Genomic DNA, 261,235 nt, shown 5'->3' with positions numbered 1-261,235 from the left:
TTTTCTTTAATTGTACGTGATTGGGTGCTGTATATGTAAAGATCTCCACCGCTCCGACAGAGCATAAATGATAATCATCATTTGAACAATAATTGTGTTTAATCGTGTAAATATATGCTAATTAACACAAAAAATAACATAAAATAATTTGTCTTTCGATTCGCCTTTGGTGCATGCGCATCTAATTACTTCATTCTATATAAGGATATAGTGCATGAATTTTTTTCGGATGCAATTAATTAGTTTTCATATTTTTTAACGTTAAGTAAAATATAAGCTTTAAACTTTCAATGGTGGTAAAGGTGGTTAAAGAAATAACTTTTGAAACGAAGAAAATTACCAAATCGTCAGCTAATGTTTTTGATAGTGAAAAAATACCATTTTCAGCGGTGGAGCATCTTTAAGTCGAGGCCCATGGTAGGACATGAGTGTCCACTTGTCACAAGTTATCTAATTCTTATTAAATGACTAATGTATCATATACATATATTGTAGTTGATCCGATGGTATAGATTTAAAATCCAGTCGAAAAAGATTGTGTCCGTTATGATTTATAATCCTCATTTTTTCCACAGTCTGTTCTAAAGGTTGTCAATCTTTGCCGATAAATCGACATTGTTCTCCAGTTTTAAAGACATAATAAAGATGTCAACACAAATACGTTATTTCCTAACTTCCCAGAACGATCCGTACATGCCACGCTATTTCCTATCCAGTAACGATCCGTAAATTACGCTATTCCAGATCCAAAACTGATCCTGTACATGCCACGCTATTTCTATTTCCTAAACGATGCGTTCATGCCAGCTAACGATCCGTACTTGCCACGCTAATTTCTAATTTTCCGTACAAGAACGATTCGTACATGCCACGACTAATTTCTAATTTCCCAGAACGACTCCGTGACATCCCACGCTAGATTTCCTAATTTCCCAGAAACTATTCCGCTATACATAGCCACGCCAATTTCTCCGAGGATCGATCCTGTAACATAGCATACGCTATATTGTCTAATTTCTCAGAACGATCCATACATGTGCTGGATTTTTAATTTCCCAGAACGATCCGTAGCTTGCCCACTCGCTAATTTCCTATAGAACTACGATTCGCAAACATGCCAACTGACTAATTTTTAATTTCCCAGGAACTTTCACGATACAGCTATGCAACGCCAATTTCCCAGCGTACGATCCGTGACAATGTCAACCGCTAATTTCCGAGAAGCGATCGTTCGTACATGCCTACGCTAATTTCTAATTTCCCAGAAGGATCCATACATGCCAAAACTGATTTTCTAATTTCCCAGAAACGATCCGTACATGCCACGATAATTTCCCAGAACAATCCGTACGATGCCATACAGTCTAATTTCCCAGAAACGATACGTGTTATGTAGTTGGATCAATCCGATAAGTCCTGATTATAGTAAGGTACCCGTATAGTGGTCACGTGAAATAAATGAAAGCCTCGTTCTGGTGTAATACACACATGGGTGTTTGTAAGTTGTATTTGGCGTCCGCTCCCAACATTTGTTGATTACACAACATTTATGGCGACGAGGATGGGAATGCAGCCAAATACAACGATAAGAGAGAACCCCTACCATGCTCCGGACGGAATGATTGTCATCGTCAGGAAAGAAGGATAGGAAGAGTAGTAAACCGATTTATTTCCGCTTCCACACTGAATCGTCTGCAAAAAAAATGGCGGGCCAAAATTCTCCGTGGGAAGGGCTTGAAACCATTTGACGGGGCAGTATAGAAACTTGGACTCTTCATAGTGGAAAGGGCCTTGAACAGTACTTTAATCGCTAATGAAAATGAAAACCATGAACGAAAGGTCCCTGCATTACTCATTCAGTTGTAATAGGTGGGCGCACATACGGGATCTTGAGAGATCTCACAGCCCCAGCTAAGCCTGCGACGAAATCGTATGATAACTGGTCGAGACCCTGTCCAGACTATTTGTCTCCCAAACCGCTGTTGATTGCTGAGAGGTTCAGGTTTTATAAGCGTGATCAAAAGGAAGGTGAGGGTGTAACGAGACTACATCAGCTACAGCTGAGAAAATTTTCGGAACATTTGTGAATTCGGAAACGGTACTGGACGACGCGCTAACAGTGACCGATTTGTCTGGTGGACTCTTCTAACGAGATGATTCAAACCGGAAATTACTATCGGGTAGAAAACTCGAACATTTGAGAAAGCGTGTTGTATATCGCAGGTAAGCTATGGATACGGCTTCTAAGATGCAGTTAAACTGCAAGGCTAAACATGTACATAAATCCAGTACACAGTACTAAAGTAAATAAAAACCAAAACTGTCAAGTCTAACCCCAAACCATGCTATCTGAATGTCTACGCACAGGACCATGACCAGCAAGAACTGTTTTTACAAGTCCAGAAAAATGCAGGAAATGTGGAAAGATAGGTCATATTCAAAAGGCATGTCGACAGAGATGTAAACAAAGCGACAGGAAATAAAGTGGCAAGCAGTAAACCAATGGAATATATCATTCAAAAAAGGTTTCACTCATTTGACACGAATGAAGGAATCTCATTTGGACATTGTAGAGTTATACTCTATTGTCTTTAATAAATCCGAGCCATTCTGATTACTCCACAGGTTCTAATGAAAGGTCACTAAGTAATGGAATTAGACCACACGATCATAAGTTTCTGTTGATGTCGCGCCCAGGATTTTTCTAAACATTTTGGAAAAGAGAAACTTTACCCTACTACAGTTACATTGAAAAACCTATTCGGGGTGGAGCCCTATAATCTCCATGTGGGAAGCCTGGAAGTTACAGTTGAGTCCACCAATGGTCAGAAGAGTAATCTCACTTTATACGTAAATAGAGAAAGGAGGCCCTCCACTTATTTCGGACGTAGTTTGCTTACGATCTATCCGTTTAACCTGGGCGAAATACATGCTGTAATCAGTTTCGAAAGTCAAATCTCCATATCCCGACGATGGAGGTAAGAAAATATCTCGGAGAAGTACGCAGATGGTCTTTGACGAAGTCGCGTTAGAAAACACTTAAGGACATCAAAACTAGTTTACACACCTAAGGAGTGATGTACACCTAAGTTACTGAAGGCTAGACCCCTTGCAATACTCCTTACGGCCTGCTGTAGATAAGAGACTTGACCGTTTGGTGGACATAGGATTTTTGGGAAAACCTGTTGAGCACATTGAAATGGGCTACTTCCAATTTGTAGCCGTAACCGAAACGCGGACGGAACAATCCCGAGCGGGAGTTGACCTTCAAAACGACCATTACGCCTGTTTTAGCAGATTCGAACAAGTAACCCACCTCCCAAAGTGGATGATATTTTTTTGTCGATCTTATCTGGAGGAAAACATTTTCACTAATGCTCGATTTACGCCCATGCATATCTACAGATGAAAAGTCGAGGAGGACCATAGGAAGTATCTTAACCGATAATAATACACACCCGTGGTTTATTCAGATACAAACGAACTAGTCTTCGTTTTGCCTCGGCTCCGGCAATATGCAACGTGCCATAGGAACCGAAACTACCAAGGGAACCAACGGAACAACAGTGTATAATTGGGATGATATGATTATCACTGGTCCGTTCAACAGAGGAACCTCTGCTAAACTTAGATGCAGTACTGTCACGATTACCGAGAAATCAGGTCTAAAGGCTAACTTTAGACAAGCTGTATAACATTATTCCAGGACAAAGTACAAGTTGTGTGACATATCGATATGATCAGGAAGAGTCTACAACAAAACCCTGGACAAAATTGAACGCAAGCTTTAAACGCAGTACGGCCAGAAAACGAAACACCCCTAGCGTGCTTCCTCGGGTTAGTGACTTATTATGGGAAGTTCATGGAAAAACTATCGATGGTGTAAAGGCCACTACATCAACTACTGAGAAGAACGTACCCTGGAAATGACTTACGATATGCCCACAACCATTCAATCCATGGTGAAAAAACATGAAGGTATCTGGAACAAAAGTGTTGGCCAAACCTATGACCCAAAACCTACCAGTAGCGTTATCATGTGACGCATCGTCCGTTTGGATTTGGCGCAAGTATTTTCCCACAAGTTTCCAGACAGAACGAGACGGCCAATCGCAAATGGCTTCATTCACGTACCCTCACCAACGCTGAGAAAAACTATGTCAAACAATTGAACAAAGGGGCACTAGGTATCATTTGGGGAATCAAGGAGATTTAATGTGTATTTGTATGGAAGGCGACTTCACTCTGGTGACAGATCGACCAACCTCTGGATCTCTATATTTTAGCCCTCAGAAGGGAATATCCCCCCAACAACAAGTCTCATCACGTCTGTACAGCGCTACGCAATATTCTTTTCCGGGTATGATGTATACAATCAAAATACCGAAACACACAAACACTACATAGGTGACGCGGACGACTTTCGCAGCTATGCCGCAAGAAATCCAGAGTATCCCGACTACAAAATGACAGTGAAAAGATAAGTCATGGATGAAGCTCATATATTCCAAGTATCACAATGGAACTCTTACCTGTGACCTCCAGTCAGGCTGAGGAAATGAAACCTCCAAAGACAAATTACTGGCTTGAAGTTTACACGCAGCTATGCGAGGCTGGAACAAGCCTGAAGATTAAAACTTTTACTCTACCATTCTACGAGAAGAAGAGATGAGATAAATGTACATCAAGGTTGTTTGTTATGGGGAATACGATGATAATCCCCTCAAGAAACTCCAGAGCGAAATATTGGAAGAAATTCACACCAGGACATCTCGTGTGTGGTGAAAATGAAGTCTTTGGCAATAAGCTACATTTGGTGGCCCGGGAGTGGACTCTGAAATAGAAAACCTAGCAAAGAAAAAGTGTTCATGATGTCCAAGTATTAACAGAAATAACCCCTAGAGATAGCTTCCTGTTCATCCTTGGGAATTTCCTTTTGAGAACCTGGCAGCAGCGAATAACACAATGATTTCGTCGGGTCCTTTCCTCGGAGCCATGTTCCATAATCAATCGTAATTGCTTATTCTAAGTGGCCAGAAGTATACCGATGCAGTCAACTACCGCCACGCGTACAATCGACAGACTACGTGAAGTAGTTCGCGAGAACTGGCATTCCAGAACAGATTGTCAGTGATAACGACCCCAGTTCACTTCGACAGGAATTTGCTGACTTCATCGCAGCCAATGGCATTACGCGCATATCACATCAGCACCTTTTCATCCTCGCACAAACGGTCTAGCGAGAGGTTGTGTGCAGACATTCAAGCAAGCTTATGAATCATCAAGGACTGATGATGGTAACACTACTCAGAAGAAACTCTCAAAATATTCTTCTCGCGTACAGAAACACAGAACACTCTACAACGCAGGAGTCGCCGGCAACACATTGTTGAAGGGACGTAATACTACGTACACGCTAGATTTTGTTGAAACCTGATCTAGCGAGACAGTCAGAACATCTCAAGAATAAGATGTGTTCTAGAAACAGGTCAACTCCCAAGGTCATTTGATAATGGCGACCCAGTAGTTAGTTCGAGATTACCGTGGAGGTGATAAATGGACATGTGGTACGGTACAGTCGCGTACAGGGCCCTGTGTCATACAAGGTCAAAGTCAACGATCGTCTGTGGCGTCGTCATACAGATCAATTGGCGAAAACTGGTAGTCCAGCATTACCACCACCTACGGATCTGCTGGTAGGAGAGGGAGAAGGAAGTCTCGGTAGAAGACACTGTAAAGGCCTGACGTAACGAATGAAAGGAACGGAACTCCAACACGTGAGCAAAGTACAACGTTTAACGCCAAAACGGTTGATTCTAGGAACAGTTGTGGAACACCTAAATCGACACAGCCTACTAGTGATGCCAGTCGCGTTATCCGTGCAGAACTCGTCGTGCTCCTAAACGATTAGATTTGTGATGATTATCAGTGTTTTGAGGCATAATTAATCCTCGGATAATCCATGGAAACCCTAAGGGTTTCATTTCATTGAGTTAATAGTGTTCAGGTTAAAATGTGAACATTTAAAACCATTCAGGTTTTATTGTTATGCAGATAGCGGTAATATGCGACACGAAGACGTGTCTTATCAAAGGAGGGAGCAAACTGTCACGCGGTTTATGGACAGTATCCTATTTGGACATCTGTGGTATTATTTATTTGTTTTAATCAACTCGAACATACCTAACATTCTTAGTTTAAAAGTAAAATACAAAGCTTCACTTTGCATATAATAACCATTTCTTTATTGTGATATATTGCTTTAACGTATTTACCTATGTTCCTTTAGCTAATCCTTCTTAACACTTCTCAATTGCGTCAGTTAATTAGCGACTATTGTATATCACGTTTAGACTAAGTGCTCATAATGAGGAAAAACGGTATAAAGCTAGTATATCAATAATCCGAAATAAAAGGCCAAAATAAATAAATTCAAAGTAAAATCAAAATCATTTCTATGGAATATATATTCAGCCACTATAGGGCCTTCTTCAGTCCGAAATAACACTAAGAAGTCCGAAAGACTAAGTGCTGTTTACATGTTTGTTCCTTTATATTTTGTATATTATCATTTTGTATTACCTGAATATTCACTTTAGGCCTAGGTTTGGACGTGTTGGAAGTGTAGAGTTGGATATTTCTCCGCTCCACACCGACTGTAATAAATCAGTATTTCCTTTTTCACAGACTACATTAGAGCTATTTCCCCAATACACTAGTTGTAGCGCTGTGAAAAATCAACTGTCAAATTATCTTTTTTACGGTGTATAATGCAAGTGTCTGTGCATGCGCGTGCTTAAGACGAAACAAAGAACATGCACTACTAACAGCCATGTATAGGTGTGCATGTTCGTTTTTGCCATTTTCATGTTTAATTCCCACTTTGCATAGATCTCTTGTTTTCTTAAGTCACCAATACCTGTAAGTTACTGACTCAATGTCGTGTAATATATAATACATGTATATGCATATCGTTCGCTATAATACATGCACCTGAAGGACGAAATTACATAACATTTATCGTATATAAATTTACCCGGATAAACAATACAATGTACTTGACACAGTCACAACAATATTATAACCACCTAACCATGTAGAATACATTCGCATTAACGTCACTTTTACAACAGAATCTAACATACCATACCAGAAACCAGAAACATCTTGTAAAACTCCAGCTATGCTAATATTGCGCACAAGAAACGCTAATCTACATGGAAACTTTTACGGAAATAATAGGAAACGCAAAGAATAATTCCCACTATCCCATTACAAAGCATGAAAAAAAAAACAATTGAGATAACAATAAGATAAATAATATGTAGCTTGCGTATCGAGCCGATATTGACGTAGTCCGCTAAACCTGCTTATATTATTAGGCTTTTTAAATATGCTCCACCGCTGACAAATGGTATTTTTTCACTTTAAAAAAACCAGGAGCAGACGATTTAGCATTTTTCTCTAGTTACAAAAGTTACTTACTTTACACCATTACCACCATTTAAAAGTTTGAGCTTCTAATTTAACTTCAAGTTAAAAATATGAAAAATAATTAATTGCATCCCGAAAAAATTCCGTGACACTATATCCTATATGGAATGAAGTACTGACTGCGCATGCACCAAAGGCGAAACAAATTATTTCATATTATTTTTTGTGTTAATTAGGCATATATATATACACGATTAAACATCAATTATTGTTCAAATGATTAATATCATTTATGCTCTGTCGGCGGTGGAGCATCTTTAAAAAAAATTGCCTAATTTACAGACTATACATTAGGCAAATTTAAAAAAAAAGCCTAATAATATAGGCAGGTTTAGCGGACTAATATTGACGTTTCCTTGGATTTTATGTGGCCAACCCTTCACCATCCCACGGTATACAGCGTGAAAAGTGACTGTATCTGTCTAACGTACTATGTACCAAATGACGTCACTCATTAGCAGATCGAGTGACCAGTACAATGTCTGGAGTGTCCGGACGAGGTCAGTAAGAGGTCAAACTGTCGTCTATAGATGTCGTCATTAATTACATGTTCACGGAACAATATATCACGCCTCTTACACAAGGCAATTCAATAAACAGCACGTCAAAAAGCCGGAAATGCCACCAATTGCTTTACATTTTTGACTGTATGACGAAACACAATGCGAAAGAGGGACTAACACTTCGGTCTTTTAGTATTCACGAAATGAATTTAGCAAACAACAAGATAAATAGCTTGTGAGGGGGATTTTGCGGTGTCATACATAGATTCTACATACATACATCTTCATCAATCATTTAAGGTGCGATATCACGATTCCATTACATATCTCCTCGCAGAGTGAGTTCGATAATCAAGACAATACCTGTAGACATTCTCAGCATTACGTAATTATATATAATAATCATATCCACCTGTTCGTAAGGAATGGCGAAAGCGGCACCTCTACGCCAGTGACAATGTAATTATTAATTATTCACGAAACGATACATGTTGAATTAACCAACATCACGTCATCTGTGTCAGCCAAATATAGATTGTTTAATTAAAAGAGATTCGGGGTAAATATCTATATTTATTGGCCGGGTAAATATCTACTTTCTGGCCAGGTTATTACGAATATATAGTGGCCATTTCAAACAGGATTTAGACATATCGCCACATATACAAACTTGTGAGTAGTCTAGATGAAACCAAAAATAGAAATAGTTCTACACCCTTTCTTTGAATTTTCCAGGTTTGTTTGTTTGTTTGATTGATTATTTTAAACGTCCTATTAACAGCAAGGGTCTTGTAAGGACTGCCTCCCAGTGTAATGAAGTACAAGATGCGTGTTTTGGGAGACTGCGGTATGTTCGTGTTGTGTTTTCTTGTATAGTGGAACTCTTGCCCTTTTTATAGTGCTATATCACTGAAGCATTTCCAGGTGTTATATATGACATCCCTGAGTATTTACATGAACAATAGGCCTGATGGCAGTTTCTGTTTGTCACATTCCAGAATGTGTATGGTACATATAGTTTGGTCTTTGATAGCAAAAAATTAATATTAACCAAGCCGTCATTTTTGGTTCATCTTCATACACGAGTTATTTATGCAATAAAAAGGCTAGTACACGTAATTTCGTATAAACTTTTTGAATTATATGCATATTTACACAAAACTGGTACATGTATTTATTAAAGTGTCTTTTTTTGTTTATAATGGATTACATACAGCCTATAGACTTAGGTTTAGATGCTACTAGATGGTAGCCGAAAATTTTCCAATCTAACGAATGTATGAATCGGCCTACTTCATACATAATTTGTCTAAGCAAAGTACCGTAAGGTCCACGGAATTTAATTCGAATTTTCTAAAGAGAGTTATCATTGACTCTTTGGAGTTCCTGTGCAGTATTTACGTCGGTATTGATAACTATCCATATCCCTGTATTGGCATCTGTACATATCCCCCGGAGTTATAGATAATGCACTAAACATAACAGGTGCATCGGTAATATCATTTCCTTCACACGCACGGGAACCTGTACCGATATCAATCATCACCCATCAGCGACAATTGACAGACGACAATAATGTTAATAGGATTGAATATATCTGTCACCTCTAGATCAACACAGAACACCTTCAAATCAGAATCGAACAAATGTTGTTTGTGTTGAATGCGCGTAGTTACAGGAATACCCCGATATATCTGTCTGTATTATTGGGCCTTTTTTTGCTTAATACATAGTTTATATGTTAAGCAAAAAACATTTAATAAAATAAGCACATTATTGGACTATTGCAGGAGTTGCATTATTGTGTTGTGTCTCTTAAATTAGAAACTCTCGTTATATATGCAGTGCTATCTCGCTGAAACAAACTGCAGCACCACATGGCAACACAAACAGCTCAAAGAATTCAATGTCTTTATTCCGAATAATGAAGTAACTTAAAGAACCAAACTTTGTTAGCTACCGGTGCCCAACTCTTTAGAGACTATACCGCTACAAGTGACACTATATATCTGTAATTTATCTACTCCATTTTATGTTCACATACTATAAACCATAAGGGAAAAATAATGATTCAATAGCTAAATCAAATATAGCTTATTCACCACGATAAAAATAATGATTCAATAGCTAAATCAAATATAGCTTATTCACCACGACAACAATTGATTATACTTTGGTATATAATTGATCAAGTAAAACTATTGCATATTCCCCTTTATAAATGACTGAATAACGAAATCAGTTTCTGTTTCTTTGAAGTATGATTCTGTCACTACTGTAACAATAGGATTTATATGTTATTGTAATTTACATTTTTTACGCCAGATTTTATATAGGCGATGTTTTGATTCAAAATGAATTTAACGCCATAAATCATATTTACTGATATCGTAAAAACATCGTTTTTGCCATAATATACAGTAAAGATAACAAGTACTTGAATTTCATTTGAAAATGGAAGACATTGTCATAATGAATGTTATTTATAGTATATAATACGAGTATGATACGTACAGTCTGTGATAGTTACAGATGTCTGTATATACATTTTGAATGATATGTTCCGGGTTTTAAGACATATACATGTAGTCCTATATGTATGTTACACGTCCATGGACATAACTAGGTAATGTATGAAATCAAATGTTCCTGACATTCGTACAATAATATCGGTTCCAATAACAATGTCAATACTTACCATTCTAAAGACTTAATCCTAAAATCCAAGAGAAACAAAACACAGCGAATTTTCCCGTAAATTTCTAATACTATCATTGGTATAGCGTGTCGCACCAACTGTCATGGCTGGTATGGATCAGAATGGTGAAGGGGCCGTCTCAAAATAAAACTTGAGAATGATATGCTACACACCTTCTATACCTCGCTACAGTACTATAAATCCATCGTCACCGTAAATATAATAAAATCAGAATTATGCTTTACTTATATACTACATGTACATTATACTATTGCCCCTCTGTTTCATCCATATTAATATGCATGCATGTAGACGATGAATGTCCATTAATGAGTAATATTACGTTTGAATAAATTGCATGTCTCGTATAGTTTGTACAATATTGTGGAAAATGACATTTGTATAAATTGCGCCCAATCCGCTTGTCAATTATTTGCAATGTCAATAAGGAGAAAGCTGACACGAGGCCATTTTAAAAACACGTTTGTTACAATGTTTTATTATAGTTATCCCCATGACCAATAACGGTGGAATCGGGGCACCAATATGCGGCTAATGCCCGTCATTTCCAACACATATATTGTTTTGCCAGATTATATAAATGTAGACATATAAATGTATATTGGCCGCATCAGTATTATAAGTGTTTGATTTTGATATGACCTACCATTTTCTACTACTTCCGTTGGCCAGTGGCGTCGGTCTGGTGTAGCAGAGTTTTGTCACATGATCAATCAATCGCTGCACGGCCATGGGGGACAAGTGTAGGTCCGTAAGTTAGGCAGTTTCAGAGGTCGTCAGGGTTCACTGAGCATGCTGTCATATCGAGGAAGATGATCACAGGTAAACTGTCGTAAACATCAAGGTGATAAATAAACAGCTTTAGTATGCACAGTATACTAATGTTCCCGATGCATTAATTTTTCAATGAAATTAAAATAAAAAGTAATTGTTTCGTTGATTCAATACAGGGTCTTGTACGGACGGCCTCCCATGTATGCGGTGTGCTCCGTGTATGAAGTGCGGGTGTGTGCTTTAAGAGACTGCGTATAGTGGAGCTCTTGCCCTTTTTATAGTGTTATATCACTAAAGCAGGATCGTTGCGTCTTGTTGTTTGTAAGCAGAACAACAAAATGTTTTCTATGGACTTTGTAACATGTTGTTTTTGGAATTACAGGGGTTTGCGTGTTCCCTTTTGTTTGTTTGAGTTTTATGGCCAATCGACAACTAAGATCATTTAGGGACAAGCTACAAGGCAGACATTATTATCAGGATTAAACAATGATTGCATCTAAAAGATCAGGATAAGAAAAAGGCGAGTAAGAACAAAACACCGAGAACAAAACACCGATTGTAAATGATGATTTTATAAAGAGAGTTGCATGGGATAAGATAGTTTTGATTATATCACGTGAGAAAACTCATGCAAAATATTGATGAAACAATGAAATGTTGAGTTGATACATTGATAAGATGAGAAAACGTTCAAATTTTGTTTAGAATGCCGATCTCCTTGAGATAGTTGACAAGAGATCCCAGAGGGATCTTGGCGCCCACCAAAGAATGATCTAAGTCTGCGAAAGGAAAGAGGGATCTTTTCTCTGCGTTTCAAACTTTTACTACATATTACTACATATGGAATTTGAGAAAGATCCTTTGAGTACTTTCTGAGATATATAACAGCAACAATCTTCAATTATCAAAATCCATGATAGTGGCCTGTCAGTCATGTTGTTGACCGATTAGTCTCAAAATGCAATATGCACATATAATTTGAGACAGAACCTTTCAATACTTTCTGAGAAATAGCGGTAACAAACTTCAATTATCAAAATTCAAGATGGTGGCCTGTCGGCCATCTTGTTGACCGATCATTCCCAAAATGTAATATGCACAACTAGGACCTAGGGGAACCTACATATACAATTTTAAGATTGCTTCAGTACTTTCTGATAAATAGCGGTAACAAACTTTGATTGTCAAAATCTAAGACGGCCGGCCCGAAAATGCAATATACACAAACAAGCATACAAATACAACAAGAATGGTACAGCCTATGGATCAGGGAATCATCCAAACAGTGAAATTGAAATTCACGAAACGACAGGTAAGTGGAAATGTATATATGTTTTTATCCAATTTTGATAAGCTTGTGTTCAAGCATTCAATTTACAATGTTTGGATTATTTCATTTTTATTTAAATATATCCGCATTTGATTAACAATTAATGAGACATGTTCAATTGTATTTTGTAGATGATGCACATGGTTAAAAAGATGGACATCGATCAAACTCTTTGTAGCACAGACTTGTTGAAGAAAGACTCTATTCTGGATGTTATATTCTGCAATTCGTGGAAGGAGTCGATATGGAAACAATTAAGATATGCTTCAGTAAGGCTGTATTCTCCCATAAGTGATCATTGTGTTCATGATTCTGATAGTCGGTTTCACGGTCTGGTGCATTATGGGAGCGTTGGTGTAGTTCCGGTTAACACTACGTCAATGGCGTCTGTAGAAACCAAGGCGAAGGTCAAAGCTCCGAAAACGTTCACTGAGGTTAAGCATCTGTCGCGATCTCTTAGCTGTGTGCAAAAATTTCAATATTACATATGATAGGAATGATCGGCACGCATTACAAATTCTAGTGTACGAAGCGTTTGTTATACCAACCATCGACATTATATCGACATCATCCACAGCGGTCAAACCTAAAGTAGAACATTGTTTCGATAACCAAGAACTGTTAGAGTTTCAGTCAATTACCCCAGCTGTCGTCAATTCTTTCACTGATATGACAACTGATGCGAAATTGCTTCCAGACATTGATATTGGCCAAGTTAAAAATATCTGATATCAACCGAAAACAAAGGACAGCATGAGGACACATGTACAAATTAAGTAGGTCATATCAGCACTTGAATTGAAAACACCTTCATAGTATCAAAGTTTATCACGGATCACCAACATTTTGTGTTGTGAAAGCACAGTGGTTACCATCACAAAGTTCTGGCAATAAACGGGTGAAATGGTTATATGTCATCCCAAGATGATTTTTTATGAAAAAAAGTGATGATGATAAGGCTGTTTTATTATTCATAGTTATTACTGCTATTTTTTTTATTTGAAATCAAAATGTTATTAATTAAGCGGTATTTCTAAAACGATCTTTTAAAAATAACTACAAAGGTTTTATTTATTTTGTGTTTTTCCATGTCAATCCTCTTTTCATATTTGCCGCCAAAAACAAATTAGAACGATTTACGCTTCTCACATTCTAGCGCTGATGGTTGCTTGGTAATGTACATGCAGGGTTAATCAGGATAACAATAAAATGGCTACTGCAGCATGCATCAAACTAGGCCTATTTACGATCTCATCTCTGTTGAAATGGAAATCTAATATAGCTTTGATTAAAATGTACTGTACTAAGTCGGAATAAAATATAAAAATACAATGTAATATAATAAAATAATATAAGGCGTTGCATATCTTCATACCTTTTCGTAGTATCTGAACCACTTTGAGGGTGGCATTCTGGGACGCAATAACTACCCCCTCCCTTATTTCGTTTGAACCCCTTAAATTCCGCCATGTTGATGTTGTCCCTCGAAGTACACCGGAACCACATCACGCATGGAATTATGGGATAACCATGAAAAACACTATTCTGATGATGACGTTATCCCATTAGCAGCCCTTCAGATGGCTAGGAGCTGGTTTGTGTGTGACTTCAAAGACCTTGCGGAAGTTGATGATGCACTGAGAATGACAGACATTCCTATTGATTGTGACAATTCATCACCACAGAGTATTTCTAGAGAATGTACATGTAAACATGTAAGTGAGACCCAGCATATGTACACAGTAATCCGAAAGCATGCATCATGATAAGAAAACTCAAACTTTTGCAACCAATTAAAGTGACATTTTGCTATTAGATCATGCCAGTAAGTATGAAGAAAAACTGTCTATTCTGGCCGTGAATCTAGAACCCTGAAGCAAACCACGATCTCGGAATCCTTATACTTTGAATAGTGTGATATGTACATTGTATTACTGTGATATTGAAACCTTTAAAGTATAACATTATGCATTTTAATATTTACGTTTTCATGGTTTTTATAAAATTGCTGGACAATTTAAGTCTTAAAATATCTTAAATAAATCTTAAATATCAACATAAATGTGCATGCTAACTGTTTTATTATTTAATGAAATAAATATGACCTATCAGTGATCTTTAGTTGTTACTTCAATTAACTCTGTCCTCAACGTGCCTTGCACTATGACCTCTGTATTAAGATACCTTTTGCATGATCCCAAGAGGTGTCTCATTAGACAGATAAGACTGTATTTGGTTTTTTATTTTATCATGCAATGGACAATTAATCAATTGGTATGAGATTCATTTTTTTTCCTTTTGAAAAAATATGATAAATATGTCAGGAACAGATGAAAATAGTTTGTATGAATAGTGTGTAGTTCTTATGTATATTGTACAGGATTCGAAAGTTAGACAAGGTGAAAGAAATGAAAGACTTTCTTAGGTCAAATGCAAGTCAACATTTTTAACTGTATTTCACACTAGCGTAAATTTGAAAGCTTTTGGAGAGCCCCAAACCCCGACCCTTGTGGCATTTTGTTAGATCCCGCCAGGTACGGACTTTGTCTAACACACCAGGCCCAACGCCATATGCCCAGTAAAATTGATGCTGGTAAAGAGGAAATGGTGGCCATGGATACTAACATACGTTCAACATTAGCAGATCATAATCTACTAACGCCAATGACATCTTTCTTGGTTAAACATTTGTTCTTCATATACAAGGAATGATCGAGTCGATAATAAAAACCACTATGACCGAGATCGTCAAGGTCTAGCAAGACAAATAAGACCACAAGAGCAGGTCATCATAAAACTAATATCTAGCAATAATTCGCTTTCTAAAAAATGACTGAAGTTAAGAACCACAACGATGATTAAGCAAAGAACATCACCCATTTTTTTTCCAACAATATGGCCGCCATAATAGCATGTGGTTCCACAATGTCCCATTCACTACTGAAGAAACACATTCTGAGATCACAAAATCATCGAAATGTGTGCTTTAAAACAATAACATTAGGAGGGGTGCCATACATGCAATCTGATTGAAATACAAATCAATATAATCACTCCGTTCTATATCTTCTCCAACACAGTGATAATAAGGATCTGTATTTTAATCAGACTGGACACACATGTATATCTTTCCCATATTATAGGAAGGACAATATCAGATCACATACAACCTGATTAAAATAACACTATGTATGCTAAGAGAATTGAACGGAGTGGTTATAAGGATCTGTATTTTAATCAGATTGCCTCATGTTTGACCTTCGCTTAAGCTTGTGAGGTAGGCTCCGCGGGTTCTGTCCCCTAGCCGAGACCTACAATAGTCTATAAAATGGTAGTTAAGAACAGCGGATACAATTTATAACGTCTTAAGAACAGCGGATACAATTATAACGTCCTTAAGAACAGCGATACAATTATAACGTCTTAAGAACAGCGGATACAATTATAACGTCTTAAGAACAGTCAATTAAGTCTTACAGAGGATACAATTATAACGTCGTAAGAACAGCGGATACAATTATAACGTCTTAAGAACAGAGGATACAATTATAACGTCGTAAGAACAGCGGATACAATTATAACGTCTTAAGAACAGCGGATACAATTATAACGTCTTAAGAACAGCCGATACAATTATAACGCCTTATCTGCAAGAAATATCATGGGTCAAAGTCAAAAGGATAAAAACGAAATTGCAAAGGTTTAAGATATTATTGATTGATATACAGTATACGTCATCATTTATTCCCAATGAGAAGTCAGAGTTTGCAAACGATCGATAGGCCACGTGGTCAATTACGTCACGCAAAATCTGTAGGGTATGCTCTGGTATATTGCATCAGAACATATGATTTCGCCAACAACACTAACCGACTAAATAGTTATCAATGATGTATATTCAGATAAAGCATGTATATCAACTGAGTAGTTTTTATCTCTACGCCGATATACTCGTTGTCACGAATATCGTGTTAAAATTATCAATATCATGGGCGAGGGCACCTACTTGAAGTGAGACACAATCTATCCGATCGCACTGTTTGTTTACTCAGTATTGTAGTGTGTCAGATCAAACACATCGGCGTTATCGAAGGGGTAGGGATTAACCAGCATTCCAAGGGACCGTATACATCCACAATAAGAGGGAGGCGTCGTTGTTTTATAGCCCTACGAAGCATATCCCTAAAATATACGAAACGCTCTGATGTTCTAATTATGGTTGGCTTTTCAATAAATATAGTATCTCCCAGGAGTGTTCTATTTCATATGAAATTTTATGAAACGAGACAAAAATGTTTTTATGTTTGCGAGCCTTGGATACTTGTTGTGGCTCACTTGATGTTATTTGAAAATAAACAATGAACATAATTTTTTTTAACCTTCCAGTGAATGAACCTGAATTGAGTGTACATGCGCTTATGGTGTGACGTTTTTACTGTTGCGATGGCCGATATACTCGTTGTCACGAATATCGTGTTAAAATTATCAATATCATGGGCGAGGGCACCTACTTGAAGTGAGACACAATCTATCCGATCGCACTGTTTGTTTACTCAGTATTGTAGTGTGTCAGATCAAACACATCGGCGATATCTAAGGGGTAGGGATTAACCAGCGTTCCAAGGGACCGTATCGAAACGCTCTGATGTTCTAATTATGGTTGGCTTTTTAATAAATATAGTATCTCCCAGGAGTGTTCATTTCATATGAGATTTTATGAAACGAGACAAAAATGTTTTTAAGTTTGCGAGCCTTGGATACTTGTTGTGGCTCACTTGATGTTATTTGAAAATAAACAATGAACATAATTTTTTTAACCTTCCAGTGAATGAACCTGAATTGAGTGTACATGCGCTTATGGTGTGACGTTCACTGTTGCGATGGACGCGGAACTCTTACTGTCTGACATAAATAAACGTACTATATATATTCTTCCGGTTATGTTATCAGTGATAAGCTACCGGGAATTAAAGGTTCCGTTTCACCTTTGAATCTACTTCAGGGATCATCGAGAGGAAACCACAGGTAGGTCGTCGTGCATTATGAACAATTAATGATAAATTAGAACCTCCGTTTGGTGCTTAGTGTAAATGTTGATATCATGACTGAGATATATCCGTGTTTGTCCCCACGTGTCACCCTTAAAGTGGGATAACTGCAAATGTGACCGATCAATATATACTCGTTCTAAATTTTTGTATTATAATGGCAACGTGGTCTTCTTTGATTTCGTATAACAGCATATGCGATTTGAGGATGGTCAAATCGTTTTAAAATGTTAGTCATTGTAGTTTATCTTAAGCGAAATGGGACATGCCATCCATGGTATACATGTATACAAAAACGTTCAACCGGGCCGGGTGATTCAAGATCAAATACGGTCCCGATAAGTAGATTATGAAGCATGTGTTATTTATATGTATATGTCCCTATCTACAACATATTTGTGTTATTAATCAATAAAAAAGGGGTTCAAATTTCATGTGCAGGTTTCCCTTGGTTTTTTGTGCATATCGGTGAACAAGATGTCCGTCGGTCGCCATCTTGGATTTTGAAAGTTGAATTATGTTTCCGCTATTTTCTCAGAAATTACTGAAGCAATCTGTCAAACTATATTTCTAGCCTCCTCTAGGGTCTTAGCTGTGCATATTAGTTTGGGACTGCTCAACCAGATGACCAACAGGCCATCATCTTGAATTTTAATACGTGAAGTTTTTACCGCTCTTTCTCAGAAAGTCTTGAAAGGATCGATCTCAAATTTCATGTACAGGTTTCCATATATGTATTGTTGTGCATATTGCATTTTTGGACAGGTCGCCGACAGGCCACCATCTTGGTTTGTTTGCTTGATTATTTTGACGTCCTATTTACAGCCTTGCTTATGCAAGGACGGCATCCCATGTATGCAGTGTGTAGCGTGTGTGAAGTGCGAGGTGCGTGTTTTGGGATCCTGTGGTATGTTCGTGTTGTGTCTTCTTGTATAGAAGACACCGCTTCACTCTTGGTCTTCTGTTGAGCGCTCGCCCCTGTAAGGAATGCTCTGGATTCTGTCCACAAGCCGAGATAACCATAGTCTATCAAAGTATTAGTTTCTGCTCCTACTTGGCGCACAGCATAAAGTGGGTGGGACGACTGGTTTGCGCGTTGTCAGTATAATGCGGGGTAGGGTGTGTATCTTGTGCGGCTTGGTATCTTTGGAGTATGCTTCAGTGATCTACCACATTAACAGGACAAGATTCCCAATATCATAAGGAGACACAACACAAACATACTGCATAGATATACACGTACTCATCTCAACATACTGCATAGATATTCACATACTCACCACAACATACTGCATAGATATTCACATACTCACCATAACATACTGCATAGATATACACGTACTCACTTCAACATACTGCATAGATATCCACGTACTGACCTCAACATACTGCATAGATATACACGTACTCACCACAATATACTGCATAGATATACACGTACTCATCTTAACATACTGCATAGATATACACGTACTCATCTTAACATACTGCATAGATATTCACATACTCACCATAACATACTGCATAGATATTCACAAAAACATACCATAGATATTCACTACTACTCAACATACTACATAGATATTCACATACTCACCATAACATACTGCATAGATATTCACGTACTCACCATAACATACTGCATAGATATTCACATACTCACCATAACATACATAGATATTCACTACTCACAAACATACTACATAGATATACACATACTCACCATAACATACTGCATATATATTCACGAACTCACCTTAACATACTGCATAGATATACACATACTCACCATAACATACTGCATATATATCCACGTACTCACCATAACATACTGCATAGATATCACGTACTCACCATAACATACTGCATAGATATTCACGTACTCACATAACATACTGCATAGATATCCACGTACTCACCATAACATACTGCATAGATATTCACATACTCACAACAACATACTACATAGATATACACATACTCACCATAACATACTGCATAGATATTCACGAACTCACTTAACATACTGCATAGATATCACATACTCACCATAACATACTGCATAATATCAGTACTATAATACGCATAGATACACGTACTGTACTCACCATAACATACTGCATAGATATACACGTACTCACCATAACATACTGCATAGATATTCACTACTCACCATAACATACTGCATAGATATTCACATACTCACCATAACATACTGCATAGATATTCACATACTCACCATAACATACTGCATAGATATTCACATACTCACCATAACATACTGCATAGATATCACTACTCACGCATAGATATCACGTACTCACTCAACATACTGCATAGATATTCACGTACTCACCAAACATACTGCATAGATATTCACGTACTCATCTCAACATACTGCATAGATATACACGTACTCATCCAACATACTGCATAGATATACACGTACTCATCTCAACATACTGCATAGATATTCACATACTCACCACATACTGCATAGATATCACTACTCACCTCAACATACTGCATAGATATTCACGTACTCACCATACTCACACATACATACTGCATAGATATACACTTACTCACCACAACATACTGCATAGATATTCACATACTCACCACAACATACTACATAGATATTCACATACTCACCACAACATATTGCATAGATATACACGTACTCACTTCAACATACTACATAGATATTCACATACTCACCTCAAATACTGCATAGTTCAACATATTGCATAGATATACACTTAGATATCACGTACTCACAACATACTGCATAGATATTCACATACTCACCACAACATACTACATAGATATACACATACTCACCTCACAACATACTGATAGATAACATACTCACAAATACTGCATAGATATACACGTACTCACCTCAACATACTGCATAGATGTACACATACTCACCTCAACATACTGCATAGATATTCACATACTCACCTCATACTCATAGATATACACGTACCACTTCAACATACTGCATAGATATTCACATACTCACCACAACATACTACATAGATATTCACATACTCACCACAACATATTGCATAGATATACACGTACTCACCTCATATACTGCATAGATATTCACGTACTCACCATAACATACTGCATAGACATTCACATACTCACCATAATATACTGCATAGATATTCACATACTCACCTTAACATACTGCATAGATATTCACATACTCACCATAACATACTGCATAGATATTCACATACACACCACAACATACTGCATAGATATTCACATACACACCACAATATACTACATTGATATTCACATACTCACCATAACATACTGCATATATATTCACACATACTCGCTTCTACATACTGCATAGATATTCACATACTCACCTCTACATATTGTATACATCTGGAGGCCGTCCTTAAATGACTCTGGGTGTTAAAAGGACGTTTATCTAATAAATCAAACCAAACGATATGTTAATCACGTAACTCACGGATTCGCCCACGTTTTGACTCTCTTTTATTCTTGCTCTATATTTACCGCTTAAGGTTGCATGTGCCTCAATTTTCATACTCACGAATTAAGAAAAACCTTTAATATGTTATTCATCAATAAACATCTAACATACATCAGGCATAAAAACAGGAATTTTACACAAATTTGTGACATAATTAATGTTTACAAAGCACCATACATATTTGTCCATTTGAACGATTTCCACAGGCAAATGCATAAAATCGTATGACTTTCAGTAAAATGAAAAGTGTCAAAATTTTCGTCCGGTTATGACACACATAACTTTAAAGCGATGCGTATCTTATCGCATACGTATGCGATAATCCAGTGTTATCTGAAATAGGAAATAAAACCATTGATAATGCTCCAGTGGGTTTCATTCTGCTAAATGTCATGTATACTAATATTTGATTAGCCATGGTGATATAACTTGTTTCAGAACATGCTGACGACCAGAATGTTGCTAATTGTAATAGTGGTTTTATTCAGTTCACTGCAGCCATGCGAATCTGGTGAGTAAGTTTACTGAATCATTTGTCCGTCAATTGTATTTTTGTGTTTATTTGTTTTTTGTTTAATTTTATTTTGATCCATGATAAAACATGGTACGAATGTATATATAAATAAAATGTAATTTACTCGGTAAGTACTACGTATGTTAACTACTACATGTATTTATGTTATGAATAGTACGGTTTTTAATTGAAAATGGAACTAGATAATTTTGAAGTTTTCCAAATAGAATATATAGAAAAGCCATGAGAGACATTTTATATGGGGCCTTTAGCTATTGGTACCTTTATTATAACCTCTTAAAAAATTAGTTTCCCTCTCTTTGCAAAATTTGATATAGTAAACATAATTTGAATTTCGATTAGCCTATATTCTACCATACGGACAGAGTTCTGACAGCTTAAGGCATAGAAAAGACAACAGAACGGCGGACTAATTCGGACTAAGCTATGGATGGTACCAGTAGATATATTTTAGCTTGTAATTCTTAAACTTTGTTCTTGGCAGCTCCAAACCAGCAATGCCCTCCTTTAGCGAACATAACACATCCATCACCACTTATCACAGAAAAGAACCAGTTTGGAATGACCGCTAGCAGCTCTAACACTAGCAGTGGCGCGGTGGTCACTCTTAAATGTAATGATGATGTGACACTGACACTGAGTGGTAAAGGAGTAATTACGTGTGTTAATGGAAAGTGGCACCCACCCCAGCCTTATTGTATCCGTAAGTACACCCATATACAGTTGTAGTTTGGAGAGGTGTCAGAAGGACAAATCACTTCTTTCCTATTCACACGAGCCTAAAATACAGCTGATATTTTAGGACACTGGCCATGCATACTTTTTATCGTGCAACATTAATTAAACCATGCATATTAAAGCTGAAATGTCTCAACAACTGTGTCGAATTTTAAACAATGTTTCACCTCAGAAGTAGGCACACGTCCCAAAACTCTAAAATATATCTGTTTTCCGTCCGTGACGAATACAGTAAAACTATACGTGAAATATATATTGCGATGACACCCAATCTGATTGAAATATAGATCTTTATATTCCATAGAGGGTCACGTCCAGATGACCTTTATACCACGTGGTCTTCATATAAGACATTGAAATACGACGTGGTCTTCATATAAGACATTGAAAACGACATTTCGTCCCAGTATACATATACAATTAGTTTTATTGTGCTCTTTGGGCGAGATGACTACGTAAACCTAAATAATTTTGACAGTTTTTTCAAACTATTTCGTCCCTGAAATTCACTGTCAAAAGTAGCAATTTGATTGGCCATTTCCCAAGGTCACCTGGGCATGACCCCTAATGGGATTTTCTCATATTCTCTTATCAAACGTAGTGATAATAAGGATCTGTATTTTAATCAGATTGATCCCTAGTACCACTACGTATTGTACGGAGTGTTTATAAGGATCTGTATTTTAAAGCTATATGTGCCGTATTTTTCATAGTCACGAATCAAGAAGAGCTTTTAATATGTTATTCAACTCCAAAAGTTACCAACATTTTGAGAATTACAATACTTTCAATGCAGTGGTTTTAATTTTACAACTACAAAAAAGAGCTGAAAATGATTTTTAGCAGTACTGCCAAAAATCATCATATTAACATCTTCAATGTAGTGAAATGAGTACATACCGTCAGACCATGAAGCCACATTTTTGTCCCCAATTTCATTTTTACAGTATTATAAGTGATTTCTGAAGATATGTTTCCAACTAAATATGTATAAGGCATAAAAAACAAGAATTTCACAGTCCATAACCTATTTGTTCTTAACTAACGTTTATAAGGCATTATATATGTTTGTCTGTCCATTTGAATGATTTTCACAGCTTTATTCATTAAACCTTATGGTTTTAAATAGATAATTGAAGAAAAAGTAACATGTCCAAATTTTCGGTCAGTTACGGCACATATAACTTTAAATAAATCACGATAACACATGATGGTTGCATGATAGTTATGTTTATCATATTGTCACCGGTACTCCACTCTTTTTGCTTTATTGTTTAAAAACATTTTACTATTTAACTAGTTCTTATGTAATTACAGATGTTTTGGTGACCATATATTTAGTATATTATCAAATAGGGGGCTTACATTAGGAATAATATTTTTCTGTCTAATCTGCAATGATTCAATTCCCAATAAGGGCAGGTGATTTAAAAATAATCTTTTAATTCTACACTCTTTTGAAAAATTGAATTACGAAATAACTTCGTGTGGTATATATTGGAAGATTTCCATGCATGTTAAAAAGCTGTGATTATCTTATCGACACTGGATACTTAATTTGGACTTGGCACTTCGATTCACTTTTGATATTGAATTTCTGTAATGTGACATATAACGTGTCTTTATTGTTTATATAGCCAGACCGCCCCCTCCCATACCTAACGATCCACATCTAGACGTTATCATTGGGGGAACCCTCGCGGGCTGTTTGCTGGTTCTCCTACTGGTCTCCGTACCGGAAGTCATCAAGAAAGGCAGAGCTTGGCGATTGTAATGTATAATTTACCTCTTTGATTTCAAATGTAATAGATATTTTACACCCATCAGAGTTTTGGTTTGTTAAGTTAGACATCCTAATAGAATGAATCCATGTACCCGGGTTACTATACATGAAGACGACATCATTATCTGTCTGTAGAGCTACACTATCGTAGCTGCCTTTATTAACATGGTGGTTTCATGTGAGAAATATGTTGCGGTGTGTGAATGTCTGTATGTTGTGGGATGCTGTAATATACTGTAATAGTTCTTATTTTAGCGGTAGTTTTATTTTAACACTTTTCAGGCCGTCTTTGAAGCACTACTTCATGCCCAGCGCTTAATTTGTTAAAGGAATATTTCTGGTATTGAACATCCGAATTTGTTTTCCGCATTTGCGTTTGCATTATTTTTTGTGTGGCTCCAAGTTATAGAGAATATTTTTTTTAAAGTGATGTATCACTGACGCATGCCGCCGAAGATACCAAACAACAAATCCCAATTCCGTCTTTGCATATTACAGAGTTAGCTCCCTTGCGGGTAGGTATCGATTGTTACGTCATTATTTTGTGAGCGCAATTTACGCCGTTTTCTCCGAAAAGTATGACGTTACAATCAATACCTACCCGCAAGGACAGATAACTCTGTAATATGCAAATACGGAATAGTTCACATTATACTGTCAACAGCCGAACCAGTCGTTCTACTTCTTTTATGCTGAGCTCTATTTTATAAGTATAACAACTTTCAATATATTGCTATTCTTTATCATTAAAACAAAATTATTTTTCTTATGCATACAGGAAGAGGATAAAACAAAAGTCACTTATAGAAGAAAACAATCCTAAACGGTGAGTTTTATACTGAAATATTAGTACTCCGATACTTAATGACCACGATTGAATGTGAAACATAATATAAAAAGGAAGATAAAATCGCCGTCTCTAACAACACTAGGTCATGCACTTGGTACATCAGATGTTCTAACACTCGACGTTGGGAAAATGAATGAAATCTTTATCACAGAAAACCAGTCTGATTTTAAAATAATTCGTGTAAAAGATGTTATTTTATGGACACTTATGCAGTGTAAGATAATCATTTTGTAAACAATATAACGACATACTCTGGTGTAGCGATAGAAGTACGTAAAAATAGTTGACCCGATATATCGGTAAATGTCACTAAATCACAATAATCACCAACATCTGTTCACGCTGTGTCTCTATCCCGATCTATTCCTAATTGTTATATTACCGATATGTTTTATGGCGTGTGTAAGTAATGTTCTAGTATTCAATTCTTTTAACTACGGACTACAGAAATTACCATACGAGGGAAGGCTGAAAAACTGAAACTGTCCAGTTTATAGTACCGGCGTATGCGTGGGGACATGATTAAAGTGTTCAAAATGATTTCTGGATTATATGACAAAGACTGCTGTAACTGTATAAGCTTATTGTCAGATGTGGCCCACAAACGTAGTGCTAGAGGAAACTAAAAAAACTCTATATCCCCAATATTCAATATCAGCATTGAGGACAAAAATATAAAGTGGGATATTCTATTCTCTTACCTACTGTGACTAATAAACTGTATTTTAAAGATTTGGAACTCTCTAACTGTACGAATCTGTTTTGGATCACTCTCACCAGAATATGTAATAAACATCCCCTAATATAAACTGTAAAAATAATTTAGACAAATTCTGGGAAAACCAAGATCTACTCAATAATTCTAGAGCAGAGTTGTCATTATGAACTGTGTAAACAATATAAACATGAACACCTTGAAATAATCAACATGGAAATCTAACATTAAATAAAAGCTTCCACTTAACGAAACTTTATAGATTATTACCTGCAATGCTACATGTACATTATATACTGTATCATGTATGTATTTATTGTATGATTATGAGTCCAGTGTAGAGGACCTCAACCCTGTACTGGAAAATAAACTTAACTTAACTTGAACACTTTGTGACGATTCCTAAAAGATTGTCCCTTTATGTTATGTCAGAAATGACAGTGTAACTATTTCCATTCAAGATAAATTAATTCCTGTAAAACTTTGTAATAATTCGTAAAAAGATAGTCGCTTTAGGTTATGATGGAAATGTCTTGGTGTTAAACAGTGTTATTTAACTCACTTTTTAACGACAATATCAAATCAAGATAAAACGATTTCTGGCAATACGAAATTTACAAAATTTTATAAGACTCTTAAGAACAAACTCCACTCTTTAACTACTTGCTGATTCATGTAAAGATTAATCACAAATTTTTCAGCAAATGAGACCTGAAAAAAATCACTAATCATGTGATTAAACTAATCGTCCTTTGCACCACCGGGGACTTGACCTTGATTCATAGCTGTGGAGGTCAAGTTGGTGGTCTAGTAGTGCATAGACAAGAGATATGATAACACGTCTTCAAGTGTGTACAAAATACACAGCTTATCGTGTACTAGCTACGTAACGACGGTAGCACATGTGGTTCCCATTAAAGATAAAAATCATATTGAATGTGTGTAGGTAAATACTGTATCTTTGAATTGGTTTTAAAGGAGGCTTTACAAAGAAAATATCTTGTTTATAATTACCTTTTAGTGATAAAAAGTTTATTAGAAAAAAAGTGTGAAATACAGGTGACAATTCAGACAACATCTCTAATATTATACAAGTCAAATCGGCTTTTTGTTTCCAAACATGGTGTTGTAATGTCTGTATTGTAGTCAGATGGCTTTTCTCTGGTGCCACATAAAATGTTAATAAACAATTTAACATATTGATAATTTTAACTTTATAAACTTTAATTTGATTCTTAGCATGTTAACTTTCAACTATTTTCTAGATAAGAAAGTTTATTTTATTTTGTATACATAACACAAGCTATTACAATTAACTGCATGCAATGAGATTAAAATACTGAATATGTTTTATTGTATGAAGAACACAAAATCATAGTGTACATGTACTATAAATAAATCATGAAGCTATTTTTATGACGAAATTACACTATAGTTTTATGTTATAGTTCCATAACATAACATATACAATTTATTTGTATGCATTTCCAAATAATTGAGGGATTTTCTTCTGTGAAATCACTACGCCGACGAATAAACCAATAGGATACGACGTTACAAACGTCGACGTTATTTTGAATGAGTTGATATTCTAAGCCAATGAAAATTCTGTTTACTAGTAAGATTGAATGAATATGCCTGCTTTTTGTTTTCAGTTTCTATAAAGTATGGACCTGTGGTCGTAATACAAAACAGTTCATCAAAGCCAAAGACTTGTCAGGGTTAAAGCGTGAAGGTGCGGATATTATAAATTGATATAAACCAAAATACCGCTCACAACCACGTGGTTGGATTTTTGTTATTTAGAAGAATGTATGGCGTTACGATATGTAGCCTATTCACAGTGAAGGTTTTGGATATTTTATGAAAATCATATTAGCATTATTTTACCACCTCAGTCTAATCGTTTCCCCTTTTATTTCTGGTTAGTTAACAAATAGTGTCAATTTATGATAACTATTTATTAGATATGTTATCGCTTTGGTTAAATATTATATCAGAAACATCTCGATTATCATATTAAACCTTCTTTGTTGAAAGCTTCGAGGACATTTAAGAAGCCCTCGATTGCCCGAATAGTTCTTGAGGAGGATGGAACTGAAATAGACACAGATGGCATCCTTGACGCATGCGCAGATAATACATTGATGGCTTTAACCGAAGGAGAACTTTGGTGGGACCGTAATGTCAACAGCGATGATGGACGGTTAGACGAAAAACGGTATATATATTGTATTCTTAAAAATATATATTCAACATGGTGATCGGAAAGTGTAGATGTTAAGATATTTTTTATATATTTGTTTTATCTACAACACGGATGTAAAACGTCAGGGAGTCGCCTGCCTGATCACGTGGGTTTTTAAGCACATCAGATTCCTCTTTCCACACCAAGACACCTTGGTCACATACATCAAATGTGATTCTTTAAGTTGCGTTGCGCTTATTTTGTAATAAGCGCTAATTCCAAAAAACGTGTAAATATATTCTTATTATTGAAAAAAAACAACAAATATGGACACATAAAGGAAGGCTTATTTTAACTGATTGGTTAATGGTTTAAACGAATTAAACTTTTTGTTCAGTAAGAAGTGTAATCGGAATTACAGGTTGACGTTCGATGTCTGCAACCAGGATAGAACTAAGAGAAAACTTATTCTGGCAGCGAACTTACGAGACCTTTGTCGACAGGGTACGTGACGGCTTAAATAAATTCTATTCAGTTTTATAAAGAAGGTAAACACGCAAATACAAGCTTATAAGTGCTCTATAGATACCTTTATTTACAATAAAATTTACACTATTTGCGAATATAAGATAACAAAGATTTAGAAATTTAACATGCACGCAATTATCTCCAAGCGAATTAATTAGAATAGGAAATTACAGCAAACAGTTATGAATATATTTTACCATAACTCACAAACCTAGTGTATTGTTTCATTTTAGAAAAAAAAAACTTTTTGATTTCGCGAAAGTGTTTGTACATGTACTTTTTATATCTGCAACTATACCTATAGTAATATAATGCAATACACAATATCAGCACCACAATTAGTCGATTAATATTGCATAATTCTTCTCATTAGGTCACATTGTGTTTGATTACCTCCCCTTAAGTGCCTGTTTGGAGTCTGACGGAACAATGATCGACCATGATGCCCTGTTTGCCTTTGCGGAGAGTACAATCATGCTTCTGGACAAAGGTGGCTCATGGACTCCTAGCTTGACCTCTGTCCAAACTTTACCGGACGTAGATAGACCGACTACCAATAACAGTAGCAAGGATGAAATGTAAGTAATATGGATGCACTGTACAGTGCTGATGTCTATATCTTATATTGATGGCATGTTTGCAACTAAACTTGCACAAAGTTCTAAACTTAACACAGGCACGAGATCAATTACTCGCGTTTTATTTTTGTTTAGTTGTTCGGAAAAAGTACAGCTTAGTAACAGGACTGATTATCGTTATCAATTATCAGTTTCTACAAACACAAAGAACATTCAGGTGAAAAAATCGACCTAAATTGATTGTATGACTAGGGTTTACCTCCCTTACAACATTAGTATCCCAAACCACACACCGCATACATGGGATGCCGTCTTTACATAATTTAGTCAAACTATCGCGAATTTTTAAAGTGTTATACAAATTTTCATTATCACTGCAATTATCAGATTCTGCACGAAAATAAAAAAAAAAGCTAAGCAAGGGAAATTTAATGATTATCTCTGGTCCTGCAACATGTAATAATGCTTTAATTTACATCGGATTAATGATCAATAAGACCTCTTGTCCTACAGTTCTCCCCTTGTCTCACAGTTCTCCCCTTGTTCCACAGTTCTCCCCTTGTCCCACAGTTCTCCCGTTGTTTCACAATTCTCCCCTTGTCCCACAGTCCCCCCAACCTTGTTCCACAGTTTCCCCTTGTTCCACAGTTTCCCCTTGTGCCACAATTCTCCCCTTGTGCCTCAGTTCTCCCTTGTCCCACAGTTCTTCCCTTGTCCATAAGTTCTCCTTTTGTCCAGCAGTTTTGGCCCTTTTTCCACAGTTCTCCCCTTGTCCCACAGTTCTCCCCTTGTTCAACAGGTATCCTCGTTGTCCAACAGTTCTTCCCTTGTCCCATAGTTCTCCCGTTGTTCCACAGTTCTATTGTCACACCAAAAGTTACTAAAGATTCATGTAGGATTCTTCTGTCGCGGCACAAATATAAAATAAAAACCCAAACGTTGTTTTTTTTGATTCCATGGTAACTTTTATTGAAGCACGTTTTAGACTATTGTTATACCCCGTTATTTCGTTTTAGGAGTATACTTATCAAATGTATACCATTTCCAGATGAATCAATAGACGATCGACAAATGTTGTCATAATTCCAAAAAAGGCTTCACATTTGTTTAGACTTGTTCATCTTTTAATAAAAGTTATAAAATTCCGCCTTAGCAAATCAGTGTTACTCACCTTGCGGGTAGATATCCATTGTGACGTCGTTGTTTTTTGAGTGAAACTCACGTCGCTTTTAATGAAATGTTTGCCGTTACGTGCACAAACGCATGACACCACAATCAATACCTACACGCAAGCGCAGGTAACTCTGTGATATGCAAAGACAGAATACTAGCGTTAGTTATATATTTCCACCTTACAGGATGTTCAAAGTATGGTCCCGTGATCAGTCCATGAAGTTGGTAGTATTTGCAAGGAATCTTGCCGACCTCCATATCAAAGGTGGGTAATGTCATATCAACTGATAACACCATAGATACTTTTAGAGACGGCAGAACCAACGGATTCCCTATAGAGGACAATGTTAATGCAATTTGATTAAAATACAGATCCTTATAACCACTCCGTTATAAAGGATCTGACAATATCCCATAGGGGGTCACTCTTATCAAAAGTAGTGATGATAAGGATCTGTATTTTAATCAGATTGAATGTTAATATTTAAAGTTTTCAGGTTTCGGTCACTCGTTTTTAATTTTGAAGAAGGTCATCCCATATAACTGTGAATAAAATCTATATTTATTTTACAGCGGCCAAAGCCCACGGAGTTCCTAATCCTTTGGAGATATTGGTCTATTCTACGGGTTACGCAGTGACATCCGATAGACATCTCACATCTTTAGCCAATGAGATTCTCTTAATAAAGCCGTTAAATAAAGCCGGTGACATCAACTATGAAAGCATTGATACTATTGATAAATTCGAACCCACTGGCGATACACGGTCCTCCACAGAACGTCCTTCCAAGTTTCATTCTCAATTGAGTACACAGTGGAATCAGGACTACACTAACGTGCCTAAACAGTGGTCAAACAGAGACCGGCCGAGCAATTCATACCAGAGTGTTCCGTTCAGCAGTAAGCAACATGAACAAAGAAGTGCTGAAATCCCACTTTCGAGTGTGTATACAGCTCCTGAGAATGTCCATGCTAAAAACGGGATGTTGAACAAATCAGCGGGGAACCCTGTATATGATTTGTGGTCAGAAAAATCAACGAATGAACATAGTCTAAAACATCCATTTGAAGTGCAAGACCAACAATCAACAACAAAAAACAATTTTGGATTTCTCCGCGAAATGTCTAATAAAGCGAAAGGAAGACAAAATTTTTACGAAATGAATAATTTAAATCCTGAATTTCAAAGTAATCATTCGGACTACCCTCAGAAGCCTTTGGTCGTAACAGGTGGAGCAAAGCAGACAACAGAGAGCGATGTACTTTTCTGATTCATGTTTATAATGTGTGTATGCTAATTCAGCATGTGAATACAATTATATATTACTGTAAACACACATTTTTGCGAGTGCTTAATTTCGCGACCTGTAAGAATAACACGATCAAGGTGTTGTTATTTCTACGATAAAATCACAAAAATTCACAAAATATTCCCCGATCAAGTGGCCTTCATGTAATTAGGAAAAGTCCCTCCTTGCGTATATTTGTTTACAGTATATAAACGTTTCCAAAGTTCCAAAATGTACTGAATAGCCAGGTAATCGGACATAAGTCACCAGACTTTAATTCGCGCAAATAACAGATATCATATCGGTGTCTAGGCTTCACGATGTCGGTAAGTTTGGGCCAAAGCATTATGTTCGTTAAATCACTCTTACATTTTATGTATAACCATAAAAGGGTGGGTGTTTTTTTTTTTTTTTTTTAGATTACATTTTTTTACAAAACACGACAATTTAGTATTTTTCTTCGACAAATTATTTTTCATTAAAATTAAAACCAATCTGAATAAAATACAGAACCTAATAACCACTCAGTTAAACATAGTGATAATAAGGATCTGGATATTTATCCGATTGAATTATTTTAAAATACTGCTGAAATTTTAATTTCTTCGTTTTTAGTTCAAACAGCGAAAATTTTGAACCGCCAAAATAACCGGCTATATGGTAACTATTACATTTTGTTGTGATGTTTCATCCTTTTGCCAAGTGTTATTTCCCACGTCCAACCATATCATTCTCATTAATTATCTAATTAATTATATCTATCCTTATTATCAGTTCGTTCTCTTTAAAATGAATATTATTATTCCCATTAAATACAGATCCGTATTCTTATTCTGTTCGCTTTTAACACAAATTCATAGAGAAAATATAGTAACGAGCAAAATCAAAATTCACTAAAAATAATAAATCTGTAAAACATTGTTTTGATAATTTACGCTCCACCCTACATGTGCCATTTTCATTTAATTGTTATCGAGAAATGTCCGTCCATTCAATCAGTGATGTGCTGTGTTATTGCCCCTTGCTATTTAGAATCCTGTCCAGTAATAGTAACCGAGTTGATATTGCTGTCTATGAAGGTTGTCTCCAACGTATCCTTTATTGCAATTTGTTTTGGTAATCTATGAATATGAATATGGACATTGGTCTTTAGGCAGTAGATATCCACACGACGCCATCACACACATCTGACATTTATAGCAGGTAGCTAATAACAATGGGTCTTATGCTTCCGATGTATCTAATGTGGAAACGATGTTTTTACAATATCCCTTTAATTATTCCTGCATCATTATAGCCGTCACAAAATATTCATTCAATATCACATAAAAGGAATAACCCTTTCAGGATTTTTTTTATCTTTTTGTTTTCTCCCTCTCTTTCCTGAAAACGGTAATCTTTTAGTAATATTGTATTTTAAAAAAAGTAATTAATAATTTTTTATGTATGTATTTTTGTATGCTGAGCGAGAGCTCTCCTATGAAAGGACAATATTGTTCGGGGAGTTGACCACAGGGCGCCCCAACCCTAGAAGTTCCTATCTAAATGCAGATGTATATTTGATGTGATGACCTATATATATATGCATCATTTTCAAGCAAACGGAATAAAAAGTTTATACTGTAAAAATGAAGTTGGTTTTTCATTACCCATTAGAGCTTTGAAGCGTTTATCGCAGGATTGCAATTAAGCTATTTACTTATGCTTCAAGACGCCATTGAAGTGTGTGTGCGTTTTGGGAGACTGGTATATTCATGTTGTGTCTTTTGGTATATTGAACTCTTAACTTTTTAGCTCGCCTAATTGTTTAAGCATAAGTCATCATAAATGTTTATGATTTTTTATTTTCCTAATGTGTGTGGATGCTGAACGTGATAATACAACCAATTTGGGGCCCTTTAGGTTTTTTTGAGTCTGTTAATTTGTCATATTTCCATGTTTGAATAGTAAATACTTGAACTTCAACTTCTTCTAAATAGGCGAGCTTTGCTGTTCTCCAACAGCTCTTGTTTATAGTCTATATTACTGAAGCATGCCGCCGAAGACACCAAGCAACATATCCCACCCAGTCACATTATACTGGCAACAGGCGAACCAGTCGTTCCACGTCAGGTATGCTGAGTCCTAAGCAGAAGTACTAACTACCACATGTTTTAGACTTTGGTGTGTCTCGGCCAGGGGACAGCACCAAGAGCCTATCTCACAGGGGCGAGCGCTCAAAAAAGGCCATAAGTGAGGCGGTGTCAAGGGAGACGTTTTTCCAATTCAATTTCAAAATTAAAAAAATTGAAGGGAGACGTTAGGAAGAATAAAATCAGTAAGGATGAAGAGAAAAGAATATATCCTAAGTTTACTTGCCTTATACGATCATGCAATGGAGGCAGCAGGTACGATTCTAACGCCATACCTGCAAGACAGAGTATATACCTTGTTTGTTTGATTAACAGCTAGTAACTTTATACACATTAAAGACCGAGTTATTTACCTGTATATTGAGAGTACACCTATGGTCATAGTGTTCATTTCGTTACCAATTATATTTTGCTTTTCTGAAATATGGTGGTGTAGACACGTAATGCTGATACGTTATCACACATTTTCCTGTCTAGTTTTGGGTGGGACTTATTGATTCAGACTGCCCGTTTATAGATAAAACTATGTAAGCAGACTTATAATGGCAAGATCAGAATTAGCGGCTAATATAATCAGTTAATAAGCTATTTCCAGGGTTCAATACATAACCTTGATTATGATATATTAACAAAACATTGTATATTATTCCATCTGACATTGTTAAAATTGAGTGGACAAAGTTTTGTGTGGTATTGTAAGGAGATTATATCGGTAAGGTCTTCTGAGGACAGGATAATGCCGAGAATAAAACGTGAGTACCGCCATATGTTTAGACTAAGGTGTGTAACTTATCTAATAGGAGCACAAGTGACTCGGGAGTACAATACACCGGTAAAGGTCTACAAAGGTAAGTTTTTAAACATTTTTATTGTTTTTTATTCGTCAGATAGATACCCAAACTTAAAGTGCGGGTCAAGGTGATTTACATATACATTATGTACATTAAGACGGCTGACCTGTTTCTAGAATAAAATTGATTATTGTATTATGCTTCCTGTAAACGGCTAAATTAATTTGAGAACGGCCTCACCTCCATGCGATTTGCCGTGCGCTAGTTTAAATAATGATTTATGAGACTGTAGTATGTTTGTGTCTCCTTATGACATTATTCCTCTTCCTCATTGTATAACTCCATATGTGTATATAACAAAACGACACATGCAGTTGTGAGCGTACTGAAATTGTTTTGATGACAACACTTACAAAGATACAGATATTTGCTTTATAAACACCATAACTGAATATGTTGGAAATGTTTGCAATTTTTTAAGATTGTGTTAATACAATCTGATTCATATACGAATCCTTATCACTGGGCCCGTTTATAGAGGACAGCATGCCATTAGAGGCCACGGTTACAATGCATTTTCTCCATCTAGCTTCATCAACTGAACTCAGTCACATAGGCATTTAGCTATGTTATGGACGAGATTACAACACAAATACATGAAAAAGATTCTGACAGCTCTTACTTCAAAGATTCTGGAAGTAGTAATTTGATTGCTCAATTCGGAAGGTCATCAGAACGTGACCCCTAATGGCATGTTTAATATCCTGTGTGTATACATTCACCATTCATTTCAGATGACGTTCAAGGTGATTTTCGTCCTCGTCGCCATGGCAACAACGGCATTATGTTGCAGCGACTGGTACCAGGGAGCAACGTGCTATTGCGCATGCGAGGACGCTGCCATTGCCTGTAAACAAAACTGTTATCCACAGCTTGGTGATCCGACGGATCTGGTATTCAGGACAAGGTGTTCCGACTATTGTAACATGGACAGCATAAGGTGTATGCGTAAATGTGTGACGTAGAACGCAGATCACAACTTTGATGACGTCAAAACACAAATGACAATTGTCAATAACATATGCAAGATTAAATATGTAGACAAACACATTTACCTAAACAACGGATATAAAAAGTAAAACTTTCATTTGTAAAATGTTTCAATTATGGGGTTTTCATTAACATGACGAGGCCTGGACCTGTATGTTATTAGTCCCCTGGCGGTGTAGCCGGAGGGGACTATATACATTTGTTGCATTGTTGCATTTTATGCAAAAAAAAAAAAAAAACCCAACAAGAACCCTGCTAAAATGGATATTTTCAAACAACTATTTTCATTCAAATCTTGTTGTTTGAAGTGGGAACCAGGACGTTTTGTTGACGACGATCACGTGATTTGATGAACCAATCAAATTCGTTGATTCGGTCCATTGTCAGAATGAGGTATAATACTATTTGTCTATCTGTCTGTCCGGATGAAATGTCCAAATGATAACTAGTTTGCCTCACTATTGGTCTTCTGTTGAGCGTTCGTCCCTGTAAAGGTACGATCTGGGTTCTGTCCCCTGGTACATCGAGCGTAGTGATAATACGAATTTGTATTTTAATCAAATAAATCAGAAGACAACACGAATATAGTCTCCCAAAACACTTCCGAAATACTTGGTACATTTCCTGAATCGTCTGTTGATTCAGACTAACATCATAATCACCAAAAAAGATCTGTATGTTAATCAGATTGTATATCTATACAACTACCTCCTACTAATAATACGTATGACATTCAGGAAGTAACGCCATAAACTTGACAGTATTCTCATAACCGGTTCCTTAGTGCACACTGAGCCCCCAGATAACCTTTTTAGAAAACAAATCCATACATATCATATGTCCTGCTAAGTTAGTACACTTTATCTTACCACTGTGGTGACACGCTTACAGACTGTTAGTACCAATAACGGTAAGTGATCTGTATCATTAGCAATTAATACTTTATGTAGCAAATTGACTTCCAAGGTTTGATTCGTGAAAGGAGTGCATAAAATAACATATTGTTTTCACTAAAATAATTCAAAATTGTCCAACGATTGTTAGTTTGAAATATTCCATACATAGACTGGTTCGCCCGTTGTCCGTATAATGTGACCGGGTAGGTGTGTTGCTTGGTGTCTTCGTCGGTATGCTTCAGTGATGTAACACGAATATACCGCAGTCTCCCATAACTCGAACCGTGTACTACATACACACAACACAATTCATACATAGGAGGCCGTCCTTATATGACCCTGACTGTTAATAGGACGTTAATTAAGCAACGTGACTGACTGCTAAGTAGGAACAGAAGCTACCTTTATAGACTACGCTCAACAATAGGGCAGTGTCAAGCGAGATGTAAGGAAGAACAATGTTAGTTATGAAGAAGAATATAAGATCCTTATTTTTTTCATTTTTACGATCATGCAATATGGGCAATAGGTACAATTATAATGCCCTACCTACAGGACTGTTTTTGGATTTGGGCCTTGACAATTGGCCAAGTCTTTCCTGCAAAACTCCGGTCTGTCCGTATCTCCTCAACAGTACCACCGAAGTCGCTCGATATAGCTGCTTCCTAAAAATAAAATTTTCAAAGTCATGTTGAAAACTTGAAACAAATGGAGAATAGCTTCATTACTTATGTGTTACTTCCCTTCCTTCAATTGCTTGAATAGGCGCAATTTGCCAATCACGAAGAAGTGGGTGTGCAATTTACATGCATGTGAGGTTCGCTTCATCATCATTATTGTACACTCAAAGGAGATGCCGAAAAAAATACAAACAAACATGTTTGACCTGAAATAGGTAGCATCGGTTGAATATTCTGGAATAGAATAATACAAACACACCAGATGGCAATTCACCAAGTAATGCGTCATATACCAGAACCGATCCTTCTACACTGGCAAACTGCTTCCTAAGCTCAAATTAGTGGGATACCAAGATTTTGCAGTTGGCAACTTCAAAACAACATATAAGAAACCAATCTGATTGAAATACAGATCCTTATAACCACTCCGTTCAATAAAGGCATAACAAACTTAGTGATAATAAGGATAAGTATTTTAATCCGATTGATAAGAAACAAATTCTACAGATAAAGGAAACAAAATTTAAACACAAAAGCAAATCATATCATAGGGGATGAAGTCATAGACATGATTAAATCGGGATCAGACACATACATACAAAGAATTGAGCATTGGAAGGACCGATTGCCAAATGTAATCCTTTAAGCTGATTAACAAAATTATTGATATAAAATCAAACTGTACTGGAGATTCGGGGAGTATTACAGGGATAGATAGCACTTTCAATCTTGGTAAATGTTTTGTTACCCCAGGGCTTGGTCAACAGAGGAACAGCCTGTCCTATAACGTTAGGGTCAACGTTCATTCATTTGGATGCGACAAATTTTGTTTGTTTGAGTTTTACGGCCCATAGACAACTATGGTCATTTAGGGCCAAACTACAAGTCAGGCATTAGTATTAGGATAAAAGATCGGGGTAAGAAAATGCAAGTAAGGATTAAACACAGATTGTAAACGTTTATTTGATAATAAAAGGGTTTGCATGGGACAAAATAGTTTTGGCTAAAACAAATGAGAAAACTCATGGATGCGAAAAAAACCACCGATACTTTTTTAGACATATTAGTGGACATATTAGTGCTAAAATAAATTTCCTGGGGTAAAATTCCTTTTTTTGTACTCAACTCATTAAAGATGCTTTATCCGACAGAGTTTAAAAGATATTTATCATTTGAACAATATTTGGTGTTTAATCGTGTATATATTGACACAATTTATTTTGCGTTTGATACAAGCACATTCAGTACATTATTTCATATAGGACAAAGTGCTACGAAATTTTTTGGGGATGCAATTATTTTTTTTAAATTTTTTTTAAATCTTGAAGTAAGATAATAAGCACAAACTTTTCAATGGTGTATAGTAAGTAACTTTTCTAACTGAAGAAGAATACTTATTCGTCTGATCCTGTTTTTAATAGAGAAACAATACCATTTGTCAGCGGGGGACATCTTTAAGGAAAATATATGTACATTTCTGGAAAAGACAGAGACGGATTAAATGTCCAGACAAAGTATAGTCAAGGCCATCTTTGATGATGAAGGATTATTTTTCTGAAAAAATGAGCTTGAATATGCCGCTGTAGTATGGTGTAGTATGTGGTAGCGTGGGATAGTATGCGGTTGTATGGGATAAATGACCCTTTCGATCTTTGTTTGTTTGATTAATTAACGTCCTATAAACAGCTATGGTCATGTAAGGACGGCCTCCCGTGTATGCGATGTGTTGCGTGTATGTTGTGCAAGGTGCATGTTTTGGGAGACTGCGGTAATTAAAACATCCTTATAACCACTCCGTTAACAGCATCTCATAGGGGGTCATGTTCGAATGACCTTTATACCAAGTTCCAAGATCAAATGCATTTTATGAACCCGGTTACATCAATTGAAAACGCCATATCGCCGTCCCAGAATAAATATACAATAAGCTTTATTTTTTAGGCGAGATGCCAAAACAAACCGTTTAAATGGAAGGCCATACTTACATGACCTTGTCTGTTAATAGGACGTTAATTAATCAAACAAACAAACAAAGAAACAAAGAATATGTTAACGAAAATTATTCTGAGTTTTCGAAATCTATTTCGTCCTCTCCTATTCACTTTCAAGACTCTGCAGGCAGCAATTTGATTGACCATTTCAAAAGGTCACCTGGACCTTTCTACTGGGACGTTGTCAGATCCTAATAACAAGGATCTGTATTTTAATGAGATTGTGGGAATTCAAATATAAAACAATTTAGGCTAGTTACTGTCATTGGTCACATGCTACTGATGCCTCTAATTACATATGTAAGACAAGCTGTTGAGAGTTTCTGAACATCTAATCATATATTGTAATGTGGTATGCAATGGTCGAAGCGCATCCGACGACACAATCTGATTAAAATACAGATCCTTATAACCACTTCGTTAAATAGAGGCAAACATAGTGATAATAAAGATGTGTATTTTAATCAGATTGTCCGATAACGCCACATTGTTGGAGAGTCCTGCGCTGATTTAGGATATTTTGTTACTTTTCTCACATTTTAATTGATGAAGTGTTAAAATAGTAATAACCTTATATATTCTGACAATTTGAAAATGTTTAGCGAAAATCAGCAAGTTACGCCGATAGGTTTCATGGTGCATTTTGTTCTAGTAATCATAGCCGGAATCTGGCGCAATGGCAACGAAAAGATAAGTCGTAACTAAACTATGTAACAATTAAGTAATTTCCTATCATCCCTGGTCCGCATTTGAATAATTTCTATCTGATATTGTTGATTAAATTAAAAATTTCCTTTGTTTCCAGATGAAGCTTCAAGCAATATTTCTGCTCGTATCAATGGCGACCACAGTATGGTGTTGTAGTCTTTGGTACCAGGGGGCGCCATGTTATTGCGCGTGCGAGGACACCGCCATTGCTTGCAAGAAGAATTGTAAGCCGGAATTCGTGGAGCCTGTTGATGCGAAAGTCCGAGTAATTTGTTCAGACTATTGTAACAACGACAGCATCACGTGCATGCGCAGATGCGTTTCCTAGAAATGGCAAAGGCAATGGCAGCACAGAGGAACATATAACTATTACTAATTAACCAATACGAATTAAAGTCTGAAATTGACATTTGACCTGTTTTGCGATACAAATACAGTGGCACGTTGTGCAATTAAAATAGTTTGTATCCTTTATTTATCTTGTGTTGGATACGATGTAATAATTATTTTTTATTTGTTTTCATACTAAATCCGACTTTCTGATTGGCAGATACTTTTTCTTCATACTACTGTAATGACAAAATTCTGGAATGGCGCAAAATTAGACGTCGATGTTGCGTATTTATTTAGAACAAGAGGCACAGAGGGCCCGTTTCGCTCACCTGGTTATTGTAATATCAAGTAATGTTCTGAATACAGGATCATTGTTGTTTTAGGAAGGAATTTGATGATCTACCTGTAATTTCCCTATTGGGACTCATTCTTTCTGCTCCAGGGGGTCAGAGCCAAAATTAATACAAACTCTGGTTAAATTCCATGCAGAGCTCTATGACAAGTAGCGATTTACCCCTATTTCGCCCCGCCCAAGGGATCAAAGTTAAAATGTACACAAACTCTGTTCCCCTTCCCCCAAGGATGTTTCTGGCCAAATTTGGTTACATACCATGACGAACTCTATGACTAGTAGCCATGAAAAGGATTTACCACTATTTTCCCTTCGGGCCAGGTGAGCTAAAAATAATTCATCGGAAAATCAATGGAATTGTACGTGGGAAAGTATTTCATGTCATGAAGTAGTCTAAAAAATATTATAAGAAATTTTGTGTATTCACATGGTTTGCAAACAAAATTTATTTGATAACCCGATGAAGTTAAAAAAAGTTACCTAAATGCTTGAATAATATGATAAACATTACATTAAAACATTGCATTCACTATCACAATGGAACTTTGTACTTTCTGCCGATATACGATGAACAATATATTGATGAAACAACTTTATTTGAAAGTCAATGCATGCATCTAGGAAACATCCATACATTTTTGAGCACGAGACTGAATATCGAGAAGTACAAGTGACCACTAATAGTTTAAGACATGCATAGAAAAACTAATTTGGTTCAGTTGTGTAATAGCCGCCTCTAATCGACTATGTAAATTTTTAACTTATGGCTCCATTTATTCTTACAATATTACTGATCAGGAACTGATTCGCTTTGTAGTCCATGCTAACTGTTATCTCCATAAGTTCTGAAGATGTTACTGATCAGAAACTGATTCGCCTTTCAGTCCGTGTTAATCATTATCTCTATAAATTCTTACAATATTACTGATCAGAAACTGATTCGCCTTTTAGTCCGCGTTAACCGTAATCTCTTCTCAAGCGAAGCCGTATCCTCAATAAAGCAGGAGAACTTGCTTACATCATTCTTGATACCATCCTCGACCTGTAAAAAGGTACAAAATTTAAGCAATTGATTTCTGACACATAAAGCATGAGAAAATGTCGACACATTATTAATGCCAAGTCTTCCTCGCCTATCTACACACAGCCCGCCAAAACAAACATAGATTCAGACACCGTGACACAATACACAAATTGGAGGCGATCCTAAAATGACTCTGGCTGTTAATAGGGTGTGTATGTAATAAGCAGAAACAAAACTACAAAGTATTTAGCTATTCTATGCTTAACATCCTGTCAAAAGGCAAGGTTATGAAAGGATGGACTGTCGTAAATACAAAGTGTTGTCAATCTGATTTAAAAATAGATCCTTATTATCACTACGTTCTCTATTGGACATAGTAAAAATAATTATCGATCTGTATTTTAATCAGATTGCAGTTTGGAACACACATCATCATCAATCAGATTGAAGGACGACGAAAGTGATTAAAGACTATCAAATGGATAGTAGTTTATGGAACAATTATGTAACGTGATCACTTTGTTTTGAAAAAGCAACACTGGAAGTTTTAAACAAAATGCGATTAAATATATTATGACATACCATAGTTCTCTGAAGCGTTGACCGCGATGGTAGTGATCCTGCCCGTAGACAAGGTGATACCCTTGTCGGTAACACAGCATCTCCTACCAAGGCCTGCTTACTCTGTAACACTATATCATGGCCGTGTATTGGTGTTATCTGAAACAAGTTAATACACATGGCATTGATTTTGTTATACACTGGATATTTCAAGAACTTCGCGTAAATGTTAATAACATAATTACAGATATTGACACAATTGAAACCATTGAAGAGTTTTGTCACCCAACCCGGTCACATTATACTGACAACAGATGAACATGAGTCTTTCTCACAGTATGTCTAAAATCAATCCAATTTTATTACTCACAATCTTTTAACAGAAAAAATAATCATCAGACGATTTAGTAAACGGTAATACTTTTTGTTTTGGCTACATCTAATCTTTCTTAGCGTGAGAGTGCAAGTAACTTACGATTACGTGTATCCTTCGGCGATTCTGTTTGTATTTCCGAAACCTCAGAGTGACCACACATGATGTCACAAGAACAAGAGAAATTCCCACGACAGCAAGAACTACTGTCGTGAGTGATGACGATTCCCGGTCACGTGACTGTTTAAGGGGGTCAATGGAAATTGATAGCTTATCTGTAGTAGAGGTGTGGTTTCTGCATTCGTTAAAAGCCTTGTTTTGAATGTCTCCAATATCTTGGTTTGCTAAAAAAGATATAATGATGCTTTATTTAGTCAAAAAAATACCAATGCAATGTAGATTTTTCAATAACTGCAAATACCGACATATGGTCATAGTAATGACACTAATAAGTATAAACAGTGGACGATAATAGTTTGAAAATCCGAGCATTGAATGTAATATATGTCTGTCTCCAGTAACTGTAAACGAACTCATAGTAACACGAGATTCTTTAATGGGCGATAAAACAACAAGAATATGCAACCGTGAAAATGTGACTATTGTAATATAAATTCATTTTGAAAAAGCTAGACCTGTAATCTGATTGAAAAACAGATCCTTATTATCACTGCTTCCTCTATTGAACGGACAATCTGATTAACGCACCTCGTATTTCACACACGCTACACACTGCGTGCGTGGGATGCCGTCCTTACATGACCCGGGCAGTTTATAGGACGTTAATTAATCAATCAAACAAACAAATAACAAGAGGCCCAGAGGGCCTGTATTGCTCACCTTGTTTGAAATCCTAAGTTATGTTCTGAATATAGGTTCATTGTTTCTTTTTTAAAGGGATTTTAATATTTACCACTATTTCAGGCCCCGCCCCTCCTGCCCCCGAGGGTCAGAGCCAAAATTTAAACAAACTCTATTCCCCTTCCTTCAATGATGTTAGTGGCCACATTTGGGTACAATCTATGTAGAACCCTTTGACAAGTAGGAATTTTAAGGATTAACCTCTATTTTCCCTTTTTGGCCCACCCCTCCTACTCCTGGGGGGTCAGAGCCAAAATTTATAAAACGTTGCATCTCCTTCCCAAGGATGTTTCTGGTCAAATTTAGTTAGAATCTATGCAGAACTATATGACTAGTAACAATTTAAAGGATTTATCTCCCCTATTGGCCCTTGCCCCTCCTGCCCCCGGGGTGACAGAGCCAAATTTATACAAACTGTTCTCCTTTCCTCATGGATGGTTCTGGCCAAATTTGGTTAGAATTCATGCAGATCTCTATGACTAGAAGCGTTTTAAAGTAAAATGTTAACGGACGGACGGACGCCTCGCCATGACAAAAAGCCAGGTGAGCTAAAAAATACAGGTCCTTATTATCACTACGTCCTCTATTGAACGGACAATCTGATCAAAATACAGGTCCTTATTATAACTATGGCTTCCATTGAACGGACAATCTGATCAAAATACAGGTCCTTATTCTCACTATGTCTTCCATTGAACGGACAATCTGATCAAAATACAGGTCCTTATTCTCACTATGTCTTCTATTGAACGGACAATCTGATCAAAATACAGGTCCTTATTCTCACTATGTCTTCCATTGAACGGACAATCTGATCAAAATACAGGTCCTTATTCTCACTATGTCTCATTGAACGGACAATCTGATCAAATACAGGTCCTTATTCTCACTATGTCTCATTGAACGGACAATCTGATCAAAATACAGGTCCTTATTCTCACTATGTCTTCTATTGAACGGACAATCTGATCAAAATACAGGTCCTTATTCTCACTATGTCTTCCATTGAACGGACAATCTGATCAAAATACAGGTCCTTATTCTCACTATGTCTTCATTGAACGACAATTGAAAAATACAGGCATCTGATCAATCATACAGTCCTTATTCTCACTATGTCCTCTATTGAACGGACAATCTGATCAAAATACAGGTCCTTATTCTCACTATGTCTCCATTGAACGGACAATCTGATCAAAATACAGGTCCTTATTCTCACTATGTCTTCCATTGAACGGACAATCTGATCAAAATACAGGTCCTTATTCTCACTATGTCTTCCATTGAACGGACAATCTGATCAAAATACAGGTCCTTATTCTCACTATGTCTTCCATTGAACGGACAATCTGATCAAAATACAGGTCCTTATTCTCACTATGTTCTTCCATTGAACGGACAATCTGATCAAAATACAGGTCCTTATTCTCACTATGTCTTCCATTGAACGGACAATCTGATCAAAATACAGGTCCTTATTCTCACTATGTCTTCATTGAACGGACAATCTGATCAAAATACAGGTCCTTATTCTCACTATGTCTTCCATTGAACGGACAATCTGATCAAAATACAGGTCCTTATTCTCACTATGTCTTCCATTGAACGGACAATCTGATCAAAATACAGGTCCTTATTCTCACTATGTCTTCCATTGAACGGACAATCTGATCAAAATACAGGTCCTTATTCTCACTATGTCTTCCATTGAACGGACAATCTGATCAAAATACAGGTCCTTATTCTCACTATGTCTTCCATTGAACGGACAATCTGATCAAAATACAGGTCCTTATTCTCACTATGTCTTCCATTGAACGGACAATCTGATCAAAATACAGGTCCTTATTCTCACTATGTCTTCCATTGAACGGACAATCTGATCAAAATACAGGTCCTTATTCTCACTATGTCTTCCATTGAACGGACAATCTGATCAAAATACAGGTCCTTATTCTCACTATGTCTTCCATTGAACGGACAATCTGATCAAAATACAGGTCCTTATTCTCACTATGTCTTCCATTGAACGGACAATCTGATCAAAATACAGGTCCTTATTCTCACTATGTCCTCTATTGAACGGACAATCTGATCAAAATACAGGTCCTTATTCTCACTATGTCTTCCATTGAACGGACAATCTGATCAAAATACAGGTCCTTATTCCTCACTATGTCTTCTATTGAACGGACAATCTGATCAAAATACAGGTCCTTATTCTCACTATGTCTTCCATTGAACGGACAATCTGATCAAAATACAGGTCCTTATTCTTATCACTATGTCTTCCATTGAACGGACAATCTGATCAAAATACAGGTCCTTATTCTCACTATGTCTTCCATTGAACGGACAATCTGATCAAAATACAGGTCCTTATTCTCACTATGTCTTCCATTGAACGGACAATCTGATCAAAATACAGGTCCTTATTCTCACTATGTCCATTCGTCCGTGATATATTGTTCCGTGAACATGTAATTAATGACGACATCTATAGACGACGTTTGACCTCTTACTGACCTCGATGTGTAGAAATCCGGACACTCCAGACATTGTACTGGTCACTCGATCTGCTAATGAGTGACGTCATTTGGTACATAGTACGTTAGACAGATACAGTCACTTTTCACGCCGTATACCGTGGGATGGTGAAGGGTTGGCCACATAAAATCCAAGGAAACGTCAATATTAGTCCGCTAAACCTGCCTATATTATTAGGCTTTTTTTTTAAATTTGCCTAATGTATAGTCTGTAAATTAGGCAATTTTTTTTAAAGATGCTCCACCGCCGACAGAGCATAAATGATATTAATCATTTGAACAATAATTGATGTTTAATCGTGTATATATATGCCTAATTAACACAAAAAATAATATGAAATAATTTGTTTCGCCTTTGGTGCATGCGCAATCAGTACTTCATTCCATATAGGATATAGTGTCACGGAATTTTTTCGGGATGCAATTAATTATTTTTCATATTTTTAACTTGAAGTTAAATTAGAAGCTCAAACTTTTAAATGGTGGTAATGGTGTAAAGTAAGTAACTTTTGTAACTAGAGAAAAATACTAAATCGTCTGCTCCTGGTTTTTTTAAAGTGAAAAAATACCATTTGTCAGCGGTGGAGCATCTTTGAAAAAGCCTAATAATATAAGCAGGTTTAGCGGACTACGTCAATATCGGCTCGATACGCAAGCTACATATTATTTATCTTATTGTTATCTCAATTGTTTTTTTCATGCTTTGTAATGGGATAATGGGAATTATTTGCGTTTTCCTATTATTTCCGTTAAAGTTTCCATGTAGATTAGCGTTTTCTTGTGCGCAATATTAGCATAGCTGGAGTTTTACAAGATGTTTCTGGTTTCTGGTATGTTAGATTATGTTGTAAAAGTGACGTTAAGGATGTTACTCCTCTGAGAAGTCAAAAATTTTCTTGTATTAAACTTTTTTTCTCATATAGATTTTTAGGTCATCTGACCCCGAAGGGTCAGGATGACCTTTAGTCATCATGTTTTGTCCGTCGTCGTGCGCCGTCCGCCGTGCGCCGTGCGCCGTCCGCCGTGCGTTAACTTTTCACATTTTGAACTTCTTCTCAAGTTTGACCAGTGGGATTGAGCTGAAACTTACCTGAAATGATCCTGAGATGGTCCCGACAAAGTGTTGTTATTTTTTTCGGGTCGATCCGAAATCCAAGATGGCCGCCACAGCCGCCATCTTGAAAACACATTTTAAACTTCTTCTCAAGTTCTACCGGTGCGATTTGGCTGAAACTTGCATGAAATGATCCTGACATGGTCCCGACAAAGTGTTGTTATTTTTCGGGTCGATCCGAAATCCAAGATGGCCGCCACAGCCGCCATCTTGAAAACACATTTTAAACTTCTTCTCAAGTTCTACCGGTGCGATTTGGCTGAAACTTGCATGAAATGATCCTGACATGGTCCCGACAAAGTGTTGTTATTTTTCGGGTCGATCCGAAATCCAAGATGGCCGCCACAGGCGCCATCTTGAAAACACATTTTGAACTTCTTCTCAAGTTCTACCGTGCGATTTGGCTAAAACTTGCATGAAATGATCCTGACATGGTCCCGACAAAGTGTTGTTATTTTTCGGGTCGATCCGAAATCCAAGATGGCCGCCACAGCCGCCATCTTGAAAACACATTTTAAACTTCTTCTCAAGTTCTACCGGTGCGATTTGGCTGAAACTTGCATGAAATGATCCTGACATGGTCCCGACAAAGTGTTGTTATTTTTCAGGTCGATCCGAAATCCAAGATGGCCGCCACAGGCCGCCATCTTGAAAACACATTTTGAACTTCTTCTCAAGTTCTACCGGTGCGATTTGGCTGAAACTTGCATGAAATGATCCTGACATGGTCCCGACAAAGTGTTGTTATTTTTCGGGTCGATCCGAAATCCAAGATGGCCGCCACAGCCGCCATCTTGAAAACACATTTTAAACTTCTTCTCAAGTTCTACCGGTGCGATTTGGCTGAAACTTGCATGAAATGATCCTGACATGGTCCCGACAAAGTGTTGTTATTTTTCGGGTCGATCCGAAATCCAAGATGGCCGCCACAGCCGCCATCTTGAAAACACATTTTGAACTTCTTCTCAAGTTCTACCGGTGCGATTTGGCTGAAACTTGCATGAAATGATCCTGACATGGTCCCGACAAAGTGTTGTTATTTTCGGGTCGATCCGAAATCCAAGATGGCCGCCACAGCCGCCATCTTGAAAACACATTTTGAACTTCTTCTCAAGTTCTACCGGTGCGATTTGGCTGAAACTTGCATGAAATGATCCTGACATGGTCCCGACAAAGTGTTGTTATTTTTCGGGTCGATCCGAAATCCAAGATGGCCGCCACAGCCGCCATCTTGAAAACACATTTTGAACTTCTTCTCAAGTTCTACCGGTGCGATTTGGCTGAAACTTGCATGAAATGATCCTGACATGGTCCCGACAAAGTGTTGTTATTTTTAGGGTCGATCCGAAATCCAAGATGGCCGCCACAGGCGCCATCTTGAAAACACATTTTGAACTTCTTCTCAAGTTCTACCAGTGCGATTTGGCTGAAACTTGCATGAAATGATCCTGACATGGTCCCGACAAAGTGTTGTTATTTTTCGGGTCGATCTGAAATCCAAGATGGCAGCCACAGTCTCCATCTTGAAAACACATTTTGAACTTCTTCTCAAGTTCTACCGGTGCAATTTCGCTGAAACTTGCATGAAATGATCCTGACATGGTCCAGACAAAGTGTTGTTATTTTTCGGGTCAATCCGAAATCCAAGATGGCCGTCACAGCCGCCATCTTGAAAACACATTTTGAACTTATTCTCAAGTTCTACCGAAGGGATTTGGCTGAAACTTGCATGAAATGATCCTGACATGGTCCAGACAAAGTATTGTTACATCTCTGGTTGATCCCAAATCGAAGATGACTACCATGACACTATGTCTAATTAATTTCCTATATTTAAAGGCCCTTGGGCCTCTTGTTTGAAATAAAATTTTGTTGAAAGAAATTGAAAATGATCCTGACATGATCCTGACAAAGTGACACCATATATAATTAATTTTACTATTGTCAAGGTAGTCAGATGACCGTTAAGGCCCTTTGGGCCTCTTGTTGGAAAGAGGAGTTCATACCATAAAAGAAAATGGTAGAAAAAACATATGTCCGTGTGCTCGTTTTTGAGCTATTGTAACTCAAAGGTACCAAGTTGACAAAATATTGGATTTTATGTGAATTTTACCGTTTTGACCACATACGCGAGGGATTAAAGCCATAATTTCCTAATGAGATGTTTAATATGTATGGATTTTTGTAGAAATTTATTTTTCCAGTAGTCTTCTTTAAAAATATACCCTTTATGATAAATAAGAGTAATATTTTTTCTCAGAATAACAACATATGCCACCCCTACCCCTTAATTTTGAGCTACAAAATGCACCATTTTCAACCATTTTTGCCAAATTTAACCCTATACAGAAAAAGTTTCTGGTATTAAACTTTTGTCAATATTTTGCATATCAATAGGAAAAGGGTTGCTCTTTCTAAATCAGGCAGAAAAATTGGGGGTCCGTGTGCTTACTTTTTTGCCCCATTTGAATATTTGTTATTTTTCAGTATTTTAGAGTAAAAAATAAAAGTGATAAAATTGATATTAAATGTAAAATTAAAATGACAAAAGTGTATTATTTCACACATTGATGCTCCATATCTTAATTACCATGAACCTAGTAAAGATTTACAGCAAAAATTAGCTCGATAAAGCTAAAAATGCTGGCGCATTGATGTAAAAACAATTTCAGTAAAAAATGGTAAAAACTGTGGCTCTATTCAAAGCGAAAAAAGACACAATTTCAAAATGGCCGCCAAATGGATCATTTCTTAAAATCCCCGTATACAAAAATCTGCCAAAAATAGAAATGTAATTTTTCGACAAAATTTACAACTGGCAACTTGCTACAGATATTGAGAGATTTTATTTGAAAATCTCATAACTTCTTTGATCTATGTCGAAACGAGACTTCAACGGGACTGAAACCACAGAAGAATACATCCTTAATGCGAATGTATTCTACATGGTTAGGTGGTTATAATATTGTTGTGACTGTGTCAAGTACATTGTATTGTTTATCCGGGTAAATTTATATACGATAAATGTTATGTAATTTCGTCCTTCAGGTGCATGTATTATAGCGAACGATATGCATATACATGTATTATATATTACACGACATTGAGTCGGTAACTTACAGGTATTGGTGACTTAAGAAAACAAGAGATCTATGCAAAGTGGGAATTAAACATGAAAATGGCAAAAACGAACATGCACACCTATGCATGGCTGTTAGTAGTGCATGTTCTTTGTTTCGTCTTAAGCACGCACGCGCATGCACAGACACTTGCATTATACACCGTAAAAAAGATAATTTGACAGTTGATTTTTCACAGCGCTACAACTAGTGTATTGGGGAAATAGCTCTAATGTAGTCTGTGAAAAAGGAAATACTGATTTATTACAGTCGGTGTGGAGCGGAGAAATATCCAACTCTACACTTCCAACACGTCCAAACCTAGGCCTAAAGTGAATATTCAGGTAATACAAAATGATAATATACAAAATATAAAGGAACAAACATGTAAACAGCACTTAGTCTTTCGGACTTCTTAGTGTTATTTCGGACTGAAGAAGGCCCTATAGTGGCTGAATATATATTCCATAGAAATGATTTTGATTTTACTTTGAATTTATTTATTTTGGCCTTTTATTTCGGATTATTGATATACTAGCTTTATACCGTTTTTCCTCATTATGAGCACTTAGTCTAAACGTGATATACAATAGTCGCTAATTAACTGACGCAATTGAGAAGTGTTAAGAAGGATTAGCTAAAGGAACATAGGTAAATACGTTAAAGCAATATATCACAATAAAGAAACGGTTATTATATCCAAAGTGAAGTTTTGTATTTTACTTTTAAACTTAGAATATTAAGTATGTTCGAGTTGATTAAAACAAATAGATAACATCACAGATGTCAGAATAGGAACCTGTCATAAACCGCGTGACAGTTTGCTCCCTCCTTTGATAAGACACGTCTTCGTGTCGCATATTACCGACGATGACACTGTGGTCTAAATGTCCTACAGTCCTGGGTACTATTTTTGTCACAGCGACCTTTTTATGTCGCTCAATGTCCAGTTCTCTCTCTCGAGATGTTCAATTTGTATTTTCTGTTTTTGTCAAGTTGATAGTAGTTGTTCTCCTGCTCCAAATATTCTATTCGCGAATTTAGATATTTTCTGCGTTTATTTGTGTCTATAATTCCCTGTTCCGTTGACGTCTTTAAATGTTTACTTATCGCTTGCTGCAGTTGCCTGTTTGTTGCTTGCAATGTTTCAATTTGGTTCGAAAGTTTTATTTCACGTTCTGCGCTGGTTTGAATTCGTTCACACTTTGTTTCGAGAGATGTGATAAGTTTCAGTAATTTTTCCTTTTCGTCATTTAACACATGGCACCTGTCACTAAGAACGTTGATCTGCTTTACCTGCCGTTTTGATGTTTCACTTGTCTGTCCACTACCTGGTTTAATTTGCATCTTGACCAGCTCATCATTGGAAACAGATGCAAAGGGTGCAGAGGCGAAAAATTCCCTTTTTAATCTGAAAGTTTTAATTCTCTGTTGATCTCTTATCTTCTTAGCGCGGGACTTTGTTTTATTGCTACTTTTCACTGCCGGACATTTCCGAGGCGTTGACTTCTCTCGATTCACTTTTTTGAAGCATATTCTTGAGAAATGTCCAAGATTTCCGCACTTAAAACACGACACATTTTTAGCGGGACAAGAAAAGCGATGGTCTGAATAAAGAATTCCACCTCTTCCACATTTTCTACACTCACTTAAAACTGGTCCTCTGTAGTTCATCTGAGGTAGTGTCCCAAAACGCTGGCAAAGTCCATGGCAAGGGTTTAACATGTGCGTGTTACCCTGGTGAAATATCCAGTTTTCATTTGTAAAAACTATATGTTCCTTGCACTTATCAAGTCTTAGTAATGAGTGACCGTATCGTAGTCCAGCTAAAAAGTGGACTTACCCAGATATTTTCACACCAACTTGCACAGCGCTACAGCTAGTGTATTTGGGAAATAGCTTTAATGTAGTCTGTGAAAAAGGAGAATCCAAAGATGAAATTTTCTTATATACTGATTTATTACAGTCGGGTGTGGAGCGGAGAAATATCCAACTCTACACTTCCAAACCAGGCCTAAAGTGAATATTCAAGTAATACAAAATGATAATATACAAAACATACAGGAACAAACATGTAAACAGCACTTAGTCTAAACGTGATATGCAATAGTTGCTAATTAACTGACGCAAGGGTTACAGGAATTGAGAAGTGTTAAGAAGGATTAGCTAAAGGAAACATAGGTAAATACGTTAAAGCAATATATCACAATAAAGAAACGGTTATCATATTACAAGTGAAGCTTTGTATTTTACTTTTTAAACTTAGAATATTACGCATGTTCGAGTAGATTAAAACAAATAAATATTATCACAGATGTCCGAATAGGAACCTGTCATAAACCGCGTGACATTATATGTGACATGTAGCTTTATCATAATATTAAAACAAAATGAATGTGTTTGTAGTTTTAACGAGATTTAGTTGACGTGACTTCCTGTAAGATGAGTTATACATGTCATGTTTATTCATATTTTGCTCATATAACTTACACCTTTATTTCTTATACATGTACTGGCGAGTGGGAGTGGTGTTTTACGACCTCTCGGAAAGATGACCACGACATGTGGTCAGTCTACTTCCACCGGACACCTTGTCAAAGCTGACATATAGTATAATATGTAACAGTAGTTTTAATGCGTCGTACATAAAGAATACACATGGTTGGTGTCTTAAAATGTAACTGTTTTTTGGCCAGGGCCAGAAAAGAACGTAGATCGCGATCGCCGCCTGTCTTAACCTTGCCATATTACAGCTGATATTTACATGTAAACGTGTGAGAATTTTCATTTCTTTCAATAAAAGAGGCGAAATATTTTTTTATTCTCCTGCTCATTTTGACGAAATCCGTTGATAAACGAAGTAAAAATAACGTTGATTTGTTATTTCGTTATGTCCTCGCTAGGAATGGGAGAGGGCAATGAGGATATCAATGGATGACTGTCGGCGTACAATCGTCACAAAGTGCTGCTTCACGTGCGTTTGTTTTTACGGGTTTCATTTCTTAGTTTTAAAATTGTCTTTTTGACATTTTTGAAGTAAAGAAATAAAATTTGAAATGTATGGTATTCACTCTCGGTTTCTATAGTGTACGTTAGATTACCAATACCACCATTCTGATTCATCACAGTAACTTCCCTTTACGTCATCCGTTAACGCAGACAGATCTTATTCTAAAACAAATGGTAGTACAAAAAATGTACCTCTGTCAGGTCAGAATACAATAACACGTGCTAACCTGAGAATTTGGAAAACGTCCCGCGGATTAGATTTTCTAGAGAAGAATATAATTGATATATACTAATTACCAGGCGTGTTAGTCAAAGATCAATGGTGACGGAACGGAGACGTATATATAAACATTGTATATATATATCTCATGATTGATCTTTACTTGATGGGCATGCTTATCACATCAAACTGGTTTGCATTAGCATTAGCTACTGTTGTAGCATCCTCGATACTCCAGGGGTTCCGATCACTTCCGATCGGAACCCCTGGAATATCGAGGATGCTGTTGTAGCGGAAAAGATACAATGTAGAAGTGAGTCAGAAGGTGATATCTTTTCCGCTACAACAGTAGCTTCATTAGCATGTACTTAACTGAATTGGGTTAGGAAATAAGTTCAAACTGTCTTAGACCATCTAGTCTAAGAATGTTCTGAAATTCGGGTTTATAATGGAGAAACTGGATTCAATAAACGTTGGCGACTATTCTGTCGTGTGGCCTGTTGGAACTACCAAGATCACTGTACAAGTTAACCTTCCAGGTGCATGATTGAATCTGAAAGGCAAATTAATCTGAAAATAAAAATTATCATCTTTCAGATGGCATTTTGATGCATTTGTATGGTGATCTATAGTTCCAGTATGGGTAAAGTGTACACAGATACTTGTCGTATAGGTATTTCTAAGGTATCAAACGTAATCGTGATCAATACCGTATAATTTGTAGGTTTATTTTGTTTTATTTTCCATAAGGGACGAAGATAATATTTTGCTTTTGGTGTATGGAGAAACATTATAACCACATACTTTTTCCTTAAATAGGCCGACGTGATTATGAATTTGAAATAATTTGCCTCCCTTCACGTTACTCATGTGTTACTCTTGTACGTGTAAAATCTCAAACTTCATCGATGCCATTCAATAAAATCCTAAATATGGAATGTTACAAACATGTGATACAGGTATCGTTACATGTAGAATGTATGTTGATCTTAATGCAATTTACTTCATTACTGATGATCGTTTGGTTTTTCCACGGACAGTGAATTATTGGTATTTTTATTTTTCAGATGTTGGTGCGATGTGTAACATAAAAAGTGGAATCCTTATTGTTTTGGCGCATTTAACTGTTGATGTGAAGCCGCTATCACAAAATGACTCTGGTGTAAAATGTTTGGAAGATTTTGACGATTATTAATTTCAACTAACTGAAGTAAGGAATAACGACAGAAAATATGGCCGATCATGGACTTCCGGGTAAGAAATCAATGGGTACGATTTAATACCCCGGTGTGTCGCAATTGTGAGAGAATGATCAATTGATTCCTATATATTTGATTAGCTTTGTTGCTGTAATACACACGGAGAATCCGTTTACAATGATGAAAAATATAATTATTAAGTTTTCGGGGATTTTTTTGTGTCGAAGAACATTTTGTCTGAAAATGTATTATATCCACCCATCCCCGCAACCACAACGAACGAATTAAGTTGTCTTTTTATCCGACCGTCTGTCTGTTTGTCCGTAAAATTGTCCTGACACCTCCTCCTTAACTACTTGTTTGATTTTGATAAAACTGTGTTTTTTTTCTTTATTTGATTATTCCTTGTATTCTTACTTCATAACGTTTTCATTTCAGAGTGTTCACGAATAACAGAACTTCCGCTTACAAATGCTTCTCATCCCACACCGGATATTGTGTTCAGTACCGAACAAAGGATTGTAGGAACAACTGTTGATATTACATGTCCAGAAGGCTATAATGTCATTGGACAAGATACGATCACGTGTTTAATATCAGGACAATGGGATGCAGACGCTTTACCTCATTGCAGTGGTAGGTTTTGTTATATTAAAAATCTCGTAATTACAAAATTATTTTTATGAGTTTTCAATTTGAACTATTTTACATGATTCTCTATCATGGCCTTTAAAACGCTGCAATAGCATCAGACTCCACAATAGATCTACCTTTAGATGTTTTAGATGTACAAAATCAGATTATTTATCCTTTCCAATAACAAGTCAAAATTGACTTGTTCTTGGAAAGGATAAACAAACCAAAGACTATTGGGACATATTGTATCCCAAGCAATTAATATGTTATTCTCTTTATATGATAAAGCCATTATCCTCCTTTTATGGAATAACATTTTTCTGATTACATAAAATGCGGCCCATTACTTTTAAGTTTCCCAATATAAATTGCCCCATTCTGATCTATTCAAATTATGTTCCTTCGTTTCACCGACTAAATACTGACGGGGTAAACGAAGGGAAATAACTCTGATACTGAAGGAGTTAAATAAAAGGAAGTAACTCTGATACTGAGGTGTGAATTAAAAGGAAGTGACTTTAATAATTGCGGATTAAAACGACGGAAAGAAACGAATGATCATGGACTGAAACTAAGGGACAACCTCTCCTAGAGTTTATTGCGTTCAATTGTGGGGACCGCAATGAACCCTGGGAAAGATTGACGAAGGGAAGTAACTCTGATAATGGCGGATTAAAACGAAGGGAAATAACCCTGATAATGACGGAATGTGCAATGCAATGACGTTACTCTGGTTATCGAAATTGCCCTGTCTATACATTTTGTACAGGTTTATAGTATCCCTTGCATTGTGTCACGTTAACATGATATGTTCCGTTCACACTGTAGATGTTGTATACGGTATCCCGGACTCTACAAAGATCTACCTGGGGGTGTTCGCGATCTGTGGTGCCCTCTGTCTCATTGTCTTCACCGTGGTCCTAACAAGGATCATCTGTTTCAAGGATAAAAAGAAATACGCAGAAAAGTAAGTTCATTTTACCAGCTGACATCATAAACATACATACTGTCGATCAGCATGTGTAGTAGGACAAAGTTCAAATTATTTTCACATCAAGAAGACATTATGCTAAAAATTTAAAACAAAATTACCCATAAAAACAGCATCCAATTGTCTGCGAAGCAGATAGCTACGTATTGTACCAAATAAACATAACTATTTCTTTTTTGTTGTAGTAATTTTATGGGCAGAAGTACGGAATCCGTATCGTCCATGCAGTACTTCCCAGAGGAAAAGAGATACACAGAGCCAGTACAAACGGAAGTGACTGTAGACGAACCGCGATCTCGTTCACCGCCACCGGATATAGATACCATAGCAACATATGTCAATCAGTCGTATCTCGGGGACGAGCAGGAAAGATGGCGACAGAGACTGTCGAGTTATGACAGCTCCTTTGATGGGGATTTCGATCTTCAATGGCATCACATGTACGTAAAACATTGACAAAACGATATTCAATAGTATACACAAAGACAAATACACAAACAATGTAACGTGCGCGTTTTCAAAGGTTTGAAACATTAACGCAATGCATGTGTACATTATATATCGTTGTCATTAAAAAAATAACTTGATATTTCTAAAACTACACAAAAATATATTTTTGTTGACAATTAACCACTTGTAACTCTGATAATTGATCTGCATCGGGTTTATAAACATGTCAACGTATGAAATGAGAATAATGGCATGAGAATAATGGCACAGACCAAAGTGGTAAAATATGGTTAATTAACTTCGATAATTTGGATATATGCTAGTGATTGGTTGTCCTATCTGATGTTACACACATATTTGTATATATATGATGTCTGCATGTATTTTCAGTCAACCGGATGTAGCCCAGGATAATAACCGGAAGTGGAGTAATCACAGTATACAAGGTGTTGACACGTATGATTATGACCAGTAAGTAATAAATCATTCGGATCTATCAGAGTTATTGCCCTTGGTTTCACTCCGTCAGTACTGACGGAGTAGAACGAAGGGAAGTAACTGTAATATATAAGAATGTTAAAATGTTTACTCGACTCGAGTCTCGTTTACATTATTAGTGGTGCTACGTTTACGTAATCGTAATAAAGGATACTGGTTGCACTTGTTTCAGCAATCGTGATAAATATTAGCACGAAAAAAGAAATGACGTTATTTACTACATCAAATATTCTCTCCATTCACTATCTTCTTTGTGGTAGGTACGGCGGCATGCCTGTGATTGGTGAAGGGGAACCCATTGACGACGATAGAACCCCGTTTTGATGACGTCAGAATCATTGCTATGGAGATGTCAAATTCTCCGTCAAATTCGTGGTAATGGACGCGATACATGTAAAGTGTAATCGGGAATTATAAACTCTCAAGTGATATGGAAACATTTCCCCATAAAAGGCAACCCCAAGTGTTCCTAAAAAAGCTGGAATGATCAAATGGTGAAGGACTCTGTGAAATGATACTGTGTCAAATGGAGATACTGTGTAGACCCAAAGTACCAAGATAACAGTTCGAACACGACGAGCGGGTGGATTACAGTACAGTATCACAGAACAAACAAACATGCACTCATATTTGTGATTTAATTAAAACGTCAGTAAATTAAAACTGGGACAATACTAGTGAGAAACATTAAATGTGTGTGAATGTTTGGGCACGTACACATACACTCATGGATGCATGGGTGCAGATGACCCTGAGTCGACTCTTCACTTTCATTGCTATAGTACTGTATTATGAGAACATCTTAAAAGATGTATATTTTAAACAATGGCACAACGTAGATTTGTTCATATTACATGTATATTTCTTTTAAATATAATTTATTTATAATATAAAAACACTAAAAGCTTACATGAATGATATTAAGTTAATACAAATGTATATTCGTTGTTTTGTTGAGTTTGTGAGAGAGAGAGAAATATTTATTTTAAAACAAATCATTGTTATTCATTTTAAAATCAATAAATAATAGATAACTATTTCACTTTCACAAGATTTTGTTATTGTGTTCAGTGATTGGTTAATCAGGCTTGATGTTTAAAGATATTGAGCCCTTTACAAATTATCAAATTAGATCCACACAAACTGCATCACTAAATGGTTTGATCTATAACATTATCTCTGTCCTAATTTAATTGTAACGTGCAGATTTGATCGTGTACACAACAAAGTGTCATCTCCTATGTAGACGTAAACGACATAAATAAGTACAAAGACATTGTACACAATAACAACAGAATCCTCATATCTGAAACGTCCATGTCTCGAACGTTTCCAACGCTTTCACGAAATCTCCCCTTTGTCCTAATTTCACCAGAAATCTTTCATTTTTTTTCTATTCAAATCCACACAGGGATAACTGCCACGTTAAATTGGCATCAGACCACAGTTTCCGGTTCGTTGTACTTTTGAATGTACGTAGTGGGTTTTGAATTTTAGATATATACATATCTGTTACAAGATATTTTGGTGGCTTATATAATCCAACTATGTGTATACTTTTTTGGCTTAGAACTTTAGTATATCAACCCAGTTTTCATCGTGTATTGTTTCATGACGGTTTAGTAAGAATTTATATATGTAGATTTCCTCATAAAATTGTAGGTTTGTGAATTAACGTGAAAATTCCTGAAAATGAGCTGGTTTTTGAGCACTCTCTAACTGGCACGGCTATAAAAGTTAAAATCATTTGAGCCATATTTTTTGTAGCAAAATTCGATATTTCTATGTATTATAAGTATACTATGATATATGTGTAGTTAAACATTCGTGTCAGGCAAGGATTTATAAGTGAGAATTCCCTAATGCCAGGTCCATGAAGATAGAACCCATATAGGCTGTCATTCCGAAATGTCCGAAGATTAATTCTCTTTTAATATTTTTTTACACGTCTGTGGCCTCAAACTGAGGTCTGACATACAATGTAGATATGGTTAATGACTTTTAGCAATCCTCAGACGTTCACTTCTCTATGCTATACTTGATTGGCAAGTTCCGCATAATATAGTTTAGCATTACTGACCACTGTGACCTTGAATGAAGATTAAGGTCATTCATTTGAGTAAACTACTATTGATCGTCCTTCATTCAAGCATGTCACAGGCCCAATCTGATTAAAATACAGATCCATATTATCATTACGTTGTAAAATAGGATATGACAAAATTCCATTAGGGGTAATGTCTAGGTGACCTTTGGAAATGGTCAATCAAATTGTTGCTTGCAAAGTTTTGACAGTGAATTTCAGGGGACGAAATTGTTTGAAAATCTCTCAGAATTATTTCTGTGTACGTAGTCATCTCGCCCAAAGAGCAAAAGAAAGCTAATCGTACATGTATGTTGGGACAAAATGGCGTTTTTAATCGATATAGCAACGTGCAGAAAATATATTTGATCTGCAAAAACACATGGTATAAAGGTCGTCCGAAAATGACTCCTGGTGGGGTGTTGTCGGATCCTCTATTGAACGGAGTGGTTATTAGGATCTGTATTTCAATCAGATTGGTCACAGACCCAATATCAGGTTTCTAGGGCTCTTGCATTACTTGTCAAATTGCTGAACAGATCAGAAAATTCCTGATTTACCAAACTTGTTTAACTATTTCACATACTTAGTAAAATGTATTATGCATTACAAACACTTAAGATTTTTTATACAGTATCATTTTATTTGGAGTTTTTAGTCAAAGTTAAAAACACAATGATAATATTTGTTCCAGTTGTTTACACTGTAACTATACAGAATCCTGAAGTACACAGACACAGTACATAAATTGCTTCCCATTTCATCATAAGGTGATTTCTATGTATACAGTAATAATCAGAGGTGCATAAATAAACTCATCCTTGATACTCCAGAGGTTACTATCACTGTCGTTATATCCACCCCAGGAATATGTCATAGCAAAATTGAAGGCAACAGAAGACACAGGTTTGAAAGAATTGAATAATGGTACACTGTATGATTTTGAAGTTGTGAATCAATCTCTCTCTTATCTTCAAAGGAAGTCTCTGAAGGCCTGTGATAGGTCAAAGTTTTTTCCTCCTGAACTGATTTCAGGTGTTTTACTATGCGATAGTCCAGGGGTGGATATGTATGTCAGTGATAGTAACCCCTGAAGAATTGAGGATGAAATAAACTACACAGGATCGTTCCAGTGAAACATCTCTCCTACAAAGCCACTTGCATTGTATGGCTACTTATCTTTCACACACAGTGATCATTTCATCTTGCCATAGCACACTTTGACCTTGCTAGGCGACATTAAAATTTTTTTTGAAACTTTCTGCATCAGGTAATGCAAAAAATTAATAAAAAAAATTGTTGTTGGTGCTACCAAAAAACAGGACGTGGAGGCCAAGATTATATTTTTAGGAGAGCTATTTGATTGGAACAACACTTACACAGAAACGTAAATAATATTGTCGCTTGCTACATTGTAAAACAGAATAATATACTGGAAGCCATAGCATAGAAACTGACATACAATACCTCAGCTAGGGCATAAATGCATCCAAATACAAAAAGATTTTATTTCAAATTCATCTTAAACTGCGAAAATTATTGGTGGGTCACTGGAGTGATATAGCTTTGAATATTTATTTATTTGTTTATCATGATACACCATGGCAAGATATTCAACCAATAGAAACAGTATAAGGATCATGTGAAGAAATAAGCCGCTTTATACATTCAAATGCTATAACATAAGGGGAAGCAACTTTTATAACAATTGTAAAATGTGTACAGTACAGTACAACAGTGCAGTATTACATATCGATTTACCTCATCCCCCCAAAATCAACACCCACTTTACAGATTTTCAGTTTCCTTAAATATCTAAATTCCACTATACACAACATAACATCTGCCAGAAATAAGCCACCCACATCAATGTCATACTATAGATATATTTATACGGATAAGTACTGGCTAATAACGCTTCATAAAAGCAGACAAGGATGAACATTTACTTACTTGTAAGCCGATATTGCTTAAAATTACATGTAATGGACAGACTTGTGATGCACTTTTATATTTTATTCAGCAATATCAATTTATGATGTCATGTATCTATTGGATGTTTTAATACGATTTGATTCAGACTGGTATAATGTATAAAATATTCAAGTATATCTACAAGCATACTGTACATGTTTCAGCTGTGTACATATTATATACATGTACAAGTTTTGAAATTATTGGAAAACTTACAGAAGTTTCAATGTAATATATATATGAAGTCTGTAACTTGATATGCTTATTAGGCCAGATACGGTATCATGGATTTTGTAATTTTTTTGTATCAATTTGATTTGATAAATTAGAATTGCCTCTCTGACAGATATAGAAACATTACTACCTCTGAATGGCTTAAGTACCACGACCCTAATGTAAAATATCTGGACAGGTTTGATCCTTCACCTCTTCATTATTCTGTATTTGCATATTACGGAGATATTTGCCCTTGCAGGTAGGTTTCGATTGTGACGTAACAAGTTTGCGAGCGCAACGCCATACTTTTCAGAGAAAACAACGCGAGATGCGCTCACAAAACAATGACGTAACAATCGATATACCTACAGTGTTCTCCCTTATAGATTTTTTCCTACTGGTTCTATGGACCGGTTGACCCTAAAAGTTACCGGTCCTTGCGAAATTACATTCATCCTTGTTAGACTGTGTAGTTTATATAATTACCAGCAAAGTGATAGTTTTACTAATAAATTATATCCGCATATATATAAATATCTGGATTAGTATCGTAGTCTCTCATCAAAGTTAACTGAAAACCAGAATACTACGAAAATTGTTTTGTACAATCTGATCTTCGACCTTTCTACAATTCTACTGCTATTTTTGTTTTGTATATCCTCTATCCGGACCAAAAGTTCCCCGGTCAAAGGACCAGCTACATGGTAAAAATTATCTGCCCGACTATAAAGTTGCCGGTCACAGACAGGTGTTAATTTCGAATGCTGGATACCTACCTGCAAGGGAGCTAACTCTGTAATATGCAAAGATGGAATACACTTATAATTAGATTACTCCACCTGAGGAAATCAAAGTTATTTAGTGTACAAACAGCCGATCCAATAATCAGTGATAACTGATAACTGATCACGATGGCTGGGTTTTTTTATGTAAAGATCTGAGGGATATTTTGTAATAATATAAAACCTAGATAAAATGTTAAAAACAGGACAATTTAAAATGCTTCAACTAATATAAAATTTGACCTGCACACACAACAATGGATAAATAGATTTCATATCAGCCCATGTATAACAATGTATCGGAACTTATTATCACACAATAAAACACTGTAACACATATATCGATTGTGGCTATATTTACAAGGCTGTTGTTATTATTGGTGGCCCAGGAAATTGGACCCATATGTTTGTTCATAATACACTATTTGTATATTATAGAGTTATCTGCCCTTATCAAGTAGGCATTGACTGCAACATCATCTGTTTGCAGGTGTAACGTCATGCTTTTCACAGAAAAAAATGGATACCGACCTAAAAGAGAGGTAACTAATATACAAAGCAGAAATATATTCTTATTTCTGTGAATCAAACTTCAGGTTCATTGTACTTATATTCATACAACTTCCATCAAGAATTAGTGTCAGATATTAACAAATTTCCATTAAAACAGAATCTTCTGTTACCTTCCTTTCACAAAAATAGCCTACTTTAGTGAACTATTAGTTCAGCTAGCTTGGGTTTGTATCTCACCATAGTTCAGCTAGCTTGTGTATGTATCTGACCAGTAACCTTTTCACTCACAAAAATAGCGTTCAGTAGCTTGTTTTTGTATCTGATCATAATTTAGCAAGCTTGTGTTTGTATCTGATCATAGTTTAGCGAGCTTGTGTTTGTATCTGACCATAGTTTAGCAAGCTTGTGTTTGTATCTGATCATAGATTAGCTAGCTTGGTTTTGTATCTGACCATAGTTCAGGTAGCTTGTGTTCGTAAAGATCTGACCAGTAACCTTTTTCAGAATGAATTAATTGAGTCTGACAATTATATTCACATTCAAATCACAGCTATCATCAACCACGTGTAGAGATACTCCTTTGAAACAGCTGGGTAGTATATAGACACCTGCCCACACCAATATCTCCTAGTCACAATACTAAATACGCCAGTAACACTGGCTGCAGAAATCATTAAAAATATCTAAAATATCTCTCGTCCTATTAGTGTGACGCACATTGCACTCGCTGACCCCCCATGCCTTCACCGTCCTCGTCCTCTCCGTAAGCTTCCGTTCTTCGTCGACTGGACTGGGCCTTTGGGTCATAGTCGATGAGGTCATGTTCCTCAGCCTCATCAGGGATTATCACTTCCTGCCGAGCGGGTAAGAGTTTTTCCAGCATGCCAACGGAAGCAGGGTCTATTTTTTCTGGGAATTTTACATTGAATTTGATTATAAGTCGTCCTTTCTCAAACGGGTCCTTGTATATTGGCATGCCCTCGTTCATCACACATTTGATTGATCCATGTTTTATTACCTCCCCTGGAAAGGAAATATTTACATCAGGTAACACAATTCTATATAGCTAAATTTGTCATATTGAGTTACCTTTGGAAAGGATTTTAAAGCTTTACACATATTTTTTAATTCTTACAATCTCACTGTTATTTTTGATGTACATCTTTCTGAATAATGAATAAATATTTTTTGAAACAAATTTGATTGAACCTTACCAGGTAAATTTGTGAGTACTAGTGTTCTGTCATCTAGTGTAGGAATGGTCTTCTGGAAGCCACAGAGTGTCTCCACCAGTTGTAACTCCATCTCCATGATAAGGTCGTTCTCGTGACGTCGGAATGTTTGGTGTTCTTTTTCGTCCAAAACGATAATAATGTCACCCGCCTCCAAACCAGGCTCCTGGTCTCCTTCTCCATGGAAACGAATATTCTGTCCATCTTTCATTCCTGTAAAATCAATGAATATTCTGTCCATCTTTCATTCCTATAAAATTAATGAATATTCTGTCAATCTTTCATTACTATAAAATCAATGAATATTCTGTCCATCTTTTATTCCTATAATATCAATGAATATTCTGTCCGTCTTTGAATCCTATAATATCAATTATGTTGTAAAACAAGCATCTAAATTACATTTGCCTTTTAATATTTCAAAATATTTAGTAAATAGAGAAATTCTTACGGATGGGGAAGGAAATCAGATATAAACTTTCGCATATTAATTGTGTCTTAAAACACTATTTTCATTTCATTTCTCCGTATTATATAATTCAAACAGGAGAATATCTTTTGTTAAAAGCTAAATATCAATCTTAAATTGGGAAGACCTAAGTCAATGGATCTATCTAGAAATGCATAAATAATTAAAACCTTTCCATTTTCTGATTTAAATGACTATATCACTGTCAATTACAAGCTATCACAGTATAAAATGTATTGTATGTCACTGTTCAGAGATGTGGTTGATCCTATCAGCAAAGGGAGGATATTTCTTGAATTTTGTAGAGAATTCCCCTTAATATTACAAAAAATTGAATTTTGCAAGAAATTTTGGTTTTATACAGCCAGGGTCATGTTAGGAAAGTGCCAGGTTTGATGGTGGAGAAAAGCTGGAGTACCCAGAGAAAAACCACAAGCCAGCAATCTGAGATCAGTATCTGGCAACTGTCCAACATTAGTTCGAACCCGCATCCCAGAGATGGAGGGCTTGAGGTAATATATTAGGACATCTTAAACACTCAACCACCGCGGTCCCTGAATTTTGCAAAAAAAACCTCTCCTTAATGTTTAACGAAGTTATTTTATGATGTTTCATCTGACATGATGTTTCTCATATAACATTGTTCTATCAGAGGAAATCACATCCTGGACTGTTCAATTATGTCATAACCTCAAACTGTGAAACTTTCAATCTGTCAAGTAACTAGTCTACTGCTTCAACTGCTTCTTCAGTAAAACACACTAAATCTTCTGAACCAAACGTTAACTTACCTTTGTCAATGTGGACTTCGAGGATTTTGCGTTCACGTATAACTTTGCGTCCCTGACAATGTTTGCACCTGTGTTTGGGGTTGATCCGCTCTCCCTGTCCCTGACAATCCCCACACACACTCTGTATCTGTTGGACCATACCAGGCCCTATCTGTTGTATCCGTACCTGCATGCCTGTCCCACGACATGGAGTACACTTCTCTACGGCTCCCTCCTTACCACCTCGACCTAAAACAACATAGTTCACATTGAAGGAGTGTCTACAGGTGTCATTTTCCTATCAACAAATGAGAGGAAACAAATCGCTTTGAAATAATTTCCATTTGGAATGGGGCCTCATTATTGGTCCCCAAAAGCCCCTGTAAGTGTTTATTAATGTAATTGATGATGTTTCAAAACACATCAGATATGATTTGTTTCTCATGAATATCTTGTTCAATCAAAGGAAATCCTCTGAAGAGGCAGCAATTTATGTAGGATATTTTTCTTGTGAGTCTTGGACTCACCAGTTTTGAAAATAGTGAGTCCCAGACAAAATCAGTGAGTCCCAAAATATATTTGAATCCTCGCAATAGCGCATTTCTATATGATTTATTTCAATTATATCATTCAATAAGGAAATTTGAGAAAGATCTTTTCAGTACTTTCTGAGAAAGAGCGATAACAAACTTTAACTACCAAAATCCAAGATGGCTTCAAATTCATTGTCATTCCATTAAAAAAAAAATGAATTTAGACTCAAAAGATTCATTAGGTCAATTTTCAAAAGGAGTACATGCTGAATTGATTATTCATTGTTAATATATAATTTACATAATGCATGTTATTGTAAGAAATAGTTTTTAAATTGAAAGGTAGTCTGTCTGACCAACGCAGAAATTACGGCAAATACATTCTGTATATTGCCAAAGAATTTTGAAAAATGAAACATAATATACATTTAGTATGGATTCAAACAAAATGTTTAATTTAGAACTGATAAATGACCGATCAAATAGCAGACAAAACCTCAACACTTAACAAGCGCTGTCACTCACCGAGTACACAACACGCCAACCATATCAAGATGAAAGTGGGCCATGTGCCAAAAATATCAAGTGACATGACCCAAGATATTGGGCCTGAAGTATTAATTAATTGGTTATTGCCATTCATGATCCAATTGTCATGCTTGGTTGACGTTTTGCATCCGTACCCTGGTTAGTTTACCTGTGTTCTCTGCCAGCCGACTCACCTGTCAAGGCCACCATTTTTTGGATGCGTTTGATTGCAAAGTCCAAAAAAATGTGGGACTTAGCCACTGAAATCGGGAAGCGTCCACTGAGGCAAACTATTATAAAATGATGTGTCCTAACTAATATAGACACGTAGGACGCATCCTGACGCGTCCCATAAATTGCTGTGAGGGGAATCAAAGAATCACATACACCTTGAGGTTTTACAACAATGATGGCGGCTCATATTGAAGGAATATGGACACATATCATTCACTTTCTTCCTTCAGCCAAAGACAAATACTTTAAATGATGGACATCGCAAGACTGAACTGATGCATCAAACAACACTTGAAAATGGTCGCTACAATATATATCGCACTATAAATTTGAATCTGTGTCTAGTGTTCCATAAATGGGATCATTGTCAGATTACATGGAGTCCCTTTATGTAATTGAAATGGAGTTACAGAAAAAAAAGGAAATTAAAATGGATATGAATCAAAACCATCTACTATAGTATAGCTGAATATCCAATCTGATTGAAATACAGATCCATATAACCACTCCTTTAAATAAAGGATCTGACAACATCCCATAAGAGGTCGTGTTCAGATGATCTTTATACAATTTGTAAATCAGATCAATTGCATTTTCTAAACCTTACTACATCCGTTGAAAACCCCATTTCGTCCCAGTTTATAATTAACTCTGTTGTGATCTTTAGGCAAGATGACTACAATTTTTTAAAAATCTTTCATCCCCTGATATCTCCTTTCAAAATTCTGCAGGCAACAATTTGATGCCATTTCCGAAGGTCACCTAGACATGACCCCTAATAGGACGTTGTCGGTCAGATCCTTTATCAAACGAAGTGATAATAATGTATTTTAATCAGATTGAATGAGTATCCTTGGAAAACCCTACCTTCACATTTATCACAGATAACATTTTTCTGTAGAGCTAGTTTTCTTGTAGCGCCTTTGTACAGGTCCTCTAGAGAAACTTTGATCTGGTGAACAACGTCTTTGCCTTTGGATGGACCTCTTCCTCGTCTTCCGCCGCCACCTCCTCCAAAGAACATGTCGAAAATGTCCATTGGTGAGTGGAAGCCGCCACCACCTCCATCCCCGCCTTTAATGGCTTCCTCTCCACCTCGGTCATACAGTTCTCTTTTCTTTGGGTCAGCTAAAACTTCGTAAGCTTGACTGATTGCTTTGAACTGCAAGATAATCACAATAGTATAAAGCATAACATGAACTTTTAATTGATATTATTTTGTTGTTTCAACTCACCATTAATATAACATTCCAGGATGACGACCAGACCTGGTTCAAACCCAGGAATCTCTAAACATGAAATGGATCTGATGCTCTACCATAACTAACATACCAGCTGTTGCCAGTAATAAACCTTATTCAGAACATATTACTATTTCTAATGTTTGCATTACTGCACAGATACTTCAATAAGATTTCTAGTTTTGCAATCCAAGGACTATCAAACATTTTTATCCCAGCCTTTTCCCTTACTCGTGTTCTTATAATATGCCTATCTATAACTTGTCAAAATTTAATTTTTCTCCTCATTCAAGGGTGTTTTGAGTAAAATTTCAACAGGAATCATTAAATGACACTTCTAATTTTGACTATTTATCAAATTTACCTTTTCTCCCTCATCAGGGTTTTTGTCTGGATGATATTTTAGAGCAAGTTTTCTGTAGGCTTTCTTCAGCTCCTCAGGTGTACAACTAGGATCAACCCCCAGGGTCTTGTAGTACGCTGTTTCCTTCACCATTGTCTACTAAAAAGGACAAAAACTAATTATCAGTGAAGTTAAAGTCAATATTTCATTTTAAAATACCCATGTACATGTATATGAATATGCAGGGGTTATAATTAGCGGTTGTACCAATTACAGTTCAATTATATGCAGTTTGGGTAAAACCACTACCTTAACAATTGTGAATTATACTCAAACTAGAGTATTTTAGCCCTATTGGAGTATGGATTTGTAACTGGAAATAGCCTAAATTGCAAATATCTCCAATTTTGCTATACTTTTCAAAAAAATTGTATTTATATATGCCAAGATTAAGAACAATTTAGTGAAATTTGTGCAGTAGAAGCGTCTGTTACTAAGGATCTTGATGTAACTTTTCTCAAAGTATTGCATATATTTTCAATTAATACATTCCGATATGAAAACAAATCAAATTTTTGCATATGTGTTATGTTTCATAGTTAAATAAATGCGATTTGTGAAAATGTTTGAGAAAAGTTAATTTTAAGCAATTCCATCTATTTTTAGTAAAACATACTTCTAGTATCGGGGTATGTGATTTTCCCCGACCCAATATGTATACAATTTGTTTAAAGGAAAAAACCCACCTCTTAGCAAGCTGAAGATCACAAATTACAGTTATATAACACGAAGTTTCATTATCAATAGAAACAAAGACAATGTTTGGACATGTTAAAACAAAACCAGGAACCTGTTCATTGTTAATAAGGTATTTAAAAGGTCATTCATTATTTTCAGAATTATTTGATCACTGAACTTTTTTCGGTTTAAATAAGAAATAACGAGTTTTTAGAACAAAATTTAAGTTAACCCGTAATTCTTATAACACGTACGTATTACCATACACATCTACGAGACACATCACGTTTCGTTGACAATGCAGACGCACGCGTTGGAGATGTCCACACACCCAATCAAACGATTAAATATGAACAATTTCTCTTACCTTGAATTAAATTATCTCACTTAAAAGTTTCTTACACCACTTGTATACCTTGTGTCTATAACAACTGGGCTTAAACTGGTGAATTAGGTGTGGAAATATGCTTTTTAATCAGCTGTGTTTCTCCGAACATGTAGAAACTTCCAGACTCATGGTCCAATAACCGGAAGTTGCGTCACGAAGCATTGAATTCTGGGACGTAAACTAAAAGCGCCATTTCCTGGATTTTTCAAAGCGATGAAGCTCTTAAATTTTGGATGAATATTCGCATACTGTGGATGACAGGTGGATGTTTCTCATCACAACAATTGCAAAGGTATCCAAGTGTTTCCGTTAACGAACTATTTTAAAATTTATGCCGAGAACAAAGAAGTTTGCACAGGCATTACTTTATTTACTGTAAGCGAGTACGAGCATGTTTTGAACAATAACCTGTTAGTATGATGCCGGGTCATGTCACCGACACCCTCAGGATAAGATTGGTAATGAACCCTATTGTGCAGCTTCATCAATTAACTGTGATGATTCTGTTCTATTTGAAAGTTATTTTTCTTAAGATAATGGAGTAGCATTAATCTAAAATGAATTAAAATGTAAACACAAGGTGTTGTTTACATTTTCCAAATGACATTATATTTAGCACGACTGAGATATCGAATAGTAAAATAATCAAAGAACGTCTCGGTTTTGAATTTAATATATTCGTCATATGCGTTACAGAGCTTCTGTCAATGTTAATGGTGTATTTTATCTTATAATTGATATATTTATAAAACAGTTGTTAATTGAACAGACATTGTAAAAAGTTGAAGTTTAACTAAATGTCAAAAGTGTGTCATTTCTAATCTAGTCTTACTGTTTTAAATGCAAAGCGTCCTTTATAACCTTGATCTGACAGAAATGGTTATATTATAAAAGTGTAACATCCTTCAACACTAAAGCTTTTTATGTGTAATATACAGTGCAGGCCGGTAATTCTGCGCACCTAAAACTTTTGTTGCTGTTTCTGTCATTTTATTTTCGTGCAAATATAAAAAAAAATGCACATCAATAGAAAGGCTGAAGTTTTATCTTTTGAAACATCAGAAAAAAATTAAATATCTACCAAAATATTGGAGTTACACAGTGTTCTCCCCAGGCCCTTTCCGCGTAACGGTCCCGTTACGTGGAAATTTTGAGCCGTTGCACGGAAATATCATCCGTAGCGCACTTTCAGCCTCCCGTTGCACATCAATAAATCAGACCCCCATTTTCTCTAAGTAGGTATACTGAATATAAACCTCATAATAAATCCCTCCTGCTACCTGACAAGTAGTACTCTTATAAATTTACGATGTCTGTCATGCCGCTATGCCATGTGGTTGGGTCCATTTTTACGACCGTGACAGTGTTGATACTTGTGATCCGCAGGGGTGCCCTGCCATATTGTACTGTTAAATTGCATTGATAAGTAAACACAAGAGGTGTGACTACTCCCTAACCAACACCTCACTTGTTCTATTTAGCAGTCTGGGGATATAGGTCAGCTAGAGAGAGGAGAAATCACTGATCAAATCACTTTCAATCATGTGAGCTACGCAACGTAACAGAAGTAGGCAGCACATCGGCAGTTTAGGAAACAAACTGACACCTTTTCAACAGATGTTTTGATTATAGCTAGTGAGCATCATCCCAAAAACAAACACTGCTTGCAATTGTAAATGATTTACTTACGTTTTTAATGTCAAAATAGGCATATACCGCTGAAAGATGCCACAAACTTTGCAACCGAAATGGCCGCCATTTTGGTGTTAGGTAATTGTAATAATGGAGCCAGATCGATGGGTATAAGAAATCCGGATTTGAAAAAAATTCCAAAATTTGTAATTTGTAAATTTTAAGCATAATTGGATGATAAGAAACATGTCATAAAATTGTACAGATATGTATTAGAAAAGACTTAAAAAATTTAACCAGTGTTTTATCAATTTTTTTTTTAATCTAGATCTCAATGTTACATTTACAGTACCATACAGTAACTACAGCCTGTTTTAAATATTTGAAATACACAAATAGTGATGGAATTGGGGGCATAATCCCATAATTATCTAGAACTGTGAAACACATTAAAATAATCTTAATTTAAAAATTTAAATAATTCTAATAATTTTTAAATGCAATAAATCTGAATTCAGTAAATGTGACAGTGAGATAAAATGTTAATATTTTTTGTTATTTTAATTTTTATTATAACACTAGGCCATTAAAATTAAATTGCGGCACAAAAAAAAAATTTCGCGCTGCGCCGCGCAGTTTGCAACGAGAAAAAATTACCATTGCGCAGTGAAAAAATCCTGGGGAGAACACTGTTACATATATACAAGGTGTAAAATGTGGCTACCCCCATGTGTCTGCGGATGTTGACATATCCGTTAAGTCTGCGCATGTGTTGAATATAGTCATTTCCGGAGAAATTTCACTTGATATAGAGACCCATACATGATAGATTGGTTTATCTGTGTCATGTGCTGATTTCAATGATTTCAAAGTACTTTGTTTTGAATACAAAAATAGGGATGAAAATCAAATATCTGTAGTGTAACAACACATTTTGTGATTTGATCTAACTGATTATAACAATAAAGCATTTCGACACAAACTTTGATGAATTTATGACAATGTTTTGTCGTGATACTAAATTTACCAAATGTCTGCTATTTCTTGACAGCATGAAATATATAATGGCGTCGTTTACACATGGACAGAATTACCGGACGCAACTGTATGTCTAGTGAGAGTGTTTAATAAAATACAAATTATTTCTAAAATGACAAAATTAAATGCCCACTACCTTTCCGAAGCAAATTTTATAGGTTTCATAAAAACATTAACAATGTCAGAAAATACATATCGATGGCCTAAGATGAGGTTACAAAACCAAACATATGCAAGAATTCCTGCGTAATATATAAAAACTGTTGATATTCATTTCGCTGTTTTGCCGTGTGGCGCAGTAGTATTCAACTACCGCGCGGTAATTAGGACGACGGCGGGAAACATAAGACGACACGCGTTATGAAAATGAACATTTTATTTATTTTAGTTATTTTGTTTAGGAGATGATGATGGGTGTAGTATTAACGGTAAGTTAATAACTTTTGCGACTCTACACAATTATCGATCTCGTTTTACATTCCCATTTTAAAAATTAAAAGCCGTTTTGGAAAGGTAGTGGGCCTTTAACATCTAGCTTTGTCCGTGCTATATGCTAATGTGGGCAGATATGATTTATTAAGTTAATTTATCAGAATTCAACAAAATTTAAAGCACAGTGATATTTCTGCTAAAATAAAAACAAATTGAATAGTGCTACTGTATATAGGGCTAAAGGTTTCAGCAAATGCAACAGTGAATAAAAATCCCTGCCTCTTGTTTCATATTTGTATTTTAAAAGTGTTGAAAACAACAGACAAAATAGGCGTTAATTTGCATCAGAGCAGACAATTAAGTCCAGATGTCTACACCATGCAAAATATGTGTCATAATGTTTTAGGTTAATGATATGATTGAAGTCAGATTATAGATAATCAAATATCACGTCATGATGTGATGGATACTACATACCGTATTTGAGCTAAAGAGGGCGCCTGCTGTAATAAGGGCACACCTGCCTTTTTTCTTCTTCAAAAAAAGCCTGCATTGTCCAGCTATCTTGTATCACAAATAAACAACACCCTTACCTTTCTTTAGAATTTCATTTCCTATCCAATTTACAAATGATATCCGATATTAGAAAGTTTGAATGTCAATGACCTGGACTGGCACAGTCGTAGTTGTCGTCAGCCATATCATCCATAGTCACTGTTAGAGACGCTGCTTTCAGATAGCTGAATGTTAACATTGTACACATTCATAAACTACTTGAGCAGCATCAACATCGCTCTGATTAAAACCTTGGTTCATCATGACAGCTGACACATCAATTGACATGTTTCCTTCACTCCAGTATTCTGTCTAGACAACAGGGTCCACTTGCTAGAAAACATCAAAGGCTTTTCATGTGGAAAGTCGCTACAGTCCGTTTCAGAGTTTGTGGCAGTTCCCTTTCAAGTAACAAATGTCTAGCTGCAAACTTTTGGTCTAAAGTCTGTTTCAGATAACTTTAGAAATAATAAGGGCGCCCCCATTGCCAGCTGCTCGTGCCCTTTGCCCTCTTTAGGTCAAATACGGTATGTACGTACATACCGTAGTAGATGAAAGAGTCAGCTAGTAACATACTGGGATTATCTCCCTTTGTACTGTTTCCTAATCTCCTTACTAACTGTACATGTAATTAATTTGTATGATGTTTTATTTACAGATTTAGGAAGTATTTAAAGCTTGAGGATGATTGAGAGTGTCCAGGCTCGCCAGCGAGGGGCGTTCGACTTTGAGGGGCACTATGATAACTTATGTGCCATGCAGGATTCCTGCCCCCTCCCCGCCGTAAAAGCTCATCTCGGTCAGGGAGTGCTGGATCTCAATGGGGACAGGGTCAGGTAAGAGAGCATGTCATCTCACAGCATTTTTCATTTCTCAAGACTTACATCTGCATGGTTCTCATGTTTAAAATTTAAAAAATGAAATGCATTTAAAAATGCCAGTCATAAATATGATGCATATGTTTTGATGTCTGATTTAACTCTAATCATCAACCTTTGTTTTATAGAGCTAACGACTGGCAACCAATTCTCAACACACTTCGGATCAACAAGAATCTAGAATTTATAGCTTTCCGTAGCTATTACCAGCCTCCCTCAGAAGACAATGGTAAATTATTTTATCAAAAAAAAGAGAGACCAGAAATCCAATAATAGTGGTTGTTAGTTAACCGGGAATCAGTTTGATTTGATTTTCTTATTTGATAACCAATTTCAAAAGTGATGGATTATCGAATAAAACCGGTTTTCAGATATGACAGAAAATGTACATTTGGAGGAAATTATTATTTCAAGTGTATTTCAAATGTACTGTACATATCCACCATTTTGTGTTGTTAATAATAACCACCAATATATAATTACTTGTAGGATTCTACTTAAACATGTATGCATTTAATCCAAAATTGAAAATTTATGAATAATTGGTTTATGGTCAGATCAGTTTAAAAAAATTGTCTGATTAATTTTTTATCATTTGCTGGTAGTTGTAACACCACTGTAAAATGACAGGTGAAAATCTAGAATTGTTTGAATTTTAGCATTGGAGATTTTTTTTTTATCAGAGACTTTCATTAGTTATAACTTGGTGGAAATATCTTTTCGTTTTTGTCTCTTGTAAAAAGACCTTGTAAATCTATCATTGGATTACAGTGTTATGATTTATTTTTGTAACAGAGAAGAAAGCGTTAATTGAGAAGAGAAAGATGCCTGCTGTGCGGTCTAAGGAGATCACCTACCGTCTGTGTAAAGCTCTCAAGGAATGTCTAGTAAACACACCTACGCTGTCTTGTCTAGAGCTGCAGGGTCTACCTCTCCGGGAACGAGACCTCTCAACGCTGATGAAGGTTATCTCCCTTGTTATTCTCATTTACCTTTAACAAAATGGTGGGTCAAAAACGTGGGTGAATCGAACACAAACAAATTTCCGATAGAAAATAGAGTATGTCAAGAGTCAGTAACGTGTGCGATTGGGAAAGAAGGGAGATATGAATGGATTGCTGAAAAGCAAGAGACGGGAGAAACTCCCCACTTTATACTTGCGTGATGTACATATGTGCAATAAGTCAAGAACCTCCCTTTGCGGTGTCCCGTCGAATGAAAAGTCTCTTTTGACTTTTGACTTTTCGTTCTTACGCTAATTACAAATTGTTTTATAACAAATATTAACAAATATGGCTTAAACTTCATTTGTCAACCATCGTAAATTAGAAAATAATCTTTAAATGTGAGGTAGGTATTCCCCATGTTTTCCTGTCGTTTTAGATAACCAATCATTGTAATAGAATATTCAATAAACATCTGAAAACCATATCTAAGCATACAGAACAACTTATTTAAGTCCCTTTAAAAATTCAGGTACAGAACAACCCTTATGTTCATATTATTTACTTTACTGACTCTTTACGTACTCTGTTTTCGATCGGAATTCGTTTGTGTTCGCTTCACCCACGATTTTGACCCACCATTTTGTTTACATTCATTTAATTTGTGCAGTGCATTGTGGGAGGTCACTAAAGTTCAACCCTACTATATTTATCACACTCAGTCTACAAAATTCGAGCGGGCCGGTTCAAAATATAGAAAACTGGAATTTCCATTCTATTTATTTAATTTGACACATTTGCACAATAACTTATATATATTACTTAGTAAGGTATCTGACATGTCTTAAATATGTATTTTACTCAAATTTACTTGGTTTATTAAGGTTCATGTCCCTTTAATTTGACGGCACAATATAATGATAAATTGACGTCAGGTGATTGGAGGATGACATGCTGTAATAGCTGCCTCTGCTTGATTTTTGCAACTTATTTTAACATTGAATTCTACATTATAAGATTCATCACAAAATAAAAAAAAATTCATAGACCCATGTCTTAACATCTCATGTGAATTAAACACTGATGCTGTATATTGATTATTACATGTTTCAGGGCCTGGTAAAGAATACCACGCTTAACCATCTATCATTGGAGTACTGCCGTATAGGAGATACTGGACTTGAAAGTAAGTATAGGGTTATCTCCTCCTTTTCTTGAGTTTGTTTTGTTTTACGTCCAGTCAGGGCTGTTTAAGGACGTGCCATATGTATGTAAAAACCAATGACCTATATGGTCAGTACCTGTCAACTGTCCCATGTGCACATGGCATTCAAACTCGCAAACCCAGAATAATCATGTGACAATATGACGAAAAGCCTTAACCACTTGGGCTCTGTGGCCATATTTTTTTTGTTATTGTTTCTTTTAATAAACTAAAATCTTGAAGTTTTGAAAGGCCTGGAAACCTCATATTGGACCTATAGTATAAGCTGAGATAAAGATTGTTGATATGAATGACCTTGACTTTCAGTAAGGGTCACATGGGCCAAAAAATTTCAAATCTTCAAATGACTTCTTGTGAGGTAATGAAAAGTCTAGATATGTGTTACTGTGCATGTAGTTATTGTTATTATACTTCCTTGAGTAGACGTTATAATGAATAAGTTCACTTTTTATCTATAAACTAAATAGAGGATTAATTCCCCTTTCTGAAAAGTAGACTGTATAAGATATGAACACAGTAGAGGTCCTGGCCCCAATTTCCCAAAATAAACCTAAGTGAAAAACTGTGATGTCAATTCTTTTTGTTACATAAGGGGAAATACTGCAGTTTTGTTTCGAGAAATTGGGTCCTAGTCTATCTGTGTGAGAACATGATTACATCCTCTCTCTGTGCTATAGTAAACATAAATATAATTGCATTCATTTTCTTTTATTACCAAGTTGTGTGTAAGGGCATCAAGAACTCGACAACCATCAACTCTGTGAACTTTACTGGGTGTAGTCTGACGGGGCGTGGATCTGAATCCCTGGCTAAAGTCATCAAGGTAAGGTAACTCCTAGCAAGATATTCTGTATTTGTTATTGCAGAGTTATCTGTACTTCTTGGTAGGTATTGATAGTGATATGTATTTTTGTTGGTCCGTTGAATTTCGAGATAACGAGTTTCGACTGTATTTGTTATTACAGAGTTATCTGTACTTGCTGGTAGGTATTGATAGTGATGTGTAGAATCATTCTTTTCAGAGAAAATGATAATAGATTTGCTTACAAGACCTCACAATGAATACCAACCTGAAAGGGAGGTAACTCTGCAATATGCAAAGACAGAATACGAGCTGTGTAACACTTTATTACATGAAATATTCATGGGGATTCTCTATTGGGGTCTCTGAGCTTTTGATTTTATTTGTGTGAAGAAATTGTAATGGCTTATAAACGTATATAGGAATGGTAATAGTAAGCTGAGTTTGTTGTATTTATGTAGTCAAACCTGTCTATAAAGACCACCCAACAGACCAAGAAAAATAGGTTGTACAGCCAAGTGATCTTTATATACTTTATTCACTTACATGAATAGTCTCATGAAGCAGGACAGTCCTTATACAGAGATATTTGTTAAAGCAAGTGGTCTTTGTACAGAGGTGGTCTCAAATACAGGTGGTCTTTATACAGAGGTGGCCGCTAAGGCAGGTGGTCTTATACAGAGGTGGTCTCAAATACAGGTGGTCTTTATACAGAGGTGGTCGCTAAAGCAAGTGGTCTTTATACAGAGGTGGTCTCAAAGACAGGTGGTCTTTATACAGAGGTGGTCTCAAAGACAGGTGGTCTTTATACAGAGGTGGTCGTTAAAGCAGGTGATCTTTATACAGAGGTGGTCGCTAAGGAAGGTTTGACTTTGTGGGCCCAGTGCAACCAGGGAAATAACGAAAAATTCTACACAGCAAAGAGATAAACAGTATGTTATTGGGTTAGAGAGATCCTCCATTTAGTTAGATCATTTGAGAGTGAGACCAGTAATTTTTATAAGCCAGCTGAGTTTGATCCCTAGTGGAGGCAGTGATTTATATTTATCTTTTGTCTGTTACCTTTTAGACAGGTCTGAAGATAATTCACTGTGCTTTCTGTCTAAGTAACATCTCATCTGCAATTATCAATGTATATACAGTGTACATATGAATATTTAAGTAAACATAACTTTAGTATTTGAATAACTTAAGATGTAACTGTGACAGTAACACCAAAAGTTGTTAGTGTGGCTCCGTGATTAGGTTAAGTGATTTTACATGGTCTTGGATGTAAAAATTGTGATGTCACAGCTGTAATTACTTCATAATTACTTAGTTGGTGTTTTTTTGTCTCCTAGATATCGGAGACGTTTTTATTAGAATTGTTTATAACTTCCCCACCCCTGTGATGAACTGAAACAACCATACTATGTCAAAGAGTTGAAATGTGTCTTGACTATCATGATCCATTAAGTTTTTGTAGGAGTTACCTCCCCTCACATAGCTTCATCAGAATTATAAAGAGCAAACAGTGGAAAACGTAATTTAAAACTCAAAACAATATTTTTATTTGAAAAGCACTGGAAAATCATATATTTAGGCATATTTAGTTATAAAATATGTTTTTTTTAGCTGTCCTATTGATGTGTGACAAAAAGACTGCTTATGTTCGGAAAATTTCAAGTGAAATTATTTATCTTATTTACACTTTCCAATGTTAAATTAAAGCAATCACTTTGTACAGTGTAAATACTTTGTATTTGTAAGTATTTCTTTATGATATTCTGTGTATTTATGATGTTCCATGTTTAAGTATTTCTTTATGATATTCTATGTATTTATGATGTCCCATGGACCTTTTGCTTCATTTTGTGGAACCATTAAAGTGTTGTTTTTTTTTATTTTTTGACAAAATTACAAAACCATAAACACTCCTGGTGAATGAGTTTTTCCTGAAGAAGTCATTTTGACTGTGATTCCACTCAAAGCAGTGGACAGGATTGTGAACCAGAGGCATAGTGGTTAAAGTGCTCACTTTCACATACTGGTAGTGTAGTTGTGCTGACTTTTGTTGCTTCCATTTTTGGCAGTCATTGTTTTATGAGAGCATTATCTAATGACATGACAGTAACCTCAGTCCAGGAAATATGAATGTAATGCAGTTATATTCTGTCTAGGATCTGCCATATATTTTAATGTTTTCTGACTATAACTGATAAAACCTGGTCAAATTTGCTGTTTTTAGCTCACCTGGCCCGAAGGGCCGGTGAGCTTATGTCATGGCGCGGCGTCCGTCGTCCGTCTGTCCGTCAACATTTCCTTTAAATCGCTACTAGTCATAGAGTTCTGCATGGATTGTAACCAAATTTTGCCACAAACATCCTTGGGGGAAGGGGAACAGAACTTGTATAAATTTTGGCTCTGACCCCCCGGGGGCAGGAGGGGCGGGGCCCAATAGGGGAAATAGAGGTAAATCCTTTAAATCGCTACTAGTCATAGAGTTCTACATGGATTGTAACTAAATTTTGCCACAAACATCCTTGGGGGAAGGGGAACAGAACTTGTATAAATTTTGGCTCTGACCCCCCCGGGGGCAGGAGGGGCGGGGCCCAATAGGGGAAATAGAGGTAAATCCTTTAAATCGCTACTTGTCATAGAGTTCTACATGGATTGTAACCAAATTTGGCCACAAACATCCTTGGGGGAAGGGGAACAGAACTTGTATAAATTTTGGCTCTGACCCCCCGGGGGCAGGAGGGGCGGGGCCCAATAGGGGAAATAGAGGTAAATCCTATAAATTGCTACTAGTCATAGAGTTCTGCATGGATTGTAACCAAATTTGGCCAGAAACATCCTTGGGGGAAGGGGAACAGAACTTGTATAAATTTTGGCTCTGACCCCCCGGGGGCAGGAGGGGCGGGGCCCAATAGGGGAAATAGAGGTAAATCCTTTAAATCGCTACTAGTCATAGAGTTCTACATGGATTGTAACTAAATTTTGCCACCAACATCCTTGGGGGAAGGGGAACAGAACTTGTATAAATTTTGGCTCTGACCCCCCCGGGGGCAGGAGGGGCGGGGCCCAATAGGGGAAATAGAGGTAAATCCTTTAAATCGCTACTTGTCATAGAGTTCTACATGGATTGTAACCAAATTAGGCCACAAACATCCTTGGGGGAAGGGGAACAGAACTTGTATAAATTTTGGCTCTGACCCCCCGGGGGCAGGAGGGGCGGGGCCCAATAGGGGAAATAGAGGTAAATCCTATAAATTGCTACTAGTCGTAGAGTTCTGCATGGATTGTAACCAAATTTGCCACAAACATCCTTGGGGGAAGGGGAACAGAACTTGTATAAATTTTGGCTCTGACCCCCTGGGGGCAGGAGGGGCGGGGCCCAATAGGGGAAATAGAGGTAAATCCTTTAAATCGCTACTAGTCATAGAGTTCTACATGGATTGTAACTAAATTTTGCCACAAACATCCTTGGGGGAAGGGGAACAGAACTTGTATAAATTTTGGCTCTGACCCCCCGGGGGCAGGAGGGGCGGGGCCCAAGAGGGGAAATAGAGGTAAATCCTTTAAATCACTACTTGTCATAGAGTTCTACATGGATTGTAACCAAATTTGGCCAGAAACATCCTTGGGGGAAGGGGAACAGAACTTGTATAAATTTTGGCTCTGACCCCCCGGGGGCAGGAGGGGCGGGGCCCAATAGGGGAAATAGAGGTAAATCCTTTAAATCACTACTTGTCATAGAGTTCTACATGGATTGTAACCAAATTTGGCCAGAAACATCCTTGGGGGAAGGGGAACAGAACTTGTATAAATTTTGGCTCTGACCCCCCGGGGGCAGGAGGGGCGGGGCCCAAGAGGGGAAATAGAGGTAAATCCTTTAAATCACTACTTGTCATAGAGTTCTACATGGATTGTAACCAAATTTGGCCAGAAACATCCTTGGGGGAAGGGGAACAGAACTTGTATAAATTTTGGCTCTGACCCCCCGGGGGCAGGAGGGGCGGGGCCAAATAGGGGAAATAGAGGTAAATCCTTTAAATCGCTACTTGTCATAGAGTTCTACATGGATTGTAACTAAATTTTGCCACAAACATCCTTGGGGGAAGGGGAACAGAACTTGTATAAATTTTGGCTCTGACCCCCCGGGGGCAGGAGGGGCGGGGCCCAATAGGGGAAATAGAGGTAAATCCTTTAAATCGCTACTAGTCATAGAGTTCTACATGGATTGTAACTAAATTTTGCCACAAACATCCTTGGGGGAAGGGGAACAGAACTTGTATAAATTTTGGCTCTGGCCCCCCGGGGGCTGGAGGGGTGGGGCCAAATAGGGGAAATAGAGGTAAATCCTTTAATTCGCTACTAGTCATAGAGTTCTACATGGATTGTAACCAAATTTGGCCAGAAACATCCTTGGGGGAAGGGGAACAGAACTTGTATAAATTTTGGCTCTGACCCCCCGGGGGCAGGAGGGGCGGGGCCCAAGAGGGGAAATAGAGGTAAATCCTTTAAATCACTACTTGTCATAGAGTTCTACATGGATTGTAACCAAATTTGGCCACAAACATCCTTGGGGGAAGGGGAACAGAACTTGTATAAATTTTGGCTCTGACCCCCGGGGGCAGGAGGGGCGGGGCCAAATAGGGGAAATAGAGGTAAATCCTTTAAATCGCTACTTGTCATAGAGTTCTACATGGATTGTAACTAAATTTTGCCACAAACATCCTTGGGGGAAGGGGAACAGAACTTGTATAAATTTTGGCTCTGACCCCCCGGGGGCAGGAGGGGCGGGGCCCAATAGGGGAAATAGAGGTAAATCCTTTAAATCGCTACTAGTCATAGAGTTCTACATGGATTGTAACTAAATTTTGCCACAAACATCCTTGGGGGAAGGGGAACAGAACTTGTATAAATTTTGGCTCTGACCCCCCCCCCCCCCCCCCCCCCCCCCCCCCCCCCCGGGGGCAGGAGGGGCGGGGCCCAATAGGGGAAATAGAGGTAAATCCTTTAAATCGCTACTTGTCATAGAGTTCTACATGGATTGTAACCAAATTTGGCCACAAACATATCCTTGGGGGAAGGGGAACAGAACTTGTATAAATTTTGGCTCTGACCCCCCGGGGGCAGGAGGGGCGGGGCCCAATAGGGGAAATAGAGGTAAATCCTATAAATTGCTACTAGTCGTAGAGTTCTGCGTGGATTGTGACCAAATTTGGCCAGAAACATCCTTGGGGGAAGGGGAACAGAACCTGTATAAATTTTGGCTCTGGCCCCCCGGGGGCTGGAGGGGTGGGGCCCAATAGGGGAAATAGAGGTAAATCCTTTAATTCGCTACTAGTCATAGAGTTCTGCATGGAATGTAACCAAATTTGGCCAGAAATTTTGGCTCTGGTCCCCGGGGCAGGAGGGGCGGGGCCCAATAGGGGAATTATAGGTAAATTCTATAAATTGCTACTTAATTGTCCTAGAGTTTTGTATGGATTGTAACTAAATTTGGCCACAAACATCCTTCGGGGTAGGAGAACAGAACTTGTATAAATTTTGGCTCTGACCCTCAGGGGGCAGGAGGGGCGGGGCCCAATAGGGGAAATAGAGGTAAATTCTATCAATCGCTACTTGTCCTAGAGTTCTGCATGGATTGTAACCAAATTTGGCCACAAACATCCTTGGGGGAAGAGGAACAGAACTTGTATAAATTTTGGCTCTGGTCCCCGGGGCAGGAGGGGCGGGGCCCAATAGGGGAATTATTGGTAAATTCTATAAATTGCTACTTAATTGTCCTAGAGTTCTGCATGGATTGTAACCAAATTTGGCCAGAAACATCCTTTGTGGAAGGGGAACAGAACTTGTATAAATTTTGGCTCTGACCCCCAGGGGGCAGGAGGGGTGGGGCCCAATAGGGGATTTAGAGGTTAATATTAAAATTCCTTCAGAAAAGAAACAATGAACCTGTATTCAGAAAATTATTTGGCATTACAAACCAGGTGAGCGATACAGGCCCTCTGGGCCTCTTGTTTCCATATAACATTGTTTGCTACTGCGTGCTGGTCAGACAATAAAATGTGATAAGCCTGTCTGTGACGGGACATCTGATAATGTGCTGTCTGGTCTATCTGGCTCAGTGGTCAGGCCAACTCAGTAGCTGGCCGACACAGTAACTGGCCTGGTGCCGCCATTACTTTGTACAATATTGTCGGCTTCTAACCTTCATTTAGAAATAAAATGATCTCTGGGCGACAGATCACAAATAAGATGTCTGCAGCAGGTTAGGGCTCTGACATTGCTCTACAGACAATAGTTGCTCTCTTCCAATTGTCAATACTTGAGTACAGATACTGATGGACATAAACTTTGTTAATGTTTTGTTATGGTTAGATTAGTTTAACGCCCTACTAACAGCCAGCTGGGTCATTTAAGGATATCCAGGGTTAGATGGTGGAGGAAAGTCAGAGTACCAAAGGAAAACTCACTGACCGATGGTCAGTACCCGCTGGTCAGTACCTACATGGCAACTGCCCCGCTTGGGATTCAATCTTGTGACCCAGAGTTGGTAGGCTTACAGTGGTAATATGTCGGGACAAATTTAACCACTTATATGTCAAATGGTGTCGTGAATAAAAACCCTTTTTGTTTTTGTGTATTATGGCAGCAGCAGATATAATCCCTAGATACATTAATGCTGTGATCAATAGAGGTTTGTTCGGTCTTTTTATAAGTGATATTCATGATTCCATACATAACCATTCATGGTCTGTTATATAGTAACAGTTAATTGTGACGTTCAGTCTAAGGAAGAAGGGTCTTTTAACATGTTTAATGAGGAGACATTGATGCACATTAGATACAATTGTAGTTTATACCCTCACTGTAAATGTGCCTGGCCTTAATGAACAGATTGTTTGTATTTGATAATGACATCCAATATGTTTATGTGAGATATTCTGAGACAGCAGTATTGTGGTAGATTATTGCTGCTGCTGATTCCATGTGATATATAGACTTCTATTGTGTTCTACCATTCAGTTATCTCAAATCGGCTTTTATGGAACCATTAGAGCTCTCGGTAATGGCACATATTGTAAAATAGTGTTAGGAGGTTTAGCTTGATGCAGGGCTGCATGTCATCAGATACTTATTTACATTGGTAATACATGTCAGGGCTTTTTTTCAGCATAATTTGGGGCTGATTTTCGGCCCCATTCCCAGTGACAAAGCCGCTAAATTTTCCCCAATTCAAGCCTAAAATTTCCCCAAATCAAAGTTTCTTGTGAACTATCCAAAAATAATGCATTAACTGATATGGTAAAGGCTTTAGGTATTTGCGAATTGGCTTAAAAAAGTACATAAACTGATATGGTAAAGGCTTTAGGTATTTATGAATTGGCTTAAAAAAGTACATAAACTGATATGGTAAAGGCTTTAGGTATAAACTGATTTGGTAAAGGCTTTAGGTATTTGTGAATTGGCTTAAAAAGTACATCAACTGCAATGGAAATAATGCTTTATTTCATATTTTATAATTAGGGCCCCGCATCGAGATGCGGGTGCCCTATAGTAATCAGGTTGTCCGTCTGTCTGTCCGTCCGTCCGTCTGTCCGTTTTTTTTCTTTTGCACATTAATGATGGAAGGGAGTGGAGTATTTTCCCCATATTTTACATGATGATTCCCCATCCATCCTAGATCTGCTTGGTAATTTTTCAGGCTGAAATTAAATTAAAAAATTGGCTATCTTGGATTTTAACATTTAAAAAAATCACAATGTTGTTGCTCTTAACTGATAAACATTTTGTTATAACATTATGATGCAAAGTTGTTCAGAATTAAACAAGGAGTTGACTGTCCAAAGGTAAGGTCATGGGCCAAGGTTACTAAGTCAAAGGTCAAGGTCAAATTTATTTGAGTTAATTGTATGCTCTTAATGTAATGTTAGCTTGAAATCAGGATTCAAGTTAAATACTTGGAAGACTTTTTCCAAAGAATTATATTAATGTACCATCATCGGTTTCCCAATTAATGTTGACATTAATTATTTATTAGCAACATATAGCTAACACGGAAGAATTCGTTGTCAAAATACTACTTTTCCACTTAAGCACGTCAGACACATAGCGGGGCCCTTTCTGACGTGTCAGTGTTCTAGTTTTTTCACAAATCTTGGTTTTGTTGCACATATTCCCAAAGTCAAAGCCACAGGCCCCTTTCCCAAAGCAGTGAGAAAAAGCTCTGCTTGTTTGTTATCCCCTGCTTTCTCCGAAACGAGGGATATTAATTTGGGTTTGTCCGTCAGTCCGTCCGTCTGTCTGTCTGTAACATTTCGTTCCATGCAATAGCTGTAACAAATGTAAATCGATTTTCTTCAAACTTGGTGACAAGGTTAAATGCCTTAAGGGCTCGGCCAATTTCGATAGTGACTGCTGATTGACCTTATTTAGCAGAGGTACGGCCCTTTGAACTACTAAAAACACCATTTTCTGCCATTTCTGTGCAACAAGTGTAATAAATTTAGACTGATTTTCTTCAAACTTAGTAACAAGGTTAAATGCTTTAAGGAGTAGGCCAAGTTTGATTTTGACTTTCAACAGACCTTATTTAGGGGAGTTATAGCCCTTTGCTTAAATTTAAAAAAAAAGTCAGTTTCTGCCACTTCCGTACAATAACTGTAATAAATATTAACCGATTTTCTTCAGACTTGATAACAGGGTATTTAAATGCCTTAAGTGCCTGGCCAGGTTCAATCAACTCTTTCAGAGGATGTTATTTATCAGAGTTATGGCCCTTTAATTTAATATAAATGTCATTTTTCTGCAGTTTCTGTGTAGTAACTAACAAATGTTAAAACTTGGTAACAAAGTCAAATAAATGCCTTAAGGGCTTAGCCAAGTCCAATTGCCACTTTTGGCAGATCTTAATAAGCAGAGTTATAGCCCTTTAATTTACTACAAATGTCATTTTTCTTCAGTTTCTGTCACTTCTGTACAATAACTGTAATAAATATTAACCGATTTTCTTCAAACTTGGTAACAAAGTTAAATATCTTACTTCCGAATAAGACTTCAGTTTATTTTTTCATGTTTCAACCAAGGTTAAACCTAACCTCAATAATGTTTACCTACAATATGTCCTGAAAGCGTGGAATCAAAATTCCATGAATTTGCCTGTTTGATTAAATTTCTATCCCATTAATAGCTACGGTCATGTTAGGACGGCCTCCCATGTATGCTGTGGGTAGTGTGCATGAAGTGCGCGGTGCATGTTTTGGGAGACTACAGTATGTTCGTGTAAAGTGGAACTCTTGCCCTTTTTATAGTACGATATCACTAAAGCTTGCCACTGAAGACACCAGGCAACACATACTGACAACGCGCCAACTAGTCGTCCTATTTCCTGTATGCAAAGCACAAAGCAGGAGCAGAAACTACCACTTTTATAGGCTATGGTGTGTCTCGATGGGCCACAGAACCCAGAGCCTACATGAGTAACAACTTCATGCTATATACCTAACACTAAATATTTGTTGTGTTGAATTTTATTGTTATTTTCATGGGCGATGTATGTAAAACCACAAATATAAGTAAAATAGTTTCATACATCATTGTGATCTCTACTTCATAAGCCATGCAACCATGAATACTTCCACATACAGAATACTTTGAAAGCTCTAAACCACGAAAATAAGTATATACGCACATAAATATTTCATGTTCTACATTAGGATATACTGTGTAATGCAATTGCTGTATAAAAACTGGCCTTGTGTTATATACAGTACATTGTACCTCAACAATCATCCTTGTTAACTTAACCATCCCTGTGTCCGTACTACCCTAGTTCTATAGCTAGTTAGACTATAATATTGACACTGTGTCCCAACTTCTCTAATACTAAAGCTAGTTAGACTATAATATTGACACTGTGTCCCTAATATATAATATTGACACTGGCCCACCAGTACAATATTACCCACGTATCATTGACTGTGGTGGCTAATTGATGGTCACAGTTAAGATGTCTGGGACGGGAAACGTGTCAGAATCAATAATATCACAAGTTATTGATGTTTATGTCGCTGTTTAGGCTAATACTGTCCAGTGATTGAAGGAATTTCTCTGGTCCGCTGATTATAGGAGTTTCTGGTCACTGTTCAGGCTAATACTGTCCAGTGATTGAAGGAATTTCTCTGGTCCGCTGATTATAGGAGTTTCTGGTCACTGTTCAGGCTAATACTGTCCAGTGATTGAAGGAATTTCTCTGGTCCGCTGATTATAGGAGTTCCTGGTCGCTGTTCAGGCTAATACTGTCCAGTGATTGAAGGAATTTCTCTGGTCCGCTGATTATAGGAGTTTCTGGTCACTGTTCAGGCTAATACTGTCCAGTGATTGAAGGAATTTCTCTGGTCCGCTGATTATAGGAGTTCCTGGTCACTGTTCAGGCTAATACTGTCCAGTGATTGAAGGAATTTCTCTGGTCTGCTGATTATAGGAGTTCCTGGTCGCTGTTCAGGCTAATACTGTCCAGTGATTGAAGGAATTTCTCTGGTCCGCTGATTATAGGAGTTTCTGGTCACTGTTCAGGCTAATACTGTCCAGTGATTGAAGGAATTTCTCTGGTCCGCTGATTATAGGAGTTCCTGGTCGCTGTTCAGGCTAATACTGTCCAGTGATTGAAGGAATTTCTCTGGTCCGCTGATTATAGGAGTTTCTGGTCACTGTTCAGGCTAATACTGTCCAGTGATTGAAGGAATTTCTCTGGTCCGCTGATTATAGGAGTTTCTGGTCACTGTTCAGGCTAATACTGTCCAGTGATTGAAGGAATTTCTCTGGTCCGCTGATTATAGGAGTTCCTGGTCACTGTTCAGGCTAATACTGTCCAGTGATTGAAGGAATTTCTCTGGTCTGCTGATTATAGGAGTTCCTGGTCGCTGTTCAGGCTAATACTGTCCAGTGATTGAAGGAATTTCTCTGGTCCGCTGATTATAGGAGTTTCTGGTCACTGTTCAGGCTAATACTGTCCAGTGATTGAAGGAATTTCTCTGGTCCGCTGATTATAGGAGTTTCTGGTCACTGTTCAGGCTAATACTGTCCAGTGATTGAAGGAATTTCTCTGGTCCGCTGATTATAGGAGTTTCTGGTCACTGTTCAGGCTAATACTGTCCAGTGATTGAAGGAATTTCTCTGGTCCGCTGATTATAGGAGTTCCTGGTCGCTGTTCAGGCTAATACTGTCCAGTGATTGAAGGAATTTCTCTGGTCCGCTGATTATAGGAGTTTCTGGTCACTGTTCAGGCTAATACTGTCCAGTGATTGAAGGAATTTCTCTGGTCCGCTGATTATAGGAGTTCCTGGTCACTGTTCAGGCTAATACTGTCCAGTGATTGAAGGAATTTCTCTGGTCTGCTGATTATAGGAGTTCCTGGTCGCTGTTCAGGCTAATACTGTCCAGTGATTGAAGGAATTTCTCTGGTCCGCTGATTATAGGAGTTTCTGGTCACTGTTCAGGCTAATACTGTCCAGTGATTGAAGGAATTTCTCTGGTCCGCTGATTATAGGAGTTCCTGGTCGCTGTTCAGGCTAATACTGTCCAGTGATTGAAGGAATTTCTCTGGTCCGCTGATTATAGGAGTTTCTGGTCACTGTTCAGGCTAATACTGTCCAGTGATTGAAGGAATTTCTCTGGTCCGCTGATTATAGGAGTTCCTGGTCACTGTTCAGGCTAATACTGTCCAGTGATTGAAGGAATTTCTCTGGTCCGCTGATTATAGGAGTTCCTGGTCACTGTTCAGGCTAATACTGTCCAGTGATTGAAGGAATTTCTCTGGTCCGCTGATTATAGGAGTTTCTGGTCACTGTTCAGGCTAATACTGTCCAGTGATTGAAGGAATTTCTCTGGTCCGCTGATTATAGGAGTTCCTGGTCACTGTTCAGGCTAATACTGTCCAGTGATTGAAGGAATTTCTCTGGTCCGCTGATTATAGGAGTTCCTGGTCACTGTTCAGGCTAATACTGTCCAGTGATTGAAGGAATTTCTCTGGTCCGCTGATTATAGGAGTTTCTGGTCACTGTTCAGGCTAATACTGTCCAGTGATTGAAGGAATTTCTCTGGTCCGCTGATTATAGGAAGTTCCTGGTCACTGTTCAGGCTAATACTGTCCAGTGATTGAAGGAATTTCTCTGGTCCGTTGATTATAGGAGTTCCTGGTCGCTGTTCAGGCTAATACTGTCCAGTGATTGAAGGAATTTCTCTGGTCCGCTGATTATAGGAGTTTCTGGTCACTGTTCAGGCTAATAACTGTCCAGTGATTGAAGGAATTTCTCTGGTCCGCTGATTATAGGAGTTCCTGGTCGCTGTTCAGGCTAATACTGTCCAGTGATTGAAGGAATTTCTCTGGTCCGTTGATTATAGGAGTTCCTGGTCGCTGTTCAGGCTAATACTGTCCAGTGATTGAAGGAATTTCTCTGGTCCGCTGATTATAGGAGTTCCTGGTCGCTGTTCAGGCTAATACTGTCCAGTGATTGAAGGAATTTCTCTGGTCTGCTGATTATAGGAGTTCCTGGTCGCTGTTCAGGCTAATACTGTCCAGTGATTGAAGGAATTTCTCTGGTCCGCTGATTATAGGAGTTCCTGGTCACTGTTCAGGCTAATACTGTCCAGTGATTGAAGGAATTTCTCTGGTCCGCTGATTATAGGAGTTCCTGGTCACTGTTCAGGCTAATACTGTCCAGTGATTGAAGGAATTTCTCTGGTCCGCTGATTATAGGAGTTTCTGGTCACTGTTCAGGCTAATACTGTCCAGTGATTGAAGGAATTTCTCTGGTCCGCTGATTATAGGAGTTTCTGGTCACTGTTCAGGCTAATACTGTCCAGTGATTGAAGGAATTTCTCTGGTCCGCTGATTATAGGAGTTCCTGGTCACTGTTCAGGCTAATACTGTCCAGTGATTGAAGGAATTTCTCTGGTCCGCTGATTATAGGAGTTCCTGGTCACTGTTCAGGCTAATACTGTCCAGTGATTGAAGGAATTTCTCTGGTCCGCTGATTATAGGAGTTCCTGGTCGCTGTTCAGGCTAATACTGTCCAGTGATTGAAGGAATTTCTCTGGTCTGCTGATTATAGGAGTTTTGGCTGTAACAGTGTTTCAATGTCCGATAATTGTGGGACCCTCAGCTCGGGTTTGCAAGTTTGAACCCTGTGTGGGGTAGTTGCGAGGTACTGACCACTGGTCCGTGTTTTTCTGCACTTAACCTGGCACATCGATATCCTTAAATGACTCTGAAGGGTAAACTAACTCAATTCAATAAATTACTATGTGAAGGCAGAACCTGGGAGTAAAAGCACTCTTCTCACTTATTGCCTTTAATGTAAATCTGTTAATCCTAGTTGACGACATTGGTGTCGTTATTGCAGCTGATATTCACAAGAACATTACTTAATATTAGGGCTTGTCTTTCGTAATGAAGTCTTCAGAATCTCCAACATCTTTAATTAAAGTGTTTGTCTTTTATTTAGAATCTTAAATCAAATAAGATCTGTGCCCACTTTCTAATCTATAAACTAATTTTCTTGTGGTTTAATTAACTCATTCGTCCCTAAATACACATTTAAACTCATCTAATTTAAAGACTGGGAAAGTTCATTATGAATTATCAGGGGTCAAATTGGGTTAATTATTTGAATGTGACAAACATTGGCTATGATAAAAGACTTGAAGTCTTCAGGAATGAATAAATATTTAAGAAGAATTTAAATTTGTTCATTTTAATCTGTATGGACAAGGAAATCATTTAATTAACGGATTACCAGCTGTCAATTACACTGCAACATTTGCTCCTTCATTGAATAGACATATGAGCGTTTACAAACACAGGGCATGGCTAAAATAGCTACATATACTGCCTGGTGATCTGACAGTACAATTGGATGTTTTCTAAGAAAAATAAAACACAAAGATACTGGATAATTCTAATCAACATTTTATTGCTTTCCAATATCTATATTGTAAATGCTGTCTCAAACATGATGAATAACAAATATGCAAAGTATACTGTCATAGATATGGTCAGGTTTTTTTTCATAAGATATTGTTTAGTGCTTCAAAATTTGATCTGCACTAAATTGACAAACTATATATATTCTTATTGCCAAATAACTTTACTACTAAATTTTTGTTTGTGCATGCTTTTTAGTCCAATTCATGAAAAATTTAGACCCGCAAAAATAACTGGCTAAACAATATACAGAAAAGAGATCAATCTGTGACTACATCGGGTTAATCATTTAGTACTATATAGTGCTATGTATATATTGGCTACCTAAATGATTAAAGTGTGCTCCATTCACCTTTGAAGATAAAACACTGAAAAAAAGTGAAATTGATTACCATTTTCAATAGCATTATCTTGTGGGTACGTAATCTTCTTAAATTCATAACGGATATATACTGTAAACATATACTTAATTAACGCAGAGAAATTTTAGCACAGTTGTGAAAGTTTTGATTTCTTTATGGGGATAAAAAGACCATTTGGTGGCTTAATATACTTTTCTTTTTACAAAATTTTAAGTGCTGTACATGAATTAGTCTGCTTCCAAGACAGCATGAAAAGAGCTAAAATAAAACTATTGCTTAAATAAAAATATTTACAGTATATGGTTTCAGAAGAGTTTCTACTTAAAATTGATTCCATATGTAATAAGAAATAATTTTTTCAAATATAAAAATCTAAATCAGTTAAAATTCATATTTGTCCAAATTATGCATACCTTCATGGTCATTCTGAGGCAAAGTATGGCTTCTCCAAAAATTATGTTTAGCTAAAATAAATCTTACTGGTTATTTTCATAAGTCTAAAATCATGAATTACTGTCCCAAGTGAATTGAAGCTTCCCATGAAAGTCAGCAGGGATATCTCTACCCCTACCAAATGAATCTTCAACATTTGACACATTTGTCCCTGTTCTAGTTCCTGGATTGATGGAAGTTTGTGTGAGTTCTGTAGGATTTTGGCTTTGAGATGTCCTTTTTAAAGTCACAGGAAGGTCATGATCTGATTCATATATGTGATTTAGTGACTGATCTGGTTCTAATAAAGGCTTGTAACTCATGTCTGAGTCGCCAGTCTTTGGGATATATTGTTTGTTTGTTTGTGTTGGGAAGACAAACTTGTCTGTTGTATCACTGACCTGAATGTTACTCTGTAACAATGGAGTACATACGTGCATATCCTCGTCCGTCTCATTAAAACTGTCGTATTTTAATCCTGCCTGTCTGGCCGAGTTTTGTTGGCTACATTTAGAATAATCTCCGTCACTTTGATCAATCTGATTAGCATTAACTCCATAATTGCTGTTATTTTCCGATGTATTAAGAAGACCAAGATCTGATGAGGAATTTTCCCAGGGTTCCACATCAGCTGTTATCACCATTGATTGATAGTTGTACCATGAACTTGAGCTGGAAAAGCTTGAAGAAAGGGGAAGACTTGTCGGACGCTTTATATCAGATCGGGGAAATGTACGCCGTTTATTCAATGCAAACATAATGTCACATTCTCTCAAATTACGATTTTTTCTTAGTCCTGAAAATGTTTTTGATTTTGGTATGGATGAACTGGAAGCTTGTGTTGAGTCTTTGGCAACAGAACATGGTGCATGTCCTGGAATTGGACTGTCTAGTTCATACTCGCACAGTCGCGACATTTTTGGGTAGGTCTGTGATCGTAGACCTTGTAAATTTTCGTTGTAACTATCAATGTCAAGGTCCTGGTCACTGAAATCACATTCAGTATTCATGTCATCCATTTCATATACTGTATCCGTTTCCTGTTCACATTTCTGTAGGATAAACACAGAATTCTTCTTCTTACAAAACATCAGGATTGCAATCGTAATGGTGAGTGTGATGGACACGAAAATGCTCATAATCACGATAATGGCTGTTCTGTGAGAGTAGATCACCCCCTTAGTCAAACCTACCTCCACACGGGAGAGTTGATAACTTGTTACCATGGTCACCGTCGTGTTGTATAGGTCTGTCACTGTGCTGTTTTCCTGTCCAGAAGATGAGGCGGTTTCCGCATTAAACGTTTCCTCTGAAATGGTTTCCGCTATTGTTCCAAAGCACCACCAAAGAGGAGATAACTCCAAAATGCAGCTGATTAAAAATCTTATCACCCGATACATTGAAACATTTAGCTTTGACCAAATTACAAACTTAATTAAAGTATTCCTTTACTGGATCTATTTCTGTTGCTGAATCCACACCAATAGACATAGCTGTTTATATTCCATGAAGGTATCAACTAGATTCCATATCTGAATATTCATAAAAATCATCCATGCTTCCTGTATAAATCCACAGTAATCCAATAAGCCCCGTTTATCAGAACAACCATGCCAGTACACATCCCACGATACAGAATCACCAATAATCACTGGGATAGCATTTGCATACTGTATTCACTGTATTCCTATATTTATCAATTACTCCAGGAATCACTTTTGCTTGAATCTCACACATAAATAAGAACTAATCCATTTGTCATACTTTTCTTCTCTTCTAAAGGAGGTAAAACAGCAAGCTGTGACACACTTTGTTATAATAATTTTTCAGGAATCCATAAGCTGAACCACAAGTTTGTGTTAAGATCCATACTGCTGCATAGTGTCACGTACATTACTCCTCTTATGTTTTATGTGTAAATCAAAGCCGCTTCCTCGCGTGGTAATTGAATCTAATACCATATTAGTATAATTACACTTGCTCTAATGATAAGCCATCACTTTGCAGTGTAAACATAGGGAACACTCCACCAGTCGATTTTTTATGTAACAGTGACCGCAGGTGAATAATATTATTATTGATTATAGATCTGCCGGTCCGTGTCATTTCCCCGATTTTGTCCCTGACTGTGTGTATACTGCTCTCTCATGGTAGGATGTGATAGCTCATCGGGAGAGTATTGCTTGGGATGTGAGAGCTTGTCGGGAGAGTATTGCTCCGAATGTGAGAACTTGGTCTTCGGGAGAGTGTTGCTCAGCATGTGTCTACTGAGATCAGGTGGTCTTCTGTCCAGCCTCTATACTTGCCAGCTCTGTATTGATTAAAGATAGAATTATGTTTCATCACCAATTAAACATGAATAATGAAGCATTTAATAAGTCACAACAGTATCATGTTGATATTTAACTCCATTTTATCCCTACCATCACACTGTATAACGTTAACATCAAATTGACCGCATAATCAACCAGTGTTATAGATTTATACAACTCCTCAGTAAGGATAGAAATGTACAATACCTTGATCCACACATGGAATCATTTCAGGCATAATGTGATGGTGGACATAAAATAGATGATCTTACCTGAGTGGCTATGTAATGTGAACTTAATTAATTCGTACACACCTGAAGACTCATTTGAAATCTCCCAAACTGAAGCTGAAACAAGTCATTATAAAATTCCAGGGGTGAATTTCAATAATTTGATAATTAAGCCATTATATATGAACATTTATGCGAGGGACATATCAAAATATTTGATGAGTTTAATCAATTTCGTATTACATAACCACTCATGTCAGATTGTATTTATCACATAACTAGTATACAGTTATAAAAAAGTAGATGAACCTTCAAATTGCATTTTTTTTATAAGACAAGTAAAATCAAGCTTGGATGTGAAGTCGCCATCTATGGGAAAAAAGAGACAGTGTTACAAACAAATGATGCAAGGAAACAAATGCACAGAAATCACATAAACCAACAGTAAAAAATAGTGTAAGTCATCAACTTTGAGAAATAAATATTTCATTAAATCAATGATTGAATTTGGAATTTAGCAGTATAGCCCTTTAAAAATTATAACTTATATGTTCAAGTAATAATATTTTTTAGCGAATATTGTTGCAATTTCCTCACCATGCTTAGCCAATATGAAAAAGTCAACCAAAGAGATATGTGATCTAATTTGAATAATGGGGACAGGATCAAATGACAATGAACTGCTATTGCCATGCAGACTGAGATTGAATTTAATCCGGGTTTGATGAATTGTTGTGTGGAGGCGATATAGCTTGGGTTTGTACAGAGTACACATTTCAAACTTATTACTGACCTGACATACCAGGCAGTCTTAATCTGCTAAAAAAAAAAACAATGGAAAATTTCATTATCTTTTATCCTGCTGGCTACCGAATTTCAAAGTGGAATCGTCCAGATCAATCATAAAGTTGATTCCATTGACAACAAATGGAGGAGAGGAGGTCAAATTGGACGTGAAGTATATGAATCTCGGTGGAACATCTGGTAGACATATCCACAGGTAGGCTGTTACTTACAGCCCCGTGTAATCTCCATCTCACGACTTTATTAAAAACAACAACCAGCTACGTTTTAATTAAACAATGCAAGTGATACAAGTGTACAGACTTTTGTACCTCAAACTTACCAGGTGTAATCAGTTACTGTATAGTAATCATGATGGTTCTCTTCTTATAAAAAAAATCAATGAATAATATATATGTGATGTATTTGAAATTAAGAAATAAGCATTCTGTAACCATGGTTATTGGAATGATTTTTAATCAAAACGAGGAATACCTTTGGATGCAGATCTTGTATCCAAGTCCCTGTAATGCATTACTGTAATCAACTTTATTTTTGAGGAATTCAGACTCAAATTTGAATGTTTTGTGATCAATTCAATAAAACATAATTACAAATTAACAGTCCTTGATCACAAATTAATGTATTGATTTTATCATATAACTCTAAGAACATTTAATTTTGATAAATTTTGATGAAAATGTAAAATGAAGTCTGGTTCAATTAAAAAAAATAAACACAGATTTCTTTGGTGTGTCTCTCTGACCATCTTAGTTGATATATAAATCCTTTTCTCCATTTTTTTTTATCACATAAGTAACATAATATTATCTGCTCAGGACCATTTTAGTGTTTAAGATCTTTAGCTAGCTATTTAATTAAACTGCCGTACACTGACAGTAACCGTATTCTACCCAATAAGCGTTCCTGTCTATATAAACTTGTGCTCCTCCCTATTTTTTGAGACTTCCAAATTAATTTACCTGATGTGTGATAATATGAAAAAAACTGTGTTTCTTCATTTGATTTCTTTCCGAAATTGATTTATGACCTACTTTGGGTAATAATTTTTAGAAAGTGAAGTCCAAATTTTGTTTGTTCTACTTTTCCTTTCTATTTTGATTTTCAATATTTGAACACCTTGATCATTGCTTCATATATATATATGGTACATTAAATTACACCACAGTTGGCTATAGTAAATGATAAACCACTAGTTATACCGTGCTTTTCTGTCTCAGTTAACTACAGTAGATGATAAACCACTAGTTATAACGTACTGTTCTGTCTCAGTTAGCTACAGTAAATGATAAACCACTAGTTATACCGTGCTGTTCTGTCTCAGTTAACTACAGTAGATGATAAACCACTAGTTATACCATGCTGTTCTGTCTCAGTTAGCTACAGTAGATGATAAACCACTGATTATACCGTACTGTTCTGTCTCAGTTAGTTACAGTAGATGATAAACCACTAGTTATACAGTACTGTTCTGTCTCAGTTAGCAACAGTAGATGATAAACCACTAGTTATACGGTACTGTTCTGTCTCAGTTAGCTACAGTAGATGATAAACCACTAGTTATACAGTACTGTTCTGTCTCAGTTAGCTACAGTAGATGATAAACCACTAGTTATAGGGTACTGTTCTGTCTCAGTTAGCTACAGTAGATGATAAACCACTAGTTATACCGTACTGTTCTGTCTCAGTTAGTTACAGTAGATGATAAACCACTAGTTATACCGTACTGTTCTGTCTCAGTTAGCTACAGTAGATGATAAACCACTAGTTATACCGTACTGTTCTGTCTCAGTTAGTTACAGTAGATGATAAACCACTAGTTATACCGTACTGTTCTGTCTCAGTTAGCTACAGTAGATGATAAACCACTAGTTATACCGTACTGTTCTGTCTCAGTTAGCTACAGTAGATGATAAACCACTAGTTATACCGTACTGTTCTGTCTCAGTTAGTTACAGTAGATGATAAACCACTAGTTATACCGTACTGTTCTGTCTCAGTTAGCTACAGTAGATGATAAACCACTAGTTATACCGTACTGTTCTGTCTCAGTTAGTTACAGTAGATGATAAACCACTAGTTATACCGTACTGTTCTGTCTCAGTTAGCTACAGTAGATGATAAACCACTAGTTATACCGTACTGTTCTGTCTCAGTTAGCTACAGTAGATGATAAACCACTAGTTATACCGTACTGTTCTGTCTCAGTTAGCTACAGTAGATGATAAACCACTAGTTATACCGTACTGTTCTGCCTCAGTTAGTTACAGTAGATGATAAACCACTAGTTATACCGTACTGTTCTGTCTCAGTTAGTTACAGTAGATGATAAACCACTAGTTATACCGTACTGTTCTGTCTCAGTTAGCTACAGTAGATGATAAACCACTAGTTATACCGTACTGTTCTGTCTCAGTTAGCTACAGTAGATGATAAACCACTAGTTATACCGTACTGTTCTGTCTCAGTTATAGCTACAGTAGATGATAAAACCACTAGTTATTACCGTACTTTTCTGTCTCAGTTAGTTACAGTAGATGATAAACCACTAGTTATACCGTACTGTTCTGTCTCTGTTAGCTATACAGTAGATGATAAACCACCAGTTATACCGTACTGTTCTGCCTCAGTTATAGCTACAGTAGATGATAAACCACTAGTTATACCGTACTGTTCTGTCTCAGTTATAGCTACAGTAGATGATAAACCACTAGTTATACCGTACTGTTCTGTCTCAGTTAGTTACAGTAGATGATAAACCACTAGTTATAACGTACTGTTCTGTCTCAGTTAGTTACAGTAGATGATAAACCACTAGTTATACGGTACTGTTCTGTCTCAGTTAGCTACAGTAGATGATAAACCACTAGTTATACCGTACTGTTCTGTCTCAGTTAGCTACAGTAGATGATAAACCACTAGTTATACCGTACTGTTCTGTATCAGTTATAGCTACAGTAGATGATAAACCACTGGTTATACCCTACTGTTCTGTCTCATTTAGCTGCAGTAGATGATAAACCACTAGTTATAACGTACTGTTCTGTCTCAGTTAGTTACAGTAGATGATAAACCACTAGTTATACGGTACTGTTCTGTCTCAGTTAGCTACAGTAGATGATAAACCACTAGTTATACCGTACTGTTCTGTCTCAGTTAGCTACAGTAGATGATAAACCACTAGTTATACCGTACTGTTCTGCCTCAGTTAGTTACAGTAGATGATAAACCACTAGTTATACCGTACTGTTCTGTCTCAGTTAGTTACAGTAGATGATAAACCACTAGTTATACCGTGCTGTTCTGTCTCAGTTAACTACAGTAGATGATAAACCACTAGTTATACCGTACTGTTCTGTCTCAGTTAGCTACAGTAGATGATAAACCACTAGTTATACCGTACTGTTCTGTCTCAGTTAGCTACAGTAGATGATAAACCACTAGTTATACCGTACTGTTCTGTCTCAGTTAGCTACAGTAGATGATAAACCACTAGTTATACCGTACTGTTCTGTCTCAGTTAGCTACAGTAGATGATAAACCACTAGTTATACCGTACTGTTCTGTCTCAGTTAGCTACAGTAGATGATAAACCACTAGTTATACCGTACTGTTCTGCCTCAGTTATAGCTACAGTAGATGATAAACCACTAGTTATACCGTACTGTTCTGTCTCAGTTAGCTACAGTAGATGATAAACCACTAGTTATACCGTACTGTTCTGTCTCAGTTTTAAATACAGTAGATGATAAACCACTGATTATACCATACTGTTCTGTCTCATTTAGCTGCAGTAGATGATAAACCACTAGTTATACCTACTGTTCTGTCTCAGTTAGCTACAGTAGATGATAAACCACTGATTATACCGTACTGTTCTGTCTCAGTTAGCTACAGTAGATGATAAACCACTAGTTATAACGTACTGTTCTGTCTCAGTTAGCTACAGTAGATGATAAACCACTAGTTATACCGTACTGTTCTGTCTCAGTTAGCTACAGTAGATGATAAACCACTAGTTATACCGTACTGTTCTGTCTCAGTTAACTACAGTAGATGATAAACCACTAGTTATACCATGCTGTTCTGTCTCAGTTAGCTACAGTAGATGATAAACCACTGATTATACCGTACTGTTCTGTCTCAGTTAGTTACAGTAGATGATAAACCACTAGTTATACAGTACTGTTCTGTCTCATTTAGCTATAGTAGATGATAAACCACTAGTTATACCGTACTGTTCTGTCTCAGTTAACTACAGTAGATGATAAACCACTAGTTATACCGTACTGTTCTGTCTCAGTTAGTTACAGTAGATGATAAACCACTAGTTATACGGTACTGTTCTGTCTCAGTTAGCTATAGTAGATGATAAACCACTAGTTATACCGTACTGTTCTGTCTCAGTTAACTACAGTAGATGATAAACCACTAGTTATACCGTACTGTTCTGTCTCAGTTAGCTACAGTAGATGATAAACCACTAGTTATACCGTACTGTTCTGTCTCAGTTAGTTACAGTAGATGATAAACCACTGGTTATACCGTACTGTTCTGTCTCAGTTAGTTACAGTAGATGATAAACCACTAGTTATACCGTACTGTTCTGTCTCAGTTAGCTACAGTAGATGATAAACCACTAGTTATACCGTACTGTTCTGTCTCAGTTAGCTACAGTAGATGATAAACCACTAGTTATACCGTACTGTTCTGTCTCAGTTAGTTACAGTAGATGATAAACCACTGGTTATACCGTACTGTTCTGTCTCTGTTAGCTACAGTAGATGATAAACCACTAGTTATACCGTACTGTTCTGTCTCAGTTAGTTACAGTAGATGATAAACCACTGGTTATACCGTACTGTTCTGTCTCAGTTAGCTACAGTAGATGATAAACCACTAGTTATACCGTACTGTTCTGTCTCAGTTGGCTACAGTAGATGATAAACCACTAGTTATTATCGTACTGTTCTGCCTTGGGTGCCAACTGGTACATGCTATTGATCAAGTGTTATATAAAAACATTTTCTTTATGGGGCAATAAATGTTTTAAATGGTAAATGCTGTTTATGTGTATAGAAAGCTGTCGTTGAGATATTTCTTCACCAAACTCTGCATTGCTGATCAATAGAAATTGAAATGAATTGTGTAAATGTGTCGCAAATGAAAATTTTGAGTCTTTTGGGTGCTTTTAACTATAACCTGGAATACACCACTCTTTGTCTACCAGTTTTTGATAGATAAATTTAAAGTTTGTTTCCATGGTGTTCAAAGGTTAATGTCGTATATGTGACTGAAGTATTTCTCCAGTATAAAAATTTCAATCCTAGCTGCTATTGTATTATACCAGGGGCCGCAGTGGCTAAGTGGTTAAGTTGTCTCAACAAATTACCACAAGCCATCTACCTCTGGGTCACGAGTTTGAATCCCAGGCTGTTGCCAGGTACTGACTGCTTGTTAAATGGTGTTTTTTCTCTGGGTACTCCGGTTGTCCTCCACCATCAAACCTTGCTCGTCCTTACATGACCCTGGCTGTTAATAGATGTAAAACTTAACTTAACCAAGTATTTAATTCCTAAGTGATCTGTACCCATGTATAGACCTATATATAACAACTTACAGTAGTGTGTTAAAAATTCATTATTATGTCAACCTTATTTCCATGGTGATAAAACTCATTTTTGTGCAGTACATTTTGGTGATAAACTAATTGATCTTTCTTTATGTTACTGTTATCAATGCTACCGTTATATCTTGTCATTCAAACTAGAACTTCAAATTTAGTTTAACCACATGACATGTAATTTACATAGTAAATGGCAGAACTCCTGTTGAATTTTACTGTTATGGAAATTGAGTTTGAATATATAAATCCTAATCCTCTTATGCTTGTTAGATACAACATTTCCTATAAGAAGTAGCGATTGGCGTCTGCTCGAGGATTTAAACTCGTCTGCTGTTTTGTACAGTTGATTGCTGTTCTGATTTAAATTTGATTTAGATCTCTCAGGAGCTTTTCAAGATTTAAACAGGAAATTGGCATCTTCAGCTGCTGTAAAATTGGAGAATAAAATATGCATTACACGTGTCTAAGTACAGATTTCACTAGATCTAATGAATGTAGCAGGTCTCTGACTACACAAAATGTTTTGAGTATGACCAGCTGTGTGTTCTCAGTAGACCGAGTCTGGGATAAAGAACTACCTGGTTTATTGAATTAGATAACCTTGACCTACCTACTTTTAGGACAATAATTTCTTATTAATATTTTATGATTTGAATACGTTTGATCAATTTAAGTGTTAGGGTTATTGAAGGACTTGCCAGTGAAAGGTACATTTGTAGTACTTTTAGAAAACACCAACCAGTGGCCAGTATATGACAACTGGAATTCAAAATTATGACCCAGAGGTGGAGGGCTAATGTGGTAATTATGTCGGAACATCTTAACTACATAGTAATATTTAATTATGTCGGGACATCTTAACTACATGGTAATATTTAATTATTTCGGGATATCTTAACAATTTAACATGGTAATATTTAGCTATGCCGGGACATCTTAACTACATGGTAATATTTAATTATGTCAGGACATCTTAACTACATGGTAATATTTAATTATGTCGGGACATCTTAACTACATGGTAGTATTTAATTATGTCGGGACATCTTACAGTACCTGAACCGTTTAACGTTCCCAAATTTGCGTTTCGTTTGCGTTTGCGTTATTTCCGTTAGCAATCGTTTATCGTTAATCGTTATCGTTTGCGTTAGCAATCGTTAATTGTTAGTTGCATTTTCAATCGTTTGCGTTAGAAATCGTTTGCGTTAATCGTTAGCAGGACCCACTTCCGCTAACGTTAACCACTAAAAATATAACCAAATGCCGGTGATATGCCTTGACGATCCGGATATAATGTTCATTTTTATCTACTAAGATATTACGTTTACCGCTTCGTGTATCCATGACGACTGAGAGATTACACAAGAAAATAGCTAAAACAGATAATAAAAATATAAAAATGTTATTACAGACACGCTGCATAATATTGTTCTTGCTATGTTAAATATTATCAATGTACGAAGAACGCAAAAAAGACTCGGAAGATTTGTAAATAAATTCGTGAAATTTAAAATCATTAAATTGTTGATTTTGAACACGAGGATACATATTTTTAAACGCAATTTATTAGTACTTTTATTTATATGAAAATGGAATAAAATTATGTAAATGTTTGCAATCTTACAACTACATGTAGAACACGTGTAGATAATTCGAACTGTGCAGGGGTACGTTACATTGTAAGCCTTCACACGTACTGTACGCGTGTCAAATCAGCTCATATCAATAAAAACTGGACAGTCACGGGCACCTTCTCACACGTGTTCGTTGTTATTTGTAACTGGAATCTCTTCAAATCCCAGCGTGACGCGCACGGGTATTTTACCTGTACAGGTATATACATGTAGGTCAGGACTGGTGTTACCTTGTGTCGACCCCCTGTAGCTGGCCACGGGCGGAGTTCACCTGTAATTAACACCTTCTTGGGAGGGAGATTAACTTTATACCCAACTTACCTGTGCCCCGTACACTGTGACAGTACATTTCACGTCCTTATATGTACTGTCGTATTTCAAAGTTTTGATGTGTGCAATATGCTTTCCTATAGTATAGATTACGTTGGAAAGAATTAACTTACACTTATACATTGTATGAATAATTAATTTGCTTAAACTGTAAATTGAAGAGTTGCTTGATGTAAAATGTGATCAAACAACTATATTTCTTACACCAGTTACAAATATACGTAGAAAATTGTCGTAATGCAATTTTACAGTGTATAATCGTCAGTGTACATACATGTATGCATGTGCATCACTATCTTCATCGTCGTTGTTATCAATGATTGTGCATAATTGACTTAATTTGAATATAAATAACTGGAAGTGAAATATTTTCATTCTTTATATCTTTATTATATGCATGAACTATAAAATGAGAGAACTGCAAATGGTGAAACACGAATTCAAATGTTCAATCTTTATTACAGTAACTGTGGTGTATGTATGTGCATTTGTAAATGTACATGTACGACCCTAAAATCGATGCCTAGTCAATTGTAAGCAATGAGCTTTTATGAATGCACACCCTAGTAATATACAGCGTGTAATCCGTTATGAAACAAATATTCCGAGAATACAATTTTCCATGGTAAGCGGAAGAGCCTTTCGACAATCTACAAAAACCCTGAAACTTGTGATTGATGCGGGAAACACTATAAGATGTTAATTATTACAATTGTTGAGTTATGAAACATCGATAATAGAAATCAAACATATAGATGGAAATTTGATTTACTGCATTTTAAATGTGTTTGTGTGAAAATGCTTTATTCGTCATTTCAATACCATGATACTATTTAAAGTACCAGTATACGCCTGATCGCTTCACTAAAGTTATGACATTGTGACGGTAATATTATCAATAAAGTGTTGTTGTAACAATTTGTTTATTATTTCTTAAAATGTCGGACAAATATGACACTTAGAATAATACAATTCTCTCTTAATACATACGGCTGTACACGTAATTTGTAAACGTACGTGTGAAGTGGAAACTTCGTATCAAGTACAGTCGTGTTTGACATTTATTGTGTTATTATCAGGAAAGAGATGTTGTAACAATTTGTTATTTCTTAAAATATCGGGTAAAATGACACTTTAGAATAATACCATTCTTTCTCCATACACACAGTTGCACATGTAATTCATTTTGTAAACGTACATGTTGTACATGTAAAGTGGAAACTTTGCATTGAGTACAGTCGTCTTTGACTTCATCGTGTCCATATAGTTTTCATAGACAAATGTTTATATGATATACAGAAACTTTAATCCCGAACATACTCCTGTTTTTCTTGTACTTTCGTTTGTATTTCAGAACGTCAAGATCCGTAATTTATTTACCGTCAAGCCGTGTCCGTGATTATAACAATGGTATTTCCGGTTTATCATAGCCGATCGTTTTGCGTTTTGCGTTAATGGTTAATCGTTAGCCGGTATTGCATTAATCGTTTATCGTTAATCATTAATCGTTAGCGTTAGCAATCCTTAGCGTTAGCTAACAGACGATTTTTTTGCGTTGGGTTTGCGTTAGGCTGGGAACCTTAAACGGTTCAGGTACTGTAACTACATGGTAATATTTAATTTTGTCGGGACATCTTAACTACATGGTAATATTTAATTATTTCGGGACATCTTAACTACATGGTAATATTTAATTATGCTGGGACATCTTAACTACATGGTAATATTTAATTATGTCGGGACATCTTAACTACATGGTAATATTTAATTATGTCAGGACATCTTAACTACATGGTAATATTTAATTATGTCAGGACATCTTAACTACATGGTAATATTTAATTATGTCAGGACATCTTAACTACATGGTAATATTTAATTATGTCGGGACATCTTAACTACATGGTAATATTTAATTATGTCAGGACACTCCTGCTGCCAATGGCCCAAAATATTTAAAAATGTCATTACATATGTTTTTATGGTGTGGTTTACAAGTAACACAAACTCTATATATAATATAAATTGTGGCAAGCTTTCAGTAAGATGAAGATTTATAGAGTAATTAGTTTACATTCCTCCAATTCTAATTGGCTTTATTTATAGCAAATGCACCCTCATCTCTCTCGGTAATACCGGGGGGGGGGGGGGTGTTGGAAATTAGAGCTGTTGTGATGTGTACATATAGAATTGTATCTCGGTTTACACAGGCAAACTGTCTTAGGGAAATTCATGCCAATTTCAGTACAATTTTAGGTGGTGAAATTTTTCACATCAATTTTACTTGAAAGGAGCAAAAAAAAAAAAAAAAACAGAAAAAAGTCCAGTGAAGGTTAATTATTTGATCTTAATTCACTGGAAGTTTTCTTTATTTGGAATTGGCCTCATATTCAGGTCATTTTCTGGTGAAATTCAGATCTCACCATTCTTTGCCTTATACATTGTCACATGTGTGAATTTAATAAAATGTAAATGAAAGTAAAAAAAATTGGATAAGACATCTTGATTGTCAAATTAATTGTTTGACTTCTCTGTGTAAGAGGATCCCCCCTCCTGGAACCCCCCCCCCCCCCCCAAAAAAAAATAGGACATGGCTGTTATAGGCTTGACCTGTAGTCCTAAACAATTATACTCAACTTGATTGACTATTTTCTGACAAGCTCATAAATGCAGGCTGATAAGAAGAGCTTCGAAATGAGTGATTGGTAGTTGTATTCTAGAAGTAGAAAAGTTTCAAATTTTGTGAATGGAAGTTTTACTGTAGAAGTAGGAGAGTTTCAAATTGCGTGAATGGAAGTTTTACTGTAGAAGTAGAATAGTTTCAAATTGTGTGAATGAAAGTTTTGCTGTAGAAGTAGGAGAGTTTCAAATTGTTTGAATGGAAGTTTTACTGTAGAAGTAGGAGAGTTTTAAATTGTGTGAATAGAAGTTTTACTGTAGAAGTAGGAGAGTTTCAAATTGTGTGAATGGAAGTTTTACTGTAGAAGTAGGAGAGTTTCAAATTGTGTGAATAGAAGTTTTACTGTAGAAGTAGGAGAGTTTCAAATTGTGTGAATAGAAGTTTTACTGTAGAAGTAGAAGAGTTTCAAAATGCGTGAATGGAAGTTTTACTGTAGAAGTAGAAGAGTTTCAAATTGCGTGAATGGAAGTTTTACTGTAGAAGTAGGAGAGTTTCAAATTGCGTGAATGGAAGTTTTACTGTAGAAGTAGGAGAGTTTCAAATTGTGTGAATAGAAGTTTTACTGTAGAAGTAGAAGAGTTTCAAATTGAGTTGTGTTTGGAGTGGTGAAATCCTATGGAGCACCCACAGATATTGCAGCAGTACATTTCGTCACATACATTGCTGTTCTCCCTGTTGTACTGTACGGTTAAACAGTCTGTATTATCTCTAATTACGCGCCAGCATGCTGGTTTGATTTCATTTGGTCACTTGGAAACAAAGCAGCTTCACACCAAAAAGTCTCCTGTGTATTTGTGTAATCAAGGAATGAAAAGAGCAAAATACAAAATAATACTTGAATATGAACAATTTGAAATTAGAATTGAACATTGTCTGTTTCTAATGGACTATACACTCATCAATAAAGAACAATTCTCAATTCTCTTCTGGGAATATTTGTTACATTTGTATAACAAATTAGCTATTGATACATGAAGGAGAAAAGAGATTGTTATTCAAGGTATAGTTGTAGAATTGTATTAGTGCAATGAGGTACTGCAACAAGGACACAAACCTGAAAATACTTTATTTGCTAGCTGCATTTAAGGATGGGACAATTTTTCACTAAAAGAGATTTCTTGCTTTTGATCAACCTACGATGACTAAAATGCTGAAATTCTCTCGTAAAAAAAATCTTTTTTTCTTCTGTGAAGACAGATGCTAAAATTCTGTGTTGACATTTTACCAAGACCAGTGAATGCCCCACCAAGAAAAAATAAAGATTCCCAGATCATAAGGATATCAACTGAATCCAATCCATATTCTTTTTATATCTCAAGAAATGCTTTGTGTGAAATCTAGCTTTTTTTTCATTAAGCCTCTTATAGCCTCAGCTCAATCCATAGGTAATTTCTGCCTGCAATTTTAGAGAATTTCAATGAAACAGTAAACTGAAAAATCCATAAACTATAGTCACAACTAAATGCATTGAAGACAAATTAGTTGATGATGAAGTGGCTCTAATGATGCATTTAAAAAAAAAATATTTAACCAACTTACTACAGTTATGTTGAGGATGAAATTGATGTGTCCAAGTGTTATATTCAGATTCGAGTTATTTTTCACTAAATGGTTTGGAGTTTATTAAATTGTATTGAGTTTGAAGGTGTATTCAGTTTGGAATTGTTTTGCATTTGGAGTTAATTAATGTATTCAGATTGGGATTGTTTTCGGTTTGGAGTTAATTCAGAGTGAAGTTGTTTTCAGTTTGATCTAAGCCACACCTTAGGAATACATTTTGTGACATTTCTAAGAAACGCCAAGAAACGAAGGAGATTTCCGCGTAATTCTGTTTGTTAGCCAAATTAAATCATCCTGCTCCTCCATTCATTCCAGTCGGTCTGTTGGCTCTCCGCCCCATTTCATTATCGTAATCAACTTACGTAAAATAGATGTCCTCATGAAACTTAATAAATTGTCCAAATGTTTGCTTTGCAATGTCATCAGAAAATCAATGGAATTTCTTAGGAGTTATGTATTGTTGTTCTGCTTTGTGATGATCTTTCTTTGTTAAGGGCTGAATTTAGCCTCGCCTTGATCAACCTTTTTATCACATTTCTTTATCTTGATTATCTATCTGTCTTCAGAAAGTTTGTCCAAAGGATACTGTCACAAGAGCTGATTGCTGTTATGATGGTAGTAACAGTATAGTATTTGTTATTTTCAAATCATATTTATTTTTTATCTTCAAAAGGTAATAATCTTATGTCATACTGTAAAAAAGCAAATGCATAGAAAATTAAAGCACATCATATACTGATGACATTGTAAGGTGACCTTTTAGAGTTAACCTATGACCTCATAAGTTTACCATTAATTTTGGACTTGATTTAATTTTAAGTTGAATACTGTAGCATACTAGAAAATGTCATGATGACTAGATCGTTATACTAAAGTGTGATGACCTCTCATTGTTCAGAGTGATGACCTCTGACCTTTATTATGAAAAACAATGACCCCTCATAGTTATCATAAAGAGTGCTGACCTCTAGTCATTATTGTAAAATTGATGACCTCTGACCTTTATTATGAAGTATGATGAACTCTTACCTTTATTATAAAAAATGGTGACCTATCACCATTATTATAATGAGTGACTATATCATATATTGATTTGTACATTCATTGCTGGTACTAATTGTATGGCCTGTAGCTACAGCATTATTGGGAAACCTTAGGAATTCTGATGCTACATTTTACGGAATTCGGACAAGTGTGTGCTAGATATTCCTTTTGTTATTGTATGTTGTTGTTCTGAGCGAGTCATCCATGTGAGAATCCTGTAAAAATCTGATAGATTGGATACAATAACAATGAGGGTAACTGGAGGAGATATCTTGGAGATCTTACTTTATATATATACCCATTTTTATATCATTATAGATTAACAAATATCAATACCGCCTACATTTCTGCTTATAGCTCATTTAACAATGAATATATTTGTTTAAGTTATTAAGCAATAATGAAGAAGGTACAGTATAAGACCCACTGATGGTAAACATTTCATTGACACTATATAGCTATCTTAATTGGGTTTAATTAGCACTGTATTTAACCCAATTAGCACTTAATAAATTGAAACAAATAAGGGGGCGATTGACAGAACCAAATATGGAATAGCCTTTCATACATTGGGACATAAAGTAAGCTATAAATCATTTTATAAAAGAAATCAATAAAGAAGCCTACACAGTTTTCATATTTTCTGTTTACATTTTATTTGAGGTCAGTGAAATTTATGCCATAAAAAGAGGAAGGGACAGGGGCATTTATAAATTGGGTCCAAATTACTTCAATATCTAAAGCTTTATTCAAGATATATATCATAGATTTAATTAGATGTTTTATATCAAACATTTTGTTCAGAAATTATTACATTATAGGTGACATCTCTGGTTCCTAACTACACAGCTCACCTTGGGAGAATTAAGAAATGACTATCATTTCATTACATAACATGGAAAATATAGCACGTGGAATCCAAGTCATTATTGAGTGTGGTTAATTTAGAAAGCCAAGAGTTTATGAGAGTTTCTAAATGTGAATAGGCGTGTAATTAACAGCACATCTTGGAAATGATTTACTATCGGTGAGAATTCACAGCTATGAAGTGGCTGAGGTAATTATGTGTCGACCATGAAGAATTTTACACTTCCAGCTAGGACAAATTTTAAAATATTTTTGAAATGTTTTACTCCCTTTTAATTATTGATAAAAATGCTTTTTGGAATGATTTCTATTAGCCTATAGATTAAATTATTCCATATCCTTATGTTTGGTTTCAAGTTTTAATTGTATATTTCCAAATCTTTTTCTTTACTCAATTGATGTCAATTTTCTGAAAACTGTTTTTCAGAATTGCTATTCATTTGCTAACTGTTAGTTTAAATGAACATTTTGTAAATGAATAAATTGAAAAGAAAAGTAGTCTTTGTGACTTGGAATATGGTTTCTTTCATAATAGTAGTTACCTACATTTAATCATCTGATTTCAAAGCTTCAGAATAAATTCATTTGATCTACCGTATTGGAAATATCATCACAAAAAATAAAGATAACAAAGACTTACCTGGAGCTCTCTTTGGTATTAGAAATGATAATCCTTTTATTTTGGAGACTTTCAAAAGCTATGTGATCAGTCCCTAAGTAATATAAAGTACATTTTGTAACAGTTTAGAGTCCCCCCCCCCCCTTTGTTAATCCCGTTATTTTGACACATCCATTCTTTAGACACTAAAAAAGCTATCTGATCAGTTCCCAAGTTATATAAGGTAGAGTGTGTAATGATATAGAGTTGCCTCCCTTTGATACTAGAAGATACTAATCTTGTTATCAGGTGTAATATGTTTATTCCCCTGTGGAGATTTGGCGACCTGATCAGTCTCCTGGTAACATAGAACACAAATGATACCATTGTCGCCGGGTCACATAACGTTTTAGTTTATGTGTTTTGTGTGGAAGTTTATATGTACTCTTGAGGCCAGCCTCACAACTCAATGCCATGCTGCACTATAGTGTTACATATATAAAGTTAAGGATATTTTTAAAATCGATCTATCTCTGAATCCTAAAATTTATAGTGACTGCATCAGGCTTTGACACTAAAAAGAATTTATGTAAGTCAAAACTGAGGTAAGACATGAAATGTTCAGAGCTACCTAGTATTGTAGGATATTAAGAGTTCCCCAAAGCTTGGCTGTTTGTAGGACCAGAGATCCTCTCAGCAAGACCAATTGTAGGATATTTTGAGTTTCCCAAAGCCTGGCTGTTTGTAGGACCAGAGATCCTCTCAGCAAGACCAATTGTAGGATATTTTGAGTTCCCCAAAGCCTGGCTGTTTGTAGGACTAGAGATCCTCTCAGCAAGACTAATTGTAGGATATTTTGAGTTCCCCAAAGCCTGGCTGTTTGTAGGACCAGATATCCTCTCAGCAAGACCAATTGTAGGATATTTTGAGTTCCCCAAAGCCTGGCTGTTTGTAGGACCAGATATCCTCACAGCAAGACCAATTGTAGGATATTTTGAGTTCCCCAAAGCCTGGCTGTTTGTAGGACCAGATATCCTCACAGCCAGACCAATTGTAGGATATTTTTGAGTTTCCCAAAGCCTGGCTGTTTGTAGGACCAGATATCCTCTCAGCCAGATCAATTGTAGGATATTTTGAGTTCCCCAAAGCCTGGCTGTTTGTAGGACCAGATATCCTCTCAGCAAGACCAATTGTAGGATATTTTGAGTTCCCCAAAGCCTGGCTGTTTGTAGGACTAGAGATCCTCTCAGCAAGACCAATTGTAGGATATTTTGAGTTCCCCAAAGCCTGGCTGTTTGTAGGACCAGATATCCTCACAGCAAGACCAATTGTAGGATATTTTGAGTTCCCCAAAGCCTGGCTGTTTGTAGGACCAGATATCCTCACAGCAAGACCAATTGTAGGATATTTTGAGTTTCCCAAAGCCTGGCTGTTTGTAGGACCAGATATCCTTTCAGCCAGATCAATTGTAGGATATTTTGAGTTCCCCAAAGCCTGGCTGTTTGTAGGACCAGATATCCTCTCAGCCAGATCAATTGTAGGATATTTTGAGTTTCCCAAAGCCTGGCTGTTTGTAGGACTAGATATCCTCACAGCAAGACCAATTGTAGGATATTTTGAGTTTCCCAAAGCCTGGCTGTTTGTAGGACCAGATATCCTCTCAGCCAGATCAATTGTAGGATATTTTGAGTTCCCCAAAGCCTGGCTGTTTGTAGGACCAGAGATCCTCTCAGCAAGACCAATTGTAGGATATTTTGAGTTTCCCAAAGCCTGGCTGTTTGTAGGACCAGAGATCCTCAGCCAGGCCAATTTGTAGGACCAAAGATCCTCTCAGCCAGACCAATTGTAGAACCAGAGATCCTCAAAGCCTGGTTGTTTGTAGGATCAGAGATCCTCACAGCAAGACCAATTGTAGGACATTTTGAGTTTCCCAAAGCCTGGCTGTTTGTAGGACCAGAGATCCTCTCAGCCAGATCAATTGTAGAACCAGAGATCCTCAAAGCCTGGCTGTTTGTAGGATCAGAGATCATCACAGCCAGACCAATTGTAGGATATTTAGAGTTCCCCAAAGCTTGGCTGTTTGTAGGACCAAAGATCCTCTCAGAGAGACCAATTGTAGGACCAGAGATCCTCAAAGCCCGGCTGTTTGTAGGACCAGAGATCCTCACAGTCAGACCAATTGTAAGATATTTAGAGTTCCCCAAAGCTTGGTTGTTTGTAGGACCAGAGATCCTCAGCCAGGCCAATTTGTAGGACCAAAGATCCTCTCAGCCAGACCAATTGTAGAACCAGAGATCCTCAAAGCCTGGTTGTTTGTAGGATCAGAGATCCTCACAGCAAGACCAATTGTAGGATATTTTGAGTTTCCCAAAGCCTGGCTGTTTGTAGGACCAGATATCCTCTCAGCCAGATCAATTGTAGGATATTTTGAGTTTCCCAAAGCCTGGCTGTTTGTAGGACCAGATATCCTCTCAGCAAGACCAATTGTAGGATATTTTGAGTTTCCCAAAGCCTGGCTGTTTGTAGGACCAGAGATCCTCTCAGCCAGATCAATTGTAGAACCAGAGATCCTCAAAGCCTGGCTGTTTGTAGGATCAGAGATCATCACAGCCAGACCAATTGTAGGATATTTAGAGTTCCCCAAAGCTTGGCTGTTTGTAGGACCAAAGATCCTCTCAGAGAGACCAATTGTAGGACCAGAGATCCTCAAAGCCCGGCTGTTTGTAGGACCAGAGATCCTCACAGTCAGACCAATTGTAAGATATTTAGAGTTCCCGAAAGCTTGGTTGTTTGTAGGACCAGAGATCCTCAGCCAGGCCAATTTGTAGGACCAAAGATCCTCTCAGCCAGACCAATTGTAGGACCAGTGATCCTCTCAGCCAGACCAATTGTAGGACCAGTGATCCTTTCAGCCAGACCAATTGTAGGATCAGAGATCCTCAGCCAGGCCAATTGTAGGACTAGGGATCCTCAAAGCCCGGCTGTTTGTAGGACCAGAGATCCTCACAGTCAGACCAATTGTAAGATATTTAGAGTTCCCCAAAGCTTGGTTGTTTGTAGGACCAGAGATCCTCAGCCAGGCCAATTTGTAGGACCAATGATCCTCTCAGGCAGACCAATTGTAGGCTAAAGATCCTCTCAGCCAGACCAATTGTAGGACCATAGATCCCCAGTCAGGCCAATTGTAGGACCAAAGATCCTCTCAGCTAGACCAATTGTAGGACCATAGATCCCCAGCCAGGTCAATTGTAGGACCAAAGATCCCCTCAGCAAGACCAATTGTAGGACCAAAGATCCTCTCAGCCAGACCAATTGTAGGACCATAGATCCCCAGCCAGGCCAATTTCAGCCAGACCAATTGTAGGACCAGGGATTGTATTCGTCAGACCAATTGTAGGACCAGAGATCCTATCTGCCAGACCAATTGTAGGACCAAAGATCCTCTCAGCCAGACCAATTGTAGGACCAGAGATCCTCTCAGCCAGACCAATTGTAGGACCAGGGATCCTATCAGCCAGACCAATTGTAGGACCAGAGATCCTCTCAGCCAGACCAATTGTAGGACCAGGGATCCTATCAGCCAGACCAATTGTAGGACCTTGAGGGATCCTATCGGCCAGACCAATTGTAGGACCAGAGACCCTCACAGCCAGGCCGTTTGTAGGACCAGAGATCCTCTCATCTACGTCAAATGTAGGACTAATCTGAGATCCTCATCGCCATGCCGTTTGTCGGTTGAAAGATCCTCCCAGCCAGGTAGAGGACTCTTAGTATTGCCTGACGGTTGCTCTGTACTTATACCAGCCACTCACTATAGCTGTAGGGCTGCTGACCCGGACTTGTTCTGTGAAACCATACAGGTTTGCTGTTATTGAACCTTCATCACAATCTGACAAGATATTGTCTCTCTGGCTTTCTGATTCCATTTCATGTATGACTGGGCCTACTCATTGTCCATATGATGGGGTCTGATGATTGTGTCTGATGATCGTGTTCGATGTGTGTTATTATGTGCTGGTCATGATTCAGCCGTACCCTAAAGCTTCAATATGTATCAGTTAAATCACCATTAACATCTCCAAAAGAGGCCAGATGATTGGTTAAGATAGAGGACTCAGGCCTCTGTGGTTCACATAGAGGACTCAGGCCCCTGTGGTTCACATAGAGGACTCAGGCCCCTGTTTGGAAATTCCTATTGTGAATTTGACAGCTTAGAAATATTCTGAAATGAAAATGAAATGTGGTCTTGTTGATTGTCTCCATGGAAATAAGATAGAGAAAAAGAGTATCCACATTGATTTTCTGACTGATATACTTTGTTCTGTTTAGTGTCACATTATTTCCTTAGTTTTCTGGCTAATGTAAAACCTTAATTTGATTTACGACATTTTCCTAACTTTGTTTTAAGAAAGTTAAATTGATTCTATCTTTGTCATTATTTCAAACCTCTTATTTTTACCCCCACTAATTACAGTCAATATGAGTTACCTGAGCTCTATAATGTAGCCGTTGGGATCCCTAAGTATTATATTGTACAAAATGTGGTCGGGTCAAACAAAATACTTTTAATGATTCAAAATCTTTGGCTGAAGTTAAAGTAAACTAGTTTTAACTGTAGAGCACTCAAAGAAGTTACCTACTGTTCACTCCCAGTATGATCTATTCTGTCTTTGCATTTTACAGAGTTAGCTCCCTTGCGGGTAGGTATCGATTGTTACGTCATTATTTCGTGAGCGCAATTCACATTGTTTTCTCCGAAACGTATGACATCACGCTCCCAAACACATAACGTCACAATCAATACCTACCCGCAAGTGCAGATAACTCTGTAATATGCATATTCGGAATATACTGCATCAGTGGGCCCTCCATAATCCAAACTCTTGAGTGACTCCAACCCAAATTAATCGTCCTGACCGCATGTACACATGTTTAGTTAGTTAGTTAGTCTATAAAAGAATCTGTTACCAGATAATTCCCTTTGGATTGTGGATTTTCCAGGACTAACATTCTCCAAATTATTGCGAGTCCACTGTATTTATCTGTGATGTACAGATATTGGGAATAAAATGAATGCATTGGATGCATCAAAAGCTCCCCATTAAGAAATGGGTGATAGACATTGTGTGTTGTTTTTTTGGCTGGTTTTCTGAAGGATCTACAGATACTGTCTCTCAAGGCAACTCAATAAAATACCATCTTGTGGGATTCTTTTATCATTGATTTGTATTTCCCTGTAGTAACAAGCTATAGCTTCAGGTCTGTTGAGTTTATTTTAACAGAGATGTTTAAGTAATTGTGAGATCTGAAGACTTGTTTTTCCATTTCATTTGTACAATATGTGACAAGTAATATCAAAGTCTTTGTATTGATGTAAGTCTGGACAATGAATTCTTTATTAAATTGCTGCATGATACACTGATATTCTGTGATACATGCAATTAACTGATTTATGTTTTACATCAGGGAGTCATCTTTGGCAAAATAAGAAATTAATTCATGAAAATATATAATATTCAGCTTTCTGCTTAACTTTGTGAATATTCAGATTAGAAAAATATGTGCAGTTGTTTAATAATATATAGACTTTGATTTATTTTGGAGGTTTATTTATATATGCATAATGAGCAATAAACACATTTAGACAATAGGGATTTAGCCTTAACATTAAAGTGTCAATTTCTTGAAACAAACTTAGTCAAGAACTGACTTTAGTCAAAATGTTTTTACATAAGAAAAAGAAAAAACTATTGACTCCAGGTGCACTTTTGGTTCAGGAAATTGGAGCCTGGTAGTCAAACTAAGTCTAATACTGCCAGTTCTAGGCTACTGTCCATGTCTGACCCACATAAAATTATCCAATATTGAATTGATTTACTTGGTTATATTTATCTTTGGTTTTTCATCCTTATGTAACATTATGATTGTTATTGATAACCCTGAGCCATTAAACTTCAGTCCTATATAACATTAAGATTGATGACTGAGCCTATTAAACTTAGTCCTATATAACATTATGATTGTTATTGATGACTGAGCCTATTAAACTTCAGCCTATATAACATTATGATTGTTATTGATGACTGAGCCTATTAAACTTCAGTTCTATATAACATTATGATTGTTATTGATGACTGGGCCTATTAAAATTCAGCCCTTTATAACATTATGATTGTTATTGATGACTGAGCCTATTAAACTTGAGCCCTCTATAACATTATGATTGTTATTGATGACTGAGCCTATTAAACTTCAGCTTTGTATAACATTATGATTGTTATTGATGACTGGGCCTATTAAAATTCAGCCCTTTATAACATTATGATTGTTATTGATGACTGAGCCTATTAAACTTGAGCCCTCTATAACATTATGATTGTTATTGATGACTGAGCCTATTAAACTTCAGCCCTATATAACATTATGATTGCTATTGATGACTGAGCCTATTAAACTTCAGCCCTTTATAACATTATGATTGCTATTGATGACTGGGCCTATTAAACTTCAGCTTTGTATAACATTATGATTGCTATTGATGGCTGAGCCTATTAAACTTCAGTTCTATATAACATTATGATTGTTATTGATGACTGAGCCTATTAAACTTCAGTTCTATATAACATTATGATTGTTATTGATGACTGAGCCTATTAAACTTCAGTTCTATATAACATTATGATTGTTATTGATGACTGAGCCTATTAAACTTCAGTTCTATATAACATTATGATTGTTATTGATAACTGAGCCTATTAAACTTGAGCCCTCTATAACATTATGATTGTTATTGATGACTGAGCCTATTAAACTTCAGCCCTCTATAACATTATGATTATGATTGTTATTGATGACTGAGCCTATTAAACTTCAGCCCTATATAACATTATGATTGTTATTGATGACTGAGCTTATTAAACTTCAGCCCTATATAACATTATGATTGTTATTGATGACTGAGCCTATTAAACTTCAGTCCTATATAACATTATGATTGTTATTGATAACCCTGAGCCTATTAAACTTCAGTTCTATATAACATTATATGATTGTTATTGATGACTGGGCCTATTAAAATTCAGCCCTTTATAACATTATGATTGTTATTGATGACTGAGCCTATTAAACTTGAGCCCTCTATAACATTATGATTGTTATTGATGACTGAGCCTATTAAACTTCAGCTTTGTATAACATTATGATTGTTATTGATGACTGGGCCTATTAAAATTCAGCCCTTTATAACATTATGATTGTTATTGATGACTGAGCCTATTAAACTTGAGCCCTCTATAACATTATGATTGTTATTGATGACTGAGCCTATTAAACTTCAGCCCTATATAACATTATGATTGCTATTGATGACTGAGCCTATTAAACTTCAGCCCTTTATAACATTATGATTGCTATTGATGACTGAGCCTATTAAACTTCAGCTTTGTATAACATTATGATTGCTATTGATGGCTGAGCCTATTAAACTTCAGTTCTATATAACATTATGATTGCTATTGATGACTGAGCCTATTAAACTTCAGCTTTGTATAACATTATGATTGCTATTGATGGCTGAGCCTATTAAACTTCAGTTCTATATAACATTATGATTGTTATTGATGACTGAGCCTATTAAACTTCAGTTCTATATAACATTATGATTGTTATTGATGACTGAGCATATTAAACTTCAGTTCTATATAACAATATGATTGTTATTGATGACTGAGCCTATTAAACTTCAGTTCTATATAACATTATGATTGTTATTGATGACTGAGCCTATTAAACTTCAGTTCTATATAACATTATGATTGTTATTGATAACTGAGCCTATTAAACTTGAGCCCTCTATAACATTATGATTGTTATTGATGACTGAGCCTATTAAACTTCAGCCCTATATAACATTATGATTGTTATTGATGACTGAGCCTATTAAACTTCAGCCCTATATAACATTATGATTGTTATTGATGACTGAGCCTATTAAACTTCAGTCCTATATAACATTATGATTGTTTTTGATGACTGAACCTATTAAACTTCAGTCCTATATAACATTATGATTGTTATTAGGGCCCCGCATCGAGATGCGGGTGCCCTATAGTAATCAGGTTGTCTGTCTGTCTGTCCGTCCGTCCGTCTGTCCGTTTTTTTTCTTTTGCACATTAATGATGGAAGGGAGTGGAGTATTTTCCCCATATTTTACATGATGATTCCCCATCCATCCTAGATCTGCTTGGTAATTTTTCAGGCTGAAATTAAATTAAAAAATCGGCCATCTTGGATTTTAACATTTAAAAAAATCACAATGTTGTTGCTCTTAACTGATAAACATTTTGTTATAACATTATGATGCAAAGTTGTTCAGAATTAAACAAGGAGTTGACTGTCCAAAGGTAAGGTCATGGGCCAAGGTTACTAAGTCAAAGGTCAAGGTCAAATTTATTTGAGTTAATTGTATGCTCTTAATGTAATGTTAGCTTGGAATCAGGATTCAAGTTAAATACTTGGAAGACTTTTTCCAAAGAATTATAATAATGTACCATCATCGGTTTCCCAATTAATGTTGACATTAATTATTTATTAGCAACATATAGCTAACACGGAAGAATTTGTTGTCAAAATACTACTTTTCCACTTAAGCACGTCAGACACATAGCGGGGCCCTTTCTGACGTGTCAGTGTTCTAGTTGATGGCTGAGCCTATTAAACTTCAGTCCTATATAACATTATGATTGTTATTGATGACTGAGCCTATTAAACTTCAGCCCTATATAACATTATGATTGCTATTGATGACTGAGCCTATTAAACTTCAGCCCTATATAACATTATGATTGCTATTGATGACTGAGCCTATTAAACTTCAGTTCTATATAACATTATGATTGCTATTGATGACTGAGCCTATTAAACTTCAGTTCTATATAATATTATGATTGCTATTGATGACTGAGTCTATTAAACTTCAGCCCTATATAACATTATGATTGTTATTGATGACTGAGCCTATTAAACTTCAGTTCTATATAACATTATGATTGTTATTGATGACTGAGCCTATTAAACTTCAGCCCTATATAACATTATGATTGCTATTGATGACTGAGTCTATTAAACTTCAGCCCTATATAACATTATGATTGTTATTGATGACTGAGCCTATTAAGCTTCAGCGCTATATAACATTATGGTTGCTATTGATGACTGAGCCTATTAAACTTCAGCCCTGTATAACATTATGGTTGCTATTGATGACTGAGCCTATTAAACTTCAGCCCTATATAACATTATGATTGCTATTGATGACTGAGTCTATTAAACTTCAGCCCTATATAACATTATGATTGTTATTGATGACTGAGCCTATTAAGCTTCAGCGCTATATAACATTATGGTTGCTATTGATGACTGAGCCTATTAAACTTCAGCCCTGTATAACATTATGGTTGCTATTGATGACTGAGCTTATTAAACTTCAGCCCTATATAACATTATGATTGCTATTGATGACTGAGCCTATTAAACTTCAGCCCTATATAACATTATGATTGTTATTGATGACTGAGCCTATTAAACTTCAGTTCTATATAACATTATGATTGCTATTGATGACTGAGCCTATTAAACTTCAGCCCTATATAACATTATGATTGTTATTGATGACTGAGCCTATTAAACTTCAGTTCTATATAACATTATGATTGCTATTGATGACTGAGCCTATTAAACTTCAGTTCTATATAACATTATGGTTGCTATTGATGACTGAGCCTATTAAACTTCAGCCCTCTATAACATTATGATTGTTATTGATGACTGAGCCTATTAAACTTGAGTCCTATAAAACATTATGATTGCTAATGATGACTGAGCCTATTAAACTTCAGCCTTGTATAACATTATGATTGTTATTGATGACTGAGCCTATTAAACTTGAGTCCTATATAACTTTATGATTGTTATTGATGACTGAGCCTATTAAACATGAGCCTTGTATAACATTATGATTGTTATTGATGACTGAGCCTATTAAACTTCAGCCCTGTATAACATTATGGTTGCTATTGATGACTGAGCCTATTAAACTTCAGCCCTGTATAACATTATGATTATTATTGATGACTGAGCCTATTAAACTTCAGTCCTATATAATATTATGATTGCTATTGATGACTGAGCCTATTAAACTTCAGCCCTATATAACATTATGATTGCTATTGATGACTGAGCCTATTAAACTTCAGCCCTATATAACATTATGATTGCTATTGATGACTGAGCCTATTAAACTTCAGTTCTATATAACATTATGATTGTTATTGATGACTTGACCTATTAAACTTCAGCCTTGTATAATATTATGATTGCTATTGATGACTGAGCCTATTAAACTTGAGCCCTATATAACATTATGATTGCTATTGATGACTGAGGCTATTAAACTTCAGTTCTATATAACATTATGATTGGTATTGATGGCTGAGCCTATTAAACTTCAGTTCTATATAACATTATGATTGTTATTGATGGCTGAGCCTATTAAACTTCAGCCCTATATAACATTATGATTGTTATTGATGACTGAGCTTATTAACTTTAACCAGAACTGGCTTTAGATAGAAGAAGATTAAGATGTTTATAATGATAACAATATTGATATCTCTTGTTGTTTACATGTACCGTAATAACATATTATTATTGTTTTTATCTTTCCAGGTAAGTGAAACTTGTGGGATTGAATCACAGGTCAGGTGAGAACATCTTAAAACTCTGAGTTGTCTGAAAATTCAAGTCAACTTGCTATTTAATTAACTAATATACAGTAAAACCTGTTATAAAAGACACTAAAGGACAGACTCATCTACTCCATTTGGTGTGATTTACTTACATAGTAACAGTAATAATTGATGGATCACCAGCTGTCAGTCATAACGCCCAGTTACCGAAATTGACTTTACGTTTTGTAAATGGGTATGACACTAGTTATGACATTGAATAGGTATACATGCGTTTGCAAGCATGAGGAGTGGCAACATACATATTGGAGATCTGTCAATTGACCTCTGTATAAAGGACACCTTTTTATTAAGGACATTGTCCTTTGTCTTTGGGAGTTTTGCAGACTGTTATAGCGTCAGGATTATTGGGAGTCCACTTAATAGTGTAAAGGCTGGTGGTAACTAGCAAACATTTTACAATAAACATGTAATACTCAAGTTTCACAACATGTAGAAGTTTCTATGGTGATGTCACTGCTCCATGTTGAGATGTTCTAGCCTCAACTGTGTAGTATAAAGGTTCATGAGTGATTGTGTCAGACTAGCTGCTCCATTGGCTTTAGAGTGACCGGAAGATGGACAATTACCATAAGTTTTATTCAGCTTTTGGTAAATTTCAGGAATCAAGAAAGTTTTGTATTAATAGTGGTTTAAATTATGATTACAGCGAACAAAATTTTGATGGCAATATCAAACAACTTAATCATAGAGTATCTTTTTGGCATCGTAGGTTTTCTTATTGGATTGATATCAACAGACCATTGAATCATTTCTTACATTGACGTTGATGTGCCATTTAATATGTCAGTTTTTAATCTGATAACATTTGACCACGATTTTGGGATTTTTTGCCTCTACAGCTCTCACTGAATCTCATTTAATTGACCTAAATCTTTTGGCAATCCAGTTTGAAAATGGTTCTCGTTGCAGCAAAATTGACCTAAATTTTCAGGCTCTTGTGGTCTTTTGTAATTTGTAATAGTCTATTTGCTTTGTTGTTGGTGTATGTCTATAGTAATCTTGAGAAAGTGCTTACAGATCTTATCTCATACTCAATTAGAGTTTACATCAGATACCATAGAAATAGATTCTATCTCACTGCTGATTCACTTCCAAGTTCAAGGCCAAGCATATGACCTAAATTTTTGTTCAAATAATATTAAATCTGACGTTTTTGGCATTTCTCATTCCAGTTTCAAATTTGATATTTGTCATGAAAAATTTATTTTGGATCAGAGTTACTTTGGAATCTCAGGTTTTAAAAAATGAATATTTAAATGTTGTTTTATTTGTGTATCTGGTAAATGTTTGTGTTCATTGCTATAGTATTAAAGATAATAATTGTCAGTGTGAGGTATTGGATTGGAATAGGTTTCCATTAGATTCTATAAAAGTAGCTGTAGAGGGGTTGACACCAACAATAATTGTTTTTGACGTGTGTACAATCACAACCCCAGTTTTATGTTCCCTATTATAATTCTGTCCATATTACACAATGGCTTCTGATAAAAAAAAAATCAATTCCCAACAACAGGTGGATGGAAACAATGGCAGGCCTGCAGGTCTCAGACAGGTTTGGTGGGTTGTTATCCTCAACTTGTAGTTTTTTTAACGGTGGAGAAAGCCTGATAAACTGAAAGAACATGCCAACTCATATGGAGATAAAGCGTAGACTTTGTTATACGACCTTGAGCTTGAAGCTTATTGGAGTGGATGGTTCGATGTCATCTACCTTAACTGACTTTGTGTACTCATCACACATTAGTCAGTCATAGAAACATGTCACTCGTATTCTTCATGACATATTAATCTATTACAGAAGACATGCTTTCTCTCTTTTGATCCACATGATCATGATGTAAAAAAATTGTAGGTTCAAGTCACGAGAGTAGAGGTCTACTGGTGGAATGTTAGCCAATATAACCACTCACGAACCAAGTTACAAGGGTAGAGGTCTACTGGTGGAATGTAAGCCATTATAACCACTCATGAACCAAGTTACAAGGGTAGAGGTCTACTGGTGGAGTATTAGCCAATATAACCACTCACGAACCAAGTTACAAGGGTAGACGTCTACTGGTGGAATGTTAGCCAATATAACCACTCACAAACCAAGTTACAAGGGTAGAGGTCTACTGGTGGAAATTTAGCCATTATAACCACTCACGAACCAAGGTACAAGGGTAGAGGTCTACTGGTGGAAATTTAGCCATTATAACCACTCACGAACCAAGTTACAAGGGTAGAGGTCTACTGGTGGAATGTTAGCCAATATAACCACTCACGAACCAAGTTACAAGGGTAGAGGTCTACTGGTGGAGTATTAGCCAATATAACCACTCACGAACCAAGTTACAAGGGTAGAGGTCTACTGGTGGAATATTAGCCATTATAACCACTCACGAACCAAGTTACAAGGGTAGAGGTCTACTGGTGGAATGTTAGCCAATATAACCACTCACGAACCAAGTTACAAGGGTAGAGGTCAACTGGTGGAATATAAGCCATATATTATAACCACTCATGAACCAAGTTACAAGGGTAGAGGTCTACTGGTAGAATGTTAGCCAATATAACCACTCACGAACCAAGTTACAAGGGTAGAGGTCTACTGGTGGAATGTTAGCCAATATAACCACTCACGAACCAAGTTACAAGGGTAGAGGTCTACTTGTGGAATGTCAGCCAATATAACCTATCATGAACCAAGTTACAAGGGTAGAGGTCTACTGGTGGAATGTTAGCCAATATAACCACTCACGAACTAAGTTACAAGGGTAGAGGTCTACTGGTGGAATGTTAGTCAAATATAACCACTCACGAACCAAGTTACAAGGGTAGAGGTCTACTGGTGGAATGTTAGCCAATATAACCACTCACGAACCAAGTTACAAGGGTAGAGGTCTACTGGTGGAAATTTAGCCATTATAACCACTCACGAACCAAGTTACAAGGGTAGAGGTCTACTGGTGGAATGTTAGCCAATATAACCACTCACGAACCAAGTTACAAGGGTAGAGGTCTACTGGTGGAATGTTAGCCAATATAACCACTCACGAACCAAGTTACAAGGGTAGAGGTCTACTGGTGGAATGTTAGCCAATATAACCACTCACGAACCAAGTTACAAGGGTAGAGGTCTACTGGTGGAATGTTAGCCAATATAACCACTCACGAACCAAGTTACAAGGGTAGAGGTCTACTGGTGGAATGTTAGCCTATATAACCACTCACGAACCAAGTTACAAGGGTAGAGGTCTACTGGTGGAATGTCAGCCTATATAACCACTCACGAACCAAGTTACAAGGGTAGAGGTCTACTGGTGGAATGTCAGCCATTATAACCACTCACGAACCAAGTTACAAGGGTAGAGGTCTACTGGTGGAATGTCAGCCTATATAACCACTCACGAACCAAGTTACAAGGGTAGAGGTCTACTGGTGGAATGTCAGCCATTATAACCACTCACGAACCAAGTTACAAGGGTAGACGTCTACTGGTGGAATGTTAGCCAATATAACCACTCACGAACCAAGTTACAAGGGTAGAGGTCTACTGGTGGAATGTTAGCCAATATAACCACTCACGAACCAAGTTACAAGGGTAGAGGTCTACTGGTGGAATATAAGCCATATATTAATAACCACTCATGAACCAAGTTACAAGGGTAGAGGTCTACTGGTAGAATGTTAGCCAATATAACCATTCACGAACCAAGTTACAAGGGTAGAGGTCTACTGGTGGAATGTTAGCCATTATAACCACTCATGAACCAAGTTACAAGGGTAGAGGTCTACTGGTGGAATGTTAGCCAATATAACCACTCACGAACCAAGTTACAAGGGTAGAGGTCTACTGGTGGAATGTTAGCCAATATAACCACTCACGAACCAAGTTACAAGGGTAGAGGTCTACTGGTGGAATGTTAGCCAATATAACCACTCACGAACCAAGTTACAAGGGTAGAGGTCTACTGGTGGAATGTTAGCCAATATAACCACTCACGAACCAAGTTACAAGGGTAGAGGTCTACTGGTGGAATGTTAGCCATTATAACCACTCACGAACCAAGGTACAAGGGTAGAGGTCTACTGGTGGAAATTTAGCCATTATAACCACTCACGAACCAAGTTACAAGGGTAGAGGTCTACTGGTGGAATGTTAGCCAATATAACCACTCACGAACCAAGTTACAAGGGTAGAGGTCTACTGGTGGAATGTTAGCCAATATAACCACTCACGAACCAAGTTACAAGGGTAGAGGTCAAGTGGTAGAATGTCAGCCATTATAATTTTTAACCACTCACGAACCAAGTTACAAGGGTAGAGGTCTACTGGTGGAATGTCAGCCTATATAACCACTCACGAACCAAGTTACAAGGGTAGAGGTCTACTGGTGGAATGTCAGCCAATATAACCACTCACGAACCAAGTTACAAGGGTAGAGGTCTACTGGTGGAATGTTAGCCAATATAACCACTCACAAACCAAGTTACAAGGGTAGAGGTCTACTGGTGGAATATTAGCCAATATAACCACTCACGAACCAAGTTACAAGGGTAGAGGTCTACTGGTGGAATGTCAGCCATTATAACCACTCATGAACCAAGTTACAAGGGTAGAGGTCTACTGGTGGAATGTTAGCCAATATAACCACTCACGAACCAAGTTACAAGGGTAGAGGTCTACTGGTGGAATGTTAGCCTATATAACCACTCATGAACCAAGTTACAAGGGTAGAGGTCTACTGGTGGAATATTAGCCAATATAACCACTCACGAACCAAGTTACAAGGGTAGAGGTCAACTGGTAGAATGTCAGCCATTATAATTTTTAACCACTCATGAACCAAGTTACAAGGGTAGATGTCTAGTTAGATGAGGAATGGTGGTAGATTGTAGGGAGATACTCACTCAAAACATGTGGTACAAAGAGTTGGAGATTTCATGATGAAATTTACGACCCCATTGTCATTTACTTTTAGGTTGTTGCTTACATGTTATTGTTGGCTTATAATGGTGCAGTATCATAGATATCGCATTTAGAGTAACTTAAAAAATGACCGTCAATCAAAGTCAGTGAATTAGTGGCTAATGGGACAATACAAGGTACATATTATTGTACATACAAAAGTGACTGTCATTGAAAGTCATTGGTAGTGATTTGACTTCCCTAGAGTCAGTTTTCCTCTCATGATAAAAACAATTAGATGCCGTCCTGGGGTGAGAGTATAGCCGTTTGTTAGGGAGATGCCATACATCCCAGTTCACAGGGATTAATGGCTTCTAGTGTTTGATTGGTCGATATCTAGGTCAGTTTCTAGACTTTAAATGGGAGAGTGATTTCCGGACTTGGATCTGATGGACTAGTCGTATGAGTTATGGGATTGTAATGGTAACGTGAAGGAAATTGGATACGATGTTGATGTCAGTACAGAACCTGTTGTGAGTTGAGCTGTAGGCAAGGATAGTCAACTTTATCTCAAATTACATAAAATTATATCAGTATAAGTTATATCAATATATTATATCAGGTAAGATTATATCAGTATTCTATAAACTATATCAATACACAATTATATCAGTATAAATAATATCAATGTAATATGTCAGTATAAAATTATAACAATGAAAAAAATTATGTTAGTATAAATTGTATCAATGTAAAACTGTAAAATTGTATTAGTATAAAATTGTATCGACATAAAAGTTAATATCAAATAAATATAAATTGAGTTTGGTACTGAAGATATTTTTAACTGATTCAAATCATCTGTGGAAAGGAATTCTTTTTGCTTTAATTATCATTTTTGATATAATTAATTTGAAGGTTTGTACAAATTCACTATCAAGTTCCATATCAATCATAAAGTGTCTTAAAGGTGTAAGAATCTATTCTATTGTAGCTGTAACAGTTTCTATTATTGTAAATGTAAAAGTTTCTATTATTGTATATGTAAAAGTTTATATTATTAGGGCCCCGCATCGAGATGCGGGTGCCCTATAGTAATCAGGTTGTCCGTCCGTCTGTCCGTCCGTCTGTCCGTTTTTTTTCTTTTGCACATTAATGATGGAAGGGAGTGGAGTATTTTCCCCATATTTTACTTGATGATTCCCCATCCATCCTAGATCTGCTTGGTAATTTTTCAGGCTGAAATTAAATTAAAAAATCGGCCATCTTGGATTTTAACATTTAAAAAAATCACAATGTTGTTGCTCTTAACTGATAAACATTTTGTTATAACATTATGATGCAAAGTTGTTCAGAATTAAACAAGGAGTTGACTGTCCAAAGGTAAGGTCATGGGCCAAGGTTACTAAGTCAAAGGTCAAGGTCAAATTTAAAAAAATTATTTTCTCATGAACATTTTGCTACAACATTTATAATGAAGCAGAGTTGTTCAGAATTAAACAAGAAGTCAACTCACCAAAGTTTTGACTGACCAAAGGTAAGATCATGGGGTCACTGCATCAAAGGTTGTGGACACATTTTCCATTTTTGGACTTATTAACAATTTGTTATGGCATAATAAATAAAATTATTCATTGCTTAATATATTAATTAAAGTCAATATGATTTGAATCAAAATGGCTACATGATATGATTAGAATCAAAAAGGATTCAAGTTAAATACTTGGAAGACTTTTTCCAAAGAATTATAATAATGTACCATCATCGGTTTCCCAATTAATGTTGACATTAATTATTTATTAGCAACATATAGCTAACACGGAAGAATTCGTTGTCAAAATACCACTTTTTCACTTAAGCACGTCAGACACATAGCGGGGCCCTTTCTGACGTGTCAGTGTTCTAGTTGTAGATGTAAAAGTATCCATTATTGTAGCTGTAAAAGTATCTATTTTTTTAGCTGTAAAAGTATCTAATATTTTAGCAGCAACAGTATCCCATTATTTCAGCCTTTTGAGAGTAAAGTAGTAAGTATTTAGTGTTATTTGTACAGACGTGAGTGTGCCGATGGATCTCCCCCACACAACCTAACCAGTCTATATAAACTATATTATATAGGGTACACTGTAATGCTCTTATTGACACAGTTTGCACACAGAAGTGACTTTGACAAATCTAGTTATTGGAAATATGGAGATTTATTATTGACGTCTTCAGGTTCTCCATAGGTCGTTTTTTTTTAAGACAAGACATGTAGAAATGGGGTTCTTTTAAATATGAAAGTGTATAAGAGAAACATGAGGTTGATATGTCAAGGGGGAATTTTCCTTCAATGATTGGAAAGGGTATTTTATATTTGTAGAATAGGAGGAAATGATTGTAGGAACAGAGAGGACATGTTTGTGTCTAATATAAGCCCGTGGAAATATGTCGCTGATGACATTAAGGGGAAATCATTTGCCTTATAGAAATGGAGGAACATTATTGCATGAAACAATTTTATGGGAAAACCTCTTCCATCTAGAAAAGGAGGTAAATATTATATCTTCTAGAAAATCTGGGGAAAATTGTTTCCCAATTAATAAAATTGAAAAGTAAATATTTGTCTTAAGCAACATGGAGCTACCAGCAATTAATACAGATCTGATAGATTGATCCCCTAAAAACACAAAATAAATCTTTATTTAGCATTTGTGTTCTTTGAATTTATCATATTCATCTTATACTAAGTTATAGTCAATGTATTATTCTTATATTGTTTATAAGTTTAAAAGGGACACTTTATTGAAGTCCGAGTCTTTGAGATAACAAATTTATCAATATGAAGCAATGTAATAACGTCAGATACTTTAACATGATTTCTAAAACATTTTTTTTTTAAAATTTTGTGAGTAATTTGATCTTATTATTGCAAACCATTAGAACTGATTTAAAGTCTTCTTACGTAATAACAAAACATTTTAAGATTTTGAAGTTAAATATTTTAGCTTCATGGCTGTAAAGCTCACACTACGAGGTGATAAATACAATTTGTGCGTAGTTGAAGTTTAGCTTCAAAAGACCTAGATGATTAATCTGAAGATAAATCTCACAGAACATTTCAAAACTTAATCTGTAGAGAATTCATAAAAGAGAAGATTGATTACAAGTAAAAATGATGTCACTTTAACAGACAAGTAAATGCCAAACAAAAATTCAAAGTGTTCACAGCTTCTAGGATAAGAGCATCTCTGGGGAATGGAGAAGGTGATATATATTGACTAGGAAGTACATGGACTTGACTGGTTGTGTTCCAATGTCTATAGAACCTGTGATAGGATGGCATCGCTGTGTCTGCCACTCCGCCATAGACTTTGGCGATCCGGAGGTTCTAATCAAGATACCAAATCATGTGCCCATACTAACTTACATGGATCTGTGTACAGAACATGTCTGATGTTTGGAATACTGAAGACATTGGACACAATACCAATCTGATTGAATAACGTCAAACCTATGTATAAAGATCATCTAAGGGTATGGTCTCTATAGCCAAGTGGTCTTTATACACAGGTCAAATTATAAATGACCCTGAATTTGGTATTCTAAAATGATCTTATTAAACAGGTGATCTTTCTATAAAGGTGGTCTCAACATTAAGGCAGGTTTGATTTATTTCTACTGTAAGAATTTTCAAAACAAATAAAAACTTCAGAACCTATGATAATGACCTAAAATTTGTGTATAAAGTCCTACCAATTTCATGTTATTGTATAAAGAGAATTTTATGAATTATTTCAGTAACATCTGGTGAGCCTCAGAAACCTTTGGAATAAAGAATGTTTCAATTTATACTTTTGAATTTATATGAAACATAAAAATTAAGAGAGAGAAAGAAAGAAAGAAAATAAGGGAAAGACATAAAAAATAATTCAATATGCCAAATGTTAATAGTTTGATGAATTTCAGAAATATATGTAGATCAATTTGAATAAAAAATTGTCTAAATTTTTCATGTTCATTTTTATACAATGGAATGTCAAACTGATACATATCTACAAAAAGTAACAAACAGAATTTCTGAGTTCCAATGATCAGATGTATAATGTAAGGAACTATCAGTCAATATACATGTATGTGTTTATAATGGTGGGATATAAATAGCTCCAAAAGTTAGAACAGAAATTATCTGCCTATATGTCTGAAAAAAAATGTTTAAAACTATTTATGGCATATTATATTATTTGGAATTGTGTAGAAATATTGCCGACTATTAACACCAAAAAACTAAATAATACATTTTGGATTGAATAATTTACAGTATATAATAGACTAAAAACTATAATTAATCTGAAGATTCTTAAAAAGTTTGTAAAGTAGGTAATAGAAATGACTTCATACCTTCCTTCCGTTACGTTAGGTATTAGTACTCCGCCTCCAGGTAAACACAATATTCCTCACCCTAGAATTCATCAACGTCTTAATTCTACTGAGGAGAGCAGTGACTGCAGATACGAGACCTAAGCACCTCACTGACAGAGACAATCCCCATTAAAATCAGTATACTCCATGTCCCATCAAGACTCGGCAACACTTGTGGCCGATTCATTAGACCAAGAAGACGGCAATGAATGGTGGATCGCTGGTTTTATTAGAGGTTGATTCAGAGCAAGGAGATTTGTTTTCAGCTGTCTCTCAAATCAATACTGTGTGATGTATGTAGAGGGGCCGTCCAATAATGTCGCCCTGGGCAAAAACATACACCAATATCCGGATTCGGGAGAGAGGGGGGGCCTTAGGTAAAAACATAATGTGGGGCCTTAGGTAAACACATATACCAATATCAGGGGTGTCTTTATATAATGTGGGGCCATAGGTAAACACGTATACAAATATCAGAGGAAGTCTGTATATAATGTGGGGCCTTAGGTAAAAAACATATACCATATCAGGGGAGTCTGTTAAACAATATACCTTAGGTAAACACATATAAATATTGGGAGCCTTAGGTAAACACATATACCAATATTAGGGGGTGTCTGTATATAATGTGGGGCCTAGGTAAACACATATACCAATATCAGGGGGATCTGTATATATTGTGGGGCCTTAGGTAAACACATATACCAATATCAGGGGAGTCTGTATATAATGTGGGGCCTTAGGTAAACACATATAGGGGAAGTCTTATATAGTGGGCCTAGGTAAAAAACAATCTGTATATAATGTGGGGCCTTAGGTAAACACATATACCCTTAAAACACATACCAATATCAGGGGGAGTCTGTATATAATGTGGGGCCTTAGGTAAACACATATACCAATATCAGGGGAGTCTGTATATAATGTGGGGCCTTAGGTAAACACATATCCAATATCAGGGGGAGTCTGTATATAATGTGGGGCCTTAGGTAAACACATATACCAATATCAGGGGGGTCTGTATATAATGTGGGGCCTTAGGTAAACACATATACCAATATCAGGGGAGTCTGTATATAATGTGGGGCCTTAGGTAAACACATATACCAATATCAGGGGAGTCTGTATATAATGTGGGGCCTTAGGTAGGTAAACACATATAATGTGGGGCCTTAGGTAAACACATATACCAATATCAGGGGGAGTCTGTATATAATGTGGGGCCTTAGGTAAACACATATACCAATATCAGGGGTGTCTGTATATAATGTGGGGGCCTTAGGTAAACACATATACCAATATCAGGGGAAGTGATGTATATAATGTGGGGCCTGAGGTAAAAACACATATAATGTGGGGCCTGAGGTAAAAACATATAATGTGGGGCCTTAGGTTAAAACATATACAATATCAGGGGAAGCCTGAGGTATATATAATGTGGGGCCTTAGGTAAAACATATACCATATCAGGGGTCCTGTAGGTAAAAAACATATAATGTGGGGCCTTAGGTAAACACATATACCAATATCAGGGGGAGTCTGTATATAATGTGGGGCCTTAGGTAAAACACATATACCAATATCATGGGGGTATATAATGTGGGGCCATAGGTAAAACATGTAATGTGGGCCTTAGGTAAACACATATACCAATATCAGGGGGAAAACATATAATGTGGGGCCTTAGGTAAACACATATACCAATATCAGGGGAGGAAAATATAATGTGGGGGCCTGAGGTAAAAACATATAATGTGGGGCCTTAGGTAAAAACATATACCAATATCAGGGGAGTCTGTATATAATGTGGGGCCATTAGGTAAACACATATACCATGTCAGGGGGTGTCTGTATATAATGTTGGGGCCTTAGGTAAACACATATACCAATATCAGGGAGTGTCTGTATATAATGTGGGGCCTTAGGTAAAACACATATACCAATTATGGGGCCTGAGTAAAACATATAATGTGGGGCCTTAGGTAAAAATATACATATAAAAATGTGGGGCCTTAGGTAAACACATATACCAATATCAGGAGGAGTCTGTATATAATGTGGGGCCTTAGGTAAACACATATACCAATATCAGGGGGAGTCTGTATATAAATGTGGGGGGCCTTAGGTAAACACAATTATACCAATATCAGGGGTCTGTATATAATGTGGGGCCTTAGGTAAACACATATACACTGTTATAATGTGGGGCCTTAGGTAAAACATATACCAATATCAGGGGGTGTCAGTCATATAAATGTGGGGCCTTAGGTTAAACACATATACCAATATTAGGGGGATGTTCTAAATAATGTGGGGCCTCTCCTTTTTAGGTAAAAACACATATACAATATATCAGGAGGAGTGTCTGTATATAATGTGGGGCCTTAGGTAAAAACATATAATGTGGGGCCTGAGGTATATAATGTGGGGCCTTAGGTAAAAACATATACCAATATCAGGGGCCTGTCTGTATATAATGTGGGGCCTTAGTGTAAACACATATACCAATATCAGGGGTGTCTGTATATAAATGTGGGGCCTTAGGTAAACACATATACCAATATCAGGGGAAGTCTGTATATAATGTGGGGCCTTAGGTAAACACATATACCAATATCAGGGGAAGTCTGTAATATAATGTGGGGCCTTAGGTAAAAAAGGAGTCTATATAATGTGGGGCCTTAGGTAAAAAAAAACATATACAATATCAGGGGGATGTCTGTATATAATGTGCCCTTAGGTAAAAAACATATACCAATATCAGGCCTTTGGTCTGTATATAATGTGGGGCCTTAGGTAAACACATATACCAATATCAGGGGGAGTAGGGGGTGTATATAATGTGGGGCCTTTAGGTAAACACATATAATGTGGGGCCTTAGGTAAACATATATATACAGGGGGAGTCTGTATATTATAATGTGGGGCCTTAGGTAAACACATATACCAATATCAGGGGGAGTCTGTATATAAATGTGGGGCCTTAGGTAAAACCAATATCAGGGGGAAAAAATAAAAATAAAAACATATAATGTGGGGCCTTAGGTAAACACATATACCAATATCAGGGGGAAGTCTGTATATAATGTTGGGGCCTTAGGTAAACACATATACCAATATCAGGGGAGTCTGTATATAATGTGGGGGCCTTGAGGTAAACACATATACCAATATCAGGGGGAGTCTGTATATAATGTGGGGCCTTAGGTAAACACATATACCAATATCAGGGGTTAAACTGTATATAATGTGGGGCCTTAGGTAAAAACATATAATGGGGGGGAGTCTGTATATAATGTGGGGCCTTAGGTAAAAACACATATACCAATATCAGGGGAGTCTGTATATAATGTGGGGCCTTAGGTAAAAACATATAATGTGGGGCCGGGTAAACACATATACCAATATCAGGAGGGAAGTCTGTATATAATGTGGGGCCTTAGGTATAACACATATACCAATATCAGGGGTGTCTGTATATAATTGTGGGGCCTTAGGTTAAACACATATACAAATATCAGGGGGAGTCTGTATATAATGTGGGGCCTTAGGTAAAAACATATAATGTGGGGCCTGAGGTAAAAACATATACCAATGTCAGGCTCTTGAGTGTAAACAATGTAAAAACATATAATGTGGGGCCTTAGGTAAACACATATACCAATATCAGGGGTGTCTGTATATAATGTGGGGCCATTAGGTAAACACATATACCAAATATCAAGGGGGTAGTCTGTATATATAATGTGGGGCCTTTGGTAAAAACATATAATGTGGGGCCCTGAGGTAAAAAACATATAATGTGGGGCCTTAGGTAAAACACATATACCATATTAGGGGGAGTCTACATATAATGTGGGGCCTTAGGTAAACACACATATACCAATATCAGGGGAAAGTCTGTAATATAAATGTGGGATGCCTTAGGTTAAACACATATACCAATATCAGGGAGTGTCTGTAAAAAATAATGTGGGGCCTTAGGTAAACACATATACAAATATCAGGGGAAGTCTGTATATAATGTGGGGCCTTAGGTAAAAAACATATATGTGGGGCCAATATCAAGGGGAAGAGTCTGTATATAATGTGGGGCCATTAGGTATAAAAAACATATAAGGTGGGGCCTTTGGGTAATACACATATAATGTGGGGCCTTAGGTTAAACACATATACCAATATCAGGGGGAGTATGTATATAATGTGGGGCCTTAGGTAAACACATATAATGTGGGGCCTTAGGTAAACACATATACCAATATCAGGGGGAGTCTGTATATAATGTGGGGCCTTAGGTAAACACATATACCAATATCAGGGGGAGTCTGTATATAATGTGGGGCCTTAGGTAAAAACATATACCAATATCAGGGGAGTCTGTATATAATGTGGGGCCTTAGGTAAACACATATACCAATATCAGGGGGAGTCTGTATATAATGTGGGGCCTTAGGTAAACACGTATACAATATCAGAGGAAGTATATAACGTGGGGCCTTAGGTAAACACATATATTAATATCAGGGGGGTCTATATATAATGTGGGGCCTTAGGTAAAACACATATACCAATATCAGGGTGGTCTGTATATAATGTGGGGCCTTAGGTAAAAACATATAATGTGGGGCCTTAGGTAAAAACATATAATGTGGGGCCTTAGGTAAACACATATACCAATATCAGGGGGAGTCTGTATATAATGTGGGGCCTTAGGTAAACACATATACCAATATCAGGGGGAGTCTGTATATAATGTGGGGCCTTAGGTAAACACATATACAAATATCAGGGGCCTGAGTAAACCAATATAATATGGGGGCCTTAGGTAAAAACATATATATCAGGGGCTGAGGTCTGTATATAATGTGGGGCCTTAGGTAAACAAATATACCAATATCAGGAGTGTCTGTATATAATGTGGGGCCTTAGGTAAACACATATACCAATATCAGGAGTGTCTGTATATAATGTGGGGCCTTAGGTAAACACATATACCAATATCAGGGGGAGTCTGTATATAATGTGGGGCCTTAGGTAAAAACATATAATGTGGGGCCTTAGGTAAAAACATATAATGTGGGGCCTTAGGTAAACACATATACCAATATCAGGGGTGTCTGTATATAATGTGGGGCCTTAGGTAAACACATATACCAATATCAGGGGTGTCTGTATATAATGTGGGGCCTTAGGTAAACACATATACCAATATCAGGGGGAGTCTGTATATAATGTGGGGCCTTAGGTAAACACATATACCAATATCAGGGGGAGTCTGTATAATGTGGGGCCTTAGGTAAAACACATATAATGTGGGCCTTAGGTAAACACATATACCAATATCAGAGGGAGTCTGTATATAATGTGGGGCCTTAGGTAAACACATATACCAATATCAGGGAAGTCTGAATATCTAGAGAGACAAGGTTTTGGAGGTTTAGGAACACCAAAGTACACAGAAAAGAATCATTGACTTGCATGTGATACATTTAGATTTCAAACTTACGACCCTGAATAGCAAGGATTGTATTAGAATATTAGAACATCTTATCCCCTCACTTAGAAGGCGACTAAATTTAGGATCTTATCTTTTCTCTTCCTTCTAACTGACTGTTTCTTTTCTAATGCCTCCCTTGGCACCGCCTCACTTTTGGCCTTGAGTTGAGCGTTCGCCCCTGTGAGGAAGGCTCTGGGTTCTGTTACCTGGCCGAGACACACCAAAGTCTATAAAAGTGGTAGTTTCTGCTCCTGCTTAGCGCTCAGCAAACAGGGAGTGGGACGACTGGTTCGCCCGTTGTCAGTATAATGTGACCGGGTGGGGTGTGTTGCTTGGTGTCTTCGGCAGCATGTTTCAGTGATACAGCACTATAAAAAGGGCAACATTTCCACTATACAAGAAGACACAACATGAATATACCGCAGTCTCCCAAAACATGCACCTCGCACAACATACACGCAGCACACCACATACATGGGAGGCCGTCCTTACATGACCATAGCTGTTAATAGGACGTTAATTATAATCAAACAAACAAACAAAAGAAGGATGCACATTGCCTTAAATTTTCCATTAATGTGATTTGGACTACAATATCATAACTATTAGGATCAAGTAATTAGCCACAAAATCCTGAACTTAGATAGCATTTATTCTGAAATGTAGAAGTAATGTAGCTGAAATGTGTGCACGTTACTTTTGATGCGATCGGTGGACTCCCAAATTGAAGAGGTCTTGTAATGTTTATGACTGATATTTGTGTTGGTGTGAGATGTTTTCCTTAGCGGAAAAAGTAATCACGCTATTGCATGTCTACGGTCCTTGAGAAAACAACCATGGACAGAAAGCATGGCTCCTTTTCATGCAGAATAAAGAGAATGTCAACTGCCTAGCATGTCAAACATTCAGATGATTGAGTGGATGATGGATTGTTGTGCGTTTCCGTGGTGGATAACGGGCTCTATCAATAAAAATTAATAAACAACCAAGCATCTGTTAGATCTACTGAACAGCTGGCTCAATATACAGTTAGAAAATGTAGCTTTGAAGGTCTGCAAATTTCTGTGATTTTAAAGATCTCCATGACATATGTAACAATAAATGTCCCCATGACTTATTAAACCATAAACATCCCCATGTCTTAAGTACATAGTGTAACCATAAGGTCTTTATGGTTAAATAAGTTATAACGTCTTTATCTATTCATATGCTATGTATATGTTATGGAGATCATTATGATTTCATATGCTATGGATATCTGTAAGGTTAAAACTGCTTTGTGGTTCCTGGACTCATCCTTGACCTACAATTTTCCCAACCTAGAAATATACTATTGTGTTTTCCTAAATCAAAATCAGCTTTAGAATCATGATTTCAAAATTCTGGCTTAAAAATATCATGCATGATAACTTTTGGGCAGTCAAACTGGTAATTGAAAACTAACCAAGGCAAAGCCGTCTTTACATAAAGGTCAGCTCATGTTGAAATTAATTGTTTGAGATCGAAAAGAAAGGAAAATATAACATATATTTCTGCATACAGATATCAGAGTCCATTGAGAGAAGTATTTTCCATTTGATCATATATTACGAATAGTCTGCCATAAATCATGAACATATAATTTACACTGACTCTTTATTAACCTTCCAATGTTACATGAGCTTGCAATCTGAGTGGGTGTGGACCATTTACAGAGAGTGGATTAATTACCTTCCACATTGGTCCAAGAATCACAAACCACTGCTTACTAATGTCTCCTTATGTGGGTGGGACATCTCACACAATAATTACCAGTAACTGTTTGAGATTATTATACTTTAATGTCTATTACTTCCAATGAAGTGTCCAGATCACAAACCTCTCCAGCTGCATACGAATGTCTCCTTATGTGGGTGTGGAATCATAACATAACACACAAGTTAGAATTATTATAAATCACAATTATCAAGTACCACTTTATGTTAGAATTAATTATAAATCTTTAATTATGTCTTTAATTACCTTCCAATGAAGATGTTGATTCCAGAATCACAAACCTAACCAAAACTTTGGAATTGTTGGGTGTTAACTTTCTGAAGTTCACCTGTCCATATTTGATTTGAATTATTGTATTTGCCTAATGGAACTTTTGTATCTTCAATGTAAGGGCCAATACCTTATCCCAATGGGGTACAGAAAACAATCTTATCAATGATTTCCACAATTTTCACCCGCAAATTGTTTGGTGAATGTCTAATGGGCCTCAGCTATCAAAGTGAAAAATAACATATATCCCTGAATTTCATGACCGAACCGTTTGGTAAATGTGTAACAGAGTTTCAGTGATACCGGAATAGCTTATTGTCATTCTACCCTTCTTATGTGAAATGTGTTGCTATATGTTTTATATCTAACAGCATTGAATCATCTGATTGGGTCTGTCTGAATGTCTGATCAGGATGTCATTCAGATTCAAAATCACAGTAATAATTACAGGCATCAAAGAAAAGTGATCTTAATTTACTGAGAACATCATGGGATCACTAACCATCATGGTATAGAGTTGTCATTCACAGCACAGAAAACGCTATAAACTATCGCTAAATATCAGTTTACATTTGTCAAGGAGCACATTTAAATCTGTTATTGATATGCTGTTACATGAGAACCTTGCTAAGCTTGATATTAATGTTTATAGAATATGATAAATCCTGCCTTCAAACCTGCGAGTTACGTAAGAAGCATCCCTAGGGTATACAGTCAAAGCTTTGTTCACTATTAATAATGTCAACGCCAATCCAATTAAATCTGATTTAACAAGGAAGCACTGCCTAAACTCACGCTCATAACTTCAAAGTGTTAATAGATTTGTTTATAAAGGATGAGCATGGTTGACTACGCTGTGTTGTGATTTCCCTGACTTGCTTGGGATAGATATATTTATAGCTGATAATATAAGACTCTTTCATATGTACACATGGAGGATAGGGGTATTCCACCCGAGGGGTCAGAAAATGTGGTAAAACCCGAGGCTTGCCGAGGTTTTTACCACATTTTCTGACCCCGAGGGTGGAATATCCCCTATCCTCCATGTGTATATATGAAAGAGTCTTTTTCTCTCATATCATTACCAAATTTCCGTTAAAATAGCTGCGGGTCCATCATTTTACTTCATTTTTTTTCCGATTTTTTATTACACAATTTTATGCTAAAACAATAAGATATCCTTAAAAAGCATACCCGTTTTTGGCAAACTGAAAGTTTGCGGACAAAATAAGATCCTTTTGTTGTATCTTATCTGGGTGAATGTATAATTCTCTGAAAAATATTTCGTGGCCTGACCGACTTTTTTCCTGTACCCGATCACATGGTACACGTTTGCGTACATCCGCGAAATATATAGCGCCAATGTCCAAAACAAAAAACAACCAAAGAGAAAAGATTGATTTTGTGTGGCACATGTATTTCAGTTCTAACTACAATATTGTTGTCATTTTGAAGAAACGTAGCGGTAATTTTCACTGTTTTGTCACTTCAGTCAAAGCACTGCGTCATACGTGACGTCACGACTTTCGTCGGAATTCCATTCATATATTGGCGGTCAAGGCTACTCCGAGTCGCTCTCTATCACCATGATCAGACAATGTTTTGATTTTGGAGCTTGTTTTGTTGTATCAACATTTTTCACAGTTGTTCATATGGGATCCAGCGAACATGATTTCGATACGAGTGTCCGACCTTTGTTGTGATACAGGATTGTACGTATTTAAACGTGATTCTTGTTTAGAAGTGAAGCGGAGGACTGTTCTCGCCCGGATGGTAGGCTATCATACGTTAATCATAATATGTGGTTTTCATGTTTGACAGCATGTTTGAAATCATAAATGTGTGTCTATCATTCAGAGTTCTATAATCATTTAGCGATTGTGTGTGTTAATTGTCAGTAAGTTAACAGAAACATGCAGGCTACAGTACGGGACATTACAGTCGGTCATTTTTGGACTTATGCCTAACCGGATGACGTGACACAGGGACACGCAACATGGCCTATTCATTAATGATTACACCTAGTAGATATACATGTACGTCATATTCTAATAGGATACGATGCACACATGATCAAAATACTATATATATTAACAGCATTTACGTGCCGTTGTGCAACAGGTAGGCCTAGATGGCATATTTCAACAGTTCTCTCCATGTGACACAAATTAATCCGCGCGCGTGAAATGCCATGTAAGATAGATTTATCTTACATAGCTATCTTACATGGGCAAACTCTATATAACATAGCCTGATATGCTCTTGTGTTGTCCCTTCCCTGGCCCAGTCAAATTAACTTGGTTCATTAGGTAAAGAAAAAGTCACCTAATCATTGAAATCTGGAATAATTTTATGAACTGAACCCTGGAGTTTTATCTCTGGCTCTCATTTAGATATATCTGTTTGAATATATGACAAATATTACACTTTTCAACCATGATATAACATACCCATCTATACTGTGCACGAAATACAGACAAAGTATAATGAATGAACATCAATTTTGTTTCTACGCTATGGTAAAACACTCTACTGTTCCGTGAGCAACTTGGATATTTGGACTCTTGGCCATAAGTTGAACATCCAGCAAACATTTTTATTAAGTTCCCCCAGACGACATTGTACTATGCAAAAAAACGTTTCCATGAGCATAAATAGCCTTGCCTGGTTTGTACAATTATCACCATTGATACCTGACATTTTCTCCACTGTGACAACCTGATTATATGTAATGTAGACTGATCAGATTTACTGATGTTATATAGCTTTGGACTGATTCACTCTCAGTCATTTCTTACATTTCTTTAACAATTTTTTTTATTTTATTTTCAGATTTTTTTTTTTTTTTTTTTTTTTTTTTTTTTTATGCATGCTGGACCATCTTTGTACATGTACTATAACATGTATGATATATCATATAATATGGCATGGCTGAAACAATACTTCTAGACTAATCATGGTACCTGCTTTAGAGCAGTAACAACAGGTGTCAATTTACTACTTAAGTGGAGCAAATTAAAATATATTTCATTGTAGTATTGTTTTTTTTTCCAAACCTTTGGTCAGACTCACAGTAGTCTTTACATAATAAGACAACATTGCCGTCTCTGTATGGTACTACATAAATCAGAGATGATGACATTGTGTAGACAATTTCTGTATGGAACCGGCGACCTTAAGTAAACACAAGTTGAAGAATCCTTAGATATAATTATGTTCACTGGACTTTACTCAGCAGAGAGAAACTCCAAGAAATCAATGTGACATCTGATATCAAACATTGTATTTGTGTACGAGTTCGTATGAGGAATTTGTTCTCCTTCACAGTTGTCTCTATGTTTTGTTTGTGTTGATGTTGACACAAGTGTCAGGGAACGAATGCTGTTCTGGATGGTAATGACGCCTCCACCCAAGGGACGCTTGTTCATTTGGATTCAAATTGGCTAGTAATCATAGACTTTCATCAGCGTCTGTTTCATCAGCGTCTCATGTAGTGTGGACAAGCGAAGCAAATTGTCCTGGCTGAATTTTGATGGGGTTTACATTACCTTGAACAGTATTGGTAGATTTGATGCTTATCTCAAGGCTGTGTATAGGGTGCTTCATCTGAATCTATGGGGAGGTTGGCATTGCAGTTTGAATTGTTAAATATGACTTCTCACAAGTTTGTTTTATCAGTAAGCCCAGTGATTTTCTTATTCAATAATTTCAGGGTCTTGTACCTTTTAAATTGGGAAAACAATTCATTGCATCTTTCAAAAGAAAAATGTAAATTTTAGAGAGTTTTTCTTTATTTTGGAACATATTTAGATAAAATTGAAAAAATACAGCAAATTTCTCAAGGGGAAGGGGCCTTTAATTGGCCCCCTATGTACTTCTGTATAAAGACCACCTGCTTTATAAGACCATGTCCCTGTGTATAAAGACCACCTGTTTTGTTAGACCATGTCCCTGTGTATAAAGACCACCTGTTTTATAAGACCATGTCCCTGTGTATAAAGACCACTGTTTTATAAGGCCATGTCATATATACAGTACCATTTAACTTTAAAAACCATTTTTATTTGTCCCTAAGGTGGTCTTAATCAACAGTTCTGGTTGTACCTGTTTATCTAAAAGACTTGTAGAGAATATTGTTGGTACAAAAAGAGGGTGTTATAGAAATTATTGATTTGAGAGATAAGATGTTTTGTTGAATTTATTGATGCAAATTGTACAATATAAGATTGCTTTGTTCTGAAACTGAAGCCGTTAAGCTTCCATTAATTTGTTTTGTTCCTGAATTGAAACTGTTCATGTTTCAATCAATTCCACAGTATATCTGATTTAATAGACCATCTTTTAAACATTTTATCAATGTCCCCATGTGTAACCAGTCAATGAATCTATGTCTTCAGAATGTTTCTAGTCACTGTAGAATCCTGCCCTAAAACCAAACTTTTGACAGACATGGATTTCTAACATGCCTATCATGCAGTCTTACGGTGTTTAAAGTTGTCAAGTCTGTGTCCTCATAACATATGAAGCTGATGTATCTAGTCTCGGAAATGTTTGCGACCAGTGTCAGGTTTACATTGGTATAAGGCTTCTCTAAAGACGACAATGAATACACCAGTCCACACAGTTATCTATATCAGGAGTGCCTCCTCAGTACTGACATCTAAGACACGTTCTGGTACAAATGTGATAACGAGGCAGTTTCAGACTACAGCATGTGAAAAAAGCTTTTCCAATAATCAACTTTGCAGATAGAAATACAGTGAAAGGGTATATAGAATTCCTCAATCAATGTCAAAAATAACATCAACTGGCAATACTCATGTTTTAAAGGAAGACAACTACATGGTCTTTAAGGGAGATAACTCACACAATTAAGGTAGAAATCTATTTCTTATTATATATAATAATCAAGGTTTTAAATCCAAGATAAAGGAGTCCACTTGTGTTAAGGGAAAATGTGTAGGCACATAATGTAAACTGTGTATTCATTTATGTAACAATTAATAAATTTGGGAATTTTGGACTTTACTTTGATGGGTGTGTAACAATGTTAAAATTGACAAAGGTAGATGCATATAATTTTTCTTACCTTTCCTATTCATAATTATTGTCTTGCAAGGGAAGAATGCATTATTGATTTTTTTACATTAAGAAGCAAAATTATAACAGAAAGCACATTTTTGGGAAGGGTTGTATGAAAAAGAAAAACAAAAAACAAAAAAAAAACAAAAAAACCTTCAAAGACAACACAAAAATATAAAAACAATAGCCTAGTGACCAGTGACTAGCAGTTGACTTCTGATGTCCTCTATAACGAGCTGATTATCACCATCATCCTGACTCATCTGTGATCAATAAATCAGTTTCCAATTTACCAGCAAAATGTACTTACACAGAATTGGTGGAAAATTACCAATCAGTATCGGGGAAATCCAATCGTAAACGTCCAGGTAATTAATCGGCCGGGCGGGTGGGACGGTGATTGACAAGGCGGTCTGTAATCATCACATGGCCTTGTTTTATGCTGTAGAAAGTTTGTGGCCCTGAGGTCTCGCCTTGATTAGCTGATCCAGCAGGTGGCAGGGTTATTGTGTGATTATATTGTTATTTTCTGGTGGCCTGCTCGTCTGTACTTGATTATTTTTACGAAGCTTCTTTTGTTTGTCAACAATTGATTTTTTACAACAGCATGTATATATACGGTATGAGATGTTCTCTGAAAAATAAGCTTTCTGAGAAGCCATAATGACAAGGCGAAACGTGCTAACGGATATGTTGTGGTCATTTTTACTTTTGCTACATTTCTATACACTCCATTTGGACTCACATATCTTTAACTATGGTTATACATATATTAATGAATTATAGATTGCATGCCTCTTGGATGTTCTAAACTAATGTAACTGTATTGTGTGGACAAGGAAAAGTATTTAAAGTCAAAACAAAGTTATAGAATCTTAAACAACATTTATTTCAACCAAGTATATATCTTATTTATGACAGAGGAATAAGAAATGAGATGTTAATTATTATCCTATACAAAATGATGGCTGCTTCATCAAAAAAAATAAGGGATGCAGAGCCAGGTACTGAATGGTATATTCTAGCTTCATCTGGTGCAGCTGGTTGCCGACATGTTTCGGCCTTAAAGGCATGCCATCATCAGGGCACAACTTACAGATGTACAAATAATACAGTATAACCACAAAATGACGGCACTTCAACTCCGGATTGCTATATCTTGAATCAGGTTTAAAATAATTGATAAAATGATTTCTAAGTAAGTCAAAATAATTCGCCTAACCTGAAAGTGTTTAGATTAGATAAGTTAACAAATAACGTGCATTTTGACCAAACTTTTCTCAAAGTCTTCCAGGGGAGAAACTTTAATAACTCATTTCGGCTAAGACAGAATAGGGAAAGAATTCAATAGAAGGAAAGAGTTAAAAATTATCTGAAACTTGCCAAGTATCAAATATGTATTATTACATAATGAGAAAGAGACACACACACCTTATATAGAAACTGTGAGATTCTGCTGAAGGAGAGCGCCGCCTGGTGGTAGTACGGGTGTTGATTACCTTGGGTTGATGGACAACATGTCTAATTTGCTCTAACAGACACAGTCAATGATCATTAGAAGACACTCACATCCTCGCGTCAATGTAGCCACCTCCACTGTCACAACATTTATTGTTTGGACGTAAATGTGGTGATAATTGTTACTGTAATGTCTCAGGGACAATGCTGTTCTGTTTTGTTGTGTGCAGTAGAGTTACAGCGACAGTGAGAACTCTGATATAATTGGTACAATGACGACTAGCAGGTAATGATTACGACTATAGGGTGTAAATCACATGGGATTGACATTCATGGTAAAATAAATGTCAGTGAACGTTCTCCTCAAATCTCCATTTTTGATGAAGAGCTGTAATTATCATACAAGGTTTTCTGGGTGTTGTTTAAAATAACTGACAGTTCCTATTACGAACAAATGAATTTTTTTCAATTTTGTTGGTGTAGCTATTTCATTTAAATTTTTCTTAACAAACCATAACTTATCTCGTTGGTGATGCTTTATATGAAATTGCCATTACTTGGTTTAAAAGGATGACAACTTTTCAGAAAAAGGAAAGATAACTGTTCAGAAAAGGATAGATAACTGTTCAGAAAAAGAGTAGATAACTGTTCAGAAAAAGGGTAGATAACTGTTCAGAAAAAGAGTAGATAACTGTTCAGAAAAGGATAGATAACTGTTCAGAAAAAGGGTAGATAACTGTTCAGAAAAGGGTAGATAACTGTTCAGAAAGAGGGTAGAGAACTGTTCAGAAAAAAGGGTAGATAACTGTCCAGAAAAGGGTAGATAAATGCTCAGACAAAGGGTAGAGAACTGTTCAGAAAAAAGGTAGATAACTGTTCAGAAAAAAGGGTAGATAAATAGATAATAAGGATGGAGAACTGTTCAGAAAAAAGTTAGATAGCTCTGTAGAAAAAGGGTAGATAACTGCTCAGAAAAACAGTAGATAACTGCTCAGAAAAAGGTAGATAACTGCTCAGAAAAACAGTAGATAACTGCTCAGAAAAAAGGGTAGATACCTGCTCAGAAAAAGTAGATACCTCAGAAAAACAGTAGATAACAGGATAATTCAAAACAGTAGATAACTGCTCAGAAAAACAGTAGAGATAACTGCTCAGAAAAAGGGTAGATACCTGCTCAGAAAAACGGTAGATAACTGCTCAGAAAAACAGTAGATAACTGCTCAGAAAAACGGTAGATAACTGTTCAGAAAAACAGTAGATAACTGCTCAGAAAAACGGTAGATAACTGCTCAGAAAAAAGGGTAGATAACTGCTCACAAAAACAGAAGATAACTGCTCAGAAAAACGGTAGATAACTGCTCAGAAAAACAATAGATAACTGCTCAGAAAAACCAATAGATAACTGTTCAGAAAAAAGGGTAGATAACTGCTCAGAAAAACAGTAGATAACTGCTCAGAAAAAGGGTAGATACCTGCTCAGAAAAACAGTAGATAACTGCTCAGAAAAAGAGTAGATACCTGCTCAGAAAAACGGTAGATAACTGTTCAGAAAAACAGTAGATAACTGCTCAGAAAAACGGTAGATAACTGCTCAGAAAAAAGGGTAGATAACTGCTCACAAAAACAGAAGATAACTGCTCAGAAAAACGGTAGATAACTGCTCAGAAAAACGATAGATAACTGCTCAGAAAAACCAATAGATAACTGTTCAGAAAAAAGGGTAGATAACTGCTCAGAAAAACGGTAGGTACCTGCTCAGAAAAACAGTAGGTAGCTTCAGAAAAGGGTAGATAACTATCCAGGAGAGAGGTATATAACTGCTCAGAAAAAGGTCAAACACTGTTTCAAAAATCAGTAGGTAACTGTTTAATATCGTAAATATCAAAGATGCATGAAAAGTGTAGATAACTGTAAAGGAAACAGTAGATTAATTCATTGTACTTAATATGTAAAAGGACTGAAATAGTAGGAACAGATCAAATCTGTGGTGAGTGTACACAAATACTGACCAGGACTAAATCAATGAGTGGGAGAAGATGCCTTTTCTATAAGGATAATCATCAGGATGGTGGCCATCGGTGGGTGTGGGAAGAAAAATGGCCTGCAGGCCATAGGATGCATGACTACCTATCATCAGGCCAGAAATTGATGTCAGTTTCTCTCCTGGTAACTTTGGATCATGTATCATTAGCAGGCACAGATCGGTATATGTGATCAAATTTTCTGTCAATTTCTTCACTGGCATTGGATTTCTGGTCACTGATGTAGAGGGCTATAAATCTGTGTCCGAGTTGAGAGTGAATATCTCCACAGATCAACCATAGGTTTTACCTCCATGATACACTGATTATTGGCTCTTAACATCAACAGTTTATCTTATAGTTTTTTTCCTGGTCAGTAAATTTTTAAAATATATTTAAATTGAAAAGAGATTTTCTTCATGAAAGGTTACAAGGAATATGTCTTAAGATCAGATTCATGGTTATTTAAAAGGGAGATATCATTATCATGAAAAGTTTAAAAAGGGAGATAGCAATCTCTTCATCAAAATTCAAAAACGATATATTGTCTTCATCAAATGTGTAAATGTAGAAAAAAAAGGAGATGTGTTCTTCATGAAAGTTAAAAGTGGAGACTTCAATATATCTTTGTCATGATAATTTAAAATGGAGATCTTCATGGTAATTTGAAAGGGAGATATCTTCTTAATAAAAGTTAAAAAGACGTCTTCTTCATGAAAGTTTAAAAGGAGATGTATTCTTCATGGACAGTAAAAACGGCGATTTGTCTTCATAAAAATTTTATTTATGAACTACATCATCCAGATCCCAATATTTGTTTCTGAATCTTGCTCACAGTAGCATTAAATGCTACTTAGTTATAACAGCTATACAGCTTTAAAGATGAAAGTTTTATTAAATACAAATATTAATTAACTACAAATAATGAAATTTTTATTAAATACAAATATTTTCTGATCCAAATAATGATCATAGCTAAAGGTAATTTTTCATCAGAGTTGGAAATTTACATTGCAGATAGAATAGAATCAAGAGTATTTGTCCGCTCTCCTAGCGCTCCTCTTTTCCACTCCTTCAGCAGTATATAATCTAGATAAAATTATGGATTTTGAATAAATCAATTTTCTACATGAGCAACCTGTCTCCGAAAACAGGCTATAAAAACAGAATTGACTGCCAGGGTTCTGTCTGGTGTTGCTACCCAAGTTCCGCTCAGGCGTCAAACACTCGGCAAGTGTGTGGCTCATTACAGGAATATGTAAATGAGATTTAGATTTCTTCTGTGATATGTACGTCAGTTTATGTAAATCAGATTTAGGTTTCTTCTGCAATATGTACATCAGTTTCACCTGTAGCTTAGTAACCTTGTTATTATATGTACTTGTTATGGTAAGGAACTGGCTTCCTCATTATAGAAAGGAAATTTACTTTTCTTACAATTAATTACCGGATCTGACACCAAAGTTGCTTCATATATATATTTTTTTTAAATGGAACGTATATTTGGCTGACAGATGGGGATGCAGACTTCTAGATCCTGTTGTATCTGTATGTGGCTTTCTAAGTATGAAGCTACCCAGCCATATGTGAAATATAATGTGTATGATGTATTTAGCCTTTAAATTTCACATGGACAATGTTACCACAGTTTTGTGAGACATTTTTGGTTGGATAAATCATGTACACTTATAGTCTGACTGGAAACATCTAAATGTTGAACTGCATTCAATTGGCAATGGTGGGAGGATGAATGCCTGAACTGCACAATGGCAAATTCAATGTGAAGCACATTCCTTAAAATTAAGGAACGTTTACTAAATTGGGCCCTGTAGTAGTACCCACGGTATACCACTCTAATAAGTTTGAATTCTCCAGGGAACCAATAGAATGTTAACCCCCGAAAACCAGGAGACTCATTGTATTTCCCTGTTAAGTATCAGAATACAGTGATGTTTGTCATTAAGAGATGTTCTCTTTTAACCAACTTTAAACGTTTGGCTTCAACCTATTATAGTAAAAGTGTGGTGTTTTTCCTCACTATGAATGTACCTGACAAAATGCCAACTGAAAATGAAATATAAGTGATGTTATCAATCGGCTGGCGTCGGTATCTTGGGTAGTTACTTCCCTAATGTAATAGTAAAACGTAAGTATAGAATATACAAAGACAAATTTGTATTCCCGTATTTCCCCTGGCATGGCATATGGCACCAATAAAAAGTGTTTTCATATATGGAAATTCAAATTGGTGTTTTTTTGTGTGGTATAATATTTATTTAGGGCATCTGTGTAATGTCCCTAGGGATTCCTGGTACAGAGTAAAAAGTCTGACTTTTACATGTACGTCCTTAGTAGTGTGTATACCGACATCCCTCTGAGGACTCAGTTGAACTCTTCCAGTTGTTACACTGGAAAAGTTCATTTTGAAATCTTAGGGGTGCATAAGGTTATATATGTTTGCAGATCCAATCGACTGTCAGAAGACATATGTCAAGGCTTTCAAAAATAAAAAATAAATATTTCTCAACAAATTTTAAGTGTTTTGGCTATATCAGGCTTCTTTATCATTCTTTAGGAAACATTTTTGAACCTTGCATTGTATTCTAAAGATATTTGTTATTTGGTGAAGAAAGTAAATTCTCTGTTTGATTCCATGATTACTATTTGTTGTATTTTTCAATTATGTTTTTGATATTTAAAAGAAAACTTAAAAGCTGAATGCAGAAGTTTATAATGTCTCAACATTTGAATGTTATTTGCATTAGATTTTGTATAATAAAATAATTATAGAAGCTTTCCAGAATCTGCCTTCAGCATTTGCTCACAGATGAGTTTGTTAGCCCACCATCATCAGATGGTGGGCTATCCAAATTGCCTTTCGTCCATGGTCCATCCGTCCTTCAGTCTGTCCATTAACAATTTGTGTTACCGCTATTTCTCAGAAATAACTGAAGGGGTCTTTCTCTGATTTTATATGTAAGTTCCCCTAGGGCCCTAGTTGTGCATATTGCATTTTGGGACCGATTGGTTAATAAGATGGTAAACAGGACGGCTTCTTGGGTTTTGATAGAAAAAAAGTTTGTTTTCGCTATTTTTCAGAAAGGACTGAAAGGATCTTTCTCAAATTTCATGGTTAGGTTCCCCTAGGGCCATAGTTCTGCATAATGTATTTTGGGACGGTCAAACATCTTATATTTTGATAATTTAAATTTGTTACCACTATTTCTCAGAAACTCCTGCAGCGATCTGTCTCAAATTTCATAGTTAGATTTCCTTAGGACCTTAGTTATGCATACTGCATTTTGGGACTGATTGGTCAACAAGATGGCCGACAGGTAGCCATCTTGGATTTCGAAAATTGTTTGTTAATGCTATATATCAATTCATATGTAGTAAAAGTTTGAAAAGCAGAGAAAAGAATAGTGTCTATACAATAAAACCTGCCTTAGAAACCACCCCTGTATTTAGAACACCTGCCTTAAGGCCCCAAAAGACCAATTTCACGATAATTTATCCTGTATAATATGATTGAAGGCATCATATCCATGGTGATTACCCATGATTCCCCTCCCCTTAGGTACGAAAAAATAGCGGCCTCAAACTGAAGTTGTCAGTGTGTGGGATTGGATTTTGAAGATTGGGTTTTTTCTTATATTTTCATGTATGTGTTACTTTAAAAGTGCTTCGCACTTCGTGCCCTTTGTGCCCTTCGTGCCCTTATTAAGACCACATGGCGATAAAGATAATTTTTGACTGATATATATATATCTTGTTGTTTGTGCTCTGTTCATTTTGCTAAAGAAGGGAATTGCCTCCAAAATTTCACAATGTTTTGTCCATTTTGTAGAAATTAGTACTTTGCACCACACGCCACGCGTCGGTCAGTGTTATATCTGAACACAAATGTATTATGGTTACTAATATCTTGAGTTTATAGACAATGGGATTAAGACACATTTTGACTCGTTTGTGGTTACAGCACCAGGCTATGAAGCGTCACAATGAGGCTTGGCGAGACAGTCTACGTTACAGAAGACCCGACCTTGACCGTATGCCGGGGATCCGTCGTATCACCATCAACAATAATCCTATGTTAGGTGATCAGGGCACCAGTCTACTGGCCGAAGCTCTCAAGGACGACCTTTGGCTGAAAGGTAAGTTTAGTTGTTACTTAATGGTTCATTGAATGAGTACTCAACAAGCTTTCAAAGACGACCTTTGGCTCAAAGGTGAGTTTAGTAGCTTGTTAATACACCTTTGCCTATTTTCTAATGAAAAATATCTTTTAAAGCTCTTACTGTTCTACAAAAGCTAAACCTGATGTTGTTTTCAGAAATAAGAGAATTTTTTAAGAGATATATGAATGTTTTGTGTTTCCAGCGTTGGATCTCCAAGGTTGTGGTATATCTACCACCGGTGCCAAGGCATTACTAGACGTCCTCAAATACAACACGACAGTCGTCGTACTGGATGTCAGACGCAACCCCCTTATAGGTAACTATAGTTACTGATGTGTGACAGTTCATACTCCCGTATTTAATATTTATACGTGGTATAACTGTGGGAAAGTTTCTCGATCCAAATATCGTTGTTTTGCACCAGAGAAGCAGAAAGCCTTTATCACAGAAAACAATCATGTTTATAACTAGTTCATACAATATCACTACTGTGATTTGTTCACACTTAAGTAAAGCTGGACCCATACTTATTGAAGTCCTAGCATTTTCACCTACCAGGGTGTATTTCCTCACAAAATAATGACATCACTATGGATACCTACCTGCAAGGGAGGTAACTCCGTAATATGCAAAGACGAAATACTGTATTCATCCCATTAAGGGCCCATAGAGCTTTAAAAAATGTGAAAAATAAGGGGGCCGTTAATGGACCCAAATTTGGACTAGCCTTATATAACATGATTGTGCAAATTATGTCATAAGTCAATTTACAAAGAAATCAAATACAAAAAAAATAAATTTAGTTTTGATATTTTCATTCTCCATTTAATTTGAGGTAAGAGAAATAGACGTTCCAAAAGGGTTGGGTGTGCTAATAGGGATAGAGTTGCTTATTGCGTCGAATATGGTAATACAGTATATACACTGAAGTGTTACACTGAAGATTGGCCAGACTTTATCAATATTAATTAAGAGAAAGACCAGTGTTTACCGTCCAAATCAATATATTAATTTCACATTTATCATTCATACATGTTCGTCCTAATGTCTGTACTACCGATACGTTTTATTCTTGGCTAAAAAACAACATTGCCTTATCTTTTTAGAAAATTTATAATTCCTGAGGTGAAAGGGATCCGGTACATTCTGTTCTAACACTAGCTGGTCGATAGGGTGTCACACTTCACAGAATTTAAAAAATGAAATCTTATTTATACTGAAAAATTTAATTCATCAAAATGGCCATTCTTCCTGTAACCATGCATGTAATGTAAAGATTGCCAGCCAATGTCAAATCATACACAAATTAATGCAAAATGCAAAGACATGTCTGTTACTTTTGGGGTTTGCTTGACAGCTGGCGATCCGTCGAATATTTTTTATAAAAATTTTTACTTTTTCTGATTAAATCTTATTATAATTATGTAGATATCAGTTTATTTAATTTGATATCTGTCTTTGTAGAACAATTTCTTTATAAATAGATTTTATACTTCTCGTTATTACAGAGATAGCTAGTAACTGATGATTAAACTTATCACACTGGCTATTGTCACCGATAGATGGTTTCAGTAGCTGCTAGAGTGATATCAATACAAGTATTTATCATCCTCTTTGTGTTTTACTTGTATTTCATTACTTCCCCTCTAAGGTTTTTTATGATAGAGCAAAATGTTATCATTCCAATACCTGGAAAATAAAAACTTCAAATTTCATAATTACTGTATGTATGGATTATAACAAAATGGGCCGTCTTCCACAGTGGAATAAAGTCCATAAGGGTTACTAGCACTCAACGTACACATAAACAGTCCTGTCAAAGCTTCACTAATATATATTTATCTTAACAAAATGTCCTATGTATAGCATTACCATCACCCCACCCAACCGACCCCTTACCTACCTTAAAAAATACAGCCAAAAGAAAAAGATACAAGATACAAAAAAAAAAACAGTCCTTTACGCCCCACTAACAAAAATATATATACATCTTAACAAAATGCCTTACGTACCCGGTATAGCATTACCATCTTGCCACCCAACCGACCCCTTACCTACCCTAGCTAAAAAAATAAAGCTAAAAAAACAAAACAAAAACCAATTAATCCTTAACGCCCCACCAATAAAAAATATATTTCTCTCCTTTACCTGCATAAAATGACCTATATAACACACCTACAAACCCCACCCTTCCTGAGTGCACCACCACGTAAAAATGGAAAAAGTCACAATGATATTTAAATAAAAGTTTCTGAACATGAAAATTCCAGTTTCCATAACCATCAACAAAGCAGACTGGGCTGATAGATATTATAAGAAATATAATAGTGACTTAAGCTTTAATTTCCCGAGAATGTTGTAATCTTTGTCCTATAGATTACAGTGTAACTTGTGTACGCTGGCCCAGTTTACAGGTGACAAGTACAAAAATAGTTACGTACAACCACCATAGACCTGTAGGTAGACAATTCAAAGTGTATTTACTGTTTAATTAATGGTGTACCTTGAGATTAAAATGATAAGATTGGATCCATTATATCAGGTATATTCTGAGGTAAAACCTAGTACTTCGCTCCATCTGAAGGGCTGGGGTTGGGTACATATAGTAGTTCATGTCGGACTTCCGAGTCCATGTAGTGGTCAGAATGAGGCTGGAATAGGTAAGTGTCCATGTGAACCTGATACCTAGTGAACGCTTCAAAATGTTATACGACTTTTAATCATGAAATATTGATGATATCATGATAGCATGTTTTAGTGATAAAGAATTATGAAGTTTGTGTTAAATGATTGAATGAAATAATTATTAATCTGAAATATCTCTCTAAAATTAACTAAAATGTTTAATTGGAAATCTCTGTCCAATAATTGAATGAAATAATTATTTATCTGAAATACTAAAATGTTGAATTGGAAATCTCTGTCCAATAATTGACTGAAATGATTATTTATATGAAATCTCTGTCCAATAATTTCTTCCCTATATAGAACATTTTAAATCATCTATTGGTTTGTTGTTTTAGTCCGTACCTAATCTGGCTGTGCCCAGATCTGTCTGGTCATTTATCTAATTATGTCTGGACATAGTAATCAGTGTCTGGATTTCTGTTGTAATATCCCTCAAGCTTGAACACAAAAAACATTTAAGTTTGGCTGTAAAGGTCATTTACATTATGGTTGTTGAGTTACTATGACTTTGTGACTGAGATAGTTATCATAATTATCAAGGTCATTATGATGTCAAGGTCATTTGTGCTATAATGCCATACTGCAGTTGTCAATGGCATCATAATATCATGTGGTTATTAATAGAATAGCAACTTAACAATTGTCATGGTCACTGTTTTGTTGCCATTGACAGAATTGTTGTTGCCATTGACAGAATAGCTTCTTCAAAATTGTCATGGTCACTGTTTTGTTGCCATTGACAGAATAGTTTCTTTACAATTGTCATGGTCACTGTGTTGTTGCCATTGACAGAATAGTTTCTTTACAATTGTCATGGTTATGTGTTGTTGCCATTGACAGAATAGTTTCTTTACAATTGTCATGGTCAATGTGTTGTTGCCATTGACAGAATAGTTTCTTTACAATTGTCATGGTCAATGTGTTGTTGCCATTGACAGAATATAGTTTCTTTACAATTGTCATGGTTATGTGTTGTTGCCGTTGACAGAATATAGTTTCTTTACAATTGTCATGGTTATGTGTTGTTGCCGTTGACAGAATAGTTTCTTTACAATTGTCATGGTCAATGTGTTGTTGCCATTGACAGAATAGTTTCTTTACAATTGTCATGGTCAATGTGTTGTTGCCATTGACAGAATAGTTTCTTTACAATTGTCATGGTCAATGTGTTGTTGCCATTGACAGAATAGTTTCTTTACAATTGTCATGGTCAATGTGTTGTTGCCATTGACAGAATAGTTTCTTTACAATTGTCATGGTCACTGTTTTGTTGCCATTGACAGAATAGTTTCTTTACAATTGTCATGGTCACTGTGTTGTTGCCATTGACAGAATAGTTTCTTTACAATTGTCATGGTCACTGTTTTGTTGCCATTGACAGAATAGTTTCTTTACAATTGTCATGGTCACTGTTTTGTTGCCATTGACAGAATAGTTTCTTTACAATTGTCATGGTCACTGTTTTGTTGCCATTGACAGAATAGTTTCTTTACAATTGTCATGGTCACTGTTTTGTTGCCATTGACAGAATAGTTTCTTTACAATTGTCATGGTCACTGTGTTGTTGCCATTGACAGAATAGTTTCTTTACAATTGTCATGGTTATGTGTTGTTGCCATTGACAGAATAGTTTCTTTACAATTGTCATGGTCACTGTGTTGTTGCCATTGACAGAATTGTTGTTGCCATTGACAGAATAGTTTCTTTACAATTGTCATGGTCAATGTGTTGTTGCCATTGACAGAATAGTTTCTTTACAATTGTCATGGTCACTGTGTTGTTGCCATTGACAGAATAGTTTCTTTACAATTGTCATGGTCACTGTTTTGTTGCCATTGACAGAATAGTTTCTTTACAATTGTCATGGTCACTGTTTTGTTGCCATTGACAGAATAGTTTCTTTACAATTGTCATGGTCACTGTTTTGTTGCCATTGACAGAATAGTTTCTTTACAATTGTCATGGTCACTGTGTTGTTGCCATTGACAGAATAGTTTCTTTACAATTGTCATGGTCAATGTGTTGTTGCCATTGACAGAATAGTTTCTTTACAATTGTCATGGTCAATGTGTTGTTGCCATTGACAGAATAGTTTCTTTACAATTGTCATGGTTATGTGTTGTTGCCATTGACAGAATAGTTTCTTTACAATTGTCATGGTCACTGTGTTGTTGGCATTGACAGAATAGTTTCTTTACAATTGTCATGGTCAATGTGTTGTTGCCATTGACAGAATATAGTTTCTTTACAATTGTCATGGTCACTGTGTTGTTGGCATTGACAGAATTGTTTCTTTACAATTGTCATGGTCAATGTGTTGTTGCCATTGACAGAATATAGTTTCTTTACAATTGTCATGGTTACTGTGTTGTAGCAAACTGTCATTATTTGTTGCTGCTATAGAGATCAGAATATAACTTTTGGGATTTAATCATGACAATAAAACAGGATCTTTGAGTTTAAATATTTGAGTCCAAGAGTTCACAAGGTTTAACTTAGTTGATTGCAATATACCTATGTCATTGATATTTCTGTTGTACAGATGATGATAATAGAATTAGTGATGCTCCACTGCTGACAAACAGTATTTTTTCTCTATAAAAATCAGGATCAGACAAATAAGCTTTTTTCTGCAGTTAGAAAAATTACTTAATTTACACCATTATCATTATTGAAAATTTAAGCTTCTAATTTTAAAGATAAGATTATTAAAAATAATTAATTGCATCCCGAACAAAGTCCATGAAAGTATGTCCTATATGAGGTACAAAACTTATTTTATATTACTTTTTTTGTGTTAATTAGACATATATATACATGATTAAACACCAATTATTGTATTATATCAGTTCTGTCGGCGGTGGAACATCTTTAAAGTTTTACATTTACAAGTATATATAGCATTGATTTACATGTGGTATGTTTATTCACAGATCGTGAAGTTGTTCATTCTATCATGGAACAGCTGATGATTAACTGCAATGGCCAAGATACTGAGGTAAGTTAAGGTCAACTATAGGCCAAAAGGTCAACTCAAGGTCAAGGTAGTATTAATAGACCATTGTCAGGACAGTACAGACCTGCGTATGTCATATCCACACTCAGATTGAAGTGTTGTTTTGGTGATGACACACAAATATCAAGTCAATGTGATAAGAGTTAGCCCATGTGTATCAGGCATTTTGTTGAGACACATCAATTTTATAAGATTTTCATATTTCTCTGAAAATGTTTGCAGTTCAGATTAAACAATATTCCATATTTTGTCTTTAACTGATGGCCATGAGAAACTATTGAAGATGATGCTGTTTGTGTTGGCAGTACAAATGGATCAAAGCAGACGACGGACTGGAAGGTGGAAAGTTCAAGTCTGCGAAGAAACGCCGCACAAAAACCTTAAACTCGAGTTTTGGTCGTAAGGCCACCATCAGGGTAAATTTCCTTCTGGTCTTTATTGTATGGTTAAAGATGCTCCACCGCCGACAGAGCATAAATGATATTCATCATTTGAACAATAATTGGTGTTTATCGTGTATATGTATACCTTATTAATACAAAACAATAATAAAGAATGATATATTTTGCCTTTGGGTCATGCACAATCAGTACTTTATTCCATATAGAATATAGTGTCACTGATTTTTTTCGGGATGCAATTAATTATTTTTATGAAAACTACTAAATCGTCTCCTCCTGTTTCTGATAGTGAAAAAAACCATTTGTCAGCGGTGGAGCATCTTAAGCTTTAATTTGAAAAAAAAAAATTAAAATAAGAAGGAACTAAAAATCTCAATGAAGTAAACAAAACAATAATGAACTATTTCAAATATCTGGCTTTGAACAGTGAGATTAACACTTCAAAAATCTTAAAGTAAGGAAAAGTATAAATAAAGAATATAATGAAAACGATAGAAGAAGGAAACAAAATCACAAGGAATTTTACAAAATAGCTAATTAACAAATTAGAACATCTTTTGAACAGTGTGATTTACTGCAGTGTCACCTCAAAAACCTTTCAGTATGGAAAAATATATAAATAAAGAAATTAAAATAAAATTCAAGAAGAAAATAAAATATATCACAATAGAATTATGTAATCTGATTTTGCGTCAGATTTGTATTTTTTGTGACTGGTGGTATCAATTTCTTGTTTCTGTGAAATGTTTTGTTATTGTTTTATTTTCTGAGACTGACCTGTGTCCATTTGTAGATATCTGCTGGAGCAGCACGACGAAGGACAAAGTCGGCTGGAGCAGTAGGTGTAGCGCGACGTCTTCAGCTAAACAATGAAGGAACCAAGTCTGGTATGCCATGGAGAACGGCGGCCAGGGCCAATAGATACAGGTACAAAAAGCTCATTTAATCAATATAATAGACAATTAATCTCCACTAACACCAGATAATTTTAATTTGAAAACTTTACTATAAATTAGTTTGCAGGTCCAGTATGTTATATATATGCTAGGGTAAAGTGCTGCTAGATTTTCTCAAATAAATGACCTTGACCATCATTTCATTGTTTTGTTATCAGGGGTTTTCCCCCAGAGCACATTCCTGGGAAAGCCAGTTTGTTTGAGAACAGCGAAGCTTCCCCGAACACGTCCCCAGATCACTCGGCCTCTGTTCTACTCACCCACGACGACCTTGAGGACGAGGACACACTGAGGGAGCTAGAGAAAGTTGTCCTTGACGACAGCGCCCTCGCAACAGGTGTCAACAGTGCAAAGGAACTACAGGTGAGCAGGCCTGTCTGTACATGTGTGAGGAAGGGCAACAACTGTTGTCTGTACATGTGTAAAGAAGGACAACAACTGTTGTTTGTACATGTGTAAGGGCAATACCTGTTGTCTGTATATGTGTAAAGGGCAACAACTGTTGTCTGTACATGTGTAAGGGCAACAACTGTTGTCTGTATATGTGTAAGGGCAATACCTGTTGTCTGTATATGTGTAATGAAGGGTAACAACTGTTGTCTGTACATGTGTAAGGGCAACAACTGTTGTCTGTATATGTGTAAGGGCAACACCTGTTGTCTGTATATGTGTAAAGAAGGGCAACAACTGTTGTCTGTACATGTGTAAAGAAGGGCAACCATTGTTGTCTGTACATGTGTAAAGAAGGGCAACAATTGTTTGCTGTACGTGTGTAAAGAAGGGCAACCATTGTTGTCTGTATATGTGTAAGGGCAACAACTGTTATCTGTATGTGTGTATAAGGGCAATTTGACAGTGACCATGACAAACTATAATTATACTGTGGTGTCTAATCTTATCCAATGAGGCTGATGAAAGGGGATGGTTTAGAATCATTTTGGATTGTATTCTGATATTGTCAAAATATGATGGATCCTTATAGGGAAATGAATGTGACTTTGTAGGCATTTTTCACATTCACAAGTATCTAATACAGAAAAAAACAATATGTTCTTTTCTCTTTCCTTTGACTTACCAGTATAAGTATTTATCAAATAGCTAATGGGACTGATTCATGTACCACGTCATACCCAATAATGTTTGTGCAGGACTAGTATCTCCAGTGGTGATGGAACCTAGCTGTTTGTAATCCTTTGACATCATTCCATCACCAATAGAAACAATAGTCCCACACAAACCTTATCGGGTATCACGTGGTACGTGAATTATTCCCATTATGAAATCCTTCACTCTAGAGTTGATGTTATCCTTGATCAGATAGGACTTTAAACCACTTTATCTGTGATGCAAACGTGGAAATCCATAACTTATATATCTCTTTGTCATTTTGAAAAGGATAATTCTATTTCCAGATGATGAATTACTTTTTGAATTCTTTCTGAACAATTTGAAATATCTTTCTGTTATTATATTCAAAACTATAACTCATTTTAAAAATTGCCCATCTTTGAAAGAAAAAAAAATCAATTATTCAGAAAGGAAAATCAGGGTTAGAAATTATAAACACTAACATTCTTGCCAAATGCGAGTTGGTTTTTTAAATGGGGAGTGGAAAAAATATTGTGCTTGCATTTTTTGGCGAACGGGTGCATCATTCGTCATCTAAATACATATACAGTTACTAAGTATTCCAATCAATACGCCTCTCATAAATTGTGTGCCAAAGTATAGTCTTAATGATTAGTGAAACGAAAGCACAACGTTCCACACAAATAGTGCAACATCTTGTCGACGCTTGTAAATACTGTATACCTCCAAGCGTCTCAAAAACAATGACTTTGATTTGGTATGGACAAATTCAGAGGTGTTCTGCAAACAGTCCTTCTTTCAAATGTTTTAAGTAGATTACTAAAATTGTTGATATAACAAAGTTCTTTCAGTCGTGCAAAAGCGTGCACAAAAAGAAAAAAGACTACCAATCCTACACTGTTATTTACAGTTAAGCTTAGACAAAAACAAGTGACACTTGAATCATATGTAAGTTTTTCAAAAAAAATATTTTCACAAACTGCCACATAAAAGTAATTATGAAAATAAAAGGTTGTTAAACTACAATAGTTTAGTGACACTAAAAATGTAAAACACTTATTGCTATATACAATAAATAAATATAATAGTTATCTATGAATTTTGTTGCTTTCAATAATACTTTTGAAGTGGCAAGCAAGGTTCTGATTGGCAATTTGAAATTTTACTAACTTGAAAATAAAAAATGGATAGTGTTTTAAAAAAGTAAATTCTACCCCTGAAAATCTGATAATATTTTGAAAAATGTTATTACACAATAGTCAATAATGAAATTTGTATAATTCTTGTGTGAAGCATACTTATCTTATAATGGGAAATAGATAAAAATAATAAATTGGTTTGAATGGAGGAAACATTTTATTGGTAGTACAGGTCTAATCCTACAAGAGTTGTCAACCCTTACTTTATTTTTAGCTCCATAAGTTTAGTATCGCCTTATTTTTTAAGTGTACAGGAGTTACCTCCCTTTATTCTGTTTCCAGATAGAACTGATACAGATGAAGAGACAGTTACAGCAGGAGAGACTAGCCAGGGCTAAGTGTGACAAAAAGATCATTGAGGTTAGTAGTTTTTAGGTCACCTGAGACGAAGTCTCAAGTGACCTATTCTAATCGCCTTTTGTCCGTCGTCGTGCGTCGTCGTCGTGCGTCGTATGTCCGTAAACAATTTACATTTTCGACTTCTTCTCCAAAACTGCTGAAGCAATTTCAATGAAATTTAGCACAAACCTTCTAAGGCATAAGGCCAATCGAAATTGTGAATTATATGGTCCCTACCCCCCAGGGAGCTATGGGAGGGGCCAAAAGGGGTAAAATTGACTAAAATTTCAAAAATCTTCTTCTCCACTCACAGATGTGATGGAATTAAATACTCTTCATAGATAGAAAGGTCATAAGGTCCTTTACAAAAATTGTGAATTATATGACCCTGGGGTCTCAGGTTTCCCCCTGGGGAGGGGGTTAAGTTTACTATAGTTTATATAGGGAAAACACATTTTTGAGTATTATTTGATCATTTGTAATAGGAAATGAGTCAAATATTGTCAGAATTATCAGTATGAGATTGCCATTGAATCCTATTAACCAATTTTCCATGACTGACCCCCAGGGGCCTTAGGGGCGGGGTCAAAAGGGGTCAAATAGGCTATATCTTCAAAAATCTTCTTCTGAAATTCTGGAAATGGTAGAATCACATACTCTTCATAGATGGAAAGGTCTTGAGGTCCTTTACCAAAATTGTGAATTATATGACCCTGGGGTCTCACGTTTCCCCCTGGGGAGGGGGTCAAGTTTACTATAGTTTATATAGTGAAAACACATTTATGAGCATTTTTTGCTCAATTTTAATATGAAATGAGTCAAACTTGTTTAGAATTATAAGCATGAGATAACATTTAATATCATATCTATATTGGTCCTGGTCAACCCCCTCGGGGCAGAGGGGCGGGCCAAAAGGGGTAAATAGGCTAAAACTTTAAAAATCTTCTTCTTAAATACTGGAAATGGTAGAATCAAATACTCTTCATAGATGGACAGGTCTTAATGTGTTTTATGAAAATTGTGAATTATATGACCCTTGGGTCTCAGGTTTCCCCCTAGGGAGGGGGTTAAGTTTACTATATATAAGTTTATATATGGAAAACACATTTTTGAGTATTATTTAGTCATTATAATAGGAAATTAGTCAATTGTAGTCAGAATTATCCCTATGTGATGGCCATTGAATCTTATTACCAAATTTTCCATGACTGATCCCCAGGGGCCTTAGGGGCGGTCCCAAAACCGGTCAAATATGCTAAAACTTCAAAAATCTTCTTCTGAAATTCTGGAACTGGTAGAATCAAATACTCTGCATAGATGGAAATAGTCCTTTACAAAAATTGTGAATAATATGACCCTGGGGTCTCATGTTTCCCCCTGGGGAGGGGGTCAAGTTTACTTTAGTTTATATAGGAAATACACATTTATGAACATTATTTGCCTATTTTTCATAGGAAATTAGTCAAACTGGGTTAGAATTATTAGCCTGAAATAGCATTTTAACATCATATCCATACTGGTCATGGCTGACCCCCAGGGGCCAGAGGGGCGGAGCCAAAAGGGGTCAAAATGGTAATTTCAAAAATCTTCTTTTTGAATTCACAGATTTGATGGAACCAGATACTCTTGATAGATTGGAAGGTCTTAAGGCCCTTTACAAAAATTTGTGAATTTCATGGCCCTGGGATCTCAGATTTTCCCCTAGGGAGGGGGTCAAATTTACTATAGTTTATATAGGAAAACACATTTAGGAACATTATTTGCTTAGTTTTCATAGGAAATTAGTCAATCTGGGTTAGAATTATTAGCCTGAGATAGCATTTAACATCATATCCATATTCGTCCTGGCCGACCCCCAGGGGCGAGAGGGATGGGGCCAAAAGGGGTCAAAATGGATAACATTTCAAAAATCTTTCTCCTGAATTCACAGATTTGATGGAACCAAATAATCTTCATAGATTAAAAATTTATAAAATCACTGACTGACTTCAAGGGCCTGATGGGCCAATATATATTTATAGTGTTTATATGCATGTCTTTGTTTCATTCTGTGTCTGAACTCAGGTGACCGCTAAGGCCCATGGGCCTCTTGTTTTTATCTATCATAGTTTTACACTATATTTATAGTTAGGACAGTTATGAGAAATCTATCTTAAGCTGCACAAAAATTAAGAAAAATTCTTCACTTTCAGGCATTGAAAACATAACATGTCATACGCAGCCGCGCAAATCCCCCATGAATAGATCACAAATCGTTATCATTGACGGCCTGATTTTATATGGTGATAAATCAAAAGACCCCTCTATCAGATAATAGCAGGTTGTTTTCATAATAAAGTAACTTATATATAAACCATGCACTCATCAAAATACAGACTGTGGATTCTCTTGATGTGGCATTTGTACAACATTTTGTGAAAGTCTTACTCTTTTGTTTACAAGTTTGTGACCCTGATCATTTGGAGGAAATAGAATGTGTCTTTTCTAATTATATGGTGGAAATACTGATCTGTTCATTTTACAAAATAATATGTATATATGATAGAAGATGATTTTTATGTAATCCAGGGTTCACAACCAAATGATTAGCTTATCACTTTGGCAATCCTGATCCAAATTTTCTATACATACATGGATTGTATGTTGTCTGAAGCTACCACAATTATGATCCTGTTCAGATGATCCAAAATAATCATGTCTTACAACCATTTTGTTATACAGTTGTCTATAGAAAATCGGCGACTACAGGATGATTATGATCGATTGAGACGGAGTCAGTTCGGAGGCGGAGGTCCAGGTGGTAACATCCTTGACGATGACAGCACGTTGGAGAGTATAGAGGGCGCCTTCAAACAATTCCATCAGTTCCTCGACCTTCTCAAGGATGCAGGGTAGGTGTCAAAATGCTAATGGATTTAGCACCAATGTAAGATGGTCATTTCCGATGATAACTTAATTGAAATAACAATTTTCATTGAATTAATTCAATTGTCTGGTTTTGAGAGCATGACTGTTTCCATGAAGAACATCAATATCATTTTAATTATACTAACCTTGTATGATGACCATTGATACTGTGTTTCAGCCTTGGACAGCTAATCACTATGGCCGGACTTGACCACAAGGAATCGCCATTTGTCAGTGCTAGTCAGCTCCCAGTGACCAAAGGACAAAGCTACAGTCAGCAACCCAAATCTTCTACGCCATACAACAACTCTACAGCAAGTCGTATCCCACCGCGACCCGCCAAACCTATCACTAAAACCAACGGTTTCCTAGGAGACATCTCTTCCAGCAATAAAGTATCCACCTCCGGATTCTCTGGTGGAACGTTTAGTGTTCCTGCAGCCAAAGACCCTACTATGGCGGGGCAGTATGAAGGGACATACAACATGGCTGATCAGGCCAAGCATGACGAGTTATATGAGAGAATATTACAAGAAACTTCAAATGCTTTTAATCATAACCGTGTGGAGGCCGCATTAGCCAAGGGGAAATCCCAGGGTGAGGGGGACACAAAAAATAACTTAGAAAATGGCAACAGCCACGACAAAGCAAAGGAGTGGAGTAAGAAACTAGGGGAGGAAATAGTGTTTGATGCTAGTGAAGTGGACGATTCTTCTAAAGGTAGTCGGCCTGTACCACTGCCGCGGGGAAAGTCGTCTGAGGACGATGGTCCTGATTTACAAAAAGCAAAATCAGCGGACAGTAATAAGGCTGCTGAGACAGCAGGCCCCGGTCCAAGGGAAGGGTCACGCATGAGTGATTATAACTACAGTATGGATAGTTTTGAACAGTCATACTTGAGTGAGCGAGGGGAGGTGGTGAGATTTGACGGTGATTTTGACACATACGGCAGTTCGCCCTCACCTCCGCCACAAATTATAGAAAGTGAAGACAATGACTTTTAGGAAACTATTTAATATTGTATATAATACTTTACTAACTTTTATGCATGCTCATGAAAATAGGAAAAATCTGTAGTATTTTGGTAAATTATCTGTTATTCATTTTTTATATCAAGCATACAAATCTTCTTTGGCTGTGGTTTCTGTGCAGTGGTTTGAACACTATAGAAGGTATTTACAAAATTCATGTTTCTGTCCTCAATATAATTAATGAGATTATCACTCATTATCCGTCCAAACATGCTGTTGTTTTAAGTAATGATCTGTATTTGTGAAATATTTGGCACAATTTTGATAAACTAGAGGTGTGAGTTGGTTAATTGGGAGGGTTTTGTTTTTCTCTTAATTTTCTTGTTTTCCTTTTATATTACTGTAGACCACTTCAGTTCTGTAAGATCCAATTTTCCATGATAGCGATCTAACATGAATTAAATGTATTGCAAATAATTTCAGAAACGTATACATATATATATATCAATGTTCAATTGTAAATTAGAACAGTTGATTATAAATTTATGTATTTGTGAATATGTTGAAAACAGCGAACCGTGTGAAATATTGTAGACATGACGATAAAATGGTTTACTGTTATTTTCTGTAGATACCACATAAATGTATCGCTATTCAAACTCATCTCGATAAGAATTAGTCCCAAACTGTTTTCAAACATGCTGTATGTCCGCAAAATACCTGTCTGATGTACATTTGTATACTTAACTTTTTATTTTGTTTATTTAATTGATAATGTTTGTTTATGAATTATACATGAGATACAGGTCTTGTTCTTTGATGTTCTCTACTGAACAATCTCTACTTGCTGATTATTAGCAGCATAGATGTAAACTATAAAATGTGTTTGTTAGGAACTGCTTCATGAAGTCCAATGTGTATTTTTTGAAAGTTTATGTAACATCTTTGAATTCAGTACTTTGATTTAAGTAAAGGTGACATGGGCTGTTTTCAAAAATACAGTTTGATTGGTTGGACCGGCCTAGCTGCTAGTTTATGAATTAATAAAGATGTATCTGGTGATTATATATTGTTTTCAGACAAGCCTTAACAAATTTTTCATTTCAAAATATTTTTATTAAATCATTAGAATTAATTGGGATTGGGCAGCAGGCTATGCCTATATAAGCCCTCTCCCTGAACAAAATACCTCAACGGACTTTATAAAAAAAACTGCTGATCAAAAAGGATTTATATTTAGAATAATGACTTAAACAGACAGTCGAAGCGGCTGTTTAAAAAAAAAACAAAAAAAACGGCAATGGTTTGAATAATATATCCTTATGAACTTTGATACTGTAACTAGCATTTCAGTACTTTGATATTATGACAAGCATTTCGTTAAGTACATTCAGTACTTTGATACTTTTGCTAGGATATCCTTTAGTATGGTCAATTCTTTAATACTTTGACTACCATGTATTCCTAGATACATTCCTTACTTTGAATTCAGTAAGAGTGATAAATTACACCTCATTTACTACATTCAGTACTTTGATTGAAGTGTAGGTTCCCTTGTTTGAACTCTAGCTACCCATTGGCCTACAATTTACTGTGGTAGTTTTCATACACATATACATATGGAGCTTTGTTTTTGTAGGCAACATATACATACAGTAAAATATGGTTACAATGACCACATTTTCAACACATTATGATACATTTTTCTTTCCAGTCAAGATTCCCGTGAATTGGTTTTGATATGTATATAACAAACTATGCTTATAACAAAGGAACTGATTCCCAGTGAGATTCTTTATACCCATGTTTTAGTGTTTCCTGGTCAGATACTATATCATCTGTTTACACTGTTTTGATGACGACAAGTCCTCTTCTTCGACTTGCTTTAATTTGCGAGTGTAAACTTTATTGTTTTACCTTTTATTGTTTTTGTTGATTTGTTTATTTTTCAAACCTTTTCACATGGTCTGTGATAGCCGTCCTCAAATGCCCTGTGAACAAGTTGTTAATTATCAAAGTTGATGTTTTCATTCCGATTACAATATAAGTAATTAATTGTACTGTAGTTATCAAAGATATGATTTCTGTACTCTGTTACGGGTATACAGGTCACACGACAAACAATTGTACTTTAGTTATCAAAGATGTGATATCTGTACTCTGTTACGGGTATACAGGTCACACGACAAACGTTTGTACTGTAGTTATCAAAGATGTGATATCTGTACTCTGTTATGGTATACAGGTCACACGACAAACAATTGTACTGTAGTTATCAAAGATGTGATATCTGTACTCTGTTACGGGTATACAGGTCACACGACAAACAATTGTACTGTAGTTATCAAAGATGTGATATCTGTACTCTGTTACGGGTATACAGGTCACACGACAAACAATTGTACTGTAGTTATCAAAGATGTGATATCTGTACTCTGTTACAGGTATACAGGTCACACGACAAACATTTGTACTGTAGTTATCAAAGATGTGATATCTGTACTCTGTTACGGGTATACAGGTCACACGACAAACGTTTGTACTGGTCTAGAACACAATGGACAGTATTATTTCACATCTGTAACACAACTGTAATTTGCATTGATTGGCCTATATAAATTTCAAACAATATTTTTCAGGTTTGTCACTAAAAATGAACATATAGGATCTTACATAAGTGGCTATGTAATATGAAATTTATCAAAAAAGTTCAATAATTTGATATGTGAGTGCCATATCAAGTTATTTAATGACTTTTCATAGAAGTATGAAATAAGGTCAATCAGAAAGTCAGATTTAGTTTGAAAACAATTTGAAAGAAAAAATAATTATGATATGTACATGTCTGTACATGAAGTTGAATTTGAAGATAGCAATCATGTGATATTTTTATATGAAGAAGTGTGGGGTTAGTTTAAGTGGTTGGGAATGTTGTTATTTGAAGAAAAAAAATGTGATAGGATGAAAAATGGTAATACGTCTGAATGAAAATTAACACTTATTGAAATTTCACCATTAAGATCATAATTACTTCTCTTCCATGTATTTATTTTATTTGTTATGTATCTATTGACAAACATACATAATTTTGCACACAAACAGTAATTTTTTGGCCTTTCAGCTTTATTGATTGACAATAATTATGTTTTGTTTTCCAAATAATCAAGATTTGGATATTTTGCAGACTTTTATTAATATAGTTTCCTAAGTAACATATAAAGAAAATGGCTCCATATTTGAATGGGGAAAATTTTGCTTTTCGTGCTTTCATTAAATCGCCATGAATATAGTAACCAAAGTTTCACTTTTGATTGATTTAACTTTAGAAACAATGCAAAAAAGTACTTAAATCCATAGTGAAATATTCAAATTTATGACACAGAAAGCTGGTGATAATCTGGAGAGAAAGAAAAATGTATGAAAAAAAAGTTTTGTTATGAAAGAGATGACACTTGTTGTAAATAGATAAAATCATGAAATTCTGGCGGGGAGGGGGGCAAAATTGTGTGAAGATAAGGAGCTAGAATTACTCTATTGTTATCTTTATTTCAACTGTGACATTTCAGAACTTTAATTCTGGAAATGAAATACGTTTATATGCTGGTTTTCTATGATTGAGTCTTTGGCTTCCTAGGTTAGACTGTATCTGGTAGAACTTATCCCTGTATATATGTATATGGATATTGTGATAGTAGTTGTAGACAACTTTTAATTTATTCAATAAAACAACTTTGGAGAACACTGTGATCGATTTGTTAATTCATCTCTCTCTCTCTCACCTCTCTTTCTCTCTCTCTCTCTCTCTCTCTCTCTCTCTCTCTCACTGGTTTCACCGTATATGTGAGGACACACGTCTCATACCATCCTTGTAAGGATAAATTTACCATATCTACATTTGTTTTTCCCTGGAATTTGAAATGCACTCATTGAATCACCATAATCTCACTTTGATTTTCAACAATTTCAAAATAATGGAAAAAAAATGAGTGACACTCGTTCAAAGGACTTTTCTCTCATTATGACGCGGGGACAATGGTCATACTGGGATACATGTATGTCCTATATATGTAACTAACATGATATTTAATGTCCCCACTAAGATGAGATATCCAATGTCCCCACATAATTGTGATGTACAAGATATAATGTATGTCTCCATAAAACTGTGGCTTGAGATATAATGTAGGTCCCATCTAACACGAGATATAATGTAGGTCCCCATAAAATTTTGGCTTGAGATATAATGTAGGTCCCATCTAACATGTTATATTCACTGTCCCCACAAAATTGTGCTGCATGAAATATACCAGGTAATGTATGTCCCCACTAACACGAAATATTCAATGTCCCCACAAAATTGTGCTGCATGAGATATTCAATGTCCTCACAAAATTGTGCTGCATGAGATATTCAATGTCTCCACAAAATTGTGGTGCATGAGATATTCAATGTCCCCACAAAATTGTGGTGCATGAGATATTCTATGTCTCCACAAAATTGTGGTGGATGAGATATAATGTATGTCCCCACTAACATGACATATTCAATGTCCCCACAATTTTTTTTTTTTATATTAGAGAGACTATCGTGTATGTCCGCATTCCCACGAGGTAATAGTATGTCTGTCTTAAATGCTCGTTAATATGCAGTCAGTTTATGTTCTGTTGAAATATTTTGGCATTTTCCGGATTTGACTTAGATTTACATGGCAGGTGTCACAAACAAAATAGAAGACACTTAATCTTCTGGAACACCTGGTTTTGCTCTCCAAGTTACCAAATTGTCTCAATGCAAATCCACATTTTGAAAAAAATTGTGTGTTGTCCTCACAATAATCTTTATAAAGATTATATTGCACACATGTTTTAGTGCTGAGGGTAAGGACAGAAAGGGGAACCAAAGTATTTCCTTTCATCAGGACAGTCAACTTCACTAGCCAAGGGTATTTAGACCGATTCTCTTCGTAGTAGAAAGAGAACCGGACTAAATGCCCTTGGCTAGCGAAGCTGCAGGACAGTTAGAGAAAATAAAACAAACATAAACAAACTGGGTTTTTACTTATTTTTTATTGAAGTTTTCAATGATCAGGCACTGTTTTAAAACATGTGAATAACTCTTATAAAGTTAACTGACTTTAGTTTCTTAAAATACAATCACCTCACAAATCATGGTTTTATTCATATTTAGTGCGATAGGAATTAATACAATATTTTTCTGTTTTAAAAGATCATGAACAATAATGGCACTTAATACACGTTGATTCTACAACGACCCAAATGCCAAATATATAGCAATGCTTTTGATAATACATTTAGTACAGGTATACACATTTATTGAAACTTATCTGATAGATTTAAGTTGAAATATTGCAACATCATTGCTTACAATTTGCACTTTGATGGATCCATCATCTAGAAACATGATGGGATGACTATATTACCACTGTATTATTGACGCTCTGGTTGACACGCAATATATGTCAATTTTGAATTCAAACCCCACATGTGATCTTAATCTTTAATTGCCATTATTATTGTTATTATTTCAAAGAATTGTCTCAATGATGTAGAAATAAAAAGTTCAATATATATTTGAAGTTCAAAAATTTCAAAAAAAAATCAAATTTTGAACATTATAATGCATGACCTACTTACCTAATTATGTAGTTCAAATTTGGCCTACTACTCACAAATATGTAGATATATTGTTTTCATTAATTCAAATATCATTTAATCTCTGAACAATACTCTATTATCCCAAGAAAAAGGTGTCAACTCCTTCCAGATTATAATTTTTTATCTTCTATGAAAAATGATCGCTTCAAAAAAGGTCATTAGAATTCCTTGGGTAATCTAATTAGATGTATTCTATTTTTATTATATCACATTAATATCAACACGTTAGTAGCACGTTAAACATCAATGATAATCAATAAAAAAACTTGAAGCATTATCACAGCAATATAGCTTAATGTGGTCCAAAACGTATTTATCATCTCTGGTTATCAAAACTCTTTGGATAAAAGGCTACAAGAAACAGTATTATTTTCCTCTATTGTCTTCATTGGGTAGAACTACCTGAAAGACAATATTTTGGAGTTGAGACAGCAAAAGTAAACAAGAGCACTGTAAACAGACGCATAATACGCCTCTCTGACCATATCTAATGATTCTTTGTTTGTTTGATATTTAAAGTGCCTAATAAGGATAATAACATGGTCTGAACAGTACACTGAAGAAACTTGCACTGGGGTAGCATACAGAGGGAGCTACCATTTGACATCAAAAGCTAGCTTGTTCACAACATGTAAAAAACTGCCCTACCACATACAATTATATATCACTGTAGTCAACTTGAACACAATCATAAAACGTGTCTTGGTCAATTATACAATATTGCGCCCATGTCAGGACTCTTGAAGCACTGTGCCTGTAAGTAAAGCAGTTCAGGACCTTTACCAGTAACATAACTACAAACTCGACATTTTGATGTTTTCCTTAAACTAATGACATGTTATAAAATGTTGCCAACAAAAACAGTATTTTGTGCATTTCACAAGTCCATTATTAAGCTCCAATATATGTACCTGGGATATATTTTCATGATTCTGTCAAATTCTGAGAAATATATCCTTAAATATTCATGAAAAATTATTGCAAATGCTAACTTATTGACATCTATTATATAACTCTCAGAGGAAGATAACAAATTAATGAAAACAAAATGAAAAATGTAATGCTATTTAATTTTGGCTAAACTCTCACTTTTTATTGACGAGAGAAACTGAAAAGAGACTGAATCACCAACAAGAGCTATGTATTATTCAAACAATCATCTTTTTTGACAACCTAAATTTTGACAAAAAAAAACCCTCAAATGCATTTTTATTGCAGCAATAGCTCTGAAGTCTATTGCCAAATTTAACTGACATCTAAATTTGAACCTTATTGGAATCCTTAGATTAATTGATACAGATAAAGGTATGATAACAATAAGACACAAAAACGTCCTATATGTCAATATGTATCAAACCATTTTTTAAGACTTTGCTAATCAGAGGTTACCACTCTGCTACCTTGCCAATTACCAATATCCTTTCAACATGCCTGAGATTCAAATACCCCTACATTAAATTGTTATGAAAAATAGGATAGTATAAGAATTCCAACACTCAAAAGCAACCACTAAGTTACCATTACAACCAAAAATAAAAAAAAAAACACATGCATAGTTCGGAGAAATAAAACGACGCACATACAAATATTCGGCAAAACTGGACAATATCTAAACTTCTAGCAATTACAGATAGCAACATGTGTAGACAAAAGCTGCCCCCCCTCCCCCATCCCCGCTTCCTACGCACCTGGATAACATCAGGTAACAAAAAGAAACAGTAATCTGATATATATATATATACAGAAAGTTTCAAGGAGCTGCATCGAACGGTTTTGGAGTTTATAGAGCCCGGAAACAAAAAGAAACATTACTTTGATATTTTTAGCCCACCATCATCAGATGGTGGGCTATTCAAATCGCCCTGCGTCCGTGGTCCGTCGTCCGTCGTCCGTCCGTAAACAATGCTTGTTATCACTATTTCTTAAAAACTGCTGCAGGGATTTTGTTCAAACTTCACATGGAGGGTCCCCTTGGTCCATATTTGTGCCATACAGATTTTGAGGCTGATCGGAAAAACAAGAAGGCCGCCAGGCAGCCATCTTTGATTTTGGCAGTTGAAGTTTGTTATCGATATTTCTTGAGAACTACTGAAGGGATTTTGTTCAAACTTCACATGGAGGTTACCCTTGGTCCCTAGTTGTGCCATACAGATTTTGAGGCTGATCAGAAAAACAAGATGGCCGCCAGGCAGCCATTTTTGATTTTGGCAGTTGAAGTTTGTTATCGATATTTCTTGAGAACTACTGAACGGATTTTGTTCAAACTTCACATGAAGGGTACCCTTAGTCCCTAGTTGTGCCTTACAGATTTTGAGGCTGATCAGAAAAAACAAGATGGCCGCCAGGCAGCCATTTTTGATTTTGGCAGTTGAAGTTTGTTATCGATATTTCTTGAGAACTACTGAACGGATTTTGTTCAAACTTCACATGAAGGGTACCCTTAGTCCATAGTTGTGCCATACAGATTTTGAGGCTGATCGGAAAAACAAGATGGCCGCCAGGCGGCCATCTTGGATTTTGATAGTTAAGGTTTGATATCCCTATTTCTCAAAAAGTGCTGAAGGGATCTTTCTCAAATTTAATATGTAGGTTCCCTTAGGGCCCTTGTTGTGCATATTGCATTTTGAGACCGATCAGTCAACAAGATGGCCGCCAGGCAGCCATCTTGGAATTTGTTTTTCAAAGTTTGTTATCGTTATTTCTCAGAAAGTACTGAAGGGATCTGTCTCAAAATTCATATGTAGGTTCCCCTAGGGCGCTAGTTGTGCATATTGTGATTTGGGACCGATTGATCAACAAGATGGCCGCCAAGGAGTCATCTTGAATTTTGATAGTTGAAGTTTGTTACCGCTATTTCTCAAAAGGTACTGAAGCGATCTGTCTCAAATTTTATATGTACTGTAGTATGTTTGAAAAAGTTTAAAAAGTAGAGAAAAGATCCATCTTTCCTTTGTCAGATATAGATCATTCTTTGGTGGGCGCCAAGATCTCTCTGGGATCTCTTGTTTACAAAGTTTCCATGGTAACAGAAAAAAACACGTAACATGGACTAGCAAAAGGCACAACAAGGGCACTTTTCTGATATATTCAGAAAGTTTCATGGAGCTGCTTTGCATGGTTTTGGAATTATAGTCTGGAAGCAAAAGGAAACAGTATTAGCAAAAGGCATAGCTACGGCACTTGTCTGATGTAAACAGAAAGTTTCAAGGAGCTGCGTTGAACGGCTTTTGAGTTATAGCTCGGACTGACGGACGGAGCCCAAAACAATATCCCCCGCAAACGCGTTTCGCGGGGGATAGTAAAAGTCATTTTTCTGTAAGATTCGATTATATATACATCATTTGTTCATGGAGCAATGTTAATCCTAATGCAATACAGTGTACATAAGGCTTACAATCAGACATCTTAAAGTTTGTATGTTTGTAAGATAATTCATATAATGTATACTTGTGAGATATCATATAAAATGTAACATATTAATAAAGATGCTCCACTGCCGATAGAGCATACATGAATTCATCATTTGAACAATAATTTGTGTTTAATCGTGTATATATATGTTTAACTAACACAAAAAATAATATAAACAAAATATTTTGCCTTTGGTGCATACGCAGTCTGTACTTCATTCTATATAGGATATAGTGCAACGGAATTTTTTCGGGATGCAATTAATTTTTTTTTTTCACTTGAAGTAAAATTAGAAGCTTAAACTGTTCAATGGTGGTAAAGGTGTAAATTAAGTAGTTTTTTTTAACTGAAGAAAAATACTAAATCGTCTGCTCCTGTTTTTGATAGTGAAAAAATAGCATTTGTCAGCAGTTTTTTATTAACGCTCCATGAAGAAATGACAAGTTGCCGTCCATAGAAATTGTCAGATCAGCAGTGCCGAAAAATGTTTTCGTCAAAAAACGTTAATTATAACAACTATATCACTTGCAATATTTACTAATTTTTTGACTAACGGGCCTTCGGACTATTGGGTCTTCGGACTATTGGACCTTTGGACTATTGTGCCTTCGGACTATATTAGGCCGTAGGGATATAAGGGTGTCATTTCTACTGATTGATAAGACGTCAAATAACTGATTAGATATATGAGTTTGCTGTTGGGGAAACTATTTTGCTACGGCAAATATAAAAAAATGCTAAAAAATTAGCATTTGTAAGCTTAAAATCCTATCATTTTCATTTCCTGCGTAGAATTATTATATATATTGGATTATTGGTCCTGATATGTATTTGTTGTTCTATTGTGGTCATTTTGAAACCTCATTTGTCTGATTCGGTTGAAAAATGTCAATGTTGACTATTTTTACACTTTTTAGCAAATTCGAAATGACGGCCATCTTGATGACTTCATAACCGGAAGTTCTTCCCAATTTATGCAATGTTAGCATTTTTATTTGTGATATAAGGGTTTAGAAAAATATTGGTTCGGAGGTTTGGGAGTGCATGTGGGACCCTCCTAGTCCATGGCTTATATGTTTTACAACAGTTTGGTAGAGTGAAAATTGCATGAAATATAACTTTAAAGATGCTCCACCGCTGCCAAATGGTATTTTTTCACTATAAAAAATAGGAGCAGACGATTTAGCATTTTTATCCAGTTACAAAGGTTACTTACTTTACACCATTAACACCATTGAAAAGTTTGAGCTTCTAATTTTACTTCAAGTTAAAAATATGAAAAATAATTAACTGCATCCGAAAAAATTCCGTGACACTATATCCTATATGGAATGAAGTACTGATTGCGCATGCGAAAGGCGAAATAAATTATTTTATATTATTTTTTGTGTTAATTAGACATATATATATATACGATTAAACACCAATTATTGTTCAAATGATTAACATCATTTATGCTCTGTCGGCGGTGGAGCATCTTTAATGTCTTATTTCTTTATTGTTCCCAAAATACTACAACATGCGATGTGGAATAACGTTTAATGTTCTAAGCCTATATGTACAGGTGATGTGATTGTCCGAGGTAATTATTTTCGATTCATATTCAAAGATTTGTTTTAATATGAATGAAAACGAAAATAATGAATCGCTTCTAGTTTTTGTCTTTTCATAGATGCATTATAATGTTAGACAGAAACTTTTTAAAACCATTGTTTCCTTTCCTTTTTACCATCAATATCACGGGCATATAACATATATGTTGAGAATATTATGATATCGTGTCCATACTATTGCATAAAGGCGTCAACCTTATTAAAATATCTAAATATTCACGAGATTTTTAAATAGTCTTCAATACATTAACTCCCGCTTCTACTTTGGATGTAACAAGCCCCTGTGGTCTCGGTCATGTACTATATCATATAACTATGCACGGACTCGCGCACGCGCTCCAAACAGATTAGTACCGCGTGCTCGTCGTGCGTTGTAATGGATTTCTTCGGTAACAATTCCAATCAAACAAAGGAGCGACGCTGTATATACATACGATGATAGATTGTCACATGTAGCTTCATTTGGACCAGGACTTGGTGTATATGCACACAGGATGTGGTTTTGGAGATATTTTTCTTTTCATACTTACGTACATTTAATTTGTCGGTATAGTCATATGAACACTTTTTTTCGATATCCTTTAATTAATATTTGCACTTTTTTTGATTAGTTGTACTCTAATGACGGACTTCTTTTTTATGTATCTCGTTGTAGATTTTTAAATTAACATAAAAAAATAAATACGAATGAATTGAAATATAAGGATTGAATCTTGCTTTGGTCGATTTCATGGGGTGATGAACTGAGTTCCTCTTGAAACAAATTGAATGAATTGCGAAGCAGTTCATGTCAAATTTGTTTCAAGAGGAACTCAATTCATCAACCCATGAAATCGACCAATGGGATGATGAATTGAGTTCTTCTTGAAACAAATTTAAAGCTGACAATGCAAGTTAAAAAGTTTTAAATTGAGAGTAAAAAAAATAAGCACACTTGTATTTCAAGAATCGTTTATGAGACAATCCCTTATCGAGGTCAGCCATTTTTGTTTTTCGCTCTGCCTGTATCCGGTGCTCTCACCCCTATATAAAGCGCGTGAATCGACACACGTCCGCTCAGTCTATACACGTACATACACACCTGGCAGTTGTTCACTGTGTATCACCTACTATTACGTAAACAATAAACTTACCTATTAAGGTATATGGGGCTTGTTTGGCAACAAAATACATCAAATCCTCTAAGCTGTCATTTACATGTTTGTCAAAATAAAATTTCAACACAAATGAATAGAAATCCAAATGGCCATGTGCACGTGACTACCTGTCCCGAACAAGCGACAATTACTGTACCAAGGACACACACGTGTCGGTGTACGTGTAAAACCTAGTGTATATTGAAGTGTTTCATTAGCTCGTTTTTGATATAATTTGAGATTTAGCTGACATCACATTCATGTATTATTTCAATGAAACCTTGTCAGGTGAGTGCAGTGTTTATTTTCAGTTTGACATTGTTATTTGCAATATCGGGGCACTTGTATACGAGACAAGTTATGTTTGAAATGACGCACGTGTGTCTAGTCCCGTGCTTTATATAGGGTGTTGGCCAGTGAATGTAACTAAGCAGAGCAAGAATAAAAATAGCTGCCACTTCCTTGGATACGACACTGTTATAACTGGGGAATGTCTCAGAAAACAATTTTCCAAACAAAAATCATTATTTTTTTTTCTAATTTCAAATGCATGCTTTTTAACTTGCATAGTCAGCTTTAACATAAACTGCTTCGTGAACTGCTTCGCTGTTCATTCAATTTGTTTCAAGAGGAACTCAAGGTAACTGTGCACCTGTTCAGATGTGGCTGTTTTGTCTCTATAGAAATATGAAGTATTTTAGTGGTTTTACTGAAATATTTTGGAAGATTTTTGCTTAGAGCACTTTCAATGGACTAATCTACATAACTGTGCTACCAAAATGTGGAAAATTTGTGACTGTTCAGCAATATAATTGATATTTCTTTGTGAACTGACCAGAGTTCGTCATGCTCCAGTGATTCCAACCCTAGCCACTGACAACCTAAGTAGATCTACAAAGTTGTAGATCTGGAAGAAAGGCAGTTTGATATTGATAATAAGCAGAACGAGTTAGAACGACATGGATTTGAAATTGTAAGGACTATATGCAAAGCGTCTAGAGGAATATATAAATGTTGGTAAATTCTTGACAAGGGCCCATGCCCCCGAGAGAACAATGCTTTTATCACACAATGCAGTTCACCATGCATGGAAGTAGGTAAATATTTTGGAACTCCAACAAAAAATATATTAGCCGAGTGTGATCTTTGTTTGTTTGATTAATTTACGTCCTATTAACAGCCCGGGTCATGTAAGGACGGCCTCCCATGTATGCGTTGTGCTGCATGTATGAAGTGTGGATGTGTGATTTGGGATACTGCGGTATATTTATCATGTGTCCTCTGGTATAGTGGAACTCTTGCCCTTTTATTAGGTCATCTGACCTGAAGTTTGACTGACACTTGAATGAAATGATCCGGATATCATAATGACCAAGACCGGGTCGATCCAAAATCCGAGATGGTCGCTACAGCCACCATCTTAAAAACACATTTTGAACTTCTTCTGATGTTCTACATGTGCTATTTGGCTGAAACTTTCATTAAATGAACCTGACATTGTCCCGATCAAGTGTTGTAATTTTTCGGTTCGATCCGAAATCCAACATGGTCGCCACGGCCGCTATTTTGATAATATATTTTGAACTTCTCTAGTTCTACTGGTGCAATTTGGCTGAAACTTGCCTAATGATCCTGACATGGTCGTGAGAAAATTAAAGTGATCTTATTTTTCGGGTTGTTCCGAAATCCTAGATGGCCGCCACAGCCACCACCAACCTGAAAGCCGAGTGATTTGCCTGAAACTTGCATGAAATGATCCTGACATTGTCCTGACCACACATCCGCCATCTTGGGAACACATTTTCTTCTCAAGATCTACGAGTCCGATTTGGCTGAAAAGTGCCTGAAATGATCCTGATATGATCTCGTCAAAGTGTTGATACATTTCAGATTGATCCCAAATTGAAGATGGCTTCCATGATATGGTATCTAATTAATTTACTACATGACTATTGCCAAGAAAGTCAGATGACCGTTAAGGCCCCTGAGCCTCTTGTTAAAGTTGTATGGTCTATCACTTTCGCTCTTTTTTTCATAGTAAAAACTGTATAGGTGCTATACTCATTTTTCTCCGTCTGTCCGAGGTTTAAACTTTCTACTTTTACCACTTACCACTTGCAGCACTTTAAGTATTTTAATTATAAAAGTGAAAAAAATCTTTTTAACGTGTACACGTAAAAAATAGGCTCGAAAGATGCCGAATCATTCCGAACTCTTCCGAACATCGTCGCGACAATCTCGAAGTAACACGAGAGTTGTGAAACCAAGAGAAATATCAACAATTTTTCGTAAACAAAACACGTGGTCGACTTCAGCAGACTGGATCTACAAAGAAATTAATGCTCGCACATTACAATTTTTGATACACACAATATTGAATTACGGCAATGTGAATTAGATGTTTCAAATACTCGCTCTGTGGACATAAACCAGCACGATTTGCTCATACATATATATTTACACTTGCTAGGCTTGGCAACTATACGGTAATATTAGCCGATTTTGTTTACCATAACTGCATGGTAACATTGAACTTTGAACTGGCGTATGAAAATGTTCTGTGCAACGTTAAAGGACTACTTTAAAAAAAAAACCAAACCAGATGGCATTGTTTACACTTTGACGCAACATAACGTGTATATTGTTGTTTTTCATAGAATTTTGGAAAAATGTAAACAATACATACATGTTTTATATTTATATATGATTCAAACAATTTTTAAATTAACAATTGTATAAAGAAAAGAAAAAAATATCCCGACCGGGGCGACTTACTTTCATTTTTGTTAAAAATGATGGGTGTCAAATGTAAACATTACATATGTGCCTATGTTCGTCCTACGATCGAGTCTTTGGGGTGGACGGGCGTGAGACCCTCTGATAGAGGTCAGTTATAAACATATCCTCTTGTCTTTGTTCTTTGAGAATTTAATCATGTGTATTATAAAACATGCACCGCTAGTAATCCACGTGTTGACGTTATGCTTCACCACAAATACATTGTATCCATATCGAACACAAGTGAAGTTGTTCCATCTATAGATGGCGATGGGTCTAAGCGTGGATTAATAATCACATGGCTCCGAAGGATGTAATATCGTCAAGTCAGACGACAATCTCAAACAAATTTAACTACTTGAATACCGGTGTTTTGACAACTTCGGAAAACTCCAGTGTGTAAGCGTGCGTCAGCCTCGCCTCGCTGCACAATAACGGTCACCGAGTTCCACATGTCGCCGAGTACAAATACTTTATGTTATTACACTTTTAGAAAAATTGAATACCTATTTAAGGTTCTGATCTGATTGAATAAAATTATCATTGAAATTTACTTTGTCATGTTTATTTTACACCAAAATATTGAACATTTTTGTCGTCGCGGATGAATAATTCTACCTTACGTGAAGAGTCAACATTCGCTGTTCAATTGAGTAAGCTTCTCCCACTTTTGACCGCCTTTTATTGAATAATTACGTCACTTTCAAATGACGATTTTATTGCATGAAATATAAATAAAAAGTCGTGTGAGTGTAAATATAGGGATTGGATTTCGTTTTTATGTTAACCATGCTTGTATGGAGCAATTCCTCTAAGAATATATTCAATATGGGCGCTCCTATGTATTAGCCAGAAGGAAACCGTAAACACACACATGTGCGCTTACGCTAGTTACCTGGATCACCACGAGCAGGACGTGTCGACGTCAGTCACGTGATACGATTCGGAATTCCGACAAAATCCGAAGGTACTGAATATGGCGGAGATTGAAGGCGTTTTATTCAAAACCAGGAATATATGATCCTTAGATTTCGGCTCTTTTATAGACTGACATATGGTTTTTGGGAGCTAAATCATCAAGTTACATGTCCATATTCAAATATCAAATGTTAAAACGATATATCGTTACAGTGAAAATTACAAGAAATACAACTTTAATAATGGAATACTGTTATATGAACATACAGTTGTCGTATTTGTAAATTTATCTTAATGAGTTTTCCTATAAAATGTGAATTTTGGACATGTGAATTATAAACAATGGGCTGAGACCCAAGTGGTGAACAGTTAAATTGTAACCTCACTACGGTGCACTTTCTTACCTGGATTTACCAGGACTACTTTACAGTTTCTGCAGTGTTAATACTAAAACAGTAAACATGCCTACCAATAGTAGCAGCATGAGTGAAAGTACAAAACCATGACCCCATGGTGACAGACTGGAAGAAATCACAAACATGCTATCTACTGTCGTTACTAAAAACGTATATGAAAGAAAATTACACTTGTACATTAAGCTCAAGGAGATAAACAAACAATTGGTAGACGAGTTGAAGGGAAAAGTTTTTGATCTTGAGACTGAAAAGGAAAACTCACGCTGCGCATTCAACAATCTAGAGAAACAGCTAGTCAAACGTCAACATGACGCCATGGAGAACAGGAACAACAATATGGCTGAAAGAGAGATTTATACGTCTGGGATTGCACTACACTTGGACAAATCAGAGGAGTCATTTCACATAAATGCTAGTATTTTTACTGGAACTTTCTGTTTGGTTTATGTCAGACCAATAGGGATAGTGATGCTAGTTTTATGAAGGACTGACTAAAAGGAGATGAATAACCAAGAGATTTCCAGAGAAATGAGTGTTCATTTTAATTCCAGGAATCTCTACAAAGTAACCCATGAAGAAGTACTAACTGGTAAATGTACAGAGGAGGCCCTAAGCAGGGTCTGACTTTGAATGCATAGTAACACTGTCAAACAAGGCTACGATTTCTCGAAACAAAAGTGCAGACTTAAGTCAACACTCTCATTTTGAAACTTATATGAAAACTTAAGACTTAAGTCAGTTTCAAGAAATCGGGACCAGGAGAAGAAAATGGACCTGATCATAAATGATGTTGATATGAGAGATAGATCTATGCGTGGTTTGGGTGTGGAAAATAACAAATGTGACGATCAAGGGCAGCCCGTATGAACTCGGCGATACCTATATTATAGAAATCATGCTACCCTATGGTGATGTAATTCCAGTTATAGTCTGAAAAGACTCGGATGTCGAACACGGTGTGAGAAATGTACAATTACTAAATGTAGAATCTATGATTTCAAAAGACACAGAATGTGGGAGGTATTCTGTAAATATGTATGCGGATAACAACAGAACACAGTGCAGGTTTTGTGATGGTACAAGTCACCTCATTTTAGGTGTCCCTTGAAACCTTCAATACAAAAACAGTGTCATATGTGTAAGAGCACTTCTCACCTACTAAAAGATTGTCCAGAGCTAGATCTGAGACACATAGGAACTGGAAACACCTGGACACACTTTGATGCCCTAAACAATTGAACATCAAGAACTCCCAATATTGTGGCAGTACTAGTGTTAGCAACAGTTCGAGAAAAATGCCTTGATATCAGTCAAGACAATTACACACCCCTCCAACCTTAGCCACAAGTGCATGCCTTTCCACATCACCAAAGTACTTTCGGACCAGCAGTCATGTCAGTAGTAATCGGATATTCAAATTGTAACAGACCAGAGATAGCAGATCAATAAATGAAAATTGTGTCTAAATCTGATGCAACAGCGGACAAAGTCAGCGGGCAAAATGGAAGACCTATGGCAAATGTGTGAGCAAGACCCAGACCTGGGGTGGTAGTAGACGTAATTGTACATCTCGGAACCAGTGATATGAATAAGAATTCCAGTAGCAATATCAATATTAACTTTACAACAGCCGAAGACAAACGTTTTCAGGATTTAGTATCACACCCTGTAGTATGATATCAAAGGCAGTAGCAAAGGGAGGGATACTGACAAAACTATCCATACAATGTTAATGAGAACATTGTGAAACAAATGTGGACTTCATGGAGATAGAAAAAGGTTGTTTTTGCATAGGATAAATCATTACAGCGTGTAATGATCAAAATGATAGCACAACTATACACATCATCAGCCCCATGGAGCCAGAATCATATGCAAGATGATCCAAGACCATGTGCATCCATCAGTGTCAAAAATGGACTATTTTAGGATAAACCCCTAAAAACCACGGTAGAGTGTAGGAATATGAACAAGAGTTGTGGACCGTGAGTAGGGCATCTATTGATATCAGTTACGTTCAATTAATTAAAAATATCTATAAAAAAAACACAATAACAAAAGCAGCTGAAATGCATTTATATCAATGTTCATGGCTTAAATGATCATGGAAGGAAGGAATATTTTTCATTGGTTATCATATCAAAATAGATTGTATTATTGCAAGAAAGGAATAGAGAACGGAATTTCATACTAGGCCGATGGGAACTTGTCTTCTCTGGGAGTCGGGATTCTTATAAAGAAAGGCCTAAACTTACAGGTTTTAGATTTTACAATAGATATGAATGGATGATATATTATCTTAAAAATAGAAATAAAAGAACCAGCGTTTGGTTTACTAATTTATGTACACCAAAATGATGAAATTTACAAAATATAAGTTTTCAAGAACGTGAGTAAAACAATATGAAGTTTAAGTAGAAATGATTCAAAACATGTTGTAGCTAGAGACTTTAATCGAGTTCAGAACATATATTGAGAAAGGAAAAGTCATACATCACAAGCAGAAATAGGGTAGAGGATCTAAAATAGCAAAACAAAGGGTCAATCTGTCGATGATTTATGAATCCGTAGCACCCAGTGTTAAAATAATATACAATTAAAATAGGAAGGAAGTAATATAGAATTGATTATTTTGTTCTCACACTCTAGTATAGAGTTATGTGCTTTACAAAGACATTCATTTAAAATGAGATCTATTACGTCAGTTAGAGGTTACAAATCAACAAGTCTACAGATATTTATGGTATTTTACAGAATTTTATTGTTTTATGATAAAAGATCAGCTCACCAAAACAATAAAGAATTATCGTAGAATCTTCGTAGTATCGAGGAATTATTAGATTGATGTACAAGCAAGGGGAAAGGGAAGAAATCAGGAACTGGAGACCGATTACATCACTGAACACAGACTTTGAAATCGTAGCCAATGTAATCACAGGACGAATTAAACCTATTATACAAAATATTATTCATATTTGTAACCTAGGTGTTATATACCAATTATGTACTGTGTATGTGTGCGTCAAGTCCCTGTGTATGTGGCGTGTTGTTTACATGTGACCCTGTCAATGTACATGTCCTGTGGAATGTGAGGTATTTACCCAAAGTGGCCGGACCAGTCCGACGTGACATGGACATCAGCAGGAACGCAACTCAGCAATTAACACTCGCACCTGCTTTGCATGCTTGTTGCGTTCTCACACCTGTCTACGTCATCTCACTTCTGGCTTTCTATCTTCCCCATTCTGAACTTTTATTGCTGGACGTCGGCGCAAACGGTCCAGCAAAACATAGCCAACGGAACTGCCTGTTGCGAGACAGATTTTCCCATGGAGTCGCCATTAACAGAAGCCTGGTAAGTTGGCATGGTAAGAATATTAATGGTGAATGGTGTGTGACATTCGCGTGGGTGTGTTCGATATGAAAGACATGGTGAGTGACTGTTTGTTTTGTCTTTGTAGGCTTTTCCTTACCATCCGGTAATAAAAGGAAATCAACTGAACCTTGTCTCTGGTTATTTTTGTTACGCCCCGGTGACAAATGACGCCCAACGTGAATTGATGACCTTTATTGCCATGCGGCGGCAACACAATGTCCAAAATGTCCTGTACCTCTGATTGCTTCAGTGCCAGATGAAACTGCCCCTCCTTCGGCCGATGAGGTGGAAGTTTCAGGCACTGAGGTTAATAGGGTTGATTGGGTGCTAGAGCAGAGGAAGGATCCCACTCTTGCTAGGCTGAGTACTTGTTTGGTAGCGACCTTTTCCCAGGGGGTGAAGCGGTAAAGAATGAGTCGCCTGAAGTACGCAAGTACCTTGGGGAACGTCGGCGCATTTCTTTGAACCAGGGTGTCCTTTATAGGACAGCTACGGTAGACGGTACTCAGGTCAAGCAGCTGTTAGTACCAACAGCTTACAGAACCCAGGTGTTGAAGGGTGTCCATGATGACGTTGGGCACCAAGGTAAAGACAAGGCACTTTGGCTGGCTCGACAGCGGTGTGTAAGGAGAAAGACCCCTCTTAAAAGAGCTGCAGGATTAGTTCCAATCCTTAGGATACGGCCATTGGAACTGGTGTGTGTAGATTTCCTTAGCTTAGAGAGATCTAAAGGGGGGTACGAAAACATACTGGTAATGGTAGACCACTTTACACGATATGCGCAAGCGGTACCGTGTCGTAATCAGTCTGCCCATACCACAGCCAAGGCTATATACAAGAACTTCATTCGCTTGTCTCTGGTTATATTTGCTACGCCTCGGTGACATGTTGATGAGAGAGAGTTACTTAAAGACGGATTTTAATCGAAGAGTTCATTAGACTACTGTCAGACATAAAGTAATATTCCAATATAGAATATAGAGGCAGAGTCACAATGTTCTTAGACCAACAGAAAGCCTTCGACAGAGTAGAACGAGAGTAGTTTTAAGAAATTTGATTTTAGGCACTAGACAAAAACAGGGTAGGGATTGACCTCTCAGAAATAAATAACATAGAATTCACACTAAAATCAGCATGTTTGTAGAGGATTCACAGTTGTTTAGGGAACGAACCTTCGATACCAGTTCAGTTTATTAAAAAATATGAGAAATTAATATTCAGGTGACTGGTTTGCCCGTTGTCAGTATAATGCGGCCGGGTGGGTGGTGTTGCTTGGTGTCTTCGACGGCATGCTTCAGTGATGTAGCACTACAAAAAGGGCAACAGTTCCATCATACAAGAAGACACAACACGAACATACCGCAGTCTCCCAAAACACGCACCTCGTACTTTACACTCTCTACACACTGCATACATGTCCTTACATGACCCTGACTGTTAATAGGACGTTAAAATAATCAAACAATCAAACACACACGGGTAAGTAAAACAAAACAAAAGGTATGTACGTAGGCAGTTGGAAGCAAAGACCAACACATTTTATTGTCATATCATGGTTAAGTGACAGCATAAAATGTTTAGGAATATTCCATGGATATGGAATCAAGAAACAAAAACTTGGCACAATAAGATTTAAAAGAAAAAAGTAATTAACACAAAGGAAATGAGCTTCAAATCGTTAAATCACGTATATTGTCTCAACTAACATATAAACTGACTCAAAATACGTTACCTGAAGTATATAAGAAAAAAATAAACCATCAATATATGGATTTCTGTGGGGATGAAAAGTAAATAAGGTTGCAAAAGAAACTATTTATTTATTAAAAGCAAGACGGATTGATAACGGATTTGAATATAATGATATATCAATAGAGTCAAAGTTGTATACACAATAACATGCATTGAAACTCTAGAGCCTTCTCGGAAAGTAGTTTTTACAAAGCTATGACAGAATTAATGACTTAGAATATTTCATGTGAAGATCTAACAATAAAATAATTAAGGGTTGAATAAAGTTCCAAACATTTATTGAGAAGGAATCTTTCACTGGCAGAAAGATAAATAAGCATTCTGAAGATGTCCTTCATGAAAACTAAATTTGAAGTAATAAATTACTATTTAAAATTCAAAAATTGGGCAAAGAGTGGAGTAACAAAACTGAAAATATATTTGGGATACCGCTGAGAATGATTTAATTTCATCGGAACAATAAATGGAAAAAAAACTAGAAATGAAATAACTGGACATAAGAATTTGCAAAAATCAAAAGGGACATCCATTCAGGATGGAAAGCCAAGCATGCAATAATGGAATTGATAATAAAGTTATCTAAATTTTAGATGACTGAATAATTAAAAAAAAACTAGTATTATGATTTTAAAGAAGAATTTTAATAAATATATTGAGTCTATACTTTTTAAAAATTGTAATGAAATAGAGTCGACCAAAAATGGAATGATAAATTTTATATTGAAATGGAATGCAATAAAAAAATAAATCTATTGATATGAAAATTGGGGACTTTCAATGTAGAAATTTGACCTTTAACCAATGCTTATAAACTTAAATTAATGCAATAATTAATTGATATGGGGAATCTATGTAAAAACGAGCAAGACATACGATATCACCTGTTTAGCAGTTGTAATTTTGGAGTTATTATTAACTCGAATTAATTATGAGGATAATATAAATAAATGGAGCAATTTCATGACATTCAATACCAAATATCAAATTTGGAAGGTAAGGGATCAAAAGATATTTTAAAATGAAGAACAAAAGGCGAGTCAGCGATATAAAAAATCAACTGAAAATTAAAGCACATTTTTAATTGACATGTGCAAATAATATTAAAAATCCGGTTATCATTGTTTTAGTAGAGAAAACAGGATCTCAAAGCTTGAGGAGGCAAGCAAAACTATAAATAGTATGGAAAAATAATAGTAATAATAAAATACCGAGTAATAGTCATGTATTGGTGGTGTTACAGCTGAGATTTTTAAATGCTCCACAACAAATTTGATAATTTTTGTGGTAAGATCTATTACTTTAGGCTTTGAAAAAGATTAATTAGCAGTTTCAAATGTCCTAGGATTTAAAACTTGTATACCGAAGGGAAATAGACCTAGGCATTTTATCAAAACAAATCACACCTGCAGGACGTTATAGTGAGGGAAGAACTAGTCTAGAGAAAAATAAATAAAAGGTATGCCATTTATGAAAATAAACCCTCTGATTCACTTTCATGGTATTTCATCGAAAATGTTTTACAATTTTTAGGCTTGGCATTTGATTTACGAAAATGGATATGCGTAATATTCATAGGGTGGTTGGGGAAAATCGGTTATCATTCTTTAATGTAGAACTTGGCTGTCGTCAGGGCGACCCTATAGCCCCATATATGTATTATCTTCTGCGAGGAAATGGCTTTTAAGGTATTGAAGTAAATAGTTGTGCACTCTTACTGTTACAATATGCAGTCGTGAATTTAGATGGTTCTGAAACAGAATCAGTGAATTAACTCAACTCAGATGCGAAAATATCTGGTCTTCAATTTAATGTGCCTAAATCACAGGTAGTCGAGATTTGTAACAGCTTCAGAATTAAAATTACAATAGGGTAAACATAAATTCACATTTGAGGGATTGACTTCTTCCAGGCAAATTTACATAAAATACCAACATGAAAACTGAATTTGGGCGAGTTACCTCATTTAAGATGCTATACCGCTGAAAAATGATATTATTCACAATCAAAAAGGGCAGATGATTTAGTATTTTACTTCAGTTACTTACTTTACAATATTACCACCATTGACAAGTTTGAGCTTCTATATTTACTTAAAGATAAAAATATTAAAAATCCATGAAATTATGTTCTATATGGAATGAAGTAATAATGATAATAAACTTAATTTACTGAGGATGAACATCCTAAGCCAATTGAGATTAATCTACCGCATGGTCCTTTAGTTAGTAAAACATATAATAATGGATTAGTTAAAAGTACATAATATGGGATATAAGAAATATAAAGAATGACAAAGTTATATCACAGTAGCTAATTTAAAATTATCACAGGATGCATAAATTTAATCCATTGAAGTTGATCATTTAAATTGCATTTGTCTAATATACATACATGCTAATATAGCAAAACAATTTACATAGTTATACGCTAATATAGCATAATCTAAAATTGCTATAACTACAATTTAACAACTACATGTAATATGCATTTGGAGAATATTTGATTATACCACCTTATTTAAGGTTAAATATCCGATGGTTAAGACACATAGACAAAAACAAATGTAAATCTCTATGTGAAAGTCGATATGATGTGGAATATTATTAATAAAAAATTTGGTTGTAGCTAAAACTCACTAAGATGAACAAAGCTGTCAGGAGTCACATGAACGTTTAAAAGTACTGATGTTCACAGACTTCCTTAGCTGATATGGTAAATCATTCCAAGTGCTGATTGCGCATGTACCAAAAGTAAAATAATGTTTGTATTATTTTGTGTGTTAATTAGACACATACACGAATGAATACCTATATTTTGTTAAACTTTTGTTTATGCTCTTTCGGTGATTTTACGTTACCGTTATGATATAATTCATGATATCAAATCTCTTTTCATTTCACAGTTTAAACATCCTTTTGTTGCACTTCTAAATCCTGATGAACAATTTCTTGCATTATTCTATTCTTTTTTAATTCCTAGACTGATAAAGTTAAAGCAGACGTTATCATCTAATATTATTTAAATAGGGGCTTAGAAATTATCAATAGAAAGGCTTAAAGACTCACTTAAGTTGTCATGGATTCGAAGGCTTCTTCAGACCACATCTTATCTAAATTATTTTAAACATTAGGTTGATATTGATTAACTAGTTACAGTAAAACAAGTTATAATGAATCTCTGTGGACAAACAGTTCCCCAGATCACTTTACACATATTGTAGGCATCTCATGTGAATTACCTTTGACAGAGGATGAAAAGTACTGTTACATGTATAACCATTAATTCCTTATGCCTCCCGTGGCATTGCCTCACTTTTGGCCTTGAGTTGAGCGTTCGCCCCTGTGAGGAAAGCTCTGGGTTCTGTCCCCTGGCCGAGACACACCGAAGTCTAAAAAAGTGGTAGTTTCTGCTCCTGCTTAGCGCTCAACATACGGGGGATGGGACGACTGGTTCGATGTGGTATAACGATGTCTTGATATGGAAATTTAATTTAAAGATTTAAGTTAAAGTAAGCTATATATAGTATGATTGACCAGTGTTAATATTCTTCAGACACATATTTCAGAAATACATTTGATACGTCGTGTATATGTCCCCAGGCCATAACATGACAGATTTGTCAGTTTTACATGTCCGATTAAATGTTAGTGTCTGGTCAGATGTGACATATACATGTGATATGTAATAACCTTAATATGTTGTATTGACAAGTATTTCAATGTCGTATCTATTCTGACAAACTTGTACACGTATGCACATATTCACATAGGTTATAAAAAGGCCTGACAGAGAGAGTCTTAGGGAGTCTTAGAGAGTCTCAGGTCTGCATCACTCCCTCGGGAGTACGGTCCCACTTGGGATTCAAGATGCTTACACGTATATTGTAAGTTGAACTGTATATTGAAATCTAAATATGCATCACAGGATGAAATAAAATGTCGACAGAAATTTGGAGTCCTCATTTCATATGTTTACTACGTTTACATTGTTATGTATGACACTAAATACATGTAGTTATGAGATAAGGGAGATAACTCCTATAGCTTTTTTTATCAATACATCCTATAAAGGTCATATCATTAATCTAGGTTATAGAACTTTCTAGAATATAATCATGTATAAACAAATATGTTTGTAAACATGTTGATTTTAAGTAGAGATCTAGAATGATCTATTTCCAGAAAGTTATGTGTGTTTATTTGTTTACTGCTTTTAGTTAGATATTTCTAGAAGTAGAAGGTTCTCCAATATTCTTGAATTAGGTTTTAGCTATATATACTCCAGCTGTCCAAGGCTAATCAGAACTGTAATGAGACCTGTGATAAGACATATCAAGAATTGTACAGCGCCATATAAATGATTCTATTGGAGAGCTATTGTGACTTTATCTGTGGATTATTACAACACTTTGTGTGGATTTATTCATAATTGCCTGGAACTTTACAAATCATCTGTGGACATTCATTTTCCTCGTGGATTTTTGATTATTGTTAATTTGAAACCTGGAAGGATCCAGGATTATGCCAGGACATTACGCATACAGATAAGTAACACTTTAAAATCATCGTACTACTCTTGTACCACCACCAATTACTTTAGACATTGTAAACCATCTCTGAGTATAATATTGTTATATATAATTAAATTTTGTGTTTTGAATTTAGCTGCTGGTTTCCTCCATTTCTGTTATTCTGGGTCATAACAACATACTATAATGTATGTTGTTCAAATGAAGTTCTCCTTTCACTATGTTTTCATTATCAATTATGTTTTATGATGTATATATTTCATTTTCAAAATATTGGAAATGATGTGGAAGAGTATGTTATTCTTATTCTCATTTTAAAATCTTAATATCATGGTATGCTATTTACACACATATGTTGTTTGTGCAAAAGTTTTGAAATTCTTTAATATAGGATATAATTGTCATAATTTATAATGACAATAATATAGAGTATGGAAATGTTAAATATTTAGAAAATTTCATAATATATTATACCAATTTATAGCTAAATTGTTATAATTTATAACATGGACACGAATGTGCCATTATATGGAAATGTTAAATATTTAGAAAATTAACTTTATGTATAATTCAATGAATACACTTAGTCTATTATAGTTACACATGTATAGCCTTAGACATCAGGTCGCAGTGACCAGACGGTTATAGACGGTTATTCAACAGATGCCTTGTAGCTATCATGACCAAGTCATCAGGTTTCGATACACTATTACTTAAGTGCGTATTCGTGACAAGAAGTGGTCAGATTACTTTAGAAGGATATGTACTCTGACATTTATTATAAAACTGATTGATGTTGAATGTCCATGTATCCCTATATAAACCAAGATTTCACAAGTTAACGGGGTCGCTCTTAAGGACTCCACGAATAAACACCAGAAGCTACCAACACGTGTTTGAGTCCTACATATACACACCACTACAGAACATACAACCAAACTACAGAACTTCTACATTTCATTGGTGCTGTGGTGTCTTGATATGGAAATTTAATTTTACTTTTGTAGCATTATGATTTCAAATTTTAACTAATTTGAAATCATATATGAGTAAAGGGCGAATGTGGTGTAACGATGTCTTGATATGGAAATTTAATTTAAAGATTTAAGTTAAAGTAAGCTATATATAGTATGATTGACCAGTGTTAATATTCTTCAGGCACATATTTCAGAAATACATTTGATACGTCGTGTATATGTCCCCAGGCCATAACATGACAGATTTGTTAGTTTAACATGTCCGATTAAATGTTAGTGTCTGGTCAGATGTGACATATACATGTAATATGTAATAACCTTAATATGTTGTATTGACAAGTATTTCCATGTCGTATCCATTCTGACAAACTTGTACACGTATGCACATATTCACATAGGTTATAAAAAGGCCTGACAGAGAGAGTCTTAGGGAGTCTTAGAGAGTCTCAGGTCTGCACGGCTCCCTCGGGAGTACGGTCCCACTTGGGATTCAATATGCTAGGCACGGCATGATTCTGTATTTCACGTATATTGTTAGTTGAACTGTATATTATATTGTAAAATGTACCACAGCAGAATAAAACGTCGACAAAACATTGCAGTCCTTCTTCAATTACAACACAACATCGACATGAACCTCTCGGACGATGTACCAACAACCCACATCAAGCCATCATCATATACCATCAAACGTTAAAATATTATAGTCAGTATAATGTGGCCGGTGGGGTCTGTTACTTTGGTGTCGTCGGCGGCATGCTTCAATGATACAGCACTAAAAAAGGGCAACAGTTCCACTATACAAGAAAGCACAACATGAATATACCGCAGTCTCCCATAACACGCACCTCGCACATCATATACGCAATACACCGCATACATGGGAGGCCGTGCCTACATGACCATGCTGTTAATATGACGTTAATTAATCAAACAAACAAACATCCTTGTAAACTTGCCCATAAAAATGTAGTTATCCATTCCTAGTAGATGTTTATAAAGATTGATTGTATTTCAATTTTCTAATTGATACGGCTAGTCATTTAGATGAACTCTATTAGCGGCAGGGACTATATGGATATAATGTTAAAATGCTATCTTCGACTGATAATTATATAGTGAAAACTAAACAAACAATATCATAGAGTGTTTTCCCTCTATAAACTATAGTAAATTTGAGCCCAACCTTAGAGGAAAATCTGACCCCAGAACCAAAAAATGTACAACTTTCGTAGATGACATTACGACGTTTCAATATTATATGAAGAGTATTTGGTTCCATCAAATCGTTTGAATTCGGAAGATTTTTAAAATTAGTCGTCAATTTGGATATCATGTTTTAATGCTATCTCAGGCTAATAATTCTAACCAAGTTAGACTCATTTCTATAATTTCTTGTTAATAAATAACGTCCTATTAACAGTCAGGGTCTTGTAAGGACGGGCTCCCAGTTATGCGGTGAGCAGCGTGTATGAGGTGCATGGTGCATGTTTTGGATGATTGAGGTATATCGTGTTGTGTCTTCTTATATTGTGAAACTCTTGGCCTTTTTATAGTGTTAGAACACTGAAACATGCCGCTAAAGTCACCAAGCAACACACCCATCCGTTCACATTATACTTATAACGGGCGTACCAGTCGTCCCACTTCCTTAATGCTGAGTGTTATGCAGGAGTAGAACTTTGGTGTGACTCGGCCAAGGGACAGAACTTAGAGGAGTGAGTGCTCTACAGCATAAAAGTATCCATAATAACATTTCTGTCTTCATAGTCACATATAATATCGTTCAATGCCCCATGTAAGGTAAATGTCGCTACACCAGATCACGTGATATCGTCCAGCCAGTCCTATGGTAGTCGGTCACGTGATGTTATCCCCGGTCTCCTCTGCCTGATTCACGTGTACTAAAGTGAAGAACAAAGCACTTTAATAATGAGAAACAGTAACCGAGTAACAGTGAATATATAGATACAAAAACTGTACTAATTATAGAGTTACTGTGAATGTATGATTATACGATTGCATGACAATTTGTTTTATAATAGTTGCCAACTTTTGTTTTACAAGAAGTGTTTGGGTGTGTTTAATTTTTTTTCAAAAGCTATGCGCCAAAACGACGTCAACACATTTGGACGTTGCCCTTCAGGAGTTTGTATTTTATCTTTTGATGTTGGTGATGAACGGCAGAATTTGCATTAAAAAAAAAATCCGGTCATACAATCACTTACCAATACTTTTCACATTGATAATTACTAATCAGTATATGAGCGTACCACCCATTTAATCGATTACCTTCAAAACTTCAAACAATATACCGAGCGTAAATGATTGTCCTCAGATTACCAGACCAAATGGTCAGGAGTCGCCTGAGGAATTTCTAAAACATACACGGAACGAAAATCTATATTAAAATATTTTGTATATAAAGTTAGAATTACCATTCACACCTTTATAAATAATGCCTATAATAAGAGAGTGTATAGGTATACATTTCAAATAAATACAACATACTTTGTACACTGTCACAGTTCCGTCATCAAACCCCAGCCACACATCATTATCTGTCGTCATGGTGATGGACCACGGTAAATAGTCCTGTGTCGGTAGTATGGTAGTCATGGGGACACAGTCTCTGGACAACAGCTGGACACTCCTACTGTAGGCCTCACAGATAATGATACCATCTAATGAGTCGAAGATGAAGTCAGTGATGGCATAATTAGTATCCGGTTTGTAGGTTGTAGTATTAAACTTCTCCTCCCCCGACACGAACTTGCCGTTACCTAGATACCGTAACCTTAACGTCAGGTCTGTATTCAGTAAAGAACCAGGTGGGTGTTGTCCTTGTCTGTAACATTAATCACCCCAACAACGTCACCGTTGGTCCTCACTCTCCCAAGGCAGGTAAACAGGACATCTCCTCGTCTGTCATGACTAGCGCGCCCTTTCTCCTGTCCCTGGGCAGAGTATCGGACCAATACTCTCTCACTGTCGGCGGTGACGTTGTAGTCTATCTGATCCATCAGTGTTACGTAGAGGTCACCACCAGGTGACATGCAGATGGACAGAGGGTACAAATTTCCAGTAGAGAACAGTGAGGTGACTTTCCAGTCGACAGTGTGACTTGTTTAATATCTCTATCACCACGTCCACATATCAATAGTGTGTTGTCATTAACAATAGTCATACCAGTCACAGCAGAGTTGAATTTCACAGTTTTCTCTTTGTGTCCATGTTTATCTGTAAGAGATATCTCCCATTGATCGCGACACTTTATCAAAGATTTACCTAGACAACTACAACAAATCTGAGTAACAGTCCTAGATGTTGAGTGTTGAAATGACGTAACCGGGACCAGTTCTCTCCCTTGGCGGATGACATTACCGAGAAAATCGGACCCTTTGTAAGTTGACAGGGACATACCTGTTGCCATCTGAGCTCCCTGTAATGAAGCTAGTTCCTCCATTTCGACGGCAGTCCCCCCAAACATCAGTTTCAACTGTCTATCATTCACCTTCCCTGAAGTAAAATCGATGGTCACTAATTTAGGAAGCGGATTCCGTGTCCCGTCTGTATCTTCTAGTTTTTGTGAATCGTTTATCACTTTGATGTCGTCATTTTCGTCAATTACACGCTTTACTTGGTCGCGTTGTTGTTTAACTTTTTCTTGTTTCTCTGACACCTTGTCAATGTTGCGTTGTAGTTGAATACAGTTATTTTGCGTCTCGGCCTCGTATTGAGATTTTAGACTCTCGGCCATCTTGGTAGCAGCGTCGATGATTTCTTCCTTTTGTTTATTGATTAGCTTTACTCTTTCCTTCTGATCATCTTCTTGCTGTGTTTTTAGTTTCATCATCTCATTTATATCCGATTTTAAACTCGAAGCAAATCGACTGTATTCGTCTTTTTTCAATTTTAATTCTAATTTGATGTTGCTTGCAACTTTAGCCAGTTTATGAAACACATGTGTCTGGTGTGACTCGTCCGTCATACATTCCACACATACCAGAGTGGTTCCACACGTGGCACATACCGAAATTATCGGAGAACCCGGATGTTTAGGACAATCCATTATCAATTATTCTGAAACGGTAAAATAGTAAAATATATGAATGAATTTAGTCAGAAAAAAAGATATTTCATAGATCGTGACATTTCGTATGTGGGTATTTTTTGGGCATTGGTATTTTCGCAATGTCGCGGGAAATTACTATGCTTTCGCAAATTGATCCGTGAAGTAATGAGTGATAGCATTTGTGCGTTCCATTTGTGGTTTCGTACCAGTACGGATGTGCTGTATCTGTAATGGAACTCGTTTTTGACGCGTACCATTGTATCCAAGATGTATTGCATTTGTCAACAAAATTTCCTTTTAGACGAAAACAACCTGCAATTGATTTATAACAAATTTGATTTACGTGTTGTCGATTTATTGTCGAGTTGTCTATGTATGTAAACAATGGATAACACTCGCTATATTGAGTGCTAATGAAAATAATTGTGTGCATGTGTTTGTAGCTAGATGAAGATATTTGATAGCAATTTCTTCATCGAGAGTTGTCAAAGTATTTTTTCTTTGAATTATGAATTTCAATAATTTGTTTATTATATGATAATCGTGTAATAATGGTCTGGTCGTGCCGTCTGGTTAGTACGCAGTAATCGTCATTTGTTAATTTTAAGGTCACTTGAACCGCTAAGGCCTAATAGTTCGAAGGACCTTTAATCCGAAAATTAGAAAATATTGCAATTTATATAGTTGTTTTACTTCATGTAAATTGATAGTTTGACATAAACTATAGTTTCACAATAAATTGTGATAAATACATTTTTCGGCAATTCTCTAAAGTTATTTAATTGCAAACTTCTATGGACTTCAAGTTGTGATTTCTTCATTGAGCATTGCATGATAAAAAATACATCAAAATTATCAAAAAAAATCATAAAAACAAAGAAATATCTTACATTTTATAAGATGTCACATAAATATGCATTTTATGAATTATCTTACAAATATATGCCTAATGTAAAGCTTATGTCCCCTGTAATTTGACTGCATTAGGGATAACATGGCTGCATGAATGGATGTTATATATCACCAATTCTAACCTGTATATATGTTTGAAATATGTATTTCACGACTTATTTTTGTTTTTCCTTCTTCTTCCTTTTACTTGTTTATGGTTCGCATAATGGTAATTTCTGGGAAACTAATAACCAGGATTGCAATGTACATATACATTCTTTCATATCGGATACGTTTACGTACATGTATGGCAAGATTATGCTTTTTTCACAATTTTTAAAATTAGTCACATTTCGCTTTTTGTCGATGACCCAAGCCATTTGTGATAAATGTAGCGTTAGTGTAGTGCAATAAACCGTGGGTCACTGAAGATGGTGTCAATCTAGAGTTACACATATCTTAGCAAGTTTACTACTGAGTCTTGTAATTAAAGTCTGTACATTTATATCTGTTATCGGACTATCATACTTTCGGACTAATGGGCCTTAGGACTAACGGTCGTTCGGACTAACGGACGTTCAGATTAACAGGCCTTCGGACTATTAAGCCTTAAGGACAAGGTGGTCACCCAGGCCGGTAACCTATCGACATCACTTTTATTTGTCGTCTATCACCATAAACATAACAATTCCATCATCTTCTCAACTGGTCCGAATTCAACTAAACCTGTTAGGGAACATGTTTAGGATAAGGTAAAGTGTAAAAATCAAGCGGCTGATCTCAACAGGGTAGCAGATCTACATATATATGTAGATATTTGAAAAATATTATAATTTTGCCACGCCTAGGAATCAAAGTTCAATATACGCTATTCGGATAATATATACATTTATCCTGCAACTGTTCCACATACTGACCGATAACTACTGCCGGATAAACTTGTGCTTTATCCGTCAATACGATCACGTGAATTTGTTCCATATCTGTCGGAACTTTTTCTAACTTGACCCAGAACTTGAACCTTCCGGTGAATGGAACGTCATTCAGTCCCGCTAAAACGTGACGTCACATTCACCGGAATGACGTCATTTTTACGCTATCGAAAATCTCGTATGGTGGTGTCGTCTTTTTCTTGGCTCATGGCAAAGGTATGTATTGCAAAATAATTCTTTAATAGGTATTTATTGTTTTTTGAGTATTTTCATTTTGTTTGAGCGATGTATCATACTGAATAGAATTACGGATACTGTTTGTGAATGCGCTTATTTATTTCCCACGGCAGTAAACAGGAGTACACTCTCATACGGTTTAGTGAATGAATCTTTATCTCCGCATCAAAGGAGAGTCTCGCTTCGAAAGAAACCAAGTAAATAACTGTCAATTTGCTTTCGTTTGAATGCCATAATGGTTGCAGGATAAACAGAATACACGGTTAGTATCTTACAATACAAGGTTTATTTTGGTGCTCGACACGGAAAGCCGAGATGACTCGGCAAAGCCTCGTCATCTTGGCTTTCCTAAGTCTCGCACCAAAGTAAACCTTGAATTGTAAGATACTAACCATGTAGGCATATTCTCTATGTACCTATAGCATAGATGTTGTATGGTGGCTGGGAACATTTTGTTTTATTAATTACCCGATATTATGTATTGATTGGTTAAGTTATATGTGCCGTAACTGGGCATGCAATTTTTTCTTCAGGAAACTATTGAAAACCATAAAGTTTTTTTAAGGTGTGATAATCATTCAAATGGTCAGAAAACAATGTACGATGCCTTGTAAACATTATTTACAAGTCAGAATGTATGCCTTATGTATGTTAAGATAAATGCATACCTGCAGTAATCACTTTATAATTTCTTATTATTTTATAAAAATGTTAAACGAAATTGCAGACCACATCTTGGCTTCATAGCCTGATCGCATACGTACTGTCAAAATCATTTTCAGTTCTTATTCATACTTGTAAATGTAATTTTCAAAAGGTTGATGGTGAATAAAATATCCAAAAGCTCTTGAGTCGTGAGTATGAAAATTACGGCACATATATCAAGCTTAAAAGACCAACTATCTTTCCGAAACGAAGAATTCAATTCGCGTTTGCTTCTTACTTGTTTTCATTTTCATAATATGAATTAACAAGAATTCCACGGAAGTGGATGTGTCGCCTGCACAGCATCACAAAAAATAGTTATTTACAGTTGAAAATATTGTTAATAATTTAGGTGAAGAAATCAAATATTGATGGATTTTGAAAAGTATCGAACCCATCTAAGATCTCATTAATATAAAGCAATATACCAAATTTGGTTAGAATCGGACAATCAATACTAATGTTTTCAAGCGGAAGCCATGTTTCGACTATTTTAAGGTCCCGTCACAAATGTAGCGTAGGGTCACCGACAAAAAGAGAAATGTGACTAATTTAAAAAATTGTGAAAAAAAACATAATCTTGTATGAAAGAGTGTATATGTACACTGCAATCCTGGTTATTAATTTCCCAGAAATGACCATTATGCGAACCATTTTCATCATTGAAAAAGGGGAGAATAAACAAGTAAAAGGAAGAAGAAGGAAACACAAAAATAAGTCGTGAAATACATATTTCATACATGTATGCAGATTAGAATGTGTGATATATATCATCCATTCATGCAGCCATGTTATCCCTAATGCAACCAAATTACAGTAGACATAAGCTTTACATTAGGCGTATGTTTGTAAGATAATTCATAAAATGTATATTTATATAATTATGGCATCTTATAAAATGTAAGATATTTTCTTTCTCTTTATGATTTTTTTATTTATAATTTTGATGTATTTATCATGCAATGCTCATTGAAGAAATCACAACTTGCCGTCCATAGAAATTTGCAGTTAAATTAAATAATTTTAAAGAATTGTCGAAAAATGTATTTCACAATTTATTGAAAACATGTCAAACTATCAATTTACACGAAGTAAAACAACTACATAAATTGCAATAATTTCTAATTTTCGGATAAACGGGCCTTCGAACTATTATTCTCCCGAATTCGTCCTAATATTGGCGCGGTGGCAGGGAGTTTCGTACTCACACCTTCTCATCAACAAACAGATGAACATTTGAACAGTGGGAGACGGGTAATTATTGCGTATTTGATTTATACCTGGTCGCAAACGTGTGTAATAGCGTAACTCATCTCGCCCCAAAAATGGCGAATAACCTTGTTTATGGAGGAAAATTTACTTCGGAGGGACATGGGCATCACCCATCACGAAAACTGGTGGTGTTCACGACTGCGCATACCAATGATTGCATACACCGAACTAAAATGATCGGTATTGTATATTCAACCATTTTTCACAGTGGAAACAGAGAACACATTGATTGATAGGTTATTTTACAGGATTCTGTCTATCATACGACCGTTCTAACGAACTACAATTTAACATTCAGCCAAACAAGGTCCTGTTCCATACCCAGGTCTGTTTCTTGCGTGAAAATCGCGTGGTTTTTCGTCAGTAGATTTTTATTTGAGTGAGGACAGTAATTCTTATCGTTTTCTTGCATTTATAGAAATTGCAATCATTTTGTCACCGAAACGCAATATCTACAAGAGTGTTTCATGAAGCATATAAGAGACATGAGAGACTTCCAAGTCCCGGCTGACACCTTAAGCGGAACTTTCGACGCCATATTTGCTTCGCATACCAAGACACGCACGTCCGACCCCCTGAATTTGCCGAGCACAACCTTTGACCGTTAAAAAGGGGTCCGCGGTGGCCTAGTGGTTAAGATGCCACGACATATTACAACAAGCCCTCCACCTATGGGACCCGGGTTCGAATCCCATGTGGCGCAGTTGCCAGGTACTGGTCGGTGGTTTATCTCCTGGTGCTTTCCTCCACCAACAAACCTGGCACGTCTTTACTGGCTGTTAATAGGACGTTAAACTAATAAAACCAAACCTGTTGACCGTTAACGGTGTTCTCTGTAGTTTCTTTTTGCGGGGGTCGCACATGTAGAGAACATTATGATCAAAAACTTCAGTCGAGTATTTTTCCGTTAAAATATCCATAAAGTGAGTCCAATTTAGAGTCGTTATCAATCTATATGTATCATGTCAATAGAAGTATAATACTGTGCACCCTGTGATTTATCATTATATGAGAAATATAAGGATATATGAATTTTCTTGATAAAGCTATCCTACGGTAATTTACCGTTCAGTTGACAACTTTACATGTCATGGATTTTTTTGAAATTTTGAACATAGGTTTCCTCTATATACCAGTTTTTACTTAATGCTGACATCATTTAAATCTTAGCCAATCGGAGGTCTCCTTTTATGGCCGTTGCAATCAATATTGTCAAAGGTGTTACCATGATATTTAGCATCTTAAATAATAACTGTACACTAATTTTCACTTACATCGGACTCTGGAATCATACACTGGAAATGTATAGCTAGGTATACTAACAAAGTAGTGGTCCGTTGCTATCTGCACTATCTATTTTCAAGTCACTCAAAAACTGTTTCTCCGGATTTTAAATTTGAAACTAATTTCCACATAGAAGGAAATGTCATGGCAGTATTTCAATGGGGAGTATTTCAAATTTCCACATAGATAGAAAATGTCATAGCAGTATTTTTAATCGGGAGTACAATTGTGGACAAAATTCCTTACAGGGCGAAATGAGTTAACAAAGAGCAATGTTCCGTTTTCGTTTTTTCTAAAAGGTGTTAATTTTTCGTAAAAATTACTATTTCAAACAAAATATTCCGTTAAAAATCTAAAAGAAAAGATATAAATATAAAGTATATGATCTACTCAAATGATTTATGAATAAAAATGCAGAATATTTAACAAAAGCTAAACTATTTTAGTATGTTTGTGAAGGCAGTTTTAATGAATACGAAGAATTAAGTCTCCTTGGGTCTTTTCAAAATCACAAAAGGAAAAAGTAGTGTCATTTTTAAAGAAACATCTAGTGGTACATTCGATATGCAAAGTGTCAAGAAAATTGGACTGTGGGCATTTTAACAATAGCTTGAACACCACCTTTCCATCATATTGTGTTGATGTTGACATTGTGGTGCAAATAATTATAAAATGTTTTGGGGAACAAGAACCAGACGTTGGTGTTCCATTTCGGTAAAAAAGGATATTTCTAAACATAGGTCTCAAAGTTTGGCCATTATTTGGTTTCAAGAGACTGAAAAATATATTGAATATTTAAGCTACAAATGTTCAGTCAAAGTTTGCAGAAATGTACCCTTTTGAAAATGTAATATGGATTTAAGAAATTTAACATTAATTTGATATCACACAAGAAAATTGACAAAGTTTCCCCAATTCACTTCCTGGTCCAGTAACCAACATACACACGTAAACTCTAGCCTTAGATAAGCCGAATTAGTCTAGTTTTGTTCATGTTTGCAGATACTGACATTTAATAACGATAGTTCAAAATTGATCTCTGTCTATGGGGTACCTGTCTATGAACTGGGTATACCCTGTGGTGTAGGTAGAGAGGTACACCTGTTTGATTGGTTATCTTAGTATGAAAGTGTCGTTAGAGGCTTTTAGGGCTTTTCATCCTTTTCACTCGTAGGTGTGCAGTTTTGTTGTTTTTGCAATGTTTCTTATTCTTTTTTTTTCTTTTTTTTTATTTTTCTGCCGTTTTATGGGTGCCGCGATAGTCAAGTAGTTATCAAATCTTGACATATTGCCACAAGTCCTCCACCTGTTCGAATCCCATGTGGGAAAGTTGCCTGGTACTGACCGCTGAGCGTTGGTTTTTCTCCGGGTGCTCCGGTTTTCCTCTACCATCAAATATGGCGTGTCCTCAAATGACCCTGATTGTTAAAGCTGACGTAAAGCTAAACAAATAATTCTTCATATATTCATGAAGTTTGATGAATAAAAGTGATTCATAATATTCATGAAGTTTGATGAATAAAAGTGATTCATAAATGTTCATGAAATATTTTTCCTAAATTATTCATGAAGTTTTAAGTTCATGAATTGCATGAAAATATTCATCAATAATTGAAGAATATTTATGAATTTTATTCATGAATGTTCATGAATTATTCATCAACGTCTCGCAGGGGATAGATTGCAGACTATCTATACCATTTCCCCTCACATTAATAGTTTAATTTAACAAGAGGTTCATGGGCCTTAATGGTCATCTGACTAAAGGCACAATGCATCACCTCAAAGTATATAGTAGTGGCAAACAATATTGGCAATACAAAAGAACTCTTTTAATTGAAGTTAGGGTTCTGATATGCTTGATGAGTTAGACTCATTAACGGTTCATAAAATGTTCTTTTAGGCATATTGACATATAATTCCAATTTATTATGAAACATATGGCAACTACAATATGTGAAGTAATTTATTTCGGTAATAGTTGTATAAGGTAATAACTGCAATTAAGCATAGTTACACCTATTTCTAGTTCAAACTCAATCAGTGAACAAATAAAGTAAAAAAAAATATTGGCATTTAAAAACCACCATTTAGTTGCTAATGTCATTCTATAATAAAGACAACGTCATATAAAATCTTAGCACACTGGTAATATTTGTGATGTTTTGTTACTGATGACAATTGCAGATTGTCACAATGTAAAATAACTGCAAATACACACAGCTATAATTTCATTTTCTATTAACATGATTTCTGAAAATACATGTAAGGAAAAGGAATCATTTCTGTTTATTCATCTGTACTGGATATTTCAATACCATTCCAATGAAATATCATAAAATGGAATAATATTTTTACAGTAGTACTATATAATTGTAACCATATTAGATTTGTAATGATTATGGAATGTACTTATTTATCATAGCAGTCTCATGCAATCATATTGGCAACTAATTCAAAGTACATTAATAAATATTCCCACAGACAGTGCAAATATTAATGCATCACCCAGACTGTTAATTGTTTAACTTCACTAATCATTTATTAGCATTCATATTTACTAATATAAGCTCCTAATTCAAAGGTAAAAATCCATTCATTCCCATGTATTTAGTAAATGCAAATCATGGTATACACGGATTGCTTTCACAAATTTGATATGTAATCAAAAGTTTAATGTCATACTTAATTGAATTTTGTTTCAACATAAATTATTCATCAAACGATAACATTTAAATAGTATATCAACCGTTTATGTAACAACAAGACTCATATAATATTACGTGTGTATATGTCAACTGCACTTGAATATTTTCTTAACGAGACCTGAATATTAAATAGTCAAGATACTGGTGTTACTTCGCGTAATACGGAGTTTAGTATCAATCGTGATAGATTTAGTCATCCTTTGAAATATGAAGTGTGAATACCAAACGAACCAGCAGGATTCACAGATTTCAAATATGTGACGTTCTGACAGATATAAATAATTGATTAAGGAAAAATTCGTAAATATTTGTCAACATAACCTCATTTTCTTGTTGTCTCATGTTATAAGATTAAAGAAAGAATCGATGCTCTCGTAATTTTGCACTTAAATCGTCTCAAATGTGCCCATCTTAGTACGGTATATTTTATAAAGAGAAAAAAACGTCCCATCTTATATCAAGATGTAGTTTAGGTACGCTGAAATGTATTAGGATATAAGTAGACGATAACAATCAAGACAGTATATCCTGGCTGTTCATAGAAAATACAGGAGGGGTATCACTTTGCGCCGTTTTACAGCCACTCAGTGGTAAGCAAAATATTTTGCATGAAGATACATTAGAGGCAGCTGCATATTGTATATTAATCAGAATATCCGCTTTTTTCTGGGCTCATGGTAATTTCGGAGGTCAAAAAGGTGAAAAAAATTCACATCTTAATTGTTAAAGTCCTAATTAATCAAATACTACAAAAGAGATATTTTTTGCAGGTTTTGTATGTAAATATTGGTTAGGGAAGTTCAGTTTAGAAAACCGATGAAAAATTCAGTAGGTCACAACGCACAAAGCATATGAGATGGAAATGTAAAGTCACCAGAAGAAAAAAACATTGACCTGTGGTCAGTACATGGTATATGTAATTGTCCCATATTGGTTTCCAACTCATGACTCAGAGATGGACGGTTATATAGTGGTTTCTATGCCGGGTAATCTTTATAACTCTATGACTGCGCCAATCAATCCCCTATTCTCAATGAGAATACGCTTTAAAAGGTTTATTTGTCACCGTCGGGAATCATACAAAATTGAGCTCACCTACACATTCGTTGATATCATATTGCCGAGCACAACATTTAACCGTTAAAAAGTGATTAAGATGTCCCGACATATTATCACAATCCCCCACCTCTGGGATGCGGTTTCGCATCACATGTGGGGCAGTTGCCAGGTTCTGGTCGTTGGTTTTTCTCCTGGTACTCCGGCTTTCCTCCACTAACAAACCTGGCACGTCTTTACGTGACCCTGGCCGTTAAAAGGAAGTTAAACTAATAAAACCAAACCTATTGACCGTTAACGGTGCTATCTGTAGTTTCCTTTTGCCGCGGTTGTACAATTAGTGAACATTAAATTATGATTAAAAACTTCAGTCGAGTATTTTTCCGTTAACATATTCATGAAGTGAGTCCAATTTAGAGTCGTTATCAATCTTTGTACTCAATTTTATTCGCAAGAAATGCTACGTTACTGGTGTCAAATAACAAATATTGCATACCATCTTTTCATTAAAAACGTTAACTTTGTCTCATGAAAGTACAATCGCCGTATTTGATTTTTAAACCGAGAAAGATTGAAATACAGCTTGGTGTACTAGATTAGCATTTTACACTGTTATATTTTGCAAGTAAAATACAGATGAAATTTGATTTTAGTTCTTATCATGGATATCGGAAACTCCATTTAAAAACAAGGGAAACACAACAGGAATCCTTAATTAAATGGAAATCGAAAAAAGCGAGTGCCCTACACATTCACATGTATATAGATGCATATTTTGGTCATCTTACCCGAAGGGTCAAATACGCTAAAATATTTAAAACGACGCCTTGTGAATAACTAAGAGGCCTAGAGACCTGTTATTGGGCTTGTGACATGCTGGGATGAATGACTACCAAATTTGTTCGGGTGAATGACCTTTATCTTCATTAAATGTCACAGGGGTCAAATAGGCTAAAATCTTTAAACGACATCTTGTAAATCAGTAAGAGGCCTAGAGAATGGGTATTGATTTGTAGCACGGTGGGGATCAAGGGACCTTCATTCATGGTCTAATACATCAAATATATCGGAACCTGAACTTCTAATAAAAGAGTTCTTTTGCATAGCCTTAATTGTTTGCCACTACTATATTCTTTGAGGTGTTGTATTGTTCAAATAGTAAGATGACCGTTAAGGCCCATGGGCCTCTTGTATGTACATGTACATGGTCTTATAGGTCATAAAGAATTAGATGCATTTATTACTTTTGTACAAGTCACGTTAGCGTTACGTTATGTATCATAAGAATCGTGAGACGCGTCTTACTGAAGTTTAAAGGTTATGGAGAATGTACAATTTATAACAAATATTTTCCATAAACTCTAGCCTTAATTATTCCTAGATTGATTAATAAATGAATAGTCAAAAGATGCATATAATCCCAAGTTGAGTATTCTATGTACTATTTAGAGAACGGCATAGTGTCATATACGGCATTGATAATTTGTTGTTTACCAAATACTTAAGATCTGACCTTGAAATGGTTCCCGGTGTCCGATTTTCCGCACTTTTCACTATGGTGCCTATTATTGTGTAGATTGCGAATACAAAAATTGGTTAGTGGTATAGTAGCCTTAAGTGGGGACGTCATTGGAATAACTATTCGAAAAAGTAAAAAATGCACCATAAATTGTTTGCACTTTAAGTCTGCTATTTTACAATATATATCAATAGAAATTGTTGTGAACATTAGATAAAACTTCACTTATGTAATCATGAATAAGTCTGAAAAAGATGATAATGTTTTCCTAATTAATTATACATTTCGAGAAAATTGTAGTATATGCTTGGTGTTTCTAAAAAGGACCTTCCAACAGTTTGTTTTTTAGATGACAATTTTACTGATTTCAGATTTTTGTTGTTGATGTTGACATTGTAGTCCAAGTAATTACAAAACAGTTTTGGTGTACAAGAACTGGACGTTGGTGTTCCACTTCGGTAAAAAATTAAATATAGGCCTCAACGTTTGGCCATTGTTTGGTTTCAAGACTTTGTAAATTATATTTAATATTTAAGCTATACATGTTCAGTCAAACTTTACAGAAATGTACCATTTTGAGATTTTGATACCGATTTAAGAAATTGAACGATAATGTGATATAGTTTTGGACTAAAAAGGGAATCCTGGTATAGAACTTGGGAACAACATATCACAGGCCCCTGGATCCTTTTGATTTTTTTAAAGATAACTTGCAGGTTATCAGTTATAGTATTACAAAAGACACATGTGTTTTGTTTAATTGGTTCGTGGACAAAGTTCAGTGGTAGATGTAACAGCCTTTGGTTACAATTTAGAACTCTGTAACAATTTAAAAGATTGTTGACGGACGGACGGACGGACAGCGATGAATGTCGCGCTTTCGGGACAGATGGGTTATCCATTGTCCTTTGAATTTTTTCCAGAATGTAGCTATTTTCAAAATCAAATTTGTCCTAATAAATAATTTTGCTTAAAATTAGAGTTAAATTTTGTTTGGCCACCGCTCTTCAAGAGACAATTTAAGCCTTTTATTTGAGTACCATCATTTTGTCTGGCAACTGGTTACATGCTTATTTCATAATGGGGAGGGGGACGTGTTGCATGGGGACCCTCTATAGGTTCTGTTCGTTAAGTTGCACTACAGTAAAACATAATAAATTAGAACACCATACTCAATGGTATTTTCATATTATCCACATTTAGTAGCAACTAAACATGTCATTTCATTAAAATCTCTATATAGTGTTATAACGCAAGTGATTATCTACCTGATATGCCGCAGGTTAATCTGTTGAGTTCCAAAGGCTTCGAATATTTTCAGTATCTCCTCGTGATGAAAGTTACAAATAGAATGATCACTAACTGTATCCAGGGGGGGGGGGGGGGGGGGGGGGGGGGGGGGGGGGGGGGGGGTGGGGGGGGGGGGGGGGGGGGGGGGGGGGGGGGGGGGGGGGGGGGGGGGGGGAAAAAAAATCTAATGTCAAATTATAAATACCTTCCCGATGATATATACATGTTCATAAAGGAACAAACGGGAGTAACTAATGCAGATGCCAAGTAACGTCCATGCACAAAAGTAGACCGACTTGTAAAGTTTTCACAATTTAGTTCCTGGTCCAGTAACCAACATACAAACGTAAACTCTAGCCATAGATAAGCCGAATTGGTCTAGTTTTGTTCATGTTTGCAGATACTGACATTTTAATATCGATTATTCAAAATTGATCTCTGTATGTGGGTTACCTGTCTGTGTACTGTGTATACCTCTGTGGTGTATGTAGAGAGGTACACATGTGTGTCGGTGGAGGCTTTTAGGACTTTTCATCCTTTTCACCTGTAAGTGTGTAGGTTTGTTCTTTTTGCTATGTTTCTTATCTTTTTTCCCTGCCGTTTTAGGGGTGCCGCGATGGTCAAGTAGTTAAGAAATCTTGACATATTACCATAAGTCCTCCACCTGTTCGAATCCCATGTGGGAAAGTTGCCAGGTACTGACCGCTGGTCGGTGTTTATTCTCCGGTTACTCCGGTTTTTCTCTACCATCAAATCTGGCACGTTCTCAAATGACCCTGCTTGTTAATAGGACGTAAAGCTAAATAAACCAATCAAACCGTTTTTTGTGTGGAGTCTATTACCGTAAATCTAAAACATAGGATAAAACCATTTAGTGTGTTAATAGGTTATGGTGGAAGATGTACCAGAAACAAAAATTAAGGTTGTCAGACAAACAAAATGGCCGTTATGACATCATAAGGCAAATATTAGTGTTATCACAATAAATTTCAAATTCAGGTTTTTGAGGTCTAAGATTAACACGACTACTTTTGAAAATTAATTTCAAAAACTGTCTTCTTTACGGTCTTGGATTTTACATGTAATATTCCACAGATACGATGCCTATAGTATGGGCTATAAAGTGTGTAACTATAAATAACTTTGACTTACGTTCGAGGTCACAGAGGTCAAGTATTAAAAGTTTCATAACTTGAAGCAGTAATATTATTTAAAGTAAATCTAAAGAGGATTTAATCTCTTATCATAAGTTATTACCAAAAAGTCAGCTTTCTGTTTGAGGTAGGGGTGAAACTTAAAAAAGTGATATTTTTTAAAAAGAAAAATAACATTTCAGATGGAGTGTGTGAGAATTCGTTTTGGTTTTGTCTGGAGACCGGACGAGTGATTGTGCTTGTAACTGAATGTAAATAATGGACATTATCAAACATTGGGTTTATTTAAGCGATTTATGATGAGAGTATGGGTTATTTAAGCGATTTATGATGAGAGTACACTCAGATTTTTGTGGTAATGTCATAACATAAACAATCTATTAAAATTAATCCTTATAATTCAATTTACTAAAGAAAATCTCTTCAATATTTAAAATTCATTTTGGGACTATTTTGTCTATGAAATCATTAGGCCGTCATCTCAGCCAATCAGAAGCAACGTTACAAACGGCGACGCCATATTTCCCTCTATGGGCTGATAGAGTAAATTTTTAAGCCAATAAAAATGGTCGTAGCAAGCAAAATTGAATTATATTATAAATAAACAATAATAGTGACATCATTCCTTTCTCTCTTACTTACTTAATCAACAGAAATACATCAGTGGATCATCTGTCTCCGCCAGTATACAACAGTGGATTATTTTTCTCTCTTACTTAATTTTAAATCAACACAATCTTTCTCCGTTAGTATACATCAGTGGATCATCTTTTTCTCTTACTTACTTTCAAATAAACACAAATACATCAGTGTATCATCTTTCTTTCTTACTTACTTTCAAATCAACACAAATACATCGGTGGATCATCTCTTCTCTTACTTTTTCTTTCAAATCAACACAAATACATCAGTGGATCATTTTTCTCCGCCAGTATCAATATGACGCGAATAGATCAAACTAAAACTTTTACTTCGGTAGTTCTATTTAATTATGCGTCTATTGTTTACCTCAGAAAATGATTTCATGTAGTTTTAGTGACGTCTGATCTGGGGGTGACGGTTCAGCTTATCACGACGGTATGCATATCAGTGTATAGTTCTTGTTTTTTTATAGACACTAGGATCAATAGTATCCCCTTACTTTTATTGATAACACCGAGAATTATCTGTAGAACAAGTCAATTCTTAGATACACAATTACTTTTTAAAGTATGTCCATACTTTGAAAACCGCGCCTATGCGCATGATGCTGGAAGTCGGCCACGTGGTATCGTCCGGTCAATCCTCTGGTAGTCGGTCACGTGATGGTATCCCCGGTCTGCGTCTGTCTGTTGGTTCACATGTACTAAAGTAAAGAACAACAACATTATTAATTAATGAGAAACAAAATTAGGGCAACATGGCACCAATTAATGGGAAACATGTATTAATTATATATAATACTGTGCTGTGAATTATTGGGTATGAGACAACAGGGCAAGTTTTCTTTTCAGTTGCAACTTTCGTTTTAAGCAAAATATATTTGGGGTGTTTAATTTTGTTTTCAAAACATATGCGCCAAAACGACGTCTACACATTTGGAAGTTTGTATTTGATTTTTTTTAAATCTTGGTTTAGATCAGCGGAGTTATACTTATAGCATTTTCGGTCTGACCATACTTTACCAATAAGTTTTAGATATATAATTACTCATGCGATAGACTTATATATGTTGCACCAATCAATATATAAGCGTAACGCCCTATCAAAAGATTGCAATCAATACTTTAAATAGTTATATGTCGAGCGGAATTGATTGTCCTCGGAATGACAGATCAAATGATACGAAGCCGCCTTTGAAATAACTTAAACATTCACGGAGCGAAAATCTATATAACACGTCATTACAGTAAGAATCACATTACTCACAGGGATATCAATTCATCATCCACGAAATAAGAACATGTATTTAGTAAAAAGATGTGCATACATATTCAAATACAACACACCTTGTACACCTTAACAGTTCCGTCACCAAACCCCAGCCACACTTCATCATCTGTCGTCATGGTGATGGCCCACGGTACAGAATCCTGTGTCGGTAGTATGGTAGTGATGGGGACACAGTCTCTGGACAACAGCTGGACACTCCTACTGTAGGCCTCACAGATAATGATACTATCTAATGGGCCGAAGAGGAAATCGTTTATAAAATAATCCGTATCCGGTTTGTAGGTTGTAGTATCAAACTTCTCCTCCGACACGACCTTTCCGTTACCTAGATGCCGTAACCTTAACGTCAGGTCTGTATTCAGTAGAACCAGGTGGGATTTGTACTTGTCTGTATAATTAGTCACCCCAACAATATCACCATTGGTCCTCACTCTCCCAGGCCAGATAAACAGGACATCTCCTCTTCCGTCATATTGAGCGCGCCCTTTCTCCTGTCCCTGGGCAGAGTATCGGACCAATACTCTCTCACTGTCGGCGGTGACATTGTAGTCATACAGATCCATCAGTGTTACGTAGAGGTCACCACAAGGTGACATACAGATGAACCAAGGACACAACTTCCCAGTGGAGAAGAGTGAGGTGACCTTTCCAGTCGACCGTTTGACTTGTTTAATATCTCTATCACCACGTGCACATATAAATAGTGTGTCGTCATTTACAATAGTCATACCACCAACAGCGGAGTTGAATTTCACAGTTTTCTCTTTGTGTCCGTGTTTATCTGTAAGAGTTACCTCCCATTCATCACGACACTTTATCCAAGATTTACCTAGACAGCTACAACACATCTGGATAGCAGGTCTAGATGTTGAGTGTTGAAATGACGTGATCTGGACCAGTTCTCTCCCTTGGCGGATGACACTACCGATGAAATCGGACCCTTTGTAAGTTGACAGGGACATACCTGTTGCCATCGGAGCTCCCTGTAATGAAGCTAGTTCCTCCATCTCGGAGGCCGTACCCCCAAACATCAGTTTCAACTGTCTATCATTCACCTTCCCTGAAGTAAAATCGATGGTTTCTAATTTAGGAAGCGGATCCCGTGTCCCGTCTGTATCTTCTAGTTTTTGTGAATCGTTTATCACTGTGATGTCGTCTTGCTCATCAATAACACGTTTTACATTGTCACTGTGCTGTTTAACTTTTTCTAGTTTCTCTAACACTTTGTCGATACCTCGTTGCAGTTGAACAATATTATTTTGTGTCTCGGCCTCGTATTGAGATTTTAGACTATCGGCCATCTTGGTAACAGCGTCGATGATTTCTTTCTTTTGTTTATCGATTCGCTTTACTCTTTCCTTCTGATCATCTTCTTGCTGTGTTTGTAGTTTCAGCATCTCATTTATATCTGATTCTAAACTCGAAGCAAATCGACGGTATTCGGCTTCTTTCGGCTTTAGTTTTGATTTCATGTCATTAGCAACTCTACCCATTTTATGAAACACGTGTTTCTGGTGCGACTCGTCCGTCATACATTCCACACATACCAGAGAGGTACCACACGTGACACATACCGATACAATCGGAGAACCCGGATGTTTAGGACAATCCATTATCAATTGTTCTGAAAATGTAAAATAGGAAATTATCACACCTTCTTCGTCCTAATGGTAAATCATTGTGAGGGGGACAATAAAACCAATTAATAAAAAAAATGCGAAGAAAGAAATCATTTACTATAGGCTTAAATATATTGATAAAACGGTCATAATGTGAACTTTTAAAATATTGGGTTATCGTTTCACAAAAGTTGTCAAACCACATTTGTATATAGCCATTCGTTATGTTATCAAACTAAGCATTTGCTTCAAATAGGTTTAAACGTCATCCTCGATACTCTATGGGTTACTATCACTGACATCATATATAGCCGTGGAATATGTAATAGCAAAACTGAAGGCAACAGAAGACACGGATAATTTGGTCATTTGATGTGCATCAAAGACTGTGTTGCTCTACGTATAATCTCTAAAGAAAGTCTTGAAAAAGAAAGTAGGCATATAATTTGTCAGTTTTTTTTTCTCTTTAACTGCCTCACGATTTACTATAGGATAATTGAGGGATGGAAGAACATCATTGATAGTAATCCCTGGAATATCGAGGACGACGTCTCCATTGATTTTTAACTTCTATATCGCTATTGACGTCATGATGAAAATAGGTTTTCGCGTTATTCTCGGATTTCATTTTTCACATAGATATGGGATCATTGACCAATGGGAATCATTCACGTACAACGTGATACCTGATAGGTTCATTCGGGACTATTGTTTCTATTGGTATTGGAATGACGCCAAAAAATTATACCCATGGCTAACGTCATTTTATAGGGAAGATTACAAATAGTTAATTTCAATCACCACTGGAGATGGTAGTCTCGGACAAACGTTATCGGTTACACGTGATACGTGAATTAGTCCCGTTAGAAAGTAAGATTATTTATGAAGACAAAGAAAAAAAAAACCATTTATCCGTTAAAACTAATAACGGATCATTTACTGGGCGTTTTGTAGTTTTGATTTATATGGTTACCTCAACAATTAACTACTCGTGTTCTAATTATATCCCGCCATTCGCTACATTTTACTTCCAGCCAAATAACCATCACACTGTTGTAACCAAGTTTTATAACGACTACTTAACCCATGTGGTTGAGCTATAATTATTTTTTTTTTATATTAAATCCAACTTTCTGATTGGCAGATCCCTTTCCGTCATACTACTATAAAGAAAAAAATCAAAGAATAGCGCGAAAACCCGATGTTTTTATGACGTCACAATATAGACGTCGAAGTGGTGTATTGATCTAGAAAAAAATAATCTATCAGAACATCAATGGAATCGTACGTTTAAACATATCTTACGCTATCAATTAGTCTGAATAATTATTTATAAGCATTGATGTAGCTATTTTTCAACTCCATCGGGGTATTAGCGAGGGTATGGCAGGTGTCATCATCCTCCCGCCAGATAATCAGTTGTGTTTAAGTCCGTTCCAGTTTCGTTACATTTATCAATTTCCTCAGAAAATTTCTCTTCAACAAGGCATAAGGTACAGATCTATCAGATTTCAACACCACGACACATCCGCTGTAAATCGCAGTTTGTACATGAATTAGCGGTCAAAGCTGAATAGTATGACGCCACTTGATTATTAATGACGTTAGACAAGACGTGACGTCATACTGAGAAAAAATCACCGTGTCAGTAAGTCAGAATATGTACAGATTTATACTAAGTATGCTATATAGAGGTTCCCCAAGAAGTTACTGTTGTTTTAATCCTGTTTATCAAACTCGTCGAGTTAGTTAATTTTTAAAAACAAATTTTAAATTGAGTTTAGATCAACATGATTAAACAACAGTCACGTATTGGAGAACCTGTTTATCCCATAACTCAAACTCTATATATATGCCATGGTTACCATTTCATACATTTCATTTATTGATAAAGGGATAAACATTCCTAATTATGACGCCCACAAGAATGGAAAAATTGTGATGATCAAATTTATTTAGTTTGATAGAATTTGTCATTAAACAAATGAGTTGTACATGTTTTCAAAAAAAATATTTTACCAAATCAATGTTTAATTCTCTAGACATGATACACATTTGAGGGCTGTCAAGGTTGGGCCATGGAACTAGACTTCGAAAATACACGACTCATTATATTCATCCCATACTATAAACATTTATCACATGAACAATAACACGGAACCCGTATAAACTAAAAAACATTCAAAAGACATTGATATCTAAACTATTATTGTATTCCTACGGAGTTTTGTTTGTTCAGAATGTATAAACCGTAAATTGCACAAAGAAACTATAAATAAGATTTTTGCTGAGTTAATAGTAATCTAATGTGGATTGGTTATCGTGATTAGACTTTGATCTCTAAATTCCTATTGTATTCCTACTGTGTATTGTCTGTTCGGAATGTATAGATACAGTGTATTGTCTTACCGGAATGTAGGTAGATACACATGTAAGCTAGTTCACTATACATGTGTTTTAGTAGATTTAGAAAAAGGGTTTTTGTAAACACTTTTTAAAAATATTTTAAAGATAACAAGAGGCTCATTGGCCTTAACTGTAGTATTGGCAAACAATTAAGGCAATACAAAATAACTATTTTAATATAGAAGTTCGAGTTCTGATATATATAATGAATTTTACATATGCATTTAGCGTTGTTTTGCTATTTGGGCGAGATGACTACATACACGAAAATAATACTTACAGCTTTTTAAACTATTTCGTCCATTTTCACATTCAAGATTCTGATGGTAGTAATTTGATTAGCCATTTCCAAATCTGGACACGGCCTTTTGGATTTATTTGTTTAATGTCATATTGACAGCCAGAGTCATGTAAGGACGTAACAGGTCTGTTGGTCGAGGAAAGCCGGAGTACCCGGAGAAAAACCAAAGACCAGCGATTTGTTTGATTATTCTTACGTCCTGTAGTGCTTGTGGACTGCGAGGTGCGTGTTTTGGGAGACTGCGGTATTCGTGTTCTGTCTTCTTGTATAGTGGAATTGTTGCCCCTTTTATAGTGCTATATCACTGAAGACGCCGATTGCAAGCAACACACCCACCCGGTCACATTATACTGACAACGGGCGAACCAGTCGTCCCACTCCCTGTTTGCTTATCGCTAAACAGGAGCAAAAACTACCACTTTTATAGACTTTGGTGTGTCTCGGCAAGGGGACAGAACCCAGAGCCTTCCTCACAGGGGCGAACGCTCAATTCAAGGCCAAACGTGAGGCGGTGCCAAGGGAGGCATTAGGAAACATGAAGTCGGTTAGGAAGAAGAGAATAAATAAGATCCTAAATTTAGTCAACTCTTACGATCGTGCTATAGGGGCAGCCGGTACAATTCTAACGCTCTACCTGCAGGGCCAGAGGACCAGCGATCAGTACCTGGCAACTGCCTCACATGGGATTCGAAACCGCATCCCAGAGGTGGAGGGCTTGTGGTAATTGGACATGACCTCTAATGGGATGTTGTCAAATCCTCTTATTAAACGTAGTGATAATAAGGATGATCTGTATTTTAATCAGATTGGCGAAGGGGTATCTATCTTTGAATTAAACGTAGTGATAATAAGGTCTTTGAATAATAAGTGGAATCACTAATATCCAAACATACTTCGGCGTGCTTATGTTTGCCAATTAGATTGATTCACCAGTGTTAGTCCGGTGTATCTTAAGACTGTGTAGAAAAATGATCTGATCACGTTACAAAAAAAATGCAGAAAGACCAATTCACCAGGTATCGACAATAAAGCTGACAATGTGCAAGACGAATGATCTGATCACGTTCCAAAATAAAAGATATTTAATTGCAGATAGCTCTATTCATCAGGCATCGACAATGAAGTCGACAATGTACAATTATATGGACTATGTTATTAAAGTCAATACAATCCTTTTATACACATGGTTTGGAATTCAAAATAAATTAATTTTTATGAAGCATGGTAAGTAATCAAATATTTGGCCTTAAATCGACGGAAGGTGTGTCAGTATAACAGTTAAAGATATGCAAAAGAAAAAGACACATACTTCCTGATTGTAGCGGGACGTGCTATCTTCGTATGAACGAAATCAATATGACAGTTGGAATGTCTCGAAATTGATAATTGGAATGGATTGTATTTGTATTTACTACTACTGTAACGTTTAAGTTATATGTGCCGTATTTTTCATACTCACGAATCACGATATTAAGCTTTTGATATGTTATTCGTCTCCAGAATTTACTAACATTTTGAATTACAGTACTTGCAATGCATTGGTTTTAATTTTACAATTACAAATAAGAGCAGAAAATGATTTTAGCAGTACTGCCAAAACTCATATGTACATCTATAGTGAAGTGATATGAGTACCTGCGGTCAGACCATGAAGTCATATTGTGGTCCACAATTTCATTTAATATTTTTCAGTGTTATTAGTAATTGTAAAGTGATTTCTGCAGGAAAAAAAGTTTCCATCTAAACATACATATAGTATAAAAAGCAATAATTTTTCAGTACATAATTTCTGTGCTATAACTAACGTTTTTGAGGCGTTTGAAGTCATTTAAATGATTTCCACAGCTTAATTCATCAACCCTTATGCTTTTAAATAGATTAATGAAGAAAAAATAAACATGCCAACATTTTCGCCCAGTTACGGCACATATAACTTTAAGGATTTCAACTAAATGTTTGATTTCATTAACGTATCCAATGTAGTATGGAAATACAAACTTACCTGGTACACTGTGATGTGGCACGATAACCTGTTGTTAGCCCCAAAGCAGTTATCTAGAATATCCGGGTTGATGTATTTTGATCACCAAGCCACATTGATCTCCTCGTGACGATATAATATATGAGTGACAGTTTTCAATACCAAAACAGAATCACCAATCATACTTGTGTTATATCTCCAGTCTTACATACTTGTATACATAGAATATTCTTCTACGCGGTAACTAATGTAAATAGACGCCTAGTAACGTAACATAAAACGATCAACCTGCTATATTTACTGGTTATTTAAACAATGGCGAACATGTATACAATGTCATAATATAAGTTATGTAGTACGTCAGTTTTGGTCGTGTTCACAAACCGTGACATTCAAATACCAATAACATATATTTAGTGTCTGTTGCCTGTGTGTATTGTGTAATTAGTTATACCTCCAGCGCACAAAGGTACACAAAGGTACACAAGGTACACAAAGGTACACAAAGGTACACAAGGTACACAAAGGTACACAAAGGTACACAAAGGTACACATCTCTTTCGTAATCTTAATGCAGCTAAGCAACCCACTTAATTCGAACTCATTCAATGCCAACTTGTATACGTAACGTATACTCTCAAAATCCCTATAACATTTTATCGAAACACAGTCACATATCTCAGATGGATCTGCCAGAGAAATTATGACCTGTCAACATCGCAATTTCTAACATAATTATGACCTCACAACGCTTTAATATTCCGCACTACTCGGCAACTTCATCTAATATAAAACAGCATAAAGGTCTAAAATGACATTCCTATGAAATCAATTGTCTATGTAGATGCTTTGCGGATAATCTTCATAATGCACGCTAGATGATTGTCTGCAAAGCTCTGGCATCCATATAGACAATAGATTCTCATTTTGGGTGTCTATGCATCATCATTGTTTAAGATAGTTTAAGTTTACCACAAAAACCGTTTATTGTTTGTTTGTTTGATTGATTAATTTAAGTCCTATTAGCAGCTAGGGTCATGTAAGGACGGCCTCCCATGTATGCAATGTGCTGTGTGTATGTTGTGCGGGGTGTGTGCAGAACACTGTTATAGCTGGTTCTAAATTTCTTGCTTTCCGAAATTGTGGGATCACTTTCTGACCTTTTCAGACGATTGTGACAATGGCAATGACAATGGCATTTTTTATTCTCATAAACTGAAGTTTACAGTGCAGAGAAATATACATATCAATTTTACAATTAAGTCAATAAGGAGTAATTTCTTATTCTTATAGTTACAGATTATATGCATGTTTACAAAACAAAATAATAGATAAGATCAGATGGACATCAAATATTGTTACCGACAGTCTGTGTTATTACAATCATAATTTAATCAGTGAAATGAGCTCATTTTCTGTTACATAATTAAATAGAGTATGCAATTTTAAAATGTTTGGCCGCTGGAAGTAATATCTAGACAGTAGTTTTCTCCTATTTGTACGAATGACTTCATTTTCACATCTGCCATATTCAACAGGAAGCTTAACATCACATGTTCTAAACTTACAATAAGCTACAACCAATTTAGAAGGGAGTGCAATAAGATATCTTTCTAGAATAAGGTCTTGTTTACACATTCTATAATGTGTTCCTTTCGGTGAACCAAATACCTCTTGTCTCTAATTGTGTATAAGTTTAGTTTTTAGTCTTTGGAAGACTAGTTTTCAACCAATTAACGCTTTCGAATTCAAGAGAATCAAAAATATTTCCCAAATCAATTTAATTTAATATATCCTTTAAATATAATAAAGGTTGTCCATTGTGAATTACAATGTGTTAATACTTTTACTCAACTTGTTACTTGGTTTATTTTGTGTACTGTCCACTACTTTGGCCCAGTAACTGATCATTCTAACTTCTACATTAATACTCAGTGGGTAAATCACCATATATCATATAATTTGGTGCTTAAGTTTTAACTTTCAAAATATGTTTACAAAATTTGAGAAGTAATCTCTCTAATAATCTGAAGTTACAATATCCGCACACTTCACACCCATACAATATAACAGATTTTATAACTTCAAAAATATAATCTCACAATCTCTCTAATAATTTGAAGTTACAATATCCACAACCTTCACACACATACAATATAATAGATTTTATAAAAATATCAAAAATATCAAAAATATCAAATTTACAATCAATTGAAAGGTTATGTTCTCTGCATTTTGCTAAGGCACATTTTATATATATATCTTTTTTTTTATTTATTATTTTTGTTGTTGTGTAAATCCATTTCTTGTGGCGTTGTGGCGATATGTAAGCAAAAGTACTTACATCTTGGACATTGTCATTTGGGGTCAACACGTTCTGTGCGTAGTGCGTGGTCTCCCGGCGTAAGATGACCTCCGACAAATTAAATGTATCTATTATCCTGTTTTCCTCGGCCATGGTCCCAAAAAAAATTACATATATAGAACACAACATTTGCATTAGAACACTTGCTAAATATTAAAATGTCCAATGCTTCTTAAACTTCTAAAACAGTACAATCTGGTACAATATATGTGAGCTGCAAACTACACCACCATTTAATTCGAAGCATGCACATAGCTACACATACCTCGCACCTTTACGTGTGTACACATACCGCGGACAGGTAAAGAATATCTCTGGAGACACAGCCCTACGTGCGTAAAACCTGAAGTAAAACTAGTAATGAGATGGATCAAATATTTTTATAACATATATATCGGGTTGTGATGCAGTTTGCATGCAAGATAATGTATACACGGCTGTCGCTGTTCTACATGCGCACACGTACTTGTGTGGAGACGTTGAGCCCGCGAAATACAAACTATCTCTATGACACGTTCCTACTATGTAGCATCTGATATGTGTGGTGTGTTTAATAAATCCACATGAGCAGCACACACGTGTTTCATAGCAGGTTCAAAGTTCCAGCAAAGAATCCATAATAATACTAACTGTTTATATCGTTCAATAAATGTATTTAATATCGTTCCATGTTCCAAGTAAAGTAAATATAGCTACACCAGGTATCGTCGGGTCACGTGATGTTAACCCCGGTCTCCTCTGCCTGATTCACGTGTACTAAAGTGAAAAACAAAAACCATTTTAATAATGAGAAGCAATAATAGAGTAACAGGGAATATATAAATACAAAACCTGGATTTACTATAAAGTTACTGTGAATTATTGAGATTAAAGACTACAGGACGATATTCAATTGATTATAGTTACAGCTTTTATTTTACATAAAATGTTTTTGGGTTGTAACGCCTACAGATAAACGTTGCCCTTCGGGATTCCGTATTTTATTTCTTATGTTGCCTATCAGCAGCAGAGTTTGAATTAGAATAGTCTTCCGGTCTTACAATCATTTACCAATCAGTTTGAAAGTATAATTACTAATACGATAGACTTGTATGGGTTGCTTTAATCAGTACATGAGCGTAACACTATATCAATAGATTATCATCAATACATTAAACAATATACAGAGCGTGTACTATTTTTCTCTGATTGCCAGATCAATATGATCCGAAGTCACCTTTGAATTGAAAGTTCTTTAACATACACGGAACTTCAATTTATATTTGTATATATTTTTTTTTTCAATCATTATGTTTTGTATGAAAACACGTCATATAAGTTAGTATCATCCACACATTGATAGCATATTTTATGTTGTGGAGATAAGCCGAAAGCTGTACATTATGTGGGAGAGAGACTGTCACAATCTGATTTAAAATACATATCATTATAACCACTCCTTTCAATAGAGGATCTGACAACATTCCATTAGGGGTCATGTTTGGATGACCTTTATACCACGTGTAATTCAGATCGCATGCATTTTCTCGCCTTGCTTCATCAATTGGAAACGCCATTTCGTCCCAGAATACATATCCATATTGCTTTGTTGTGTTATATGGCGAAATGACTACATACATTGAAATAATTCTGACACCTTTCTCAAACTATGTCGTTCCCTGAAATCACTTCCAAGATTCTGGAGTTTACCATTTCTAAAGTCACCAGAAAGTGGCCCTTATTGGGATGTTGTTAGATTCTCTTATTGAACATAGTGATGATAAGGAACTGTATTTTAAATCACATTGGCCCCGTCATAGCCGAGATCTGTTCCCTCTCCCTCGTATTGCACAGTTTGAGGCTTATCTCTAACTTAAAACATAGCAACTCTTTGTGTTATAACATAAACTGATTTCTGATATAAGCCAGATTTTGTCTATGGGCTCAGGTTACTCTACCAACATAAAATTACCTTTTGCCTGTACAATGAATAGTATTCATGAAACGTAATGTATCCTTATTATCTGTAAATTCACTTTCACCATGTTCAGCGGCAGTGATAGGGTGACATTACTTTTTCAATTTAAGCAATACAAAAAGATGGTTTTAGTGACATATATTACAAAAATGACCGATTCTACCTCAATTTATTTGTTTCCAATATGATCTGGCAAAGAAATGGCAGGAAAAAAGTCCGATTCATGCGTTTGTTAGAAAGGGTCAGGCTAAAGTGGTATAGCATTTATTTCCAGGCCTGTTCAAAACAGTCGATGCCCTAAGAACTTTCATTCGAAATTGGAGGATGTGAAAATTACGACCTCTAGGAACAATATAGCGACCTTCATGGATTTATCGGGGAAATCCCAAAATCATTATGCATACGTGTACCAATATACACTATATACACATATATAATATATGTGTATTTTCACTCAGCAATAGGCATGTATCTATTATCCTGTTTTCCTCGGCCATGGTCCCAAAAAACTTTACATATATAGAACACAACATTTGCATAAGAACACTGCAGAAAAATATAAAATGTCCAATGCTTCTAAACTTCCAAAAAACAGTACAAACAATCTGGTACAATATATGTGAGCTGCAAAACTACACACCACCGAGTTTTAATTCCGAAGCATGCAAATAGCGAACACATAGTCATCGCAGCCTTTACGTGTAGTTACACATACCGCGGACAGGTAAAGAATATCTCTGGAGACATTCAGCCTACGTGCGTAAAACCTGAAGTAAACTAGTAATGAGATGGATCAAATATTTTTATAACATATATATCGGGTTGTGGATGCAGTTTGCATGCAAGATAATGTATACACGGCTGTCGCTGTTCTACATTACGCACACGTACTTGTGTGTTGGAGACGTTGAGCCCGCGAAATACAAACTAATCTCTATGACACGTTCCTACTATGTAGCATCTGATATGTGTGGTGGTGTTTATATAAATCCACATGAGCAGCACACACGTGTTTCATAGCAGGTGTTCAAAGTTCCAGCAAAGAATCCATAATACAAAATACAAACTGTTTATATCGTTCAATAATAAAAGTATTTAATATCGTGGAAATTTTTCCATGGTTTCCAAGTAAAGTAAATATATACGCTACACCAGGTATCGTCGGGTCACGTGATGTTAACCCCGTCTCCTCTGCCTGATTCACGTGTACTAAATGTGAAAAAACAAACCATAATTAATCTTAATGAGAAACAATAATAAGTAACAGGGAAATATATAAATACAAAACCTGGATTTACTATAAAGTTACTGTGAATTATTGATTATTATCATCCACACATTGATAGAAGATGTCTATATGTTGTGGAGATAAGCCGACAACTGTACATTATGTGGGAGAGAGACCGTTACAGTCTGATTAAAATACAGATCCTTATAACCACTCCTTTCAATAGAGGATCTGACAACATCCCATTAGGGGCCATGTTCTGATGACCTTTATACCACGTGTAATTCAGATCAAATGCATTTTCTCGCCTTGCTACATCAATTGGAAACGTCATTTCGTCCCAGAATACATATCCATTTTGCTTTGTTGTGCTATTTGGCGAGATGACTACATACAATTGTACATTGAAATAATTCTGACACCTTTCTCAAACTATGTCGTTTCCTGAAATTCACTTCCAAGATTTTGGAGATAGCAATTTGATTTGCCATTTCTAAAGTCACCAGAAAGTGACCCTTATTGGGATATTGTTAGATCCTCTTATCGAACATAGCGATGATAAGGATCTGTATTTTAATCAGATTGGCCCCGTGATGGCCGAGATCTGTTCTCGCTCCCTCGTATTGCGCAGTTTGAGGCTTATCTCTAACTTAAAACATAGCAACTCTTTGTGTTATAACATACACTTATTTCTGATATAAGCCAGATTTTGTCTATGGGCTCAGGTTACTCTACAACATAAAATTACCTTTGCCTCTATGATGAATAGCATTCATGAATGTAATTCATAAAGCATGCTTTTGAGTTGGACAATCCTTATCTGTAAATTCACTTTCACCAGGTTCAGCGGCAGTGATAGGGTGACATTACGTTTTCAATTTAAGCTATACAAAAAGGTGATTTTAGTGACATATATTACAAAAATGACTGATTCTACCTCAATTTATTTGTTTCCAATATTTCTGATGTGGCAAAGAAATGACAGGAAAAAAACCGATTCATGCGTTTGTTAGAAAGGGTCAGGCAAAAGTGATTATAGCAGTGGTTTCCAGGCCTGTTAAAAACAGTCGATGCCCCCAGAGCTTTCATTCGAAATTGGAGGATGTGAAAATTTCGACCTCTAGGGACAATATAGCGACCTTCATGAATTTATCGGAGAAATCTAAAAATCATTATGCATACATGTACCAATATACCATGTGCAAAGTCGCTCAGCAAAAGGCCTATGTGACTAAATCTCCGGAAACTGATTATGACATGTTGTTGACACAACATCAAAATAAGTGTAAAACATGATGATTTGGAAATTAAGTGTCAAAATGGTGTGCAAAAACAGGAATTTTTTCAGAAAGCAGAGTTAATGCTGTAATTTTGTGGATGTATTTAATTTTGCGTTAAAAGGGAATTAGATTCTCTTCTAAGTTTTTTGTTCATATTTTGGATTAAAAATAATGGAATATTCCTGTTTGGGTTGTACGTTAAAATAATTATGGTATTATGCCCGGAGATCTTCTCACCCGTCTTGTAAAAGTCTTCCATAAATTACCTTTTACCGTCTTATAAGTAACTGTAATATATAACAGTCACATATAACACAGTAAAATGTAGCATATATGACATAACAGGTACCTGTTCCATTATCGGGGAGTTACAACGTAAAGAAAGAATAATAGCTGACATCACATCAATATTTTATTAAATAAGAGAATATAAAAACATGTACGTATTTAATATTTTTATCATAAAAATACAACATACCTTGTACACCTTCACAGTTCCATCCTTAAACCCCAGCCACACCTCATCATCTGTCGTTATGGTGATGGCCCACGGTACATAATCCTGTGTCGGTAGTATGGTAGTCATGGGGACACAGTCTCTGGACAACAGCTGGACACTCCTACTGTAGGCCTCACATATAATGATATTTCCTAGTGAGTCGAAGATGAAGTCACTGTCTAATATAAAATAATCCGTATCGGGCTTGTAGGTTGTAGTATCAAACTTCTCCTCCCCCGACACGACCTTGCCGTTACCTAGATACCGTAACCTTAACGTCAGGTCTGAATTTAGTAGAACCAGGTGACTGTTGTACTTGTCTGTACCATTAACCACCCCAACAACGCCACCATTGGTCCTCACTCTCCCAGGATAGATAAACAGAACATCTCCTCGTCCGTCATGTCGAGCGCGCCCTTTCTCCTGTCCATGGCGAGAGTATCGGACCAATACTCTCTCACTGTCGGCAGTAACGTTGTAGTCATACTGATCCATCAGTGTTACGTAGAGGTCACCACCAGGTGACATACAGATGTACCTCGGGTACAACTTCCCAGTGGAGAAGAGTGAGGTGACCTTTCCAGTCGACAGTTTGACCTGTTTAATATCTCTATCCTCATATCCACATATCAATAGTGTATCGTCATTAACAGTAGTCATACCATGAACAGCGGAGTTGAATTTCACAGTTTTCTTTTTTTGCCCATGTTTGGTTTTAAGAGTTATCTCCCGTTGATCGAGACACTTTATCCAGGATTTACATAGACAGCTACAACACATCTGGGTAACAGGCGTAGATGTTGAGTGTTGAAATGACGTGATTGGGACCAGTTCTCTCCCTTGGCGGATGACATTACCGAGAAAATCGGACCCTTTGTAAGTTGACAGGGACATACCTGTTGCCATCTGAGCTCCCTGTAATGAAGCTAGTTCCTCCATCTCGGAGGCCGTACCCCCAAACATCAGTTTCAACTGTCTATCATTCACCTTCCCTGGAGTAAAATCGATGGTCTCTAATTTAGGAAGCGGATCCCGTGTCCCGTCTGTATCTTCTAGTTTTTGTGAATCGTTTATCACTGTGATGTCGTCTTGCTCATCAATAACACGTTTTACATTGTCACTGTGCTGTTTAACTTTATCTAGTTTCTCTGACACCTTGTCAATGCCGCGCTGCAGTTGAACACAGTTATTTTGTGTCTCGGCCGCGAATTCAGATTTTAGACTCTCGGCCATCTTGGTAGCAGCGTCGATGATTTCTTCCTTTTGTTTATCGATTATCTTTACTCTTTCCTTCTGATCATTTTCTTGTTGTTCTTTTATTTTCATCATTTCATTTATATCTGATTCTAAACTCGAAGCAAATCGACGGTATTCGACTTGTTTTGGTTTTAGGTTTGCCTTTATGTTGATTGACACTTCCCGCAGCTTCTCGAACACGTGACCTTTATGTAAGCTGTCCGTCATACATTCCACACATACCAGAGTGTTACCACACGTAACACATACCGATACTATCTGAGACCCCGGATGTTTAGTACAATTCATTATCGTCTGTTTTAAAAACACCTGTCCACGGACTGGTTTCTACAATAATAAAAAAGTGTATGAATGATTTAGTTTCAAAATAAGATATAATCGTTCATGACGTGGCGTATGCGAGTAAATTTTGCGGCGATGATTTTTTTTGCAATGTTGCGGGAAATTACTTTGATCGCGCAAATTCCAGTTGGCCAAGTTTTGTTAAGATGTCCCGAGATATTACCACAAGCCCTTTACCTCTGGGGATGCGGGTTCGTAATCCCCATGTTGGGCAGTTGCTTGTTTGTTTGTTTGATTAATTTAACGTCATATTAACAGCTATGGTCATGTAAGGACGGCCTCCCATGTATGTGGTTGTGTTGCGTGTTTGTTGTGCTAGGGTGCGAGTTTGGGAAGGAAGAAGACTGCGGTATATTCATGTTGTGTCTTCTTGTATAGTGGAAACTGCTGCCCTTTTATAGTGCTAAATCACTGAAGCACTGCCAGGTACTCACCGTGTGGTTGGTGTTTTTCTTCGGGGTTACTCGACTTTCCTCCACGGAAAATCTGGCACGTCCTTACATGACCCTGACTGTTGATAGTGTGGTTAAAGTAATACAAACCAAAAAAGCGTAAAACCGCAAATTTTTGCAATATAATTAAAACGTATAGGATATTTGTCATTGCATTAGTAACGGCACAAGTCACCTTTGAATATGCCAAATAATTAAGAAATTCAGGTCTCAATGTGCAGGTTTCTTCCTACCATGTCCCGTGCCCGATGATACTTTAGGGGACTTCGGTAAAAAATGTTTGTTTATTTTTCGTGCGTAGTGTTTTATGCACACTGCTTTCCTAAAAATGACAATTTGGTTATAACTAATTGACCAAAAATCAAATCCGGATCGAATGCTGCCGCCGTCAAAAGTATACAGTATATTTTTGATATACAAATTATTATTTTTTCTAAGCTATCAAACCGGTCCTTCCTTATGGTTAAATGAAGATGACGGGGAAAAACAAAATCAAGGAACAAAAATATGCGCTTCTCGGGAAAATCACATACGCATTTAGATATATTGATTATGCGTTCGTAATGTGACATTTAATTTTTTTTCTACATAGCCATTCGTTTATCATACTAAGCTTTTTGCTTTACATACACGTAGCTTAGCGGTCAGAGCAGGACATACTGACGTCAATTGATTATCGATGACGTTGACAAAAATGACGTCACATTGACAAACAATTAGTTCGATGATAAATAGTCGTATCAGCCAAAACCATAATGGTACAGAATGTAGATGACGTCTGATATATAGATTGTTAAATCAACATCGTTATTATGGTATAATTTACCTTTTCATACAGATCCTTATTATCACTGCGTTGCATTAGAGGATCTGATAACATCCCCATTAAGGTCATGATGAGGTGACTTTTGTAAATGGCCAATCGAAATTGCTGCTGCCCAAAAATCTTGAATGTGACTTTAAGGCGACGAAATTGTTTGAAAAAAAAGATGTCGGGATTATTTTCGTGTACGAATTCATCTCTCCAAAATACACAACAAAACTAACTGTAATATGTATACTGAGACGAAATGCTTTTGTAAATTGATGTAGCAATACATGTGTAGAAAAATGTATTGGATCTGAAGCACACACCCCTCAACATCTAGGGGTCGGACCAGGCTCATTTATATGAAATATGATTGGCCTTCCCCAAAGAAATGTGGTTGCAATTCATCCAAGGATAAAGGAGGAGTTAAAGTAGTATTTCAAAGCGAAAATTAAGAACATATCACCCCCCTTTGGGGCCCTACCTCTCAGCCCCTAGAAAGTCAGACCAGACTCATTTATATAACAAAAATAAGTGTCTTTCCCCAATGATGTTCCACATCAAATATGGATGAAATCCATCCAATTAGGATGAAGGAGGAGTATGATTTTAATGCCAAAATTAAGAAAATTTCTCCTTTTTTGGGCCCCGTCCCTCTGCCCCTGCAGGCTCATTTATATGAAATACGATTGCTCCTTTTCAACAACGTCAGATGACCTAAAATGGAAATGTAAAACGAGATCGATAATTTTGTAGAGTCGCAAAAGTTATTTAAATACTACAAGTAAACCTGAGCAATTTGATTGGAATGAATAAAATGTTAATTTTCAAAACGCGGGTCGAATTATGCGTCCCGGCGTCGTCCTAAATGCAGCGCAGTAGTTGCCTATCACTACACCAGATGGCAAAACAATGAATGACTCTCCACCGTTATCAAACATTACGCAGGAAATCTCGCATATGTTTGGTGTTGTAACCTCATCTTAGGCCATCGATACGCATTTTATTATATTCTTATGTTTATTATCGGCTTTTTTAAGAAACCTTAATGCTTTGTTCAGGAAAGGTAGTGTATATTGACTCTTTTATATAAACGAAGAAAACCGGTCTCACTTCTGTCCGCTTTTTCAGCCTGTTACACAATGTTACTCCTAGTCAAATAACGCCCCGTACAAAGTTTAATTTTGATCAGTCGTTATCATTAAGTAGTATATAAATCACCTGATAACGTCAGCGGTGTAAACCATTTCTCGCAGGATATGTTTAATCTGTATGTATAACTACCTTGGCAATAGTAAAATTAATTATATATGGTGTCACTTTGTCAGGACCATGTCAGGATCATTTTCAATTTCTTTCAACAAATTTATTTCAAACAAGAGGCCCAAGGGCCTAAACATATAGGAAATTAATTAGATATAGTGTCATGGTAGCCATCTTCGATTTGTGATCAACCAGAGATGTAACAATACTTTATCGGGACCATGTCAGGATCATTTCATGCAAGTTTCAGCCAAATCGCACCAGTAGAACTTGAGAAGAAGTTCAAAATGTGTTTTCAAGATGGCGGCTGTGGCGGCCATCTTGGATTTTGGATCGACCCCAAAAATAACAACACTTTGTCGGGACCATGTCAGGATCATTTCATGCAAGTTTCAGCCAAAATCGCACTGGTAGAACTTGAGAAGAAGTTCAAAATGTGTTTTCAAGATGGCTGCTGTGGCGGCCATCTTGGATTTCGGATCGATCCGAAAAATAACAACACTTTATCAGGACCATGTCAGGATCATTTCATGCAAGTTTCAGCCAAATCGCACCGGTAGAACTTGAGAAGAAGTTCAAAATGTGTTTTTCAAGATGGCGGCTGTAGCGGCCATCTTGGATTTCGGATCGACCCGAAAAAATAACAACACTTTGTCGAGACCATGTCAGGATCATTTCATGCAAGTTTCAGCCAAATCGCACCGGTAGAACTTGAGAAGAAGTTCAAAATGTGTTTTCAAGATGGCGGCTGTGGCGGCCATCTTGGATTTCGGATCAACCCGAAAAATAACAACACTTTGTCAGGAACCATGTAAGGATCATTTCATGCAAGTTTCAGCCAAATCGCACCGGTAGAACTTGAGAAGAAGTTCAAAATGTGTTTTCAAGATGGCGGCTGTGGCGGCCATCTTGGATTTCGGATCGACCCGAAAAATAACAACACTTTGTCGAGACCATGTCAGGATCATTTCATGCAAGTTTCAGCCAAATCGCATCCGGTAGAACTTGAGAAGAAGTTCAAAATGTGTTTTCAAGATGGCTGGCTGTGGCGGCCATCTTGGATTTCGGATCGACCCGAAAAATAACACAACACTTTGTCGAGACCATGTCAGGATCATTTCATACAAGTTTCAGCCAAATCGCACCGGTAGAACTTGAGAAGAAGTTCAAAATGTGTTTTCAAGATGGCGGCTGTGGCGGCCATCTTGGATTTCAAATCAACCCGAAAAATAACAACACTTTGTCGGGATCCCATTTATGTCAGGATAATTTCATGCAAGTTTCAGCTAAAACCGCACTGGTAGAACTTGAGGAATGAAGTTCAAAATGTGAAATGTTAACGCACGGCGACGGCGGCGGACGGCGGACGGCGCACGGCGAGGACGGCGACGTTACGACGGACGAAACATGACGACTATAGGTCAATCCTGACAACCCTTTCGGGTCAATGACTTCTAAAAAAATACACCTTTTATAGGTCATCACGCATTGACACTATTTTTTTTTTTATATTTTTATCGGTCAAAAATGTGTTTGTCCACCATACTGTGTGAATCACAAAAGATTTCAAACAATTCTTTTTAATTCTAAACCAGAAGATATGCACATGGAATTAGAGAGAATTTGTTGTGATTATAGATGCTTTTATATATATATATATATATAGAAACCTGAAAAGGGTTGATCACCGGACTGCAAATGAATAATGACCTGGTGCTTAGATCACGTAGCGTCACCGACTGCAAATGAATCAGCACTTAGCGTGATGATTCTCTTTCGATATTGCTGTCGTGTTCTCACGTACTCGATCACGCACTTGAGGTTTTAACCAAGTCCGAATTTGTTCTTTAACATACACCAAATATACAGTTCGCGCGGGTATAGACCGGGAGTAGTCTGTGGTGTTGTCCGATATAGAGAGGGAGAAGACGGCTCAAAGTCAGTCATGGTATCGCCAACTCTACAGAATTGCCCAGCGTTTTCACTGCACTCCCGCGATTGGAAGATACGTAACTGACCGTGTTCCACCTAATCCGATTTGTAGCAGGGTGAATGAGTTGAAATGAGAACGTTTTGATTTCCGTTCTTGCGCATGAATTGTTTTCAAAATCCCTTCCCTGACCAAGAAGCCATGGACCGTAGTTCCAGACACAAGTTTTCTCGCCGTAATCCTGTTGTTTCCGGCAACAAAATCCTGACGCATTGTACTGACAGTGACCTGTCCGATTGCGGACTTTGTTGGAATGAAACGCTCCAACCACATATACGGTGTTAAGTATCAAGCACCGATCAAAAACAGCACGTCCTTGGAAAGGACCCTGCAAAAGTCACGACGTGTAATGCCGCCGTCCATTGCTTCCTTCCAGGGCCAATTCCACGAGTGTTAATGGGGGCCACAGGTTGGTGCAGGTTCGATGTATCGTGACATATCAGATACATGAGCGTGAACACGTTTTCTTGAATATCAGAGTCGATGTCTACCTGCCACCACACTTGACCTTGCGGCTAGTTGGCCTTCGATGCATCACGATTCCCCTGGGTTATTTTCTGATTTATGTAGAAGTTCAACCAACGCCAGGCGCGTCCGCTCTTTAGTGGTATGACCTGAACGGCGTGCCCCCCAAATTTAAAGCACCTATCAGGACATGAGCGTACAGCTCTTCTCTGGTTGAAATGTGTAGCGTTGTGGTCGCTCATCAAACGTGTTATGTATCGCATCCATTGTTTTGTACGTTATGTCCTACGTACGTGACAAAGTACGGGTGTCTTGCTTTAGTCCCATAGCTATGGATTTTGTATCAACATGGATAAACTGGAGTATGGTTTTATCCAATGTATCGAACAACAATGTAGGTTCTTCTCCCTGGAATGGGGGACACTCATCGACTGTATTGCATAAAGTTCAGCGACTGAGACCATCAGCATATACTGTTCTGTGGTATACCTTGGCCTATAGTCTCACAACTGAATACTCAGACTGTAGCTAGTAACCAGAGCCCATACTCTGAATATGTGCAGAGGCCATGTTAGTAAGCCTTCAACATACCTAACAATGGTTTATGATCTGTGTACGCGACAAAACTTCCAGCCGATATTGGTGGAATTTACGCACACCGAATTGCTGCACCTTCTTTGTCAAGCTGCAAATAGTTTCTTTTCAGCAGGTGCTAGTGGTTCGCGAACGCGTATGTGATTTGGTCGTTCACGACCATTAGGCTAATATGAGAAAGCACGGCTCCAAGCCCGTATGGTGATGCATCGCACGACAAAACAAGTTCCCTTATCCGGATCATAATGAACGAGTAAGGAGTCTGACTGAAGCATGTCCTTTGGCTTCCTGAAAAGCTTTGTCCTCAGTGTGCTCCATTTCCACTTCATATCTTTAGTAGCTAGCAAAAGCGTATAACGGTGCTTATGTTGTGCTTAGCTGAGGCAAGTAGCACGAATAGTAGTTCAATATCCCTAAAAATGCCTGTAACTCCTTCACGTTGGATGGAGCTGGTGCGTCCTTGATTGCCGTGACCTTGACCTCAATAGGTTGCATGCCCTCACTATTATCCGGTGTCTGAGGTATTCAACTTCATCCTGAAGGAAATGGCACTTGCTCCTTTTGAGCCTCACTCCAGCTTTCTCCAAACGATTAAGAATAGCTTCTAAGTGTTCTATGTGTTGTTGACGGTTCTTACCAGTCACCAAAATATCGTCCACGCGCACGATTACTTGAGGTATGCCTTGCAATAAATTTTCCATAGTGCGCTGAAATATCCCTGGTGCGGATAAAATGCCATATGGAAGACGGTTATATACAAACAATCCCTTGTGTAGTGTTTTCGAACCCTCATCTAACTCGAGTTGCTGATAGGCCTGGCTCAAATCCAATTTTGAAAATTCTGTTCCTCCGCCCAGAGTAGCATACAGATCCTCTGTTAATTATCCAATTTTGAGACTTTATTGACTGTTACTTTATAATCACCACAAATCCGTATGGTTTTGTCACTCTTGACAATTGGTACGATGGGTGTCGCCCAATCAGAGAACTCTACTGGTGATATGGTTCCCTCTGAAACCAATCGGTCAAGTTCGTGCTCGATCTTGTCGCGAAGCGCGTAAGGAACAGGTCGAGCCTTGAAATATAGTGGTTTCTCGCTCTGGTCCACATAAATCTTTGCTTTGGTTCCCACGACCTTTCCTAAGCCTGGCTCGAACACTGAAGGATATTTGTCCAAGATCTCCTCAATCTGGTGACAGTTTGACTCCTGTCTAATCATGAAAATTTCATTCCAGTTGAGTTTAATATGCTGTAGCCAGTCGCGCCCAAGCAAACAAGGATTGTTTCCCTTGATGACTTCAGCTGACAAAACACCGCTGTATTAGCCATAGCTCACTGGAACATCATCACAACTCCCTAATACAGGTACCATTTCGCCTGTGTAGGTTTTAAGCTTAGTGTTCGACTGTTTCAATGCCACATTTTTGTTTTTGTTCAAAAGTTTAAATGCAGGCTCACCCATGACTGTTTTCGAAGCACCGGCGTCAATCTCCATCTTTAATGGTGAACCGTTGACTAACACTGTCACTAAGTATGGCGCCTTATTTTGTGATGATATTCTGTACATTGGATAAATGTCGTCATCCTCATCCTCATTGCAGCTGTCCAACGCATTCATTCTGTTGCTGGATTTCTTCCTGACTGTAGACTGTCCCCCTGAAGCTTTATTGTTGTCCGCGAGTCTTGACAAACATTTCTCCAAAATATGACCTTTCTTGTGACAATAGAAGCATTCAGAGTCTTTGAATTTACAGTTATGTGGGTTGTGTTTACCTCCACACCGAAAACATGGTTTAAACGACTGACCTTTGGTATGACCTTCAGGGTGTGACCTCTGTCCACGTGACTGTGTCTGGGTTTTTTGTCCTTGTTTTGACTGGCTAAGTTTGTGGATATTCTCTTTGGTAGGGATATCTTCCTTATGCAAATCTAAGACATTTTTAGCCGCTGTTTCCATTGAAATGGCTATTTCATATGCTTTTGTAAAAGTTAATTCATGCTCCGACAGCAAATGGCGTTGTATTCTGTCGTCTCTAATACCACATACAAAGCGATCTCTAATCATTACGTCAAGTGTTTGTCAAAAATTACAATGTTCTGATACATTACGTAATGCCGCGATGTACTGAGAAACTGACTCACCAGTTTTCCTGAATCTGTTGTGAAACTTGTATCGCTCGACGATTTCTGACGGTTTCGGCGAGAAATGTTCTCGAAGGAGTGTGACCAGATCTCCGTAGGTGTTCTCTGACGGTTTCGTCGGTGCTGACAAGTCACTCATCAACTTGTAAACTTTAGGTCCGCACACACTCAAAAGTATGGCGCGTCGTCTGAACTTGTCCTCCGCCTTAGTATCTCCGATGCCATTAGCTACAAAATACTGTCCAAGGCGCTCAGTATAATGTTCCCAGGTCTCCCCCTGGCATTCGTCGAATGCATCGATCTTCCCATAAGTCGATGTCATTGTCCAAAAGTTTTCCTCGTCGCCAAAATTTTACAAATCTTGGGACCGGCATGACATAACTGACAGACACAAATATGGCGGCGTCAACATGTGCTTTTATTACCCATGATACAGTTCGGTATTACATGTGTCATACTAATTACCTGAATGATATTACAGATATTGTAGACCGACAAACAGCGACAAGACTCAATTATGCAAATACATTACACTGTGTACTGTTAAATATAGTATGATTGATAGTTCACAATTTGAAGAATTTTATTTCTAAAGTATAATGGCAACATTAATCGTATCTGCTACGTATACATTAAAAATTTACATTATAACCAATAAGATCTTTTGGTCTTTATACAAATGATAGAAAATATAACACAAAAAATTGTAGCCCGAGTTGTCGGTCAAAACGTAGAAGTTATGTTGAACTCTTAGATTGTTCATTTGCTCGTGAACTTGGCTTGATAAGAATCGATCTTCACGCAAGAACTGTTCTTCGACATCACACATGTTGTCCCATGCATTATGATGCATGTTGTTTTAGTTAAATATAGCGTTTTCAATTCATCATCTGATGAGATAGATATGAACAAAGCAGTATTCAATCCTTAAATAACACTTATTACATCAATTCGGTAACACTACCCATATTAAATATAGTGGGAGAGTCCAGCTAGACACTATACAAATGATGACATTAGTTTAATACGAGGGAAGTATCACCGTTCAAAGGTTTAATATATGAATTACGAATATTTTATTGACTTTTTGTTAAATTAGTCATTGTGTTTCAAATAGCAAAACTTGTATCGTTTCATAAAAAAACAACTATTGACTTTTTGTAGGTTAATACAAGGAATTGTTAAACCCGAGAAAGGCGATATTCCCCAGGCCATATGATAGAATTTACAGTTGTAGGGTTTAGCCTATTCTTTCCAATGTTGCCCAGTGTCCATTAGACTGTTAAACGCTCCTTTTTAATGTTACTCTGTATGGAAACAGGATTTGTTAGTATTATCGTGGTGGAGTATTCCTTCAGACAGTCTGGGACTTGGCCATCATGTATGAATAAGTTTAAACGTGTAACCAAAACTTCTGATACTCTGGCGCTTCAATGTTTAAGTGTTTTTTGTTGTTGTTCGGAGTTTTTTACTTTCGTATTAATAATGTAACTTGAATTAAGTTGTATAATTACAAGTGAAAATAAAAACACATTTCATTTCTTGACAATTTTAATTTACACTCAAGATACTTGTGCCATGGTTATCGTACATTATGCCTATATATCGGAATGCGAAAACCAAATCAAAGACGAATGCTGCTATTGATAACCAAATGTTGCAAAAACTGTTGCATATAGATGGCTACTATAGATGATTACTATACAGTTATTTCAATACAGTTGGATTGACACCAACGGAATGCCATAGGTATACTAACATATACTGTATGCATTTTAACATACATGTATGCCATATTCCCCAGGCCGAACCTGATTTGGCACTCTTATATAGAAACAAAATTGAAAGTTTTATCTATATTTCTATGAGAACTTTTTTGCAATTGTTTATTTTTCAAGGCATTTCGAATTTCTTTAGGATACACTAATAAAGCAGAATTGTAACAATCTACCTTCACATCATTCATCATAACCTACCATCAACATCATCAACATCATCATCATCATCATCATCATCATATCATACATACCATATCATAATCATCACACTTTCATATATCTTTTTATCATATTCGTCATATCATTATTGTCATCATCATCATCATTTCACAATCATCATACCTTCATAAATAATGCCATCATCATCATCATCATCTTCCTCATCCTCTTCATTATACTATTACCATCATCCTGTGGGTGATCGGGTGATGTAGTGGTTAAGCCACTCGCCTTTCACCTAACCGGCCGGGGTTCGATCCCCAGCACGGACCTGAAAAGGTTTGGGGTCACATTCCAGATCACGTGGGTTTTCTCCGGGCACTCCGGTTTTCTCCCACTCTAAAATCCCTCGCGCTCTTACATTCGGGCCATCGAGAGTGATTTGCATAAGTTGTATAACTTGTTTCGTATTCGATGTAACATAAATAAAGTTTATATTTATATTTACCATCATCATCATCATCATCATAATCATCATATCTTCAATTTGTTTTTCTAAATATTACCTTCATCCTTATTCTATCATCATTATCATCATTATTTATCTAAATACACAGACACACCCTCACACACAACATACACGTGCGCACGCACAAATACGCAACATATGCATACACAGAGAAAAAAGAGAAATTATACAGAAATATTTACAGTCAGTGGTGAATTGATAGTATAAACCCCGTTGATTTCAACCAAAGGCTACTCAACTTTATTTCTAGATAGATTGAGTATGTCGCGCGCAATTTGGAGCCGCGCGGATGAATTTATGATGGTCCAAATCAGAAACTTTTGGTGTTTTCCGTACTGAACGTATGTTCGATGAACATGTACATGTATTAAAAATAGGTTTTGAACACATATACATGTACGTGTGTAAATACAAATGTAGAAAAGTTACATTGTTTATGTTACTACCGTACCTCTTTAAGCAATGCTTCCGTGCGTATAATAAATAAACAATGTTGTACAATGTACAGTTTTGCACATTCCGATGACGTCGCATCGTTTACATGTTGAATGTCGGTGAGTCTGTGTTGTTCGTTACAACATGTAGATCTACATCCTATTTGTATTTTTTAACATCTTTGGTTGTACGCAAATGGGTAAGATATGTCAGGACAACATCAGTCTTTGAGTTGTATAAGTTTAACCAAAACGACCTAGCACGACAATGCATTTTTGTTCACCTCGGGGGACAGACAGGTCCTGTACGTTATCTACTGTGAATCGGCGAGAGTAGGTCTTACGTTTGGGTGTTTCGAAATATCAATGAAACGGAATCCTACAATTGTAGCTTTACAATACTTGTAATAGATATTTCTAATATTTATTGAAGTGTTTGAAACAACAATATAAATATGAGCTAACATTTTGAGAGCGGTAAAACGTTTACAGTAGTGGACCTACCTGTGTTTGTACATGTTCCTCGAAACGACGTCCGATACATTTGAAAATTTCCAAAATCCGGAAATAATGACATGGAACTATGTAAACATCCGCGTATTCAAGTAATTTCAAACATGTACTGATTAAGTAGAACTCAAATGATCACAAAATTGAAGAAACTCTCTGTTTGTCACACTTCCTTGACACAGGCGGTTTGAATCGGACGCCGCGTCACAACTACGTTAAATATCCTGCCACGTTATGAATGTTGTGTAAGCGTGTGTAATCATACGAAGCAAAAGATTAAAACCAAACTGCTTTGCACCATGGTGTTTTTAACAACAGATAAATAAAACGATTTATAGTTTCATACCGAGAAAACCCAGATATATGCTTCATCAGACGGAATTCATTTTACTTGTATGTTCATTGATAAATTGGCGGGAATTTCCACCACTTCGAGTGGCTGTTCCAAATGCCTGTCGGAACCAAACGATATAATCCCATTTTAGTCTTATAAATGCCATAAACACCATTAAGGGTACATTTTGAGCTATGAAAATAATAGTTAAGACTGTAAATATAAGGATTAAAGTCTTCGCGGTCCATGAAACAAATATCGATACCCTACTCAACTTTATCCTTCGATAGAACCACCAGAAAGAGACTTTAATCCTTAAAGAAATATAGAAAGAGTCCTGTATGTGATGAATATACAAAGGAAAAACATTTCCATATATACTAGTTTTATACAAAGGCAAACATTTCCATATATACTAGTTATATACAAAGGCAAACCTTTCCATATTGTAACGATTTCCGCCTCCGGTCCTCTCGTAGGGTCCCTTCGTCAGTATAACGAAAGTGGTAGTCGCAGACTACCTGGAATGTCACATACAAATTTCTTATCCTGGCGTCCCCGGAATACAGCTGTCTTCTGGACTATGGGTTTCTCAGTTAGATTATAGTCTGAGTAGTAGTCATTATTGTAATATCAATGTATAACAAAGGCCAGTTTTTAAGTATAAATGTTATTATTAAGAAATCATCAGAGTTAACTTACAATATGCAATATGCAATAGAATAGCAACCTCATGAAATCTCCAACTAGAATAAGTGAAGTTCAAAGAACAACTTTAACTTGCAACTAATATAAGAGTACGATCCACAGTTCCACAGAGAAACTCACAATAAATATGAATTAACAGAGAACATAGAAACTCTCTCTAGGGATAATAAATAATATAAGTAATTATATTGATCTTTGGAAAATAGCTAAAACTATAATCTCCAATAAATAGCATGTATGCATATTACTAGTGATAACACCAAGTAATAACCATTACGTACATTTCTATTCAATACGACTATGGTTGGGGTGAACCCGATGCCGGTCGAATGACTACTGGCTGCCCAGCGCATGAAACCCGGTATTTATACCCAAAGCTGTCAGTGACAGCCACGCGGCTGTCAGTGACAACCCAGTGACAGCCCGAAGCTGTCATTTGGAAGCCGCTGGCAACCGGAAGTTGTCATCGCAACCAAGTTACGCCAAGAAACTAACAATCCTTACGACTATTAATATAGTTCCTAATGAAATACTAAAATCATTAACTTAGATAATTTATACAATAACTATAACATATTTCCAACTCAATAATATTCCGGAAATCATACAAAATCTAGAAGAGCCGGATACGACTCTAAATTTACTAGTTTGGCTCAAACGCCGGTCGACCTGGTCAGCCATTTTATCTAAAGTAAGACAAAGATTAGGCTTACTACGACGTATTAGTCCATATTTACCCATGGAAGGGAAATTGAATTTTTTTAACTCATGTGTGTTTCCACATTTTTTATACTGTAGTACAGTATGGTCAGGATGCAATTTCAATCTGATGGGCAAGCTTCTCAAGGCCCAGAAAAGCAGGCAGCTAGGCTTATTTTAGGTGCACCTTATGATACACCATCTCAAGATATGTTGTACTGCCTTAAATGGATGTCCTTAGACAAATATTTTAAATTCAGAAGACTTTGTATGTTACACAAATGTTTTAACCAGAATGTACCTGAATACTTATCAGAAAATATGTCTCTTGTACGAGAGACTCATAATAGAAATTTCTCATGTCAAAATAATTTTAAAGTGCCTAAACACAGAACTGTATTTTATTCAACGCAATTTCTTGTAAACAGCATCACAGATTGGAATCATTTACCAAATAGCATGAAGAAAATTCAAAGCTATCAAACTTTTAAACGAAATCTTGTCCAGCACTGTAAATCACTATCATAGACCAGTATTGTATTTTTATTGTGATGTCTAATCATTTTTCTATCTGAGTTTCTTATTTGAATTCCTTATAATATTATGCTTACTTATTTTAGATTATGCTATATTAGCATGTTACTATTTCAATTTTTATATATTTGCTATATTAGCATATATGGATACAAGGCATATGCCTTTTAATGACGTATAACTATATGCATGAGATTTATGCATCCTGTGATAATTTTAAGTATATTTTCTGTGATATCTTTGTGATTGTTTATAAATTTGCTTAATTTGTCTGCTGTTTTAACTAACAAATGATATTATGTTTTACTAACAGGAGGACCATGTGGTAGATAAGCCTTTGGCTTAACATGTAAATCCATCCTCAATAAATAAAGTTTATTATTATTATTATTATTATTACAAGCTAACCGATACTTACATTATATATATCATAAATGACTTCTTAGGTAAAATCTGTGTTTTCGTTCAAATATCACATACAGTGTATATAAAAATAATGATAATAAAAAAGCTAACCGACTTGATGTATAATTCATTTTTCACAAAAAAAATAATACGGGACGCCCACTTGAAACGTCATGATATACCCGTTCATATCAAGAGGTCTCTAATTTACTAGTAAACGTTTCACTCATAATTTGCGTGTCCCTGTGTTTTGGCTACTTTTAAGGTGACTAAGATTGCATTTTACGGTCTCGGAATAGCAGTTGAGACGACTTGTTTTACATATGTTCATAGAAATTTAACTGTCGAAAACAGATATATCTAGATTTTATATCCGATGAAAGGTTCCATAATATAACACCACGATCGAGAGTATCGTGGGTAGCGATAGGCCAAGGACACCTCCTTGCAGGCGGTGTATGGGATTTGCAAATTATTTAGTCTAGATGAAATAAACGATTATTCTAATTACTGGTTTATTTAAAAAATGAATGTACTTGCAATATTTCCAACGTTGGACATTTTTGTTTTGCTATAATTAATGTCGATGCTGCTATCGTTTGTGGGATGAGATGAGATGAGGAGGTTTTGCTGAGTCATCTCGGTTTTCCCAGTCGACACCAAAATAAAACTTGTATTGTAAGATAGTGACCGTGTATTCTGTTTTCCTGCAACTTTTTCCTTATTCATACAGAAGATGGTATTCAAAACGAAAGCAAATTGCCTGTTATTTACACGATTTCGCTCAAAGCGAAACACTTGATGATCAAAAGAAGAATGCATTCACTAAACCGAATGAGTATATACACCTTTTTACTACCGTGGGAAATAGGTAAGCGACGTCATTCTGGTGATTGTGACGTCACTGTTTGGCGGGACTGACTGCCGTTTCATTCACTCCTACTAAAAAGTGACGTCACTGGAGTATTCGGGATCAAGTCATCAAATTTAGAAATTGAATTAAACGAAAGAAATTAAACATTTATTTACTGACATCGTACTATTGTCCTATTGCAAATATTACAGGAAATTCTTATTGTCTGGTATCGAGTTTTGTGCCCGACTAATACCGATATTAGTGCTAAAAATGCATTGTTTCTTGATATTGTTCCGCTTCCTTTGTTGACTTTATATTCGTAAAATGAAATTAACCTGCGAAGGGCGCCAGGGCGCTTGTTTTCAACGGGAATAAAACACCGTAGTGATAAAGACCTTCCAAGTATGGCAACAGTAAATATTTGCATCTGGGAAATAGGGACACAAAGAGTCGATTTTCTCCCAAAAGTAAGTAAGTTACACTACAATAATGTTGCTGGAACACTTAAAAAATCGTTCTGATTTCAGAACAATTAGAATTATGAAGATACATCTTACAGTATTTTTATTATTATTATTATATATAATGTAAGTTAATAACAAGCTAACCGATACTTACATTATATATATCACTGGCTTTTTAGGTAAAATATGTGTTTTCGTTTAAATATCACATACAGTGTATGTAATAATAATGACAATAAAAAAGCTAACCGAATTTTATAACATATTTGTATAATTCATTTTTCACAAAAAATAATACGGGCAGCCACTTGAAACGTCATGATATACATGTGCATATTAAAAGGTCTCCAATACTTTTTAATGACATACGTATCAAATTACTAGTAAACGTTTCTGTCATAATTTTAGTGCCCCTGTGTTTTGGCTGAGGTGACCAAGATTGCATTTTACGGTCTCGGAATAGCAGTTGAGACTACTTGTTTTACACATGTTCATAGAAATTTAACTGTCGAAAACAGATATATCTAGATATATATATCCCATGAAAAGTTACATTATATAAGACCACGATCGAGAGCTTCGTGGGTAGCGATAGGCCAAGGACGTCTCCTTGCAGGCAGTGTATGGGATTTGCAAATTATTTAGTCTAGATAAAATAAATTATTATTCTAATTACTGGATTATGTAAATAATGAATGTACTTACAATATTTCCAACGTTGGGCATTTTTTATTTCGCTATAATTAATATCGATGCTGATATCGTTTGTGCGATGAGATGAGATGAGGAGGTTTTGCAGAGTCATCTAATTTTCCCTGTCGACACCAAAATAAAACTTGTATTGTAAGATAGTGACCGTGTATTGTGTGTATCCTGCAACTATTTCATTATACATACAGAAGATGGTATTAAAAACGAAAGCAAATTGCCTGTTATTTACACGATTTCGCTCAAAACGAAACGCTTCTTTGATGATCAAGAAAAGATACATTCACTAAACCGAATGAGTGTGTACTCTTTTTACTACCGTGGGAAATATGTAAGCGACGTCATTCCGGCGATTGTGACATCACTGTTTGGCGGGACTGACTGCCGTTTCATTCACTCCTACTAAAAGTGACGTCACTGGAATGTTCTGGATCAAGTCATCAAATTTAGAAATTGAATCAAACGAAAGAAATTAAACATATATTTACTGACGTCGTAATATTTTCCTATTGCAACTGTTACAGGAAATTCTTATTTATCTGGTATCGAGTTCTATGCCCGACTAATGTCGATATCAATGCTGAAAATGCATTGTTTCTTGATATTGTTCCGCTTCTTTTGTTGACTATAAATTCGTAAAATGAACGTAACCCTCGAAGGGCGTCAGAGCGCTTGTTTTCAAGGGGAATAAACACCGTAGTGATAAAGACCTTCCAAGTATGGCAACAGTGAATATTTGCATCAGGGAAATAGGGACACAAAAAGTAGATTTTCTCCAAAAGTTAGTAAGTTACACTACATTAGTTTTGCTGGAACACTTAAAAAATCGTTCTGATTTCAGAACAATTGGAATTATGAAGATATCTCTTACAGTATTTTTATTATTATTATTATATATAATGTAAGTAAATTATGACCTTCACCTCTCGTCATAGTTGACGATGACAACACATTCAACTAAGCTTAGGACGAAATAAGCTTCGTACCTATCGAAATAAACTGTAAGTACATCGATTACTGTTGCACTTATACTTATAACATAAAAAGCATACATAATATGTAGTGTGAATCTTATAACACATCGTTATAATACTAAAACTTACATTTGAATGTTCAAAGCAATCAGCTGATCTTTACAGCTATAAAATTGAACGTAAACAAATAGATTATCAAAACAAGATTACAATAAACTTCATCAAGTATGATGAACTATAATTCACTTCGTTACATTGCCCCCGTTTTTAAAAACATTGTCGTCCGCGACAATATTGGGACATTAAATTTAAATACATAGTTAACATTTGTATGTAATAATAAGATGGTTAAAATTAACTTTCATCAAGTCCACCATCTAACAAGATCTACTTCTGTTCCTTTAAATTAATCACAAACTTACCACAGACTCATTACATAGTTCTTCACATGATATATAGATAATATTCTTATCCTTAGCTTACTGTTCAACAACAGACTAATTGACTTGACAATAATATAACAATAAAAATGAAAATGGCAGTGTTCAATCTGCTGAATAACTTACTATAATAAGCGACCAATGCTCTGAAACAATTTCAGATGCAACTTTACAAAAGGTAGCATTCTATTTTGAAAATAGCACAGCATACTATATAGATATTTAAGAATTTTAACAGATTGCAAAACTTTCCTGGTATATATTACACTAAAATTTCTGGTAAAGAAAAGTTCATTCACAAAATGCATAACGCTTATAATCAGACAACCGCGCGCGCGATGTTGTCATCACAATTCTTGGTCTTTCCTTGTAAACAGCTCTGCGGTCACAAGTAATGATACAGTATAGGTATTCCTCGTCCAATCAAGGTTATGTCTAAATGGTCTGGTCATTCCCGTCAATTTAGATATTGATGAAAATCTTGTTACGGATAACCGTTAACATCCACTTTAATGTTTCAGATTACTGATGAAGTTTATGGTGAAGATTAATGTTTAAAGGTTTATGTTAGATCAATCTTCTTTCTGCATACAAATGGCAGGCTTGTAAGAGCGTTGAACATCTGGTAGGCGCAGCTCTGTGTCCGTGACTTCCCTCATCTGGCCAGGAAGAGGAAACCAGGATACTTCTTCGCAAAGCCTGTGTCTCCCATCTGATGCACACATATCGGACGCAGTTGCTTTACCAAGGGCTCCACGGGGAATCATACCCAGTCCGTCCAGGGAAAGGGTTATTGGATAATTACCAGGGATTCCAACCCCAACCTATATAGATCCGCCAAGTATGTAAAACCATCGTGGAAACTGGACAAAAACTTCACCCAGCAAGGCTATAGGCCGGTTACCGGTCGGTGAAACAACAGCTGCATTCTTCTTATATTTTCACTCCTCGTATGTACTTGTTATAATGTAATAAACAAAAGTACAAAAGTCCTAAGTCGCTGTCAATAGTCTGTGTTCGATTTGTTCTTTGTAACACCTCTGTTGCAGCTACGACTTCAGTATTCTCATCTACCACGTCATCAATATTCTCGTCTGGAGGTCGCACTTCTTCCTCTGGTTGTCATAACCAATATATATTCACCTTTGGTACGGCTTAAGTAAATCACGATGAATAGTTATAATCTTCAAAGTAGGACTCTTCTGAACCCTATAGATCAGGTCCGAAACTCAAATCAACACTAAGTATGGTTCTTCCTGTCGGATGGATGTCTAGCTTCTGTTATATTGTTATACCCTTCACTTCCCATGAGTGGAATACAGTCCACAGTCCCAATCGTATCTAGTTTTCCGACACGTTTCTGCTTGTAGAATTTGCCATATCTCTCTGTTTCTGTTGACAGTTTCTCTGGATATGACCCTCCATCTTACAATAAAAACAGACGACATCTTTCCAATTTTTCCTCTGACTTGTCCCGTTCCCTTGTTGATATTGACTTTTAGTGTTATTCTTTTGTGTTCCTTTGTCCTCCTTCTGTGCTCTTACAACGTTGTTATTATTTCCTCTCCTTTTTCTGCCGGATTGAAAAGCTTCATATTCTATTGCTATTCGGACTGCATCTTCTATCGTCTTTGATTTTCCCTGATGCACAGCCCACTCCATGTCAGTATCATTAAGTGCATCTATGAATCCATCCAGACATAACTGTTGTCGGACATTCGTAGATGCCGTTGGGTAAGCCATCCGCACTAACTTCCTAACCTCATGCGATAATTCCGGAAGTGTCTCGTTCCGCTTTCGGATTCTGGTCTTAAGTTGTACCCTGTATACCTCTGATTGGTTTTCAGGTTCAAATCGTGCAGTCAGTGCTGAAACCAATTGGTTATAACTCTGTGAATCTTCGTCACTCATATCACTAAGTACGCTCTGTGCTGTTCCTCTCAATGATACAGCTAATTCTAACGCTTTTTCTTCTTCATTCCATCGGTTAAGCCTTGCAATGATTACAAAATGTGCCAAATAATCCCTCCAATTTGTTGTCCCGTCATATGTTGCAGCTTTCCTTTGCCTTAGGCCTCCATGGCCTCTATCGGTCTCATGGTACCTTACACTCCCAGTAGATCCAGTACGTGGCACACTGGCAACATCCTCGCGCACAGCTGCAGAAACATTTTCTCTTCTACTGGCGCCGGCGCCTATAAACGTCTTCTGCCCATGCTCTCCCTGGGCATGGCGTGCTAATGTTCCAATCTCTTGTGTCCACTCGGTATTTGGTAGGGCCCCCTCCCCCAAATACCCGGCTCTAGTGTCTCTGCACTGAGAACCAACATCCGGTCTATCCCGCTGTTCTGAGTCTCTCCATTCCCGCGTCCGGGAAGGCCCTTCAGCGTCCGCACGGGCCATCGGATCATCTTCTGATAATGCCTGTCCATATCTCATAGAATCAGGCCGTTGTGAATCCAGTGACTGGCTACTTCTAAATTCCAGTCGCTGACGTACCATGTCCCTTCTCAGGTCTTCCAAAGCCGTATGCAACAGTTTAACTTCATGACGTAAACCCTCATTTTCCCTCTGAAGACTGGTATTATATTCCGGTTCGTGTACATTACTCTGGTGAGTCCCCAGTCCACTATCTGTACGCGTAAGTCGTAGCTGAACCTCGCCACTAGGTGTTCCATTTATATATCTCGTCTGTGGGAGTAGCGAACTCCCGGCACCGGGTTCTGGTATAGGATCCGTAGGGACGGTAGGGCTATGCCTACCTTGCTCCTCGTCACCCCCAAAGTCCATCGTCTCAGTGTGAAATGAAGCAGAAAACGTCGCTGTTCAATAGCTTGTATATCTCAAATGAACAATATGCCAATATGTTGTTGTTGTTACTTAAACCCTCAAAAGCTCAGATATTACGCAGCTGATAACAGCTAAGTTCCGGAAAATGGTATCGCCTCAGATAAGATCGGATGTGTTCATCAAAGAATCATCCCACCGCTGCCACCAATGTAACGATTTCCGCCTCCGGTCCTCTCGTAGGGTCTCTTCGTCAGTATAACGAAAGTGGTAGTCGCAGACTACCTGGAATGTCACATACAAATTTCTTATCCAGGCGTCTCCGGAGCACAGCTGTCTTCTGGACTATGGGTTTCTCAGTTAGATTTAGTCTGAGTAGTAGTCATTATTGTAATATCAATGAATAACAAAGGCCAGTTTTTAAGTATAAATGTTATTATTAAGAAATCATCAGAGTTAACTTACAATATGCAATATACAATATAATAGCAACCTCATGAAATCTCTGACTAGAATAAGTGAAGTTCAAAGAACAACTTTAACTTGCAACTAATATAAGGGTACGAGCCTCAATCCATCCACAGATAAACTCACAATAAATATGAATTAACAGAGAACATAGAAACTCTCTCTAGGGATAATAAATAATATAAGTAATATTGATCTTTGGCAAATAGCTAAAACTATAATCCCCAATAAAGAGGTAATTTATAATATTGGGAAATAATTACAGATAAACAGATTTATTAAGAGAGAATAGATCGACGTTGTCCTATGATAGTGTTATCAAAGTACCAAAGTTCGTTACTAATTCTAATAACAAGTCTATAATTCCACTGGTTAAAAATCACTATCATTAAATGTGATAACCTATCACTGGCCTATTATATAAGAGTAATAATAGTGCTATATAACGTTATAAATATAATACTGGCTTATATATAGATAGACAATACTTAATAAGTTTTAAGGCAACACGAATCGTGATGCAGATCCAATAAATAGCATGTATGTATATTACTAGTGATAACACCAAGTAATAACCATTACGTACATTTCTATTCAATACGACTATGGTTGGGGTGAACCCGATGCCGGTCGAATGACTACTGGCTGCCCAGCGCATGAAACCAGGTATTTATACCCCTAAGCTGTCAGTGACAGCCACGCGGCTGTCAGTGACAACCCAGTGACAGCCCGAAGCTGTCATTTGGAAGCCGCTGGCAACCGGAAGCTGTCATCGTAACCAAGTTACGCCAAGAAACTAACAATCCTTACGACTATTAATATAGTTCCTAATGAAATACTAAAATCATTAACTTAGATAATTTATACAATAACTATAACATATTTCCAACTCAATAATATTCCGGAAATCATACAAAATCTAGAAGAGCCGGATACGACTCTAAATTTACTAGTTTGGCTCAAACGCCGGTCGACCTTCACCGTCATAGTTGACAATGACAACACATTCAACTAAGCTTAGGACGAAATAAGCTTCGTACCTATCGAAATAAACTGTAAGTACATCGATTACTGTTGCACTTATACTTATAACATAAAAAGCATAATAATATGTAGTGTGAATCTTATAACACATCGTTATAATACTAAAACTTACATTTGAATGTTCAAAGCAATCAGCTGATCTTTACAGCTATGAAATTGAACGTAAACAAATATATTATCTAACAAGATTACAATAAACTTCATCAAGTATGATGAACTATAATTCACTTCGTTACAATATATACTAGTTATATACAAAGGCAAACATTTCCATAAATACTAGTTATATACAAAGGCAAACATTTCCATAAATACTAGTTATGTGATAACGTATTTATATATATTACGTAGCCAAGTACATTCATTTATCCCATAAATACTAGTTATTTGATAACAAATTTATATATAAACGTAGCCACGTACATTTATTTATCCCATATATACTAGTTATTTGATAACAAATTTATATATAACGTAGCCAAGTACATTTATTTATCCCATATATACTAGTTATTTGATAACAAATTTATATGTAAACGTAGCCAAGAACATTTATTTATCCCATATATACTAGTTATTTGATAACAAATTTATATATAACGTAGCCAAGTACATTCATTTATCCCATATATACTAGTTATTTGATAACAAATTTATATATATAACGTAGCCACGTACATTTATTTATCTTATAAATACTAGTTATTTGATAACAAATTTATATATATTACGTAGCCAAGAGCATTTGATAACAAATTTATATATATAACGTAGCCAAGTACATTTATTTATCCCATATATACTAGTTATTTGATAACAAATTTATATGTAACGTAGCCAAGAACATTTATTTATCCAATATATATACTAGTTATTTGATAACAAATTTATATATAACGTAGCCAAGTACATTTATTTATCCCATATATACTAGTTATTTGATAACAAATTTATATATAACGTAGCCACGTACATTTATTTATCTCATAAATACTAGTTATTTGATAACAAGTTTATATATATTACGTAGCCAAGAACATTTATTTATCCCATATATACTAGTTATTTGATAACAAATTTATATATAACGTAGCCACGTACATTCTATTTATCTCATAAATACTAGTTATTTGATAACGTATTTATATATATGACGTAGCCACGTACATTCTATTTATCACATAAATACTAGTTATGTGATAACGTATTTATATATATGACGTAGCACGTACATCCTGTTTATCCCATTAATACTAATTATGTGATAAATAAAATCTTACATTCGTGGCTACGTAATATAAAATGAATTAAACTCGTTAAAGGTTCGTGGCATATCAAATTATTAAATACGTTAAAAAATTCCATGTTACATAGCCGCAAGTGTAAAATAACCTCTTTATACATGTAACATATTTCTCGGGTGTTAGTGTCGTTCAGAAGCAATAGAACGTTTTAACGACTTCCGTTGTTCCACATGTCCTCACGTACTTACAAGAAGTTCAGCGCGAAATTCAAACTGCCTCTATGGTATTACGTGTGTTATGTAGTATATAATATATATGGTGTATTTTATGAATCCACACAGCACACATGTGTTCACAGGAGGTTCAGAGTTCCAGCCAAGTATCCAGTATAATGTCTATATAGTCTTTATGTTCCAAGTAAAGTAAAATGTCAAATCAAACTAGCGTTACAACAGGTCACGTGATATCGTCAAGCCAGTCCTGCAGTAATCGGGCACGTGATCTTACGCCAGGTCTCCGGTCTTTCACTTAAATAATGAGAAAAAACGGGGTAACATAACACCAACTATACAAAACCTGTATATAACTGTAAAGTTACTGTGAGTTATCGATTATGATATTAGGATGTCTTTTATTAATTCAGTATAATTGTAACTTCCATTTAACATCAAATGCATTTGGTCTGTTTGATTGTTTGACAAAATATATGAGCCGAAACAACGCCTACAAATTTGGATTTGCTCTTCAGGATTCTGTATTTTATTTTTCATGATGGTAATGAGAAGAAGAGTTAGAATTCGAAAACTTCCGCTCTTACAATCATTTACCATTAATTTTAATAAAATGATAACTCATGCGATCGATGTGTTTCGTAAGTCAGTCTATAATTGTAAGCGAAACACCCATAAAATCGATTACTCTGAAGGTTTTAAACAATACAACAAGAGTAAATGATTGTTCTCCAATTGACAGATCAAATTGTCAGAAATCACCTGCGGAATTTCTTCAACATAAAAAGAACGATTTTTTTTATTCAGTTATTTTGATCGGTATAAAAATACGCCTTATTAGTTAGAATTACCATTCATACATCACCACTGTATGGTAATGACACCGGAACTAGGTACCCCCTGAAGCGAGAGTGAGAAAATCATGATTTGAACACAGGTAGCATTGTCCCTTTTACCTCGATTTTGAGATGCTTTTGAATACTGACGTTTGGCACACGTGTTTCCGAATATATCAGCAACACAATTATATATAAATGGTTTTGAAGAAGTGCCGCAAAAAAAACCTCCGAGATAAACATTTGTAATTAGCCGTACACATCCTCCTTCGCTATGTGCCGTACACCATTACGATTTGGACGAGCCTTTTGACATAAATGAGACGAGGTGAGAAGTATTTTCCTTGTGAATCTACCTTTATATATTATAATAGAGTAATGTAGTACTAAATTATGCATTTATGGGCGATGGAAAGTTCTTTTCCAGCATCTGTTTTAACGACATGCGATTTATGTCCATACTTCCCTTAGTGTGGTGGCATCTTCACATCAGTCAAGTTTTTTTTGCGACATTTCTCGAAAACCATTTATATATCATTGTGTGATATATTCGGAAACACGTGTACCAAACGTCAGTATCCAAAACATCTCTCAATGCAGATAAAACCGACAATTTTACCTCTGTTCAAATCCTGATTTTCACACTCTCGCTTTAGGGGGTACCGGAGGGAGTACTGGTGGGGGTACCGGTAATTCTGGTGTCATTACCATACGGTGATTGAAAATGATGTCTATAATAAGAGAATACACATATAGGTATTCATTTCAAATAAATACAACATACCTTGTACACTTTCACACTTCCATTAAAAAAACCCAGCCACACCTCATCATTTGTCGTTATGGTGATGGAATACGGTACATAATCCTGTGTCGGTAGTATGGTAGTCATGGGGACACAGTCTCTGTACAACAGCTGGACACTCCTACTGTAGGCCTCACATATAATGATACTATCATAAAGGGCCGAAGATTAAGTATATTCCTTAAAATCCAACTGTTTCAGAAAACCATTCGTGAACAAGTGTAATTCAATCAACCGTTAGAGTCTGACTGATCATCATGGATTGTCCTAAACATCCGGGGTCTCAGATAGTATTGGTATGTGTCACATGTGGTACCACTCTGGTATGTGTGGAATGTATGACGGCCGACATACACAAAGGTCACGTGTTCGAGAAACTGCGGGAAGTGTCAGGCGACATCAAATCAAAAAAACTAGTACCGGAAGAAGCCGAACACTGTCGATTTGCTTCGAGTCTAGAATCGGATATAAATGAGATGATGAAAATAAAACAACAACAAGAAAATGATCATAAGGAAAGGGTAAACCTAATCGATAAACAAAAGGCAGAAATCATCGACGCTGCTACTAAGATGGCCGAAAGTTTAAAATCTCAATTCGAGGCTGTGACGCAAAATAACTGTGTTCAACTGCAATGCGGAACTGACAAGGTTTCAGAAAAATTAGAAAACGTTAAACAGCACTGCGAAAAAGTTAAACGTGTAATTGATGAAAAAGACGACATCACAGTGATAGAAGATTCACAAAAACTGGAAGAAACAGACTGGATACGGGATCCACTTCCTAAATTAGAGACCATCGATTTTACTCCAGGGAAGGTGAATGATAGACAGTTGAAACTGATGTTTGGTGGTACGGCCTCCGAGATGGAGGAACTAGCTTCATTACAGGGAGCCCAGATAGCGACGGATGTGTCACTGTCAACTGCCAAAGAATCCCATTTTCTCGATAGTGTCATCCGTCAAGGAGAAGAACTGGTCCCGGTCACGTCATTTCAACGCTCAACGTCTACGCCTGTTACCCAGATGTGTAGTAGCTGTCCAGATAAAGCCTGGATAAGAAGTCGCGGTGAAAGGGATATAACTCTAAGAAGCAAACGGGGATACAGAGAGAAAACTGTGAAGTTCAACTCCCTTTTAGGTGGTATGACTATTGTTAATGACGATACACTATTGATATGTGGATTAGAGGACAGAGATATTAAACAGGTCAAACTGTCCACTGGAATGATCAACTCTCTCTTCTCCAATGGGAAGGTCACATCACTCTTCTGCACTGGGGAGTTGTACCCGGGGTACATCTGTATGTCACCTGATGGTGACCTCTACGTAACACTGGTGGACCTGCAGTCTGACTTCAACGTCACCGCCAATAGTGAGAGAGTACTGGTCCGATACTCTGCCCAGGGAGAGGAGAAAGGGCGCGCTAATCATGACAGACGAGGAAATGTCCTGTTTATCTATCCTACGAGAGTGAGGACCAATGGTGACGTTGTTGGTGTGATCAACGATACAGACAAGTACAACAGTCACCTGGTTCTACTGAATACAAACCTGACGTTAAGGTTACGGTATCTAGGTAACGGCAAGGTCGTGTCGGGGGAGGAGAGGTTTGATACTACAAACTACAAACCGGATACGGAATATGCCATCACCGACTTCATCTTCGGCCCATTAGATAGTATCATTATATGTGAGGCCTACAGTAGGAGTGTCCAGCTGTTGTCCATAGACTGTGTCCCCATGACTACCATACTACCGACACAGGATTATGTACCGTGTTCCATCACCATAACGACAAATGATGAGGTGTGGCTGGGGTTTTATGATGGAAGTGTGAAGGTGTACAAGGTATGTTGTATTTATTTGAAGTGAATACCTATATGTGTATTCTCTTATTATAGACATCATATTCAATCAGAGTGTAGCGGGATTGGACTGGGTCGATCATCGGTGACCAGGTAGCTCAGTCGGTAGAGCACTCGGCTAGTATTCTGAGGGTCCCGGGTTCGAATCCCGGTCTGGCCGCTACATTTTCTCCTCTCCTGTTACAAAATTGGCGCCCAACTAAATAACCCACGGTGGTGGTGTTTGGAAGGATCTCGTGTGTCTTCGAGGGCGAAGACTTCGAGAAAGGAGTGAGGAGTGTAGCGGGATTGGACTGGGTCGTTCATCGGTGACCAGGTAGCTCAGTCGGTAAAGCACTCGGCTAGTATTCTGAGGGTCCAGGGTTCGAATCCCAGTCTGGTCGCTACATTTTCTCCTCTCCTGTTACACACCGTATGGTAATGACACCGGAACTACCGAGAGTGTGAAAATCAGGATTTGAACAGAGGTAAAATTGTCGATTTTATCTGCATTTAGAGATGTTTTGGATACTGTTATTTGGTACACGTGTTTCCGAATATATCACACAATGATTTTCGAGAAAATGGTTTTCGAGAAGTGTCGCAAAAAAAAAAAAAAAAAATGACAGATGTGAACATGCCACCACACTAAGGGAAGTATGGACATAAATCGCATGTCGTTAAAACAGATGATGGAAAAGAACTTTCCATCGCCCACAAATACATAATTTAGTACTACATTACTCTATTATAATATATAAGGGTAGATTCACAAGAAAATACTTTCATCCCGTCTCATTTATGTCAAAAGGCTCGTCCAAATCGCAATGGTGTACGGCACATAGCGAAGGAGGATGTGTACGGCTTATTACAATGTTTATCTCGGAAGTTGTACGGCACATACAAATGTAGGACTTTATATGAAGGGAGTTGTACGGCACATACAAATGTAGTACTTTATCTGAAGGGAGTTGTACGGCACATACAAATGTAGTACTTTATATGAAGGGAGTTGTACGGCACATACAAATGTAGTACTTTATATGAAGGGAGTTGTACGGCACATACAAATGTAGTACTTTATCTGAAGGGAGTTGTACGGCACATACAAATGTTGTAGTACTTTAGTATTTATTGAAGGGAGTTGTACGGCACATACAAATGTAGTACTTTATATGAAGGGAGTTGTACGGCACATACAAATGTAGTACTTTATATGAAGGGAGTTGTACGGCACATACAAATGTAGTACTTTATCTGAAGGGAGTTATACGGCACATACAAATGTAGTACTTTATATGAAGGGAGTTGTACGGCACATACAAATGTAGTACTTTATATGAAGGGAGTTGTACGGCACATACAAATGTAGTACTTTATATGAAGGGAGTTGTACGGCACATACAAATGTAGTACTTTATATGAAGGGAGTTGTACGGCACATACAAATGTAGTACTTTATATGAAGGGAGTTGTACGGCACATACAAATGTAGTACTTTATATGAAGGGAGTTGTACGGCACATACAAATGTAGTACTTTATCTGAAGGGAGTTGTACGGCACATACAAATGTAGTACTTTATATGAAGGGAGTTGTACGGCACATACAAATGTAGTACTTTATATGAAGGGAGTTGTACGGCTTATAGTATCTATTATATATCTTTTCAGTGATGGGATGATGAAATCTAAAAGGATAACTATTTAAGACTTAAGGTAATTCATCTTATGTATCGTTATTACATTATTAATGTTACTAACAGTTTACAATCATGCGTAAAATTGTGGGCTTTTTTCTCGTAATTGCAACATAAAGACACTTACAAATCGCTCTAATTTCGTTCCCACTAACTAATTAGGTTATCGTTTGTAGATCCAATTATATTCAATATCCACGAAATTGTCGAGGTGATATTGCCTTTTACTAAGATATATATATTTTGGTATCTGATCCATTGTCAAGTTTAGAAATAAAAATGATTAAGATGATGATGATGGAAATCATAGAATGATGATGATATATATGATGGTTGTGATGATGATGAGTTATGATGATGATATGAGTAAGATGTTTGAGAATGAGTGTGATAGCGATACGGAATGTGAATAAGAATGAAAGTATTTAGATAACTGTTGTTTATTGCACATTAAAAAGAAATAAAAACAAAAAAACAAACAAATAAAAATAGCTCAACGCGAAGCCGCAAGAATTATTACTGGTTTTCTTTCATTAAGTATGTGAATGGCAGAATTATTTAATTGATATATTAGAAACTTGAATGTTGATATAACGAAAGTGTTGATCATATAAACCAAAGTATTTTCAGACATCAATTGATAAAGTCCAGCAAAAGATTTTATAAAAATGTAAATTTTGTATTTAATGTTATCTGACTGAGAAATATATGTAGATTCATCAAACAAACATTACATGTATAATTTTACACCTCATTTATTATCTTCATGATGATTACCGATATCGAGGTAACTATAAGCCGTACCGTTCGTTTGCTATGAGCCGTACACCCTCCAATCAAAATATTAGCTATGAACCGTACACCATCGAGATTCTATATTGTTCCCATAACATAAATAGATGGCGCCAGTAAATATATAGCGCTTTAATTGTATTCCGGATATAGTTTACCGGGCCGTATCCGTTTGTAACGTTTTACGTCACCCTCTCTCTTTCCGCCTGTTTTTCTCTAGTAAACAACGTGTGTGTAACTGTGGCTTCCTTTTGTTACTTACTAGATGGGGCTGAGAAGTAATTTTCTTGTGAATATACCCTAATAAATCATAATAGAGTAATGTAGTACTAAATGATGTATTGATGGGCGACGGAAGGTTCTTTTCCCATCTGTTTTAGCGACAGGCGATTTACATCGGTACTTCCCTTGGTGTGGTGGCATGTTAACATCTGTCTGGTTTTTTTTTGGCGACACTTCTTGAAAACCATTTATATATCATTGTGTTGCTGATATATTCGGAAACACGTGTGCCAAACGTCAATATTCAAAAGCATCTCAAAATCCAGAAAAAAAGCGATAATTTTACCTCTGTTCAAATCATGATTTCCTCACTCTCGTTTCAGGGGTACCTAATTCCGGTGTCATTACCATATAGTGTTGATGTATGAATGGTAATTCTAACTTGTATGACGTATTTTCATACTGAACGAAACAACTGAAAAAATCGTTCTGTTTATGTTGAAGAAATTCCTCAGGTGATTTCTGTCTATTTGATCTGTCAATCGGAGAACAATCATTTACGCTTGTTGTATTGTTTAAAACCTTAAGAGAAATCAATTTTATGGGTGTTTCGCTTATAGACTGACTTACGAAACACATCGATCGCATGAGTTATTATTTTATGAAAACTAATGGTAAATGATTGTAAGAGCGGAAGTTTTCTAATTCTAACTCTTCTGCTCATCACCATCATCAAAAAAATAAAATACAGAATCCTGAAGAGCAAATCCAAATTCGTAGGCGTTGTTTCGGCTCATATCTTTTGTCAAACAAACAAACAAACCAAACGCAGTTGATGTTAAATGGAAGTTACAATCATACTGAATTGATAAAATACATCCTAATATCATAATCGATAACTCACAGTAACTTTACAGTTATATACAGGTTTTGTATAATTGGTGTTATGTTTTTTCTCATTATTTAAGTGAGAGACCGGAGACCTGGCGTAAGATCACGTGCCCGATTACTGCAGGACTGGCTTGACGATATCACGTGACTTGTTGTAACGCTAGTTTGATTTGACATTTTACTTTACTTGGAACATAAAGACTATATAGACATTATAATGGATACTTGTCTGGAACTCTGAACCTCCTGTGAACACATGTGTGCTGTGTGGATTCATAAAATACACCATATATATTAGATACTACATAACACACGTAATACCATAGAGGCAGTTTGAATATCGCGCTGAACTTCTTGTAAGTACGTGAGGACATGCGGAACAAAGGAAGTCGTTAAAACTTTCTATTGCACGCGAACGACACTAACACCCGAGAAATATGTTACATGTATAAATAGGTTATTTTACACTTGCGGCTATGTAATATGGAATTTATTAAACGTATCTAATAATTTGATATGCCACGAACCTTTAACGAGTTTAATTCATTTCATATTACGTAGTCACGAGTGTAAGATTCTATTTATCACATAATTAGTATTAATGGAATAAATAGAATTTACGTGGCTACGTAATATATATAATTACGTTATCAAATAACTAGTATATATGGGATAAATAAATGTTCTTGGCTACGTAATATATATAAATTTGTTATCAAATAACTACTATTTATGAGATAAATAAATGTACGTGGCTACGTTATATATAAATTTGCTATCAAATAACTAGTATATATGGGATAAATAAATGTACTTGGCTACGTAATATATATAAATACGTTATCACATAACTAGTATTTATGGAAATGTTTGCCTTTATATATAACTAGTATTTATGGAAATGTTTGCCTTTGTATATAACTAGTATTTATGGAAATGTTTGCCTTTATATATAACTAGTATTTATGGAAATGTTTGCCTTTATATATAACTAGTATTTATGGAAATGTTTGCCTTTGTATATAACTAGTATAATGGAAATGCTTGCCTTTGTATATAACTAGTATATATGGAAATGTTTGCCTTTGTATTCTTCACATACAGGACTCTTTCTTTTATTTATTTCTGTATAATTTCTCTATTTTCTCTGTGTATGCATATGTTGCGTATTTGTGCGTGCGCACGTGTATGTTGTGTGAAGGGGGTGTGTCTGTGTATTTAAAGAAATAATGATGATAGAATAAGGATGAAGGTAATATTTAGAAAAACAAATTGAAGATATGATGATTATGATGATGATGATGATGATGGTAAATTTAAATATAAACTTTATTTATGTTACATCGAATACGAAAAAAGTTATACAACTTATGTAAATTACTCTCGATGGCCCGAATGTAAGAGCGCGAGGGATCTTAGAGTGGGAGAAAACCGGAGTGCCCGGAGAACACCCACGTGATCGGGTATGTGACCACAAACCTTTTCAGGTCCGTGCTGGGGATCGAACCCCGGCCGGTTAGGTGAAAGGCGAGTGGCTTAACCACTACATCACCCGATCACCCACAGGATGATGGTAATAGTATAATGAAGAGGATGAGGATGATGATGATGATGATGATAATGATGGCATTATCTATGAAGGTATGATGATTGTGCAATGATGATGATGATGACAATAATGATATGACGAATATGATAAAAATTTATATGAAAGGGTGATGATTAGGATGATATGATGGTGGTGGTGGTGATGATGATGTTGATGATGATGATGGTAGGTTATGATGAATGATGTGAAGGTAGATTGTTGCAATTCTGCTTTATTAGTATATCCAGAAGAAATTCGAAATGCTTTAAAAAATAAACAATTGCAAAAAAGTTCTCATAGAAATATAGATAAAACTTTCAATTTTGTTTCTATATAAGAGTGCCAAAATCAGGTTCGGCCTGGGGAATATGATATATATGTATGTTAAAATCCATACAGTATATGTTAGTATATCTATAGTATTCCGTTGGTGTCAATCCAACTTTATTGAAGAAACTGTCTAGTAATCATCTGTAGTAGCCATCTATATGCAACTGTTTTTGCAACATTTGGTTATCAATAGCAGCATTTGTCTTTGATTTGGTTTTCGCATTCCGATATATATGCATAATGTACGATAACCATGGCACAAGTATCTTGAGTGTAAATTAAAATTGTCAAGAAATGAAATGTGTTTTATTTTCACTTGTAATTATACAACTTAATTCAAGTAACATTATCAATACGAAAGTAAACAAGAGGCCCGTGGTTCTTAACGGTCATCTGACTATTGGCACAATACACCATAGTCATTTAAAGATTTTAGCCATTTTTGACCCCTGTGATCTTGAATGAAGATCAAGGTCATTTTTTTAAACCAATATGGTAGCCCTTCATCCCAGCATGTCACAGGCCCAATCTCAGGTCTCTAGGCCTCTTAGTTATTCACAAAAAAATTGTTTCAAGATTTTAGCCTATTTGACCCCTGTGACCTTGGATGAAGGTCAAGGTCATTGATTTTAACAAACTTGGTAGCTCTTCATCCCAGCATGACAGGCCCAATATCAGGTCTCTAGGCAGGCCTCCTAGTTATTCTCGAGAAGTCTTTTAAAGATTTTAGTCTATTTGACCCCTGTGACCTTAAATGAAAGTCAAGGTCATTCATTTGAACAAACTTGGTAGCCCTTCATCCCAGCATGCTACATGCCCAATATCAGTACCCAGGGCACTCTGGTTCTTCAGAAGAAGCCGTTTTAAGATTACAGCTTTTTTGATTCCTGTGACCTTGAATGAAGGTCAAGGTCATTCATTTGAACACATTTGATAGCCCTTCATCCCAGCATGTTAGGGGCCTATTATCAGGTATCTAGGCCTCTTAGTTATTCATGAAAAGTCATGTAAAGATTTTAGCCTATTTGACCCCTGTGACCTTGAATGAAGGTCAAGGTCATTCATTTGAACAAACTTGGTAGCCCTTCATCTCAGCATGCTACAAGCCCAATATCAGTACCCTGGGCCTTCTGGTTATTGAGAAGAAGTCGTTTAAAGATTTTAGCCTATTTGACCCCTGTGACCTTGAATGAAGGTCAAGGTCATTCACTCGAACAAGCTTGGTAGCCCTTCATTCCAGCATGCTACATGCCCAATATCAGTACCCTGGGCCTTCTGGTTATTGAGAAGAAGTCGTTTTATGATTTTAACATTTTTGACCCCTGTGACCTTAAATGAAGATCAAGGTCATTGATTTGAAGACACTTGATAGCCCTTCATCCCAGCATGTTGCAGGCCCAATATCAGGTGTCTAGGCCTCTTAGTTATTCACAAGAAGTTGTTTAAAGGATTTTAGCCTATTTGACCCCTGTGACCTTAAATGAAGGTCAAGGTCATTCATTTGAACAAACTTGGTAGCCCTTCATCCCAGCATGCTACAGGCCCAATATCAGTACCCTGGGCCTTCTGGTTCTTGAGAAGAAGTCGTTTAAAGATTTTAGCCTTTTTGACCCCTGTGACCTTGAATGAAGGTCAAGGTCATTCATTTGAACAAACTTGGTAGCCCTTCATCCCAGCATGCTACAGGCCAAATATCAGTACCCTGGGCCTTTCGGTTATTGAGAAGAAGTTGTTTGAATGAAAAGTTTACGCACGACGGACGGCGCACGACGACGGACGATGCATGATGACAATAGGTCCCCTTCGGGTCAGATGACCTAAACAACTCCGAACAACAACAAAAAAACACTTAAACATTGAAGCGCCAGAGTATCAGAAGTTTTGGCTACACGTTTAAGCTTATTCATACATGATGGCCAAGTCCCAGACTGTCTGAAGGAATACTCCACCACGATAATAGTAACAAATCCTGTTTCCATACAGAGTAACATTAAAAAGGAGCGTTTAACAGTCTAATGGACACTGGGCAACATTGGAAAGATTCTATCATTATGGCCTGGGGAATATCGCCTTTCTCAGGTTTAAAAATTCCTTGTATTAACCTACAAAAAGTCAATAGTTGTTTTTTTATGAAACGATACAAGTTTTGCTATTTGAAACAGAATGACTAATTTAAAAAAAAGGTCAATAAAGTATTCATACTTCATATATGCTTCATATATTAAACGTTTGAATGGTGATACTTTCCTCGTATTAAACTACAGTCATCATTTGTATAGTGTCTAGCTGGACTCTCCCACTATATTTAATATGGGTAGTGTTACCGAATTGATGTAATAAGTGTTATTTAAGGGGGTATTATAATTATTTTTGGGTGAAAAAAATATCGTCATAAAGTACCAAACTTTGCTGAATAGTAGAGCATATATCCTTATGAAAATATCCGCTAATAAAAAATGCCCAACATTTCCATGTTTTTCAAAAACAATAGAAAACCCCTCTTCGGAGAGGGGGAAATCCGTAGTTCCGCCCCAGAGCCAAAACAATCTAGTACGCATGCGTAGGCACATAAAAAGTGGGATTTCCCTAACAAACTTCAACATCATGTATGGCGAACGCAACTCGCCAAACTTATACATGTCAGCGAACACACATGCGTCTGTTAGAACGCAGTGAAAAGGGAGACCAATTTTTCAAACAACGACAATTTAGCGGTCAAGTTGCTCGATCGCGATCGACTGCACGTTACGAACCCACGCATTCCACGCGTGGACCTAAAATCCATGTTGTACATGTAACTATGTATTTACATGTAGTTTCTATATAAAACTATGCTAAAACTATTTAAAAAGTGTTTGTTCTTGAATGGAAAGCAAGCAATTAACAAAATTATGATTACTATTTTATTTGCTGATCTTATGTATTTTGTATTAACGATTTATAGATGCCTATATGGCCTAATCTGGCTTTATTGAAATGTACATCGAAACCGAACACACGTTTGTGTTACCTGATGAGGCCCTCCCATGGGGTGGCTCGACAAAACTCGTAAACAAATGAAAGTAAACACAAAACACGCCATGTCGTTACCTGCTATATAGATCTTACACTTTGGTTCTTTGTATAACAATACAGCGATGTATACATTCATACGAAGTCTGGTAAGCCCACATGTTCTACCCCCATCGAAGACCGAACATAAACTTAGACCAGTGTATCGGCATTATCAGATATATCCATGACAAGTGATCATGATCATGAATTACCAACTGAGTACAATCCACATTGTAGCATAAAATTATTAGTATGAACTTTAAAATTACTACATGCAGAAACATAATTATGTTTATGTTACATGTAAAGATATATACATGTATATGAACCACAGGTGTTTGGCTCTATAGACATTTTTTCTACACACACATATATATATATATATATGTGATACTGTGTCAGTATATAAAGAGAGAAAAATGTCTAAAGAACCAAACACCTGTGAATGAACCACATGTAGGCCTATGTGATTCATATCATCTCATAATTCACTGCATGCACGTAACAGGAAAAGGAATGCATGTACAAAATGTAGAATAACTTGGTTTGATTGAATAGTACTAAGAAATGAAGTATAAAAACAGTCAGTTAATGATTTCTATACAGTTCATCAAATGAACTAAAATCTGGTGGAGAAGTATACCAGAAAAGCTAAAGAAACCCTGGATCAGTCCTTCATTAAAAGAAGAGAACATGGGGAAAATATCCGTTTTAATAAGACTGGTAAAGTCCTAGCAGGTATCACGAACCTATTTTTCTTACATATTTATTTAGCGCATAAACTTTTAGACTTGCTCCATAAATCGAACTTTTTCTATGAAAACAAATAGGCTGAATGCTAATAAACATAATTCACGTTCGGCGTAAAGTGATATAGCACTATAAAAAGGGCAAAAAGTTCCACTATACAAGAAGACACAACATGAATATACCGCAGTCTCCCGAAACACGCACCTCGCACAACATACACGCAACACACCGCATACATGGGAGGCCGTCCTTACATGACCATAGCTGTTAATAGGACGTTAATTAATCAAACAAACAAACAAACAAAGGAATGTACACTCGTGAAAATAGAGAAATTTCAGTTTCAATTCCCTTTTCCTTTTTACTACGTACATGTATACCGTACTAAGAATTACGTACTGGCGGAAATTGATAGTCCGCCAGGTAGCATCATGGGTCAAAATAATATATGCTGTGTCTTTTTAATGATGAAATAGTCTGGCAATATTTATATCCCCTTAGTTCACTCTAATACTGACGTTTGTACGAATATAAATGCGAGTCTTTGATTACTTTAATTCGTTCCGTGTACATAAAAATGTAGGCCTACATGTATATTTAAAAATGCCCATACGATAATTAAGACTCATGCACCTGGTAATCAATACTTGATGTATATACACGCGTACTCTGATGAAATGTATGATGATCCTTTTCTAACCACACGTAACGTAATCGAGAAACATTTAATCAGTTAATTATACAGAAATGAAATCTCGACAGGTATCGGTATATAGCTCCCCGGTTGGAATATATACCAGAAAATTTTTACATGTATAATTGATAAAAAAATAAAGTAGGTAATAGCAACGGTATATATGTCAATTAAGTGATGGGTCCTAACAAACACATATATGTTGGGTACATGAATACTGAGAATAGATATGTATAGATGTAATATACGATATAAGTAATATCTATAATACAGACATGTCTCAATATACATATTGACGTATCTCGACTAGCACCGATTCCAGTAATCTTTCATCTACATGTACTATCACATATTTCATAGACATAAGAATATCGTTATAAGATACCCAAAGAAGAAATAGAAAGCAGTTATACATGTATATAGTAAGCTATTGGTCTGTTCTAAGTATTTTAGATATACTGTGCTCTTCTAACTCTCAAATTACGAATAGATTAGTAGTATCATGATATTTACTTATCAATATATAGTTTGGGACAAATACTGTATTTATCTCAAATTATTACACGAGAGGAAAGTTAAAATCAACCGATCATTACCAAAATT

General features: G+C 36.2%; 8 protein-coding genes, 3 long non-coding RNA genes and 1 pseudogene across 14 annotated transcripts; 6 read left to right on the top strand and 6 right to left on the bottom strand.

Moving 5' to 3' along the window:
* Positions 1–17,694: 17,694 nt before the first annotated feature.
* On the top strand, positions 17,695–32,188 carry LOC138306337 (uncharacterized). The gene is made up of 11 exons (XM_069246769.1): positions 17,695–17,845; positions 21,833–21,905; positions 22,414–22,632; positions 24,305–24,437; positions 25,229–25,276; positions 27,671–27,750; positions 28,056–28,236; positions 28,625–28,707; positions 29,105–29,309; positions 30,668–30,747; positions 31,056–32,188. Exons 2-11 carry the CDS (start codon positions 21,836–21,838, stop codon positions 31,751–31,753), a joined length of 1,797 nt encoding a protein of 598 aa, XP_069102870.1. The 5' UTR covers positions 17,695–17,845; positions 21,833–21,835; the 3' UTR covers positions 31,754–32,188.
* A 2,251-nt stretch (positions 32,189–34,439) lies between these two features.
* Positions 34,440–35,850, top strand: LOC138306329 (uncharacterized). Its single transcript, XR_011205831.1, has 2 exons — positions 34,440–34,751; positions 35,489–35,850. It is a non-coding gene; the product is annotated as an uncharacterized lncRNA (long non-coding RNA).
* Positions 35,851–36,353: 503 nt separating this feature from the next.
* Positions 36,354–40,491, top strand: LOC138306327 (uncharacterized). Its single transcript, XR_011205829.1, has 2 exons — positions 36,354–36,654; positions 40,117–40,491. It is a non-coding gene; the product is annotated as an uncharacterized lncRNA (long non-coding RNA).
* A 792-nt stretch (positions 40,492–41,283) lies between these two features.
* LOC138306328 (uncharacterized) lies at positions 41,284–44,054 on the bottom strand. Its single transcript, XR_011205830.1, has 3 exons — positions 42,765–44,054; positions 42,311–42,448; positions 41,284–41,746 (listed from the first exon to the last, which is right to left on the bottom strand). It is a non-coding gene; the product is annotated as an uncharacterized lncRNA (long non-coding RNA).
* Positions 44,055–54,684: 10,630 nt separating this feature from the next.
* Positions 54,685–58,472, top strand: LOC138306468 (uncharacterized). The gene is made up of 6 exons (XM_069246931.1): positions 54,685–54,785; positions 55,169–55,366; positions 56,195–56,333; positions 56,543–56,797; positions 57,198–57,278; positions 57,566–58,472. The coding sequence occupies exons 1-6, from the start codon at positions 54,764–54,766 to the stop codon at positions 57,627–57,629; spliced, it is 759 nt and encodes a 252-aa protein (XP_069103032.1). The 5' UTR covers positions 54,685–54,763; the 3' UTR covers positions 57,630–58,472.
* A 1,538-nt stretch (positions 58,473–60,010) lies between these two features.
* On the bottom strand, positions 60,011–69,503 carry LOC138305901 (dnaJ homolog subfamily A member 1-like). Of its 4 annotated transcripts, none has more exons than XM_069246177.1 (6): positions 69,377–69,503; positions 68,245–68,382; positions 67,507–67,801; positions 65,366–65,593; positions 64,088–64,318; positions 60,011–63,896 (listed from the first exon to the last, which is right to left on the bottom strand). In XM_069246177.1, the coding sequence occupies exons 2-6, from the start codon at positions 68,374–68,376 to the stop codon at positions 63,577–63,579; spliced, it is 1,206 nt and encodes a 401-aa protein (XP_069102278.1). In that variant the 5' UTR covers positions 68,377–68,382; positions 69,377–69,503; the 3' UTR covers positions 60,011–63,576. The 4 variants fall into 4 exon arrangements, with proteins under 4 accessions (XP_069102278.1, XP_069102279.1, XP_069102276.1 ...); XM_069246178.1 differs by having other exon boundaries at positions 68,245–68,379; positions 69,329–69,498; XM_069246175.1 differs by having other exon boundaries at positions 69,329–69,497.
* Positions 69,504–69,523: 20 nt separating this feature from the next.
* Positions 69,524–166,980, top strand: LOC138305900 (centrosomal protein of 78 kDa-like). The gene is made up of 15 exons (XM_069246174.1): positions 69,524–69,641; positions 73,665–73,842; positions 74,013–74,113; positions 74,680–74,849; positions 75,942–76,014; positions 76,773–76,876; positions 149,472–149,646; positions 149,873–149,986; positions 155,292–155,356; positions 155,680–155,790; positions 156,569–156,702; positions 156,890–157,094; positions 159,302–159,379; positions 162,080–162,249; positions 162,444–166,980. Exons 2-15 carry the CDS (start codon positions 73,691–73,693, stop codon positions 163,267–163,269), a joined length of 2,478 nt encoding a protein of 825 aa, XP_069102275.1. The 5' UTR covers positions 69,524–69,641; positions 73,665–73,690; the 3' UTR covers positions 163,270–166,980.
* On the bottom strand, positions 90,800–93,931 carry LOC138306535 (uncharacterized). Its single transcript, XM_069246986.1, has one exon. The coding sequence runs from the start codon at positions 93,022–93,024 to the stop codon at positions 91,696–91,698; it is 1,329 nt and encodes a 442-aa protein (XP_069103087.1). The 5' UTR covers positions 93,025–93,931; the 3' UTR covers positions 90,800–91,695.
* Positions 166,981–191,743: 24,763 nt separating the features above from the next.
* On the bottom strand, positions 191,744–205,867 carry LOC138305540 (uncharacterized; annotated as a pseudogene).
* A 2,172-nt stretch (positions 205,868–208,039) lies between these two features.
* On the bottom strand, positions 208,040–215,357 carry LOC138305541 (uncharacterized). The gene is made up of 3 exons (XM_069245811.1): positions 215,200–215,357; positions 208,928–210,495; positions 208,040–208,284 (listed from the first exon to the last, which is right to left on the bottom strand). Exons 2-3 carry the CDS (start codon positions 210,482–210,484, stop codon positions 208,276–208,278), a joined length of 1,566 nt encoding a protein of 521 aa, XP_069101912.1. The 5' UTR covers positions 210,485–210,495; positions 215,200–215,357; the 3' UTR covers positions 208,040–208,275.
* A 1,008-nt stretch (positions 215,358–216,365) lies between these two features.
* LOC138305539 (uncharacterized) lies at positions 216,366–224,078 on the bottom strand. Its single transcript, XM_069245809.1, has 2 exons — positions 222,487–224,078; positions 216,366–218,299 (listed from the first exon to the last, which is right to left on the bottom strand). The coding sequence occupies exons 1-2, from the start codon at positions 224,050–224,052 to the stop codon at positions 218,291–218,293; spliced, it is 1,575 nt and encodes a 524-aa protein (XP_069101910.1). The 5' UTR covers positions 224,053–224,078; the 3' UTR covers positions 216,366–218,290.
* Positions 224,079–249,031: 24,953 nt separating this feature from the next.
* LOC138305459 (uncharacterized) lies at positions 249,032–256,400 on the top strand. The gene is made up of 2 exons (XM_069245693.1): positions 249,032–250,616; positions 254,294–256,400. The coding sequence occupies exons 1-2, from the start codon at positions 249,105–249,107 to the stop codon at positions 254,294–254,296; spliced, it is 1,515 nt and encodes a 504-aa protein (XP_069101794.1). The 5' UTR covers positions 249,032–249,104; the 3' UTR covers positions 254,297–256,400.
* The last annotated feature ends 4,835 nt before the right edge of the window (positions 256,401–261,235 follow it).

Source organism: Argopecten irradians, chromosome 13 (genome assembly GCF_041381155.1).
Source record: "Argopecten irradians isolate NY chromosome 13, Ai_NY, whole genome shotgun sequence".
NCBI lineage: Eukaryota > Metazoa > Mollusca > Bivalvia > Pectinida > Pectinidae > Argopecten > Argopecten irradians.
The sequence above is the reverse complement of the archived record's forward strand: the minus strand, read 5'-3'. Positions and strand labels throughout refer to the sequence as shown.

Coding starts and splice junctions, on each gene's coding strand:
- LOC138305459 (XM_069245693.1), top strand. CDS start 249,105: ATGACGGCCGACATACACAAAGGTCACGTGTTCGAGAAACTGCGGGAA.
- LOC138305541 (XM_069245811.1), bottom strand. CDS start 210,484: ATGGATTGTCCTAAACATCCGGGTTCTCCGATTGTATCGGTATGTGTC.
- LOC138305900 (XM_069246174.1), top strand. CDS start 73,691: ATGATTGAGAGTGTCCAGGCTCGCCAGCGAGGGGCGTTCGACTTTGAG. Junction 76,877..149,471: donor CCCTGGCTAAAGTCATCAAG/GTAAGGTAACTC, acceptor TTGTGGTTACAG/CACCAGGCTATGAAGCGTCA. Junction 162,250..162,443: donor GACCTTCTCAAGGATGCAGG/GTAGGTGTCAAA, acceptor ACTGTGTTTCAG/CCTTGGACAGCTAATCACTA.
- LOC138305539 (XM_069245809.1), bottom strand. CDS start 224,052: ATGAATTGTACTAAACATCCGGGGTCTCAGATAGTATCGGTATGTGTT.
- LOC138305901 (XM_069246177.1), bottom strand. CDS start 68,376: ATGGTGAAGGAAACAGCGTACTACAAGACCCTGGGGGTTGATCCTAGT. Junction 67,802..68,244: donor ACCCTGATGAGGGAGAAAAG/GTAAATTTGATA, acceptor ATTATCTTGCAG/TTCAAAGCAATCAGTCAAGC. Junction 64,319..65,365: donor CGAAGTCCACATTGACAAAG/GTAAGTTAACGT, acceptor TTGATTTTACAG/GAATGAAAGATGGACAGAAT.
- LOC138306468 (XM_069246931.1), top strand. CDS start 54,764: ATGGCCGATCATGGACTTCCGG. Junction 56,798..57,197: donor GATCTTCAATGGCATCACAT/GTACGTAAAACA, acceptor ATGTATTTTCAG/TCAACCGGATGTAGCCCAGG. Junction 57,279..57,565: donor GACACGTATGATTATGACCA/GTAAGTAATAAA, acceptor TCTTTGTGGTAG/GTACGGCGGCATGCCTGTGA.
- LOC138306337 (XM_069246769.1), top strand. CDS start 21,836: ATGCTGACGACCAGAATGTTGCTAATTGTAATAGTGGTTTTATTCAGT. Junction 27,751..28,055: donor GTCAGGGTTAAAGCGTGAAG/GTGCGGATATTA, acceptor CTTTGTTGAAAG/CTTCGAGGACATTTAAGAAG. Junction 30,748..31,055: donor TGCCGACCTCCATATCAAAG/GTGGGTAATGTC, acceptor TTTATTTTACAG/CGGCCAAAGCCCACGGAGTT.
- LOC138306535 (XM_069246986.1), bottom strand. CDS start 93,024: ATGTATCGGGTGATAAGATTTTTAATCAGCTGCATTTTGGAGTTATCT.